The following is a 288,358-nucleotide window of genomic DNA, read 5'->3' as shown; positions in this document are numbered from 1 at the left end:
AATCCAGCCTCAGAGGCCAGGTGAGCCACGCTCTTCCTGCCCCCACACCAGAGGCCGCCCTTAATCGCTTCATCCCACACTCTGCTCACACAATTGGCACGCTCAGTCAGATGGCTTCCTCAGTATGAGGCTGCCATGTGGAAAAGTGTCCCTTTACAGAGCTTCCCTGCGCTGCTCTTGGCGCCAACATTTTCCTAGTGTTTATGTTTGGAGAGCGGAGCGTGACACAGTGCTTGATCACACGGAGGTGCCTTTTGCTCTGGCAGCTCACAAGATCTTCAGTTTTAGTTAATGGCTTAACTCCTTCATAATTGCTCATATTCAGCTGCTCCTAAGCCTGAATGGCCCCAGCTTTTAATATGCCTTGTCTAATTCTTAGCCACATCAATTCACATAAGCAGCTCATCACTACTCTGAAATGCTAACACTTGTCACATATTTCAGTTGCCTCTGGAAGACCTTGTTCTCATGTGCATAAATCTTGTTAACATTCCAGGACATTATTTTCTTGTCTAATGATTTTATATACACACATATATATTTACACACACATACCCATATATACGTACATACACACACATATATATATGAAACAATATATATATACTCATATATAAAAGGCCTTACTTTCTCTAAAGATAGACCTATTTTAAATATAGAATGTAAAGGGTCAATGACCTGCTTTTCCAGTCAACCTGGGCAATGTGACTTACAGTCTCTAATAGCACCACAACAGCAAAGAGAATAACCTCTCTGTTTTCCACGGTTACATGCATATTGCCCTCCTTTCCTCTGGTTTGTGCACACTTTGCATCACCAGGGAGTGGAGTGACGGTTCAGGCAGCTGGAGACTGGGCGACCAGGAGCTCCTTTGGAAGATAGTATCTGGGCTCAGACCTGAAAAACGAGACTGTTGAGCTGCAGTGAAACTGGTTCCTTATCCTGATACACACAGAGGGAAAGTGGTTGTGCTCCGTGACAGTGACTTGTTTCTACAGTGGTACATGTGATACCATCATCAGAAAGTGGTGGAATGACCAGAGTCACCTGTGCTGACTTAAGGTGTGAGGACTATACAATAAAGCATTCCATAGAAGGCCTTCTTACAGTGACAGGGCTGCAGGTCTAGCTCTCTGGTAAACGTTGGCTAATGGGTTAATATTAGCCTGGTATAATATCCTTTCCAGCTACAGTTAAAGGCTTCCAATAAAGAAACTATGTTTCAAATGCCTTTATTTGGGTTCTCATTTGCAGTGTATCACTTCTAAGAGTGAAGAGACATTGGGTGCTTCACAACTGCACACCCAGCCCTGGAACCGGGCATGTAGCATTCAGTGTGCCAAAGAAATCAATTACAACCTGGTGCCGGCATGAGTACAGCAAGACTGTGGCTCTTGGGCTTACACAGGAGCCTTTGCAACAAATCTATATGTGTAATATCTTCCTTCTGTCTATCGGGTTTGTTTTTGTTCTATGTGTTGCCCAGGCTGGCCTCAAGCTGTGATTCTACTATAGTGACCTCCCAAGTAGGTAGGACTACAGATGCACACCACCATAGCCATTTTTTTTTTTTTTGGTTTTTCGAGACAGGGTTTCTCTGTGGTTTTGGAGCCTGTCCTGGAACTAGCTCTTGTAGACCAGGCTAGTCTCAAACTCACAGAGATCCACCTGCCTCTGCCTCCCAAGTGCATATGTAAAATGTTTTTAAGACTTAAAGTGGTGGGGGGAGGGAAGGGCATCCTGAGATACCAGAAGAAGACATTGGATTCCCTGAAGCTGGACAGCCATTGTGAGCAATTTGGTGAAGGTTCTAGGAGCCTGACCTCCACAAAAGCAGCAAGTGCTCCTAACTGCCAAGCCATCTCTCCAACTTCGTTTATAAAAAAGCTTTTTATTTATTATTTACTTGTCTACTCTTTGTTTCTTGCTTTGCTGAAGATGGGATACAGGGCTTTGCACAGGCTAGGCAAGCATTCTGCCAATGAGGTACAACCCCGGTAGTATCAATTTCTTTAAAAAAAAAAATGTTCTATAGTAACTGACTACTATAATGGCCCCATATTAAACTACATGAGCTGGACATGGAGACTTCATGTCCACTCCTTAACTCTTCTCCTCCAGCGCCTTTGTATCCCAGAGGCCCAGAACAAAACGGAAGTGAACCACACTGCCCGCAGGAACCAACTATCTGGGTCTAGTGTCTGCCTGGGGCATCTCCAAATACCACAGGGAAGGGGTATAAGAAGAATGGGCATCTGGCTTCCACCTCCCAGCTCTACTCTTCTTTATAGCCTCCTCTAGAAACAGCGTGTACTTCCTTTCCTTTCTAGAACATGATTTCTTGCAGTACCCCAGATTAAACATTCGGGTTTGTTTCAATTCCAACGTGTGTGCGTCCATGTTCCTGAAACCCAGCGCCCTCATTTTCACGGCACAGTCACTCAGGGGACAGTTTACCATGCCCAAGCATTCTACAATCATTGGCAGGTCATGGTGCTCCCCAGACACTAAAACACAAGGCCCTTGACACCGCAGTGATGGATACTTCCGCAAACATTCAGGAAAAGCATCATTCTCCTACTCCTCAAGTGCTTATTACCTTTAATAACACCTGTTATGACAGAAGTCTTCAGCAAAAAGAATGTTAGCTTAAAACTGTACGCTGTGAGTTATAATTTGCCCACTATGGAAAATATTGCTTAAGTGATAAATACAAATGTCCCCTCTCCGGCTACATTTGCCAGTAATTTGTGCTATTTTTCCAAAGCCCAGCTAGTCCCAGGGCTGTCTCTGACAGCTAAGGCAGCTGTTCTTACAAGGCCAGGCCTGAGAGGCAGTTTAGGTTGTTCTCCTGGACTCTGACTTCTCCTTCTGAGTTAATCTACCTCGATTTGACACCTCCCCTCTTTCATGAATGTCTTGCAACACTGTGATCTGGCAACCACACACTTTGCAACAGGGGTACTGAGGACTTAGCAACCACTCCACTTAGAAATAAGATGGAAAAGGCAGGTGACATTTAAAATGGAGAAAAGGGTTTGAATGGTGAAAATCCAGATAAGAGTAGAGATTCTATAACTTTACCAACACGGAAAGTTTATGTCAATTCACTGACATAGCCCATCACCAAATATTTAATAAGGGTTCAGTAAGGGTCACTGAACTGATGCAATTACCTTATATAATACACACTCCTCTCAATATTGATTCACACACACACACAAGCACACACACACACACACATGCTTTATGATGATTTAACATTCTGACCAGCACACTTCAAATCATGCTTTACTTAGAAGTATCAAAAACTCCAGAAATTTTTAAAGGAAATCCTTAGGTCTAATTTCTGCTGTGTTTCATCTTTCAGCCTTTGTAAGGAAAAATGCCCAGGCCTTTGGGAAGCAAAGCCATTCTCCTTCTGGCCACCATCACAGAAGGGAGTGGCAGTCTGGTGGAGCTAGAGCCGCTGTGTTGGGCAACACTCTAGGAAAAGCAGAGGGCAGCAGTCAGCGCCAACAGTTCACCACGTGCGCATCTAACCTCTGTTCTGATTGTCGGCATCCACACCTCGACGCTCCTGTGCCCCTTTCAATCATTTCTTTTCTTTGACTTTCATACAAGCTCTTTCTGTTTTGACGTAAACTGTTACGGATCTGTTTTCTCATGCTGTTAGGCCTCAACACAATTTTGCCAGTGAAACCCAAAGTTTCCCAACAAAGTAAAATGAAATTTCTTAAGGAAGCCAGCGGCAGACAGAGACACAGTCTCCGCATGATCAGAGGGTTCAGGTGGAAATCTTGAGTAGCTCTACAGGAGATTATATATGGCCCCAGTGATCAAACATGCACTGAGCCGGAATTGCTGTCAGAGTAGACCAAGGGAATGTCATGCTAGAGCGAACGACCTTTGCAAATTTGGGGACAGCTGGCTTAAATGAGTAGGCTGAGTGGAACCTTAATTATTTCTGGAGAAAATTTCAGAGCTGTTCTGCAGACTTTGAAGACCAGGAATTAAAGATACTTTTAGAAGCTGTTTGATCTATATATAGGGGAGAGAACTATATAGAGGAAGGAAGCACTGGGCTGGGTCTATATGAGGCGCAGCAGAGTCTTCTCTGGCAAGTCTTTGCGCATGGAGTCAGGCTGAAATTACTTTGAAATGGTTGAGGCTAATAACTGGAGCATCCATACACTGCAACAGGTCTTTACAAGACGGCAAATCATCAGGATTACATTTGGGAATGAGGGAAGAGTTTAAGACAGTCTACAAATCCTGATGAGAACTGAAAAGAAAACATCTGGGCATGATATTGTACGTATAATCCCAGCTCATGGGAAAGTGAGGCAGGAGGATTGCCACTAGTTCAAAGCTGGGCAGAGCTGCATAGTGAGTTCCAGGCCTGCCTGGGTTACAAATCCTACAAATAAATAAATAAATAAAATTTAAAAGTAACTTACAAAAGCGAAAAAAAAAAAAAACCATAGGCAACAATGAGCAAGATTTCAGATTTCTTATTTGTTTAAGCCACAAAGCCTTCATCTAGATTTGACTGCCAAGTATGATCTCTGCATATCTGTTTTGTTGAATAGCACCCATCTTTTAATTTTAAGTATTTACAGGTAAAGCACATACCCATCAGTTATAGATAGGGTTACTATTGCCATGATGAAACACCATGGCGAAAAAGCAAGTTGGGGAGAAAAGGGTTTATTTGGTTTACCCTCCAAGCATTGCAGTTCATCACTGCAAGAACACAGGACAGGAACTCAAACAGGGCCTGGAGGCAGGAGCTCATGCACAGGCTCTAAGGGGTACTGCTTGCTGGCTTGCTTCCCATGGCTTGCCTAGCCTGTTCTTCTTTATAGATTCCAGGACCAACAGCCCAGGGATATCCCCGCCCATAGTAGACTATGCCCTCTCTCATCAACAACTAATTAAGAAAATGCCTAACAGCTGGATATTACAGAGACATTTTCTCAATTAACATTTCCTCCTTTCAGATAACTCTAGTTTGTGTGTCAAGCTGACATAAGACTAGCTAGCACATCATCCTTTTGCTGCTTTTCATAGGGTCCTTTCTATAGGGAGTCAGGTCATATCTGATACATAAAGCAAGCCTACCTGTATCCCCCTCCCATGCACAGGGAGCCTAGACTTGGGGGATGGTGCCCTTACAGTGCTTGACTTTGCCTCCAAGAGGCACTGGGGGCTCAAGTGATTCACTTTTCCAATGTAGAACTATTTATTGGTTTATAGTCTGCTCATGAGTGCCTCCCATTGCCATACCTAATCCAAAACATTCCACTCTGTCCCTTCCTCCAGACTATATGTGCAAGTAGGGCTTCACAGGAACAGTAAGTTAAAATCAGATTGCACTGGATTAAGGAAGGCCTTATCTCAACTGTTTCTCATAAGAACACAGACACACAAACAGAGAGGGAAGACAGTTGCAGAGTGACTGAAGCCATAGTAGGCTGCCTCAAGCTAAGGATAGCTGGTGACATCAGAAGAGTATGCTGGGACCAGGAAGATGGCTCCGTGGGTATGATAAAATTCCGATTTCGAATCCCTAACACGTACATAAAAAGCCAGGCATGGCAAAGTGCACTTGTAAGTACAGCAATAGGCTAGACAGAGACTTCCCTATCAGATTCCTAGGGTTTTCTGGCTAACCAGTATAGCCAAAACAATAGCTCTTGGTTCAGTGAGAGACCCTGTCTCAAAACACTAGTTGGAGACCGAATGAAGAAGACATGCTGACATCCACCTCCGGTGTCCACGGGTACACATGCTCATGTGTGTGCACACACACGTAAGAGTGAGTCCAAAATTGTTGGGAATTCTCCAGCAGATCCTGTGGAGGGAGCAGGCTCTGCCTGTACCTAGACTCCTAGAGAACTCTAGAGAAGGGTGAAGTTTCTGTTAAGTCATTCAGTTTTCTGGGAGTCAGGAGAGTGCATCTAGAAGAGCTTCCTATAAAGGATGTGCTGTACAGGTAGAGCATCCCTAATGCCAAAGTCTCCAAATCCAAAGCTTTTGCTCACCAACAACATAAAAACCTTACATCCAGCCTAAGGCAATGGGTGTCAGTCAAAACTTGCACCAAAATTTTGTATGTAACTGTCTTCAGGCTAAGTATAAGGTATATGTGAAGAAAAAAAACCCTAAATGTATTTTGGGTTGAATTTGAGTCCAGTCAATCATATCCTATTAGGTAAAGAAATCAGCCTAAAATTTAAATATATATATATATATATATATATATATATATATATATATATATATGAAATCCAAAACACGTCTAGTCCCAAGTATTTCACTCTATAAGGGCTACTCAAGGTACTGAGATCTCACAGTTCTGAACTAACACATGATAAATGATCAACAAGCAAAGTTGCTTACTAACACTAGGAGTCTTAGTCTTTGTGAAGATGGGCAGTAATAAGAGCTGGCCTTCCAGTGGAACAATGAACCCTCCCCAAGGCACCTAAAGGGTTTCCCAGAGCCAAAGATAGATGAAACCGGAGAGGTGAACAAGAGCAGGCAACTCCATGGATGCTTTTATTTATGGTGCCAATTACGACATCAAGCATATTTTCTATTCCAAAGGCACCTCACACCTACATGTTATTTTCCTCTCCTCTTTGAATGGAGCTGCAGGATGCTAAGCAGAAGTAAGAAATCTTTTTAAGAATCACTTTGCTCTGAGTCTTTGATATGCTAATTTGACCACTAACTCCCAGGGCCATATATGGCTTTAAATTTCCCAGATTTATTTGATCATGGATTGCTCTGAATTGAGGCGAGTGTCCAGGGAATAATATTTAAGTTATCCAATTTGGAAAGCTGACCTAATTAATTGACCTTACCTGTCTTCTTTCTAGGAGAATCTTTGGGCTGAAAGTAATAGCAAAAGTAATTCTGAACGGCGTAAGCAGTAAGAATTCTTTTCCCATACAATAAGAAGTTCATTATGGGTTTGTAGGATTAGTTAACTGAGTCACTTGGTGCTTTTGTCAAAGCCCAGATGTTTCATTTCCTCTCATGGCTGAAACAGGGTCACCCGTCATCACAATCACACAGCTAATTTTTACCACAAAAAAGGATCTTTTCCCCTTCTCTCTGTCTCTTTCGGTCAGAAACTTGTTTACTAAGGTGAAGACACTTTGTAATGATGGGGAAGGCAACCTGCTCAAGTCACCATGTTTCCCATTGGCCAAAACTGTGCCACACTTCCAATCCTTGCTCCTGCCATTGGCAAAAGAAGGAAGTTCAGCTTGCACAGCTGCTCAGGTGGCAAAAGTTCATAGTATTCCCTGGGACTGGGAAGGACCCTTCCTGAGGAGTAAGTCCCACTCCGTGTCAGTGTGGGAGAAAACTCATTGACACTGCCACTGTTCTGTGTGCTCCTCAACAGTCATGCCCGGCTTACATGCCAAGGAGTATCTTCAGCAGAACCAGAACATGCTTGTCCATGTGTTTAAGTGATGATTATCTAAACCATCCTGGAAATCCCAGCATGTTTTTCAGGAATGAGTTGAGCATCCCCAACTTAAAACCTACAAAATCCTAAACATTTTGAGTACTAACATAATGCTAAAAGTAGAAAATTCCACACAGTGAAACTATCTATACCATAGAAAATTGTTGGAGGAAGGATGTTTATTTGTTTCCGATCGCCCAAAACCGAAATAATCACACAGAAACTATATTATTTAAATCACGGCTTGGCCCATTAGCTCTAGCTTCTTATTGGATAACTTTTACATATTAATTTAACCCATTTCTATTAATCTGTATATCACCACGGGGCTGTGGCTTACCGACTAAAGTTCCGGTGTCTGTCTCTGGCGGGGCTACATGGCTTCTCCCTGACTCTGCCTCCTTTCTCCCAGCATGCTATTTAGTTTTTCCCTCCTTGTTAAGTTCTACCCTATCAGGCCAAGCCAATTTCCTCATTCATTAACCAATGAAAGCAACACATAGACAGAACAACCTCCCACACCAGAAAATTACCTGCAGACTATGTATCTAAGGTGTATACATAAAATGTGAATGAATTCTGTATTTAGACTTAGGTCTCATCCTACATAGTATTCCAGCACAAAATCTGACACATAAACATCTATGAACTCAAGCATTTTGGATGAGGGATCCTCAGCTCTTCAAGCTCCAAACACATATGTTAAATTACCATAGACATCACAGACCAATGAGATATATAAGAAAGTCTTCTAGAATATTCCTATGTCTATTAGTATAGCTAAGGAAAAAGATGGATAACTTAAACCATCTCATCTCCCATCTTTGAATACCTCACCTGTTCTGTCTGTCTTTAAATACAGCTACTACATCAGAAGTTATGGCAAGTACCTTGTGGTTTTGAGGTAACCAGCTCAAGATTAAAACATTAAGACATTAAAAATGGCAAAGCTCAAAATAGAACAAGTCTTGTTGGCTGATGTTATTATTTCTGAGCCACACAATCTACCCTGGATGTCTACCCCAGGAACATTCTTTGTATAACTCACTGATCAACCTGAACATCAGGCTGCGCAATGATGACATGATGACATTAGAAACATCTCCATCTACAGAAGGAAGCAAGCTACAGGATACAGCAATGGCACTTGAGATACTTCAGCCATGTTATGAGAATGAATGACAGCAGATACCCAAAGATAGCACTGCTTGGAGGAGTGCACGGGATAGGGTGAAGAGGAAGGCCCAAAAAAACGCTGGATAGACAGCATAAAGGAAGACTGGAACCTTGGGTATGGCAATAACACAAGCATCTAGGACTGCCCAGGAGAGAAACAACTGGAGAACTGCCATTAATGGACTGCCCATGCATGCTTTAAGTATTGCCGGGCATAACTGATGATGAATAAATCTACTGTCCCATCAAGGGAAAGAAAGAAAGTATTGGTTTGGAGAATAGTATATCAAATAGTATGCCAAAGGTAGACAGGAACTCACACACCAAGGCAGGAATGTCTAGAATTCTAGTTTGACCTGCAGTTCCCAGGTGCATCAGAGAGGCACTCAGAGGGACCTATGTACCTGATGCCGGAAGGACTGGGGACAGAGCTTCTATGCAGTGGAGTAGACAGCTGAAGGGCCTAAGTGATAAAACTGTGCTGGCAAGGCAATGCTTTCCTCAGAGAATCCTTGTCATCATAACAATTTACCCAGATTTGGTAAGAGAAAGAGCTAGCCACACAACTCATGTGATCCACCTACTCAGCCCAGGATGGCCCAAGCAGCAAACCATCTTCTTGGTATCTCTTATCCAGTGGCAAGCCCCCGTTTCTGATCCATTCTGACCATGGTTGTATGAAGTACAGACAAGACACTGAGTCTAGGGATCTGCTTAGACAAGGAAATGGAAGATATCAGCAATAAAATGGCCCGAGCTGTAGCAGAAGCAAGCAAGCCCCATGTGGTGTTCAGCAGCAGAGAGGACCTGCCCAAGCACGTGGAAGCACTTCACTCACCTTCCACACTCTTAAGGGAAGCAATGGTCCAGGACACACTGTCTGCCTTCACCATGTGCTTCCAGCATGGGCCTTAAAAGCATTGCTTTGTTGATCCATGTACTGAAGGCGTCTAAGAACCTTATGATGCCTGTGTTCAAATAAAACAAAACAAGAGGAAGAAAAGCAGTCAAGAATGGAAGTTAAGAAAAAAGAATGGATTTTCTTAACAAGAGGTTCCTGTAGAGGTTCCCTGGTTCCACAGCCATTCCTACTCAGCCAGGGAACAAAGAAATTAGCTTTGCACCAACAGGAATATCTGTATTTTTTTATATATGATTCTTTGCCACTGCTTTTCTCAAGGGACTCGTCATTTTAATTTGAACACAAATTTGTCAGACTGGAAGGTGGGAGAATTTTAGTCATAAATTATTCACGTGGAAGCACATTAAGAACTTGCCACACACGCACACGCACACACACACACATGCATGTTTTGAAGTACATAAAAGTGTTGTTTCCCAGACCTAGCTCTGTGATGTATCTATGGTGATTTGTATGAGCCCATCAGTTAGGTTCACTAGACTCGTGAATTTAAAAATGGCTTAAGAAGGCTTTTCATTGCTGACCATCTAAACCAGGGAATCATCAGGAATGACAAGCATTCACTCATACAGCCCATGCTGTCTGATTGTTTCTGTGTCACTTAGTGCCTGAAGGCCTTCCATATACACATAACCTCTACCATCACCACAAGCAGCAGGGCCAGGGGAGGTGGGAAGGGTGGTCCCAAGAGTGTTGCAGGCTTTAAGTGCTCCCTCAGTCCTGCTCTCCCAGCCTCCTGATCTTCATTGGCTTTCATCCGTCATCCTGGAAGACAGCAAAGCCTTTGCTATCCATCTCTGTACCCACCAACAAGCTTTCTGCTCGGCGGTCATGAGGCAGTCCCTGTCTGTGAACCCTCACTCTCCACTCCTATGAGCCCCGGCCCCTCTGAACTGAGAGGTGATCAAACACTGGCAGAAAATGAGTACCGTCAATGGAGAAAGAGTATGGGTTTAGCTTCAACACAGAAAACTAATTTGGGAAGATCCGATGTCATGGCTAGAAGCAGCACTATCCTAGGAGTTTGAAGATCTCTACACAGCATTGAAACTAATCAGTGTAGATTAGTTCTTTTACTGACTGTCAAAAGATTTGGATTGATCAATCAATCCATGAATTCCCTTCTAGATCCAAGACTCCATGTTTAGACTATGTTAGTAGATCAGAAAGGATGGGCAGATAAATTACCTAGTGATAAAAACTTTTATAAGCAACACAAGATTACTGGAGACCTAGAAGCAAAATTAAATATGGATAACTTTTCTTCCATTGCCCCATCCTTCTGTAAGAAGCAGATTGAGCAGAAACCCAGAAGAAGTTAGGAGTATATAATATTCCTAACAAGCAGTCCTTCCCCAGGATGTGGACAACAAACAACAATTAGGGACTAGGATCCACAGCTCTGGAATATGCTCAGAATTCTGGAGGCTTCTTAAACAGGGGACTTCTTTTGTAACTCTGATTTGGGAAGCCAATTTCCATAATGAATCTCTATTCTTATGCACATGTGTGTGTATTTCTCTGTGCATGCTTCTGTGTGTATGCGTGTGCGTGTGTGTGGCGACACTTTTTTCTGGAGAATTTGTTTAATAAATAATACATTACCAGTTTCCATCTCATTCAATATAAATCTAAATATTAAAATTAAAATCCCTAAACTTAAAGTATAGCTAATAAAATAGATATCAATCCTCTGGGTTAAATTTAAATACAACGCAAATTATTTACAAATACACACGTATATGTTTGCGTTTCAATTTAATAGTACTGTCAATTGGAGAATAAGTATAATAAGCATACAGATATCCATATTTGTCCAGTAAAACAGGTAAGACTCTCCTTGACAAACATGCCCTCCATTTCCCTGGCATAGGCCTTTTCTGTTATGAAAACAAAACACCTGAGTCTGGGTACTGAGAGAGAGAGAGAGAGAGAGAGAGAGAGAGAGAGAAAGAGAGAGTGAAAGCGGGGGGAGAGAGGGAGGTTTATTTAGCCTGTAGTAGTTTTGGAAGGTGAGAGTCCAAGATTACTTTTTCATATCTATTCAGCCTCTCTGGTAAGGACTTACAGCAGGAGCGTGCAAAAGTGATCTCAAGGCAAGACAGGAAAGTCTGTGTGACGCAGGAGCCAGATTTCTCAGTTCCCCAGGACTGTGTGCTCACAGGTTATTGCCCCTCCTAAGTGACAGAACATACCAACAGTGTAATCACATGTCCCTAGCCTGACCCTCCAGGCACTGCCGCAGCAGAATGGAGCTCCTCAGCATGAAATTTAGTACCCAGTGTGCACACTCCACTTCTGCGGCCCTCCACTTCCCAGAAGTCAGCAACTGCAGCAGATGATGCTTTTGTCCACTGGTGGTCTAAGGTATTTCTCTTCTAGCGTGTATTTGCACAAAAGTGAAAGGGTGTCACCTTACATTTAAGGAACTAAGCATGGCATGAGGAAAGGAGCAGCGTAGAGAATAGGGAAGTGTTTGATGGCAGATGCTCAATTGGCCAGCAGCTCCCTCCGTCAAAGCCCGAGGGAAAGCTGCAAACAGACATCAAGGAATTGAAACCAAAAACTGTCAACTGCTGAACTTGTAGATTTCTTTTAGGTGCCAATGACAAGAGTATAATTCAAATCAGCATATGTAGGCATGGGACTTCACTAGCTCATGTCATTCAAGGAAGAAAGGAACAATAAACCTTGGGAAGAGTGGGAACACTACTAACCCCCTGAAATCACAGGCTCTTCCTTCCTCCTGCCTGCCATCAGCTCCAGTTTCCCCATTCTTTGGCACCCTACATACTTGTGACAGTTCCTGAGTCTCTCTCTCTCTCTCTCTCTCTCGCCCATAGTCCACCCAATGAGAGAACTCATTAGGCAAGTTTAAATCATCCTTTGAATACATCAGCTGGGCACCGAAGATGGCTGCCAGGATAAGCTGTTTCCTGAGCCTGTCAGACACGGCTTGGGAGTGGAGCTAGGAAGCATCACTTCTGTGTTCAGTATGAGCCGAGAGCTTGGGAGAACAAAGTCTGGACTAAGGACTGCAGACATCAAATGTCCTCTACACCCACTCAGACCACGTGCTTGTTGACAGCTTGGCATCTACCACTGTCAAGAAAATCCCCAGTCTTCTATCTGGAATGCATAGCTTCAGTCACTGGACATTAGTCCATAAAGTACAAAGTCCTTTTGGGTTGACTTGCTATGTCACTGAGGCAGCAGCAGCGAGGTAGCGCTCCAAGAAGGGACTGTCTGAGTGTCCAGAGGTCTGTGCCTCCCAGATCTTCTCCTGGAACTCCTGTAAGTACTTCAAGATGGGAATGCAAGGAGAGAGGTGTTAGTGAGGCTTGAGTTTCCATAATCACATCACTCTTCAGCCAGAAAACCAAGAGCTATTGTTCTTACAAGACAAAGAGCAAGGGACAGAGTAAGAGTTCAGGTTGTGGCGATGGTCAGGTCTTCGGCCACAGCTCCCTTGCTGTGTCAATGGGTAAGTGGCATTGCCTTTGGGCTCCGTCAACTGGACCTGATAACTGTACTTGCCCCACAGACCTCCTCTGAGGAGAAAATGGCTTCATAAGAATAAAATCGCCATTAAGATTATGCTTGGCTGTCAGAGATAGATGGAGGCCTCCTATAACTAAAATGTCCAAAGTAATGAGTCTCTGATGCTAAAGTTGCAGGCATCCAAATATAGTTTAGGACAGAGAGCTACAACTGACGCACTCAGTACACACACCGTATCAACATCTGTCCTCCCCACCTTGTTCATTGCTCCAGGTAGGAGAGGGATACACCTAACCCTTATTCTTGGACGGTCATCTCTCTAAGAATCAAGACTTGTGTCCGATTGTTGATGCCTTAAAATGTCTTTGTCGTAAGTAAGACATGGTGGTATACCCCTGCGTGAATTGGCACTCCGCAAATGAACTATGGAGGGTAATGAATTCAAGGCAGGTTCAGGCTGCACAGCAAGTTTCAAACAAGCCTGGGTTAGGCAGCAGAACTTTGTCTACAATTCTATTTTTTATTTTACATAAGAAAAAACATGGCTTGCCCCCATCCAAGGATGATGGTGACTAATTTAGGGTTGGAGAGATGGCTCAGTGGTTAAGCATCCTCCCAGCTCTTCAAGAGGATCAGACTCTAGGTCTCAGCACCCACACCTGCCAGCGCAGAACTGTCAGTAACTCCAATTCCAGGAGATCCAACACCTTCTTCTGGCCTGTGAGGGAACTCACAAGCATGTGGCGTGTACACACACACACACACACACACACACAGAGAGAGAGAGAGAGAGAGAGAGAGAGAGAGAGAGAGAGAGAGAGAGAGAGAGAGGGAGAATTTTTAAATATAAAATACAGTAATTCTTCAGCTCGGATCCTGAATCAGACCCCAGATCCCCAGTTTGTGCCCCCTCCCCACTGATTCTTGTACTCTAAAGTTTCTTGAAAGTTTACTGGGGAGATGGGAGAGAAATAGGAGAAAAACTCCAAGATAACAGAGAACAGGTTCCTATAGCCTATTGAAGAGATCAGAAACACGGGACATTTCCCCTGTGTGGCCCTGTGTAATGGTCCGCCCTGTCTCAGAGGCTAACAATAACACCCCGCTGCCCTCCACAAGATGGAAGCAAACAGATCCATCCTTGGCCACCTGCCATGGCTCCGCACCAACAGAGAGCGAAGACAGCCAGGTTCACTCGGAGCACCTACCACCAAAGGAGGCAGGAGGACAGTGGTGCTCCCTCTTCCTGAAGCCAGCAAAAAGCGTCAGCCTGCTCCAGGATGAAAAAGCAGTTCCTCTGAACTGCTGACGGAAGGCATCCCTGGGTTGTGAATGCGCTGAGGGTCCCTCCCCCACCCCTCGGAAGTTGCTAAACTCGTTACTGGAAAGAGTCTCGTTCCTGAGATTGTTCCATATGCCCAACGCTGACAGCTACACTGGCACACCATGAGTCCCCGTTTCTGAAGCGTGTGTGGAGACGCAGCGACGCGACTTCCACGTCAATCCTGTTCTCTCAACCCAGCTATGACATTTGCAGAGGACTCTTCCAAAGGGGAAAAAATTAGACACACTAGAACTCAGTCTTTTCCCTTTAAGCCATCTCTGGCTTTAACATATTCTTCATCAAAGATACACTAGAAACACTGTCTAGTGCGTAGAGAAGGTGTAATTTTTCAGTTTCTCACTGAGACGCAGGTTGGCAAATAGGTTAATTTTAACTTCACAGATTGCAAGGTGTGTGAATAGAACAGCTATATCAAGAACAAAATAGAGCTGAGAAGAAAGAACCGCTCCGAGCCACCAAGCTGTTTCATCTCAAAGGTCACGGGGGGCAGCAGGGACTGTAACAGTACTCTGTGGAAGGACCTTTTGGTCCCTTTAATTCTTAGGGACCCTTTAATTCTATCAGGAAAAAAGAAGAGTATGGAACATGAAAGGGAGGGAAAGCTGTCCAAATTGCTCGTATTGTCCAAATTGCAGTTAATATTTATTGAGCACGTACTACGTGCCAGGCAGCCAGCTAAGAGCATGGCAAGCATGATCTCAGCCCTCACAGCAACTCAATGCAAAGGAGATCATTTTGAGCTCTTTTATCGTTACCAGTGAGGGATCAGAGAGTTGAAATAACTGCAACCAGCAGGTAGAGGTGAGGCTTAGACCAAGTGTGCCTGACTTCCAAAGCTTGGGCCCCATTTCTCTACCCTGCCTAAACCCACAGACAAGAAACAACTTCATCCACTGACCCTCGGGTGCCAGGACCCTTAGCACAGTTCCTGGACAAGCCAACCTTTCACCGCCTCTTGCCAACACTCATTTACTTTCAATCTCCTTCAGGAAAACAAGCAAGCAGGGGCCAAAGGTAAAGGAAAGAGTTGAACCGCGCAGGCACTCCACTGATTTGAGTCACTCTGGTACCAAACCCCAGAAAGGGTCGTTAACACCAGCAGAGAGCAAGATTGAAGAATTCCAAAGGAGGGAGTCGTTAAAATCGGGGAACAAGCGAGACTGCAAGGTTATTCAGTATTCCTGGGGCCTCACAGGCCTGCAGGATCCAGTTGGCTTCAAAGCAGTTTTATTTGCTTTGCCCTTTTACCCACCTAATTACCTCAGACAAAGACATTGCTTCTGGTTTGAGACTGCAGTCCTGTAGGGATGCCTAACTGGTTTTTCAAGTAAGCCAGCAGTAAGGCCCCACCTCCAGATTAGATACAGTTTGCCATTTAGGACCCATAAGGATCCTTAAGTCATTGGAAGGACTCTGCTCTACCGACTGCTAAACCAAAACGTGTTGATGGGTTTTCAGATGGCAGAAACGGCCGCGGAAGATCGTCATGCGCACCTGAATGGTAGAACTGGGAGACTTGACGATCTGTGAGCCATTTAGACGCGTGGCATACGACTCCTGAGCAGCAACCTTAGCTTCGAAGTTAGAAATCACAGGCAAGTACACTCCAGCAGACTTCTGTCAGCGATGGTATATTTAATTAAGTGAATCTCTGTTAAACATTTTGTTGAACCCTTGGGAATGTAAAGAACCCTTGGTGAACGAAGGCAGTGTTATCCCCACTTGACCCGGGACAAAGCTGTCAGAACCAGCGCTGGAGATTGTGTAACCTTGCATACTAAATATCTCTCTTTGGATGAAGTCACAGTTATCTTAATGCCTTGGCAAAAGGAGCTCTCGTGTAAATCTCTTTGACAAAATTTATCCTCTGAATGAAGCTCTCTTTGCCTGGGGTGATAATGGACACTGGTAGAAACTATTGGCTAACACTTCTGTTTTCCACTGGTACATGCAGAAGACTGCCTCCCACCCTCCTCTGCAGGTACACGTGGTCATGCCAGTAGGAAACATCACTTCCAGGTATCAGTCATAAGATCTTCTTCTACAAGGTCAAGCAACAGCTCCTGTCCCCAGGTGACTTCTTGGGAGAGGGCCACTTTGTTGATCTGTTTGTTTATCCATGTCACCTGCCATATGAGAAACTAAGAAACATCTGCCATGTATTAGCCAAATCATATCCAGGGGCTAGTATCGCTGAAGTTAGTCTAGCATGACTGGCATGACAAACTTTTGGAGGAAAACCTACCTACAGATTCATCAGAACCATTTCACTTTGTGGATACCCTGGGTATGATTCGTGAGAAGTGTTAGTCCATAAACAGATTTCTATTTTTAGTTACATAGAAATGAAGTCATATAGAGTTGTCCTTGTGAGAAGCAGGTTGGTTGCAAATCAACATCTTTAAGTGTAATCATTCGCTTAAGATTCCTTTGGGGCAATTGCTGGACCCCCTGACTATGGAGTCTGTGTTCATGCAAAACGTCTTTCCTAGTCACGGCCAACATGTTTCCCTTTCAGCTTCTGGGGACAGTGATCACCAATCACTTTGAAGTGGTCCCCCAGGGAATGACAGAAGAAAATCTCTCACATGCCATTGTTAATAAGTAGGGTCCTATACACTGTGTGTGTATCACTTCCTGTCTCAACAGAGAGTAGAAAAGAAAATGTCAGTGTTTTTTTTTTAAGTTTTCTTTTTTAAAAAATTTATTTATTTATTTATTAAAGATTTCTGCCTCCTCCCCGCCACCGCCTCCCATTTCCCTCCCCCTCCCCCAATCAAGTCCCCCTCCCTCATCAGCCCTAAAAGCAGTCAGGGTTCCCTGCCCTGTGGGAAGTCCAAGGATCTCCCACTTTCTTCCAGGTCTAGTAAGGTGAGCATCCAAACTGCCTAGGCTCCCACAAAGCCAGTATGTGCAGTAGGATCAAAACCCATGGAAAAGGACCTGGCAGTTGTCATTGTTAGCAGAGTCTTATGGTTTACATCCCTAACAGGACCACACGTTGGAAGCTGGGACACTATTGGCTACAGTAAAATGAGAAGGCCAAGTGAATGGGTGGCCCTGGACAACCAGCTGTTCTCTCAGTCCAACCCTGTCACGTCAGGCAGGGGCCACATCATAATTCTCTGGTGCTAAGATCTCTCTGCACTTCAGTTCTTCCTCTGTTGCCTCTAGTCTTGATTTCTTTGTAAACATGTCTTGAAGGCAAAAGAAATCTGATCTCAAAATGGATTCCCGTTCTGGATTTTGAGGTCTGCCAATAATTTGTACCATCTAAGGGCATCAGAAGCAGCTATTTTGACCATAGCCAGATGGCTGCAGATTCCCAAATTATCTGTATCTTCACTGTAACATTTTTTCGCTTGTTTTAGGGAACTTTTTGTGAGCCTATTGGTACCATTTATTTCAGCAACAAAAATTCTCCTAAGGAACATCTTTCCAGCCTCCCCCTCAGTTTCTTCCTAATAGTTGACATTGTGAGGTTAAAATATGAATTGGATAATCTATTCAGTTCTATAATGCTTCAAAGAAATATCATTATCTTCTTGGTAGGTCATGCTAATTATCACATACTAATTAGCCTGAAACCACAGTCTCTACCTCAAAATTCACCCTGCCCCCATGCTACCTCAAAAAAAAAAACCTTAACAAATGAGCAAACAAAAGCTAGTAACACACACTGTATGTGTACATTTATAGTCATATATTAAATCATCCAGCTTTATATGTGGTTAGAGATAAAGACTGATAAATATAAGTATAGCTCTATGATAGATATAAGTACATGTAGATACAAGGCTTATGGAAATAAAGTACTAATCACCGAAATTCTGTCAAGACTGAGAAGACAGAAGGAAGTCTCTTTGGGATTATTACAATAAAAAATAACAACCTGGATTATTAAAAGGAACTGATATCCTCCTCCTCCTTCCCAAGACAGCAACATTGATGTTATTAAAAGATGACATTTATGAGTCTCCTCCCCACTTATTCTTCCTCCTCCTCTTCCTCCTTTCTTCCACATCCTTTTCCTCCTCCTCTTTCTCTTCTTTCTCTTCCTCTTCCTCCTCTTTCTTCTCTTCCTCCTCTTCTTCTCCATGAAAGCAGCTTGATTCTGGCCTCTTCCTTGTAAAGGGGAGGAACAGGACATGGTACCTGAGAGATGAGCGTGAAGCCAGCAGACTAAACTTTTGCATCCATTCCAGTTTTTCCACTGGTTCTTGGTGCAAACTGGTGTGTTAGGCTTGATCATTGTAACACAATGATAAACAGCACAGCCTCCAGTTCTTCAGTTGGCACATGAGAAGGAAGAAAGTATCAGAAAAGAGAAAGACGATGCCAGGTGGAGAGCTGGAGGTGTGGGGGGTGTGATTCTTAAAAAGAATTGTTGGCTATTGGTCTGCACGTTCCAGACCAGGTTTCTTTACTTAGTCTTAAATGTTCGGGAAACATGCAGTTTGGGTTGAGAGAGTTTGGGTTGACTTGCATGCCTATCAGCCCTTGTTTGCTCCAACTGGAAGTTTAGAAAAGCAATTCCTTATTTGTCTAAGATGACTCCAAAGGTTTGAGATGCTTGTGTGCTGTCCATCCCTACTATCAGGATAATCTGCATTATGCTGAGATTAAAACAAATCAACCAAACAAAACCACCAGGGCTATAATCTCAGCACTCAGAAGGCAGGAGAATCAGAAATTCAATGTCTTCTCCAGCTTTATACCAAGTTCAAAGTCAGCCTCGCTCCATGAAAACCCTGTCACAAAACTAAGTACCAAACAAAATAACTAAATCAAGATTCATGTGACTTACTGTGGCACAAGTTAATTATCTCACACAGAATCCTTGGCAGGCAGGTGAGCTACCTGTCCAGGGTGTCTGGTCTCTAAGCCTCGAGGTAGCATCTCTTACCATTCAGATTGTGGGACCAAAACCTTACCACTGATTCACTCCGTCTGCAGTTTCAGGAGAAAGGGACCTCGAGGGGCCAGCCCTGCCATTCACCACCTTGGCCAAGACTTGTCAGGCAGTGTCTCCCAAATTCAAGGGGCACAAAAAAAAGTAGCCTGTTCACAAGCACTTAGAATAACAGAAAACTAAAATTTTCTTCCAAGTGTTTATGTCAGGAAATATAAACATAAGATAAAATAATGGAAAATATGAAAAACATACACTATATTTTGAGGACCTTAGGGGCCAAGTTCTCAGAATTTAGAACCAGTTCTGTCATTCGACATGGGAAGTGTGCTTTTGAACCCTTGTGTGAAAGGCAGACATAAATGCCTCAACTTTCTCCACCTTGCACGGTAGTGGTGAGGGTCAGAATGGCTGACACAGATTGGACTCTGGAGGACAAAGTCTTCCTCAGGAAGAGCTGTAACTGGTGAACAGTACCACGTTAGACTGATCTATTACACTGAGCCATTCATTGGGCAGTTACTATTTTAGAAACTCGATACTTTACGCTGGATTCTTCTCAGAGGGCAGCTGTGGATCTGAAGAGGAAGACGGACTTCCGCTGCTTTAAAGATGCCGTGTGTGAGACACCTTGAAAGGAACACAGGGACAGGATCCATAAAAGCTGGCGACGAAAAGAAGGTGGGCCTGGGAGTCGCGTGTGGTTTCTGAGGAGCAGTGGGCCAGAAGCGAGAGTAGTGGTGGGGAGGAGCGCTCTGATGGAGAAACGGTGAAGGCAGCTGGCAAGTGTGCCCTAGATCCAGGTGCTAATAGGAAGCCACAGCAGGCTGCTGAGCAGGAAGGTGAGGCGCGCGACAAAAATGCTGTTTAGCAGGATTAATTGGGCACCGTATCTAGGGTGGTTAGGAGTGAAAAGACACTGGGTGCAAGGACCTCGTGTAATTACATCTTGAATAGAGCTAGAGAACGAGGAGGAAGAAAAATTGGGAAGATAAAGGATTAACAAACACATTGTACGACTGAGGAGATAAGGGGGTTGAGATAAAAGAGAATCAAGAATGCCCCCAAGTTTAAGACTGAAAGATAACAATGTGACTTTACACTGTTGTCGTACAAGGAAAGCTATCTTAAAACTTTGAAATACAGGCGTTATGTAATTAATTATTATTAAAATGAGGGCTAATGACAAACCATTTCTTTTAATCTATTTGAGGTGACCACATGAGTCCTCCAGAAACAAAAGGGAATGTAAGGTTTGAGAAGTATATTGTACTGTGTCCCACCACCCCAGCTCTCCAAGCTCACTTCCCCATCATCTCTGTGTAAATCCAGACTTGAGAGTGGCTCTTAAAGCCTTTGTTAGTGTATCCAATACCACAGATGTGAACCTAGAATTCCTCATACCCTCTCATATACCTTGACGCTTCTCACTCAGACCCAACTCACGTTAGCGACACATCTTTGTTTCCTTAGGTCCTTTGTGTGGACTGGTTCTTCTCTCATTCTCTAAAAAGTAATGGCTAGGTCTCCTTATACCTATAACTCTAGACCCTGGGGAGACAATTTGACTTGCTTGGTTTGAGATTAGAACCCATAGGATTCGTGTCCCTCTACCTCTATCATGACCAGATCATTCAGATTTAACAGGGGCCCAACATCCCCACTCACCACTACAAGAACCATGCCTCAGGAGACCTAGCAAATCCATGCAAGCTGGATGGCTGTCTCCTCACCATGTCACAAACCATAGGCGGATGCATCCTAGCCTCTCCAAAACCCTCCCGCTGCTGATCATAGGATGTCTGTGCTCATGCTACCCTCGCTTCACACTTTATTCATATTTTTTTGATCATCACAACACCTGGCAAGAAAGATGGTGCTCTTAGACATCCTACAGATGAGGAAACTGAACCCAGGAAGGTAAATAGCATATTTGAGAAGCAGCAGAGCTGGGATTTGCCATAGGGGGATCTGATTTCTTAGTCTGTCTAATGGGAATCCCTGCATCAGAGGAACTTAAGTCAAAGATTGGCTGGTGTTTCTACAGAGTTGACTTTAAGCCAATCCCTACTTTTCCTGACAATGAGCAATCTATTGTACATTCCAGATATTCTTAGAAACTATTGAGCTGAGTTAACTGATGGGAAGACACCCATTGCTGGAGAGCTGAGAGTAAGCACAACATAGTATCTTAGTTTGCTTTCTGTGGCTGTGATAATCATCATGACCAAAACAACATGGGCAGGAAAGGGTTTACTTCAGGTTGCAGTTGTAGTCCGTCATGAGGGAAGTCAGGGCAGCAAGCCAAGGCAGGAACTGGGGTCAGGGACTGAAGCAGAGGCCACGGAGGAATAATGCTTACTGGCTTGCTCAGCCTGCTTTTGTACACACCCCTAGGACCACCTTCCCAGGTACAGCACTGCCCAGGGTGAGCTAGGCCCTTCCACATCAGTCATCAGTTAAAAACTTGTACCCACAGTCTTGCCCACGGGGCCAAGCTGACGAAACACTTTCTCAGTTGAGGTTCCCCTTCCCGGATAAGTCTAGCTTAGGCCAAGTAGACACGACCCAACCGGGATAGGAGTCATGAAGAAGAAATGTTCAATAACTCTCACTACTACAAAGGAGAAAGGAAGACGGTAATGAAGCTTCCAGTCAGAGCTTGAGATAAAATTACACCCAGTCTGATTTTCCCAAGTCTCACCTCTTTTCAGTCAGATGGAAACCAGGCTCTTTTTGCAACATTTTTTTTTCCAGAACATTTCCAAGTATTACTTCTCATTATTCTTATATTATTCCATTTGCATTTTAAGCATACAGTGGAAAGGCTTGAAAACAATGAAACATGCAAATAAGGAAGCTGAAAGTGTTCTTTGAGAAGTTAAGTGATGAAAAGTAACAGCATTCAAGCTCTTTAAATGCAGTACATTATCTATTAAATCTGCTTCTTTGCCTTCTCTACCTTCCCCCTGCTTTTGTTACACTCTGCCTTCAAATAAAAAAATTTCACAATAGCTTTTTTTTTTGTAGGAAAAAGTAACTTTCAGAGGGTGAATTATTTATTTTTAATCTTACAGACATAATGTCCTTTTTGTAAGGAAGAGAGTTTACCACAGGTGGGTAATACTGTAATTCTCTATTGGCGCTACTGGAGGCATTGTCTAATTAACAGGGACACATGTGATACCTATACGCTTAAGTTCTGTGCTATCGTGAGGATATAAAGAACATTCCCTTCCCAGGACAGAACCAGTAAATTCCACTAAGAATGCTCTTACCTAGTTGAGCCATCACAAGGACATTCGGGTTTCGTAGCAAAGAGCTGGATTTCATAACTTCTGCTTAAATGAAGTCACTTTTCCAATTGTCACCTTCAGTAATCTGCATGCTCGGGGGAGCGGGGAGGACCCAATTCTACTTTATTTGACTGCCTTTTGAAACGTTTGAAGTAGCCATCTACACAGGTCCAACTCAGAGGAAATATGCCTTTGTGACAACAGTGAGGACCAAAGCCACTGAATCCTTCAAGGATGCTGAGATGGTATTAAAATCTTCAGTGCTTATTTCAAAGCACCTGAAGATGTGTCTTGGGTGACCGTGCCCCAAGTTACTTTCCATCTTTGAACTCCTTCATGTTCACTTCTGAGTGGGTTCCATCACCTCTGCAGATTCTGACTGCACCTCTGCTGTACTTTGTTAGATAATATCGGACTGTGTAGCATCAGCCTCTAGAGCATGAATATGCCTCATCTCGGGAAACCTGGAGATATTGTGATGAGTGAACCACAAAGCAAAGGAAGGGTCTCTTCAGATCTCTCTTCAGGATTTTACAACATTCTCATTTTCTCACTGTCCTGGATGGTTCATCTCCTTCAGCTTCTCCTATCTACACAAACTAGTCTCCTAGGCACACAAGATCTTTTCTTCCCAGGAGTATTTTATTATAAATGCCCTATTTTTTGATATGCCAACAGATAAAATTTATTACCTTTGATACATTATCCTTTTTTCCATAAGAGCAATTTACAGAACTGTGAAAGAAAAACGGGAAATATCTTAGCACTGAAGATTCTTCCATGGCTTTGGCAGTTGACTTATAATTTTTAAGTATAAAAGTAGTATAGCTGGGTGGTAGTGGTACATATCTTTAATCCCAACACTTGAGAGGCAAAGAGTTCAGTGCCAGCCTGGTCTACACAATGAATTCCAGGACTTATGTAGAAATTCCTCTGTTTGTGTGTTGTTTTCATTAGATAATGAATAAAGAAACTGCCTTGGCCTATCCTGTTGATAGGACAGAACTTAGGTAGGCAGAGTAGACAGAACTGAATGCTGGGAAGAAGGGCAGAGTGGCAGATGCCATGGATCTCCTGCCTGAGATGGACGCTGGTTAGAATCTTGCTGGTAAACCACAGTCACGTGGTGATACACAGATTAATAGAAATGGATTAAATTAAGCTGTAAGAATTAGCCAATAAGAAGTTAGGCAGTGTTTAAATGAATACAGTTTCTGTGTGATTATTTCTGTGTGATTATTTTGGGTGTAAGATAGTCGGGCGGCTGGAATGACAAGCAGCCCATTCTTCCTGTTACACAGGACAGCCAGGACTGTTACACAGAGAAATCCTGTCTCAAAGCAAACAAAAAAGTAATATAAACTTATTTCCTAAAATGAAGAAATTTATTTAAAAAGAAATATAGAAAAAAGAGAGGGAAGGAGGGATGGAGGGAGGAAGGAAAGAAAGAAAGAAAGAAAGAAAGAAAGAAAGAAAGAAAGAAAGAAAGAAAGAAAGAAAGATAGACAGACAAACCCATTCATCACTCCAACCAAAGACAGGGCTATATCCATCCAGATGGTGTTTTAGGCCATCACAAATATACACCAGTGTATATACTATGAGATTACACACACACATTATAACCTGCTTTCCCACTACTCTACTGAGTTAATGGGAAAACTCAAAGCTCTTTCTGGAAAATACCTGGTACACTCTCTCTGAGCCTTATCACCAATAACATAGAGAGAGATAGAGAAAACTACCCATTTAATAAATTAAGTCACTTGACACATAGAATCCAGAATAATTCTCCTAACCTCTTCCACCCCTAACCCAGTGGGGCTCCCTGGGAGCAGTACCAGCTCCTGTACTCCAGAGCTCAGGGGTCAGTCCAGGAGCACTCAGGGTATCCAGCCAGGCAGTCCCTTGTTTCCTTGTTTTGCCTCTGCCTTCTAGTGCCCTCGTTTTCACATGTCGGGTCTCATCTTGGTTTTCTTATCTCCTGTATTTTCATATACTTTCTTTTCCTCTTACGGTGGTTTTACATTCTTAGAGTTCCTCTGTTTACTTTTCCAGCGCTCGCCTTTATGTATCTTCCTTTTTATTAACACATTTTATATAACACAATGGATTTTGTGGTGACCTGTTTTTAAGTTATCTTTATATTGGCGGTAATTTATTTCTCAAGAGTTGGCACTGCTTAGTTGCTCTGTTTTATTGAATAGTTTCTTGACTTTCTCTGGGGGCTTTTGTTTTGTTTTGTTCTATTTCCTAAATGATCTTTGTTTCTTTGGGGCTTAGATTTGTTTGCTTGCCTTCTGTTTTCCTTACTCTGACAGTGTTCCTTCCCATTTCTTGGCTGTGCTGTAACATTTAGGAAAAAGGTTCCCTTGTCACGGTAGAGAGCATCTGCTGGCTGACGGTGCTCCCATGCATCAAGACACCTAAGACAGGACTATGTGTGAAGTGGGAACTAGCAGCCTTCCTTTCTGGATGGAAGATCAAAAGCTAACCTGCATGCAGAAGATTTCACTTAATCCCTAAAAAGAAAAGGGTCTCCCTCTCCAGGGGTGATTCAATTTTTTGAGACCTAAAGTCTTAGAATAATTTTCTAGGAATAAATGGCTCCTTAGGTTTCATATTAATTTGATGGGGAAGGGTGGGCATCACTAATAAAGCTGCATGATTTCAATTCTGAAATCCAAAGACTTCTTAAAGAAAAAAAAAATTTTTTTCAAAGTACATCGCAAAGACTTCAGGTCGTAACTCTAAACTGAACTGGCTGAGCTATTGCTATTGCTTCTTAGTGTAAATAGTGTAGAATAATACACGGACATAGGGCCTTGCTGTATCTACTTTGAAAGGGAACCATGGGCTTCCCTATGGACAAAGGAAAGTGTTTGAGTGAGAATTGCTAGCCCAGCCTCACTATGGTGTCTATGAACTATATCCTCCTCCCAAAGACATCCCAGTCAAAGGGCCTTCCCAAACTAAAGACAACCATTTGGAAGACAAATGGAACTGACTTCCGCTTTTGCACAGTTATGTTTTAATAATTTTATTGCAGGCTAGCTTTTTCTTACGCTTTCTTTAGCTTGGGCTTATGAAATTTAAAGAAATAAATAGTAAGTTTTAACCAGGATATCCTATTTTATACCCACACAAGAAAATTTTCAATCACCCAAATTTATTGGTAACCCTTGGAGTTGAGTTTTCTTGTCTTCTTCCAAGTTCTTTTGTTCTTAAACTAGCTGTTTTCTTGTCTTACACGTGTACACATGTGGTGCTGGGTCAAACCCAGAACTGGAGACATGCTAGGCACTTTGAGCAATAGCCCTGGCCCACATTGGCTAGTTTTTTTTCCCTGTTATGTGTGCAATAGTCATGGATACTGACTTTAAACTTACAGTGAAAAACCATGGTGGGAAAAAAATCATAAAAATAAAGCTTTCAATCAGAAAAGACTCCTCAGCCAGAAGTATATATAGGTACATATAATTCACCAGTTATCTCAGCTAGGCAGGCGCATTGTTTCCAGTTACATGTCAAGACAGAAGGCAGAACTTAGATTAGGCTCTCTCCTTAACAGTGCCCAAAGCTATTAATATTAAATCCAAGACACATTCTTTAATTAAAAAAACTAGAAACTATTGTCAGACAGAAATCACCTAATAAAAAAGTAATTTATAATGCACACCCTGATTAATAATTTACCTTTTAGGATAAAATAATTATCAAAAGTAATCATAATTAAAACATACTATTTCTTTTTTAAGTATAGAAATAATCGGAAGCTAGAAGAATATTGAGTAACAAATTCAGCTACAGTTATTCCTTTCTGTCAAACTGTGTCCCGTTACCAATGTTTTGTTTTGTTTTTAATCAGTGGTCCCAGAGCTCACAGTCCATTCCACTTGTAATTGTGACTTTGCAAATAATAAAAACATCTAAGCCTGATCCTGTATAATTCCATCTAAGAAAGATATCCACTAATTTAAAATCATTGTAAAAAGTACAACCAGATGCTTAAAGCTTAATAAGGACTTAAAATTGGTTTAAATTGGGCCACACAGAGTTACTGGCCTAGAACCAAACTCTGATTAAACAAAATACGGCAAGGAGAGTCGAATGTGAACAGTATCTCCCAGGTCACAGCATTAGAAGAACAAGAGTTCTGTGCCTATTTTTCCTTATCCTATTCCCACATTCTTCCACAGTGCCCGGCAAAAGGTTCACATTCAAAACTTCTTTTTTTTTTTTTTGAGAAAATTAAAAAAATATATTTAAAAAACCATAGGACTATAAGCAAGTTGTGGTGGGTGCCCTTCTCCTATAAAGAGCAGGACAAGACTATTCTCCCCAGTGAGGTAAGAGGGAGGCAATAGTGTTGCCTAATTATTCTTCCTGGGTACCTGCTTCTGGGGGGCACCACCTAGAGGCCCACCTTATCTCTGACTTGTTGCCTAGGGTGACGTCTGTTACCCAAGATGACCACATTTAGGAGAGCTAGATCCATGTCAACACAAAAGGCCCTCAAGTCTAAAAAGGCTACGGATGCTTCCAGACTCCAAACTACCAACCATAAGAGCAACCCACAACCCATCCCCTCTTTTTCAGTGCCCAGAGGGGGAGAGAGCTTTGCAAAAGAATCCTCCAGTGACCAGATGTATCCTATAGTTGAGGAAAGCTCTAGAAAAACCAAATATCTGGAAGCATAATTCCCTGGCTCCCCTCTTGTCTTACCTAGCTTAGTATAAAATTCAGGGAGCTGGTGAGAAAAAGCTGGAGAAAGAAGACTTCCATTAGTGAAACAGCCAAGAGTCCCAGTGGGTAGATGGTGCTTCAGCGTGGGAGTGGTCTTACAAACAGGTGTGGACCTCACTGACTCGATGCCTAGGAGCAATGGAGCCACAATGGAGTAAAAATGGTCATCAACAGCCTGGAATCAGGAAGCCAAGAGATTCGGGCTAGAATTCTTTCTGCACAACAACTTGCCCGCCAAGTGACCTTGGCTAAGTTTCTCAATTTCCCTAAGCCTCAATAATGAAGATAATTGTGCACATGACTATTCATTTTGTTGCCCGTTTTATGCTTGACAGCATACCTAAAACACATGTAGCAGGAGCTCACTAGATGGCAGAGATATTTATGTTATTAAAAAATATTTATTCAAAAAAAACAAAAAAAATATTTATTCCTAAGAAAGGAGAAAGATAGCATCCTTCTACTGTCAATCTCCCAATCTGAAAGCTAAGTAACTGTTTTTATTACCAAGGGGAAAATAACCCTCTGCACTCTGGTTTGCAGTACTCAAAAAATGGGAACACTGATGTTCACAAGGAAATAAAAAAAAAAAAGAGGTATGGAGGAGTCTCAGTCCTATTGGCTTCTAGAAGGATGAGTGATGCATAGAGTGTTTCCACTTCAGTCTATACTAATATATACAAATTATAGATATATATGCTATATATGTGGATTAGGACATGGAATATACTTTTATATTTACATGCAAGGGTCATGGAAAGTTCATAGTCAGTGAAGATCTTGCCATTCAAACTAAGGTTGGGAGACGTGACTTTTACTCAAACAGAATAGAGATACAAGAAAAATCCTCTCTCACTCAATAGTAACTATAAAGTTGAACAAAACATTCAAAAGCCACCATCTCAGTATTCTGGAATTGGCCAAAATTGTACCAAAGAACAGAAAAATATTTATTCCTGAAAACTACTGAGCACTATCTGAGCACACTACAAGCCTGGCGCTTTGCCCAGGGCTGCTACTGTTACTCCCTCAACTCTCAGGCCAGTAGTCTGACAGGAGAAAGCTAAGAAAGACAGAAATGTTGCTGTTCCTACTAAGAACACATTTGACTTAGTTAAGCTTTGCTAACTTAAAAAGAAAAAAAAAAAAGAGAAAGAGAGCTCGCACTCAAGGGAAGGCCAGGGTTCCATTAGCCTAAAGTTGCTGATTGGTTTGGAGCAAACATTGTTCTGATAGAACCAAGTTGCAACATGGCTTGGGAGAATAAGCCTTCTGCAGAGGATGTGAGAAACATTCACTTTCAGAGCTACCCATGCTCTCCTGGTTTCCAAGAGCTGAATCTGAGTACACAATGGCAAGACTTACTACAGAGGTTCCAGTCAAATTCAAAGCTGATGCAGACTTGAAGATGTTCTGAAATTTGAATCTGCTACCCGCTCCTGCTCTGTTAGTGGAGAATGAAAGCCATGCTGTGGAAAAAGGAATTTGGGCATCGCCTCTAACCAATAACTGACGGAAACAAGGCCATTTAGACACAATTAGGCTCAAAGCTAAAAACAAGAAAAACAAACTAAATAACTGGGGTCAAACACTGTGAGGGTGATAGGCTTTCTAGACTTAGTCCAGGAAAATTATCCAACACAAAGTAAACACAAATTCCTCAGAGAAAAAAGTCAGAACCCGGAGTCGCTGTCAGAGGTCATCCAAACTGTCTGATAGTTTAGATCAACACAACTAAGACAGGTTAAGAAACAAGCAATGGCTGCCCATACTCCGGAAGCAGAGAAAGAAAAGCAGTTTCTAGAAACTGTCCTCCAAGGGAAAGATGTTGGATTTAGTAGACAAAGGCCTGAAAACAGATTTGTAAAGAACTGAAGGAAACTCTGTTGGAGGAGCTGGAGGAAAATTCAACAGTGCTTCAGGAACAGATAATCTCAGAACATGAAACTTCACAGAACAAACAGAAGAAATATCGAGTTGAGGAGTTCAATAACCGAAATAAAAAAAAAAACTCACTAAAGGTTTTTACCTGAATAAATGACAAGGCAAAAAAAAAAAAAAATTGAGAACTTGAAGATACACTGAGGGAAATTGCCTACCCTAAAACACAGAACAATGGAAAATGCCCTTAGCCCTAGAGAACCATATCAAGCATATGACATATATATGCAGGTACTTCAGAGGAGACAAGAGAAGAGATAAAAGCTAAAGGAATAATGGCCCCAAATTTTCCAAATTTAATTCTTTTTTTTAAGCATTTATCTGAAGACCCAGGGAGCTCAGTGAACCCCAAGCGGGATAAAATGTTCTCTACCCAGAGGTTCCACAGTCAAATTGTTTGATGGCAAACAGAAATTCTAAAGGCATAAATCTGGAAATTATCAAGAGGATGACTTGCCTTACGCAGGTGGCAGCAATTCTAAAATCCATTGTACATTTTCAGCAGCTAGTGTATGTGTGTGTGTGTGTGTGTGTGTGATAACTAAATGCTAAGGCAGTAAATTTGATGAAATCAAAGCAAACAGAGAGTAAGAGACGCAGACAGACAGCACTCCTGCCACGTGGTGGGACCGTCCTGCCACTCCCCTTCTGCAGGCTCCTTTGTCATTTTCTTCGCCTTTTCTATGTCCTCCTCTCATGCATGGCTTCTGCAGCAACCTATGTGGTTATGTGCAGTACTCATTCCAGAAACAACTCTCAAACACAGGGAAGCCCTGAACCCCATGTTTGAGTTCCAGATGCTCCGGCACAGCCTTCTGTCTTTAGGAGGTGTCTCTATTTCTAGTGAGCCATCTAACTTGGGAAATCTTTATGAAAAAGGAAAAAGGCAAGTTGGATATGCAAAACTGTAATTTCAAGGTTCCCAGACCAGTGGCTCATGCAGCCTGAAGAAGAGACATCATGTCTTTATCTGGCTTCAGTCCCACAATTACATTCTTATGCACCCCGAGATGCCTCAACACGGTAGGTGCTTTATTTACAGCAAAGTCTTGGTTTGATTCCATTAATATCTACAGAGAAGTATTTCGTTCATTCCTGTGCACAGGTCTGAAGTGGGCTTGGGGGCAGGGGTCCTTGAAAATCACCCCATTTTAAAGGCTGCATCCTTCTGTAAGAGCAGTCAGACACGGAAGAAACTGGGCAATCTTTCAGATTAAAGCTGAACACGACAGATAGGGGCTAGCATCAGGTGGGAAAGTTACACAGTGTTCTTGGAGCTTGGTGCTGACACTGTACTGGCTAAGCAGGAACACTTGTTGGTGCAGTATGCTACAGGGACATTCAAATTAAGCTCCTGAAAGGGACATAATGTGATGCAGCCTTCACAAAATAAACTTCTTATCAGAAATGAAATATCAATCATTAGAACTCTACCCAAGCCAGCAGCTTGATCTGGTGGGAGAACCGAAGGCAGCAGGTCCTCGGAGCAAAGCCTTGGGCGAGGAATCAAGAATTCATTCTCCATCTACTGCTGAGATAGGGCGTGAGGAAAATGTGGTGTTTACACGTGTTGGGTCTCAGTTTCTTCTATGGGAAATGAAGACCCTGGTCCATTTGACCTTCAGGGTCTAAAAACATTTAAAAAGAAAAGGAGAAAAAATAGACGAAAATGGTTGTCAATCTCAACTCAATTTTGTCAATTGCTAACTCACAAACATTTTTGAAAATATTTTGTCTGGGACTGGTTGTTACCCTCATTTAACAATCTGGCAGATGATCCTCCTGCATTAGACAGATCACGAGAACTCCAAAGATACCAGGGAACAACTTGTCATCACATTTCACCAAATTGTTTATATTGAAGGAGCTTCTAGAACCAAATCATGACCAGATATAAAAAATCTTCAGATTGATATTCACAAAATTGCCTTCTTCCAGACTTTTTTTCTCTAGATGAAATCGTTTCTTGGGTTTCATTACAAGATATCCAAAATATTCCACCTACTTTCCATGGAACTACCAAAGGTTTAGTTTAAGTATATTTAGATACAAGGCAGGAGAGGCCCACCAGCCTTTTATGCTCTAGCCATCACAACCTGTGTGCCTCATAAAATGCACCCCTGATGCTCCCCACATTGTTTTGGAAGGGATTTTCCTACCCAAATATTTAACTTAAGGAAATCAACCTTACAAAGGCCAAGGTTAGAGGAACAGCACTGGTCTGCTCTCTTTCCACTTTCAGTTGATAGTCAATGTTGAGCAAAGAAAGACCAGAGAGGAGCTGGGGGAGAGGGACAAGGTTTTCACCAATTGAAAACATGCTCAAGGGGCTCCGTGCAATGAGTGATAACCCTCCATCAGGAGCCCCATTGCCTCCTCCTCCGTTTCCTGACTCAAGTCTCCAATGTTGAGCTCTGCAAGACCTCACTGCTGAGAGGTTTATGCTTCCAGCTGGCTGTTTTTCTGAATCAATTGTTGAACACTCTAATTTGTATTAATCTAGTCTAGTACTGGGAATCCATCCAGTAAAAAGGGGACAGAGATATTTGCATTTGGGATCACTGATTTCTCCCAATTTAATCCATAGGTGAAAGAAAAGCATCTTGCAAATAACACATTCTCTTGAGGTGGTCCTTAACTGTTGAGTGGTCAGGTTCCTCACAGGTCACATTCCACAGTAAGCCATGTTTGCTGTTTGTTTCTCACTATAGTTCTTTAGCGCAGCCATCTTGCAGCAGCTTCATAAGAAACCAATCAACATTTTTGCTAAGCAAATAGGCATCACCTTCTTCAGTTGTGACTCTACGATGCCATTACTGCTTTTCTGCACAAATCCAGTTCTAAATGAATAATGAGAAAGGAATTCCTCTCCACGACTGTTCTCTCTCTTGTAAACTTGCAGTTAAACTGACCACCGTAGATTTCTCTTCACTAAGCCGATTCTTTCCCTGAATCACAGCTAGGGGTTAACTGAAGATGTCTCACAGCTGATCGTGATTCAGGGATGTTGTATTGGAAGACACATTTTATAGTCGCACATTTCTTCTTTGCCTGACCAACGCTTCTATCATCAGATCGGTGGTGGGAAGGATAGACTACCATCTGTGATATTTAGTGAAAGATGATCCCTAGCCATAAGCAGCCGCTAGCCCTCACCACAGCAGCTGGGATCCGTCTCCAAAGAGAGTTATAGAAGAATCATTGCACGCATAGCATTGCTTTGCAAGAATCTGATTAGATACAGCGTGGTAACCAAAAATGTGAACAAGCACAGTACAACTTTAGAAAGTGGAATTTACTATTCTATTCCCCGTTCTATATGTGTGTAACATTTTGCCAGTAGAAAGCCACTGATTCTCTAATTTTGGGGGAAGCAAAATTATTTCACGTCATCTAAATAGCAGTAAAATTATGGAAGGAGAAAAATTCAATAGAGGTGTGAAAACCCAAGTCAAAATCATGTGTCTATTCTTGCTCCTAGACCGAGGGCAGATGCAGAAGCCCCGCGCGGGCCGTGGGTGACCTTGTAAACACAAAAGGGCGGCAAGCAACCAGAGCAAAACTGTACTTCTGTGAGGCAGAAAGAGAAAAGCAGCATGTCTAATGCAGTTGATGGATTTCAGAGTAACTAAACTTTTCCCACAATGTTCCTTGAAACAAATCCCAAAGAGTCACACCATTTTAAAAGATCAAGGGAACAAAATCCCATCAAACAGGGACAGGCAAGGGAAGGAAACAGCCGACTCGGGAAGTCTCTCTTGTCTGAGAAAGTAGACCCCATCTAATCCGCTGAGTGCAAGAGAGGACGGCTTCCACTCCCACCTCCCTAACCTCCCAAGGCCTTGCACTTTAAGCAAGTGTTCGTTCCCTCAAGAGCTCTCAGCCCTAGGGAAGCTGGAAACCTGGAATGCTCTCAACAACTGTGCTCATTCAATTTAAACGTTAGTCACCAGTCCAAATCCCTCATGCTCTACAAAACGAGACACTGAGGTACAAAACATCCCAATTCAATGTCAAATAGCTATCTCTGGGTGTATGTGGGTCTCCCGACACCAATTCTCTGTTCTGCCCATGCCTGTCAGGAACAGGCTTACTCTAAGTATATCAATAGTGTAATGACTATGGGAAAGAAAATAAAACTACAGGAGATAAATGCCTCCCATTCTCTTGCTCAAGCGCTCCTGTTTGCAATTGTGCTACTGAAGAACAGCATCCCAGCCTCCCCTAACACTCTGCTGTGAGAAGTAAGACGCTTATGCTATGCAGCCGCAGAGCTTCTGAAATACACAGGGCACTTCTCACATTAGCATACGACTCAAGGACCACAAGCCACCTTCTTCTAGGATTGTGACACTTTCTCAAACTGACAAATGTGTTGACACCAGGCAATAAACACAACTGACCAGTATTTGCTGAGATGTTTTACTCCTCGATGCCTTGAAATAACAAACACTATTTTAAAACATTTAAAAATAACTTAAACTGCAGTATTTGCTTGTTCCTGTTGAGAACGACAAACAAAAATAGCTGCTCACGAAGGCTTGCATAAGCTATGCTACGTTTTTCTATAAAATCAGAACCAGTCTTCCATGTCAAAGGTTCAAATCAACAACACTGCCAAAAAAACAAGATGAAGGAACCTAAGGAGGATATTTCATTCCTGCAAAGAGGAAAAAAAATACAACATTCTGTGTAAGAATGTTAGTGGGTGCAGTGACTTTCATCTTCCATCGGGGTGGAGTGCATTATGTATGCATAAGAGATTTGCAATGAAGCCGAGGACCAGTGCTGGACAAGCGTACCTTGAAAGAACCTGCAGCCACGATGTCTAAAATAAGTCAAATGCCCAGTATTACAAATGTAAATATGCATCACAGACTTTTGTTTTCAAATGCATACATTCCTTTTCAGATAAGATCTGAGAGGTACAATCCATAGGCGTTTAATATATTTTAATGATAAGGTTGATAATCAAAGCACAGCTTGGCATGTTCACTGGCTGAAGTTTTTTTCCCTCTATTTCCTTTAGAACTGTTATAGTCAACAACTGAAGATAGCTGGAAGAAACTGCTGTACAGAGGGCTGACTTAATTCCTATCAAATGTTACAATTCAGGGAAAAAATTATTCTTACCACGGACCGTATGACCAAATGTCCTCATATGTTATCAAAAAGAATCAGATTAGAACATGCACATTGTAAATAGCTAGTCACATGAGCAGACGTTAAGCTAGAAGGTCATTTTGTTGGGACAGAGATGCTTAAAAAAGATCAAGGAAGGCAGGAAACCGAACCGATAACTAAATACTACCATGATCTCATGCTTCATTTTGGGAAACAGTGTAGAGGCAATAAAGAGAATTTTAGGACTATTTTAGATCCAAGTATGCAAGGATGGTGAGCTTGCTGTCTGCAAGGAGCTAACTGCTCCCTTATAAATGTCAGAACTGACTTTAGAAGGATCTGGGCCAATATAACATCATCTCAAGAAAAATAACAGCTATTATTATAGATGATGTTGCAAGCAGTATTTTGAATCATGCCACCCATACCAAATTGTTTCCAAAAAGTAAATCATGAAGTCCCTAATGTTTCATTAAGATCTAACATTCAAGTAGGCAAATGCTGGGCCATGCTGGCTCTTTTATTTTTATTTTTTTCCTTTGTGAGAAACAATCTGGTTTCCCAAACATCCCATTATTTCTTTATGGAGTGAGTGTGAAAAATCCAACTTTGCATCATAGCATTTTGGATACCTTATGTATATATGCTTTCTAGCAGGGATCAGCACATGTTCATATCTGTAGTCATTACCATGCAATGTGCTTCAAATAGTGTTGAGCTTAATGAATCTGTAAATTACTCATCAGAAAACAATATTTACTACCAAAATACAGGGTACCAATTTAAACAAAGAATTTTCAACAGAAGAATCTCAAATGACCGAGATAACTTAAAAAATTGTTCAACATCCTTAACTATCAGGGAAATGTAAGTCAAAATGACTCTGAAATATCATCTTATACCTGTCAGAATGGCTAAGATAAAAAATGTTAATGACAGCCTGTGTTGGAGAGAATGTGGAGTAAGGGGAACACTTCTTTATTACTGGTGGGAATATAAACTTGTACAGCCACTTTGGAAATCAGTATGGTGGTTTCTCAGGAAATTGGGAATCAATCTACCTCAAGACACAGTGATACCACTCTTGGGCATATACCCCAAAGGATGTTCAACCATACTACCAGCATACTGCTCAACTATGTTCATAGCAGCATTATTCATAATAGCCAGAACTTGGAAAGAACCTAGCTGTCCCTCAACTGAAGAATGGGCAAAGAAGGTGTGGCATATCTACCCAATGAAGTATTACTCAGTGGAAGAAAACAATGATATCATGAAATTTGCAGGCAAACTAATGGAACTAGAAAAACATCCTGAGTGAGGTAACCCAAACCCAGAAAGACAAACATGGTATATATTCATTCATAAGTGGATATTAGATGTAAAGCAAAGGATAACAAGGCTACATTCCTCAACCCCCCAAAAGTTAGCTGACAAGGAGGACCCTAAGAGGGATGCATGGATCACCCTGGGAAGAGGAAATGGATGAGAGGTACTGGGTAAACTGGTGGGGTGGGGGGGACAGGTAGAGGGGAGGGAGTGGGGGATGGGAACATAAACAATCGGGTTGGTAAAGTTGGGGGAAGAACAGAAAGGGAGAACAATAAAAGAGACCATGCTGGGCTTAGAAAAAAACCTGGTGCCAGGAAAATTCTCAGGAATCCATAAGGATGACCCCAGCTAAGACTCCTAGAAGTAGTGGAGAGGGTACCTGAACTGACCTTCCCCTGTAATCAGATTGGTGACTACCCTAATTGTCATCATAGAGCCTTCATCTAATAACTGTTGGAAGCAGATGAAGAGATCTACAGTCAAGCACTGGGCAGAGCTCCTGGAGTCCCGTTGAAGAGAGGGAGTAGGGATTATATAAGCAAGGGGCAGTCAAGATCATGATGGGGAAACCCATAGAAACAGCTGACCTGAGTTTGTGGAAGTGCACAAACTCTGGACCAACAACTAGGGAGCCTGCTTGGGACAGACCTAGGCCCTTTATATCTGGATGACAGCTGTACAGCTTGGTCTTTTGTGGGGCCCCTAGTAGTGGGACAAGGACCTGTCCTTGATTCATAAGCTGGCTCTTTGTAGCATATTCCCTTTGATGGGATGCCTTACCCAGCCTTTATGCAAGGAGGAGCTTGGTCCTGCCTCAGCTTGATATGCCATGCTTTACTGACTCCCATGAGAGGCCTTACTCTTTCTGCACTCCCAATCTCTTATGAGCATTCTTTTCTCATCTATTCAACACTGTACAGATTAAGTGGGGGTAAAAGACATATTAGAGAGCTGAAAATTCTTTTATTATTGCAAAAGCTCAAGTGGACCAGGCAGTGCCTCCCGTTTGTAGGTGCCTAATAAATATTTTTTTGGTGAGTCAAGGAATTTCTGAAAAGATTAAACATAAAAAATTCCTTCCTAAGGCTGACCACACTGGTGCTGAGAAGATGCCCCAGCGTTCTGCCTAGCCGCTGAGTGGTGACAGCCATAATAATGGCCCTATACTTAGCATCCTGCCCAGTGAGCTCTGCATATTTTGTAGAAGGCCTATGTCTTGTATTTGCCCTGAAGCTCTTAACTCCCTAATTTCAGGATTGTTCAATACTACCATATTTCTTTATGGTACAACCTACTTTTTCAATGAGGCTAATAACTACCGAGGTCAATTTCGGCAATTGTAGTACAAAGATGCTGGCTGTTTTCAAATGGCTGTCTGGCAAAGTGGACCAGAGGTTAGCCACCTCTAGATACCCTCTTGGTCTAAGACACACATCAATCAGAAGTCCATAATGATTTAAGTTATAGTACTATTATGAGGAAATGTGTCAAATGGTTATACTAAATTTCATTTTCTGATATTAATCTTCTCTTTACTTTGTTATATTTTTCATTTAAGAAAATTAGAACATTATTTCCCATGGTATTTCCCCCAAATTGTAGTCCTCAGAAACTGGGGTTTTAGTTTTGTTTAGAAAAATGATAAAGTGGACAACATGGGAGAATAATTACAAAGAAATACTGGAAGTGCTACATAAGTGATGAATATTGTCCTGGTGAGGGACCTGATAAGTCCATAAAGAAGAAATAAATTGTTTTGTAGCGTTTTCTCAATCTATTGTCCAAGAAATATTTTACTTTGTCAGTGACATTTGGAAATATTTATAAAGGAAAAGAACATTTTGAGAAACACAATCTATTCTAAATTGAGGCTAAGAAGGAAATATAACAGAATTTATTAAGAAATAAACCTTCAAATTCATACTGCAGAAAACTTTTTAACCTTAACTTTAACCCTATGAACAAACTACAGAGAAGAGGGAGCTATGGCTCTAATAGATGCCAGCATTAAAGTATTAAGATGCTGGACCCCACTGAGACACGCACTAGAACAATCCATCACCTCAAATATTATGACCAAGTGTTCAGATAGGGAAGAGGAGCACATTTATTGGAACCACCACACAGGGAGCCACCACACAGAAAATGACTTCAAACCAAGAGGGGAAAATCTTAAAGACATGCCGTGAAAAGATCATCCTCTTTCTGCCAGATACCTCCTCCCAGATGAATTTTAGGCATAGCAGAAAGCTAAGTTTTGTTTGACAATTACTAAGGATATATTCATATTGCAGGTAAACACACATATTAATTTATCCCAATTTGATACATCCATACGAAAGCAAAAGGAAAAGTTAAATCAAAGCCCAACACATCGATGGAGGGTAGATGTCAAGTACTGAGTACCTGTATTAGAAAAAGATGCTCAAACAAGACATGGCTTCATGGGCAAACTGCCATTAAGGGGCACATATGGAGCCTCCTAAGTGCAGAGAGATGTCCCCAGCTCTCTTAATTCTTAGTATGTGACCCTTGATTTGGGATTTGACAAGGACACTACCAAGCATTCAGTGTAGATCCCTGGACACGAACACACACACACACACACACACACACACACACACACCTTATTAACAGCTCAACTATTGACCCTCTGCAGCCTGAGCTGGAAACCATGCTCTCTTCTCATCCTAAAGACGCTTACTCCCTCTAGCAAAGAGAAGAAATGAACACAAAGAGAAGATTTTGGCTTGTGTGACAGGCCCTTCGTGTGTCCTGTGGGAACATGGTACATTTTGACTGTGAAAAATGATCGGAGCTAGAAAGGGACTGAGTCTTCCAGTGAGAGCATTTCACAGGGCGGTATTGACTGCTGTGACCATGAGCAGAGGGAATGCAGGAAGGTTTCCCAAAGCACCAGAATGCTTCAGCTATATAGTTATTCCCTGCAGCAAATTCATTGCAACGAAGACCAGTCACCTAAATATGATATGAAAACATCTTTATTTCCCAGTTACAAAGAATACCCATGAGGTCCAACCATGTCTTCTCATCAGATAGCCACTAATCATTCAGCCACATTAACTAAGCTTTTTTTACATGCCAAGGGACACACAAGGTACTGTAAGCACAGTAGTTCAGTTATCCTCTAGTGCAAAGCAATGCTATTCTTCTTGTACAGCCTGGGAAATGCCAGGTTCAGAGAAGCTGAAGTGCCTACATAAAATCACACTGGTAGGAAAAAAGTGACGGAGGGCGAGTTAAGCTATATTCTGCTTTCCTAGCTTTCCTAGAATCCCTGCTTCTAATCATACTGACAGATACCTACCACACTGTCTCCAGGGGCTGCATCTGTGGTCAAGGTGAAGACAGAACATGTCTTCCACTGTTAGAGGATAATGGCTGGCAGAATCTACTTATCTACCTTGCAAGTTTCCTGAGGTGGGATGACATTTACTCCGAGGACCAAGCATCTTCAGAACTTACATATTCTTATAACTTACTTGGGTTTATAAGAACGACTCTTGTCCTGTATCTCAAAGGAATATGGCTGAGAAATAACCAGGGTGGGTTCGGATGTCATCTGCTTGGCCTCTGCTTTAGCTCTGTATCTGGTAGTGCTTTCTGTTGCGTTAATGCATAAGACTTGCTGTTCCCTTTTCCTGGCTGGCTCCTGTCTGAATGGTGGACCCTTCACCCTGCATGGTGCATTATTCTAGCCAAAGAGGGAGTCCATTGTCTTTCGACAGAGGTTTCAGATTGCAGTCCTAGAATATTGCTCCCCTCACTTGCCTTTGACCAAGCAATAGGGGAAATTTTCAAGAGCAGATTTCGAGTTTCACTGTGAACAGGTAAAAGTATCATTTAATCCGTTCTGCTTACTACAGCAGTTTCCAGGTCTCTGGGGGCAGGCCATAGTAACCATGCTTTGCTGATCTGGTTTCCACAAAAATCTATTAAAAGAAAATCCTTTAGAACAGATGTGTTGACAAATCCCTGTCCACAAAGCAGTCAAGCTGTTTAACAAAAGTGTTGGTTCAGTATTTGTTCTCTGTTGGAGCTGTACGTTTGGGGCGGGGGAGGGGCGAGGGGGAATGGCACTGGAGGAATGGAAGGGGGAGGGGTGGGAAAAAGAATTAGTTCAGCTGGGTGAGAATGGAAGAGCAGCAACAGGCATGGGAGGGGCCCAGGGAGGAGAGAAAGAGACGGGGATGTCAAAAGCAATGTTTCAGAGGAAACCAGCCCAAAGCGCCATCACAGGTGGTGTCAGTCCCCACAGGTGTTTTCTGAAGGATGCAACCTCAAGTGACCTCCCTCATATGCCCTGCTCCCCAAAATACCCTCTCTCAGGGAAAAAAAAAAGCCATGAAATTCTTAAGACTGAAGAAGAACCCTCTCTTTTATGTCTCTCCCCCATCCCCTTGAACTCTTCCCCCTCTCTGCTCTCTCTCTGTCTCTCTCTGTTGTCTCTGTGTCTCTGTCTCTGTCTCTTTCTCTCTGACCATCTTCTCTTCTGCAGACTTCTCCAATCATTCCCTCAGTCTTCTCAGAAATGTAATCTCTTCCCAACCCATCCCTCATCCAGGAGCCCTGAGGATTTTATCTAAAAAGGGCCCTGTACCATCTTTCTGCTCCTTTCCTTTTGCCCTTCCTCCTGCCTCCATTGCACTGGTATTCTAAGTAAGCCATTCAAAATGATGGGAGATTAGACTCCACCTATCTTTCCTGTCTCCTGCTTCCATCTTCATACGGGAAAACTTCCTTAGCCCCAAATGTCCTGTCTCTACAGCACTGCACGCATAGAACTCTATACACTCGTCACCCTTGGGAGCTTGCGCCAGCTCTTCAGTTCTTCAGCTCAACAGCGAGTGAAATAAGGATAAAGGTGCTTTAATACAGTTAGTCTAGTTGAAGCATCCCCCAGATATGAAGAGTTGTCCCTCCCTCAGTGTCCTCAGGGAACTGACTGCAAGCTCCCTTGAGAATATGAAAATCTATGGCCGCTCAAGTCAGTTATATAAAGCGGCATAGTGTTTTCATTTAAGCTTTTCTATCCTCTCGTCTATATTACTTATAATACTTGGTGTTAGACAATGCCAATGTTTCATAAGTAATTGTTACACTGTATGTATTGTTTGAAAAGACTATATGTAGTCAGTACAGATATAATCTTTAAAAATGTTTTCAGTCCACACTTGGTAGACTCCATAGATGTGGAATCAATGGACATTAAGGAACAAATTGTCCCAGCTTCCTAGCCTCTGTGTTCCCACAATCCTTTGTGCTCACTCCTTCAGAACATTTGTCTTTGTCAAAGATTTCTTTTCCTTACGTGTATAGATGTTCCGTTTGTGTGTGCCTGTGCACCACACTTATGCAGTGCCTGAAGAGACCAGAACAAGACGTCAGCTCCCTTAGGATTCAATTACACACAGGTATGAGCATATGAGTGCTAAAAATTGAATGCGGGTCCTCTGGAGGAGCACAGATGTGATCTTAGCTGCTGAGGGATCTGTCCAGACCATTGTCACTGTCTTTTAGTATCCAGACTTTTTCACCTTTTGAAGAAGAACTTGGGCTATCCTCAGTCAATTCTCCCCACACAATAGCTACTGGTTCTTGAATGACAGGAATTATGTCCATACCAATGCTTTCAAAGGTGTAGCCGTTATATATAAAGAGTGTACACCAGAGCAAGGCAACGGAGTGTAAAATTTCACATTCTGCAGTACTATATTTTTAGTTCTAAAACAATTTTAATTTAATCAATCTGAAGAACTTATCTGGATGGTTAAAATAGTATTTTACCTGCACATTGCCACACACACACACACACACACACACAAACACGCAAAACAAACAAACAAAATCCCTCTGTGTAGTAGTTAAATTGTTCTCTCTGGTGGAATCCTATCTGCAGTTTAATCACAGCATTTATTGATGTTTCCATAAATGTATCTCTAGTGAAGCACGGTTTATTTTCTGGACCACAGCGCTCTAATTTCAACCACTCCAAATGATACCCATCATTTTCATACAATTCCTTGTCTCCATAGGAGGTCTTGCTTTCTCTTCAATGAGATAAATGAACCATTTTCCATCATTTAAGCGCATAGTGACTGCTGTGGGGGAAGTCCTTTGCTTAAGAGAGAACAATCCATTAATCCTGCAACAAAACTATACTATACTATACTATACTATACTATACTATACTATACTATACTATACTATACCATACCATACCATACCATACCATACCATACCATACTATACTATACTATACCATACCATACCATACCATACAATACCACACCATACAATACCACACCATACCATACCATACCATACCATACCATACCATACCATACCATACCATACCATACCATACCATACCATACCATACAATGCACTGGGGGAGACCTGGGTAAAGACCCTGCCATAGAGGACCATCTTAAGTGTTTAGCTTGTTTTGTTTTGATTTGGGTGTGAGCAGTCTTGAAGCATTGCTGTTAGTGCCCCCATCGTTCCATTTTCTTCCCTGTCTATAAACCTCTTTTCCCCATCTTTCTTTTCTTTATGCTTTACTGTCCCTTCTGTTTACCAAACTGAAACATAACATTAACAACCTCAAATGGTTCAAAGTTCCAAGAGTAACACTAAACCTCTTTCTTGTTCCTCTTCCAACTTCTCCTGTCCCCTCATCTCAAATGAGGACCCCAAACCCCTCCCTACGAATGAGAAAGAAGTCCTGCAAGGCTTTTTTTTTTAACTTCTCTGAGTAACAACTTCTATTAATGGAAATCACATCTGCACACTCTTTTACATCAGTTTGCCGTATCAGATGAGATAATGAATATAAACTATGCTAGTACCAAGAGTGCTACACGAATCTCATCACCATCATGACATTTACATGCTTTTAAAGTAAGACAAAAATTAAGAAATAAGCTGATGGTACCACCTAGACCAAAATAGCTCACTTGCTCTTGGTTTATAACTATGCCTAAATGTATATTCCCAAAGTCAATCTCGCTATTTAAGACTGTGTGTGGTTGGGAGGTGGGAGTCGTGAGGGTCATTAAAGATGAAAAGCAAAGTAAATTCAGGGACTGGATTATGATTCTCACACGGTCCCTTTGGGAGACATTATGACATTGACATAGGGACAGGAGGAATAATGTTAATAATGTATAGGCGGTATTTACTAGACAATCTACCAGGTACCAGGTACTCTTTAACTGCTTCCCATGTTTGAACTCTCTCTCCTCCAAACAACCCTGAGATAGGAACTGTTATGACTTGCCCTTGGTAGCAGGAAAAACTAAGGCACACAGCCGTTTAACTCAGCATCTACCACCGTACAGGTTGCCTTTCAGAACAGCACTATGCGTAAGCCCCTGGGTCATAGTGTCAAACTGCCTAGGGAGAAGCTGCTGTGCCACTACTTTAGATTAATGGGGAAATAAATACCAAGCACATGGCAAATACGCCATAGAAATTAAACCACAACGCACTGCCTCAATTTGCTCTTCTATGTTTCCCAAAACAGTGAATAAGAGCTCTTGATTGTACCAATGCAAAGTAGTTTCTGAAGGGAATATATTTAGAATAAGTCACCAAATGGAAGCTCGTACAGATGCTAGTGAACCAGGTGAAATGGGTCATTACATCCGTTGGCTCAGGCCCTCCCAGGTTTTGCGGTGGAATGGGACAAGAAACCAGTGCATTCATTTTGCCATTCACTCAGTGTAAAGGTGGCCCTCTGTGAATAGAATTAATTGAATTTTTGTTCCCAAATCAATCCATACAGGGTAAAGCAGACACAGCCTAAGGTCTGTCTCTCTAAACAGATAAGGTGAGCCAGGGAGCAAGGCAATTTTAGATTATTTTAATGTAGTTAGTTCAGCTGAATAATTTAAGCAGAAAAAAAAAGTTCCTGTTTAGCTTTGATGAAGTTTTCTTTTTTTTTTTTTAATGAGATAATTTGGGTGATTGTTTCAGATTTCTATTTCACTTCCTATGTACCTACAAACCTTAAATTTGCAATTGAGAAACTTGTATGTCTAAGAAGAACCATGGACTTAGTTCTCGGAACAGATACAAGCGAGGAGATTGCAGTGATGTGTACTGGACCAAGCCCATCCTTAGTGAGCCTACTTCTCTTCAGTCCTCTGCCAGCATGCCCTCTCTACTGCTGTCTATGAGAAATAAAGACACGGTCAATTATTTCATAATAGGATGTGAGTTACCAGTACACAACGATTCCCTAGGGTGTTTGCCACTGTGTGAAGGCAGAACATAACAGAAAATAATGAATTATGATTACTGGCATTTCAAATATCCACAGTCGGCCTATATTTTTGAACAGGGCAACTTTCTGACTTCCTCACAAACCCACAGGCATATATAAAAATGTAGCACTTAAAAAACAGGATTTTTTTTCTTTTGGAATTTTAAAAATCAGGAGAAAAATCTTCAAAAACAAAAGAATATTAACTATCATTGATAGAAAACAACCCATTAAATTATCTATCTAACATATCAAAAAGCTAATAAATAGCAAAATGTATTTTCCTGCTAACATTTTTGATGCTTTATTACAGTTTACTGCAACATAAAGTGTCAGATGGCCTGGGAGTATAGAATCATGGTGCAGTGCCTGCCTAGCATACTCTAGGCTCTGGGTTCAATGCTCAGTCAGCATAGGAAATAAACAACTTTGCATGTACTCCAAGACCCATGGTGAGCACCAGAGACCTCACTGTGCTAAAGCCTATATAATATGGTGGGTTTTCTTATACATATATACCTATGATGAAGTTTCATTTGTTAATAATGGACTGCAAAAGACAAACAATAATAATAAAATAGTAACAACTAAATAAAATTTACATAAATGTGTTTTTTACCTCTAAACACAGTGTTTAAGATTTTTGGATGGTGCTTAGATAAGGGTAGCTGTGGAAATCAAACTGTGGACAGGGAGATACAATTGTGTGCTTTCAAGACACCTGTCGGTAAATCTGACGATCTCATAACCATATGTAATTCTTTAGATATAGAAAAGAGAAATGACTATAGCATAGCACGTGTCTATAATCAAGCACTTAAGAGGTTGAAATAGAAATTTATAGCATTTGGAGCCCACCCTGAACTACATACCAAGGCCCTTTCTGGGTGTTAAATAAGCTAATACCTCGAAAAAGTAAAAGAAAGACATAAAGACATTCACATTGATCATCACACAGGGAAAACACAGACTCCTTAAATAATGCATACTTTCCTAGGAAGCTAATGTGTCCAAACAAGCTGTGACATAGATTCAGGTCATCAAAAGCATAGCATCTATCCGGGTGTGTCCCCAAGAAAAATGCTGCCAGAAAAGCTTTTGTAATGTAGCATAATTTCCTCAATTTTAATGATTAAGAATTATACATTTAAATTAAGTTTCTACCCTTTTAGGATCTCACATTTTAGTACATCTTTGGTGGGACTTTCAAAGCCATATCAGGGCCTCTCTAAAAAAATTATTCTGAAAACCTACACTAAAGAGACTAACATTGAAGAAGCAGTCAGACACAGTATGCAGGAACCTGGAGGAGAGCGCTGGTGCCAAAGAGGCAGAAAATGCAGGTGTTCTAAAGGTATCACTAGGTTAGTGCATTAAAAGAATGACAAAAACACCAGGTCGGAAACTAAAGAGTGTAAACAGAGACTGCACTTCTGTTTCCTGGACACCCAGACCTGAATAATCACAGAAACTGTATTAATTACAACACTGTTTTGATGATGGCTCAGGCATATTCCTACCTAGCTCTTACACCTTACATTAACCCTTTTCTATTATTTTATATTTTACCATGAGGCTCATGGTTTTTTACTTTACATCTTGCTCTCGGATGGCTGCATGGCATGTCCCTGACTTCACCTTCTTTATCTCTGCTTGGATTTCCTGCCTTGCTATAGTCTGCTCTGCCATAGACCAAAGTGGCTTCTTTATTAAACAATGGTAATAAAACATATTCACAGTATACTGAGGGGAATCCCACATCGAAAGAGGGGCAAGAGGAGACATGAAGAGATGATTCAAATCACCCAGACCTGGTGTAGGAATTCCTTCTGTTTATGTGTTGCTTTCATTGCTTGAATAAAGAAACTGCCTTGGTCTTTTGATAGGGCAGAACTTAGGTAGGCGGAGTAGACAGAACTGAATTCTGGGAAGAAGAGCAGAGTCAGGCAGATGCCAAGGAGGTCTGCCTGAGATGGACGCTGGTTAGAATCTTGCCAGTAAGCCACAGTCATGTGGCAATACACATATTTAATAGAAATGGGTTAAATCAAGACATAAGATTTAGCCAATAAAAAGTTAGAGCTAATGGGACAGGCAGTGTTTCAATTAATACAATTTCTATGTGATTATTTCGGGTGTAAGCTAGCCAGGTGGCCGTAACAAAAGGCCCCCACTCTCCTTTCAACACAGACCATGAGAAGGGTTTGACACAGAAAGTGCATACGTTTTAGTTGATACGTAACATGATCTGAGCTTTGTCGTAGTATAGTATAGGGGTTTGTTGTTATCTTTTTCTTATTTATTAAAAATAGCTTTTATGCAGCCCAGGATGTCCCAGAATGGAGAAACTTCTGATCCTCCTTCCTCAGCCTTCCAAGTGCTGCTATCACAAGTATGAATTTCCACAGTCCATAAAAAATATGCTGAATGCTGTGTGAAAAATAAACCACAAGTAAAGAAGACCAGGAATCGGAAGCAGTTCTTGTCATCTCGGTATGTGATGACCTCAGCTGGACCAAGCTGGTATGGGAAAGTGCTACGTGCTGTGGAGGGCTAGGAGCAATGTTTACAATTAGGACTGGTTCCTGTGCCATTCTCCTTGGCCTCTCGTCAGCTCTCATTGTCCACCACATTAAGAGAGTCCGGTTTTATCCCATGTTTTTTTCAGTAGCAGTCCAGCTGGCCTTTCATCTGGCGATGGATCGAGAGAGAGACAGAGATCCAATTTGGATCAACCGTCTGAGCTCTTAAGGTCCAAATGAGGAGCAGAAGGAGGGAGAACATGAGCAAGGAAATCAGGACCACGAGGGGTGCACCCACCCACTGTGGAACTGATCTATTGGGAGCTCTCCAAGGCCAGCTGGACTGGGACTGAATAAGCATGGGTTGAAACTGGACTCTCTGAACAAGGCGGACAATGAAGGCTGATGAGAAGCCAAGGACAATGGCACTAGGTTTCGATCCTAATACATGAACTGGCTTTGTGGGAGCGTAGCCTGTTTGGATGCTCACCTTCCTGGACCTAGATAGAAGTGGGAGGACCTTGGTCTTCATGTAGAGCAGGGAATTTGGACTGCTCTTCAGTATCGAGAGGGAGGGGGAGTAGACTAGGGGGAGGAGAAGTGGAGTGGGGATAGGGGGAGGGGAGCGGGGGGAGGGGGCAATATGTGGGAGGAGGGGGAGGGAAATGGGAAACGGGGAGCAGTTGGAAATTTTAAGTAAAAAAGAATAAAAAAAAAAACAATTAGGACTGGTTATCTCAGAGGCAACCTACGGCTTATTGCTGCACTGGCTATTCGGGGTGAGGAAGGAGAGACAGAGGGAGACTGGTGTTTTAGCTTGACCAACTGATTTCAGATAGTAGATCTCATCAGAGGACTGGCAAAAATTTGGAGAACAAGAAGGAAGTTCTAAGGGTTTCACCTCAGAAGTGTTGAACTTGACATGCCACTGAACGCAGCCTGGGAAAAAGCTGGCATCTTGGAAGGCTTCTTAGATGTGATTCATTAGATTACAAGCAGAAAATAAAATGGATGGATCTTTAAAGCAAGAGACAGAGAAGGAGCAACATACTAGTTGCAGATAAATCCAGAGATTAGCAGTGTTAAAAAAAAAAAAAAGACGTACAGTTCATGGATGGTTAAACAGAAATGAATGCTGGGAAAGAAAGGTATCCAACCTACCCCATAATGAGAGAAGTAAGATTTAAACTTCACCATGATTCCTCTGTTCATCCCTCAAATTAACAAAGACCCAAATCATTCATAGTGTTCTATGATGTTGAGAATATTGGGAAATAGTCTCAGACAGAAAGGTGAAGTGGTACGTGAAGCAATATATTGCCTTTGGAGGGTGACTTGGTAGTATAAAAATCCCAAATGTAAATATATCCTTTGACATACTGCTTATGGAGATAGATACAATAATAAAGTAGAAAGATGCAGAATTGCCATTGATTAGGATATACATTGCAGAATTACAGTCAATAGTAATAGGTTGCAAACAGCATGAATATCTTCAGGAACTGATTAAATAAATTATGACTCATTTCAAACATGAAATCCACTTAATTATTAACAAGAATGAGACATTCTACAGGAACAATATAGAAGGCTCCAGAAGATACTTAGGTAAGTAAAAAAGTCAAGTTTATATTAGCATATTAGTGCATCGCCTCTCTCATAGATAAGAAAGAAAACAATAGTACACCTATCTTGTATATGCCTAGAATATCTGCGAAAAGATGTGTGATGGCCTACTGCTTCTGAGTATTCTGGAATATCCCTGAGAGCATAAGAAGACTCCCACTGGGCATGGAAACTCTGAAGGGGAATCGTTCATTCTATGCCCTTCTATCTCGTTAATAATTCAGAGCATGTGTATGTATTATCTGTTCAAGAGTAGTTTCTCAAAGGGCAGAAAGCAAGGCTGCCAGCAATCAACTATTTGTGTTTGTTTGTTTTCAACCATTTTTGTATAGTTAATTCCACTGGTGACCGAAAACACTAAAAGGCGGAAAATATTGAATTTGGAGAAGGGGGTGGTGGTTCCGAGTCCTTTAACATGCACACCAATTAGATTCTGACAGTTTCTCTGGGTCATTGTTCCAGTACAAATGACTTCAGTTATCTCTAGAACACCTTGATGCATCTGTTACTTTTCGTTTTCAAGGCGCTTTGTGAGAGAAGGTGGCAGTGAGGTAAGAGCAGCTTCAGAAGGAATCCACTGGAATTGTCCAGTAGAAAACAAAGAATATGTGATATTGATCAAGAATACAGAGCTCCAGTCTGAGCAGAACATGGATTTATTTCTTCTTGTGGACCAGCCGTTTCTTATCATCTCAATCAAGGAGACTCACAAAACTTCCGAAAGGCCTGCCGCTTCATGAATAAGAGAAATAAAGCTGTGCTAGCCCTGCCTACTGGCCAACATTCTCTCTAGGATCAATGAGTGTCTTTTCATTGGGATGCAATAAGACTGTTTAGATAACATCATTAGCTCTAAAAGTATTACCTAACCAAAACCTCCTTTTAAACCCCATTACTTATCTTTGCTTTAACAGCAGTGCAATAATGTAAAAATACGTAATGTTTTTAATGAAAATCATGATACCCTCATTTCCTAGAGATAGCCATGATTAACTAATGTTAATTGGCTATAGAGGGCCGGGACATAGTTCAGCTGGCAGCATAGCATGTTTGCCTAGCACACAAAAGGCCCCAGGTTTGATCTGCATCACAGTGTAAACTAGGAATGGTGTATATATCTGTAATCCCAACAGAAATCAGAAGGATCAGAGGTCCAGGTTCAACTACAGCAAGCAGAGGAGTTTGTGGCCAGCCTGAGCTACACAAACCCTGCCTCTGAAAAACAAAGCAAACAAGGGGAAAAAAGTAACTGCTTGTATTTTAAAATCTTTCTGACATTTCTCTTTTTAAACCTATTTTATGATAATCTTTTGTATTTGAAATTATAATATAATGAATGTCACCATTTCCTTTTCTTCCCTTTCCTCCCTCCAAACCTACTGATGCACATCCCCTTTGTTCTCTCTATTCTATGGCCTCTTGTCCAATTGTTTTTACACATATGCACAAACACACATTCGTAAATACATAAATACAACGTGCTCAATCTATATCAATAATTTTACCTGTATGTATATAGTCTCAAGGCATACTGTTTGATGTTAGATAACCAACGGAGGATGCTCTTGTCCAAAGAAGATCATCCCTCTGTTATAATTAGCAACGCAGTTAATATTCTTAAACACATTTGCAAGTTGACCCCTCCTGATGATTCTCAATCCAAAAGTGAAATGCTAGAACACTGTCTGCTCACTCAACCTCAAAACACATTTGACTTACAATGGGAAAAAAAATCAAGAGTTACAATGAAAAAAATCAAATACATAAAAGTTATTTTCTATAGCATGAATAAAACCCAAATAGAAGAGCAGATAGGGACAACAAGCTTGGGTATCAGTTAAATGTTACATTTCTGAATTGGGTACAGAATGTAGCAGTGAATTTTATGTTGCCAAGTAAGTCTCATCTCACTGAAAGTTAGTGAAACTGTTTATATAGATGCAGAATAAGAAAGGCAGAACTCTCCCTGTTGCTAACTTTTTGACCAAGATAATTAAGAATCACCTGATTTAGTCCTGAATACTTAATAGTAAATCACATAGTCCCACTTGAAAGAGAAATGTTTAAGATGATATTAATATTCTTTCTAATCAAATTAATCTTTGTTTGCATAAGCAGATCCATCTCTGGGGCAGACCAAAGAACAGACTTTGTACATAAATCATGCAACACGCCTCTATGTGCAATGTGAATTTACAATTTGTTGAAATGTAGCATGCAGCAGGAATAAAAATGCATCTTTGGTGGCAGAAAAGATAGCTTAGTTGGTAAAGTGATTGTCATGAAAGCATGGGGACCTAAGCTTGGATCACCAGCAACAACATTAAAAGCCTGGTGTGGTAGAACATATATGTTGGTAATCCCACACAGGAAGGCAGAAACAGAAGAACCCCAGTGGCTTGTTCTGAGTTCTAGGTTCAGTGAGAGAGTCTGTCTCAAAAGAATTAATAGTGATAACAATAGTAATTAATAATAATAATAATGTGGAGAATAATAGAAGAAAACACCTGACCTTAAACTCTTCCTCATGTATATGTGTGCGTACACAGACACATGCACAATTAGATATATGATAGATGATGGATAGATAGATGATAGATGGAAGATAGATAGATAGATAGGTACATAGATAGATAGATAGATAGATAGATAGATAGATAGATAGATAGATAGATAGATGGATGGATAGAAAACATCTCTTTGCGATATACAGAAAACCACAACCAATCAAAATTCAAAGTTGTGGTGCTCAGTCCCAGTCGAAAAAATCTGCAAAACACTTCAGCACCTAAGACTCAGAGAATGTTGTAGAAAAGGGGACAAAAAATTATAAAAGCTAGAGAATTAGGGAGTTTGTTGTGAGATTGTGTCTCCTATTAATATCAGAAGCTACACCCAAAAAGTCTTGTAAACATGATTACCCAAAGTGAACTGAATAGGGCTGACACCAGTAGACAAGCCAAAGTGTACTGGGTAGAGGCCATGGAGTCTCAGTTTTACACAAAGAACTACAGGTAACTGAGGAAAGCTGGGAACAGGAGAGGTGGCCTTTCCCAGGGAAGAATACACCAGCTGGTTGTCCAGTGTAAAGTAATCAACCCTGAAAACATGCATGCAAGTAACATTATATGGAAAAGAAAAGGTTATATTTATGAATATACAATGTATATACATAAATGCATACAAAAAAAGTGAAGAAAGAGGCCATGGATTTGAAGTAGAGTGGGGAGAGTATATGGGATGGTTTGAAGGAAGGAACAAGAAGGGAGAGATGTTGTTGCTATGGGACAATGCTCTTGTACATTGTAAAAAGTTGTATTAGTTTAATAAAATGCTAGTTGACCAGTAGCCAGATAGGAAGAATAGGTGGAGACACCAGACAAAGAGAATTCTGGGAAGAAATAAGACAGTCAGTCACCAGGCAGGCACAGAGGAAACAAGATGAGAATGTTGCACTGAGAAAAAGTACCAAGCCATGTGCTAAACATAAATAAGAATTTTGGGTTAGTTGAAGTTGTAAGAGCTAGTTAATAATAAGCCTGAGCTAATAGGCCAAACACTTTATAATTAATATAAGCTTCTGTGTGTTTCTTTGGGACTGAAGAGCTGCAGGACCAGGTGGGACAAAAACTTCCATCTACATGTTGTAATTAAATTATAACTCAAATTTTTTTAAAAGATACTTGTTTTTGTTCTAATTGAAACCACTATACTTGCAGCTAAACAACTTGGAAAACAGCCAAATTTGGTCATAAGAAAAGAAGTATTTTTGTCTTATTGGTTGTATTAGCCTACTTAGATGTCATTACAAAATACATCTGATCAAATAGTTTACACATAGTATGGGAATACTTTATAAAAAAAAATGTCTTCTCCCTACTCTGGAGTCTTGAAATCCAAGAGCAGGTACCAGTCTGGCCAGTTTAGAATTAATGATTTTTTTCCCTACCTTGATATAGCAACCTTCTCACTATGTTCACATACAGTAGGCAGAAGGCAAGTTCTCTAGCAACTTTTTGTAAATTTTTATCATAAGGACCCTACCCTCATGACATTGTTTAATTCTAATTATTTCCATTAGAGCCAAGTTTCCAGATACTATGTTGAAAGTTAGAAGTTCAATATGCAAGTTTGGGGAAGACACCAACATTTATTCATAATTAAATAATGTAATTATTATTTCTGATAATTAAAACAATAATGGAAACAATAGGAAAGAACAAGCCTACTGGATGAGAAGCCAAGGAATTTGAGATGTGTCACAAAGCCCCATGGATCCTTGAGCTAGACAGCCAGTCCCTATCAGTTTGGTCCACCTGATAAAGGAAAACAGGTAGAGATTCATCATTAGAACTGACATTTCACTTATCCAAAGCAAAAGGAATGCTATACAGCTTAAGTTTCTAAAACTAATTTCTATCCAGCTGTGAAAAGATAATTGGATTATAACCCTCTCTTCTCTTTCAAAAATTATCTTTCCAAAATAAAAATCCAGTTTTGAGGCTAAAAATAAATTACAATATCTATAGGAAATGTACTTTTAATGATGCAAAACCATGTATAATGTAAATCACATGACTTACAAAGAACAGAGAGACACTGGGGAACAATGTCTAATTAGAAAGCTGTTGATTACTATATGTGAGCCACTATCATACCCTTAGTGTTATCATGCCATGCTAGACATTGTTGTAGTTCATTGACACCAAGGCTGGCTAGGACTGCTGGTTGCCTCCATGCTTTGGAAGCTTGTATGGCACCCTCTGGTACCATGAAAGCTGCTCCTCAGGGGGCCAGGCATTAAAGTCAATTCCAGATCAGGGACCTCTGGGCCCTAAGTCTTATGTGTCTGGTGGGGTGGGTAACCAAGGGTAATAGCCATAGTTTGTAATGTTTTAGATGTCTTTTGGACAACCATGACAAACAATTCAAAAGAGGACTTCTCATGCCAGGTGTTTTAGATAACACTAGTCTCATCAGCAATCATAGCTTTCTTAGTCACAACACTACAAAGGCTTTTATGACCAAACCACTAGTTTTTGCTTTTGTTTCTGTTTCAGTTTTGGTCTTTCTGCTGTTTTTTTTTTTTTTGTTCCCAATTCTCACTGTCAATCTGGCTAAAATCTGTGAGGAGTAACAGTTCTCATCGTCAGCAGGCTAGGCTGCCTTTAAATTCCCTTTACCATATTAATTAGTCTGTCTCCTTTAAAATCAGTGCCAATGTAATTTTAGGATACAAACAAAATATTGATAAGATCTTTACCCAAATGTAGATTAATGGCCCCTAGTCTAAGTCCCAATAAAATCTTGTTCCCATCTATATATTAGCCTTCTCCTCCTGTTGCCATGATGAAGTAATTTAAACCAAAACAACTTACTTAATAAAAAGTTTATTCTAGCTTATAGTTCAAGTAAAGTTCATCATGTTGAGGAAATCAAGATGGCGGGAGCTTAAATAGTCATGCTGCATTCACAGAAGAAGAAGGCAATAAAAATGTGAATTATTGTGATCAGCTCACTTTTTCCATTCCAATACAGCCCAGGAGCCCTGCTTAAGGAATGGATGGATCTTCCTACCTCAACTAGAACTATAATGATTTAAATGAGACCCCCCCACACACATACACATTGTACATCTGCCAACAGGGGTTCATATATTTGAATGCTGGTTCCTAGTTGGTAGAACTCTTTTGGGAAGGATTAAGGGGTATGGCCTCATTGGAGCAGATATGTTATTATTGGAGGCTAAACTTGGAAGTTTCAAAATCCCACATCAGACCCAGAGGCTCTCACTCTCTGCCTCTAACTTATAGATAAGATGTAAATTCTCAGCTGCTGCTCTAGAGACATACCTGCCTGCCTGCTTCTGTGCTCCCCACCAACCCTACCATGATGGCCATGGATTTACCTTCTGGAACTGTAAGAAACCCCAATTAAATTGCCGCGCACCGTGGCCCCGGTTTGCGCTCTGTGCGCTGGCACCCAGTTTGCGAGCTTCGGGCAAGGGGGCTGGGGGTTAAATTACACAGACACACACAGACAGAGAGACAGCTACACGGGTCATCCTTGAATTCCGCAAGAATGCCCCCTTTATTGTGTTCAGGGGCAGATTATATAGAGATAGCCACGCCCCAGCCAAACCCACCAGAAACCACTCTCCTGCCATCAGGAACTCCTGAAGGTCTCGTGCTCAGAGCAGCTGTAGGCACTCAGATCAGGGGAAAACAAGTTGTTTACAAGAAATTCAGGATCTGGGGTCTCACTGCTCCCAATATAAATGTTTTTCATTTGTGTTTCCCTGGTCATGGTGTCTCTTCGCGGCAATATAGAAGTAACTGGAATTGTGATAGTAACCCACAGATCTGTTCACTGGCGCATCTCCCAGATGAGTCCAGATTTGTAAAGTGGACAAACATTATACCTTTTGAAACTCTGCAAACACAACCTTACTGGCTACATTTCTTTTCTTTCTTTCTTTCTTTCTTTCTTTCTTTCTTTCTTTCTTTCTTTCTTTCTTTTTATTAAAGATTTCTGCCTCCTCCCTGCCACCGCCTCCCATTTCCCTCCCCCTCCCCCAATCAAGTCCCCCTCCCTCGTCAGCCCAAAGATCAATCAGGGTTCCCTGCCCTGTGCAAAGACCAAGGACCACCCACCTCCATCCAGGTCTAGTATGGTGAGCATCCAAACTGCCTAGGCTCTCACAAAGCCAGTACGTGCAGTAGGATCAAAACCCAGTGCTATTGTTCTTGAGTTCTCAGTCGTCCTCATTGTCCGCTATGTTCTGCGAGTCCGGTTTTATCCCATGCTTTTTCAGACCCGGGCCAGCTGGCCTTGGTGAGTTCCCGATAATACATCCCCATTGTCTCAGTGTGTGGGTGCACCCCTCGCGGTCCTGAGTTCCTTGCTTGTGCTCTCCTTCTGCTCCTGATTTGGACTATCCTGAGTGAGGCAAGCCAGATCCAAAAAGAGGAACATGGGATGTACTCACTCATATTTGGTTTTTAGCTATAAATAAAGGACATTGAGCCTTTAATTCGTGATCCTAGAGAAACTAAATAAGAAGGTGAACCCAAAGAAAAACATATAAGCATCCTCCTGAATATTAACCTTCATCAGGCGATGAAAGGAGACAGAGATAGAGACCCACATTGGAGCACCGGAATGGAATCTCAAGGTCCAAAACTGGCTACATTTCTACTGACATTCTTGTGAAGTACCACTCCAATTTCCCATCAAGGTTGAACTCAAATCATAACAAGCAGGTTCTGTTTTATGTTTGGACTATTTTTTAGGTACCACGGATCTATTGAAAAGTTTGAAGTTCTGGAAACATTGCTCTCATGTAATTAAATGAGAAAAGCATCAATTAGGTGAGATCCTGTGTGACAATTACTAGCAAACATTATCTTAATGTGAGAAAGTATTAGGAAAGAGCCAACACAATGTTTGAAAAGCAGCTACTTAAATAATTGGTTTCATTTTGACCAAAGGGCTCACAGTCCACACTAGGCCATGAAAGTTTACGCACTTAGTTTCATCGATGCAAACCTGGCCACCAGCCATCCTGGGAGAAATGATAAAGAAACAGGAGAAATAAAATGGCCACTAATTCCAATAATGGGCAAATTTGAGTTCCTATTGCGTACCGTGCACTGTGCCAGAACTCTTTCCAATGACGATCCAGCATCTGCTCTATGATCCCAGGCTCACCACGAAGGTTGGATAGAACTACAAACAGCAAACAGCTGAAATTAATCTGCCCCAGAGATCAAATAAAGCATCACTTTCCAGATGCCCATCTTACTGGTGACATCAAGTACGACTTCTCCTTCCTTCAGTACCACCATAGATAAACACCGTCAAGTAGTCTCCTCTCCCTAACTTCCCTAGGAACCACTAGTCACCACCAGGCCGTCTCCAAGACCACAGTTTCTTGCACAATACATTGCCTGGTGCTTGTTTCCCGATGCTCTGTCTCTTCAGTAAACTCGCTCTTCTCTAAACCCGAGTGTGGGATGGGTTATTTCTAGGAAAAGCTCCTCAAATAAACTGATTCCACCCACTGCGCATTCATTCTGGTATCTTGTTCCTGCATTCTGAAGCACTTTTGGAACCTGAAGGCTCGCAATCTGTAACTGCTTACTGAAACTCGCTGCATGTGAAGGGACAGTAACGGCAAAGCAGACAGCAGAAGAAAGACTTTGTGGCCATTATCAATCCTGACTAGGGAGGTAGACGAAATCACCCACATTTTCACTCACAAAAACTCTAAGTAAACTATGCCTAACTAGCCCCATTATGATAGAAGCGGGGGGGGGGAGGGGTGGAGGAGCGCTGGGATTGAGCCAAATCATTACGTTTAAGTTCTTGAAGAATGGAGGGTACTTCTAATTGTTTTTTGCATCTCTGGACTTCCCATTGCAGTAAACTGTACTCTTGGAAAATGAGTATCTGAATAATTGAATAAATCAGCGATTTCTTAGCAAACAAGAGGTCGATGGAAGGAAAAAAAGTGAAAATCAAATATGAATGATGTACTTACTTTAACCATATAAGTGAAAGTCTGGGAAAGGGTAAGGATCAATCTGAGTGGAATTGGATTTTACAGATTTAATAATCGTTTTTTCATGACCCATATGATAAATACCTTTAATAATAAAACAGATTATTTAATTCTACCACTCTGATATAAGCTGTGTTCTCAGCTAAGAGGCAAATGTATGTATTCCTCCCCCTGACTCCACCTGCTTGAATCCTCATCTTTTCCACTACTATTACATGATGTAGTAACTGAGTAACTGCCCCAGTAAAAACCCCAAGACCCCAAGTCCCCAAGACCTGTGAAGACTGTCCTTTTGTTCAAAAAAGGAGCTTGATAAATGTGCTTAAGCTAAGGTTCCTATGAAAAGTTCAAACTGTAAATTCAACAGGTGTCCTAAGAGACAGAAAAGCAGATGGCAATGTATTACCTCCAACGGACACCAACGAATCCAGATGCCCCTGGAAGCTGGGTCAGAAGAGACAGATTCTCCCCTAGAACCTTCAGCAGGAATGCAATTTGCCAACACCTTAACTTCTTAAAGCTGGTCTTCTGACCTCTCTCTCTCCCTCTGTCCCTCCCTCCCTTCCTCCTCCCCCATTAAGTTGTTTACAAGTGCACAGGCGAGAGATTGTTTGCAGACATCTCCTCTCCTCCTCCTGCACACGCATGGCCCTGTTCCAGCTCTACCTTTGGATTCCTGCTGCTTTCTCCTCCCGTGTCCCAGGAGTAGGCTTACACTCAGGGCTCCACTTGAGCCGCTCCCTCTGTTTGAAAAGTTGTTCCCTCAAGATCCACTCCACCACTCCACTCTTCCTTCAAATCTTATGCAGATGTCTCCTTCCTAGAAAAAAATAAAAATTTGTTATAATAATTGCTTTCCTAATATTTGTTGTTCTTAATGTTTCCTACTATTTCCCTTTTTAGCTTGTCATTACTGTCTCATGAATATTTCTTCAGTCTATATAGTACTAGATTTCTTTATAATATATTGCATGTTAGTTTCATGCTTATTTAATGGCCTTAGATGTTTTGGAAATATACACGAATGTCCAATATTTTCTAAAATGCTTGTAAAATAGATGAGACAATCCCAGAGAACCTAGACAACAAAGGGGACTCTAACAGACTCATATGGGGACCTAATCTACACGGGAAGTAGAAAAAGACAAGATCTCCTGAGTAAATTGCGAGCATGAGGATCATGGGAGAGGCTTTAAGGGGAAGGAAGGGAAAGGGAGGGGAGTGGAGAAAAATACACAGCTCAATAAAAACAATTAAAAAAGAAAATAGATGCGATAATTCATTAGTGACATCCATAAGTGAAGTCATCATTGTTTTAGAATCAGGGAAACAACTGTTATCTCTTCATTTTCCTACCAAAGTTAGAAACTACTGTCAGATCCACAAGTGATAAGTTAATGAATCATGTAGGATAACAGTGAAACAACATAGCGAGTCCGCCTCAAAAATGAACAAAACTATCCAAGAAAAAGCTATTTCTTCAATATGGACAGGATGGTAGTAGGTGTATTATCACTACAGGAAGTTCATTTGACTGTCAAGATGATGAGGAATAATTACAATCGTCAGGCAGAGAAATGATGAGATTGTGGGAAATTGAGCATTCCAAAATTCTCATGAACATGTTGACTTCATGATAGCATCCTCAAACTCATTTGAATGCTATACGATCCAACTCACTTTCCAGAAGTTATTGTTTCCAGTTTTTATCCTGCCAATTGTGGGAAGTTTCAATGTGATTTTTGTGTTTGTTTGTTTTATTTGTTGGAGAATTCATTATCACATTGTCAGATTTCTAGGTCACTGCTTGGAGATGCAATTGCAGAAGTGTTTTAAATCACCCATGCGATAAACCTTTTCTTTGGAAAGACCTCTGTCCCAATCATCCAAAATAATTTCATAATCTTTCTTGGTTGAGAGTTTATTATTCTTTCCTTGGCTAAGACAATAAATTTCCCCAGGCTAAAAAGAATTTTCCCAAACCATGTTGAAAACAAAATTGTGACATTCTACTAAGTGTCAATTTCAACAGATCAATTACCTTCAAAACAGGCAAGCAGATCAAATGCTTTTACAAGCTAGACACTGTGTGTCTTTTCTTGTTTTGCTGGGTACCTGGGTTGTGATATTCATAAAGGTACAGCATTTCCTTTGAAGTGAGTGCTCTTGGAGTCTCTAGAAGCCCTGAGTCCAGATAAGTTCCTCGTGGCTGTATCAGAGACAGACCTAGTATAATTTGTATGACAGCCCCCAGCATTACCAGTTCACACTATAATTTTGCCAGACTTTATAAACTAAGCAGGCGTGGCCCTAGTCATTAGAGAGACGAGAAGCCTCCAGGGTAAACCCAATTGCTTAGAAACTATCATTAAAACTATTATCGAACATCTCTCTGGTGCCAAAAATACATCTAACTCACTGTTGTCATTTGGATCCACAACAAGACAATGCTTCCGCACCTCACAAGGGACACATGAACGCCTTGGCAACCCCAACCCCAGGAAATGCTGAAATGGAAAAGTGCTTGTCCCAGAAGGCACTCAGGCAACACATCCTGCCCCCTCTGACTCTGGGCCGCTGCCAATTCCAGCTTCCTTTATCATCCTCTTCTGTAGCCAAGACTCTGAAGGGAGGCCCAGATGTAATTTGATCATCTTTGGCCAGTGTTATCACTAAAACACTTCTCAAATCTATCTGATATCTCTTCTTGCCAAATGCCACTGCCTCAGTTCAGTCCTGCCACTGATCTAGACTAACACAAGAATTTTCTAGTTGTTCTCTCTGATTCCTACCCACTTATTCTGGAAAGCTATATATACCCTTATATATGTCCCCCACAATGTGCACAGAGTGGCCTGCTTGTTACATTGGCTCATTTCACTCTCAAGTTCAGTATGGTTCTGAACTTTTTAGTTCATTCAATGGACAAGTCTCCTGCATTCTAGAACTGAGAACACAACATTAAACAAAACAGGCACAGATTTACCTTTTTGAAGTTTATATGCCTGTAAGACAGACAATAAGTAGACAAGTGTGTGTGTGTGTGTGTGTGTGTGTGTGTATGGATAGTTTCCCCAAAAAGTAATCAAGAGAGCCTTGTTTCAGCGCAAAGAAACTGGGGGAGAGCATTCGCTATGAGATGGAGGAAAGGGATACAGGGGCCAGTTCTTTAAAGCCTTGAATCTTGTGAAAAAGCCAGCAGAGACCTGAGCACAGAGGACTGTCATTGCCTAATTTGACTTTTAGTGTAGAAGCTCTAGACTTGAGAGGGAAAGAAATATAAACAAGTACAGATTCCCGACTAACTGTAGAGCTGTGATCCAGGTGGCAATGATGTTGCCTTGGACAAGACCAATGATAGTAGTCTCCTTTGAGACAGTTGACAAGATAATCTGTTTAAATACTGAATATGGATAATGAAGAAATCAAGGAAAAAAGAACATGGCACCATCTATAGATATAAAGCCTAGAGGTGGCAGCCAAGTCTAATTCCTTTCTTTGGCCTCTTCCCCCACCATTCCAGATCTGAAACACTTCCCTATAGGATTCTGAAGTCGGAGAGTTCCCTGCCTATGTTCCCCACACTATTTCATGCTTCTGACATTAGACTGTTCTTTTCATAGCCTAGATTTTTCATCACACCTAAACAATTCATTCTCAGCTTTCAAGATGCAACTTTGGGCATTATCTCTTCAAGCCTTGACTTTGCACCTTGCTTTCATATTCCCTCAACAGTCAGGAGTCTTGTCAACAATGTTGTATTGGAGTTCTGGTTTGAAGCTGCCTCTCCTACCAGGTCGTCACCTCCACAGTCTTTCTTGGCTTGTTTTGGAATTCCTAGGGTTTCACTCAGGACTTGCATGCAACAAACACTCATTGAGTACAGACCAATCTCAGCTAAACTTCCCAGGAACTCTGCATTTTCAAGCCTGCCAGGTAATGAACTAAAAGCAATGGCATCTTCAAAGAGCAATGGAGAACAAAGGTTTTCTGGAGAATTTATCTTGCTTTGCAAAATGTGCTAAGCACAGGAATCATGTTGGAAACATTTTGTTTTTTTATAGAGTGCTCAGGACCTGTAGCCAAAGTCAGCCAGCCACTGTGGGATGATTAATGGCTTGGGAATGGGGGAGAAAGACCACACTTACCTGTTCTCTTTCGGACATGGTAGAGACATCTAAAAAAAAAAAAAAAACCCAGGCAGCATCTGCCTGATTCTTTGACCTGTGTCTCTAGCAGCAGTCTGTGCTGCTTTTCTTAGTCATGTCTAGGAGACAATATCAAGAGATCAGTCTGCAAGCTGCAGGTACGAAGCCGTTTTCAGGGGATCTATAATCATGTTACATAAAGTGGGGTTTATATAAAGTTGACAGGATGTGCTGATGTGAGCCATTTACAGTTCAATTGTAACAGAGCAGTCTGGCAAGCAGCTAGCTTTATCTGGGATATGATGTACTTTGGATTCTGCTATCGAGTCAGATTTAGAATACCAGTCTGAAGGGAACACAATCCCCCCCCTTTTAAAAGCCTGCCTTTTCTTCCTTGGATTCGGGGAAGCTAAAGAAGCTAGAAGAAGTCTGCATAATCCAAGCAAACTTTCCATGACTTTTTACAGAGATGCAAATCATCTCTTTTTTTCTACAGAAACATTCAGTACATAAAACTTAATGTCTACAGTGGACAACAATTTCCTTTTTAGAAGCAATGTTTTCTTCAGTTTTTTTTTTAAAAAAAAAATGCCAAATGAATAATCAAATCATTTATTTTTTTTTCAGCTTAGTTTTACTATGTATCCTAAAATATATAATGAAAATTCTATACAGGGACTAAATTGTGGGAGAGGCACAGACTATCACTCTAAACACATCTCATGGGTGTGAACATACTGAGAACTGTCCTTGAATCCTTGGCTATAGTGCACCTAAGTTCTTTTCAGTTATATTCTCAAATGCTTCCAATAGTTCTACCAACTTCCAAGACTCTCTTTTGAGATGTGTAAGGGAAGGATTTTTTTACTATACAAAAATGTTTGATTCTTAAGGTCAAATATGTCAATGTTTTCCTTTAAAGTTTATTTATTTATCGTGTGTGTGTGTGTGTGTGTGTGTGTGCGTGCGTGACAGGCTGAGGATGTACATGTACTCAATGGGGAAATGTTCTTCACCAGAGTACACACTACTGGCCATTGTCATTTTTCTCTTAGTTTAGGTTATTTTTCTTTGTACTAATTATGTAATCCTTTTGGAAATCCATTAGTATAATAAAGTCAGTATACAGTTGCTTATTTTTTGAATGATTAATCAGTTTTCTTATAATATTTGTAAAGCACCTCACCATTCTACATTGTGCTTTTATCATATAGCTTGTCTCTTTATTTGCATGTCTTCGTCTGTAGCCAACATTGCACCTGTCCTTCTGTCTATCCAAGCGCTACAGGCAACACATGTCTTACTCACCCGTGATTACATTCCTTTCGTACCAGTTTCATTTGTGCTATCTGTCTGTTTTACACACAGCTAGTGTGTTTAAAGCTGTGTGTGTGTCCTGTGTGAGTGTGTTTGTCATCGAGCACACATGTGCGTAGAGGCCAGAGGTTAACATCAGATGTCTTCTTCTATTGTTGTTAAATTAACCTTATCTTTTGAGACAAGATTGCTCACCAAAGCCAGCCCTCACTAACTGGCTAGACTGGGTAGCCAACAAGTTCCAAGTTTTCCCTATCTCCACGGTCACACACCCGCTCATTCTCACCCTTGAACTCAGGTTACAGACGCACACCACCATATTCCTTGGTTGCTTTTTATTTGCTTGTTTGTTTTGTTTTTGTACATGGTCACTAGGGATCCAAACTGTGATCTTCATGCTCTGGCAGCAGGCATTCTATGCACTAAGTCACCTCTCCAATCTTTTATTGCTATCAAATCCACTGATGAAGATTTAAAAAATACCATTGATATATATTATAATCAACTTCCTTCCCCCAAACCCAATTGTGGTTTGATGAGTGTCATCATTACCTTGTAGATGGAGTTTGAGATCACTTTCATCCTTCTATTTCATGGGTGTTTTTAGCCAAAGGACCCACTCTTTTCATGTCTTACCCTTTTTAAGTCCTTTGGTATCTTTGTCACTGTCTTTATAAGACGCGTATGTATGCTTATTTTATTCTGTAATATTCTGAATGTTAGAAATTTAGGAATTATAATTTGACCAAGTTCCACATATCAAGTTTCAAAGAAAAAAAATCTTATTCCCAGTTAGCAGTGAGCATACCTGTAAATATAGCATGAATTTTGATGGTTAGCTCATCTCTAAATCAATGCATACTCATTGAGTTTATTTTTTTAATTTTTGAGATTATAATTCAATTACAACATTTCTCCCTTGCTTTTCCTTCCTCCAAACCCTTCCATATGCCCCTCCCCATTCCCCTTCATTTTTGTATGTGTATATGTACCTGTATATGCTTATAAATTCCTACATATAACCTGTTGAGTCCATACATGGACTTGCATGCATGTTTTCAGGGCTGGCCATCTGTCACTGGACTGGTTGTGGGTGTGCTCTTCTTTGAGGAAGACCACCTCTCCTCCTGCCAGCTTTCCTCAGTTATCTATTGTCCTGTGTGTAGGACTGAGGCCTCATGGGATCTTTCTCCTCCAGGTTGGCATGACCATTGGTGTAGTTCAACTCACTTCTGACAATCATGTCCATAAGACTCTGTGGGTCTCGCTTCTGATATTACTAGAAGACCCAATCCCATAGCAACCTCCCTCATCCTCTGGCTTTTACAATCTTCCCAACCCCTCTTCCTCAACATTCCGTGAGGCTTAGGTGTGGGGTATTTTATAGATGTATACATTGTTGGGCCCCACAACTTTGCATTTTGTTTGGCCGTGATTTCCTGTAGTGGTCTCTGTTGCAAAGAGAAGTTTCATTGACGGGGTTGAAGACTACACTTACCTGTGGGTGTAAGGACAAAGGTTTATAGTTTACTGTTAGGATTATACCAGTTTAATAAATTAGCAGCTGTAGATTCTTTTCCAAAAACCACAAATTCCCTAGCACTGAGAAGTTTAGAAATGGGGCCCAGAGACCCCTGAGCTGGAACTGACCTGGATATCCCTTCTCTAAGGATTAGCTTATGGAACATGGTTCCAGAAGGCACCACACAAGCTTCCAAAGCAGGGAGGCAACCAACAGTCCTACCCAGCTATGATACCTATGAAACACAACAGTGACCAACATGGCACAATAGCCCTAAGGGAGCAGTGGTGGCATGAATATCTTTTCAGTAACCAACTGTTGTCTAATAGAACTTAATAAGAAGGAACTAGAAACCTAACTAACCACTCACTGAATTTCTTTAGTCAGACCCTTAGGAACTTTATTTGTTTGAGCTGCCTCATATCTTAAATACTATCAATGCTTTGATTAATTCTCACTCCCTGAATTCTGCCTTGCCCACGCAGAGTCAAACAAAAGACACTATTTTTTCGCTTGTGATCACCGTACATCAGACCTAGGCTGCACTAAGCAAACACACCCAGAGCAAAGCCAAAATCTACAACATGTGGAAAGTAGCAGTATGAAACAGTAGCCATGCTTGGAAAGATTGACCGAGGGCATGGCAGTGGCGGTAACTGGATCTTCAGAATGGCATGTGGCAACTAGCATAAATGGTGAAGGGGGTGATGATGCTTTCTTGGATAGAAATTTCTGTACTGTGGGGAGTGGAGCTCCCAGTCCGCTCCCATTAATATTGATGGAATATGCTACATTCTAACTCGGCCTAGTGACCCTTGATTTTGAGACATACTGGAAATACCTTGATAAGCCTTTTTCTCTTTAAATTATCAACAATGAAATTTATAACAAAGCATGGAAAGCCACATGGTGAACAGTAAGAAGGATGACTATAGGTAAAAGCTGGATTTTGTCTGAACTTAACATTTTTTTTAAACTGTGGCCTTTACTGTCCTAGCTAGTAGCAGCTTCTGTTTGAGTCCCTCAGGGTGTAAACTTGACTCACTGGTACGGGAAGCAGACAGACTTCCACAGCACAGGACTTTGAGCCCTTGGTCACTTCATTGACCATGTGTTTTGGGGAAAAAAGGTGTCAGTTTGTTAATTTGTTTAAAAAACAAAAAGGTTAGGCAGTAGCCATCAGTATGTCTAGGGATTTAACTAGGCCTATATTTGAAGCTACAAATTTAATATTAATACATAATAGTTAATCCTAAATAAAAACAATGAACAAATGTATTACTAAACTACAAATTGGTTTCACCAATAGCTCTATATTATCTCGGGTTTCCAAGATGCATTCATAAGATAAAAGAGAAGTTTTCAACTGAATAGGCCCAGTATTTACTGTCTTGTGTGTTGGTTTTCTATTTCTGAATATCAATTACAGGTTTAAAAAACCCTCTGAGATGACTAGGCTATAAACTAGGGGAAAATGTTAAATGCATGTTGTATTTCCTTCCTTGTCTCATTCCATTTTCTTCCTCCATCTCATACATATGGCCAGGATCCTCTCCTTTGTGGTGTCCTATTCATTCGCTCAACTAGATAATGATAGAGTTCTCCCACTTGTCTTTACTGAAAGCTCAAAGGCTCCCAAGACTTCCTTAATCAAAACCAAAATCTCCCTTCCTCATTCCCAGAAATACACCTCAACGCTCTGCTGAGGACAGCTGCCAGCCATTGGAACAGCTGCTAACAGAAGATGAAGGCCTAGAATCCTCCTTACACTGACCTCAGGTGCCATGCTATTCCTGTGGCTTGAGAAACCATCACATCTACAAAGAAAAATATTGTCCCCAGAGTCTCACATACAAAGGAACAAGTGGTGTTTCCCTAAGTCATACTTTGGTCCTATGTTATCACAAGTCAGTTTCTTGCATATTACTAAGTTCCAATTGTTAATTAGTGTTATGGGACTCCCCTCTTATGCTATTGGTTAATAAAGAAGCTTCTTTGGGCCTCTAGCATGGCAAAGTAGAGCAAGGCAAAAATTCCAAGCAGAGATAGAGGAGAAAAGTAGACAGAGTCAGAGAGACTCCATGTAGCCCCTAGAGGAGATAGATGTTGGAACCTTGCCAGTAGGCCACGACCTCATGGTGATGCATATATTAACAGAATTGGGTTAATTTAAGATATAAGAGTTAGCTAGAAATATGCACAAGCTAATAGGCCAACCAGTGGTTTAATTAATACAATTTATTTCAGATCTTGGCGTCCAAGAATGAACAACCAGTCTTATATTAGTTTGAGGAGGTCTATGGTCCAAATAGCAAAAATATTCTCCATCAGCATGTTGTTTTTGTTTTTAATTTTTCCTTATGATGTTTGCTTTTATAACTTACTTTAAATCAAAGAGGACAAAAGAAAATTTAGATATATCCTCAACTATTATCATAATTGAATGTGTTTTTGAAAAGTTATAGTTTCATTTTATGAGCAACTATATGGACTAGAAATAACTATACAGGTAGAATAATCAATTGGAACCATCTAATAAAGTCCTGAACTGAAGTGTGTAACCAGTGAGAGTCAGTAGCATTTTCAATATTTTGTGTGCTGGAATTATTAAGTTCAAATTCCACATTACAATATAATTATGTGGGAAAACTCTACATGAAATTGAAAAGCAAGATTTTTTTTCTGACTGAACTTAAAATTATCCTGACCAAAGCGGCATTTTTTTTAAAAAGAAAAATTAGGTTTATTCCTTTGCCCTTCTGAGAGATAAGTCACAGTCAAAGGTGTTGCTAGGCTAGTATACCTTTGCTCTTTAACACAATGGCTCTTTGCTGTCTACTGACTTTTCCTCAGCAATAATCATAATAATAATCATAATAAAAACTAATAGCAATGGGAAAATCAAGAAGGATTCTATGACACGCCCCCCCAGCGCAAAAGCAAAAGGGGTTGAAAATGTGAACTGTAGGTGCCATTTGTAAATACTTTCTTGAAATCATTTATGTATTGCCTCAGATTAACATGTTGCTTAGAATTATTGGCTTGCATATTAATACAACTAAAAAACATTTTCTTTTCATATAAAAAACAGATGGGTTCTTGTTTTCTAATAAAGCAAAAATGATGACAGAATGAAAAAGGGGAGAAGGGAAGCTTTCCAAAATCTACAAAATTGCAATTGCTGCTACTTCTTAAAAAACACAAAAGGTCTTTTCTTGCCCCTTCATACCCTGGGAATTTATCTCCTCAGCTTCAGACACATTTAATAGAAATCTTGTGTTTAATGTCTGTATCTAACATTGACTGGAGAAGGCAAAGCTGTAAGTATACATTTTTAAATGATGAGTTTCTAGTTTGAGGTCTTTCAAAACCATGGCGAGGAAAATCAAAAGCGTGGTCACGGGAAATAGAAGAATAAGTGACACTTAGGTGGCCACTTGCGGAGCACGGGCTTCTTCTACCCGTGAAATCTCCACATTGTTGCTTTCCATCTGTGTGACCCATTTCCTTGCTATTTCAAGTTTGTGTCAACTGTAGCCATCTCTTCTTCTTCTGCACCACACTGAAGATTAAGGTCACCAACTTTTCACAGAACAACACAAAGGTGGAGAGAAGGAAAAAGCAAAAACAAAATAGAACAAGGACCAGTTTCAATCTTCCTCTAGAGGGGAAAAGTTCAGTCTGGTGACATCTGCCTATCACATGGTTGTGATGTGTGGAGGACTAGATTCTGGATCGAGAAATAGAAAGTAGAGCATAGCAGCCATATCTTTGAAGAATGCAAAATCCTTGAAATAAAAAAATGAGATAGAGAATATAGGAAACGAGGTGGCACATAACTCATGGATGAGTGCTTGCCTGTAGGGTGAAACACTGGGTCTACTTATTAGCACAGGAAAAAAATGTAGGGAAATGTTTATAAAATACCTGAATGTGCTTGCTGAACCCAGATCTGAGATGTCTGGTTCCCTGTCTTGGCTTTTATAATGATCACATACACTCATCTTGTGGGTCTAACTCTCTGTTGAGTGGACATGATAGATGCTAAGACAAGAAAACAGAGCAGGCAGTTGTCAACCACCTGTATCCATCTTTCAACATGTAGTATCTTGATTTCCTCAAAGCTCATTTCATATGTGTGTGTGTGTGTATGTGTTTCACATACAGGTATATATACATATTATATACATATACATATATATATAAATTCAAAGGAATTAAATATCCTTTTTATTTTATATCCCAAGCCTATAGTCTAGAAAATCATGAATTTTAAATCTTCATTGAAAAGTGGATGCTTCCCACAATCCTCTGGTTTCATAGAACCAATTCAAACGGATTAATATTTTTCATTAGAGTTCTTAAGAAAAAAGAAATTGAGAAAGAAAAGTTTTTCCAATTGTGAATCTGGGCCAAGCGAACAGAAGATGGTGCGAAAGAAGAAAGCTGGCTGCAGCTACCCGTGGAGCATCAGGGAGGGCGCTGGTGGCTTCTCCAGCGTCGCCTCAGAGGGAGCTGTCCAAACACAGGGCGATTTCTGAAAATCCTACAAGATGAGCACAGAATGGCAACCTGGGGAAACTCACCGTGCATGCCAAAGCAACTAATGCTCTTAACTCTCTCCCTCCCTTCATTTCCCACTATCTGCTGATGATAAGAACCCTCAAAACACAGGATCACAAGTATTAAAGTGACTTAAGCCAAGTTCCAATCTCGGAAACCTAAGTTCCTAATGGAAACAGAGCCAGTGTGCTGGTCCTTCTTCAGAAAGGTGGAGAATACTGAGGATGGCAGTGGTTTTGTTAGGTTTAGGTTTTCTTTACGTTTAGAAAAAGTCAACAGAAAAAAATCTATCCATCTGTCCTTAATCTGGAAATGTCTGGATGATTTAGAAGCTTTTGTTAAAAGCTCACGGTATTTCTCCACATCAGCTTGTCTACCTAAATGTGAAGGTCAGGCTTCTGAGCAGGCACCCAAGTGAGAGAGCCAGCAGAGAAACAGGAGTTAGGTTTTAATAACCACTTATTGTCATCCAGTGTATTTAACTTGGTATCTTATGTCTTCCTTGACATCTAGTTAAAATGTTAGTCTCATCTCGCTGAAATTGATGAAATCTAAAATGTATAATTAATGACCTCCTTTGCAGAAGAGTGGAAAATTAACTTTATTTCTTTTAGAAAAGGTGTTATTCTCATGAATAACCAAATTTGTCTAAGTTGTTGGAAGTAGTTTAGCTTAATAGTCTTATAAAAAAAGATCACAGAATTTTTATTCTTTCTTTTGCAAAAGAAATACAAGCTGCATGTACTGTTACACTAATTCTCAAATCGGAGACAGGATGCCAGCACCCTCCATCCTTATCACACTGATCACCTGCCATCTCTTTCATGTCTAATCTTTGGTATGATTTCTGTACTTCTCTGCCCCACCCCACAAACAGTATGGTCTTTGGGGAACAACAAACATGTCTTATTCAGTCTAATCTTCAGAGCTTCCATCTCCCTCCCAACAGTTTCTATCTAGTAGGTACTCCATAAACATTTGCTCACAGACATTTAAATTTTTAAATTAATAGATTGCAAGAGACCTCTTGTTTGTTATGCACAGAGATGTCAAGTTATTGACATCACAGCTCTGATGACCGCATGACTTCCAAGTAGGCAGATGGTATGTGAGCGATCCCTTTGCCACCTCCACCTCGCTTTTGCTGGCCAGAAGTTGTTGTTAAAGTGGGAGATGTAGCATGACTTCTTGATCCCCAAGGATGCTCTTGACGGCAAATTGATGTTATATGCTCCAAGGTTGGTAGTGTATACAGGGACAACTTAGTTCTGGGAAGTATTTCATTCCAAAGACAAAACTTCCCCAGCCCCTTTTCTGTAAGGAGAGTCCATTATTGCTCTGTTTTAAAAAATGCAATGCTCCTTAGACAACATCTAAGGATAATCATCTAAGATGGTCTGATCATCTTAAGGAAGATGATCTCTTGGCATAGATCTGACTGGAGAAGGGAGGACTTGGATACTGAAGTTGGTTTAGGGCAGTGAAGACAATGGTCATAAGTGTCACAAGTCTACAGACTGTCTAAATCTATGATCAGTTGTGTTTCTGCCTTCAACATATTGAACATTCCAGTGCCCATGGGTCTAAGTGTCTAACTTTTCATTGTCCTTTTCCTATTCAAACCAGGTTGGTGACATAGAGACCCTCAGCAGCAAGTGAAAAGGATGGAACACAGGCTTTTGGTTAAACCTCTCCAACTTTAAGGATAGGAACAGCTAAGAGAATATGAGCAGAAGTAGCCTGTATCTGTCCAAAGGCTACTCAGAGTCCTACCCCTGTGCAAGTTGTCCCAAAGCATCAAGCCCGTGGATGCAGCACAACAAGAATTTTTTTGTTTATTTGTTTGTTTGGGTTTTTTATTGATTTTTATTGAGCTCTACATTTTCTCTGTTCCCCTCTCTGCCTCTCCCCTCCCCTTCAACCTTCTCCCAAGGTTTGAAACACATGGGTTACAACAAAAGGTAAAGGACGAACAAGTTCAGAGACAGAAATGGAATGACTTACTAAGGAAGGAAGCCTTTGACAGTGCTCCACACACAAATCTGCTAGTGTACAAGGAACTTCCAGTGACCTTGGAAGGTTTACACATCTTATTTTCAAGGTTTCCATGTATATAAGAAGGGAGGGTTTATAGGATTCAGGACTGTGTTTTGAAGGAGATGGTTTTTAGTGTCAAGCCTTGTTTGTTTCCCAGTATCAGAATCAAAGAAGCAATTGAATGATTCTGGGAAGGAGTGAGAACAATGATGTGGAAGATGTCAAAGATGATAAGGAAGAAAACATTGATGAAGACAGCAGAAAAAGTCCCAGGGAAGTCAGCACAAAAGGAGGTCTACCCAGTAAAGTGATGCCTTTGACTGAAACCAATTAAAGGGGCAGCCAGAAATCTTCAAGTGATGGTACCAAGAGGGTCAAGATAACAAAGAAGAGCTTGCTGAAGGAAAAGTCATGGGTGCTTCTCTGTCTGTGGTGTGCATGATTAGATTGCATGGCTGGACTCAACCTTGGGAACCTATGCATGTGGGATTGGTACTTTCCAGTTTGTGTGAGGTGACAAAGATGCTCACTGTCATCAGCATCAGCATTTCTCAAATATTCACTGATGACTGCTAAGTACAAGAGCTTATTCTAAACGTGTGTGTGTGTGTATGTGTGTGTGTGTGCGCGTGTGTGCACGCGAGCACAGAAGGGAGTGTAAAAATTCAAATCACTGGCTTTTCTTTCTATTCAGGGACTAGATGATTAGTGAGAAAATTATTTATGGTAGTGTTGGTAAGCACTGTAGAGAAAATACATAGGGAAAAGTAGACCAGAATCATTGAGAAAAGGTTATCACTGTAAATAAGACATAGAGACAGGCTCCTGTAGAAGGTGCCTTTTCCATAAGTAGCATCATCTAGAAAGTCTTTTTCTTAACCATAAATATGCATATTTTTAAATGAATTGAGGGAAATCTAGAAAAATAGAATAAAAAAGATGTCCCAAAGTGGGATGGGGCTTCTTAGACAGATACTTGGAACAGAAGGTCCATCAAGGAAGCATTTCTAGGGAAACCAGCCTTCTGCTTCAGGGAAGTGGCAGGGCCTGAACCTCTCTTCTGCCCTATTGTGACATTCCCTTTAGGGCTATGTATAAATGTTACCTACAAATTTGTTCCATACTAGATTCCTAGCATTTTAGTACTATCTAATAAGCCATGATGTTTACACTATATAATTTTAACCAAAAAATTGGTTCCAACATTCTTGAGGTTGATCGCCACCAAAATGACAGCTAATGGATATTTGAGACATAGACCTAACCATAAAAGCAAGGTAGAAATTTAGCCACAAAACCAACCATTGGAAATGGAAAATTAATCCACATTGTCTATAACTAGAAAAGACAGTTTGAAATTCTTCCCTGAAATTTCTTCTTTGAAAAGACATCCGATTCAATAAAGAAATTTGTTACTGCATATTGCTTCTATAACAGCTACGGGGTGTTCAGAAGAATAAAGGCTAGCTGACTTGGCATCCAGAACCTATAAGTACTTAACAGAGAAAAGACCAACTTAAAAATAAATAAATAAACTTTACTGGGTAACATCCAGTGTAGAAGTCAGCACAATGCAGCCACCTGGGTTTGTCACAGGTGATTTTTAATGCTTACAAGAGGAGAGACTAAACCTAGCATTTACTTAGTGTGAGCGTGTGTGCATGCATGCATGTGTGTGTGTATATGTGTATTTGTATTACCTATATGTAATCTGTAGCCCATGTGTGGTGATCAAAAGACAACTTTCAGGAGAGGGTTCTCTCCTGTTACAGGAGTTTGGGGAGCTCAGGTCATTAGACTTAGTGACAAGTGCCTTTACTTGCTGGCCCAACCCAACGGCCCAGGGTTTGAATATTCTACTCCTTAATTAACACATTGTCTTTGAAAGTGCAACTATTCATGTTTTCAGGACATTCTTGTCCCTTTTGTCCTCTACTGACTATTTTTCTTTAAATTTTTCTGGATTAGGTTGCATTTTCATGTAATAGTCTCTTAATGCAAATGAACATTATTTACATTTATAAAGTGGGTTAAGAAATCAAATGCTACCCAAATGATATTTACAGGCAGTTTTATCTTCCTCCTTTTTTTCAGTTTTACAGAATTTAAATTTAGCATTTTCTGACTCATATTCCATTAAATTAGTACACTTAAGAGTTAAGCTGATTTTCTTTCATTAAACTTTAGTTGCTGTGGTTTAATCAGTGAGTATATAATTGCTTAAAGTATTCATTTTTATAAGTTTTTTTCAATAAATTATCAAGGATGCTTAAATCTTAAAAGCTGGTGCTATTTCTGTACTGGTGGTCATAGATACCCAGAGCAATCTTGCAGCTAGTCAGCTTGGTCTACTTTAATCTAATAAACAAGCCAGAAAAATGGTTCTGTTTTCTCTCCACTGGATTTATTTCTTTTTCTCTACTTATATTCTTGTTTCAAAGGCCTTATGATTTTATTTTTAATTGCTTCTTGATTCAGCAGATAATAGTTCATATTGATAAAGAACTTACTACATGCCAAGTGTGATATAATGAATTAACTCATTTTTTTCCTCAAAAAAGCCATAAGAGATATCTATTATTAGTAGCCTTAAGAAGATAAGGAAACTAATGAACAAAGGGGTTGACCTTAGAAAATAATACCAACCTTCTGGGTCTGCAATATTCCCACTAACAAGATTGTCTCTTAAAGGGACAGAGCAGACCATTACAGTATATGCAAAGCATGGAACTTAGCTACATAAGGTCTGCCATGTTTTTTTTCAAAAGCAGCTATGTGCATGAAGCATTTAGCATAGCACCTATCATGTTCTGCACTATAAGCATTCAGCTAGCATTAGTTCTGTTGCATTTTCTGTGGATGCTGCTCCACTGTAGCAAATGTCTCACCATGTTCCAATTATGTATTTAGCTAAATGACCTTGAGCAAAGTGCTTAAGAGCTAGCAAGTAGCGTGGCAGGATTCTTCTTGCTTAGAGTCCTAACTCTTAATAAGTGCAATATCCTGCTAGATAAACAATATAGCATTGTTAATTTCATCAAATAAACACATGTCCCAACATTTTATGCTTCATAGGGATGTCTCTATTACCACACTTATTTGGGAAGATCACCTTTAGTTGAATTGAAATGACAATATTCAGGGATAAATACAGAGGGGAAATACAAATACGTGCCCACAGAAAGTGGTGTGATCTGTAGTCAATCTAATTATCAAATAAAAATAAGGTAGAGCCATTCTTCTATAGTGCTGCCGATTGCTTTTTCTGAAACACAAATCTGATATTCTTCTGCTGAAATCACATGGATGGCTACCTGCCACCCACAAGACACACCATGGTTCTGTAGTCTTCTTTATCTCTCCTCCCTCATCTTCTCCAAACCACTTGTCGTGGGGCAAAATTTGGAGTTTGAAACCAGAAAGACACAGATTATAATTCTTGATCAATACCTGAAAACTGAGCAATGTGTGGGGAATCCCCCTCACCTCTCTGATTATTACATTTCTTCTCGATTATCTGAGGCTAACTAAACATGCTTCTGAGGGATATTGTTTGGATTAAATGCTTTAAATATACATGTCTATCATGACATGATGCTCAGTATACCATAAGCATTATAGAGATCCAATTATCTTTAGTCCATCATATTTTCTGTGAAATTTTTTCCCAATTACTATGAGACATAGTATATTCCTGTTATGCCCAGTCCATGGGACCTCAAAAGATCGCCAGGGAGACTGACTCACAGAAATACAAAAGCAAGGTTTATTGTGTGCACCTTACAAGCCTGCAGGGACCAATGCAGCAGAGAGAGGAGGTACCCCACCCTTCTAGAGGGCACTATTTAAAGGCAAAACCCAGAAAAGTTACATTAGCAGGGTGTGGGGTGATGGGTTCAATCCTGATTTGCTGACATTTGCCTAGGGGTGTCCTGGTGAAAAGCAATGGCTGTGTGCTGGCAGGTGAGCCTATCTACAAAGGTTGGAATGTTAAGAATTTTCTTTGGATGGTCTGGGTACTCTTCAGTTTGTGGTCTTTCTCAGAGTCGGGTATTGCCTTAGGGTAAACTATTGAGGCTCAGGTCTCTATTTAGCTTATCATGGCTGGGTCCTACAATGCCAAGCACAAAATTCCCTAATTAATGAGGCCTTAATCTTTCTTCATCTTCAAAATGGGCATAGAAATAAGTACTTATATAGAAAACTTCCTATGAAGAGTAAAGAACTATTCTTGACTTGGAACTTCTTGGGATTCTCTGAGGATATCAGAACGCACAATAATAATCAGACTCATGTTCTTAGTCCTTTTAGAGAGTACAGAAAGGAGAGTTTATAATACAAGTGGGTAACTACATTCTATTGAAGAGAAGTCCTAAACAGACATGCAGCTTTATTTTATACTCACAGAGCATGTTGGACTGTCACTGACTTGTAATGGACATAAATAAAATTTCCCAAGACATCTAAATTCCTTCAGAATAGGATGCTTCTTCTATTTCCTTGAATAAATGCTTAAATCATTAATCACATTGAAAACATATATTTATATTTATTTCCAGGACTTCTACACTTAATTTTTTCTACTCATTGTTCATATATGTTTATATGACCAAAAATAATGCATTTTCTTTTATAGATAGGCTCTAAATCTTGCTAAGTGAATGTTCAATGCAAAAAGTATGTTAGAATGTGATAAATACTTAGTGGGTTTTCTACTTATAGGAGCTAAGCTAAGTACTTTGATAGTATTGTCTCATTTACTCCTCTCAAAAAGCCTTGTGGGAGCCGGGCGATGGTGGCGCACGCCTTTAATCCCAGCACTTGGGAGGCAGAGGCAGGCGAATCTCTGTGAGTTCGAGATCAACCTGGTCTACACAGCTAGTTCCAGGACAGGCTCTAAAGCCACAGAGAAACCCTGTCTCGAAAAAAAAAAAAAAAAAAAAAAAAAAAAAGCCTTGTGGGAGAATTTCTACTACATATTAAGGTTGTATTATTTTTTTTTTCATTTCTTACTTCTTTTTTTTTTATTCTTTTTTACTTAAAATTTCCAACTGCTCCCCGTTTCCCATTTCCCTCCCCCTCCTCCCACATATTGCCCCCTTCCCCCGCTCCCCTCCCCCTATCCCCACTCCACTTCTCCTCCCCCTAGTCCACTCCCCCTCCCTCTCGATACTGAAGAGCAGTCCAAATTCCCTGCTCTACATGAAGACCAAGGTCCTCCCACTTCTATCTAGGTCCAGGAAGGTGAGCATCCAAACAGGCTACGCTCCCACAAAGCCAGTTCATGTATTAGGATCGAAACCTAGTGCCATTGTCCTTGGCTTCTCATCAGCCTTCACTGTCCGCCTTGTTCAGAGAGTCCAGTTTCAACCCATGCTTATTCAGTCCCAGTCCAGCTGGCCTTGGAGAGCTCCCAATAGATCAGTTCCACTGTCACAGTGGGTGGGTGCACCCCTCGTGGTCCTGATTTCCTTGCTCATGTTCTCCCTCCTTCTGCTCCTCATTTGGACCTTAAGAGCTCAGACGGTTGATCCAAATTGGGTCTCTGTCTCTCTCTCGATCCATCGCCAGATGAAAGTTCCTGTGCCATTCTCCTTGGCCTCTCGTCAGCTCTCATTGTCCACCACATTAAGAGAGTCCGGTTTTATCCCATGTTTTTTTCAGTAGCAGTCCAGCTGGCCTTGGTGAGCTCCCAATAGATCGGCCCCCCTGTCTCAGTGGTTGGGTGCACCCCTCATGGTCCTGACTTCCTTGTTCATGTTCTCTCTCCTTCTGCTCCTCATTATAACCTTGGGAGCTCAGTCCGGTGCTCCAGTGTGGGTCTCTGTCTCTATCTCCATCCATCGCTAGATGAAGGTTCTATGGCAAGGTTGTATTATTTGACTGGATACGGTGGTGCAAGACTGTAATACCAACACTTGGGAACTTGAACAACAGAGGTAGGAAGAACAGAAGTTCAAGGCCATTCTTGATGACTTAGAGAATGTGAAGTCTAATGAGACCTTCCCTAATAAAGAAAGAGAGAGAGAAAAAAGAAGAGGGTAAGGGAGGGATGAAGGGAAGAAGGGAGGGAGGGAGGGAGAGAAGGAGGGAGGGAGGGAGGGAGGGACGGAGGGAGGGAGGGAAGAAGAGAGAATATATCCCATATCTGAAATGCTTTCATTTCAGAGTTTGGAATATTCGCATACACACAGTTAGGCATACTATGCACACAATCAACCTAAAGATAATTGTAATGCATTTTAGCACACCTATATTTTGACTGACAAGCATCCCATGAGTTTATATGGAGTGTCATCTTAGTGCAAGACTTTCAGATTTTGGGGCTCAGTTGGTAGAGCACTAGCCAGAACCCATGTAAAAATGCCCAGTATTCTAAAGCGTACTTGTGTGAGGTCTAGAGCATTAGAGACAGGAGGATCCTGGGACTTGCTAGTCAGCCAGTCTGGCCTAATTGGTGAGCTTCAGGCCAATGTCTGAAATAATGTAAACAACATTCCTAGGGATGAACCCAATGTTGTCTTCTGGGCTACACAGATGCAGATTCACAGACACACACACACACACTGCACACACACACATACACACATGCACACACACTGCACACACATACGCACACACACATACACACACATGCCTGTTATTACTGTTAATATTATAACAAATCTCCATTTTTTATAAACTCTGGACTTTTCAGGAAGAAATAGCAGACTGTATCCCCTTTTGGTGTTGGGGAACACACAAACAATACTGCACCTTCAGGTAGTTAGGTTCAGAGACTGTTTTATAATCATACCTGTTATCTCTGTAATAGATCATCGAGGGAAAAGAAAGAACATATTTTTGGTTTCCAATTACTGTCTTGGTCTTTACAAAATGGAAAAGACTATGAAGAAACCACACAGGCAACTTGTCATTAGAAACAATACAGACACAACTGTGCTTTATCTTTCTGACTTTAAAAAGCTACAGCTTTAGTGAAGCCTGAATTGACAGCATTTGAGTTATGAATTAGCTTAGGAGCTGCTTTCTTTGATGCCAAAAAGACATTTGATTTGGTGTGAGAAAACAATACAGTACAGTTTTTAAGGGTAACTTTTGAGCTGAACTCAAGATTCGCTTTTTGAAAAAACAAATCTGTAATCTTCAGTCACTAATGGCTGATTTCCAGATTCTATTTTGAAAGTGATAATTAGGCCTGGAATTTTTTTCTAACTTTGTTATGTAAATCACACCTTAGGTGGGGGGATTGGACGAAATAACACAATAGCAATAGAAAACCATTTTACCCTGAATGATTTTTTTTTCATCTATTCAGTCAGATGAGACACATGCTTGGCTCTTTTGCCATACTCCATGATTCCTAAAGCATTTGAAAGTGCAGTCCCCAACTTATTTTAAAGATAGATCTCTGGTTTTATTCATTCCAAGCTAACATACAACCCAGAGTTCCTCAGGTCTCAAGTTTCCATCCCTTGACTAGAGTTTCATTACAGAATCTTGAGTTCCTTGAACCTTAAGTACTTCCATATTGCATCCCCTTCCCCACTCCATTTGCAATACTGCTCTGGAGCGAATATAAATAAATCCCTGTCAGTGTTTTTAAATTCTCATTCCTGCACCTTTTTAAAACTTTGAGAATGAATTAAACAATCTCCCCCAAATTTTCCCTATTCAAGACAACCCCAAATATAGACCTTATAAACTGGATTGCACAATGAATGTTGAGAGGGCTGTTGGGCCAGACACACAAAAGCGTAGCTGTACCATATCTTTCGTATTGTCACTTGGAGTGGAAAACAAAATGACAATGGTCCAACCATGCAGAACCGAGTCTTCCATTCTGGCTGCTTGAGAAGCAGTGTCTGGTTTTGATGGGAAAGTCCAATTCCAATGACAGACTCAAGACATCTGCAGAACTAAATATATCACTAAATACGGCACAGCTTGAAAAACAGACCAGATCTGGTTTCAAAACACTATGTTGTTAACCCTTTCCAAGATATGGAATTCCTTAAAACGATAATCATCCTAGTGAAGGGTTTTTTTTTTAAATCACTAAAGACCACTTAGATCCAAACATTTGCTCATCTCTCAAAATATGCCATTCCCATGGTAGCTACATCTTACCATAAATGACTTACTGTAAGCACTCAATGGTCTGCCAATCGCTACAGCTAGGGACAAAAGCAAAATGGATGTGATACTCCAATTCATTTTCTGAGGTCAGAATGGAGAGTAATGAAGTCACGATTCTTCTTCCTCTAATTTGTTCATTTGTTATTATGAGCTATTGGACTGTTGTTTCGGTTCTTTTTATCAGGGCAGAAACACAAGGTCTAGGCCAGAGAGAATGGAGTTCTTAAAAGCTCTTTTGTCTCCGGCTGTCCCAGTTGACAGGATGGGCAGTTGGAATGCACAGCCAGTTGGACACATGTGCCTTTGTCATCCTGCCGCTGTGTGTTTTCTTGCTTTCATCACTTGCCAGCACGCTTTGTGTCTTGTATGTTAACAGGGGTAGTCTCCTGAGCACATATGCTCTTTATTGCTGGATACGACACTTACGATAATGTAATTTAAGCATAAGGTATATCCTAGCAATTTGGCTACCTTGAGAAAGTCAGCTTCACTTTTTTTCATATGTTTTTCATTGACGGAGATCCCATATAAATAAAGAACTTTTCTTTCCCCAAGTCCAGATCCTAATACTATGCTGACTCAAAAATTATCTGCTGTAATTTCACAATGGTATTGCCATTTTCTTTCCCATGGCAAAATTATTTAGAACTCATTTTTAATATAGTCTGCCCTCTACATATTCTTTTTTTTTTTTTTTTTTTGGTTTTTTCGAGACAGGGTTTCTCTGTGGTTTTGGAGCCTGTCCTGGAACTAGCTCTTGTAGACCAGGCTGGTCTCGAACTCACAGAGATCCGCCTGCCTCTGCCTCCCAAGTGCTGGGATTACCTCTACATATTCTATTCTAGAATTGAATTTGTACTGATCATATATAGACTTTTTCCCTGTAAGAATAGCCTAAACAATATAGCACAAGTATTCATTTAGCATGCATGTTGTACCACATTGTATTACAAGTAACCTAGAAATGATTGAAAGCATTTTAGCAGATTATGTAGCGATGTACAAATTTGGCGCCATTTTATATGAGCAACATGCATTGACTATCCATATATTTATGTACCTGCAAGGTATCTAGAACCAATCTTCTACTAATATGAGAGACTAATTTATTGTGTTCTACTCTTTTTCATCTCAGCTTGCCTGTCAACTAGTCTGTTGCATATGAGAAAATCTTAGAAAAAAATATACCCATGTAGTCTATGATCAAATCAACCCCGAAACATCCCTAGGAATCCATATTGTTGTTAAAGCGCCTACATTTTTTCCTTAGTCTCATTCTTATTACATCTTCTTAATGTGAAATACATTAAGAAGGCCACAATATCTTTTAGAGTGTGGCCTAAAAATAGAATCTATTTAAAATTCCCTGGTGACTGTGAGGTAGATAATCCATAAGCCTCTCTACTTAAGAATCTTTATTGGTAATCTATAGGATAATGGAAGTTGTTAAAGTTGGAGTGGCAATGAAGAAAAGACGAAGATTCAAGCCAGTGAGATGGCTCAGCAGTTAACACTTTTCACCAAGCCTGATGAACTGTGTTATGTCTTCAGAGCCCACGTGGTAGGAGAGGACCAGTTCTCACAAGTTCTTCTCTGACATCCACATGTTTGCTGTCGCATGCTCCCTTCCCATCACACACACACACACACACACACACACACACAAAACAAATAAATGTAATTTCCAAGACACTACAGTAGCTGGAAGGTACATAAAAGGGTCAAGATTGTGGGCTAAGCTAATGAATAAAGATCATTAAATGCAAATTTTTTAAATGTGGGTTTATTTTGTAGATAGTGAAATGACACCAGAACTTCTTCAATGAGGAGTACTGTGGTCCACTCACAACTTTAAAATGAAATCCTGAAACCATCAAAGGAAAGAATCGATTAGAAAGAGCTTGGAGTGAGATGAAGCCAAAATGTGTGGCAGAAATGATGGGAGGAGGTCCTGACTAATAAAGGACATCAAAGAAGGAGCAAAAGTGACAACGGCGTTAGGTGCAGAGTGGAGGTAAAAGGCCAGATGGCAGAAGATGTTGAAAATCTTTCAAATCTCAAGATGCAGGAAAATCTCAAGATTCCAGAAAGGTTTGTGATCCTATTGCCCAGAGAAGAGAACCCAGATTTTAACACAAAGAAGACAACTGCTCTAATGTATTTCTACTTGGAAACCAAATTCAACTTGATTATGGTATTATGCTCAGGAACTAAGTAGAAATTTAGTTCTGGAATTCAAGAGGGAGATCAAAAAAAACTGGAGAGGCACACAGAGACACCAATTAAAATGGTTATACTGGACCCTTTCTCAAGGGACTGGAATTCATAAAAGTGGGTGGGAAGAGTGGTATCCATTTGGGGCCTTAAATTTGAGGGTGTGTTCTGACAGCAATGTCTGCTAAAGAAGGCTTCATGGAAGACATGAGAAGGACTGACCAGGGATAGAATAAAAGGACAATGGCAGCAATGTCTGCATTCATAATGCTTTGTCATGTGCTGTAACAAACAAGCAGCCTCAAACCTCAGGGACTCAACACAGCAGCAGGGTGTTTCTCACATGTCACAGTTCACCGAGGGTGGTGTGGCAGGGAGAGCAACAGTCAATGAAAGGCCTGAGTCTGTGCTCTGTGCTCAGTGACCAAGTCTCCGTCTCTCAGTATCAGTATCAAGAACATTCTGGAATCCTCCAGGCAGAGGACAGGGAAAGCGATATCTGGAGAATCTAGAAGCTTTACCAGAGGTCAGGCTCAGAGGCATCCATGGGCTCTTAACGTTTGCATAACACTTGACGAAGACCTTCTGGCTTTCATCGTTTCCACTAAATTCTGATAGGTCTGCCTTTATATGTTACTTGGAATTTTTCCTTTGCAGCTCTTAATATTCTTTCTTTATTCTGTATGTTTAGTGTTTTGATTATTATGTGGCAAGGGGACATTTGGTGTTCTGTAAGCTTCTTGTATCTTCATATGCATATCTTTCTTTAGGTTGGGAAAGTATTTTTCTATGATTTTGTTAAGTATATTTCTGTGCTTTTGAGTTGAACTTCTTCTCCTTCTATACCTATTATTCTTAGGTTTGATCTTTTCATGGTATCCCATATTTCCTGGATATTTTGTGTTAAGCTTTTGTTAGATTAATGTATTCTTTGACTGATGAGTTTAATTCCTCTATCTTATCTTCAGTGTTTAAGATTCTCTCTTCCATCTCTTATATTCTGCTGTTCATGCTTGCTGATCATTTTCTCATGATTTTTTGTTTATTTAATTCCCTCTGCTTGTGCTTTTTTTTATTGTCTCTTTCAGTTTTCAAGTCTTGAATAGTTTCTTTCATATGTTTGATTACTTTTTCCTGGTTTTCTATAAGGGATTTGTTGATGTCTTCCAATTTTTTGTTTGTCTTTTCCTCCATTTCTTTGAGGGAATTTTTCATTTCCTCTTTAAGGGCCTCAAACATTCTCCTTAAAGTTATTTAGATCATTTTCTTTTGCTTCATCTATATTTGGTTGTTCAAGTCTTGCTGTTGTAGGATCACTAGTGTTTACTGGTGTTGTGTTGTTCTTTGTGGTGTTGTATGTGTTCTTACCTTGTCTACCCATCTTTTCCTCTGATTGGTGTAATTGGGGCTGTCTGTGACTCTGGTGATCAATCTTCCTGGCAGTGGATCCAAGGCTCAGATGGTTGCTCCTCAAGGTGCAGTCAGGACCACAGTTCCAGTTACCCTGCTGGTTCCTCCATGTTCCTGGAGGTTGCTCAGCGCTCCTGGGTTTGCTCTGTGATACCAGGGGCCGGTCATGCCTGCACCCACAGAGATTGCTTGCTTGGGGCTTTTTCTGCTGAGGTTGCTGCCTTGGGCCTGCCCTGGGATGGGTCCAGGCTCAGGCCTAAACTTCCTCGGAGGTTCTGGATTCATGCCCTGGAGCCGCAAGGGTCTCTGGTTCTGGCCTATTCCCTTGGAGGTCCCAGTTTTCCAGTCTTTTGTCCAGACCCGCAGAGGTCTCTGGTTCCTGCCTACTCCCTCAGAGGTCCCAGACTCACACCCGGACCCACAGATGTCTCTGGCTCTGGCCTACTCCTTCAGTGGTTGCTCCCTTGTACCTGCAGTGCTGTGGAGCTTGAATCTCAAGCCTGCTCCAGCCTAGTTTACTGGCTCAGTCTTGTTTCTGTAAAATCCCTGGTCTAGATTGCTTCTGCAGAGATCCCTGGCTTGGGGTTAATCCCGGAGAGGTCTCTGGTTTCTGCCTACTCCCCGGGAGGTCCCAGACTCATACCCAGACCCGCAGAGGTCCTGGCCCGGGCCTACTTCCTCAGAGGTACCAGACTCACGCCAAGACATGCAGAGATCCTGGCTCCTAACCTGATTTTCAAAATTGCATATCAGTTACAGACACTGAACACAACTGCAACTCCATGGTTATAATTTTAGGATGTTTCTATAGTGGATTCATCCAAAAGAAGGTGGGTAAAGCATAAAATTTTCTCAATATTCTCCAAATGATAAAATCATATGCATGCAAGCAAAACCCTGGTACAATTGTATCCAATAAGATATCATTAATTAAGAGGAAAATTCTCAAAATTATCTGAATAATAAAACTTCATAAAGTGTGCACTTTATCAAATACTTGAGTAGTGTGGCCTGGAAGCCATATTGTAGCTGTCTATAGCTACAAAACTATTACACAAATGCTGGACAGCTACTGAAAATAAAAGGCCATCCTTTAAAGAGAATCATTTTCTGACTTGTGAACATTTAATAAAGAATTATAATAATTATGGCTTAAAGGACAATTTCCAACCTAATAGCAAATTTGTATAGCAGAAAAATAATGACTCAGTCTGAGCATGGAAACCATTTGTTTCTCTGCAAATAACTGGCAGACCGGGCCAGAGATGTGGTGGTCCACATCTTTAGGAAGGTTCTAGCAGGACCTGACCACTTTTAAGCAAAACTGAATGGGTAGGTCTTAGGTTTATAACCTGAGCCTCATGTTCTTGGAGGCCACATCTTGTTGATTCTCCTGGCAGACACTTTCATAGTACCTTGTATGCTTTTGACACTCAAATGTCCTTTTGTACTATTAACAAAAACTTCGTTCTTTGTTCATGAGCCTTGAAAAGGAAAGAGAAAATTTCACTTCCATTTAAGTGTTCTCATATCATTTAACACCCAGCAATTGAGAAGTCGGTTCTACTCTGTCATAAAATATTTTATTTTGTCAATTATGGAAAACCCAATCACTCAAATAATGCACATTGAGATGGAGCACAGCACCTGGAGAGCGATGGGGAATAATCATAAAACTGGCCGTGTATATGAGCGCAAAGATAGAAATGTCTTCCAATTCCAGTGATTCCTGAAAATCAAGGATATCAATCATTCATTTCTCCCCTTTCACTACAAACTTAGATACAAATGCTTTTAGGTAGACACATTAGGCTGAGAGTCGTTATCGCCAATTTTGCTTACAGATGAGGTCAAATCAAATAAAGAAGGATAAGACAATCTAGCAGTGTTCACTCTCTGGCTCTGAATGGATGAATCGATGATAAATTAATCAATACTCATTATCAAATCAAAATTTATAAATAAAAATAATTTCAGTAAATCCATTACACAGCATCAAGATAAAGAAGCAGTTAGTTGGTGTGTGTGTGCATGTGTGTGTGTGTGTGTTTGTGCATGCATGTGTGAGTGAACACAAATAGATCAATGTCAAGTGTCTTCCTCACTTATCCTTCACTTCATTTTTTTCTAGTTTCACCTTTTATTTGGAATACAGAACAGCATTAGATTTAGATTTTTTAAATGAGCAAACATGTTGACAAAAATGTTGAAAATAAGTATGGCCTGAATCTGGAGAGTGAGTGGTTTTACAGTTTGGGAGTAGAAGAGAAAACAGGTGCATCTCCACAGAAGAGAACACATACTCAGTGAGCCACCAAAGGGCTTGGTGTCCACTCACCATCCATGCAGGCTAACCATCCGTGATCTTCCTCACGGCACCTCAGAGTCTCCAGTGTTCAAGAATTTATTTGTAGGTACAAGACAGAAAGCTATTCCAGACTGACTTATTAATTGATCTGGATGACAATGAAATGTCCCCCATTCCTGAGGGGACAAAAATATTCAGACAAAAATATCCCCACTGGAGCGGGGAGCCTTTCATGTACAGCGTATAAACTGATGAGTGTCAGTTCCACCAGGCCACTGCATGCTACTGCTCAAAGGCCACCTGTATGTCTGTACGACATTCCTGCTGCTACTGTGATGAAGTCATCTACACCCCATGTTTTCTCAATGATAGCAACAAATGCACTATAGAGTAAATCCACGTTACCTAGAGTGTTAGCCCCAAGTTCCCCGTGCCTACTTGCCATACTCCAAATCCATACATTTCTTGGTTAGGTACAGCCCCTGCCAGGCACTATCCTCCAATGGTGAAGAAAACTTGCTCAAACCTGCATTAGGTTTCATTAGCTCTAGTTGACAAAATAAAAGCATCAGTATCCTGAATGTGATAGTAGGGATCCACCTTTAAATGAGGAGATGAAGGTCATGCTTAGCTGTCATGCTACAGCAAAAGCAGAAAGACCTGAGTTACTATGACCACCTTTACATGCTAATCTTCCAGGTGCTGCTTCAATTTGTTTTGTTTTAGCTTTCAGTGTGTGTGTGTGTGTGTGTGTGTGTGTGTGTGTGTGTGTGTGTGTGTGTGTTATGCATGAGCACACGAATGTCTTTACGAAGCCTGGACTGTCTGGCCAACCAGCCAAAGAGACCCTCCAGCCCCTACTTCTGCAACATTAGGATCATAGGAGTGCATCGCCATTTTCTGTGGGTCAGGGCGATCTGAACTCAGTCTTCACGTTTACACAGCAAGCACTTTAGCAACCAAGCATTTTCCCTATTCCTCTCTCTGATTTTTCTTTTGCCTTCCTGCCTTTCTTTTCTTTTCTTAAACACACTTAGGCATTTATAGGGAATTCCAGCATATCAAAGGGTAAATTTTAATTACAAAGTTATTGTGGCAGTCTGGCCAGCTATAAAGCTTCGCAGTTCTGGTTCCTTTATTACACACACACAAAAAAAAAAATGGAGAAAACAACTATCTTGGTTTTTGTTGTTTTTATGTTTTGGAAAAATACAAATACGCAAGAATCTACTGTTAAAAGTTTACTTAATGCCTCTTTGGTTGTCAGAAATTTTTATTTGCAACTTATTTGCCACCCGATTTAAAAGACAAGATCAAATTTTATTCTAAATGTCAAGCAAATTTTTTTTTTTAAAAAAAACAAAAACAAAAACAAGAGCTGATTTCAAGGATTGGTTCATTTCATTACAACCTAACTCCTGAGATATGCTCTTGACAAAGCTTTCCTCGGTTCCTCGTCAACATTTCCATCTGTTCTGTATCTAGCCTCTCTCGCTCCAAACACACAAAAGGATGGCACAAAAGAACAAAGACGCTCAGCTTGACACTCTGGAGACAGAAGGAATGAAGTTGTGCAGCTACATCTCTGAGGAGATGATTAGTCACCTTCCCCTTCCTTGACTTCACCCCTCTACCTCAGAATGTGTGCCCACAAATGGAGGTCCTGCCAAGAAGAAAGGAACTGTCGCAGGCCCATGCACCCCTCTTTATACTGAAACAACATGGTGTCTCTGACCCAAGCAGGCTAACAAGAACGCAGATGAAAGGGAGCAGCACAAAGAAGGGACTTCAGGCCTGGTTGTTTGAATACTCAAAGATGCTATGCACCTGAAATCAACCATTTACCATAACTAACTGCAGAGTATTGCTCAAAGTACTGAGCCTCAAAGAATGGTTCTTCTGATGCTTCAGGTTAACAGCCTCCATCGTCAGAAGAAAACAAGTTCTCATTTCTTTTTAAAATATCAGGTGTGTTTGAAGCCAAAGCAATATTATGTAGTAGAAAGGGGGAAGAAGAGAGAGCGCTTTAGTAGCTAAGTCTTATTGTGTTGAATAAGTGCAGCATGAAGTTTACTTATTTACATAGGTGTCATGATGTAATCCAATGGCAGCAAATTCAAAAATTAGCAAATTAGTGTCTGGACATATACATTACATAAGACTGAGATTAACAATATAGCTGTATAAAATGACCAGTATTGTTGACAATGAAAAAATAGTGCTGCCTCTAAAAAATAAAATAAAATAAAATAAAATAAAATAAAGTATCAGTCCTTCACATAGGCGTCTCAGGTTCACTGTCCTTAAGTCTTTATAACCTCTCCAAGTAGTGGTACCAACTGAGCTTGATCCCTGTTCACATAAAGTTGAACTCTGTTTTCTCAGTCTAGCATAAGTGAGCCTTCTTCACATTGTTAGGAAAGAGTTGGCATGAGAAGGGTCATATGTGTGCACCAGCACTAGAACGCATCAAAGAGGAAACCTGTCTTGAGTCACCTAGAACCAGATACTGTATGCTGGAGTTGCTTCAGTTAGAGCTGCCTTAACTCTGTCCCTTTTCTTGGAAAACATCTATAAACTTAATCGGCTGATTCGTATCCAGCCCCCGATAGTGTGAAACTTCCAAATGACAGGGCTACAATCCTATTGTTCTTTGCCTCTGCCTTTGCATCCCCAGTGTCCTTGTCCTCGGTGTACACACACCAGCTGATCTGCACTGAGCATGAACTAGCCAGCCACCCTTGCATAAATACCATTGCATCCAGTCACTTTAGAAGCGTTATGAAACAAGTACTCATTTTATCCCCATTTTATAGACAATGGATTGTTTTCACAGAGGTGTTCAGTAACTTGCCAAGGTACAAATTCTCACTTCTGAGTAGTGCAGTCAGCTCTGGGAGACACTGAGCCACTCTTTCTCCACTAAGGATGCCATAGAAGCTTAATCTGTTTGCTCATTGTCTTGCTTTTAGATATTTGCTATAAGAACAGGTGATTTCAGCATGAGAGATGATCAGAATAGAGGAAGCAGCTGAAAAGCCAGTTGTTCCAGTAAGAAGTCAAATGTCCTTAAAAATGTATACGTGTTCCTTCTATCCCATATTCAGACACCAGTGATGCCATCTCTTGATCTGTGCTGTGGACACTACCCTACAGGTAACGATAGTCACTTCTCACCTGCCTGCCCTATCTATGATCTCTCCTTCTGGAACACCAGACTCCACACTATCAAAACTGTGGCATCAGGGATGCTAGTATGGATTAGGTCAAAAGAACTTAGTGAAGCTGTCTCCTTTGTCTGAAAGCCAAAGCTTGCAGAGCAAGGGACTGTACCTTGAGAATTTTTGTGCCTGTTGAATTGCCTTTCAAATAAGAAGCTCTTGATGTTGGAATTAGTTACACGGGAGTCTTGTCAGGTTTGGCTACTCTTTAAGTCAAGCAAAGGGCAGTCCAGATTGACAGATTAGGCTGAGCAAAGAGTGGAGTAAGCACATGTAAAATTATGCACATACAGATTTGTAATTTTTTCCTTAGATTCTGAATTGTTAGAAATGTGTTCAGCTTTACAACTAATAGAAAGCAGAATAGCAAAATAAAGTCAATAAATGTCCCCTTGTCTAATAAATAAAGCAAGGTCAGGGGTAGCAGTGGCCAGCTGCCTGGTGTGCACTAAGACTCCAGCTACTTTCTGCTCTGCCCCTGACCATGTTCAGTGCCATGGCTTTTCTCTGCATGACTGTCATCCTATGTTTGAACTATGGTTCTGTGCATCACATCCACACCAGGACAGGGAGAAAAGGACAGGGGACCACCAACTATCCCCTTTCCAAGAGAGGAGTATGTCACCAGAAGTCCCGATTCCCACTTTATGTAGACTTTTCCCTATTTATTTCCAGTCAGCATTTGCAGTACAGTCACTCATCCCCAAGGAAAGCTGGTAGAAAATTAGTTTTCCCAGGTTGTTTAGTAAAAGGCAAAGGTTACCAACGACTGTGGCTCAATCAACCCACAATACCTGCCACCGGCTCTGCCTTCTTTCTCTGCCTCGTGCGAGAGCTTATCTCATGGGATTCATACCTATGCTCACTCCCTATGATCTCTTACCAGCTAATACATCAAAATTAGTTCCAAGGAGAGAACTGAGGCTTACATTAACTTCATAGTGGCAATAGCCATCACTACTATGGTATCTCCATCGGAATCTCTCAGCATGGTCACTGATGGCGACTTGAATTAGACTGTGCCTTGTTCTGCTTAACTGCTTATGTAGAGTAGTTATTAGTAATTTTGTCCCCTTTCCCCAGGAACTACAATAGCTCAAAATGCCTCCTCTGCACCCCAAATGCCCTCTGAGGGTAGAGGGGGAACCACTGAGCAAAGGAATGGTGCTCCGAGGAGAAGTGTCAGAAACCAAAGCAGGAAATTAAGAAAGAGTGGGGAACTATAAAAATGGCTCGATCTGGGGAAATGTTTGCTTCCCACAGCAGGTACAGACTGAAACCAAATATGGCAACAGAAAACTGTAACCCCTGCACTGGGACTTGGGAGGAGGTGGAGAAAGGCAGACCCTAGACCTCACTGGGCTGATAGAGATGTGCCAGAGAGCTCCTGACTCAGTACTCACTCAGTGAGAGACACTGCACAAAATATAAGATGACAAATTACTGATGGTAGATACTGAACATCATCTACCTCTGACCTCCACATGAACCTGTACATACACACGTACATATAGACACACACACGCACATGTGCATACACACACAAACACATGTATTGAAAGAGAAGTGTGATAAATCAACAAGGCCTCGGAATCCCGGAAAACTCAGTGCCCACTGAAAAGGAGAAAAGCCTCAGTAACTTTCCTTCACAGTTTGCTCTTAGAACTTACAAGGTAGACATCACCTGAAGTCCTGGTGTCACCAACATCACTTCTTCCCGCAATCCATCAAAGACCACAGATGGAATTAGAACAGGGACAGTTAGGATTTGTCACTCTTTAGAGAATGACCAAAACCAGTAGGCATAGACACACAATCACACTCAAACAGTAGGCATAGACACACAATCACACTCAAACAGGCTGTGCAAATAAACTTGTGAAAAGAACTGTTTCCATTCCAATATCACCCACCCACCATGAAGCTGACCCACAGAGTGCACACAATTACACTCTTCTTTCTAAATGGTCTTTACTTGCATCTGGGGACTGAAGAGCTAGATTAAGGTGGCCACTAAAGATGTTTGCTGCTCCAATATTCGTGAGCTCTGTCCATTCATGTGTTCTGTTACTGGGGTGAGGGCGAGTGATAAAGATTTCCCAGTTTGCAAACATTGCTATGGACAGAGACCCTAGCCTGTGCCCCATGCTTATGTCTGTGGGCACATGGGGAGTATGGGGTTACAGAGCAATGCTCATAGCGGCTATCAATACACTCTTTTCCAAGGATAGCGAAGCCGGCATTATCTTCCAATACTTATTTCCATGACTGCATTTAAGTGGGCAGGGGTTAAGTATGCCTATCTTAACTCAACAAAAATAAAAATAAAAAGCATTGTTTTTAGGTGGTATTGTCAAGTTCCCCCATTTATCACTGGATAAGTGAGCTGAGATTTCCAGTGAAACGGTTCTGTTTTTATCTCTTAAAAGAATAAACTTTAATGGCAGTTTTCCACAAAGTTGAAGAGCAAAAAATTACAATAAAATACAGTTTCTTTGTACAATATGCTTGATGTGTTCTTTCAAAGCTGATCTTTTGTTATTAACAATGAAGATTTAGCACTTATGCAGCTCTTTTAATCCACAAAGCACTTCTCAAATGTTGACTAATTAAACATCACAAGTACCCTGGGAATAAGAAAGAATGTTACCACATTAGAAATTATATGCCTTCTGTAGCATGTATTATAAATACTTTATTTTGAGTTGCTCAGAATATTAGAGACACAGATGAAGAAAATTTCATTTTCACTAATTAGTTGTCTTCTTTACATAATGCACTAGAAAATGATAATGGAAGTATTGATGAGATATTCTGAAACTCTCATTTCAATGGAATAACGTAAGGCCAGGGAGTCTTGGTGTACTTAATGTGACATATCAAGATTTAAAGCATAATAAAATATTACCATTAATTGGATTGTTTTCAATCAACCTTTGCAAGAGTAAAAATTAAGTCATTTACAATAAGAATTTCTATCATTTATCAAGCATCCCCTACGCTAGACACAATTCTATGTGGTTTACATTTATCAGTCACCCCAGTTCTGGCAATGAAGTACATGTTTCCATTTCACAGATGAAGAAATGGGGGGAAGAGAGGATTGAGTACCTTGAAAGTGGTTCAACAGATGCTAGTTTAGGCTCCTTGGCAAAGTCGGTGTTCCTAAGCCCAGAGTTTATCATTAAATAGACAGCTGAAAGTAAAGATTTTTGATTGCATGCTAAAGGCCCAAGGGCAGTTATTAGGATGCAATCTGCCCCATTCCTTATAAGCCTTCAACATAACCATTAATATAGAGAGCCAGCTAAAGTTCTGGCACTACTTCAGGTTTACAAAACAAAATGATATATTTCATACTTTTCAAAAATGATTTTAATGCTTGATAAATTATTTCAAATGCACATATATTAAAAGTATCTCTAACACTAACGAGAGTAAAAATTTTGAATTTTTAATTTGTCAATTTGTCTGTTAATAACTTCTAAAACAACTGTTAAACCTAACACTGAGTGGGGGGGGAAATGCCATATGTAAATTTTTTCTGTAGCTATGCAAAACTAAAGAATGTGTGTGTGTGTGTGTGTGTGTGTGTGTGTGTGTTATAAAGCAAGCTAAGCACAAGCAGCATAAAACTCTCATACCAGAAAGAAACTAATTCGAACTAATCTTGGTCAAGATTCAGTGTTTCAAACTGCACAGTGAGTCCAGCAGCTAGCCGAAAGAGTTTTCTGCACTTGCCTTATATGTGAAGCTTCTGCTACGAATCTTTGGCAAGGAAGAAGAAATAATGTTTTAAAAATTTGTCTAGCATCCTATCTGTATTTGACTATATTACTACAAATATCTTGATAGAAAAGGCAATGCTCATTTACTATGATTTAATGTGCCAAGATACATAATTTAAAATGTAGGTTGAATCAAAGTACAGTCTCATCCTGTTTGATTGTGGATTAGATTTCGTGATGCAGTGACCTTGAATCTATGTTTCAATAAAATGCTGGGGAAAAAAACTAAATGATGAATGCAAATCCTCCCCTACCCCCCAGTGTTACAGTAGTGACTCTCTTGTACCAGCAATGCTTTAAAAGTCTTCTTGGAGAAAGCTACTCCCACCACCGCTTTGTTGAATCAGCCCAGGGTGCATCCCTGCGTTCCCATCATGCTATTCTTCTCTATTTTTACTGTAAGTCCCTTCCCCACCTCTGCTCCCCCAGAAATGAGAGGCATGGTCATTAAAATGTCACAAGTGGTGAAGACATTAGAAAAATGCCTTAAATTTTCAAAAGCGTGCTTGGTAATAGTTCACTTACAGGAAAGACGTGCATGACTCCAGCTTGCTACACACACAGCACCCCGTTAGCAACATCATCCTTTTCCTGTGTCCTTAGGATATAAACTTTGATTAGGCATGGGGTTTACAATTAACCATGCCAATAATAATTGAAAATTCTTATTAGCTTAATGCCAGCCTCATGAGCCCTCAACATTGAGTAACTCATTTCCTCTGCTTCATCACAAAAACAACAGCCATTTCAAAGGTATATGTCAACAGAAGAGCAATAAAATTAGCAATGACTAGACAGCACATGGGAAACCGTTGAACGTTTTACAGTTAATTCAGGATGAAAAGGTTTTCATTTTCACTTTTGTTTTTCAACTACGGATTTGGAATTAGAAGCCTACTACACCGTCTGAACAAGGCCAGTGGGGGAGAAGCTGTGCACAGACACTAACAAGTAAATCTTCAGCAAGTCTCTAATCCATGTTATGGAGCCTCGGCATCAAACAAATCTTCCAATTTAGGAGTCAATCATCTTGATGAAAGCACCAAATTTGGTGATGCTCAAAGACAGCTGCAGTAAGGAGAGGGAAGGGTGACAAACAGCAGGGTGCACTATGTTCTACCTCGTCTCACTAGGGAATTTGTGTGCTGTGATGTCTGATCACAATCCAGCCGTGAAGTGAAGTGACTGTGTGACTAATGAGTTGTAACACGAATGTCACAAGGACTGTCTAAGTAGGGAAGGGGTGTTTCAGGCCTAAGGACAGTATCTTGCTTTAATAGCTCCATTGTAGAAAGAAATACATTTACTGTTTTATAATGTATATTGTTTTGTTATAAAGAAGTATTTCTTATGAGTGTCTACAGAGTTTGGGTTGTACTATGAAATACATATGGATTATATATGAGTGCATATATGATATATGTATGTATATATAATTTTCTTGTCTAGACTTTTCTGTCTTGTATCTACTAGTGCTTTCTCTGTGTGTGTGTGTGTCTGTGTGTGTACATGTGTGTGTGTGTAACTGTGTGTACATGTGCAGAGAGAGTATGCATGGAAACCAGAAATTTACAGCAGGTGTTTTCCTGAATTGTTCTTCACTTTGTTTTGTGAGGCAGGGCCTCTCCCTGAACCTGAAGGTCACCAATTCAGCTATATTGGCTGGCTGGAGAACTCCAGGAACCGCCTGTCTTTGTTTCTTCAGGATTGGGAATACAGTCATGGACCACTATGCCTGGCTTTTACTTGGTGTTTAGAATCCAAACTCAGGAGATCATGCTTGTACAGCGAGTGCTTAATAAATAGATAGACGTTCTCACAAATCCTAATAATCTCTTTTCCTTAAAAGATACGATTAGGGGATTGTGTTTTGCTGGGCCATCCCAGGACAAATGAAGAAAAATGGTGACGAAGGGACAACCAACTAAACATGCCAAAGCGATGCAACAGGGCTGTTATTTATCCCTCAAAAAATTTTTTATCACTGTTTAATATTATCTGAGCTTTAAGCATAGGAATAAGGATGTGGTGTATACGTTGAATTATTTCTGTATTATAAGTAGCAGAAAATCCAACTCAAAAGTTCCTTACATTATGAAATAAACTTATCAGTTATATTACGTTAGCTTGGGGAAGACTGGATTTAGTAGCTTTGTTGGTTTTACCAAGGAGTCAACTAAAAATCTGTTTTCTACACTTTACAGTGCTGATTTTACCTTCTTCTGTCACCAATTTCCCTCTATGATCCCATCCCTAGCAGCTATAAACCTGATGCTCTGATATCATTCCAGCCAAGAAAAGAAAGAGTAGATAAATTAAGAACAAAATTCTTAGTTTAATATTCTTTTGGTCTAGATTGGATCACATGCATCTACACCAGAGATCCATGGTGAGAAGATTGAGTGACGGCCCAGTCCAGAGGTAAGAAAAAAGTCAATATTACTAGCAAACCTACTGGCTGAAAATAGAAGGAGGTAGGATTGGAGGCAAATATTTCAAGACAAAGTAAAATTAAATAATAGTAAAATAGGTGCTGTTTTTCAGCCTATTATTTTCCTACATGGTTGGCTCAGATTAAAATGTTCTTGATCTACAATCTTCACAAAATAGAATGAGAATGTGAAAAAATCGTAGATGGTTATTGAGTGAAAAACAAAGATAACCAAGTGTTCAGATTCTTGAGCCTGAGGGAGTAAAAATCTGAAATAGACCCAACAGACTTTATAAGAGTAAATGCAAATAAAATATGTGTTCTGCATTATTTTCCTTCCATAAGGATAAAGATGCTGGTCTCCTGGATTCCCTGTAATGAGTTCTTGCTATCAGATTCCCTGTCCTATCACAGAGCTATGCTAGAATGCACTGTCATTATGGCTTAGAGTGGCAGAATTAGCCTGGCCTCTTGCCTAAGCATCTTGTCACTCATAAGCATAACAACCACAACAAGGGCCAACTTCTACTAACTGCTTACTATGAGCCAGACAGTGTGCTAAGAGTTTTATATGTATGCTTTCGTTTAAGTTTCACAGCTCCATTGGGTGGTAGTTATTATTATCCTTGTTTTGCAGATGAGGAAATGAAGTTGGGTTTCTTCTCTCTCAGGTCAGAGCCTGTAAGCAGTGTAGAAATCTTTCTCTATGTCCCGATGAGAAGCAGAGAATTAATCTATATAGAGTCAGCTATTTTTTAAAGATGAGACTCGTTTTTTCTTGAGGATATATTTATGTATTCTTTGAGGATAGTTACTGTGAATTATATTCTTTGCATGCCTGATTCAGTTACTCCTAACTGTAAAGACAGTACAATGGAGTGTTAGTGGATGAATTAATCTGGTGAAAGATAGTCCTAGCTATTGCGGTGCTTTGATAGAAAATGGCCCCCAAGAGAGTGGCACTATTAGGAGGTATGGCCTTGTGGGAGGAAGTGTGTCACAGGGAGGTGGTGCCTTGAGGTCTCATATATGCTCAAGCCACATCCAGTGAGACAGACCACTTCCTGTTGCCTTGAGTCAAGATATAGTACTCTCAGTTACTTCTCCAGCACTATGTCTACCCACATGCCACCATGTCACACCATGATGATAAGGACTAAACCTCTAAAAATCTAAGCCACCCCAGTTAGATATTTTTCCTTTAAGAGAATTGCCATGGCCATGGTATCTCTTAACAGCAACAGAAATCCTAACCAAGACAACTATGGTTCAAAGTGATCACTCCAACTTCTAATAGACACAGAAGACATAACTGAGTCTTAAAAGTTTCTGCATGCTTCACTGTAGTGGTGGCATGTGCCTTTAATCCCAGCACTCATGGTGTAGGAGGTCCTTCTGTCTATGTGTTGCTTCCATTAGTTAATAAAGAACTGCTTTGAGCCCATGGCAGGGAAGAACAGAACTATGTAGGGAAAGCTAGGCTGTATGCTGGGAAAAAGAAGGGCAGAGTAAGGGAGACACCATGGATCCACCGCTGGAGGTAGATGTGCCAAATCTTTGCTGGTAAGCCACTGCCACATGGAAATATACAGATTGCTAGAAATGGGTTAAATTAATAGAAGAGTTAGCCAATAAGAAGCTAGAGCTAATGGGCCAAGCAGTGGTTTAATTAATACAATCTCTGAGTGATTATTTTGGTTCTGGGCAGCCAGGATGAACAAGCAGCTTTCTTACAACACACTTGGAAGGTAGAGGCAGGTAGGTCTCTGAGTAGTGAGTTCAAGGTAAGCCTGGTCTATAGGGTGAATTTCAGGACAGTCAGGGCTACATAGAAAAATCCTGTCTTAAGAAAAAAAGTTTTTGTATACTAAGTTGACATTGATTCCATTTTTACAATTAAGCACTTCTACTTCACTCGGCTCTTTCTATACAAGAAGCCAAGAAAACATCGAATAAAAAAAAAATAAGCCTAGCTTGATTTTTGCCTTGTATCTATGGATTAGCTAGAGTTTCCCTGAACTGGACTCAGACTGTCCTATCACACTGCTCAAGTGACACTAGCTATTTCTGGTATATTCTTTATTCTTTTATTGGCAAAAACAGGAGGGAGCAAGAGAGAGAAATCTTATTATGGAAGCACTTGCCAAATCATGACTCACGTCTCATCAGCTAACATTATTTAACACCACCAAGATCAACATCAATGTGGCAGAGCAATCATATGTCTCCAATGGACATCTTAGAAAGGGAATACATTGGGGCCAACTATTGTTTAAAAGATAACTTAGTTCGTGTCTCCAACTACAGGACAAGGGGAAAAGATTAACACACAGTGAACACACACTCATTTACTCCGCAGTTTAGAAGGCACTGTGGCATAGGTTCGGTGTAGGAATTATTGTGTTACTGAGATGGAAGCAATAAACAAAAGACTAGTGGCAAGACAAATATCATTTCCTTTTGAGTTCCAGCTATAATTCTATTAAGAATCATATTATGCCTTATTTTGTACTGAAGAAATTGAGGAATCAAGAGATTCAATAACTTGGTCAAAGTCACACATATTATAAGTAACAAAGAGGAAAGCGGAGTGCAAAGACTGTTTATTACCTTGGAAAGAAAGCTGAAATTGGCTCAACCTCATCAATTTTGCTTCCTAATGGTAGATCAGCTTTCACATGCTTCAGAGGATAGGGAAAAACTGTGCAAAGCAAGCATGGTGGCACATGCCCCTAAGTTCAGCATTCAGCTAGCTTGTTTGGGCTAAAAAGTAGTTTTGATACAAAGCCATCCTACTTTCAAAAGTCTTACTGAGCATTAATGAAAAGTTAGTTTCTGAGAGGAAGTCTAAAATAAAGTAATTCACTAGAACTGTCAAGTGCTATAGAGTAGGGAGATTAAGATGTACCAGAAAACTCACAGCCAGAAGGCTCCTCTGTTGTCCTCCATTGTCCTGTTTGGGGGTTATCCTTTTTAGGACGCAGTGATAGATCATGAATGCTCTTCACTTACTTAACGCTGATACTTCACATCTAAGGAAGGAAGACTTAAGACTTAATTTGTCCCTGTATAATGCCACTCCAATGTTTACTGTTTCAGTTACAAGTGATAGAAAGTCTACTTAAGCGTAGAAAATGGAATCTATTAGCTCATAAACCTGGAAATGCAGGAATGACTGCTGCTTCAAGTACTTCTAGGCTTAGGAGTGCACATTAGGGCTAACCCAACACTCCTCAACTCTGCCAGTCTCTGCATTTCTCTGAATGTAAGTTTTTCCACTCTAAAAGGACTATCTCCACGTATCTCCATGTATCTGTCTCTGTATCTTCTTATAAAAGAAAAGCCAGGCAGTGGTGGCACACACAGTTAATCCAGCACTTCAGAGTTAGAGTTAGGGTGATCTCTGTGAGTCTGAGGACAGCTTGGTCAACAAAGAGAGTTCCAAGACAGCCAGAGCTATACAGAGAACCCTGTCTTGAACCCTGCCCCCAAAAAGGATATAAAAGCAGTATTGCTGGGTGGTGGTGGTGCAGGCCTTTAATCCCAGCACTCAGTAGACAGAGGAAGGTAGATCTCTGTGACTTTGAGACCAGACTGGGTCTACAAGAGCTAGTTCCAGGACAGTTAGGGCTGATACACAGAGAAACCCTGTCTCAAAAAAAAAAAAAAAAAAAAAAAAAAAACAAAAAAAAAAAACAGTATTAAGCACTTTGCATGCACACATATGCACACGCACTCTCACACACAGAGAGAGAAAAAAAGAGAGAGAGAAATATCACTGAGGGACTCTATCCTCATTGGGTTATAGGCATATGCCCAACACACATACACAGAGAGAGAGACAGAGACAGAGACAGAGAGAGAGAGAGAGAGAGAGCAAGAGTCAGATGGGGAAAATATCACTAAGTTGTCTTCTCTGGGTTATAGTCATATCCCCACCATATGACTCAAACATAAGAGGAAAGACAAGATACCACGGGGGTCTAGTCCTGTAGCCAAAGACCAGTGGTTTGCTGGGGTTGACATTTCATCAAAGGCCTTGAGCAATTTTCAAAGACCAATCTGGTCAGACTGATATGACTGTTGTCTTAATTATGTGTGCCTTAAAATCAAAGCATTGTAATGTTTCCTTTCCATGGGAGGGGAAAATGTTAACACTTACGTACATACTATTCTTTCCCCTTTTTCTAGAAAGCATGGCAGGGACTTAAAGAAGCACCTGTATTAGTTTTCTGATAACAGATGGAGTATAGAGGAGAAAATAGCACACATTGGCAATAGAGCCAAATGCAATTTTCTATAGATAGCATTGGCCTGCTACTGTCCAATTTAAAATGCATTCGAAAAATTGCCACCAGATGAACTTCATAGCCAGCTTTAGCTTTGAGGAAAATAAAAGAAATCTAATGTTCAGCAGATATCCTATAATGGTTTTCTTTTGCTTGGGATTTTTTTTAATTAATAATCTTGCATGCAGCTGTTATATATTGGTCACTCACAGTTCATCCTTTGGACCTCTCCCCCAAGATACACATATGTACAAACAGATCTTCTCAATGGTGAAGAGTATCTGCCAGCTGTAATGGATTTTGACTTTCAGGTAAATTGAGAAAAGCTAAATTTTACAGCATGGCTAAAATTATTTTTTTCTTAATGGCCTCATTCCCAGACAGAATGTGAATCTCTAAGTAATAACATTGAAATTGGCTCACAATTAAAAGTGCAAAATGATTTATTATTTCACTCTGTCTAGAGCAGCTCTTAGGTGTCATGCTCTGAGCCAAGCACCAGGAGCAACAAAATGAGTGCAAGCCGTCCTTGTCTTGAACAGCTCACAGCCAAGCAGGGGGAAACTTCAAGAAACACAGGAAGTGTGACCAACCACTGTGTCTCTGGGCTATGACAACTCAGAGAAGCCAACACTTCACTTTTCCCATGAAACGGGGCACGGGGAGCAGAGAACAGCTTTTTAGATGAAATTCATGATGAAGAGAGGGGAATTTTCTAACCAAAGGCCTGGTAAGGGTCATATTCCAGAAAAAGAAAGCAGCGCTCTATCACAGAGCTTTGTGTACCAGCTGGACCACTGACAGGACAAGCCAGTCAGGCAGGAATAGCCCAGAAGCTAACAGCAGTGAAAACACAGAAGATGGAGTGGAAATAGCATGTCATGCCAAAGGGTTTAGAAAAATAACTCAGGAAACAGGGTAAAAGGTGTGTGGGAAACGGGGGAGAAACTGGAAGACTAAGGTGGTAGAGAGGGCTGGCAGGGCCTACAGGAAGATGCTGGAAGCCTACAAATGAAGGACAGAGCTAAGGCGAGAGAAGAATCAAAATGCCCCCATGTGTTCAGTGCAGAGGCTGGCTAGAGTTATCTTTAAAAATGCTGGAGAAGATTCTAGAAGCAGATGAGCAGGCAGGGAACACATTTGGCAGGGAGCAGAGCTGTGACTGCCTGTGCTACTACTCAATGTTAATTTGGTGTTACCATGCGAAGAGCTACATGAAATTATCAGTTTTACCTACAGAACACTATTCTTTGATCTATTTTGATTACTATCAGCTATGATGTATTCACTGTGTCAGTTCACATGTTATTAAATACCAGCAGAGAACAAGTCAACTCTTTCTATATTCCCAGTACTGTACGCTGGGTGTACTTTGAGTACCAGTCATCGCATGCCATACTGAACCTTTGACCTTCGTCATTATGCTTTTTTGGAAATGAATACTGTCTGTGAGGTGTGTGACTACACATTTGGTGCTTCTTCTTCTTCTTCTTCTTCTTCTTCTTCTTCTTCTTCTTCTTCTTCTTCTTCTTCTTCTTCTTCTTCTTCCTCTTCCTCTTCCTCTTCCTCTTCCTCTTCCTCTTCCTCTTCCTCTCCTCCTCCTCCTCCTCCTCCTCCTCCTCCTCCTCCTCCTCCTCCTTCTCTTCTTCTTTCTGACCTCGAATAATGACCAGTTTAAGCTGAGACCGGACATTTCTTAGCTTCCAGTTTTCGTGTGGGGGTGGTGTCATCTGAGTATGCGTAAAATCTTTTCAAGCGGTATCTTCTGGCTTAACATAAGGGACTCAAGGCCTGAAGATGCTCCTGGGTTAGGATTAAGTTATTGTCTACAAAGGACATTATCTACTAGTCAATAAATATATAAAAATTTTATCAGTAATGTTTCAAGAAAATGCTTGCCACTATAACTTTTATGGTGACCTTAAATAGCATATTAAACATATATTAAACAGAGATCTGAGATTTCTCTCACTAGGTATTGGAGGGCAGGTGTCTGCTCTTACATTACACTGGCTTGTTTTTCATTTACTTTTCTTAATGCATTCGGGAGTTGTTAAAGTTTCCTATATAAAAATATGATTGATTGTAACCATGACAGCAATTGCATTCTAGCAAAAGTAACCATTAGAGTAATTTTCTTCAGGGAAGAGAAATCTAACTAACTAAAGTACCTAGTCACTTCCTCACACACTAACTCTGCAAATTCCTAACACGAAGGTACTTGATAAGGGGAACATAGATTGAAGAACACAAAATGGAACGCAGCATTTACAAAACTACTTCCATTAGGTAGCGCACAACTGTATGTAGCTGCTAATCGTAAGTCAAGTGAAGCAAAATAGAGGGGGGAAAATAAAATTTCTGCACTAGTGGATAACTTAAGCTAAGTCCTCAGTTGGAGCCTTTTTAAAGGTGGCTCTGAGATACATTTTTTTCATTTCCACACTACAGAACGTAATGATTTTCTAAAACCAGAAAGATGTATTCATATCGTGCCTTTAGAAGATTGAATCAAATGATATATGAACATATTACGATTGAAAATAGAGAAAGAAAAAACCACTTACACGTGTACATAGACAAGATGATGCCTCTTATGGTAACAGACAGTACATGTTAAGACGCAAGTGAAACAGCATTCACATTTAATTTCATGTATTCTGCCACACACCTGAATAGTAATTAGCAGCTAAAATAAGAGACGTGTGGTTCTGCATGTATTGATAAAAATCTTTGTGCAGTAGTCGTCAGCCAGCAGCAATTTAACATGAGCTGCACATTGAGAAAAAAACTAGTTCATCGTTTCCACAGTTTCTTTTTAAAATTACATCTCTTGATGATTGAAAGCAACATAATAACTAAAAGATTGATCAAAAGTAAGGGAAATCTTTGTTCAGATTGGAATTACTTTGAAAAATATTTTTTGTTATCCATGTTCATCAAACAGAACAAAATAGAAGCCCCCAACTCCGTGTGCAAATACAGACAGTAATTCAAAGCAACTTAAACCAATTGAATCAGCTCAAAATTTTCAACTTTAAAGGGGTACCGAGGACAATGGTATACTGTTTCTGCCTTGCCTTACCCTGATGTTGAAATGGCTTCACAATTTCAAAGGAGAGCTTTCTTTTGTACTTTAACTTTGTAAGTTGCCTTGGCTGCCTCTCTTCATCTGTCCCCAACTCTGTTGTTTGCCTCTGTATTTAAATTAGCTTTGCAATACCCTGTGATTTATTTTTGGAGTTATCCTTGTACACAAGAATTTGCACTTACAAGCCATATCTTTAAAACTACTACCTTTATTTTTTCACAATGCCCCACAGCCTATAGATTCTTTTGCCTCTCCAACTCTTGCTCTATAGTGCAAGCGAGGTCTTACTACATGTGGTAGAAATGTCAGAGGTGTGTGTGTGTGTGTGTGTGTATGTATGTATGTATGTGTGTGTAAGTGTGCATTCACATGAGCCTGTTTGCTTTACAAGTCAAATTCTAGAAATTTAGCATAATGTTAACCCCAAGGAATCATTCAACAAAGTCTTATTTTCTTGAATCTGTTTGTGTCTCCTGTATCATTACAGAAGTCCACAAAGGTAAAAGGTAATTACAAAATAATTACACCACCAGACATCAAAACAAAAGGTCTCAAAGAAAAGAATCTAATACATATCTTCTAAGAAAAATCACAGTGGCTCAACAATTATGATGCTTTGGGAGTTGCCCACAAACAAATGCCAACTCAAACTTGAATAAATGGCAGGCAGAATCTGTGGCTCATGTATCAGAGGACAGAGGGGATTCTGACATAAATGATCAGACTTCTAGACTCATATGGCTGCATTTACCTCAGTACTTCTGTGTTTTGATAGGCTCCACCCATCAACTACCTGTTTTCAGGTTGCAAAGTCTAAACCAGCAGCAGCCAGATATTGTTATTTCTCACTTACCATCTTCCATGACCATGCTGTAGGAACTCCTTCAGCCAGTAGCATTTAAGATACCAGCCCACTTGGGCGTGGCCTCTTATACTATAAATGCCAACATAAAGCACAATCGCTTTCCCTCTCCCTGATTCTGGATTCGGTTCCTGTTCCCTGTTCATGCAGAGGACTGTGATCTGTGAGTCTACCCCTAAATAAATAGCCCTGTACTACGTGCAATTCTGAGCTAGTGTGGGATGATTTTGTAACTTCTATCTTCAGGGCATGGTCTCCAGCCAAAGAATGAAAGCCTTGAGCTTCATTTCATTGGGTCTATCTTGAGTAATCTGTAGTGACAAATACAGGAAGACAGTTGTATTGGCTTAGGTCATCCAGGGCACCTGCCTAGCACACACCAATATGACCCTTTCTAGCATATATTAATATGACCCTGTGGGTATGAAAATGTCAAACTGCTTCTAAATGAGAAGAAAAGTAACTAATTCTCCCTATTCACCCACCCCAAGTCATGCTTACTGCATCAGCAGGCTAGAATGGTCTTGGTTTCCCCATTTTCTAGCAACTAGAAAGTCAGCATCAAAAGAGTAAGAATCTAGTTTAACCCTGTTTTAGCAATTCAGCACACATTCCTTCTGTTTGGATGGGTCATGCACAGGTTGTTGAACATTTGAACACCATTCCAGACTACAGCTCAGGAAAGAATTGATTGCACCACTTTAGTTCCCTAGGGAAGCTACAAGAGCAAAGAGAAACAAACTGGGTTCACTATAATCACAGAATTTTGTTCTCTCATCATTTGAAGGCTAGAAATCTAAAATTTGGGTATTGGCTAGGCAATGCTCCCCCAAACAGTCTGTAGGAGACGATTTCTCCTTGCCTCTCTCCCAGTGCCCTTGGTATGTCCCAGCATTCTTGAACTCTGCTTTTCTTTTCACATGGCTGTCCCCATTCTCTGTAAATGTCTATATGTCCCTGTCTTAGTCACTATGCTATTGCTGTGAAGAAACATCATGACCACTATAACTAATAAAAGAAAACATTTAATTAGAAGTTTCCTTATGGTTTCAGAGGGCGAGTCCATGACCATCATGGCAGGAAGCATGGCAGAAAGCAGGTAAGCATAATGTCAGAGGAGAAGCTAAGAGCTTACGCTTCATCTGTAATCAGAAAGCTGAGAGACTGGGCATGGCATGGGCTTTTGGAGACTCAATGCCTACCCTAAGTGACACACCTCCTCCACTAAGACCACGCCTCCTAATCCTTCCTAAACAGTCCACCAACTGGGAACCAGACATTCAACCATATGAGCCTATGGGGCCATTCTCATTCAAACCACCACAATACCTGTCCTCAGAAGAACATCAATCCCTAGTCTATGGGCTACTCTCATCTAATGTAGCCTCCTGTTAACTTGATTTTATCTGCAAGACTCTATTTCTGAATATCAAATTCACAATTTTGCCTGGACATGAGTTCAGGGTTGACAAGGTTTAGCCTAGCTACTATGCAATGGAAACACAGACAAGTTGTTAGGAAAGTCCCTACAATATTCATTACAGGTACAAGACCTCCTGGGTCTTAGTTCTTTTCATTTACCTGGCTTTCGCCAACAGCTTTATAACTAGCTGGCACTTCAGATTTTATGTGCATTTGCTGAGCAGGATATTATGTTTGACTTTAAGCCTAGGTACATGGACTCCAGAAAGCACTATTGGAGCTGTCTAGCCAAGCTTATATCTGTATGACAATCCAAGCATTGTCAAGCAAACAGGCAATACATTCTACCTATGCAAATCTTCTTATGTTTCAGATTTATGTAGTTGTGATTAAATAACAATTCACTGAAAACTTTTCAGGACCTGTGATATCTCTTTCCATTAGGCATTTTCTCTACCAGTAGATAACAAAGCAAAACTATTATACTTTACCACATGGCCCCTGCTAGAACTAAGAACAAGAGCTAGGTGTGTGGCTTGGTTGGTAGAGTAGCAAACATGAAGCCCTAGGTTAGATCCCCAATACTACATTAAGCAGATATGGTTGGGCAAACTGTAACCTCTATACTTGCGAGGTCAAAGTAGGTAGATCAGAAGTTCAAGGTAATTCTTGTCCATAGAGGGTTTGAGGCTGGACTGGACTAAGTGAGACCCTTTCTGAAAAAGGGAGAAGAAGGACAGCAAAATGGCTTGTTATGTAAAGTTGCCTGATGACCTAAGTTTAATCCCCAGGACCAATATAATAAATGAAAGAACCGGCTCTCATTCATTGTCCTCTGACCTCCACATGTAGCTGTGACATGTATACACCCCCGACACACATACAAGATAAATAAATACACTATAAAAGAGGGATGGCTAAAAATAAATTAAGAGAGTTCTCATCGTAATTATAAAGTCTGAAAAGGCAATGGCTCAAACAATCATTGATTTCCTCCTATGTAAAAACTAAAGTGCGTGCCATCCAGGGTCCACATTGCAGCCTACCCACATCCTTGAAGACCTAACCACTTTCTGCTTTGGTTTCTTCCATCCTGAACACACAGTTATCATCCTATGGTCAAAAGAAGCTTTTGTCGTTTTCTCAGGAATGACTGAATTCTGCTTGTATAACACTGGGACAGTCCTAAAACACATGGCCAAATACAGCAACAGGAGTAGCTGGGAAATGTAGTTTTTGTCTAAACAACCACAGGCCCAGCTAATTTGAAGTTCTTTACTAAAGAAAGAAAGGGGAAATTAATATGCAGTTTGAGGATAATTATCATTCCTTAACAAAAGCAGTGTGTGCAGAGGAAAAAGTGATGGGCATCTGCCAATAGCTTTCTATACCACGCCATTATGATGTCTAGTTTCAGATATGTTTCCAACATAACATTTCAGATTTCTACTATGATACCTACATTTGCCTTCTTTAGCAGTTACATAATTGGCCTAATAGTGGTGACTACTGAAGCCAGCAGGAAATTCTAATATCCTGTTAAAAAAAAAAAAAAAAAAGAAAACAGAATTTGAAAAGTAACTATTTTGTGAAACAAGAGACATTTAGACCCTATCTTTGGTGATGTATTTTCAATTACATCAAACAGGTTAATGAGTCAGACTAGAGTCTCAATTTTACACTTAACAAACTGTCTGCATAGTGCTACAGCAAAATGAGATTCTAAGTAGCTTGAGAAACCTGGAACCCTCCTTGAAGCCAGATCCTTCCCTAATAGGAAGAGGCATATCAAGGTCTTTATAAATATTTAACAAAAATATGAACAGAACATTGTAGCAGAAACAAACTAAAACAAACAATGATAATATTGGTAAGGGGAGGGAGGAAAAATAAAATATTTTCAGTGTAAACATTGGAAGGTTGTGGGACTATTTATTTACATCACCTGCAGTTCTCACTAGTAATCAAATGCTCGTGGTTATCTAAATGAAGAATAAAAGCAAAAGCTTTTTTTAAAAATGGAGACAAGAGACTGGACAATCTGCCTCTACTTTCCCCTGTTCTGTCATCTTACTTGCTCGGGGTCCCAGAAGGCTTGACTGCCCTGTGGCTTCCTATGACATCCTATCAGTGAGATGTTACATTTAGTAATGGACACTAAACAATGGGTTGACCCTGTTCATACAATTCTCCTCAACTGTTTCCTTTTAGTGAGACATCTGTTTCCTACAGGGGATCCTCGGTGATTTTTTTTTTTTTTTTGGAAATTCTGTATCCTACCAACCCAGGTTCTTTTCTTCATTGGCGTGAACTGGTGCTCAGCACATTCACAACCATTTCTAAACCAGGTTCACGGCTCTAGTTACACTGATCATCACTTCCTAGTCCAGTCCATTACCCATCTCTCCACTTTTGATGCTGATGTATTCATAAATCATTTATTAATTTACTTCTGCTTGCTTTAGATTCCTTCAAACCCAGGACTTTCGGAGTCTCCAGTACAGAGATTTTTTTTCTCACTTCATTTTCTGTAGAAAAATTCCTGAACGTCTCTAGTGTTCTAAACATCTTATCAACTAGATAGGTGATCTTAATTTCAAGGAAGCAAATGTCTCCTTTTCTAAAGGCTTCATTGCAAAGTATGGTACACATAGAAAAAGTACTTCAAAATATATCCCCTAACTCCCCTAACCTCTACTTTCATGGGAACAACACATTTGCAAATCAGAGTATTCTTGCTGGGCCCCTGGGATCTAGTCTCTCTCTCTCTCTCTCTCTCTCTCTCTCTCTCTCTCTCTCTCTCCCTCTCTCCCTCCCTCCCTCCCTCCCTCCCTCCCTCCCTCCCTCCCTCCCTCCCTCCCTCCCTTCAGCTTGTCCCCTGGGAGTCTTCATACATTTTGTGGGTTTAAAGTTAATGAACATTTCCATTTCTATGTCTAAATAGGCACTCTCAAATGCAGCATATGTAGATGAAACTTTGGATCTCCTTTTCAACCCTATTCCAAACACATTAATGTTCTAGTCTTCCACTTTTAGTTACGTGAAACCCCAATTACCTAAGTCAAAAGCTTTAGGATCATCTTTTACTTGCCTCCCTTTTCTTTGTAATTCTAGATTCTTAAAAAAAAAAAAAAAGCCTTCAGTCCTGTATGCAAAAGTCAGTACACATTGCAGCCCCTTCTGCTTCCTCCGCTACTAGCAAAATATCGTGACTTCTATGAGTCCCTGCTCAACCTCCTCACCAATAATCCCTGACTCTGTCCTGCTTCTCCTTAAAATATTAGTCTTAGGCAACGTTCTCTTACCATGACCATGACAACTCTTATAAAGAAAGCATTCAGCTGGGGTTTGCCTACAGCATCAGGGATTTAGTTCACTGTCCTGATGATGAAGAACACGGCTGACATGGTGCTGGAGTAATACCTCAGAGTTCTACATCCAGCAGCAGGAAGAGAATGAACCACTGGGCCTGACTTGGGTTTTTTTTTTTTTTTGTTTTTTTGTTTTTTTTTTTTTGATTTTTCGAGACAGGGTTTCTCCGTAGCTTTTGGTTCCTGTCCTGGAACTACCTCCTGTAGACCAGGCTGGCCTCGAACTCACAGAGATCCACCTGCCTCTGCCTCCCGAGTGCTGGGATTAAAGGCGTGCGCCACCACCGCCCAGATGACTTGGGTTTTTGAAACCTCAAAGCTCATGCCTCAGTAACACACTTCCTCCAACAAAACCACACCTCCTAATCCCTCCTAAGAAGTGCCACGCCATCATGACTAAGCATTCAAATCTATGAGCCTATGGGGGCCGTTCTTATTTAAACCACCACATCTAGCAGCCTGATCTATTTAGTCTGTGTCATTTCTTTCACCAATCTAGTCCACAGAGCCCCTCCTATTGAGAATAACACCCAAGGTCCTTACCATACTTGTAGCATCCTACATGACTTTGCCTTTGCTGGTTGTGTGGTTGCATCTGCTACTCTGTCCCAGACAAACCAGCCCTTCTGCTTTGGGATAACTACCTGTTGTTTCTTCCTTCTCTAAGCATGCAAGTCCTTCCTTCCCTCCCCTCCTTCAAATCCCCACTCAAACATGACCTATTCCTGGTACACCATGTACCTTTAGCATAGTGATCATCATTTGACATATTTGGTAGCACGCATGTTTAGCTTGATTTTTTTGTTCTTTATAAGAATACAAACTCTGTCATAAATTTAATATTGATAAATATTCTTACTTTTATATACTACATATTCCCAGCTCTGTAAAAACATGAGCCACATAAGAAAGGTATCCAAGAAATTTTTGATGGGTGAATTGATGAACAAAAATGTAATCTACAATGTTTATCAGATTTATTTATTTACTGAATGTATGTGTGTATGCATGTATACTAGTGTGTGAGTATATATGCCATGGCATTCGTATAGATGCCAGAAGGTTTTTTCCTTTTTACTAAATAGGTCCAAGGGATGGAACTCGTGTCATGTGGCTTGGTACAAGTGTCCCTACTCACTGAGCTATCTTGTTGCCTATAATAGAAATTTTTGTAAACATAAGTTCTTTTTCAAAGATAATAAGCTCTCAAATATCTCAAATAAATTTAGAAACTCACACATGTACAGTGCCAACAATGCGTGAGCTCTAGATAGCACTTTGCAAGTAAGATCTCAGAGAATTTCCATAGTGGGTACAATGTGGTTGGTCTTCACATAACCAGTGAATATGGGAGGCATTCCATAAGTAAGAAGAAGAAGAAGAATATGCTCTTGAACCCTGATGTGTCTGACTTCAGAATCTTTTCTCTAATTAGAAAGATTAAAGAGACACGATTCAAGAATGCCTCTTTGAAGTTACGTAAAAATCACCACCAACAATACAGAAGATGGAATTAAACCTTAGTCTAAGATAAAATGGCTGAAGGTCCCAGTTAATCTAAGTATGTGAGAACTAAGATTACTAGCATTTACAGGAACTCTCAGGAGGCTAGGCCAAAGGTTAAGTGTGGATCAAAATGGCAGGTCTGCACACAAATGAAGAAACTATGGTTAGAGACCCTCTTTTAAAGTCTCGCGTTCTTTTCCTTTTTGCGGCCATTTCTGAAGCAAAAAAGACAGAATGAGACCCACCCTGCATGACAGCTGACCACAGCAAGAACCATACAAGGTGTTTGGGTGTTCCTGCCCACATTCATGGGGAGTTCACGTCTTTCTCACATTTGTTCAGGGAGATGAGGAGATGGCTCAGTTGGTAAAGTACTTGCCTTGTAAGCAGGAGGACTAAATATGAGGACCTAAGTCTCTATCCTGGCTCCCATGAAAAGCATGGCATCCCCTGCCTGGAATTCCAGTTCTAGGAAGGTTGACAGAAAGATCACTCCAGGCTTGTTGAGCAGTCAGTCTAGCAAGAATTTTTTCTGGGAGGTGGTGGTGCGCGCCTTTAATCCCAGCAGGCAGAAGCAGGCAGATCTCTGTGAGTTCAAGGCCAACCTGGTCTACAAGAGCTAGCTAGCTCCAGGACAGGTTCCAAAGCTATGGAGAAAATCTGTCTAAAAACAAAAAAGTTTTTGTTGTTGTTGTTGCTGTTGCTGCCTTTTTGTTTTGCTTTGTTTGTTTGTTTGTTCATTTTAAGATTTCTAAAATAAACAAGCAAACAAATTCTGAGACCCAACATGCTCTCCTGTCTCTGCTTCTGCTGGCCATATGAAGAGAGTTGGGCTAAGCCTCCTCTGCTTTTCTACACATCTTTTTTCCTTTGAAAACAAACAAACAGATCTCAGATATAAGATAATGTTCTTGAGAAATATTTGCAAGTTGGCACCTGAAACAAATGAGACTTCACCAATAAAAGAAGAGGTCAGTTACATGGATAACTTCAAAAATCTTTTTTTTTAATGTGTGAGTGTTTTACCTGCATGCATGTCTGTGCACCAAGTACAAGCAGTAACCCCAGAGTCCAAAAGAGGATGATGTCATACGCTCTGAACTGTAGGCAAAATTAACGAGATCCCATAATAAAGGACACAAATTTTTATAGGGGAACATTGACAATAAGAAAGCCTCTGTTCTGTAGGTGCTGGGAGCTGCAAGAAGAATACACATCATCACCAAGAGAGCGCTCTTTTCATCTGCACTTATAGTACCTCAGCTCACACCCTATTGGGTCAGTACTTAAAAGGCTATTGGCTGAATGAATTCTTGCAACATGGGACTGGAGTTAGGAAGGGGTTGTGAGCTGCCATGTGGTTGCTGGTGATTGAGACTCCTCTGGAAGAGCAACCAGAGCTCTTAACCACTCTCCAGTACCATAGGAAAACTTTTGAATTCTTAAACTTCAAGTGTATTGGCAAAAGAGAGTCTGATAAAATGAGATCCTACTCTTTCTAGCAAACCTGAGATCTGTAGCACATAAACAGAAGACGCCTATTGATGAAGATACAATTGCCTGTTTCTCTAATAACACACAGGAGATGAGTCTCTTAAGATTCCAATTCTTTGTGCTATTTGATCAGGTGTCTTTCTTTCTTTCTTTTTCTTTCTTTCTTCTTTCCTTTTAACTTTAGAAGTAATGTGTCAGAGAAAATAAACATATATTTAATATTGGGATTTTAAAGCATTTTACTTGACCTTCTTAAGAGAATTTTATAGAAAAGAGATAAAATACAAAAATTCAATCATGTCTGAAACGAAGCAGTAAAATAAAAACTACTGGAGCAAAATTGGGATTTTAGGAGGAGCAGGTAAAGATCTACATATTCACAGCCATGGCTTCTCCATTTTATATTCGTTGATCCAGTGGCCCACTATATGAGCTTGTGTTTCTTTTTCTAACTCTTGGAAACATGGCACAATTTGTTATATGCTCTAAAGGAAAAGATTTTCCCACAGGCTACATTTCACATGATGATGGCTAGGTCAAATAGAAATATTGTAGCTGGAATTCTTGCTTGATAACTGATTTGTTATATGTAATTTTACTATCCTAAAGTTAAAACCTTCCTTTTTATTTAAACAGAAAAGGGGAGGAGACGTGGAATTTCCCTCTGTATGCTGTGATTACCATTAATGAATAAAGAAACTGCTTCGCACCTATAGCAGGGCAGAACTTAGTTACACAGGGAAGACTAAACTGAATGCTGAGAGAAAGAAGGGTGGAGTCAGAGAGATGCCATGGAGCCACCGCCAGAGTCAGACATGCCAAAACTTTGCTGGTAAGCCACTATCACGTAGCGATACACAGAGATGTATTAAAGGAGATGGGCTGAATTAATATGTAAGAGTTAGCTAATAAGAAGCTAGAGCTAATGGGTCAAGCAATGATTTAATTAATACAGTTTCTGTGTAATTATTTTGAGTCTAAGCTAGCTGGGAGGCTGGGAACCAACAAGCAGCCCCTCCTCCAACACAGCTTGGTTTTGCTTTTGTTGTTATTTTACTGTTGTACTAAAATTAAACTTTATTATCTTTTAAATGAATCTATCAAAGATATTGTTGCTAGCAATGGTGGTAAAAACAAATGGGTAATTTTGTAGTATCCATTTCTAAAACTAAGACAGATACCAGTGAAAACATGTATAGCACAAACTCTAATTGGTCTTGATAATAAAAACCCGGAGTCAGTCATTAGGGGGTGAAAGCTGAAAGTTCAGTGAAGCATAGCAGCCAGCTACTAGAGTTCTTAGCTCTACAAAATTCTCAGACCAAAAAAGGGCTAAGTTTCTGTCTTCTCCCACTTTATATTCCTCTCTCTGCCCAGCCATATTACTTCCTGTTTCCACCTCCCTAGTGCTGGGATTAAAGATGTATACTACCACTGTCTCTATGGTTAATTAGTGGCTAGCTCCACCCTGTGATCTTTAGGTAAGCTTTATTTGTTAGAACACAAACAAAATATCACCACATTTCTCCCTTTTTTTCTAAAATAAAAAAGATTATAACTAATATAAGAAAACTATATACAGTAAGCACAATAACTATATACAATACATACAGGCAGTAATTAAGCTTAGTTTAGTAATTGAATGGTCATGCAATTTGATGAACTATCATCTCATCTAATTAAGAGGTCACTCTTCTTCTGCTTTCTCCTGAAATTTTTGTTTTATTTTCCAAAGCTTTTCTATCATCCAGAGCAGTATGTTTTTGTTTTGTTTTGTTTTTGTTTTTTTTACAATAGGCATTAGATTCTCTAATTGACCTGGGAAGGAGTTTCCTCCATAATGACAGGAAATGGCTGAACTGAATATATACAGGGCCTGAAAGAAACCAGCTGGACTTCTGATAAGCCCTACATTTTCCCATCACACTGAGACTAGACAGCAACTAGCTCTCCCAGGACTTGACCATTATCTCAGTTTTCTCAGGGCTCCCCAAAGATGTGATTGCCCTGAAACAACAGAAAGCAGCCTAGAGAACATGACTGCAACATTCCCAAGAGGTGGGGAGGGGTCGTTTTGGATAGTTCAATGGATTATCATGTTTGTCATAGTTTAGGGAGTTGGTTACAAATTGTTATTGGTCATGGTCAGGAAAAAAAAACTGAACAAAGAAGATTAGAGTCATGGATTTTTTTCTGAAGAGAAAGTGGGGATATTTTATGGAAATGATGGGATAAAAGTGTGGATCATTGAGTCTTCTTTGAATATCTACTAGTTTCAAATATTTTACATTGATATGGAATTTTATATACTGATACAAATTTAAGGCTATTTTGTTATACTGTATTTATGCTTCTACTCTTGTTTAAGGTATTGTAACTATACACCTCATTTAAAAACGTAAAGTGGCTGGGCGGTGGTGGTGCACACCTTTAATCCCAGAGGTAGGCAGATCTCTGTGAGTTCGAGGACAGCCTGGTCTACAAAAGTTAGTTCCAGAGCAGGCTTCAAAGCTACAGAGAAACCCTGCCTTGAAAAACCAAAAAAATAAAAATAAAAAAAAATAAATAAAGTGTTAGTTCATGAAAGATATTTAATATAATAAAGAAATACAGGCTAGTAGTTAGTCATCTTTCAAGGTCACACAGAGATATATTTTAGATAGATGGATAGATGATCTTCACACACCTCAAAGGCCTATAGAATATGACATTTAAAACTTAGTTTTAATAACTAAGGCTTTTCATGACAGTGAGACATGTGTGCTCCTGGTAACACCAATTTACTTCAGAGAAGATGATGGGCATTGAAGTAACTCCATAACTTAATGTGGCAAAACTTGTCATTTGGGTAAGAAACTGCTCCTGTTTTGATTTCTGACAGTATGCTGTACAAATTGGACAAGAAGAACACTAAAGAAAAAGACTTTTGAACTTTACCAAGATAAGGTGGGACAGTCTTTCAAAACACGTGCTTCATAGAAAAACCTGCCAGATGTTCTGTAGGACACGCAGGAAAGTGACTGCTAAACTTTGTCAAAACAAGGTGGGGCAGTCTTCAAAATTCCAGCTTCATAAAAAAGTATACCAGATATTCTAGGTCTGTAGGCCAAAGATGAATGCTCCAACATTGCAGAGGAAACTTGGGTGACTGTTCAGGCAGCCAGCTATCACTGTCATTTTGGAAGAGTAAACACTTTGTTTACTCAGATAATATTAAATCCTTCTAGGATCTTTGATGGCATTGAAGTAACTTGATAGTTATAGCTACAGTTCTCCTTAGTCTTGATAGAAAATAAATTAGGTATAAAATTTTGGACTCAGCCGGGCGGTGGTGGCGCACGCCTTTAATCCCAGCACTCGGGAGGCAGAGGCAGGTGGATCTCTGTGAGTTCGAGACCAGCCTGGTCTACAAGAGCTAGTTCCAGGACAGGCTCCAAAACCACAGAGAAACCCTGTCTCGAAAAACCAAAAAAAAAAAAAAAAAAAAATTTGGACTCATCAAGATAGGATAAATAATGGAATATAGGATTTTTTTTTGAATTTGCCAAATACAAATGGATTGGACATTATGAATGTATTTTTTACTTGATAATTGTTCTTATTGTACATAGTTTTACATTGTTAAAGTTAAAACCTTTCCTTTTTTTATTTAGATAAATGGGGGGAAATGTGGAATAATCATTTTGTACACTGTGAAGATGTGTTACTCTGATTGACTTAATAAAAAGATGAATAGCCAGTAGCAAGGCAGGACTTCTGGGAAGAGAGGACACTGGGAAGAAGGGCAGAGTTGCCAGCAAGATGCAGAGGAAGCAGGATGGGTAATACAGAGTATACCCATCATACAGTATACAGGTAACTGAGCCATGTAAAAGAACATAGGTTAAAAGATATGGCTTAATTTAAGTTTTAAGAACTAGTTAGGCTGGGCAGTGATGGTGCACACCTTTAATCTCAGCAGTTAGGAAGCAGAGTCAGGCAGATCTTTGCAAGTTTAAGGCTAACCTGGTATACAAAGCAAGTTCCAGAACAGCTAGGACCTGTTACACAGAGAAATCCTGTCTCGAAAAATCAAAGAGAGAGAGAGAGAGGGAGGGAGAGGAAAAGGAAAGGAAAAATAAGAACTAGTTAGGAACAAGCCGAAGCTAAGGCCAAACTTTCATAATAAGTGTCCATGTCATTTTGTGTGTGAGAGAGAGAGCTAAATAAAAGTCCATTTACAGTCCTCAGAAAACTTTAAAATTTTCTAATCAAGATGGATATACTGTTTAAGTCTTTCTATTAAAAAATGGTACAAGGATTACTTCTTGGACTGAGTTTTTAATTTTTTTATGTTAAAGACTTGCCATGTACTATGATTTCACATTCTTTTGAGACTAAACTTGCAAACTTACCCAGGTCATTTCTCCACTAAAATATCCACAAACTTTCTAATTAAGTCATGTGGGTATCTACACTATATCCTGGCTTCTTCCATCAGGACTTCCATAAAGAACTATATATACTATGCTACTTAGCTTTCTGTGACAGTTTCATGAACAAAGAGCTTTCATGAACGCATGATAATCTAAGTTCAGATCTACAGTAGCCACATAAAAAGCTGGGCATGAACTTGTAGCCCCCTATAATCCTGGTGCTTGAGAGGCAGAGACTGATCCCTGGGGAGCAAGCTGACCTGCTAGACTAGCTGAATGGAAGAGCACTGTGTTCAATGAAGGACACCACCACGGTAAAACTAAGTGGAAAGTGATCGTAGATAAGGACTCCCACACATACATGTATCCCATCCATGCAAACATGCATACATACCACACACAAATGTACATAGAAAAACAGTCCAATGATCATCTGTTTATAAAGAGACAGTATTTATTTGGTTCACAGTTTCAAAGATTCCAACTCATGGTCTCTAGCCTTGTTGTTTTGGAGCCTGGCATGGAAAGAGGGCAGTAAAACAAAACCATTCATTTCATGGATAGGAAGGGAGGAAAGAAAAGAAAGGGGAGGGGTCCTTTAAGGGCCCAACCCCAGTGACCTGAAGATCTCTTATTAGATTCTACTTCTTTAATATACCAGCGCCTGCCCATACCACAATAACACAACTCTCCTAATGGAAAGCTTAACCACATGGAGCTATGCAAGACAATGGAGAGCGAAGCCCTCTCGCCAATCCTCACTACAACCTTCACTAATTACCACTTGCTTCATCTCCAGAAGCACTTTGGCAACTAACCACAACTTTACCGTGCTGTTCAGGCACCAAGAGGTGGCGTGAAGTAGGCTGTACATTTCAGTCCTTTGAAAGCTTCTTTTAGCTGTTGCTAACACATTACCAAAAGGAGATCTTCTCAGACCTTAACCAGCCTCTATTGAAACTAAGCCAATCTTCTAGCCAAAGGTTTCACCAAAGACCAAAATGTACGGTAACCATGACAACAGCTGTGCGATTAAAAAAAAAAAGTAAATTCCAATCATCTAGAATTCCCTTCAGCTATTGTTTCAAAGAATTTAGAATGTACTTTGTGTTGCAACTTGCCTTGTGTGGCAAAGATTACATAAAAGAGCTACCCTGAGGATTAGAAGAATCCTATTCCTTGATTATATAAAATAGCTACCCTAAGGATTAGAAGAATCTTATTCCTTTATTTGACTTTCTTTATCTCCCTATTTTTTCCACTAGTGCTATAGATTGGTTTCCAGCCTAGATTTAAAATGAAGATCAAATTGATCCTGGTGAAAAACAATTCCTGAGAAAGTAATCTTTAAAAAGATACAGTAGCCAAAAACTACTTCTCTTAAAAATAAATTGAAGCAGATTATAGCTGCAAAGGCTGGGTGGTAGGTACCTGGAAGCCCTCCTGTATCACATTCCTCTCTGGGTGTGTGCCTTTGTCACTGTGTTCTTGCTGTGAAGAGACATCATTACCAAGGAAACTCATTGAAGAGAGTGTTTAATTTGGGATTCATGGTTCCAGAGGGTAAGAGTTCATAACCATCATGGTGCAGAGCATGGGAGCAGGCAGACAGGCATGGTGCTGGCGCAGTAGCTGAGAGCTAACATCAAGGTTCACAAACATGAGGCAGAGAGAGCTAACTAGGAATGGCATGGACTTTTGAAACCTCAAAGCCCACTTCCAGTGATACACCTCCTCCAACAAGGCCACACCTTCCTGAACAGTCCACCACATTCAAACATATGAGCCTGCGGGGTCATTCTCATTCAAATTACCATAGCATATCTTTAATATTTTTCAGAACAACAACAAGAAGATCAAGTTTTCTTTAAAACAATAGATAATAAAAGAAAATGGGCTTATTTGCATTTGGCTAAGTAATTGATGTAGGTAAACTTTTAAGAAAGAGATGTGGCAATTTGATTCAAGAGTTTAGTTGAGGAAGAAGCAGCCAATAAGAGACCTGATGAGGTGTGGAAGTGGGGATCTGCTCTCACGCTGTCCCACGCTGATGCTGCCACATTCAACAGCAGCTCACCTCATCTGTCTATAATTTGTTCCTCAAATTGCCTGAGAGGATAGTGCTACTCATTGTGGGACTGACTCTGTGAACTAGATTTTGGCGAATTTAATAGAAAAGGTGTGCTCGAGAGAGAGACAGGGCTATAGAGAAACATTTGGAAGAGACTCTGGGGACCCTTCACTCTCTGACTTTTTAAGTGGTTGAAAAGGTAAGCTTTTGCTCAAGATTAAGGACAGAGAATCCAGCTTAAAAGTGTTTTCTGTTTGGGTTCTGAGAGTGCTGTTGCAGCAACCATTTAGAACTTAATGACAAAAGCATAAATAAATTGTCCAAGGCCTTTATTCTCTTTATAACCATCACTCTCTCACTTGTGTGCTAGTCTTTATTTGCCTAGAAAGTAAAATAAGGCTTTCTAGTAGCTTTCCGCAAACACATAACAGATTTGTGGGTCCTACTTTATTATTCTCATCTGTGATTTCCGAATCTATGTTGAGAATGTACTTATAAAACTAGCCAAATATGCAAAATTGTCTGACATGCATATTACTTAAGAAAATTATTGAATTATAAGTCATCGACACAAATCAATGATTTTTAATGGGGAGAGAGTGAGATGACTGCAAATTAGACCACTTAAAGAAATAAAAGAAATAGCTGGGTATGGTGATGCACACCTGTAATCTTAGTGCCTGGGAGGCTGAGACAAGAGAGTATTTGAGGCCAGTCTGGCCTCCGTAGAAATATCGGTCTCAAAGTGGGGGTTATCAAGATGGCTCATTTAATTAAGGCGTTTGCAACTAAGCCTGAGTTCTATCCTCAGTACCCACATGGTGGAAAAAGAGATCTTGTTTCTCCAACTTGTTCTCTAAGCACTACAGACACTGAGCTGCATATGCACCCCCACACATGAACACACACACACACTGTGCTGCATATCCACCCCACACATGAATACACACACACACACTGTGATGCATATCCACCCCCACACATGAATACACACACACTGTATTGCATATGCACCCCACACATGTACACTCACATGCACACATACTCATATACACATACACACACTGTATTATATATGCACCCCACACATGTACACTCACACACACACATACACACACATACACTGTACTACATATGCACCCCCACACATTTACACACACGCACACACACACACAAACACTGTGCTACATATGTACCCCCACACATGTACACTCACTCACACACATACACACAAACACTGGGCTGCATATGCACCTCCACACATGTACACTCACTCACACACACACACATACACACAAAATGATTGCTTTTTTAAAGTTCAACATTTCTATTGCTGTGATAAACACCATAGCAAAAGCAACCTGGGGAGGAAAGGGTTTACTCAGCTTGCTAGTTATGGTCCATTATCAAGGGAAGTCAAAGGCAATGACTGAAGCAAAGAAAATGGAGGGACACTGATTATGGCTCTGCCTTCTCAGACTTGCTCAGTGACTTTATTCTCAAGGCTGCCCAGTGACTTTTCTCTCCTACATCAATCAACAGTCAAGTACATGACCCAGCAACATTCCCAAAAGCCAACCTGGCAAAAGCCATTCCTCAAGTGAGGTCCCTAGGTGACTCCAATTTGTATAAAGGTGACAAAAACTCACAGGCACAGAAATTTATATGAACATGGAAGAATATTACCTAGTAGTCATATTGGAAATATATCAGAAATAATAAAAAGGCAATATAATCTTTATACGGATCACTGGCCAAATCTCAACCACAATATGGGCTGAATACCTGTATTCAGAATCAGAAATGCTTGAGAAGTGTTGAAAACTTGGATTTCCCCCCCCCAGATTTTGGAACATTTGTGTGTATACAGTGGGATACCTTAGACAAGGTACTCAAGTCAAAATGTGGAATTCATTTTATTTCATCTATGTCTTAAATACATGGTGAGAAGTTTGCCTGTACGATGTTTTTTTTCTTCATTCTAACCACAGCATGTAAGATGGTGCCTGAGGGAAATCTTTTCACTTTTCATCTTGTCAGCAACCAAAGATGTTTTGAATTTTGGAGCATTTCTGATTTCTGGGTTTTAAATGCTCAGCTTTACGGTTTCTCAGGAAGATTCTGGTATCATGGATGAAATGCTAACACAAGCTATGGACATGATTAAAGCAATGGTTTTAGTATTCCTCAGATACCTTTTTAAATTTTTATTTTATTTATTCTTATTTTTTATTTATTTTACATCCCAACCACAATTTCCCCTCCCTCCTCTTTCCCTATTTCCTCCCCTTCTCCTCCCCATCCCCAATCCACACCTCCTCTGTTTCTGTTCAGAAAGGGGCAGGCCTCCTATGGACACCAACAAAGCATGGCTAAGAAACTCCCCTTTTATTGAGGCTGAGCAAGACGACACAGTATGAGGAATAGCCTCCCAAGAGCCAGGCGAAAGCATTAGGGAAAGCCCTTGCTCCCATTGTAGGAGTTCCACAAGCAGACCAAGCTACATAACTGTCACGTATGAGTAGAGAGGGCCTATGTCAATCTCATGCAGACTCCCTGACTATTGGTTTAGATTTTGTGAGTTCCTATGAGCCAGGTTAGTCGTTTCTATTGGTTTCCTTGTGATGTCCTTGATCCCTCTGACTCCTACAACCCTTCCTCCATCTCTTCCACAGGATCCCCCAAGCTCTTAATGTTCGGTTGTGGGTCTCTGCATCTGTTTCCATCAGTTACTGGATAAAGGCTCTCTGATGGCAATTAGGGTAGTTATCAATCTGATCACAGGAGATGGCCAGTTCAGGTTACACATCCACTATTGTTGGAGTCTTGACTGGGGTCATCCTTGTAGATGCATGGAAGTTTCCCTTGCATCAGGTTTCTACCTGACCCCAAAATGCACCCCCTTTCCAATCATCTTTTTCAGTACTCCCCTGTTCCATCTACTCTGCAACCTCTTTCCCTACTTCCCATCCCCATCCACCCCCAGCCTATCCAGGAGATCTCTTCTATTTCCCCTCTCCCAGGGAGATCCACATGTCCCCCTCTTGGGCCCTCCTTGTTACCTAGCCTCTCATGGGCTGTGGACTGTAGAATGGTTATCCTTTACAGTGAATATCCACTTATGAGTGAGTACATACCATGTTTGTCTTTCTTTATCTAGGTTATCTCACTCAGGATAATTTTTTTCTAGTTCCATCCATTTGTCCTCAAATTTCCTGATGTCATTGTTTTTAATATATGAGCAATACTCCATTATGTAAATGTACCACATTTTCTCTAACCATTTGATGGTTGAGGGGCATCTAGGTTGTTTCCAGGTTCTGACTATTACAAATAAAGCTACTATGAACATAATTGTGCAAGTGTCCTTGTGGTATGATTGAGCATCCTTTGGGTATATGCCCAAGAGTGATAGAGTTGGGTCTTAAGGTAGATTGATTCCTAAATTTCTGAGAAACTGAATCTTCTTCTAGGGTGTCTAGGTCCAACCTGGCCTCTGGTAGAGCTGCTTGCTTGAGCTGTTCTTCCAACTGCCATGGACTCTGTCTAGGTCTATGGAGTCTACAGGAGTTCTGAGGAAGTGCTGGCTACGGGGAGGGTGATGAGGTAGGAAGAGCTGAGCAGCAGTGTGGGTATTGAGGGGAACAGAATCTGGGGGTGGTGGCAGTCCAATTGGAAGGCAGGTCACTCACCTGCTTTTCTATGGGTGAGGGTTCCACCAGAGCAGTAGGATTCCTCCAGCATTGGGGGCAGGGCCCAGCAGTGGCACTGAGATGGAGGGGGCAGAGGACAAGGAGGGTTACTTACCAGCTGTGGCTGGAGTGGTCTGCACTCAGTGGAAGACCACTGGAGTTAGGGGTAAGGCCCAGCAGCAGCAGGGCCAGATGGAGCTGGGATGATGTGGGCCTGGGAAAGGATCACAGGGGACAGAGTCTGGGGAGGGGTACAGTTCCGATGGCTTATGGGTCACTCACTCTTTCTGGCTAGCGTGGTCTGGGCCTCAGTGGCAGAAGTTCGCTGGGGTTAGGGTCAGGGCCCAGCAGCTGGGCCAGGGACTAGCTAGGACTTCTTCGAATATCATGAAAACAATAATAGAACTGTGACCAACCATTCTCTGTTTGAGTAGTAGTCTGGAAGTCTACAAGAAGTTGTAGAATATGTCCCGACCAGTTTTCCCTCCTTATGCTCCCCCAAGCCTTGTCCACCTCCCCCAAGTCCATTCCCCCTCCATTTCCCTTCAGAAAAGAGCAGGCCCCCAACAGACAACAACTATCATACAAGCTGTGTGGTACTGCAAGGAGAGCACACCGAAATCTAAGGTGATTCTGGAGTTGGAATGACAAACACTTTTCTCACAAAGACTGAGAAGAGAACATTTATATTTTTTGCCACCACTATAATCCTGAGATCTAGGATCCTTCAATAAACACATTTTAATATCACATAAGAATTACTTAGCAGAGAACTCCTGAGTCTTGGGCATGCATCTAATTTTGATAAATGAGTGACTAGCAGCATTCTGAATAAGCCACCACAGTGATAAATATGGTGGAAACCCATAATAAATGGTTTAAGACAATCTTCATTCTTCACAAATTCCATGATTCTACATGAGTTTCCTCATTCGGAAAATACATTTGAAATTCAAGAGTTGTACATATAAAATCATGTTAAGGCACTTTAAAAAACTATAAGGCACTGTGGACATATAATTTTATTATTAATGGCAATGCTATTTAAAGCAAATTTTTCCAATGTTCCAGGGTCATACATAATTTCTTTAACTTTAAATATAAAACTCTCAGTACTTTAACAAAACCCTGCAAGGGAAAGTATTCAAGAATTAAATAAAAGCCCTGAGTTTAAGCATTTAAATTAGTTTACAAGTGCAAAGACTCAAAAAGGTCACAAAATGTATTTCTCAAGGGATTGTAAAAAGTGCTACCATCAAGCGGCACAACACAGAAGCTAGCGCTCTGGCTTTTAGCTGTTTGCAGAAGTCCACAAAATTGAAACCAGAGTGCGTGTCTTCTTCTGTGTCTGGCTTTTTGTCTCAACACTGTGTGTGTGAGGTTCATCAGTGCTGAAGCAGGAAGCAGCGACTTCCCCTTCTTATTGATATAGACCTTTTATACGGCGAGGAAGATACCTCATCAGAATTCCTTCTAGACTGGAAAAGTAAGGACTTCTGAAAAATCAACCTCCTAAAAGCAAGAGCACCAATAAAAATGGTCAAAATTTGCTTTTTCATAAAACCGGAAATGAAGAGCAGCAGTGTGAGGAGAATTCGTTATGAAAAAAAATCCTCAATTAAATGCAAACCTTTGCCATTATTCGTCTGTTTCTCATGGGCCTTGCCTTAGATCCACAGAAGCCTTCAAAAGTGCTAGCTTTATACCATGGTTTAGCAGGCAGCTGTGCTCACCAACATCTCAAGAAGGCACCTGGGTACTTGGAGCCATCCTAGGAGACTATGAAGAGGGAAGAGTCAGCCCAAAACTCTGACAGACAAACTGATGGGAATTGTGGGAATTTGAGCTGCTTGGCAACAAACTGGAAGGGCACATCTTCACTTCACAGAGTTCGCTCTGTGAGGAGAATTCCATGCTTAGGATAGTTGTTAAAATTGTTAGGTGGAAAATTTTCAACACCATAGATACCTAGAGGCAAAAATAGTGTCTAAGACAAATTGATGCTTGCTCCAGAAAGGGGGGAAGATTTCAAAAGAAAATCTGAAGAATAAGAAGTTCATGATAGCATGGCAAAACTCCAAAACATCCCGGAAAACCAACACCGAGGTCTGGCTGGAATCTCTCCTCCAACCTCCAGGACAGCTTAGTCACTGTGCAAGCAAAAAGTGAAGGCTGAGTGTCATGAGAGAGAAGGTAGATACACACGGCATAACAAAAGTTATATATTATTATGCTAAGGGTCATCACACTAGGTTCACACTAAAAATTCCTAACTACGGCCCTAAGCCTATCTCCCCAAGGCTGCTCACCTGTGCGATGTATCCTAGCTAAAGGAATAGTCTCTAACAGAAAGAAATCTCTAAGTGAAGGGTCAGGATCCTGCAGGAGACTCTCCAGATGCAGGGCAGATCAAGGCAGCATCTCTCCAGATGTGCAGACCAGAGCATTGCTCTTGGTCTCTGCGTATATACTGTCCCATGGGCGTCATGGTGTCTAAGACTATGTCCAATTATCTTGAGTGAGTGATGTCACTGAGTTCTGGTTATCAGGTGCAGCCTTGGGTGTAATGAAGACCCCAACTAAGCTAGTTTATATTTGTAAAAGGCTTTTTTTTTTTTACTATGCTCATTACACCGAGGAAGGTACATAAAGCACTAGCGTACCAAAGGCATGCCCCATCACATGCACACACACTACAAACACACATTTATACAAACACTCACACACACAGCAACCACCCCATACATCAACACACTCTACCTGCATACCCACCACACACATACCATATATACACACACATGTCATATTATATAAACACAAACCACATCATATACCACCATGCAATATCTAAGTAAATAAAATTGTAATTTAAAAAAATAATGAACAAATGTTTCCCATATATGAAGAGGAATATTAATCCCCAGGAAACCCAAACCCCATAAACCCAAAGTATGATGAACATATATTAATGTCAAGACAATAGCAATGGAACTGTGTAAAAAAACAAAGGAAAATTGAATTTCCTTCCTTCTATATGATTTAAAAGACAAAAGCATAAAACAGTAATCATGGAACTCCATTGATGGGCCTTCATTGATGAAATACAGGTCTTATGACAATGATAGTGCTAAAATGGGAAAGGAAAAATAAAGTTATAATAAAATGATAGCTCTGTTGAAATTAGGGTACTATAATCTAAAGCACATTGTCATTAATTTTTTATGCTTACTTACTTATTTTGTGTGTGGAGCTCAGAGAAGTATCTGAAGGAGTCAGTTCTCTCTTCCCATCATGTGGGGGCTGGGGAAGCAAACCATGCTCACCAGGCTTGGCAGCCAGCACTTTCTGCTGAGTCATCTTGCCAGCTTCTGAAGCACCTTCCTTTAAGTGAATATGTTAGTTGTGATCTCCACTGCAACCAGTTAAATAAAACTGAAAATAATATCATACAAGAAACAATAAGGGAACTCAAATGCTATATTGGAAATAGTAAATATGAAAGGACACAGTGATTGAGGAACGAAACATGACATACAATGAATAGCAAAATGGCAGATATAAACCCTACCTTATCTGTTGGCATAAGGTGTATGTGGATTAATCACTTGAGTCAAAAGTCAGAGAATGGTAAGTGGATTTTAAAAACATGATGCACTTATATATAGTCTATTAAGTCTTTATATTCAAAAGAAAAAGAGGCTGAAAGAAAAAGATAGGAAAAACTTCCTTGGATAATATAGTCAACACTATCTGGTAAATAAAAGAGGCGAAGGCTGGCTATACTAACGTCAGGTGAAATAGAACCATAGGCAAAATGGCAACTGGAGACAGAAAAAATATTACATTTTACAGCAATAAATGTGTGACTCTTTCCGGAGGTCCTAGAGCTATAAACATATATGCACTGAGGTACAGAGCATGAAATGAAGAAAGACAACAAAATTGAAGAAAAAAACATACCACTAAAAAAATAATGGTTAGGAACATCCATTCATTCATCATGTTAAGCAGTGGATAGAACAAAAAGGGAGAACATTAACAGTAAAATTGAAGACTACAAAGCATAGACCAACTAGATCTAACAGACTTCCATAGAACTCTCTACCTAAAGCAACAGAATTCCTGTTCTTCCTCCATGAGCACAGAACAACACTATGTATTAAGTCTGGTTATGGCTTAACATTAATAACTTCAGGTAATTACTTTCAACCTCTGAAGAGTTCTTATACTTAAAGTGCATCTCTCATAAGCAACAAATGGTTGGATATTGTTTTTCTTGCTGACCCTGACCACTGTTTTAATTTAATCAGAGAATTAAACTATTTAATGTAAGCACTGCTGCTGTGTTTAGATGCAAATTTGTTTTATAGTTCCTAGTTTAAGACCTGTTCTTTGTCTCTCTTTCCATTTGAGTAATCAAGTATTTTGATTTGTCCTAGCTAGTAGAACTGTTGGTTATAGATTTTAATTACCATACTGATTATCCTAAAATAATAGCTACCAATATCATGTTCTAATATTACAGTCCACCTCAAGTCATTGAATTCATCTCTCTTGGATATTGCCAGTGCCTTGCAACACTTGAACTACTTCTACCAACTGCTATGGACTGAACTGAATCCCCTCATCCTCAAATTCAAATACTAAAGTTCTAACTTCCAATGTGGTGTTTGAAGGCAAGTCCTTTGAGTAGTTGCTAGCTTTAGATATGATAAAGAGGCCCAGATAGGACCAGAGACTTTATCAGAGACAAGAGCTGTCTCACTTGTTGTCCCTGATGTGAGGCAAAGTGAAACTTGACTATTTGCAAGCCAGTAAGTAGATCGTCACTAGGAAGAGACTTTTCTAGCATTTTTGTCCATGGGCTTGTCAACATCTAGAAGAACTGTGAGACTAGTGACTAAGTTTTGTTTTTAAAGAAACTCAGTTTATGTTGCTTTGTTATGACGTATAAACCATGACATTCTCTTTTCACTTGAAAAAAATGTTGTTTTCATATCTGTTAGTTCTATATCTGTTGTGAGTGTGTTTGTGTGTGCAGATGGGCTTGTGTGTATGTATAGGGGTGCATGTATATGTGCATGCATATGGAGGCCAGAGATTGACTCCAGTTGTTCTTCAGAAGCCAACGACCTTGGTTTTTTTTATATAATTAAATTTTCACTTGAATTATTTTGATCATATCTATTCCCCTCCCCCAACTCCTCCCAGATCCTTCCAATCTCCCTACTCACTCAACTTCTCTCTTTCTCCTCTCTCTTTTCTTCTCAAAACAAAACAAAAACAAAAAATACAAAAATGAAAATCAAGGCAAACTAAAAAAAAATCACAAAAAAATCTAATCATCAATATCATTCAGGTACAAACCCTGTGACCTGTAAGAGTAATCGCCCACAAGATAGTCTGTTTCTATAGTAGCACAAATGCTATAAGAGCAACCAATCACTTCTATATTGGATTTACTCCAGATGTAACATATACCTGACACTGCTAAAATGGTCAAGAACATAAGACTAGCTAAGTCATAGGCATTAAGGACAAACCTTTTCTATCTATCTATCTATCTATCTATCTATCTATCTATCTATCTATCTATCTATCTATCATCTATCTATCTATCTATCTATCTATCTATCTATCTATCTATCTATCTATCTATCTATCTATCATCTATCTATCTGAGACAGAGTTTCTTACAGGAAGGGCAGTCAGCCAGAGTGGCCCTGGGATCATGTCTCTGTCTGCCCAACTCTGAGACTATAAGCATGTGACATTGTATCACGCTTCTTATGTAGCTTCAGGGGCTAAAACTTGGGTCCTCATGCTTGTGTGGCAAGCACATTACTCGCTGAGCTATTTTTCTATCCTTACATATTCACTTGTAGACTCCATCATATTGCTGCTATTGCTTATGTTTAGATTTACTCATATATTTAACATTCCTGAGTTATTAATCTTATCACTCAATTCCTCATTTAATATAAAAAATAAACAACCCACAACCCCCCTTAGATCTGAGTGTAAATTGCATAGCAATACATTTTCTCTGCTTTTATTTTTTTCTGAAACTATTTCGATTCTATTCTGATGAATATCTTGACGAGCATGGACTTCTTCCTTGGAATTGTATTCCCTTAGAACTTCAAAAATATTCCATTGTTTTCAAAATTCTATACTTTCCACTGAAAATTTGATGTCTTATTTTTATTCTTTTATATTATGTTTTTCTGTGGCTACTTTCAGTATTTTAATGATTGTTTTAAATATATTTAAGATAGTTATCCGGATGAAATTTCATTAAATTTATGAACATGCACCTTGCAAAGCTTTTAAACTTTTCTTTATATCATCAGCCGTGTGAACTTAGTTACCAATAGCTTGGCAAGTGTTGCTTTGTTCAGTTTTTGCTCTCTCATCATTTGGGACTCTAATTAGTTTAAACCTTGGTTTAATCTTCTCTTTTACCTTTTATTATCATCCCTTCTATACTTCCATCCTTTTTGTTCTCTATGCTGGAATTTGAATACTTTCTGCAGTGTCCTCTTTCTCTTAATTCATTATAATTTTCTCTGCTGTGCCTAACTTATTAGAAATCCAATTTTAAAATTCATTTTACTTTTTGTAATTTTAGGCTTTTGCACTTCCATTTGTCCTATTTTAAATGCCCAGTAATTGTTTAATTGAATTCTGAATGTTATGAAAAATTGCAAAGATTGCATGAAGTTCCCTTTCTCCCGAGAGGCTCTGACTGGCTCTAGCAGTCATATAGTCTATGAACTTGCCATATTCTTCCATTCAGAACTGGAGTTCAGATTCCTTTTCAATGCTGAACTTTCACTTTGTTCTAAATCTTAAATCTTAACCTTTAATTTTTAAGAATAGTCTTCTTGGGTTTTTCGCTGAAGGCCTAAGGTGTTTATTTGGGCTCTCCCTCCACGGTGGTTTCCAAATTCTCATTTCTTTATGCATTCTTCAAAATCTTGGCTCAGCTCTTTATCAAATTCATTACTTGGTCAGCTCCAAATCATATTGGCAATGGCCAACTCCAATAACTATTTCTCTCTAACCCAGTGAAATATCCATAAGCCTACAATGTTTCTGGCCTTTCTGTTGGCTATGTCAAGAACTTGGAAATGCCAAGGCAAAAAAAGCATAGGTAAATGTAGACTTCAATTGTTGTGTTAAAAGTACAATGTTAACTAAGGAAAAGTGGGAGAGGGAGAGGTGGTGTTCCTCAGAAAGAGCAACCAATTGGCTATCCAGTACCTAACAGTCAGTTCTACAAAGACACACACAAGTAACATTATATGGACCAAACAGTTCATATATAGAAATATAGATGTTTGTAGATACACATAGAAGCAAGCAATGCAATAACAGGTTTTTTTTTCTTTAAAAAAAAAAGAGGCCATGAATTTGAAAGAGAGTGGGGAGAGGTAATTTGGAGGGTTTGGAAGGAGGGAAATGAAAGGATAAACGTTGTAATTGTATTGTAATTGTATTATAAATACAAGAGACAGGGTGAAAGAACAGGGGGAAGGGAGGGAGGGGAAAGGGAGGGAGGAGAGAGGGAGGGGGAGGGGAGGGCGAGAAAGCAGACTGAGCAAACCATGAGGAACAATCCATTAAAAAAGAAGCACGGCACAGCATCAAAAACAAGGAAAGAAAAGTATGTGCTGCTTGGGTGCGCTTGAAATAAGACTGATAAAGCCAAGAAATCACATATTCAACTACTGAGTAATATTTATAAAAATGCCATTCTTATATGATTAGTCTAGATAACAAATGTGAAATTGGTTCCTAAATGATCTAGATATGTGGGTTCTTTAGCAAATGTGCCATTTCATGGTCCTGAATCTAAATTCACCACTGAAAATGCAAAACAAACATCCTAATGAGCTTATAAGAAGGGAAGTCTGAGTTACTTTGTAACATATTTCATATTATTTTTCAATCTACAATGACTTACTTCTGAACCCCCTCCCCTCTGCCGCCCCCAGTCTTCCCTTTGTTACATTGATCTTCTGGATGGGACATGCTCCATTAATAGCCTTGTTTCCTGCTCTAAGAGTAATTAATATGCTTGCTACTTGGGAAGCAGCATGGCTCACTGGACTGAGCTATGAGTCAGTAGTTTAGAGTTATAATCCCATTTATGTTACTGATTCAGTTAGTGCCCATGAGCAAGGCACTTAACCTTTTTGTTAGTCCACCTGAACAATGAGGTAGAATCATTTATTTGCAAGAATCTCTAGTAAAAGTCTTTTTTTCATACAAATAAAGGCATTGTAGTGTATTTTACTAGTTAAAGTGATGGTAACCACTTGTACAGTTTAGTTTCTCCTAAAACCTTCATGCTGCTCTTGTTATAATTCTTCTGATTTAAGTTAAAATAAAAGACAATAAAGAAAAGTGGCTCTTTTTTTAATTTGCATGCTCAAACAGGTGCGATTAAGTCTGAGAAAACAAACAAAAAAATTAAAGTGGAAAGTAAAATAATCCTTTCTCTCTACCCACAGGCTTTTTATAACTACAAAATGTGTTATCACTGTCTCTCTCTTTACACACACACACACACACACACACACACACGCACATGCACACACACACATTTGTATAACTGAAACATAGGCCATTTTATACAAATAACAATTAATCACACTTTTTAAATTCTTTTTCTTTAGAAATAGTTGAAATAATTATAACTAGATTTTTCATCCCAGCACAGATTTAAAAAATGTTCTCCCCATGTTATGAAGGAGAAAAAAATTCAGATAATTTCTTTGTCTTCATTTGAACTGAAAGGAAGATTAAAGTTCTTTATCTATAGAATATTTAAAATAACATATTTAAGAAAGAGGCAATGAAAAGAAACCTTAAAAAGAATGGATTTAAATATTTAATAAGTAGGCCCCAACTTATCAAATTAATCAGTCTAATTTAAAGTAGGGGATGGGGGTAGGGAGCAAGCTCAGAAGTTGAGTCAGTACTCTTCTTGCAGAGTTCCACTCCCAGCACTATGTCAGGAGGCTCACAACCCCCTTTCATTCCAGCTGCAGGAAGGTTACACCTTCTGCTGAATTCTGCAGGCACCTCTGCTCACATGCACATGCCCACATGCAGACATGAACGCACAAGTCATTAAAAAGTAATAGAAATCTTTGAAACAGAAGACAATGAATTAGGATGTGTCTACTTAGAAATATTATTCTTTGCTTTTTCCTCGACACTCAGTTTTTCCTTTTATAAAACTACAGTGTTATGCAGCTTAGCTTTCTTTAAAACTGGTAAGTCAAATAGGGATGTACACAAATGTAAATGGAAATTGCACTTTAGTTTCCCAGCCCCAGACCCGAATAATCACAAAAAACTATACTAATTACAACACTGTTTGGCCAGTGGCTTAGAGTGTATTCCTAGATAGCTCTTACATCTTAAATCAACCCATTACTATTAATCTATGCATCACCATGAGGCTGTGGCCTACCAGTAAGGTTCCGGCTTCTTTCTCCTTCAAAAGTTATGTGGCTCCCTGACTCTGCCTTCTTTTCCCCTGCATTCAGTTTAGTTTTCCTTGTCTAGCTCTATTCTGGCTGCCATAGGCCAAAGTAGCTTCTTTATTAACCAATGATAATAAAGCATATTCACAGCATACAGAGAGGAATCCCACATCACACAAAGAGGTAGACATGGTCTTCCTTATTACCAATGGCCATTTTTGTCAATCATTACAATCATTTAGTCTTCAGCTTTGTTATTATTGGACAAGTCTTAAAAACACTTTAACTTTTATTCTTTGATACTAGGTCCTGTCCTTCTAATTCATCCCCTTAAGTATCTCACTGATATCAATGAGATATCTGAATAGTGTCGATCTTCTGAACTATCACTTCCATCATTTCTTCTTTTATATTTAAAGCTCATTGGAGTGTATTATTATAGATAATACAATATATTATTTTATACATATAAACAATGTATTTTGACCAGATTTACAACTCTATTACCCTTTCTTGCATTTTTCTAAGGCCTATTAAATCCCTTCCTCTTCTCAACTCATCCCCATTCCACTTCTCTTTTGTGACCCAGTTAATTTAATTAGGGTCATTGTAGGATCATAGATGTAGGGTTATTTTCAGGAGTACAGGTAACTTTTTAGTTATACCACCAAAGAAAGTGTCTTTCCCTCTTTCCCACTAACTGCAGCAGATCCTTGAGAGAGACCCTTTTTCTTCATGATGGTATGCCGATCATATGCTCAGTCATGTGTAGGTCTTGTTAAGGTAGTGACTGCTGCTCTGAGTTCATGAGTACAAAGGCTGAATCATGCTCATAGGACTGCATACCATAACATTTCACCATTTACTCTAGCACATTCTTTCTGTTTAACTTTTCTGCAATGTTCCACGAGCTTGGGATTAGACACAGGGGTTCTAGGATCCAGTATTTAAGAGTCACTTATTACTTTATCCATATGTGGGTTTCTGCAGTAACTACCTCCCACTGTAGAAAGATTTTCTGACCCAAAGCTGACGGCAGCACTAATCTATGAGAGTAGAAGTCAGTATTTAAAATGCAATCTGATGGGCACAACATTTTCATCCATCGAAACAACTGATGTACTTTCTCCATTAGGGCTTACAAACTTCCTCAAGCTGTATTATTTTGACCAGGTTCACATACCAAGCATGAAATCCCTCTGGAAAAATGTGGCTCAAAACCAATCAAGATGCACTTGGTTACCACCATAAGAGTTACTGTTTTTCCCCCCATAAGCCACTTTTGCTTCAGTCGGCACATTTTGCCTGTGAGGTTGATAGTGTAGCATGCAATGCCCCAGGTAAGTAAGGCTATTGATGACTTTTCTCCCCCAGTAGTCTGCAGAGTGCGTCTGGCACTAGCAAAGCCATCACTTCAATGGATTTAAGAAAAGTCCCCCACAGACATGTCTACAGGCCAACTCAATGTCGACAATCCCTGACTGAAACTCTCTTCCCAGATGACTCTATGATGGAGGAGAGTCATCTTTCTATCATTGGTTAATTAATAAAGAAAACTGCTTGGCCTTTGATAGGACAGAAAATTAGGTAGGCAGAGTAGACAGAACAGAATGCTGGGAGAAAGAAGCAGATTCAGGCAGTCACCATGATTCTCCCACTCCAGACAGACACAGGTTAAGATCTTTCCTGGTAAGCCAGCTCTTGGTGCTACACAGAATATTAGAAATGGGTTAGATCAATATGTAAGAGCTAGCCAATAAGAGGTTAAAACTAATGGGCCAAGCAGTGTTTAAAAGAATACAGTTTCCGTGTAATTATTTCGGGGTATAAAGCTAGCCGTGCGGGCGGCCGGGTGCCAGGAACTTAGCCCGCCGCTCCTATTACAACAACTCTAGGTTAAGTTGACAATTTAAGTTAATTATCAGAACAATTGCACTGTGCTCTACAAGTGAAATTATAAAATTTATAGAAAAACAGATGGAGAGTGTTATACTAAATAAGGTAACTAAGGCCTAAAAAGACAAATGCTGTATTCTTCCTTACGTGTAGATAGGAACACCTGGAGAACCACCATAAACGGGCTGTCCATGCAGGCAGGCTTAAGCATTGCTGGGGCATAAACGATGACGACTGCAAACTAGTCGAAAGCCCACGGTCCAGGAGGACCCAAGCGGTGCTGGAACGACCTAGTCCTGCTGCCTTGTTAGACAGAAGTGCCGTCAACCCCTTCTAAATAGTGTTTATACTCATGTATTAGTGCGGCTCTCAACTTGGGCCAGCAGTTTCCCTTTGCAGCAGGCAGCACTGAATAACAGAGACTTGTAATTAGTCCGAGTGCCAAAGAGTAGGTGACTGCGGGGTGCTCAGCCCTAAATGTAGGACATCTCTACCAATCCCATAAAGCTCAAGGGACATCATGGCACAGCCAGAGGACGGAGTGCTGTGAAATACTATCTTCTGGACGTGACATGGAAGTGACAGCAGCTACCGTGACCCTGGAAGGACCAAGCCAGGCAATAATTCCAATCTCGAGGGATGGAGGAGGGGCTCTTGTAGCCAATGGCGACTGAAGGCTTCTAATAAGAGGAGGAGTCATTTTCTTCAGGGACGTGGCTATTGGTAGGTTGTTCATGCTTATGTAGGCAGCACTAATTGGACTCAGTAGGCTGTATTTAAGAGAAAAGACATGAATGAGGGAGAGTCATTTATTAAGGGGCCCTAGGAGAAGTGGGAGGGGAGCGTTAGGGGTGGTATGATCAAAATACACTGTATTTGTTGAAATTTGTCAAAATTTAAAAAATATTAAAAAAATAAAATATGGAGCAAAGAAAAGCAGACTTAATAGTTTCAGCTACTTCTATCTTCAGTCTGAGCTTTGGAACTGTAGCAGGAATGAAACTTTTTAAGTCATTATTTCTGGATTTAAAAAAATACACATTTTTGGGCTCAGGATGGCTGCTAAGTAAACACGCATGAGGTTCTGGGTTGGATGCCCAGGACCACATAAACACAGCATGGTAGTGTACTTCCGTAATTCCAGCAATTACAGAGTGGAGACAGGAGGATCAGAAATTCAGGGCCATCTTAGGCTATCTTGGGAGTTCAAAGTCAGCCTGAGCTACTCAAGGTCCTGCCCCAATAATTCCCTAAAGCACGTTTAAGAACAGAATACGTAGCTGTTGTTACAGGATGTCAGCAATTTTTCTCATGGGTTTAACTCTTTGTTAAACAGGAATGTTCTAGTTATGAATTTCTCTTGAAGTTCTTCTTAATTACTTTAGAAAATGATTTTATGTTCACTCATATAGCAAGTAAGGGGCAAGATAAAGACTATATTTTCAACGATTACTAGTTATTCCACTTGCTTTTGTTTTAGCAATCAAGAAATAAGAAAATGATAAAACAACAGTAAGGCCCGAGCCATCAAATCCCTGAAAGAATAGAGAGCAGTTGGTTTTAGAGCAAATACACTCTTCCATTTCACAACAGTTTGTGGCAACTCTTAATTTTTGGCCAGCTCAAAATGTGTGCAGAACTACATGAGATTACTGAGGCATCTTGAAGACCAATTTGGGATTTTGTTGCATAATACAATCAAATTCTGAGCAGGGCTTGAGAACTGGGAAATCTTGGAGAGAGTTTAAAGAGCCACGGTGATTGTTAACCCCGACAAGTCAGAGAAATAGGCAGGTAATTATAGGATGTACTTAATAGACAGAAATACAGAGTAGTTTATGGGAAGAGAAAAAGAAAACAGAAATGCAAGTGAGAAGGTTGAGTTCGTGGAAAAATGTGGGAATCAGAGCTGGCTAAAACATTAATTACTCATCCTAAAGCTGCTTCCTTTTTAATAATAATAAAAAAATCTCCAAACACTGTATAGTACACAGAAGATACTGTATTAAGAAAAAAAGGTGAAGGTCTTGGAATTTATCTGTTTACCAAGACACCATTCCTGTCAGATTCTTCAGGCGCTGGGAAAAAGTGGGGGAAAAGAGCAAAATCTCCCCCTTGATTTTACTAAATTATGGTAAATGATGACCTATCGACTCTATCAGTTGTTTTTGCATGATATAGTTAACTTCCAACATCCCCAAAGAGTCGAGCTTCTGGAGAAAGGGGTCACATTTTAACATTTTGGATTTGTTTCGGTGATTAACTGGACACCCGATAAATAAGGCTTACGGGGTAAAAAAAAAAAAAATCGGTCTCACAAGAGGCTAAGGATTGATAATATCCACTTCTCTGACTGATCGAAATCTTCCGTTTTCACTTCAAGCCTAGCAAGATTTTCAAACCAATTAGGAGCAAACCTGTTTGCAACACAATGCTTTGTGTACACAAGGTATGGGAAACGTGCGTCGCGCTCACTGGCGAGGGTGTCCTGACCTGGCGGACAGCTCTTGCTGCTTTTCTCTCGCAGCCCAAAGACAAACGCTGGGAGGCCGGGGCGCGGCCGGCTCGCTAGCACCTAGCTCGCTCCGGCAGCAGCGGGTGCGGCTCCCGCCCACTCGGAGCAGCTCGGCGCGGCCTCGGCGTCCCCCAGAGGAGAGGCTGGGCGCCGCAGCCGGCCTCGGCGTCGCCCATCCCGCTCGGGCGCCACGGCTCTCGCGCTCGGGCGGGCACAGCGCTGGGCACGCCGGACGCCTCCGGGCCTCGGCCGGGACCTGCAGGGTCCCCCGTCCCGGCGGTTCGGGGTCTCCGGTCCCGCAGGCCTCGCAGAGCGCGATCGGGCTCGGGCTCCGGCCCCGCCCCTCCGGCTCGCCCCGCCTCCCGGGCAATCTCCTCGCGCTCGCCGCCCGGCACGCGCGCTGCGCCCTGCCGCCGCTCCCGCCGCCACCGCCGCCGAGCGTTTCACCGCCGCGCCTGGCTTCCAGCTTCGGGCCGGAACCGGAAGTGTAGGAGGCGGGGCCGGCGGAGGCCAGGAGACCGAAAAACGCGGCCGAGCCGGGAGCCGGGAGCCGGAGCCACAGCCTGGACCAGAACTTGGCCGCGTCCTGCGCCGCCGTCTCCCGCCGCCGTCTCCTCACCGCCGCCTCGCGCCGCCACCGCCGCAAGCTCGGCTAGCGTGGTCCGCGGACTTTGGGTGTCCGGGTTGAAGGTCGGTCCGGACGTCGGAGCAGCTCGGCTCCCGGACCGTCCGGGCGGCTGCGGGCGCCGCCGCCGCCGTCTCGTCGCCTCAGCCAGGCGTTTTGTTCGCAGAGACGCGAGAGGCGAGCGGAGCTGACAGTGATTTTGACAGTGATTTCAACCCGCTTTTGTTGTTGTTGGCTTTTCGTTGTTTGGTTCCGTGTTGTGCGTGTGTGTGGCGGTTTTTCCCTCCGTGGTACATTTTTTTTTAAATTGTTGTGCTTTTTTCCCCCCTAAACCCCGTGAACGTTTTTTGATCCACTCCCCCACCCCCCCATCTCGGGGCTTCCGAATATGTTTTATGACGGTTGATTTTACACCAGGAGGTTTGTCTCTGAGGAAGACCCGGGGAACTGGATATCTAGCGAGAACTTCCTACGGCTTCCCCGGCGCCTCGGGAAAATGGGAGCTGCTGCAAAGTTGGCGTTCGCCGTCTTTCTTATCTCCTGCTCTTCAGGTAGGTGGAGGAGCCGGCGCGGCGGGGCTGTGGCCGGCTGCCGTCGGCCGGGCAGCTCTCGGGCGGCCGAGGCTTTCCCGCGCCCGACTCCGCAGCCCTGATAATCTGGAAACCTCCATGAATCCCTCTTGTTTTGGGTTGGTTTGGCGAGCTGATAGATTGAGTGCTGTGTTGTTGTGGAAGTGAGAAAGTCATGGTTTGTGGCCATAACACTCGATGACAGCGCTGGTTGGGTTGCTGTTAAGCCGCAAATACCACAAGTGAAAATTTATGTAAAGGTTGAGACCCAAAACGAGTATTCCGAAATGTCATTTAGCCTAAGCTTTTCCAAAACAAGGACCGGTTCTGGTCGACATCTAATTAGTGCTTCACCGGTGAATATCGAGACAGAGATCGAGTGAGTTGGTGTTTAATTTTGACTGTGAGAAACAATGCATCCTATCAGGAATTTAATCTAGGTCTCCTCTCACGTCTTCTTCAACTTCATTGTCCAGTAGTGTTAAAAATAGTTGGAGTTGTCGGAGTATTAGCCGTAACCCCGTGCAGAAGAGGTGTGCTGCCGTGTGTTGGTGTGTGCTGGCGTTCGCCCACCATTTGGGTGCTCTTTCAGCCGAGGATTCTGCTTACCTACCAATGACTTCTTTTCAACGCCTCGTACCGACGCATTGTTTTCCGTTCAGAACAGGGCACGTGAGATTGTGCTCACTGTTAAACGGGCTGTTCTTGTGAGATGTATTTTAGCTCGAGGTTAGGAGAATCCTCTGGCCATTTTATATCTGAAAAAAAAAATGACTATGTGAGGACGTTGTGTGGCTGCAACCAGTGGTTGAAATAAGGCTAGGCTTTTGTACTTGAAATTCTGGAAATGCCCACGTCTAGCTGCAAGGTGTGCGGATGCACTTAGCAGGAGAGTTAGTTCGAGGAGGAAACACTTCAAAAGTCACAACGAATGCCTTCATTGTAAATATTCGGTGTATATCTACTAGACTGTGATCAAGAATAGGGGTGGGGGGACAGTTTGACAGGTTTCGTGGCTCTGTCGTTACCTCCTATGTCACAGGGAAATTGGAAGGTGCTAGGCTTTTCTTTGTGTACCTCTCTGTTGTGTGTGTGTTGTGTGTGTCCGTCTTCCCCACCCCACCCCCCTTTTAATAGAATCTTTTGTAATGTATGGAATTTTGCTGAATGGTACATTTCCTTGTGGTTAATAAATGGATAAAGTCTAGTCTTATGTCTGTAGTGGTATTGATCAGTTCCGGGTGGGCTGAATGTGTTGTGAAATGGCGATCATTGCCAGAGATTAACCAAAAGAATCATGTCTGTTTAAATGGAAGAAGGAACATGCTTAAGGCAGGCGGACAGTTCTTTTTGTGCTCGGTTTGGAGAGCAGCTAAACAATGGTGTCTGAAACGGATGAAGGCTTTGATAATGTTAAACATCTTGCTTTTGTGAAATGACTTAACCCTGTAGTTTCTCACTCCCATCGTACTCTTTCTTCCCTCTGACCCTCTCTGTCTGGCTGGTGAACTCCAGGGCAGAGCTCTTTTTTTTCTGATCTGCCCTCGAGGAGGAGGGGCATCATGGCCACTGATCAAGGGACTGTAGACATTATTCTTTCCCAAACCCACCTGAGTCTCATTAATTGATGGAGGCGGTGATTCTTGAGCAGACGCAAGGTATCACTCATTGGAAAGCAGGCTGACATTACAGATCTTACAGCTTTTCCTGCTTGCCTTGGGAGCAAGAAGAATTGAGCAGTAGGTAGTTTCGATCACTATTATTTTCTCTGGGCTTGCAGGTTAATAGTGAAAATTTTGAATAGAGTGGTTTTGTTGTTACAGAACATATAGGTAATCCATTGAAACAATTTGAAAAGCTATACTCCATACTGATACATTAAGATTTTTTTTTTTTGCTTAAAATGTCTGATATGTCTTTAAAAAAGGACTTTGTTACAAGGCAAATGCACTCTGAAAAAGAGTGTGTGTGTGTGTGTGTGTGTGTGTGTGTGTGTGTTTTCTAATTGATTTTTCTGTGTAATGTGTAATCTGGCACTGGAAGCAGAGGGTGGCTATTTTTATTAGAATTAAGTAATTTACTAAATTACCAGGTTGTTTCTGGGTATCTGACTTTAAAATAAAATCAAATGGGAAATAGTAGTAAGGAACGTGTTTATTCTAGGTGTTCAGGAAAGACAGATCCTTGCTGTTTTTTTTTTTTTTTTAGTGTTTTGTGGTCTGGTTTTTTCAGCTTCCATCCCATGGTGTGTGCTGTGGAGACTGATTATGCAGACTATTCCTGTAGGATATGGCCAAGTGTATAATTTCCTCCTTGCTCTCATTCCAGGAGAAACATTTCAAGTTTTGCCCTCATCCTGGAATGCCTTCAGATTCCCTATGATTTTTAATTTTTTTTATTCCTCTTTATCCTTCTTCAGAGTCTGTTTCAAAACACAAATCTGCTTCTTACTTTTTGAAACATCATGGTTAATTTGTGTCTGTTCTCACAATTTGTTAAAATGTGAGGATGAGTTTAACATTGCCCAGTTTTAAGGTTTATCCCACCTAGGGTGCTAAAGTTCCTGTGGTATTTGAGTGGCTTACAAGTTGAGGATTCTTTTGGATTGTGTGTGAACTGGCAATAGCATGGTCAGTATACTCAAGAAAGAAGAGCAGAAATAGAATATTGATAGCTAGTTTTCACTGTGTGGCTGGAAGGAGAGCTGATAGGACAGCCCAGGACTTACTTCTGAATGTTGGCTAGCAAGTGATAGGTAGTAAATACTTCTTTCTTTCTTTCTTTCTTTCTTTCTTTCTTCCTTCCTTCCTTCCTTCCTTCCTTCCTTCCTTCCTTCCTTCCTTCCTTCCTTCCTTTCTTTTTTTGGGGGTGGATTTCTAGTCTTAATTATGTGTAGGTGTGTCTGCATGTGGGTATGTGGACTTGAATGCATGGAGGTCAGAGGTGTTAAATCCCCTGGAATTAGTTCTGAGCTGCCTATGTGGGTGCTGGGAACTGAATTCTGGTACTCTTAAGTGCCAAGTCATGCCTCCAGCCCCAGTGCTTTGTTTCTTAAAGGCAGAAAACTCTTACACGTATGTGATCAAATCCATAACATACAGACCAGATGAAAACCAAAACAAGTTCTCCCTCTCTCTTCCCATTTTGAATTTTTTTGTGTTTATGATCTGAGCTAGTGTTTCTCATGGTGGACTGATTTTTGTCTCTTGCTGGAGACATCTGGAGAAATTTTTGTCCAAACTTGGGAGGGGATGCTGCTGGCACCTAGTGGGTAGAAGACAGGACAGGATACTGTACAGGACGGCGGCTACCACAACAAAGAGTTATGAAGCTCAAAATGTCAGCAGTGCTCAGATTGAGAAACCATTTTTTTTTTTTTTAATTCTTAAGCTTTAAAAGCATTAATATGAGGAGTGGGCTGGAAAGATGGCTCATGGTTAAAAGCACTAGTTGCTCTTCCAGAGGTCCCGAGTTCAGTTCCCAGCAACCACATGGTAGCTCCAAACCATCTATAACGGGATCTGATGCCCTCTTCTGTCATGTAGAACTACAGGAAGACAGCGTTCTCATATATGTAAATAAATACATTTTTACAAAAATTCCTCAGTGTGTTAGTTAAAGAGCTGTGGGCTCCCTCCTATTTAAGTCAGTCATCAAACTGTTACTAGTCCTGGAGGCTGGTGATCTCCAGGTGACCTTGTTAGAGTTTTCATTGTCTTTTAAAATTGGAATGATTGAATTAGGAAAATAAGTTCTAGTTGTATGTATTGTTCCACCCTAATATTCTTCCTTTGCAGTGTTTTGCTGACTGTTCTTGAAGACTGATACTCATGGACATGACGAATGAGTGGTCATGGCAGCATGTTGAGCTATATTTATTTTTGATCTGGTATTCTCTTTCATAATACTCACCTCTTAGGATCTTTCCTTTTTATCCTTATTGACATCCCAGAGCTGCATGGCTGTGGGCTGTGTGTGCTAAACTTGGTGCTTGAAAGGTTTATATCATGCAGATATAATAAATGCATTCCCTGAATGATTCCAAGGGTATTTCTTGTTTACCTAACTTTAACATTTTAAAAATGATTTCTTGAGTGTATCATTTTTTGAGAATAATTAGCTGGCTTTTAGTTATGATTGCTCACTTAGGACACACCAAGTACTATTCTATGGTCCCTTAAAGACCTTTGTCCTTTTTAAGGTTAAATCCTGATTGTCATTAATAAATACCTGGTTTTGAACTCTAGGTTAAGAAAGTTAATCTAGCTAGACAAGATGAGAATCACAGTGACACTCTTAAAATATGTAGTATTGTACTATTCAGAAGAGAACCCAGAATGTTTGAGGCTAGCCTTTCTAAAAAATTATTTTTGTTATTTTTAATTATATATTGATATATGTGTCTGCATGTGGGTATGTGTGCATGAGTTGGAGTTGCAGACAAGCTGTTGGCTTCATGTGGGTGCTAGGAATGTAACACTGGTCCTCTGGAAGAGCAGCCAGTGCTCTTAACTGCTGAGCTGTCTCTCCAGCTCCTTCCCAGTCTTTCCCCACTGTGTTTTCATTTGCTGCATTTTGGACTATCATGTATGCATAATACATATACACATAATACATAGTGTCCCTCCCTGGATTTAACTTCGAATCAAATGGTTTGAATTTCAGATTGTTCTTACTTTCTTTTTCATACTCAGAGTTTTACTTAACTCTTCGCTGCCTTTGAAAAATCTTTTATTGTTATTCATTCATTGTCTGTTTAAGCCAAGATTTGACTAGACTTGTGAGTGGATTTATTGCCACTGATGGGCCCATATTAGACTTCCTCTGTGGTAGATTTAATTCTGTTAGGTTATAACAGTCATGTCTAGACAGAACATTGATTTAAAATTGACTATTGAAGATGAAAGTTCCAGGAATAGAGTATAGAGGAAGAAGGCAAGAAAACTATTGTAGATAGTAGTTGACATTCTGTCATTCTTGACCAGATTCCTTAGTCACTTTCATGGATATCTGTGCATCTAGTGCTTATGCTTTGTGTAATACAGGGACTTAAAAGAATTATGTCCTTTTCTGAGGTTGAAATTTTTGAACTGATAGAATGGTAGGCCTAGGAAAAAAATTTGAGAGATTTTTATGCTTAGTGAACAAAAATGTCCTTGTGGTTATACTTGGGTTCTGATGCTAGCTCATCTCTCAGGCTTTCCTACTTAAACTCTAACATCTTGTCAAACAAGACTAACTAGTTATGTGTTTTTTCCCCAAGCTACTACTTACCCCCCCGCCCCCCCAAAAACTATTCTCATTAAGAAAGAAATTTGAGGCTGGATATGTAGTATATATGCCTGTAGTCCTATCACAGGGTAGACAGATGCAGGGATATCTCAGCAAGTTCCAAGCTGGCTTGGTTTACATAGTAAGAACCTGTCTTAAAAAAACAATGAATGAATGAATGCCATTTTTGCTTAAAACTTTCACTGACTTAGTTATCTTAGCATAGTGACATATACAGGCCTTCATCATTTTTTTTTTTTTTTGCCTGCTTTTTCTAACCTTGGTATAGTGGTTAAAGCTATGCATTCCATACTTAGATTTCCTTGGTTTATACAGGGTTTACATCTTCACCTTTGACCTCATTTTCTTGTGCCCCGTTTTTCTTACCTACAAAATGGGGATATAAATGATGCCCACTTTAGAGAGTGATTTGATTAAGAAGTGGCACGTGAGCACTAATGGCTTTAGTTGTTTGTTTTGAGACGTTTCACTGTGTAGCTTCGACTGGTGTGAAAAACTGTGTAGACCAGGCTGGCCTTGAACTCACAGAGGTCCATCTTCCTTTTCCAGGAGGGTCTGGGAAGCTCTCCTACATTGTCGTCAGTCTTCCTTCTCATGAGTTCAGTGCTCCAGTCATACAGACTCAGAATGAGGTGCCTTGAGAGTTTGTGAGCGTTGTTCTTCCTCCTTTACCTGGCTAACTCCTATAATTTTTTTAAGACTGAGAAGTGTTATCCTTAGAAATATTTTCTCTGCCACCTAGCCACTATTGAGGTAGTAGCTTTTTGTTCACTCACACTTTCTGAGTGACCTTAGCTTCAGTAATTGCTGCAAATGTTCTCTTGCCCATTTCCTCTTTAAACTACAGTGCTTACCTTGCTTTTTCATTTTTTAAGTTTCCCTTTAACCACAGGTTAAACTAGGTGTCAACCCTGGCGCACAGTAGGTGCTCTGAAAATATTTATTTAGTGATTGAAATGGAATGTCTTTGCATGATTGGTGCATACATTTTCTTTTATGTTATTAAGTGCTGAACTCAGGTTAGATGGCCGCTTAAAGCTTTCTGATTCTTAGGATTAGTTGGTAATAGTGACATATTATTAAGAAAAAAACATTTTGCTAGTGATTGTTTTGATATCCTAAAGTTCTGTTCACTTAACATTTTATTAGAATTTCAATTGTGTAGATTTCAAAAGATACTTCCATATCTTCAAGCTCAGTCATGTTCATAAATTTTAAACTATAATCCACAATGAGAATTATACATTGTATCACGACTTAGTTCCCTTGTGTCTCTATGTGTATGTCAGATTAAAGCTTCATGAATTACTTACTGTGTATAGGAAGGATACTTTTATTTATCTTTATATTCTGTTTCATTTTTAAAAATGATAAGTATTAGGACTAGAGAGATGTCTAAGCAGTTAGGGCACTGACTGATATACCAGAGGACCTAGATTCAATTCCCAGCACCCACATGGTGGCTCACAATCCTAGGGGATCAGACAATCTCTTTTGGCCTCTGTGGGCATCAGGCATGCACTTGGTAAACAGACTTATATGCAGACCAAACACCCATACATATAAATAAATAAATTACATTTAAAAAATGTTGAGTATGCTCCATTGAGTCAGTGACCAACTAAAGGACTGTAATTGTTAAAACACTGATCTAGTTCATCAATTCCCTCATTCCCTTTGCCCTGTGCTGTCTGAAGGAGATGGAAAAATGTACCAGAAACCCATGTGCAGAAGAATATGGCCATAAAATTAACCTCTAGCAGAGATTATGAGCCAGTGAGTGGGGTAGAGAGCACTGTTCAGGGGAGAATTTGGACTTGACTTTCTGAACTCTCTTTCCTCTGGCCTAGTTATTTAAATTAGTCTAATTCTGTTTTAGCACCATTTTGAATTTGGGAGATTTCAGAGTTTTTCACTCAGGAAATGCTTCTGGCAGAAATTGGTCCTAATTCTGGGAATACAAGGTCTTAAAAAGACATTTAAAGATTTTATTTATTTATTATGTATACAGTATTCTCAGTACTCTGCCTGCAGGCCAGAAGAGGGCACAGATCTCATTGCAGATGGTTGTGAGCCACCATGTGGTTGCTGGGAATTGAACTCATGATCTTTGGAAGAACAGGCGATGCTCTTAACCACTGAGCCATCTCTCCAGCCCTTAAAAAGACATTTAAAAGGACATTTATGGAATGTGAAGGAAAAGCCACAAAAGATCTTCAGAAACACAGGTGTTACTTGATCATGAACTTGAGAATGACTGGAAGACAAGGTGGGATGGAGGATTTCTGACCTAATCCAGGAGAAGGATTGGTGTGTTGAAGAATGCTCTGCTTGCTTAGAGAGATACAGTCTCAACTGAGGACATAGATCCAGATGGAAGAGTAGGAACTGAGGTGAGGCTGGGCTGGATGATGCAGGTCCTTGTATGTGGAGTACAGAACAGAGTAACAATGTGAAGATGAAGTTAGACGAAGGCATTATTAAAAACAAGTAGTAAAGAACTAACAAGCCAGGGGGCTGGAGAGATGGCTCAGTGGTTAAGAGCATTGCCTGATCTTCCAAAGGTCCTGAGTTCAATTCTCAGCAACCACATGGTGGCTCACAACCATCTGTAATGAGGTCTGGTGCCCTCTTCTTCTGGCCTTCAGGCATACACACAGGAAGAATATTGTATACATAATAATAATAATAAAAAAAAAGAACTAACAAGCCAGAAGTAAATAGAAACATATTGTATGGCTAAGTAAGTGTCTTAGGTGGCTATGGATTTAGATGGCAAACGTGATGAAGATACACCTGTAAATTTAGAAAAATAAAAGGGCACTAAAAATCCATGAGAAAATGTAACGATAATTTACAAGGGGAGACCCTAATGGATCTATCTCCATGTGTTGTCTAGTAATGATTCTGATCATTAATGGCTTTGAATGTTGGTGTTAAATAATAGTTACCTTCTAATAGTTACAGTTTTACTCTTATTGATTATCTAGATTATGTTTTTAATTGTTGTGAGGCATTTTATTACTGCACTACTGTTGTACCCAAGTAGACTAAGGTGTGTGATGAAGTTTGTATGTGTTATTCATGATTGAAGCCTATCTGTCCTGCAGGCCATTCTTCTGGCCGAGAATCAAACAGTTCTTCTCTAATTTTCTAGAATATTACTAGGTATAACTTTATTTTCCAGTGTTGCTGAAACAAGCACATGCAAAGCAGGAAGACAGTAACTAGAAGGACTGGCTGCACATGTGGGGACAGATTGTTTTAGAACATGTCAACTCTTTATATATTATAATAAAATATGCCTCTTACAAAGCCTGGAGCTTTAAACATTTTAAGCCTTCATTCCTAGTTAGGATTACTGATTTTAAATTTTAACTTTCATAAGATTGATACTAAAAACTAAAAACAAAGCAAAGCAAAGCAAAACAAAACAAAACCCACTTGTCTGGCAGTGGCACACGTTTCTGATCCCAGCACTCAGGAGACAGAGGCAGGAGGATCTCTTTGAGTTTGAGCCCAGCCTGGTCAACAGAGTGTGAATTCCAGGATAGCCAAGGCTACACAGAGAAACAAAACAAAGCAAATACTACAAGTGTAGGGTTCACTCATGTAATCCCAGAATTTGTGAAGCTGAGGTAGGAGGATTTCCATGATTGCAAGGCCAGTGTAGGCTACATAGTGATTTCTGAGCCAGCTTAGGCTTCAGAGTGAAACTCTGCCTCTACTCTACTTCCATTAGGAAGAAGAAATCTTTTGTTCACATCTTTATGAGTTTTAGGTGGTACATCACATTTGTAATCTAACACATTCCAAGATGGCTTGGAATAGATGAATTATTAGAGCTTGGCAGGTTTCTAAAACTCTGAGATTACATTTTCAAATATATAAACCAAGTTGTATTAAATGAAATACATTCTGTAACATAGTAGCTGCTTCAGAATAACATTAACATATGTTTGTAATCTTTGAGTCTAGTTTTAGGACACAGTGTTTAAGATATTTAAAATATAGGTTCAGTTATTGGGAGATATTTTTAAATTTATAGTTAAATTGCTGAGCAATTATAGCAAAATAATATTCTAACAATGATACAGCCAACGGAAATGTAAGTATAGAGTGCCAGAGAGTTGTATGATTCCCTAGAACCTTTGGTTATAGCAGTTTTTGTTTTTGATTTTAAACCAGGTTTTCTTGTTCTAAACAGTCCCCTTGTTGTAGCATAGTCTGAGGTAGGGGAGATTGTAGTGAGTTTGAGGTCCTCCTGTGTTACATAGTAGCAGGCCATCTTGAGCCACACAGTCAAACCCTGTCTCAGAAAAACAAAAATAAAAACAAAATATGGAGGTAAATCTATCTCAGCTGATGATGGAATTTAAAGTACTTTTCTTGGACAACTATGTTTAAATATTAGGTATTTTTCAGACTTTTTTTTGCAAAAGTAAATTTGGAAGGCTTCTCAAGTCTTTTAGGTACCAACTACTTATGTTTTAAAAACATAGTTGATATATATGTATACACACACACACACACACATACACACAAAAATCTCATATAGCCTAAACTGTCCTCAAACTTACTATGTATCTGGGAATGGTCTTGAACTCCTGATCTTTTTGATTCTATCTCTACAGTGTTAGTGCTTTTTCACTTGATTTATATGTGTGTGCTCCATGGAGAGTGTATGGAGAATTCTGTGAGTGGATGTGCACGCTAGTGTGTGTGCATGTAGAGGCCAGAGTAGATCTTCGTGTTTCTCCTGTGTTGCTGTCATCTTTCTTGCTTTGAGACTGGGTGGGTTTGTCTCACAGTGACCCAGATGCTCAGGTGTGCACTGTTATCTTTCAGAGATGCTTTCTGGCCCGAGAGCTCTCAGGATCTGTCAGTCACAGCCCACCCCCACCTGCTGTGTGGCGGTTGTAGCATTTGCAGTCATATGTCAGGCCTTTGCTTGTGGAACAAGCTCTGTTACCCATTGAGTTGTCTCTTCTGTCCCACTGGTTTTTGAATTTTAAAAATAAATATTTTGAAGGGGCTGTAGCTCAATTGGTAAAATGCTTACCCATGAAGCATAGCACCATGAGTTCAATTCCCTAGTTCCACAGAAAGTCATGGTGCAGGCTTATAATCTACTCCAGGTAGGCAGGAGGATCAGAAACTCAAGGTCAATACTTGGCTTAGTAATGACTTTGAGGCTAGCCTGAGCTACAGGAGACTATCACCAAACAAAACATCACTTTTATCTATCTATCTATCTATCTATCTATCTATCTATCTATCTATCTATCTATCTATCTATCTAATTTTTTTTCCTCACAGGGATTCTCTCTGTAACTCTGACTGTCCTAGAACTGGCTCTGTAGACCCACCTGCCTCTGCCTCCCCTGTGCCAGTGTTAAAAGTGAGTACCACCACCACCATGCAAACATCAGTATTCTAAATATATGCTTATTTGGGACTTAAAGAGTATGCTACTCAGATTCTTTTTCTATTGACTCTTTTTTGACCTTTAATAACATCAAGATGCCATTTTACTTCTTCCTAAATTAAAGTGGATACTACTGATAACTTATTCATTTTATAGTTAAGTGTGGCTACATAGTGAATTCAGTGCTAGGTGGTTAGGTGCTGCCGTGAACAATACAGGCATGATTATGTCATATGGAGCTCCTGTGGTATAGATAGAGTGAAGCGAATCAAGTAATTATATATTACTGTGTGTGCCTTCAGAAATTAAGAGGTGCTGAGAGCCCAACACTTTGCCTGTGTCACACACATTGCTGTCTCTAATTATTTACCTTGGCTTTTTTCTTTTTTGCCTGTTTATTATTTGTACATTCCACTACTAGAGTGCAAGCTCAGTATGGGAGGAGGTTCCATTCCTTCATCACAGTACCCCAGAAAATAACACAGTTCCTGACACAAAGTGGAAATTCAGTAGACACTTAATTCAGGAAGGAGCTCCAGAAAGAGGTAGGGGTAAGATTGGACAGGACTCTCACAGGGGCAGGAGTTAGAGTGAAATGCAGAGGATACTGGGAAGTAAAAAGGTCTAAGTAGTAACTGATTTGGTTTAGATGTTAGCATTTTTCTTACCTGTCTGGAAAGTATGGTAGGAGTAGAGAGACCAGTAAGCAGGTTCCCATATAGTGTAAGCTGGGGAGTCTCCAGCTACCAGTACTTTTAATGGCACCTTTCCCCCAATTTGTATTACTTAAAATCAAAACCCAAACCCATCAACCAGGCTTTCTATGTATATGAATTCTTTCAATGTAGCATCTCATTGAACAGACAAACTCACAAAAGAGATGATCAAACCTAGGCTAGGTTACTGTTTTTTTTTTTTTGTGACACTCCTGTCTTTAGATTTTGTCTGTATGATGTTTTATATTCTTACTTTTCTCTTCATATGCCCCCCTTTCAAATTGCTGCCTCCTTCCTGTGTCAAGTATGTAGTATATGGTTTTATTGACACAACTGAGGACTCAGAAGGAAAATGCAAGTGCATTTTATGTCTTCATTTGTTTACATCTATCTTCTTAGACATTTATTTACTTCAAAATTTATCTTTTCAGGTTATGAAGATCTCATTTAAATGGTGAAAGAATAAATTGTACTTTAGGCTGATGGTTTTATTCAGGGCTACAGCCTCTAACTAGATGGTGAGTCTGGTATTTTATTTGGAGATGTTTCTAGCCTGTGCTGTTGGATGGAGGCAGGTTTGCTTGGTGGAAGGAGACCAGCTCTTCCTAGGACAGAGCTTCAGCATCCTCATCCTTGACTAGGAAAAACCTGTTGTGCTCCACAGGAGTGAAGAGTGAGGAAGCCAGAGAAGGCTGGCATTTTACCAGGGTTAAAGTCAAGTGGTCACTGCCCTTACCATCCTTTTATTCTACATAGTGATTATGTAACAAATCTTATTTGATGATAACCTTTTCTTATTTTTTCTTTAGTCCTTAAAATTATATAAATCTCGTTTGGGTGTTGAATTGGGAATTATTTGCTACTTACAATTACTAACCAAGAGGGCTAGAACTAACAGAGGCAGTTAAAATGGGAGACTTGGAGTATTGCAGGGGTCTAATAAATGATCAAGTGGCACCCTCCATTAGGACGGTAGACCTGGGGACACCTGTGTTGGCCCCAGTTCTGAAGGCTGAAGTGAAGCAGAGATTAGGATTAGAGGAGTGTAGGCAGAGTTCATTTCTAATGGAGCTAGTGAAGCTGAGCTTTAGCTCTTACTGCAGGCTTTCTTACTGTAGCCCAAGAATCTCCACAAATCAAAATTGTAGTTCTGTTTAGTCTGATGGCATGTATTTGTCAACCTTGATTTAAAGTGACATTTTTATAGTTAACAGCCTAGTATCGATGTCATGAAAGGAACTCAGATCATTAAACTAGAGAACAGAAGTTGATGGCCCTGCTTTTACATCTATAGAATCCTTTTACCATTAGAGCATAGTACACCAAAAGGGCTAGTTAAAAGAAATAAAACCCAATATTGTTGGCATAAATGTTGTTTGGTAACTGTAAGAACTTCCCTTATTTTGAAATTTAGCAAAAGTAATTTTATGCAATCCTCTAATTAGTATTTTAAAAAAGACACTTGGCAGGAAGGAAACATAGGTGTTGGGACTTATCTCTACAATGATGGGCAGTGTGCTGTGTACTTGGAGAAGTTCTAGAACCTCTCAGTTGCTTTTCTTATGAAGTGTGATTTGTAGTGGCCAACTCACAAGATTAATTGAAAATCTAGGACTACACACAGAAACTCACATTCACATGTAAAAGCATACATAAAATGTAAAATTTTGAATTGGGCCACCAGATATTTGTAAATACTACAGTATTGTTTTTCAAGGTGTGCAGAGAAATGTAAAGTTTAGCTATAAGAGAACTTATAATTTAGAATTTTATGATTCTTAATGAGTAGACATTTGTCTGTAAGCCGCTAATGAATAAAGATGTTAATTCAGTAAGCAACTTAGTATCAACTTTAAAACTTAGTATCAACTATGAAAGGAATGCGTACTTCTTACAGTGACCCCTGTCCACTTTCATCTTTTGCCATATTGTTCCTACCAATTACTTTCTATTTCTCTAAATTTCCCATCCCTTATTTTTCATAATCTGTAAGAGGACTGTTACTCACTATACAGTCCCCAGTGGCTAATACACAGACACTTAATATTGGTGAGTAAGTGGCTAGTGCTTTCGGGTGTTTAGGACAGGGCTCTGTAAAGTTTTATTTATTTGTTTATTACGGTTTTTGTTGTTTCTTTTGTTTTCTTACTAAGGGGCCAGATAGTAAATATTTTAAAGCAGTCTCTTAGAGTTATTAAACTCTACCTATTTTAAAACAGAAGTACTCACAAATATGACATAAATAAACCACTGTGATTATATTCTAAAAAGACTTTGTGTATGGTGAAATTTCAATTTCTATAAATTTCACATGTCACAAAATAATTGTTTCAATTTTTAAAAACCGTTTAAAAGTGTAAAATCATTGTGCAGAGATTGAGTGAAACCAGGGCACAAGCTGGATCTTATCTGTAGATTACCAGTCTGTTGGACACCTATGGGTGGCCCATCTCCCTCAATTAGAAATACATTATTTCTAAACAAAATTTTCTTTTGAACCTAGGACACATTTTCTTTACTTTCCCCACCAATTACTCTATTTTAAGTGTGTGGATGTTTGCCTACTGTATGTCTTTTCACTACATGCATGACTTGGTGCCTCCAGAAGCCAGAACAGAGGCCAGAGGAGGGAGGGTGTTGGGTCCCTTGGAATTGGAGTTAACAGAGGGTTGTGAGCTGCCATGTGGGTGCTGGGCATCATACCCGCATCATCTGGAAAAACAGCCAGTGCTTTTAACCACTAAGTCAGCCCTGAACTTAACAAAGGTATTGTCAACATGTGTAGGCTACCACCCCAGACCAAGCCACACTCCTATTTTACCTATTTTGTATTCTGACGGTACTTTAAAACTTACCCTTTAGAATAACACTGACTCTGAGAGAAGGATTTAGTATTCCTTCTTAGATGAGGAGACAGTGTCCTTATTATCATCAGAATTTCAGACTTTCTTGATCTTTCTTCTGCCTCCTAGACTTTGCATCCTCAAACCTGTTCTGGGTTATCCCGTATGGCCCTATGGTAAGGTTTTAAGAGAGCTTTATGCATATGGTTGGGGTGAAGAGAATGGGAGAAGAAAGTTGGGGAGAGAAAAGAATGTAAGGCAGTTTTCAAACTATAGGGAACAGCTCCTTGGAGCGTCTTGAAATCCATGTAGCATGGCTACATTAATAGAAGATAGAAAATGGACCATAATCAGAACGAGTCACTCATAGTGAAGATGTTTTGTGAAATATCAGTTGTAGTTGTGTATTAGGTTGCAATGACAAGTGTATTGTCATAGCTTGTGAGTGGAGAGTTTGGGTAGCTGATCTTGAGATTTTTTTTTCCAAACAGGAATCCTCTTGCTTGCTTTCTCCAGTATGCTGCTTGTATAAGCTTCCATATGAGACTGTTAGCTTTTTACCTAAGAGAATGCAGGATGATGTGGACAACAAGCTTCCCAGCAGAGGCCCAAAGAGATGCCCTAAAACCTTTGTGTTTTAGGGGACAAAAGCCATGCCAGTTCATGGCAGCTCACCAGATTCCTGGGGTACAGATTAGCTTCTGTAATAGGCAACTGGTAAGGTGGGAAGAAAAGAAATTCTTCCCTCTGTTTTTTTCTATTTATTTTGAATTTTCTTGGTTGGCCCCTTACTGAACTTATGCTAGAAAAAGCAGGGAACTGAGGATGAAAATTGGTGAGGCAGAGTCATATAATCATTTTTTTGACTAAAAAGTGAATTAGGAGGGAAAATAAAGTAGAAGGGCATCTGACACCCAGATAGCCTCGGTTCTGAGGTGGCACCTACAAGTGGGTGCAGGTAGTACAGGGCCTGGGTTAAAGTAAAAGTTTTGGCTTTGGTACCTTTGATATGCTGATTGGATAGCTCTTTTTTAAAGACTCATGAAGGAAGCAGCATTGGGTTAGTTACCTGTTTTAAGCACTTAAAAATCACACACAGTAAATATCTTTGAGACATTTTTTTTCTATTATTTAATGTTAAATTAGCAATTTAGGTGAAAATTAACTGATTCTGATTGCTAACTTGATTTGGAATTGTGAGTAGGAAAAGATTGACGGACAAGCTATTTTTATTTACTAGAAAAGTAAGAAAACTATAGAATACACATACATACTTCGGTAAAGAATGGCAAGTTGACAGACCCCTAAAATGTATCCTGTTTGTTCTAGGCTGGATAGGATTCTTTCTTTTGCAGTGAAATTATCAATCATCTGCAGTAAGTTTCAGCTAAGAGTTCCCAACTTTTAGTATCTTCTAGCCCCACCACTGTCTTTTAGCCTCCTCTCATAATGTGCTTGCCTTTCCATGTTATAATTGCTTGTTACTTTTATGTGTTTGTCTTCATGCTTACCCTAAGTTCTTTAAGCTTCATTCACTTTAAAATAAGTACTTAGAGCTTACTGACAACAGGAGAGGCAGATGGCCTGATTCTCATCTAGACATGGAGATGATGGTTCTTCTACCCACTTTATGTATTGTTGTGAAGTATACGTTGCTAGAATGAGCTTCCAATGATTTCGCGAATGTAGCATTGTAACTCAATAAATATTAATTGCTGATGCTGCTTCCTGTTACTAAGCAGTGTCTAAACTGTTTATTGAAGACACACGAGCCAAAATTGAATATTGAGGGCATTTCAGTATATTTATTGAAAGACTGTACTTTGGTGGTTGGCCATCTTGTTTTGTTCAGAACATAAATAATATTTGTGTGTGTTTTTTATTAGTAATATTTCTTTGATTCTGCTTTAATTCTGTAACATTATTTGAGTTTTAGAGAAAAATATTCACATTCTCAAGTATATGATTTAGTAGTAGTATTCACACAAAAACTAAGAGCTTTAGAGAATGAAATACTTTTTTCATTCAGTATTTCCAAGTGTGAATGCGTCAGAGATAAAGGGAGTGGATCTGTTAGGAGAGTAACTGACATTTCCAAAAGTGAGTTGTGTTTTAATTTTCAGGAGTTGAGTACCAGTATTTCTGGGAAAATGACTTTTATCTATTTAAGTTTTAAAAATCATCTTATGTGCCTGTTTGATTCTGAGTTTATTTGAAGTAAATCTTGTATCTTTGTTTAGTCCAGACTTGAGATGATGTAATTTGTCTGAAATCACTAATCTATCTGCGAGGCTAAAACTATAGCCCTGACTCAAGTTCAGAGTTCTCGTATAAAGAGTATATACTGGAGGTTAATACACTCCTACTATTTCCAGCCTTAGTGGGAGAAATGTTTTCAGTAATTTATGCAGTGGTTGCTTTGTATCACACTTTGAAGAAACCATGATTAGGACCTGAGGAGTCAGAAATAGAAATACAGCAATAAGCCACACCACGGTGAGTTCTAAATTTAGGGTAAATGTTTTGCTGTTGTTTGGCAAGATGGCAGCTATAAACTCATAGTTGTTGGTTATTATTAGAAGGAATTATATGTAAAATCGGCCCTTTATTGCTGAAGTACTTTTCTCACTCATTTTGGTTTTTGATAAGGAGTGTTTAGAATTGTTTTTCTAATAGGTCAGTCATATGCACATGTGCCTGATTTTGTTATTACATTTCCTTAGTCAAAATTACAACTTTCAAGATATGTCACAGCCCAGCCATATTGTTGGGTTCAAAATAATAGTATTGCTGATAATTATAATTTATTTAAACTATCATCAACAACCACCATTTGAAGTATGCTGTGGGCTAAGATTTTAAGTTTTGATTTTAATATGCATGCATGAATCATCCACCCTAGAAGATAGATATTATTCCCATTTCATAGGTGAGGAAACGGAGACTCAGAGACTTAGACTTAGCAGGACAGCTGGGATAGTTAAAGCTAAAGGATTTAAATTGCTTTTATTGAGTCAAATATTCTAAAATACATATTAGGAATTAAAATATGAATTACTGGTTCTTGAACAGTGTTGCTTCCTTCCAACCTCTTGTGCCAAGGTTTCTTCTTCCTCCTCCAATCCTATGAGCAGCTGCTGTTGCCGTCACCTCTTGAAACCTATGCTGTAGCCAGAAATGCTGTTACCAAGCTGAGGTGTTGATGGTCTGTTATCGTCCCTGTAACTGATAGAGTTCTGGGATGGAAATACAGCTGTGTAAAGACTGAGAAAAAGTTGTTCTTTTTGGTTTTACAGTAAACCAGGATTAGGACCAGGTCAGCATTTATTTGCTCTGGTTACCACTGGAGTCATTGGTGAGCTGAGTATTGGAAGTGAGGGCATCTTCTTAGAGGGAGGGACTCGATTCAGAGAAGTGAGTTGGATTTTTTTGTATAGGAAAACAAGTTTGTGTTGTTTTGCCTCCTATTTGGAAAGTCATTTAATAGTTATGATCATTAATTGCTTTCTTGATACTGGTTATCTAAGCTGGTTCTGTTATTAGGATTTGGTTTTCTCCTCATTTATATTAAAGTATATTGATAAAAAAGATGTAACACATGCTCTGTTTGCCCAAATTTAAGGACTTTAAACTGTTACAATGTCAGTTAAGCTAAAGGAAAGTAAAATAAAATAAAGAACATTGGAGGAAAATCCTTTTTTTCCCTTTTTTTCCTTTTTTTCTTTTTTTAGATTAGTAAGTATGAATAAAAGCTGACATGTGAATATTAGAGACAATTAATCTTTGGTCAATTTGATTTGAATTTAGATGACTGAATTTATAGAAAACCTAATCTGTGTCTCATTTAGTTATAATTGACAGCAGCCAATAATTTAAAGGTATCTACTATGTACCCCTTTATTTTGCCTAATTTAGTACAGCCTATCAAAGTTAAAGAGTGTAGTCACTGGAATTTTAAATCTTACATTATAAAACAGAGAGTGCAGGATATAAATATTAGATACATTGATTACTAAAATTAGCGTTTTCTGGCATCCAATAATGTATTTTTTTGTTTATAGTTTTGTGTGTGTTTGTTTATATAGTCTCACTTTCCTATTGCTGTAATAAAACAGCATGACCAAGGCAGCTTATAGAAAGAAGGAAACATTTAATCGGAGCCTACAGTCCAGAGGGATAGGAGTCCATCACCATTATGGCCAGCCAGGCACACATGACATCTGACAACAAGTGTTCTTAGCCACTGAACCATCCTACCCCTCAATGCTTCAAAATTCCCTTCCTTCCTCTCTCCCTCCCTCCCTCCCTCCTTTCTATTTAGTGCTTTAGTTACCTTTTAGTAAGACTTTCAGTAGTTAAGAGTTGTATTTTAGATTTTCCTTGGTTTAGTCTTTTGAGTTCTTTGCCATGTTTCTTCTGGAATTTACTGTTACTAAATAAAAACCCTTTTAGGATAAGGATTGTGGTCCTTATGTATGTCATTGCGTTCCTTGTGTTTAGGACTCAATGAATATTTGTTGAATAAATTAATGGGAAGGAGTCTTTATCCTCTCTGTATCTTTTGTTTTCTCTTTATCCTACTGATAATATCAAATAGTTCTCACGAAGATTAATGATGTTTAGTTGATTAATGATTCCTAATCTAAAGAGTATTTTTCTTTATTTCACTTGACTTCTCTTTGAGTTTGATGATGTTGTCTGTATTCCTTAAGAGTTTGTCCTGGGGCCGGGCGGTGGTGGCGCACGCCTTTAATCCCAGCACTTGGGAGGCAGAGGCAGGCGGATCTCTGTGAGTTCGAGACCAGCCTGGTCTACAAGAGCTAGTTCCAGGACAGGCTCCAAAACCACAGAGAAATCCTGTCTCAAAAAAATTAAAAAAAAAAAAAAAAAAGAGTTTGTCCTGTTCCCTTAGTGCCTTCCCATCTTTTGGCTATTGTCGGTTGCCACCCTATCATTCATTCTCCCCATCTTTCTTGTGTTGTATTTTTTCCCCCGCCAGAGATCACTGGTCATACAATTTTTATTCTGCGTGTCCTCTGCTGAAATAATGTCACTTCTCATCTTCAGTTTTAACTAAATGTGGAGGCTCAGAGTTCCATATCTTATTTTGATCTTCCCTCTTAAGTTCCATACATATCTACTAGTCATCTTGTAAGCATTAAGTATATATCAGGTTTTGTACTATAAAAGTGAAAATGGTGTGGTCTTTATGGGATTCACAGCCTCACTTGAGGAGAATGACTAGTAAACTAGCAGTTACAGCGTGAAGTAAAAGATGGCCTCGTTTAATTTGGAGAATATCTGTTTGTGCTTTCCATCAGTAATGCTTGAAGTGATTCCCCCCAAATGACTAGAAATTCACCAGGTGAAAAGGTGGGAAAGAGTGGTTCATGTGTTTTTTTTTCCTGTCAAGCCTGGAGTCAGTGCTCCCTGGTGGTGAGAAAGCTTAGTGTAGCAACTTCTCCAAGTCCTGGGAGCCTTAGTCAGGGGTGGGAATAACCAGTCAATGTCATGCCTGCAAAGTGGTGTCAATCATTAACTCCAGAAGGCAAGTGATGACTGAGAACAGGAGAGTAGACAACATTTTCAACACTCCTTACTTATTCAAAGCAGTGTTTGTAAGGGAACGATGTGGACTAAGACTCAGGCAGTGATGTATACTCAATTTTCCCTTGTTTTGGATTCTTGCTACATAGTGCATTTGGAATAGTGGTTACAGTATTAAAGTATAGCTTTTCCAAGAGTTTGCCCTCATGCATATCATGGCATGCATTATTTACACCCGAGATACTGTTAAACTGTTGAGTTTGATTTGTTATGACTGGGGCATTGCTTTGTGTTCAGGGATGGTACTTGCAGCAGAAAGGGATTTAAGAAGTTAAGAGTAGACAAAGGAAACATTTTATATGAGTATGTATGTGACTGCTATGTGTTTTAGGAAAGTACTTCAAGAAACCTGTATCATGACTATATATGAGACAGTGATTAGGCATTGGAGAATGGATGAGTCTTTAAAGAGGATAAGGTAGGGGTCAAATTACAAAAGGCTTGATTTGCTAGTGAGTGTGAACCTTTTGCTGAGGGTTGAGGAGGGACCTTTTTGAATAACAGTGTTGCAGTTAGATTGACACGTTAGAAGAGAGCCATTAATATTGTGTTTGTCTGAATGTCAAATAAGTCATAGGTGGAGGTCCAAGCTGAAGAGAGTTACTTTAATGTCCAGCCATTACATGTATTATATATATAATAAATAAGCTAAGCAGAGAATGAAAAACCAAACAAAGGCCAAAGTCAGGAGAATACCAGCATTAGCAGGGGATGGAGGAGAAGGAAGAGCTTGTGTATAAGACCAAGGTGGGTCCAGTAATAAATATCGTTTCATAAGAAATCTAGATAGAGGGGTATTCGACAGTTTGAAATCAAGACAGTCTCAGAAAAATCACTTCTACTTTGCCAATTTATTTGTAACTTTAGATGGTTTTAAACTTTGCACATTGTTAGTAAATTTAGCGGGAGATGCTTCTATGGAGTAATGAAGACAAATACTACGTTGTAAGAGATGATTGACATGTAGATAAGGGTAGGTTCAGCTGTGGTCTGTCCTTTTCAAGATCTAAAAGAAAGCAAGGTTAAAACGTTTGCTTGAGGGATGCTCAAGAACAGTCTTACAGAAAAGATAAAATTAAATTGAAGCCAGAAACTACCACCTTCACTGTTCTTTAACTATCAGATCTAAGCAATAACTAAATGCTGTAGGTTTGACCTTCTACTCTGATCTGTACCTGTTTCCATTCCCATCCTCAGTATTCCACCCTCACTTTCCTTGTCTGACCTATCAGAACTTCTCTTTCTCTATTCAGCATAAGAGGGGAAAGGAAGTTTGAGAAAAAGCCCGTCTTCCATGCTTTTTAGGAAAAACTGTGGAACTTGTAAAAACTGAGATCTACAAATGGACAAATCTGATTCTGACAACATTCAACCTTTGTGATAATTTTTTTCAAAATTATATTTACATTTTTTCTCTCTTTCCTGTCTTCCCTCCAAACCCTCTCATGTACCTAACGCTCTTTATTGACTTCTTGTGGCCAGTAAATGATGCTGGTCAAGCTTTCTCATTTGGCTGACTATTGTATTTCCCCACAGGGACTATCCTTTTTTACTGTTGCTTCCTGTCAGTTACTTCTTCCTGTTTTGGTCCTTTAATGCTGCAAAAACCCAATGACATGTCTTCTGTCATGTACTTGTCCTTTGTATTCCTTGAGTTGCCTTTTCCCGCAGTTCTTCCTTAGTAAACTGTTAAGGGTTGTTTTCTTTGATGCAGTACATTCTGCTCATCCATTATTCTGTGTCATTGATGTTTTTCTATTTTTCTCTTCACATGACATCTGTAGGAACTATTACTGATTTATCTCTGTACCTTTGGTACCTGATTTAATGCCAGTGGAGTTCGTGTTTGGTTCATGTTTACTGTATTATGAAAAAATAATACATGGAGGTTGTGTTATTTGGCTGGACCTGGGAGAAGTCATTAGATTTCTCATAGAACATTCTATGCAAAATAGGCAGCATATGTAAGAGCTTTTAGATAGTATATGTGATAGTATAAACACAATGGGAAGATGGGTTGGCGAAGTAATTAGAGTACAAATTAGTGGAATCTTCATTCTTAAAAGTTTTTTTTTCTTACTGTTGCAATGGGCATCCAGCCCTTATGAATTGCTACTCTGGGAAGTAATGCTTAACTTTTGAATTTTTGAGGAAAGGTTTGGTAATTTGGGGAAGTATCCAAAGTGTAGACAATCCTGTTCTTTTGTGAAATGTTTTAATGCTTTCTAATTTGTTATATTTTTTTTCTAAAGATTATAAGACCTATTTTGAGTACATAAGTTCTTCTTGTCATTGCTTTTTTAATCCTTAAAAAAAGTTTTCAAGGTCTTTCTGAGATATAATTATTTAATTTGGTATTTTTATGTTTTTTTCAATATTTGAACACTAACATTCACATATTTTTATGCCCCTTAGAGAAATTTCTAAAGTTGCTATCTTTTGGGTTGGTAATTGGATGTCCAGAATGACTTGAGGAAATCTTTAAATTTTCATGTTTTGCTCTTCATGTGTTCCCCTGGGTATTTGTAAAAAGTGTTAAAGTTGATTTTGTATCATTATGCAGGAAAGTAAGTATTCATCCTTACATTTTTTTTCTAAAGATAGAATCCAATTTATGATTTGTAAAGGCCCTCCCCGTTATATGTGGGTGTATTAAAACACGGTGTTTTGGATTTGTGGGAGGAAATCCAGGGATTGATTGTATTCAGGGAACTATGAAACAAGATTAGGGGAAAGCAGGGAATGGTGTATGAAGTTAAGAGCCGTTCAAAAGAGATATACTGCTTCTTATGTCGCTGTAAAGAAAACAGAAAGCTTGAGTCTTCTATTCTCTAGTTGTAGAGAGAATTCTGTATATAAATAAACAGTAAATGTTACAATATAGTTTATAGCTAAATGATGAATTGCATAAGAAGTCAGCTGAATACTAGCTGAGTAAGTAGGAAACCCAGGACAATGAAAAATCAAGAGGCAAGGTAGCTTGGGAAGCGTCATAAAGAAAATGGGCTATCAGTGAACCTTGAAAAATGAGTAAAAATTCAGGGAGATGGGAAAGTGGTTGGATGTCTGAGGATATGGATAATAAGAATACAGTGCTTGTATTATAATGATTAGACCTAACATGGTAGACAAGGATGAGGAGGGTATGTCATGTCTTTGGGATAGGTAAGATGATTAATGGATGTAGAAGAGGAAGGATGTGGAGAGACGCATGTGGAGTTGGAGATGTGAAGCAATATGAGCTAGGTGAGTAAAAGTGTCCAGAGAAGGATTTGAGAGACTGAGAGGCTGAAGTTGGCACTAAATATCAAGTATTTATGCATTTTTCCTTCCAAGTTCCACCTGCAGGAGTTAGTACTGTGCAGGGACTCTGAATCCATGAGTGTTTCCGTTTATTCACATGAGATCTAAGCCTATGTGCCTCTGCAGCCTGTGCTATATTTAATTATAAGTTTATTTTCATAACAGATATGGCAATACTTTGTGAAGGAAAATAGTTATTTTACCTACCAGATAAATTGATCATGTACTAATTCTTTTTTCCTCTGAGTCAGTGAAAACATGATCAAATGTGTGTATTCCACTACATCAATATCTAACTTAAAATATGCCCCACTTTAGTTTTGTATCTATCAAAAAACAAGTTATAAAGTATCTCTTCTGCATTAAACATAGTATATAAAGACAAATTAAAAGTCCAGACATGCCTCAGTGTAAAAAGCTTCCATGCATTAATGAGAAGGTTTTCATTGAATCTTCTACATGTTGTGTATTTGATTTAAAGCCCTGGTATGATACACTGTATCATGCTTCATGTTTTCCCAGTACTTCTCATTTCTTTTTCTGTCTGATAGCAACAAACTGCAGTCTTTTTCTTCAGATATTTTGGCTTATCACTGTCATTTCTACAAACCCAGACAAATTATCATCACTTTATTTCTTGGCTTATACAATTACAGGCATTACTGATTTTACCTCTTCTTTGAAAAGAGTGCTGCTAGCTGACCACGGTAGACATTTGAGTTGACTACCATGGTCCCTAGGTCATCCAGTTGAGCTGCGCCTAGGTCAGATTTTCAGTGCATCCTTTCTAAAATTAGAATGATTTTTTTCTTTAATCTTCTAGCTTCTGGCATGTTAAGTGTATTCGGCACATATAGTGATGGACATTCTGTTTATGAGCCATTCAGGTGGTTTTCCTTTTGTTAAGTTAGACATAACTGTTATCTCACCTTGGGGGCACGTTTTTAAATACGTAAAAAAGAAATCAGTAAGGAAAGGTCAAGAGAGTACTTTAAAGTCCTGGGTAAGACCACTTGTGGGTAGGTGGAGTAGTTTGTATACCTTTGATTAGTGCATTTGCCATCTAATTTGTAGATGTTTCTGGTAGCTTCATTTATTTTCAGAAGTATTCCTTCAAATGTTCATACTTACTACTTTGCTGAAACATTGTTTTGGAATTTTTATTATCAGATGATATGATTGATAGATGCTTTACTTTGGCATACAATCAGAGCTGTTTTGCTGTATGCAGCTTAATAATTCGTGGGAAAAGAGCTCAATTTTCTCTAAGTGAGATTAGAATTCTCTATAGAACAAGTAGTCTGATTTTCCAAAATAAGTAACTGAGCATGTATGCTTCATGTTTTGAAGTAATTGGGCAGATCGACTGGGGGAATCTGTTATAATGAGAGCTTTAGAATTTGGAAGTCTTTAGAGTGGAGTGTATACAATATAATGCAAGCAACAATGTGAACCACAAAATGCCATTTTTTATCTTTTGGCAAGTATATTTAAAAATTTTTAAAAAGTAAAATTAATTTTAACTTTTACATTACTCATCACAGTATATACAAATATCATTTTAGCTTATGATTAGTGTGAAAATTCTTTGTAAATCTCTTTGTACTGTCTTTGAAATTCAGACTATGCTTTACATTTCAATTTATACTGTTCACATTTCTAAAGCTTAGTAACTGCAGAAGGCTGGCCACACTACACACTACTGGGCAACTCAAGTATAAGCATTTAACAAAACTGTGGTGATGTCAGAAAATTGGTGAAGGTGTAAGAGGAACAAATGTGAATTTTTGACAGGCCTGTTAATGGTTTTCTCTGTGAAAGATATGTCAATTGTTTACTTATTTATTTATTTTTTATTTTGCTGTGGGTGGGGATCAGATACTCCTGTGAAAGCAAGCTTTGGTAGATTGTGGGCAAATTATCCCTAAGCAAAGCAGCAGGGGTTTGGAAGTCTGAAACAGAAAGGCAGAGCAGATACACAGAGTATACCGTAAGAAGATCAGAACAGTTGGATGCCATTTCAAGAAAACCATTTTTCACAACCCAGAGCTTCTTAGCCTAGGCTGTGTGTTGTTGCATATGGAGTAGAGAGGTGGTTATTGCAGTGACAGCCAGGACAAACCACTAAGATCAGATAAAATTGATTGCAGAAGCATAATGTGGGTGGTAGGGAGGAAGGGAGGATGATTTACTTTAATACAGGAGAGAGGAAGAGTCTGAGGTAAATGATTGATTTTTATGAAGTGAAAACTGAACAAAGTTCTTTGTGACCTAAGAGCAGATGAAAGATCATGCAGGATACTGTATTACAATTTATTGCTTAGGCAGTGAATTAGAGCCCCTAATGATAGGCACATTGGCCATTGTGTAACTGTGGTAAAAGGCTCAGCTCTCCACCTTAGTCCTGTACCAACCACTTAACTTTGTATTCCTTTGCAAGTTACAACCAGTGAAGCTTTAGGCTTTTTCACCCATAAAATTTGCAGAAATACCCGGGTGGTGGTGACACATGCCTTTAATCCCTGAACTTGGAAGGCAGAGACAGGTGGATCTCTGTGAGTTCGAGGCCTGCCTGGTCTACAAAGCTAGTTCCAGGACAGACTCCAAAGTTACACAGAGAAATTTCTCTAGAGAAACCAAAACAAAACAAAATAAAAGCAAACAAGCAGCAACAGTAGCAGCAGCAGCAACAACAACAACAACAACACACCCTGCAGAAATAATACCTTCTTCACAGAATTATATGGATTAAATAGAAAAAGCATGTGCAGTTTACTAGTGTGACACATTTCTGGTTGATTTTTAGTTTCTGATATGGGATGGGAAGTATGTTTAGTTCAGTAAAACCTCTTGAGTTGTGCTGGGTGAAAACTTCTTTATACATACTCTGTCAGGGGAAGAAAAAACTTCCCAAATTTCATTAATGAATGGAGTTGATAATGAAAAGGAGGACAGAGGTCTGAGATTGATTGAGTCTCAGCTACTCTCTAAGATGACCTCATTTCCTTGTTTCAGGTAGAATTGTCTTTCAAACTGTTATTTGAAGACCTTTCAGCATCAGAATCATCATGGTTACTAGTTCAAAAAGTGTAGGTTCATAAGTTCCGTTCCAGACCTCCCGAATCAGTTGCTCATGATAGAGCAAAGGAAGTTTTGGTTCACACTCATACACGACTGTTATATATGGAGTGCCCATTTGGAGAGCTATAGACGGGAGGACTGTAAGACTTGAGTTCATTCAAGTATGCATCTGTTCAGAGAAGTGCCATAGGAGTACTGTCTCTTTCCATATACTCTATATAATTGTGAAGATCAAATGAGATGTTTCTTAGTTTGTAAAAATTGGATTCAGTGAACAGATGTTTAAATTTTAAGATTCCGTTAATCTAAATGGCAGTGATTCCTGTCTATGATTTCTGTAGTAAGTAGTCTTGTTGGATTATAGTTTTCATCAAGTAGCTTTTGATGTCAGATTTTCTCTCCTTTGTCCCCATCAATTTTTAATCTTTTATTAGCTCAGGAGGTAAGTGGGGTTCTAGACATTCAAATCAAAGGAATATGGTTGTCCTCCATCTCCGTGAGTTTCACCTCTCTGTTTTCAGCCAACGCTGAACTAAAAAGTGCTTTTTTATATATGTATCTATTTTTACTCATCGTTTGAACAACCCATTATCTGATTGTTTGCATATATTACATTATATTTACATTTATATTTTATTTATGTCTTATTTGACATGAGTAATCCAGAGACAAATTGTAGTTTACAGGAGATGTGTATTGATTATGTATAAAAACTGTATTATTTTATGTTTTTATAAGATACCTGAGCTTCTGTGAACTTAGATATTCTTCACAGGGGAATGTTCTGGAAGAATTCTCACAGAGATACTGAGGACTGCATACAATTTTAAAAGGAGGATTGTTATCTGTTTTAATTTTTAAATTGAGAGGTTTACAGCTTGTCAGTATGATGGATCTCCCCCCGCCACAATCTGTTATTTTTGTTTAGATAGTTTACTTAAGAATTATCTACAATCTACCATTTGATTACCATTTTTTTTTTATCATTACTTAAGTGTTTAAACCCTCAACATAAGGAAGCCCCAACTTAGAACAAACGCCACTCTGCTTGAATGCTTCTTCTGGTTGTGAAATATTTCCCATTTTCTTCCATTTTAGAGAGCAGACTGTTCTTGAACTTTTATTTTCTTGCATGAAAAATATTCTTTCTTGATTCCTGCACGTGACAGTAGAATCTCCCTTTTTCTCTGCATGTAAAAAGCTGTCCACATCTGCAGCATAACCCTGCCTGAGGCTCAGAGAGCGCCACAGAAGAGGAGGTTGACTGGGGTGCATTCTGTCTATGACAGGGAGTTGTGCCCATGAAATCTTAACAATATGTTCACCTAAACAAGACCCAAACAGTGACAGCACCACCACGAGTGGGGGTGTTATAAAGCTCCATCTCTAGATGAAGAGATACAATTGATGACTGCCAGTTATTCTTCCCTGGGGTCTCCAACCTCCATTGAGTATCTAATCCCAAGTCATCATCCCTATACATATATACATTTAAGCAACACTAAAGGGATTCAGCAGTTTGTTTGTTTGTAACAATATGTAATAATAATAATCAGAAGGTCCTGAGAGGGAGGGGTATGGGAGGAATTGAGGGGTAAGTGTGGGGTGGATAATGATGTAAATACTGTACTCAAGTGTGAAAGTCTAGAAAAGAAAAAAAAAGATGTTGAAGACAGATCAACTTTTTAGAAGCAGCTGACCCCTTAGAAAAGATCCCCTTCTCCCTTTCTCCCCTCAACCTCCTTTTTTAATGTTAGTTTGAGGGTCCAGGAAATGTATGCTGTAGTTATTAGAGAAAATGGTTAAGGTTATGTAGTGAAACAGAGAAGCAGAAACAGAAGCGACAGGCAATTATCTGACATTTCTGCTGAGTGAAGGTGTTGAGTTTTGTGTGCTTGGCATTGTTCTTCCTGGCAGAACATCTTCAACAACGTTCGTGCTCATCTCTTAGGCTTGTCTTTCTTTATTCCTGTGCACAAGTCTTGTTGTTGGTTTTTTTTTTTTTGTCTTTGTATCTCATTAAACAGTCTACTGCTCATTACTTCTGCTCCTCAGTTTATTGGTCCTGCCTTTCCCTTTTACTATACTATATAATTTGAAAATGAATGAAGTAGCTTATAAAAAAATTAAATACCTAGGTGCTAAAGTTATCAAAAAGCTTTAATACTTGATTTTAATATTACCCATTCTATTTGTACCAGTGCTTTTGCTATTTCTTAGATAGATATTTCTCCTAAAGCCTCTTTTGAGGGCTTAGGTACATACCATAACTTATTTGTTTCTATTTAGAGATGCAAACATTGGAGACTTAGCTTTATACTGTATGGCACCTAGGGGCACAGTTCTCATGAGCCTGTGTCCTTGTTATCTGACTCAGTGAGGCTGGTAATAGTTACAGATAGCACATTCTTGTTGGGTCCAAACTTGTATTTCAGTTGTTCCCTCTTTTTAATTTGTCTTTAAAAGACAGATTTGGAGCTAGAAATATGACTTAGTGAAATTCTTGTCATGCAAGCATGAAGACCTGTATTTGGATCTCCAGCACCCACAGCATCTAAAAAGCTGGATATGGTGACACACATCTATAACCCCAGCCTTGTCAAAACAGAGACAAGAAATCCTTGAAGCTCTCTGTGTGGCCAGCCTGCCTAACTGAATCTTTGAGCTCTAGGTTCAGTGAGAGACCCAGTCTCACGTCATATAGTGGGGAATGATTGATTCAGAACCCAGACTTCCACACAAGTGTGTAGACATTTCCACTCAAACACATGTGCATGCATACATCACACATTCACAAAATGCAAAATGAGTGAACTAATGAATGAATAAATGCGTGAAAAGAAAAACTGTTCTTTATTGGAAATTGATGCAGATGGTGTTTAAGTGATAAGTGGGAAGAGGGTGTGTGAATTCCACTAGGAATTGCTTTTTAGATTTAGTAGAAAGCCAAGGGTTAGAATTGTTGACCCCTGACTCACCCACCAGCCAGCTGCTTAACTGAGAATGACTGATGGCTACAGTTGTTTCCATGTCCTTTCAACTTCATTTTGTCTCCACTCCGTTTCTTCTTTACTCTTCCCTTCTCTTCAGTGTGCAGGTCCACCACTGAGTATGAATAGGGACTGTTGTTATTAAAGTTCCTGTCTCTTGAGCCCAGGTTTCTCTACTCAGGAATACCTAAGCAGAGATCTGAACTGTGTGATCCTCACTTAGATTCTGGCATTCTCAGTAATTTTTAACTTGTAAGAAAGCATCTTATTGCTGGACCTTCTTCCAGTATTATTATCTCAGAAGTTTACTTCATGTTTAAATGTTTCATAAGTCCTGTAATTATTAATTCTAGTTTATTGAATTAATTTTAGTTCCTTGAATCTTTGTTTCCAAGAGCACTGAATGCAAAGGTTTGTATGGAGAACGTAGGATGGTATTTAAGATATGCTAGCAAAGTTCCAGTGTTTTTTTTTTTTAATAAGACATTTTATTTAAAACACAGGCAAACGTTTTTATTAAGACAGCACTTATTAATATTGGAAAGGTACAGTAAAGCTTAGTCTGGCCCCCTGGAAGCCATGCATCATTTTGTTAATCTTGTATTATCAAATTTAAAAGTCTTACTTACTTCTGTGGTTCCACATTATCATGTTCCTGGATTCAAAAAGCTTTTCATTATCTTAGCTTAGTAAGCACGAATTTTCTGGCTTCTGTTTTATATAGGTGGGAACATATTAGAAAGTAGTTTGTTCACCTATACAGTACAGCTTATCAGTTATTGAGTACAATTGAAGTAAACATGACATTTCATTTATAAATTCAGGGCAGTTTGTGAACTGATAATTTTCAAATTTGCCTTGGCTTTTTTTTTTTTTTTTTTTTTTTTGGTCTGTAACAGTTTTTGAGCCTGGGTAGGATAAGGACAGATATTTATTTTTTATTCTGTCATAGTTTTGGAGGCTGGGAGTTCAAGATAAGGGCATTAGCATCTAGTGTGGTCCTTGCTGCTACATGTTTATTTGGCACAGAGGAAGAGGAAGAGCACACTCTCAAGGGCCATTTTTTATGATAGTGGAAAATGTGACCTACAGAGCTCACATTTCGCCCCACCTCCCAGTACCTTCCAGCAGAACTTTTGGAATTCAAGCCATGGCCTGCAAACCTTTCCAGGCTTCTCCTTAGCTTCTCATTCAATAGCGTTGGTGATGAGGAAAGTGGGAAGAGTGTATCGTGGCCCAAGAGAACAGATAGATGAGCTGCAGCAGACCACGGGTCAGATGATGAAAGAAAGGGCTTGTGAGCTTCATTAGAGATCTTGATTGTGAGAACTACACCGACGGGAAGCTGCTCAACAGTTGGAAGTCAGAGTAGGCCTTAGTAAAGATTTGTCTGGTTTCTGGATGAAGAATTGGTTGAATAGGGGAGAGTGGAAGCTGAAGGAGGATGTATATATCTTATAGTCTAAGAACAGACAAGACTTTTAAATTCTGTTAATACTTCCTTAACCATAGCGACAGCAGCAGCAACAAAAAAGGAATTTGCTTAGATTTTCTAATTGTATTGCTTATAACTTAAATTATTGATGGATTGACTTTATTCTTTTTGAGGAAGAAGGGAGCTTCTGTTAGAAATTCTTATTTGATAGCCTTAGGTAATATGTTTTACTGACTGAACACTAACATGAACAGGTGGTTTTATGGTGAGCATGAGTGTCTTTTTAGTGTCTTTATAGAGGCTTATTCTGTTATATCCCTATAACTAATTCCAGCAAGAAGTCAGTGTGGCCACTGGCTAAACAGGCAACAATGACAAGTAACTGTGTTTCATGTGCTAGGGTGGGAAAATTTTCCTTAACTTTTACATAGCTTATTGATTTTCTAAGTAGTGTTCAAGATAAAATCCTACTTTTCGGTAGACATCCTACATGGCATTTCTTTAGTAAAATGCATTAATAAGGATGCACACAGGCTCTTCATTTATGTTCATCATTCCTGCCTTGTTGGCCACTTAACATGAAAAATTAGAAAAGACTTCAGTAGATCTTCAGAAGAATCAAATATTTTTTGAGTTATTGTTTATATTAATGTGCCTGTGTGTAAAGGCCAGAGGTTGACGTTGGATGTCTACCTCAGTTACTCTCCAACTGAATTTTGAGACAGGGTCTCTTGCTGATTGTCTGGACTGACTGGCCAGCGAGTCCTAGCAGTCAGGTCCTCATGCTTGGGTGACGAATACTGTGGACTGGGTTAACTCTCCATACTTGCTTTATGAGTTTACTTTACTTCCTGTGCCCTGTTTTGAAAATTGGTTTCAAGTTAAGATGTTTTGAAATTATGTTGTTTTTCAGTCTTTCTGTTTAATGCCAAATATCAAAGTGCCTGGCAATTCTGCATTCAGGTTGATGGCAGACAGTGTTCTGTGTGAAAGATGCAGTGTCCTTTAAAGTTCCGTGTAGCGTGCCCTCATAATTGGCTTACTTGGATGCTCTTGGCAATGATGGAAAGCCTAGATGTGGAGGGAAAACACAGCTGGATGGAAGTCATTTCTTAAGTGTGAGAAGATGAAGGCCAAATACTGGTCCTTTTAAATTTTTCTTGATTGTGTATCAAAATGTCTACAACCTTTTTCATTCTTTTAAGTCACCTTGGAGGAAACATTATAGTCGATTTCTTTGTATGGAGTATTCTAGAATTTGAACTCAGGTCAGTTAGCGTCTCCCATCTTGGTTGTTTTTTAAATTAGTGTATATTATACATTAAAAATAGGTTCTTCTATGCAGTTTTTGTATCTGGTGCTTTACTGCCATTTATGGTTCCTCCTGCCCTTTTAGTACCTTTTCTTGAGCAGCCCTGTGTAGACTAGTTTGGATACGAGTTTAAATGATGAGCTCCTGTACAAGTTTTACCAATACAAAACCCATACTTCTTTGTATTAGTTCTGTTTCTAGTAGTGAAATTAAGGAATAAGAAAGAAATAAGCAAGTTGTAAAGATGCCTGGCCAAAGGATATCAGTTTTAAGCTCTACAACTTTGTGTTACAGCATTTTAAGAGAGTACTTTTTCAAATCTTGATCTTTATATTTATTTGGTGTTATCTGTATGGGGAGAAGTTGCTCTACTTTGTACTTATACTGTGTTATCTATGCTGTACTCAACCAGCTTTTCTTCTGCCTCAGCCCCCTGAAGATCCTGGTTTTACTTTGGTATTGTCAGGAATTTACATAAAGAACTGTTGGATAATCAGTGCTTAGATGTGGGCTTCTAAGTGCTTGTGCTCGTCATAAAATGTGTATGTTTGTGTGTAGCATCTAGTGCCACAACATACACTGTTTATATTTTAAGCATATTCTATACTTTTAAAAATTTGATACTATATACATATTACTTGCCAGATCTTGTAATATTTTGTTAAACCAATAATAAGTGCTAAGTATGGAAATTACACACACAGCAAACAAAACAAACAAAATCCCCAAAATTTCTGGGAAGCATGCCAGAAAATGTTTTGTGTTTTCCTTAGAAGTGATTGTTTGGCGGTAAAAAGGTGCTTGCTTGGTTTGAGACAGAGAGAGAGAGAGAGAGAGAGAGAGAGAGAGAGAGAGAGAGAGAGAGAGAGAGAGATATCAAATGCTGCATTACAATGCAGAAATAATATTTGAGAATTGATTCCCTTTAGTCATATATCTAACATATCTATAAGAAGTCTTTAGGGATAAAAGTTTTGGGCAGTGGTTGGTCCTCTAAAGAACTTACAAATAAAAAAAACGTATAAAAGTTAATCAGAACCAAAGGCCATACATCTCAATGAACTTCTATCTACTGAGAACAGCCTTTACAACAGTGAACTAAAAAAAGCTCTCAGCAGCCAAGTATGAAAGGTGACAGTTTCTTGATGTGCATTAACATAGAAAACAGAATACTAAAAGATCTATACTATATTTATAATTGTATGAAAACAAGTCTGGGAAAAGAGCTTCCTAATTGAACATAAGGCCGGTTCAACAAGAGGAAGTTAATGCCTGGTATATAGACATTTACTGCCTGGGCCAGCCAAGTCCTGATCCTCGAGGGGAATCTATAACTTCCACTTTGATCAAGTGCGAAAGAGCTCCTGGAACAAGAATGTAAACTAAACCTTTAGATCCCCTCTGCTCCCCTCTCTCCCTTTTTTCCTTACTCCTCTCAATTCTTCCCCGCTCCCTCTCCCTCCTTCTGTCCCTTTCTTCCTGCATCCCACCATCTTCTTCCTTCTTTTCCCTATCTCTGCCTTCTTTCAGAGAAAGTCTCACTGTGAAACCCATGTTTGCCTTGAACTTTCAAGTCCCCGCCTAACAAGTTTGTAATGTCATGCCAGGGTTTTTAGTTACTCAGTTTTGTGACCACTAGAAATTTTGTTGCTTGAAAATTAAAGAAATATAGTTTTAAAGATAGAAAAAGCTGTTGATGATTCTATCTATCTATCTATCTATCTATCTATCTATCTATCTATCTATCTATCTATCTATCTATCTATCTATCTAATCTATCCATCCACCCATCCGTACATCTGTCATCTATACATGCATTTATATTTTACTGTGTATGGATATTTTGCCCATGTGTATGTTTGTGAACCACCACATTTGTGCCTTGAATTTAAAAAAGGCAGAAGAGTATGTTGGATCCCCTGAAACTGGAGTTTCAGATGGTTGTGAGTCACCATTTGGGTGCTGGAAATGGAACCCAGCTCCTCTGCTAGAGCACTAAGTGCTCTTAACTGCTGAGCCATCAGCCTCTCAGTTGCAGTTTTAAGCTGATAGATAGTACTTTGAGGGAAGTGTTCATTCGTACCTTTTGTGTTCCCTGCCTACGTTGGTCCTTAGGGTGGTGCTGCATGTGACCTTCACAGGCAGAAGTGATTCCTCTCAAGATCATGCACAGTCACCTCTCCTCACCTTCACTCTCATCCTCACTCTCCCTTGTCCCTTCCTGTTGCTGTCACCTCAGTCTCCCACTGTCACCATCATTGTTGCTCTCGCCGTACCTCTCTGTCTCTGTCATGCTCACCTTCATCCCCACTCATTTTCATTCTCACTTTTACTTTTTTTTTTTAACAGAGGCTTGATGAGTTTAACAACAACAGCACAAAAGATCTACATCTTCCAAGGAGAAAAAACATCAAAAAGGCTCTGTTATGATTCTCAGAATTTACACTTCATCTCTTTTATGCACAATTTTCACTATTGTGCATTTTAAAAATAGCTTATGAATTTTAATCTGAATATTGTATGTAGAACACAAGTCCATTCCCCAAAGATGAACATCTCATATTAGAAATCTTTTTTAAAGACTTGATAAAACTTGATTAGCTAGCTCTTTGATATAAATCATCCTTTGAAAGATTGCCAGAGAACTGTAGATTATCGTGACTTGACTTACTTTATAGATAGAATTCCCCCAGGTGTGCATTTATAGGCTAAAGCAGTTTCCTGTTGTGTCTTATCTTTAAAGCTATGTTTTATGCTGGACAGTGAGACTAAGCCATGAAGGTTTAACAGAGAAGCAGGGAAGTTTGGAAACAAGCATTGGCATCTTAGAAGTACAAGACAAACATTTAGAAGCAGACAGCTATCTAATACAATAAATCAAACCTCTGGTTTCTTACTTTGCTATGTTACAGAACTGAGGAAAGCAGAGGCTTGGCCTCTGTGTTATGTGTCAGTCCTTTCAGTGCCTGTGACATTTGTCAGTGTAGACTTAAGAGACCCGTAGTTTTTCATGGGATTAGTTTACTGTGGCTCTTGGAGTTTCCCCCACCTCTATTTCAGCGCAGCTTAGTCATTGTTTTTTTGATGCATCTTTAAAACACCTTTCTTTTAAAAAGATAAAATCTTCTTGAGAGGCTCAGGCTGGTCTTGAACTTCCAGTTTTCCTGTCTCCGCCTCTGGAGTGTTGGGATTGTAGAAACGTACCTACTTTCTCACTCGTGTTTCCTCTGTTTACTTGTGATGCTACATCTGGACTTTGGAGCATTTTGGATTCAGACCTGTAGTTATGGAGATCACACTGTTCATAGAATAGTTAAGATCTTCACGTTATGTGGATAGATAGATCCTTCCATTGAAAGAACTTTTTAATGACAATGTTAAATGGGATTTTTAAAGTGTTGTTCACCAAATAACAACTCAAATGAGAGTGAAAACTACCCTGGTGAGGGAGCCGCTGTAGGCGGTCAGATGAAGGTAGTAAGGGAACACTTGCTGGCGATGTCGTCTGCATAAGACTGCTTTGTAAAACAATTTATATTTTTTTCATTCCGAAATGTAGCGCTAAATCAACAAATTTAGTATACATTGAATAGAATTAGGTAAACAGATTTGTATATCTGTTTTCTTTTTCATATAAGTCCCCAGGGATGGACTGTAGGTTGTCAGCCTTGGTGATAAGAGCCTTTACCCATTGGGCCATCTCGCTAGGCCTGTCTATTTTACATTTGTCAAAAAATTTAAAAATATTTTTGGGAAAAATTAAGGATATTTCATATTGAACATTAGTATTTTGTTTATTTATGATAGCTTTTTAATTATTTATGTGTATGACTATTTTACCTGCATGTATATATGTGAACTATGTACTTGTATGCTGTCTAAGGAGGTCAGAAGAAGACATCAGAACCCCTGAGATGGAATTACAGTTATTTGTTAGCAGCTATGTTGATGCTGGGAATTGAACCTGGGTTCTCTGGAAGAGCAGTGGTGCTTCTAACACACACACACACACACACACACACACACACACTCTCAAACACAAGGTTTCCTAATGTGTTGAACATCCTAAAATCGTTCATTTGTATAGTTTTGCACAGAATATTTTGATACTATTTGATTTTTTAATTTGTATAATAAGATTGTTTGAATGAAAAGGCTTCAGTTTCTTCAATCTGTCTTCCTTAGCTGATTCTCTTGAGTTCTTGTCTGTCCCCAGAGTGACAGGAACAGTGAAAGGGAAATAGAGATTGCTTCTCAAATTATTATATTTTAAACATCATTGGCCTTTTCTGGTAGATTAAATTGCCTATGGGAGACACAACATGTCGCATGTCTTGAAGTATGTGCACATTGTGGAATGGCTAAGACACATTAATTTACATGTGTATTCCTGCACAGACTTAACATGTAACCCCCAGTGCCATATATAACTGATAAAATTCAGTTGCTGTCTCTGAGAGGGGTAGGCATGTAGCTCAGTAGCATAGGTCCAGCTCTAGCATATGTTTTTTTTTTTTTGTATTTTAAGAACTTGTTCATAACTTCAAGAAATATTATTTGTCTAGGAATGAACTTCAGATTTTTAAGTTGCCTAATTTTTTTTTTTTTGAGTTGTTTCAAACATAGGAAAATTTTGATAGGATGAGTTTGGTCACAGTGCTTTTAATTTAGAAAAAATATAGCATGCAATTTGTAATCTCAAATGATATTTTATTTCCAACCTCACCTGTTTGGTACTTGATAGATTTTATTCAGTTGTTGCATTATATTTTGCTTTTTATCACTCACTAAGTCATGTATGTCGGAGGGCAGGTAAGATGGATAGTCTTACACCAAGCATGTTTTTGAAGAGTACGTTTGTATTATTTTTACTCAGAACTACTGGCCATACAGCTCTATAAAACGGTTAAATATTTTTTCATATTGAGAGTAACACATTTTAACTAAATAATACTTCACAAAAGTCAAAGCTTACCAAATAGAAACTGTTAAAAATGAAATTAAAGAAGCATGAAACAGTTAAATAATTACTCAATTTCATATGAAGTGATATCTAGATATTATGTAGTCATCTAAATACCTTTGTGCAATAGTTCACTAAAGTTGACTCTCATGTATTATGCTAGATATGAGTTTTTAGTCATGAATGAATTTTTTGCCAGCACACACACACACACACAAAATCTCAAAAACAAAAGTCAAAACTGGCAGTTTGACAGAAGACACATCAGCCATCAGCATTTATTGCCTTTCTAAATGGAAATATGCCATTTTAGCAGTGTAGCTTTCCCAGGCATGATTGTTTATGCCTTTTTTATAAATTAATTTTTATTTAAAAAAAGTTGTGTACATTTAGCACTTACAGCATATTTTGAAATAATATACACATTATAGAATGGGTAAGTCATGTTAATTTACACGCATTACTTCATAGATTTAAAATCTAAATTTCAGTACCATCCTGACATGGAAAAGGATACACGCCCACATGCATACATGTGTGAATGCACACGTGCACACACAGACTGACTAGAATCTGCAAACAGGGCCAGGGTAAACAGCTCAATGGCATGTGCTATGCCTTAGATTTGTTCCTCAGAACTGTAGTAAGAGTAAAAGATACCAGCGTGTGATACTTTTTTTGACAGTTTTTATATTTGAAGGTTTTTATTGTAAATATTATTAAATTATACAAATAAGTCAACAGATATTAATTACTTTACATCGGATCAGTGAACACCTGAGAGAACGAGTAAGTACTGGTGGTCAGATTTTTAGGGTTTTGCTATTTATACCAAAAGAAAATTTGAAAATAGATACATATATGAGATTTAGCCTGCAAAGTTTCATGAAATAGCTGGCCTTTTAGGAACTGCTAAATTGACCATGGTGATGGAAGGGATTCTTTAAATGTATAGTTGCTTACATAGAGTATATAATCCCTTCAGCAATTATTATTGTAAAAGCTACCTTTCCTCATTGAATTGCTTTGTTCATTTATTAAAAGTGATCTGGTTTGCTTGGATCTATTTCTGGCTTTTTGTCTGCATCACACATGTCTGGAATCTTTCTGTACTATCTATCACGTTGCCTTGATGTTTACTTTTCTCCAGTTTTATTTTTTCAAAAAACTATTTTCTAATATCATGGTTTATATCTACAAATAGGTTTATGGAGATTTTGGTTGAATTTAAATAAAGCTGTACATAACATAAATTTAGGGAGAACTGTCATCTTTGTTATGCTGAACTTTTAATATATGAAAATTGGATGTCTTTGCAAATGTTTGGATCTCTTATTCCATTAGCATTTAATAATTTTACAACACTTGTGTTTTGTTAGATTATGTTAATTTCTAAATTTTTTTTACATAAAATGTATCTTGAACTTTTTAGACTTCCATTTCATTTTGCTCATTTTTAGTATATAGAAGAGCAACTGATTTTGTTCTTATCTTGTCACTTATTAATTCTAGCAGATTCCCTTTTATTTAAAATTCTTGGAAATTTTTAGAAAAGTAATATCATCTGAAAGTACAGTTTTATTTTTCTTTTCTCGGCATTATACCCATAATTTCTGTCTCTCGTTTTGTGTCAGAAATCAGAACATTCAGTCTATCTTAAGTAAATGATTAAGAGGAGTGTGGTAGATGACCTGGCTTTGTCTCTTATCTTAGCCTGAAGTCTTCCTCATTATGTATGGCCATTAAATATGATGTCATTGGTGGGCTTTTGGTAGACCCTCTTTATAACGTTGAGGAAGTTCTTTTCTATTCCTAGTATGCAGTTTGTTTTTATTATATGGGCGTTAAATTTTGTCTGGTGCTTCGTCTGTTTTGGTGTATGTGGTCATACACTTTTATTTCCTTTATTTGGTAGACTGCATTGAGTTAAGTTTGAACACTGAACTAGCCTTGCAAAGCTGAAGTAAAAAACTGTAGTGTCTTAGTTCTCTTTTTCGTTTTTTTAAAAAAATTATAGATTTAATTTATTAAAATTTTGTTGAGAATTTTTGCATTCAAGTTAGTGAAAAGAAGGTTTGTTTTTCCTTGCCTGCTGTTACTTTTATCAGTATACTACTATTTCAAAATTGTATTGAAATTAATTTTAACTTTGAAGTGAATGAGGAAGCACTGGATCTGTTTTGTTGCATCTGGAGGAGATTGTGTATAAAATTTGTATTGGTATAAAAACTCAAATTCTATTTATCTGCCATCTTTTAGTTGAAATTTCCTTTCTCATGGAAAGGCATTTTTGATTCATTGTCTTGCGTGTTTTATGTCTTAGGAGTCCTGTTTATAGTTTGTTTTATTTTTTCCCTAGTGGTAAGAAAATTAAGCAGTTAGCGTTAGTCATCAATACAAGTACTCTATACAGAAATATTACATATGTTATTGAGATAGTTGATTGTGACTAGAATTTTTGATTTCCTATAATTAGACTGAATTATGAATCTGGAGAAAATTTGAACCCAGAATGAGCCTGCTTCATTTTATAGATGTAGAAAGAGGTAGCGAAGGATTTGTTTGCTTGTTCAAAGTCACAGAAGAGGTTGTAGGTTCAGGCCAGTCTTTAAGCTAGGGGTTGTTAAGATCATTAGATCTTCCCTGATTATTTGCAGAAGAAAAAGAAAGGAAGCACATACATGGTTATATAAATATATAGTATGCATGTGTGTATACATATGTGCATGTGCAATATGTGTACATATGTATATATCCCCTAAATACACTGTTTTTACCTCTCTTTTATAGGACATAGAAAGTAACACTGAGTTACAAGAATGAAAGAAACAGGATTTAAGAATGTGCCTTACATGCAGACTTTCATGCCTACTTAATTTTTTTTTGAAATGATAGTTTTAAGTATTTAGAATTATTTTGGTAGAATAAACTTAGGTACAAAGGTTTAGTGTTTAAGAAAGCTTTAGACTAGACTGTAGCATCTGAACAATAGCATCTTTTCATAGAACTACACTTTCAAAGTCACAGTGTGAACTTTAGAGTGTAAGAACATATATTTAGGGGCTGGAGAGATGGCTCAGAGGTTAAGAGCATTGCCTGCTCTTCCAAAGGTTCTGAGTTCAATTCCCAGCAACCACATGGTGGCTCACAACCATCTGTAACGGGGTCTGGTGCCCTCTTCTGGCCATCAGGCATACACACAGACAGAATATTGTATACATAATAAATAAATATTTTAAAAAAAAAGAACATATATTTAGATACATTTAGTTTATTTCTATAAGTATCATGTTATTTTATTTATTGTTTAGTTATGGAATGTATGAGACAAAGACTAATTACAGACCAACTTTAGGACGAGTGAAGAAGATTGTCACAAGTTTCCTCATAAGCAATTTTCTTTACCTCTGAAAAAATAAATGATAATCTAGATCTAGAAAATTACACAGAAAATTTATTTAACTTTAAAAGATAAATTTTAGAAGTACTTTAAAGTGATTAAAGTGATCATTAGTTTGTCTTTTGTCTATACTAGGAGGAACAAATATTTCCCCTTTCTTGTCATTTCTTTTGTACTAAAATTCTCTTCAGAAAATCTTCAGACTCACTCTCAGCAGAATACTTAAGGAAACTTTTTTCATTGACTGGAAACCAAAGGTGTAGCCCATTTGTTACTAAGGTTACAAGCAATGTTTGTTTTGGTCATATTTAGTTTAAGATATTCCTGTGCTGCAGTGGACTCTTCCTTTGAAGACTGAAAATAGTTACACAGTGTTCATTCATCTATATATTCATCCATCCATGCATCCATCATCTATCTATCCATCTATGTATTTATTGCGTGAGTTAAATGCACAAAAATACATAGGACACTCAACTCTAGCAAATCAAAGACAGATTAGCCAGCCTGTTAGAATAGTAATGGCAATGCTTTAAGAGGGAGTTGCTGATCACACAACCTGTGGGCCAGATGTATCCCAGAATGAATTTCTACGTTAAGTGTTTGGAGAAAATATGAAGGATAATATTTTTTGCGATGCAGAAATTGCAAAAAGTTTAGTTTTTAATTTGCATAAATAAAGTTTTATTGGAATACAAACTATGTTCATTCATTTACTGTCTATGGATACTTTTGTACTTCACAAGCAGAGTAGTTGCAACAGACCATATGGCCTGCAAAGCCTAAAATACACACTGTCTGGACCTTTACAAAAAAGTTTGCCATCCCTGTTTTAAGATAAGAGTGTGGGCAGTACATGCTTTTAGAATATTTTGTACAAGAGAAATTGGTTTGCTCATGTTTTGAAGAAGTTTCAGAAAAGAAGTAGCTTAGAAAATGGCTGCTAATGTGTACAGATAAATAGTAGTAGCAGTCCTTGTATAGAATACAGATGACACAGTTGTCAGTGTAGTTGCAGTGTGCCATCTTATGACAGCATTTCTGCACATAGACACTACAAACGCAGAAGTGCATCTCTCTTAGTAATTGTACAACAGCTGTTCTCAAGACTTAGGCTCATAAAATTAGGGAACTTGTGTTAGTTTATTGTTGCTAGGACAGCATACGACCATGAGTGACTTAAAAGACTTATGTTGGATTCCAGTTTCATTGTCTCAGTCACTTGTGGGTTGGTTTCATTGCTATGGACCTGAGTACAGATGTGAACATTGTAACTGTCCAGTCAAACCCCCACCTCCTGGTAGACAGGAAATAGAGTGAGGACTGGGGAGAAGGGATATTGTACTTCAAGTGACCTACTTCCTACAAGCTCCATTATGGGATTAACTCATTGATTAGGTCAGAAACCTCGATATCTAGTCACTTCTCAATAATGCCTCCAGTTGGGAACCAAATCTTCAACATATGAGCATTTTGGACCGATATTTCCTGTCCATAACACAACTACTCCAGAGAATTTTTTTGTTTTTGAATGTAGATTATATGTTTTCCATGTTAGAAATGAAGATATTTTAAAATGGCAATTTGTTTAAAAATAGCAAGTGTTTTTTATTGTTAGTAAAAGAAGAAATCTTTATGAAAAATATTTTCTAAAGCAAAAAGAAATGTGATTGATATTTTTCGTAACTTTCGTTATTGGCTTAGTAGAAACAGTGGGACTCCTCATGTGTTTCCTCATTCAGCTGCTGTTGTATGTTACTTCGGTTGTTGTATTATTTTCATCTAGCCATACACAGTTATGTGGTTAGAGAAGAGGAATAATTTATTTAGATGTTTGTATTTTTCTTTGATATAATACCAAAACTCAAGAAGTATAGTCTCTTATTTTGGTGAGCTGCCTTTCACCTTTAATGGGTTTTTACACATGAGTGCTTTTGTAACATCACATTAATTCTTTTTAGAAACTATTGATTCTCTGAATTATATGAATCTTCTGGATGTTGGTTCATTTCACTATTTAGAATTCAACGGCCACATTTGTTAATATTACCACTGACCTCACTATGACATCGTTATCCTAATGTAGTTCAGGTACAGGTCTTCCACAACACCTGTTTTTACCAACAGATTAAAATTTTACCCTTGGTGATGCATATTAATGCAAATTGCTTTACTAAAGAGACTCACTTTTGAGAGCAGTCTGCTGAATTCCAAAGTCTGCATGGCCCTGCTTTGTTTTAGTCTACAGAGTTGAGGGAACTACAATACAGGAGAACTGTTTGCTTAGATTGTCTTTTGTCGTACAAAATATTAAAAAAAAATGCCTGTGTTGCTTTTTGTGTGTGTGTGTTTTAAATTAAATGAAGCTGATATTGTCAAGAGAAATCTTGTAATATATGTGGCTCATTCAGATGATTGTGGTTATTTTTATATTTAAAGTATGGGGATTAACCTAGCAACATAAATGCAAAGTTACAACACTAGGGGACTTGCAAGACTGCCTTAAGTGGCTGGCTGCCTTATTCAGAGCATAGATATTAAGAGCTGTATAGTTATATTAAGATGTTCTGTTATCTTACAGGTGCTATACTCGGTAGATCAGAAACCCAGGAGTGTCTTTTCTTTAATGCTAATTGGGAAAGAGACAGAACCAATCAGACTGGTGTTGAACCTTGTTATGGTGATAAAGATAAACGGCGACATTGTTTTGCGACCTGGAAGAATATTTCTGGTTCCATAGAAATAGTGAAGCAAGGTTGTTGGTTGGATGACATCAACTGCTATGACAGGTAAGAATGTATGAATTTTTTGTGATGGAGCTCAGTGACTTCCCCATTTGTCCCACCTTGAAAAAGGAAAGATCAATGCATGTATTTTTACTTAAGTGCTTCTTGCTGTTTTAAAGATGAAATTACGAAGACTATGTTAACATGAACCAATGACGTCTTTCTTTCAAATTAATTAACATGCCATGTTTATGCTTTATGCGTAATATATTTTAAATAATCTACTGGAAGTGAGAGCCCTTATATGAATAATTTTTCACTATCATATTAACATTATAAGCTTTAATGTCAACTTAGAAATCACTTTGAAAGAAAGTATGTGTGTTGAAAAGTCTATCCACAAAGAGGAATAATGCTTGATTGCAGTATTTAATTTCCATTCAGTTCCTTCTTTTTATCTCTGGATGAAATTGCTCTTCTCCCTCACCCCTTTTTGTCTTGCAGAGTAGGCAGACCTTTGTTTTTTACCCCAAGAGACATTTAACTTGACATTCAGAACTAAATTGTATCAGAACTAAAAACTCATACAAAGCTATATTTTCTTTAATAGATCTTGTTTAAATTGTTTTCTACTGGAAATAAGATAAATGGCCATGTTATTGAGTACTTTTGATCTTTCTATAGGAGTACTTCCCTTCTATAGGAAGGGACATCAGTATTGGACTGATAACCATTTTTCTGCCTGGGCCACAGTTTTTCCACTATAGAGGCCTGCAGAGGCCTAGGTAACCAACTTTTGGACCCCAAAGGTTGTGCTGTATCTGCTGACCACTATATCTGTTTCCAGGTGCCTCAGTTACCTGGAATTGATTGCTTAGCCATATGTGACCTTAGGCATGCATTGAATAAATTGAGAAAATTAAATTAGCTTCACTTCATGAGATATTGAAATATAATCATTTAGATATATATTTAATATTTGGGTTATGCTTCTAAGTCTAAGTTTTCCAAGAATTATTTATCTATACTTTCATTTTTTACCCACATTTTGCTGAGTTATTGTCTCTACTATTAGAAGTGTATAAGCAAATGATAATTTGGTATTATAAAAGGGGTTGGGAAAATACTAGAAAAAATGTAGGGTCTTTTATTGGTTCATATCAAGAAGCTCTGTGTGTGTGTGTATGTGAATACATATCCATATACACGTTTGTGTAGTGCCCTCTAAACCTAGTGTTTTACTTATGTGAGAACCAGGCAGTGGTGAAATGCTTAGTGAATCATTTATTGGAGCCTCACTGAGTGCATTACCCAGTGTAAAGTGCTTATTATGAGTGATAACTACACCTGTTTTGATTCTAGGGATCAAATGCTAATATAGAAACCCATGAGTACTGTTTTTATGCTCTGAATTTGATTGAAGAAACAAATAAGGATAGTAAGAAAAGAGAAAGGAAATTTTCTTGAATTAGTCTAAGTGTATTTCTTTTCTGCTCTTAGAGGCATGACTAAATATTAATTTTTGAATTACACATTTCTTATAAATTGTGAAATCAACTTTCACTTACCTTTTAATTTCTTCTAAGTAGAGTTTGATGCTGGTAAACACACAAGCATCTTCATCTCTTCTCTGGAGTTGTCTCAGCCATATTGTTGCTGAATGCCACACAAAACCTTGGTGTAGTTGTGCGCTGTGTCTTTAGGTTCATTGATATTTAAAGTTGCTTTTAAAATGACAGATATAGCTGTTTCTTAGTGGTTGAATGGAACTTGTTTCTCGAGGCTAACTCCATGTCTTTTCAATGACTTAGTTCCTGTGTAGAGGCTGTTACTTTGTGTTTTAATTTAGTCAGCCTGATTGTGATCAGTCCGCAGTATAAGGTCCTATGTGTTTGTTGTTCATATTCTCTGCATTTTTATTTTTAAAATCACAACCTTGCTTATCTCTTCAGGAATTGTAAATGTACTACTTTGAAAAACATGACATTCCCAAAGCTAATTTGGGTCTCTGATGTTGAAATATGTTCCATATATTTATATATTTAGCTTTCAGTTTTTAATATTCACAAAATGGGTAAGTTCCATTTCCCATGAGCTAATGCAACTCCTAGACTAAACAGCCTCACTGGCTTTATGTTCTTCTCAAGCTTCTCTAATAATTGAAAAAACAAAGAAGATAGTTACCTTAGATTGCTCATTACAGACCACATTAAAGCAGTGGTCTCAGGCAGTCGGTGTGATCTTCATAAACCCAGATGCTTGCTGGTTTGTTTATTTATTTATTTTCTGCTGATGTTTCATATCAGAAGTCTAGAAGAATTTTTTTTTACTTTAAAGAATTGATAACTGGATACTCAACAAATATCTTCAATTTGAACGTCTGTCTTAGAAGAAACTCTACATCTGTTGTAGAGTCAGTATAATAATATTGGTGTTAATTATTCTGTTTTTTTTTTGGTTTTTTTTCCAAACAGGACTGATTGTATAGAAAAAAAAGACAGCCCTGAAGTGTACTTTTGTTGCTGTGAGGGCAATATGTGTAATGAAAAGTTCTCTTATTTTCCGGAGATGGAAGTCACACAGCGTAAGTAAAAAATCATGCTTGTTTTACTACTACTTTCTTATATTTTATCCCCCCCAATCTGACTCTGCTTACTACATATGATAGAATTGTAGACCAAATCCGAACCATTTCCTCTTCCCTCTTCCACAGCCACTTCAAATCCTGTTACACCGAAGCCACCCTATTACAACATCTTGCTGTATTCCTTGGTACCACTTATGTTAATTGCAGGGATTGTCATTTGTGCATTTTGGGTGTATAGACATCACAAGATGGCCTACCCTCCAGTACTTGTTCCTACTCAAGTAAGTTATTGTCCTATATTCTCTGTTGTGCTTTTTATATTTTAAAGAAGTGTTAACTGAGGTATATATAACACAGTAACATGTTAGCCAGTTATTTCCTTTTGAGTTCATTTTGGAATGTTTATTGTTATGGGAACTATAGCTAATTGCAGACTTCCCTAGTCCCCTCTGCAGTCACACTGTTCTTCCAGTGCTTTAAGTATGGAATGGTCTCTGCTTGCATCTTGAAGTAATTAATGATGAAGTAGTCTCGGAACCTCCTTTGTCTTTTCCTTACTATTCTCTATTCATATTTGATGCCTTTTTAAATACACTTTGCCAAAATATCCTTTGACTGTTAGAACTGATCCAGAGTGGAAAGTGTGGAAATGGGAGGCTATGATATATATATGTAAAGCTCTTCTAGGTAAGAGGTTCAGAGAAATATTTCTCACAACATATTACTTGTAATTCAGGTGTGTTGATTTGTTTACAGCATAGTAAATGTATATTGAACACTAAAATTTTTTAAAAATGTCTTTGATTTTCACTCCAGAAATATTTATGAAAACAGCTGTACTAGGTAATCAGATTAAACTCCCTGAATTTTCTTTGTTATCTATTGTTTAGAGTGCTACCATTGGTCTAGTGCTACATAGAACTTTTCATGGAAGTAGCTAATATTCTACATGCTCAAGAAAGCTGGTAACTTTTGTTTATACTTCCTTGAGCCATCTTTAAATTCTAATTTTTACTGTATTTCTTTAAACTCTTTAGAATACCTTGAGCCTTCTGGGTTTCTTGGTTTAACTGTGTTTTTCTGATGTTAGAAGGCTAAATGGTAAAAGTTGATAAAAGAAAATACTAAAATCTGGTATTTTAATGATAAGAACAATTCTTTTTATCATTAAATCTTATCAGATGCTTGCTGGTTTGTTTGTTTGTTTATTTTCTGCTGATGTTTCGCACCAGAAGTCTAGAAGAGTTTTTTTACTTTATAAAGAATTGATAACTGGATACGAACATTATTTACATAACACATCCAGCAATCTGTTGAATTAGCTCATTGATTTCTATAATCTTAGAAAGATGTGTGTGGAAAATAAACCCAGTGACAAATAACATCTGTCAGTGTCACTTTAAAATTTTTAATTTAAAATTTATTTTTTAGTATCCAAATTTAGAAGAGAAAGTTCTCAGTGCTCTAATAATTCTCTGAAATTACCCTACATTCATAAATGTGATAGAAATAGCCTAAAAACACATTTAAGTAAAATTTGTATGTAATTTAGTAGAATTTTTGCTAAAGGAAGTTTTGAACAATAATACAATGTTATCGATAGAACGTTGAGGTATATCCAATGCTGGTATGAGAGAGTAGTTAAGATGTTTTTAAGTATGCATGCGAGCATGTGTGTTTGTGTATGTTATATTAGCCCATACATTAGATGATTCTCATAGGAAGTAATAATTAATTGAAGGGTTTAACACTTTATTTTTTAAAGAAGAAAAGACACTGTTACCATTTATAAATAATAACCCAAGATAAGTATTATCCTCTGGGTTTTAGATGTTTGTTGCTGTTGATACTCTCGTATGTGTTTAGGAATGCTGGAAAATAAGGGATCAGTTTTGTGGTTGAGCAACTTAGCTTAGACAAGTTTTTTTTTTTTTTTTAATTTTTATTGCTTTATAAACAATACCATTCAAAATTTCCACTTCCTCCCCTCCTCCCATTTCCCTTCGTTCCCCATTCACCCTCCTCCCTCCCGCTGGAAGTCCAAGGCCCTCCCTTCTCCATCCAGGCCTAGGAAGGTATGCATCCAAACAGACTAGGATCCCCAAAAGCCAGTACATGCAGTAGAAACAAATCCCAGTGCCATTATCATTGACTTCTCAGTCAACCCCCATTGTCACATTCAGAGAGTCTGGTTTGATCACATGCTAGTCACATATACACATTAGAGTACTACTTAGCGGTAAAAACAATGACATCTTGAATTTCCATGCAAATGGATGGAAATAGAAAACACTATAAGAGTGAGATAACCCAGACCCAAAACAATGAATATGAACCTTCGTCTGGCAATGGATGGAGATAGAGACAGAGACCTACATCTGAGCACTGGACTGTGGCCCAGTTGAAGATCTGAAGGAGGGAGAAGATGAGCAAGGAAGTCAGGACCACGAGGGGTTGGTCCACCAACTGAGACAGTGTGCCTGATCTAATGGGAGCGCACCAAAGCCAGCTGGACTGGGACTGAACGAGCATGTGATCAAACCGGACACGTTTTTATAAAAAAAAATACAACATAGAACTAATTTTAAACCGTCATTGGATTTTAAGTTGTGTGCAAAATGGCATTGTCTTTTATGTGGAATCTCACTCTGGTCACATCCGAGTTTCTCTGAAATGGTATAGCTGTATACTTTAAGTTTATTTTTGGTGAGAGGTTTATGCAAATTTTGTAATCCTTTTTCAAAAGGCTCTTTTTAAATTTCAAAATAATTGTTGATAATACAATTATAATAATTACATCAGGCATTTGCTGAACATTTAAATGCTTGTTCTAGGGTGTTCATATGAATAATTATGCACAAACACACCAGTATGTGCATATATATATGGCTTCTTTCCTGTGACTTCTCAATTGTGATATTGGTAGATAATCCTTGGGATTTGTTAAGACATTCACATTCCTGGACCATACTCCTGAATGTTTAAACTGGGGCCGTGGGTAAATTGTATTTGATAAGCACTGATTTAATTTTATCTCACAGGACTTAGCATGTAGTATTAGGTTATAGATAAACTGTGACTTATAAAAGCTCACAATTGTCAGAGCTGGAATCTAAACCATGATGTTCTTCAAACTTTGTTTGCTCCATTTACTTTTTTGTTTTGTTCTTTTCTTCAGAAAGCAGATACTTTGGAATACTATTTAGGGAATTTAGTAATATTAGTGGAATCTCTATATTGTGTTATTGTCCGGTTAACCCTTCTGCTTTAGGTATTGAGTAGCATGTGTACCTAGTCAGGTGAGCACTTACCGTCATTTGTTAGCCTCTTACGAAGATGAAAGAATATACATGACAGTTGTATCATATATTCATGTGATTTCCTTTAGATGTTGTTTGAAAATGAAGAATATATTTTTGAACATGTGATTGAGTCATAGGCAGAAATTCCCGGCTAGTGGTTTGATTCTACCAGTGTGCACTCATTGTTTAAGATGTTTTGGAGTAGAAATGATTGGGTAGGTGAGATACACTGCACATTTAATGTCTGGAGGACATGTCTGCATCCTCAAAGTCCCTACCTTCCCAGTTAAAAGACCTATTAGGAAAAGATCTTGTAATCTTGCCAAGGGTACCTGGAACATTTTCTTTGCACCTTGTTTAAGTGCTTTAGGAAAATGACATAGTATTTTTTAGTACTTAGAGAACCTTTCAAATCTTGGCTAATGGCTGGTTTATGAATAACCTGGTATCTTGAAAGGAATTGGCCTTGTCAAGATCAGTAAGTGGGTTCTGTCAGTTAAGTAATGGGAGTCATGATAAAGACGCCATTTATTTAGAGTATTTTTCATCTTTATTATAAATATTTTAAGTCATATAGGACATACTTTAAAATCTGGTTCTTTTTATTTTTATTTTATTTTTTTGTTTTTGTTTTTGTTTTTTTTGCAAGATTTTCTCTGTGTAGCTTTGGAGCCTGTCCTCAACTCGCTCTGTAGACCAAGCTGACCTCGAACTCACAAAGATCCACCTGCCTCTGCCTCCCAAGTGCTGGGATTAAAGATGTGCACCACCACCTCCAGGCAAAATCCGGTTCTTTTTAATTATGATTCTTTATGATGAACAAAAACATTTATTCTAAAATAAAATTAACATGATTAAGGATTTAAAAAGGCAAATCTCTTTTTTTTTTTTTTAAATAATTGAAGCTGTGGATGTTTCTTTATATGTCATAGCTACAGTGTTTCTAAGTTTCCTAGTATCACTGTTACCACAGTCATCTGGGATGAAAGTATTGGGGAAACTACTGCTTTTAGTCCCGCCATTTTTCAGGCCCCATTCACCACCTTTTATTCTGATGGTATTGTATACAGAATGTTTCTGCCCAGCGGCTGATGCCTCTACAGTCTGACAGCTGCTCTACTTGTTTTCATGCTCTCCTTTTGCCTCTGCTATTGCTAGAGCAATATTTTACATGTTGGATTATGTTGCTTCTGCGATTAAAAGTACTCAAAAACTGTTATTGCTTCACACCCTATGATGTGTGGTCCACTGTGTTGCGGAGGTCCTTCCACTCCTTCAGCCAATAGCCGCTGAGATACCAGCCCATTGGGGCATGGTCTCTCTCTTTAAAAAAGTGGCCACTTCCCTCCTCGCTCTCTCTTACTTCCTGTTCCGCTTCCGGCTACTAGACTCCCTTCCTGATTGTGCAGAGGGCTGTTGTCTGGGACGGTGATCTGTAAGTTTTTTCCCCTTTAAATAACCATTCTATTAATCATAATTCCGAACTGGTGTGGGATTGTTTGTGACTTACGCCTTCGCCTTCCTCTGGTGCCCCACGTTGGGCGCCACTCTGATGTGGGGAGCGGTGGGCTGCGTTCCCAGCACCCAGCTGCCCATATGGTTAGCTTTACCCGAAATAATTACACGGAAACTGTATTCTTTTGAACACTGCTTGGCCCATTAGTTATTACCTCTTATTGGCTAGCTCTTACATATTGATCTAACCCATTTCTAATATCTATGTAGCCCCATGAGGTGTGGCTTACCAGGAAAGATCTTAACCTGCATCTATGTTGTGTGAGAGAATCATGGCGACTGCCTGACTCGGCTTCTTTCTCTACTCCGCCTACCTAATTTTCTGTCCTATCAAAGGCCAAGCAGTTTTCTTTATTAATTAACCAATGAAACAACAGATAGAAAGATGACCCTCCTCCATCACCACTATATACCATCTTATAATTCTTTCTCCATAGTATACGAAACCATCCAGCATATGCATCTAGAGTTGTATTTATTTGTTACTTGAAATGGTTGAGAAGATACCACTCAATTTTCTCTTCTCTGTCATTCAGATAAATAATCCCAGGAGAGGAAAGCTTATAGTATTCTGTATACATCCTATTTCATAGTTTATTATTCCACTAGTTTGTAGGCTCTTGAAGACAGAGTATGTAACAACTGTGTTTCCAGTGTTTGTGAGGACTGATCATCCTATAAGCACTGAATGCTAAATTCAGTTTGTTTTGTGTAGAGTCAATATTGAGACAATAACATTATTCCAGGGAATTCCTTTAATAAACAGTCAGATACTTTTAGGGCTTTGCCTTGATATAAATCTTGAAACTGGGGGCTGGAGAGATGGCTCAGTGGTTAAGAGCATTGCCTGCTCTTCCAAAGGTCCTGAGTTCAATTCCCAGCAACCACATGGTGGCTCACAACCATCTGTAATGAGGTCTGGTGCCCTCTTCTGGCCTTCGAGAATACACACAGACAGAACATTGTATACATAATAAATAAATATTTAAAAAACATCTTGAGACTGTATTTTTGGAAGGTGTACAATAAATTGAAGTATCCTAGTATCCTAGCTTTAATAAGACAGTGACATGATTAGACTCAAGAAGAGCCTCTAACTTTTTATTATATAGGTCATGTTTCTTTTGCTTATGCTGAAACTCTTTCCACACATAGGAAGCTCGCACACTGAGTAAACTGAAGGCAAACTGGTTTTTCTGGTGATAGTGAGTCATGAGTATGAGACACTTGGTGTACTCCTATTATGCCTTATTGTGGCAAAGAGTTAATGCGGTTTCAGTAAACTGTATGTGAACTTAAGATTTCTATTTAAGATCCATATTCATGCTGATAAAACCTACCATTCGATCGTGAATATTAGAGTTCAGAGATGACTTACCTTAAATGAGGTATGAGGTAGCTTTTTGCTCATTTTAAAAGGTTATATAACTTAAACTTTAGTATTGCATTATTGTTCTTTTTAAAGTGACATCAGCTTCTTTTGTTTATATTATCATGATGTTTTGTCTAGTTGCTGGTTTGAGGTGGAGTAAGGGCCTTCAGATGTTGGGGATCCCCAAGTTGAGCATGCAATGTAATCCCATTGACCTTAATTATTAAAGTAATAATAGGTTGTCATTTCATGCTGTGCCAAATTACTATCCACTGAGAAACCAAGTCATCTGTGAAAATGCCTTGTAGGGTTTTCCTCTTGATCATGAGCCTATATGTGACTCCATTGAAAAGTAGTGAGAAACCAAATTATGGGGTAATATATTCAAGTCAATTTAGGAAAGTGTTCTCCTTTCTTTCTTGGTAAAGATGTAGGGGAAACTTACTAAGTTTTACTGATAATGTTTAGCATGCTAATATTAAATTATACTTATAGGATAAGTCTAATATTTATGGAAGCACACTTTATAAAATACATTTCTAATTAAAATATAAGTACACCATCACTTTTCCTCTTTTCCCTCCTTCCTGCAGTTTCCCTCCCTCCAGTTTTTTCCATATCTCCCCCCGCACTCTTTCATTAATAGCTTCCTTAAACTATTTTTTGTTACATACATGTATGCATAAATGTAAAGATATAACCTGCTAAATCTAATTTTGTTGGTTGTGTATATGATTTCAGGGATGATCCCTTTACATTGGATTTAGCCCTGGGAAAGGCTAATTTTTCCTTCTTTCTGCACCTATTAATTGCCTGTGCTTCTTTATCTAGGGGTGGAATCCTGTGGGAGTTCTCTTTCTTAGTAGCCACTTCCTAGTCCTCTGACTCTTAAAATTTTTCTACCCCATCTTCCGTACTGTTCCTGCGCCATAGATACAGGAACTATGATGTAGATGTATGTATTGGGGCTGGACTCCCACAGTCTGTTGATTCTGCATTGTGTCCATTTGTGGTGTTTTGTGATGGCCTCCATTTGCTGTAAAAACAAAGCTTCTTTGATGGCAGTTGTTAGTAGCTTCACCTATCTGTACGTATAAGGATATGATTTAGAATATGGTAAGGAATTATGCTGATCTAACAAAATAGTGTTAATAGATTCTTTTCTAAGGTCCATGGCCTCATTAGCCTTGGGAATCTACATTTATTTTCAGGCATTATTTCCCTCCTTTGAGGGGGCCATAAGTCCAGTCAGACAACTGTTGGTTACCACTGACATGTGAGTGCCACTTATTACATCTTTGTGGATAACTCATCATGTTGGTCATTGTGGTTCATAGGTGTCACAGCTTTCCTCCTTTGGTGACTTGTATAGGATTTTTCTGGTACCATGGAAGCTGGACCACATGAAGGAGGTTTTTAGGTCTGATCCAGTTTGAATTAGCGTTGTGTGGCAAAATTTTTCCTGGGAAGATGCAACACACTTGTCTAAACACCCCAAATAGGATTACCATAACAGACCAAAGTCATGGATATCACCAAAGTCCAGCCTGGTGAACCATGAGTTTTATTGGAGTTATTTACTATATGGGTGACATGTTATATAACAGGAGCAAAAATGACTCAATGATAGCTGAATCACCAAAGCCGAGAACCTGGAATGTACTACACAGCCTGCCGGCAGTTGGAGGGTGGCCTTTCCTGATGGCTCAGTTCTAAATCTCTTCCAGGCAGCTTCACTGATTTCTGCTTCCTCTACGAAGCTGGTTAAGGTTTGGCTTGTTAGGTCTGCAAGGGATTCTCAGCTTTTATTGCGTATTCTGGCAGAGAGGCTTAGTGAATCTGGTCAGTTTTAGGGACTTCCTGAAACTGTTATGAGTTATTTATCTTCCTGTTTAAGGAGTTTCCTTTCAGGATGCCGTGTTTCAATTACCAAGGAAGCTGTTACACACAACTAGGTTGATTGATTAATGGCTAGAGTTTATTAAGACATGATTTTTTTCCCCCATTTTTTCCTCTTCTGCTTAAAACAGGGCTATGTTTGTTGTATGGACACAAATTATTTAGAAAGAGTTCTATCAAAAAGGAAAAGTCATCTGCATTTTTCTTTTATCACTTTCTGAAAATAATTTTAAGATTGGTGTGCATCCTTGGATACCTTTCTCTAGCTCCATCTGTTGCATTTTCTTTTTCTTTCTTTCTTTTTTCCCCGACAGGGTTTCTCTATAGCTTTGGAGCTGTCCTGGAACTAGCTCTTGTAGACCAGACTAGCCTCAAACTCACAGAGATCCACCTGCCTCTGCCTCCCAAGAGCTGGAATTAAAGGCGTGCGCCACCACTGCCTGGCAAGTGATGTATTTTTAAGTGAAACTTAGTAGAGTGTTATTGTGTGCTTAGGAAATACTATATAGTATAATGTGTATTTATACAAATTGTGTACATTTAAGGTATACAGTGTGATATTTTATCAGTTTAGTAAAGTTCGTGTGAGATTTTTGATAGGAGAATGTACATTTCATAAGTATTCCAACCATATTGTTTTAACATGCTTAAAGGCCATTTTATACTTGCACGTCTTTGTATATGTGTATTCTCAAGAATGGTGCAAGGCTGCTATAGATATTTTTCCTGTGTGTCCCACTGTGGTATATAATTGTTTTTGTATCAGCAATTAAAATTGTAACTTCATTTAAAATGTACTTCTAAGCAAAATTTTAGACATTACTGATATATAGTAATGAAAAAAATTACCCTCACCAAGCACACAGATTTTTTTCTAGTTATAATATCTATATAGTCAGGTAGAGATTTTCTAAATCTTACTTCAATATAGTCAGGTGGAGATTTTCTAAAATTTCTGTATCCAAAAGCAAAAAGAGATAAGAGGAAGACAAAAACCATGGAGCTAAATCGAGTTAGAGTAAAACTACATATTACACTTCTTTGTTAACGCCAGTTCTTTGAGTGCTTTGGCAACACACACACACTACTGCAGGTGCCCACCTGCCATTCGGTTCTTAGCATCTGGGATGCAGTTTTCCTTTTGTCAGCCTAGAATTGGGCTCATGAGTGTAGACCAAAATACATGATTTGTCTTTTATCTGGAGAGCAGGAAGTAGCCAGGAGGAGGCAAAACTTTTTCCACACCCTCCTTGTTACTCGAACTCTAGCCTAGATGTCTTCCTTTATTCCTTGCTACATCTAGAACCTTTTCTATTAATTTGAAATAGTAGAAGTAGAAGAGTTCATTTGTTAATAAAATAAATACTGTGGGCTGCTGTTCTGTTTTTGGTGAACCTTCCTCTTGGTGCTTGTGTACCTGCATTAAGCATGCTACCTAGTACAGGTGCAGGAGGGTCCCTGATTGCCCTCTTGTGGCTCACAATTACGTGAAGGTAAGATGAAAATTGGGTGTTTATTTAACTTTACCATTTGGAAATGAAGGTAAAGGAATTACAAAGGGAGTATCCAGTGGAAGAAAGATCTGATTGATATTTGGTTCTGCTGAGAGAACTTTGTTTGAAGTGTGGCCAGTATTAAAATGCTCAGTAACTGTCTGCTGTCATTGTTGCGGCTTCAACTCATAAGGAATAATTTTCAGTAAAACTCTTACTGATATAATACTCTGAAATATCTGTTTCAGAAAGTTCATTTTATTGAAAAAATATCAGGGTGCTCACAGGTGAAATGACACTTACAATCCCATCCTGAGTGACAGTGCCTGGGCTTTTATTCGGTAATTATTATCCATTGAATGGCTTATTTCAATAATTAGATGGAGTCCATAGAATACTAAGGAAAACTTACTAGAGTTCATTGCTTCATATTGAATATAGGTTTTATCTATGCCTAGATAGTCTGGTAGTTAAATATTTTCTCACATCAATTTCCATTCTTTCATCTTCACTTAGAGGTTATAAATGTTAAAATAAATAAAAGTAGGGTTTCTTTATAGCTAGTCATAACCCTCATGCTTTTGAACAGCAGCTGAGAGGAGAATGGGCTTTCCCTCCATCTCTTAGGATTCTGTACCCCAGCACTGGCTGCCCTGTGCGGGTAACAGCCTCGGGAGTCTATCCAGGGTTTGTATTATCTACATTGCTTGCGTTTGCTTTCAGGAAACGTACAACGAGAGCAGCTATAAGGAATCTTGGGATCCAATTAATAGAGCCATGGCTGAACATTCGACAGCATCAGATTTATTCATTTATTAACCTCTATGCCTGCCTTTTTTTAAAGCTCAGAAACATTGTTACTGTTTTACTTTACGGATTTTATTTCTGTTCTTGCTTGTTGATAGTCTAAAGAATGAATTGTGACATTTCTAAGAATATATGATAATTAGATGGATGACTAAGAGGAGACACATTGGGAATTTGTCAGTTTTCACAGAGTATGGACACTTGATAGTCATAAGAAGAGGTTGTTGAATGTGGTGTCAAAAATGGAAATTACTTATCTATCTAACTAGATACACTTAAAACTATATGTGTATGTGTGTGTGGTAAAACAGTAATGTTGTAGTATATGTGTATTTATGAATAGTATATCAGAATCTCTATTTCTAGCGTGATTTCTTTGAATTTTAGATGTGCATAGTTAACTGCTTTCCGAATAGCTCCACTTGGCTATCTCTTACATTACCCATTCAAGGATAATGATTGTCTTTTCCAAACCCGGTTTTCAGTAAACACAGCACTTGTCCATGTGGTTGTGTAATCTAAAATCTAGGATGTGTCCCAGTGTTTTTCATTCCCAATTGTCCCCTCTACTGCTTCATTTGTTCAGGCTGCTCTCTTTAGGGAAAACTAGTCATATATCTTAAAGGTGCTTAAGCTCGTGACTTCCTTCCTACTGATTTTAGTGTTTAATTGTGCATTTGTTAGTGCAAATCATCAATTAGTCCATCCGCTGTGAAGTTCATGAGAGCCTGAGTAGTTAGTACTTGACACAAACAGGGCATTTAGGAAACTTGTTTGAATGAGTGAATAAATGAATGGGAGAATGAAGTCCTATATTCTTTTCTAATGTTTGACAGTAATTTCATTCCTTTTTGATAAGCAGCAAGTCTATTTCTAATCTGGAAACCTGAATACTCGGCGTTAACGTGCTGATTTGATTTTTAGTTCCTTACAGTTACAGTGCAGAGTACTCAAAGCTATTCTTCCATTTTGTGAATCCAGACTGTTTTGTTTGGTGAGCTTTTGTGTGTTTGTATAATCAGTGATCTCTTTTGCATGTTTTGACTGCATATACTGTAACAATTTTTCCTTTGAAGAAGCTTGTTGTTGGTGCTTCTCGTTTACCTTATGTCTTTTGTTTGTTCTAATATTCATTTATAGAGAAGTATATCCAAAGAGATATACTTAAAATCTGTTTATGTCTTTTAGTTAGTTTAATTTTTTTGGGTTTTTGTCTTGCCCATTCTTATCACTTTAAAACTTGTTTTTATCCTCATTATTTTTTGATTTGTATATTTTATAGCTTATTTTGATGTTCATTAGGGAGTTTACTGAGTAGGCATACTTTTTAAGATAAAAGTAACATCTTCTTGCACTGATGTCTTTATCTCTGCAAGTTCTTGTGTTTAAACAAGATCTCAGTAATTCTTGTGTCTTTGCATTCCCTGTAAGAGAGGAACCATATTCCGAAGTGCTTAGGTTCACTCATGGTATGGTAGGATTAAGCTAGCTTTTTGATGGATCATGAATAGTCCTGGATGATTATCACAGGATGAAAATTCAGCAAACAACTGGTACAGATAATGGATTGTCATTTCTTTTTGTTAGTGGCACTGTTCTCTGTAGAAACAGTGGCATGTGGGGAATGTGGTTATCTGGAGTTTTCAAGCTTCCTAAAAGTGGCTAATGTGCATTTTACTTAATTTAAAATTCAAGCAGCTATCTCTTTAGGGGCGACTTGTTCTCTATTACTGTCCTGTTGTCCTCAGGCTGTGAGGAAAGTGTCTGGATACTCATTTCCAGGGCACTGCTTCTTACTCAGTTGTACATACCTTCTAAATTTAAAGTTACTGTAATACTAAAATTGTACTTTAACTGCTAACAAATGCTCAATTCGAAGTATGAACTAAGTCACCATTCTCGTTGCTGTAGCTGGGCAGGGAGGTTTATAGCAGACCTAGTTTGTCACCAGGTTTTGTTGGTTTCTGGCCATTGTCCTTCCTCGCATGTTTTCTTCCTAGTTTGTGTTTCATGTGCATACACATAGCCACCAAAAACATTATTTTGTGTTTCATCATATGATTTTATTGCCATCCAGAGAGGTGAGTTATGGTCACTCACTGGAAATAGGAAATTTCAGAGGTTCTTATGAAAGCTGTAAAAAAACAAAACAAAACAAATAACAAAAAAACCAAACTAGACCTGAGAGACATTACAACTCCCAAAGGGTGTACAAGCATGAAAATGTAAGTTTGTTTCTTAGAATCCATAGAAAAGAAAAGAGGGGTGGAGGAAGACAGACAGATTGGGGGTAATGTTCATGTTTGTTATAATCCCAGCGCTGGAGAGATTGAGGCAACTGGGTTCTGGGGCTTGCTGGCCAGCCTAGCCATCTCGAGGAGTTCCAGACCAGTGGGAAATGGCACTTAAGAATGACTGCCCAGGTTGTCCCGTAACCTCCATGCACGCACCCATAAAAGGTGGTCTGAGAAAATTGGACTCCTTGGGGCTGTTTGGTGGTGTTTGTGAAAGGCAACACTGCCCTCTGCTGTTCAGAAGACAGTTTCAGCTCCTGTCCACCCCAGTTCAACTACCTCTTTACTCCTGCATTTAGACTTTAAAACCTTTCAAGTAATAAGTAATGGTTAAAATTTATTTTACTTGCTGGCTTGAAGCCCATTGGGTCAGGTAATTTGAAGTTATTTTAACATAAAAATTTATTTATTTTCACCCTGATAGGTGATATTCAAGGATTTTTCCTTTACAATTTTTTTTGTAATAATACTTTCCTCTGGTTAAAAGGAAAGTGCTCTTAATTCATACCTTAAAAATATAATCCATTGAACCACTGTCAACTTTTAAAAAACTAATTCATTCTTTCTTTCACCTTTGTAACTGATGTGTCATTTTTCATTTCATTCTAAATATGAATCGTAATTTCTTTTGCCTGTGTTTTTTCTTCACAAGCACGCCTTTCATATAATGATAGAGGTAAGATGCATTGATGTTTGCTTATGGTTGTGAAAGCTTTTGTGGATGCCCACAAGAACATTTGTCCTTAGAGTTTTGTTGTTATTATTGCTGTACTTTGTATCCTTTATAGTTTATTTACATTTTTTGTCATAAAAATTCCCCCTTTTGTATACAAATATGATTCACTTGGCATAGTCAAAGGTTTTGAAAAATTTTTGGCAGTATTTGTACTTAGGTAGAATGTAGAAATAGCTATTTCAGCTGAACAGAAGAGAAAACCTAAGACGGTCATTAGACCTAGAAACCCAGTATTTGCAATTTTTAATAATATTTCATATATTTAAATGTCAGTGTTCACTCATTTAAATAAGAGACTATTTTTTAGTCTAGCTCATTACTTTTTAACTTAAAAAATCTGTATTTTCCAATGGCATCTCTAGCAAATGATTTAGCTGCAGAAATAGCGGCACCTTTGATAAATCACTACCTGGAAGGTTGAGACTGTTTGGATTACAATATATACTTAATTGAGAAATAAGCAAAATTGATCACAGATGGCTTTGCTGCTCCTCTTGAATGGTGTCCCGGCATTGGGTACAGTTATGTCACTGGGCAAGGTGCTCTGGACAGTGGGGTTTTACCAGTAGCTTCATATTCAACATATCTTTTGATGTCTTAAGAAGAAATACAAAGTCAGAGCCACTTCTGATGTTTATGCCTTCAGTGGTTGTTGAAGGAGCACTGGGAACTCAAGGAGAGAGTCTCAGAAATTCTGTAGTCCTTAGAGTTGCTGCCCTCCGAGTGTTTCTGTGCAGCGAGGCAAAGCCATGCTTTTCGGATGCCATCATTTATGACGTGTTAAGTTCTCATTTGTCTTCTCAAGGGTTCATACATTTGATGATACACTCCTCATCCATAGAAACACATGCTGAGTTTTTCTGATCAAACAGCTATAATGATGCTAATAAACTGAGAATCATTTCTAATATATTATACAAAAAATGAAACAGAATTTAGGAGTGATTTAAAACTTCATTCTAGTAACTTCTTAAGAAAGAAAAAAGGTATGTCGATGATATTATGTACTGTGTAGTTATTTTATTATGAAGCTGCTTATTAGCCCAATCTTGAAGTATTTAACAATACTAAAGTATACTTAAGACTACATATCAAAAGGTTTTGATGTTGATAAGAATAAACCTTTAAAGGTCATATTCTTCCCTTTTGAAAATTGGCCAGTGTTTGTTTAATTTTTCATATTGTTGGGAAATTTTGATAGTTGTATGTTTTGTAGCAATTAATAGTAGAACTTTGAGTAAAATTGTAATATTAAAGCTTGATTCAAGATTTCTCTATGAAATAAAATTACATTAAGAAATTTACTAAGGAAAGCCTAGGAAGCCTGTAGGAATTTTGAAGTTTATTTTACACCTGGAAAACATTTAACATACTTTGAGCTACTGTTATATTATTGAGATGTTAAAGAAATCATCTCAATTCTATGTCATTAACTAGATTCATGTCTGTGGTTGGTGCCCCCTTTTTTTTTTTTTTTTTAAAGATTTATTTATTTATTTATGTATACAACTTTCTGCCTCCATGTATACCCACATGCCAGAGGAGGGCGCCAGATCTCATTACAGATGGTTTGGAGCCATCATGTGGTTGCTGGGAATTGAACTCAGGACCTCTGGAAGAACAAACAGTGCTCTTAACCACTGAGCCATCTCTCCAGCCCCCGGTTGGTGCCCCTTTAAACACAGAACAAATACGCATTAGTGATCTCTAGAGACACTCTTGGTCAGTGTATAAAAGGGCTGTCAGATGAGAGTGTTAGAGTTGTGTTACTCTCTTTTTTCTTTTTTCAGTTATTACCTGAAGGTTTTAGTCATACTGCTTTGAAAAACTGATCCTTATCGTTTCTATTTAGTTATTTCTGTATAAACCTGTGCACTTACTCTAGGGCTTTGCGGACTAGATTGTTTTCTTGCCTTTGAAAGAGCAGTATTCACCTTTCCTCTCCAGTTGCTTCAGTCAGCCTTCTCCTGTCAGTAGAATCTTAAAAAAAGGCAGAAGACAGTTAAGGACTGGTGAGGGAGGACACGATCCTCATGGCAACTTTCCAGAGAAGACAAAGGCTTCCCTCCCTGAGATTCACTGTGAGCCTGGCCTTCATGTAGGCTTTGGAGACAACCTCTTTGGTCCATCACTGTGCTAAAGAGAGGCACTTTGATTTTATTAACCTGTGATATTTTTAGGTAGAAACAGCAATGTTGGTAGGCATTTAAAAATAGACATGACTTGAGAATCAATCACAGGAAGTCTTCTGTTTTACTTTTTAAAATAGGACTTTTCAAGCCTTTAAATAAGGATTATCTAGAAGCTGCGGTCGTTTTCCATGTAATACTTTGTATTGTTTCTCTGCTTGGGCCATTGTAATGCTTGATAGAAATTTTTTAGACTCACAGACTAGTGGCCGAAGGATGGCTACAGGGAGTACTAAGCATTATGGAGTTGTAAAAAGGTAGAAGAAAGTTAGGGTGAGATGCAGTGATCTAGGATACAATGCCATTCTCAAGTATCTGAGGTACCACCAGGAGTATTAGTTCCTTCTCACAGAACTTTTAGCGGTTGAAACATTTCTATTGCTTTGTCTGTTATTTTCCAGAGGCTTCTTACATCTTGCTTTAGGTACAGAGAGTAAATTGATTGAATACTTTCAGCAAAGGGTTGCCATTCTATTGGTGTAGGGAGTTTTCCTTGCAGTCCTCCTTTTTATGTATTATACTGGCCTTATTTTTAAAATTCATCATAGTATCACTCTGTCCTTTATTCACCATTACAAGTTTCCAACTATGACTACCACATTCCTAGATTTTTATTTGTTCTTTGTTTTATATTTCTCTTCAATTATCATGATTTTTATTTCTAGTCAGTTTTGGGAAACAGTTAAAGGGATAAACTATTAGTGTTGTGAAAAATCAGAATGAATGAACAAAATGTCTATAGAAACATTTCTTTTAAGTGCTTTTGTATTTTATATACTTATTTAAGTGACTGGGCAACAAAATCAATAAAGAGAAAGTTAATACTGAACAGCCACTGGAAAAAATAGTAGATTTTGAGATTTTTCTTTGAGAAACGGTTGTACTTTGCTGTTTTGAATCTTTTCAAATCTACATCATTTAAGAGAGTGTGAGCTGAACAAAGCCAATGGTGTACTATTGAGTGTTCTGAAGTTCACAGAAAGCCTTGGGGACAGTGGTTAGACTGGGTTTCCAGTTTTTTCACCTGCTGTTCCTAAGTAGCAATAGTGGTAATGTTGTTAGACATTGCCTATTTATTGGTTCCTGCTAACACCCAGAAGCCCAGTTCTTGCAGGCTGAAAGCTAAGGTCACGCTGACGTTCAGTCACTTATGTGTTCACAGTTTCTGTCAGTACCTTCTTCAGTCTCCTTACTTTTTTTCTCATTTCACAATCGATGTCTCATGTTCGGCTTATTTACAGTATTATTGTTATTTACCTGTAGGACCCAGGACCACCCCCGCCTTCCCCATTACTGGGTTTGAAGCCATTGCAGCTGTTAGAAGTGAAAGCAAGGGGAAGATTTGGTTGTGTCTGGAAAGCCCAGCTGCTTAATGAATATGTGGCTGTCAAAATATTTCCAATACAGGTATGTTTATTAAAGTTCTCTATCTACCTATGTGTTTTTAAAGCTGTAACCATTTAGAACGACAGCCTGAAAACACAGCTAAAGTGATTATGTTAGTGGTGAAAGCAGTCTAGCCTGTCTGTGCTGCACTCACATCTGAGAAAGGGAATGATTACAATAAATAAACATATAGTCAATCTTTTATTAATAAACTGTTTTATTATAAAGCTTTTATTAATGAATTAATAAAGACTAGTATTCTAGTCACAAAAATAACCTGTCTGAGTAGTTGTCCTAATATCCCCTTGACAAGAAAGAACAACAGATTGTGTGATTTGTTTTAGAATGGCTGTTTGAGCTACATGACCAGACCTTGAGTCCTTTTCATTGTACTTTTAGTGTTCACATATAATTACTTCAGTTTTTGTTGGTAATTTTTCAGAGGCAGTGAATCAGATTTCCAAAGTATTTGTTTTTCTTTGAAATGCAGCTGAACTTCCTATGAATGCCTGGCCTAAGGCAGTCTGTACTGCTGCTGTTTTGCTCCATTGCTGGTTGACTTTAGGGCTTCCACCTTCCCCTTTCTCTGGTAATACACTCCTGTAGCGTGGCACCCTTGGTGTTGAAGTCTTGGCTACACGTACTCAATCTCCATCACCACAAAGCTTCTACAGAAACAGTTTCTTTAACTATCTACGTTTTCGCCTCTCACCTCCTCCAAAGCCTGTTCTACAGAGTCTTTCTCTAGCTTGGCAGCAGTATAACTCTTTGAAAAAGGGAAGCATTTTGTTGTGCTAAGATTTGTAGTAAGCTCTGGGAAGTCACTTAATGTGTGAGGAATCTTAACAGTTAGAAAATAATGCAGACATGAAGAGTAGAAATAACAGCAGCTGTTTTATCACATGCTTTTATGGACAAAGTAATGATTTCCATGTTATAAGTTCATATATTATGTCTATATATATGCATATATACTTTAGCAACCAAAAACACAATCATTCTTTTACTTCACTGGAAAAATAATTGGTTTTATAAAAGTCAGAGGAAAAGCCAGAATTTCATCTTGGATCCAGAGATTTTCTTACTATTAAATTATAGTGTAACTCACTTTCGTTGACCTTTCATAGTGAAGAGAAACTAATCTTTTGTCAGTATATAATAGACATAGATAACCTGCAGGAATGAGTAATTGATAGTCTTTAAAAAAATAAAACCAATAAGTATTGTTAGCTTGGTATGGGAGTGAGGGAGGGGCAAACTGAAGAGAGATTTTACTTAATTAAGGTGGTACCTAAATTTACCTTTTAGGGAGATGACTGTGAATAGTAGCATAAATAGTTGCCTACCATAAAGTGCTTGCAGAACTTGTAAGCAGAATGTGTTGCTGTGTAGCACACAAAAATGCAGTGGTTTTTGATGAATGTCTGTGTTTGTAAATGTAGCAACTCAGAAAAGTAGATTATGAGGGAATGAGGTAGGATTCTGTAAATAACGAGGATTTATTATGGATTATCGTTATTACCTGTTACAGATTTCTTTTGTAGAGACAATGAAAGGTCACTTGTATTTAGCTCATTTTATTGTTGTATCACTTGTTCTTAGCTTATTTTGTCACTGCTTCAGAACTCACTCCATCTATCTCAGTGTGATTTATTTTCTTGCACTTTTTGTGTTCTTATCGTGATTTTTTTCCTTTTTCTTTCCTTAACTGTAGGATAAACAGTCCTGGCAGAATGAATATGAAGTCTATAGTTTACCTGGAATGAAGCATGAGAACATACTACAGTTCATTGGTGCAGAAAAACGAGGCACCAGTGTTGATGTGGACCTGTGGCTAATCACAGCATTTCATGAAAAGGTAAAACAACTTAATACTTAAGTATTGTTAAGCTGGACTTGGCCTACCTACCTAATGTTAGCTGTTGTATTTCAAGAGAAGAGTATGTTATCACAGTTGATTAATATTTGATCATGTATATCACTTATAAATAAAAATCTTACAAAATTACTTTAAGGAAAGAACAATTTTGTACCTAACCCAATAATCACAGAGCAGCCCTTAGCCTTGCCTTCCTGTGCTGCTGCAATTACTTCTCCTAGGGCTTCTTTAGAATAGACAGTGTTTATTGTTTTCCATGTATTGCTTATGATACAGTTTGATTTTATGAACCCTGTTTTTTTCTATTTTTATTTTTTGCCTTATAATTCTTTAATGATGAACCCCGAGTCAGTAACTTGGAATTAGTGCCAAAGCACATGTGTTTTTCCCTCATTTTTCAGTTAAAATTTTTTTTTTCAAGAAAATTCTTTTGTGTAGCACCAGCTGGCCTCATTTTTTTTTCCTTAACAGCCTCCCAAGTGCTGGAATTATGGCTTTGCATTACCATTGCCGGCTAAGACACTTGGTTTATACAGTGAGTGTCATCTTTGTTAAGTGTAACTGGCTTTATATTTCACTTAGTATTTGATCATAAGGATCATAATATCTTTAGAAAGATTTTGTGTGTGTGTGTGTGTGTGCGCACACATGCACGCACACACACGAATACATACAAGGTCCTTATGTAGAGGTTGATGTTTTGGATGTCTTCCTCAGTTTCCTTTCCTTTTGTTTTGAAGCAGGGTCTTTCACTGATCCTGTAGCACACTGATTTGGCTGTTCAGTGAGTTTCTAGGGATCTGCCTGTCTCTGTGTCCTCCTAGCACTGGGCTTATAGACTAATGTGGGTCTGAGGATCTGAACTCAGGTCTTTATCAACCAACTTATTTCCTTAGAAATATTCGGACAGGCCCTTTATCAACCAACTTATTTCCTTAGAAATATTCTGCAGATTAGTGGTGGTTTATGTTTTCAGTGTTGTTCTATAATGTTTTACTTTTAAGGTTAGTTTTTTCTAAGATTTTCAGCTAGTCTTTTCTTTTTTTAAACCTTCTAAAGTCATGGAAATGAACTTATTTTGGTAATAAGGTTTTAAAAATAAATCTCTTGGGGTTGAATGTTCATTAATGTGAGTTGGAAGAAAATTTGAGCAACTCTACAGTTATTGAATGATTGATTCATTAATTATGTACTGAAAGGAATGCATTGCCTCCATATCCAGAGAAGTTTCCATCTATGTAAAACTTTCATCAAGAGCTTCTGGGTTTACCCCTCTTTTCTTTAGGGTTCGCTGTCTGACTTCCTTAAGGCTAACGTGGTCTCTTGGAATGAACTTTGCCACATTGCAGAAACCATGGCTAGAGGATTGGCATACTTACATGAGGATATACCTGGCTTAAAAGATGGCCACAAGCCTGCAATATCTCACAGGTAAAGCAATATTTGCATTTTCTTTTCGTAAACTCACAGGCTTATTATTTAAACTTTATTCAGGGTAAAATTTATTTTTGCCTTGATTATCCATTCATATTTGAAGAGGCAAAGATTTTCATTTTTTAAAATTAGGTTTGAGATTGACTAGGATATATTCTGAGTAATGTACATACACGTTCATCTCATTAGTAAAGTTTAATGATCTCATGTTTTAATTTGTCTAATTTCTGAAACCATATTTGAGAATAAAGTTGTATTTTCTCTATGTTAAAGGAAAATTATTTTAATTCAAAATTTTGATTTACTTTAAAGGGACTTTTTAAAAATAGATATACAGTAATGAAATTAAGGATAGACTGTTTTCTTTGTTTTGTTTTGGATGAATATACATTGATTCCTTGAGTTAAAGTAGAAGGAGAGATCATTGAGAGGAGACAGCTGCCCAGTGAAGAAGTATACATGTCTAGTGAAGACGCTGTTACCATATTTTGACAAGTGTTTGTTCCTGGAAAATAGATTTAATTTGCCATTATTTAATTTCCTTGGTAGAACAAGTGATGGAGTTGTCACCTTCTATTCAGTTTTTAAATGGCTGTTTAAAAGTAGCCATTAAGAGAGTGGTTTAGCAAAGGTATAGCTGAATGTCACCAGATTCTGATTTTGCAAACCATAAATGACTTCTTCAGAAAGGGCTGTGCTTTCTTTCATCTTCCTTCGTGAATCTACCTTATATTAATATATTCAGACTAATCATTCAGACCTCCCCAAAGTTGTTATACAGATCCTGAAAATGTTTTGATTTCTGGAGCATTTGATTCTGCCTCCATCCTTTTGTGGGTCAATATGATGACTTCTAAGTGTAACTGTTAGTCCCAGCATAGACTTGTTTGCTAGAGTTGTCTTTAATATGAACCAAATGAGGCAGATGTGTAGAAAGAATATTTTCCTGCATTACAGCTGATAGACTTTCCAAAGTACCAGGCTATGCTTTACGATAAAGGCTTCTGTGTGTTCTGTGTTCCCAGAGCTGCTTTCCTACAATGGTGCCGTGCAGTGACTGCAAGGGCCACTGCAGTGAGGGCCCATTCTGAAGTGGAAAATTTTCCCAAAGGCTATTTTCAAAATTTTCTTATTTTTTTGAAGTTTCCTTCCAAGTTTATAACTACAATATCTGAAATGTTCCCATTACCTTTCTTTGTTTTTCGTAGTTTTAAGAAACTTTATTTTTATAGCATATTCTCCTCATGTTCAATAGAAAATTTTAAAAGATAACTTATTTAAAATACTTTTTTTTTCTATTTGAAGGGACATCAAAAGTAAGAATGTGCTATTGAAAAACAATCTGACAGCTTGCATTGCTGACTTTGGGTTGGCGTTAAAGTTTGAGGCTGGCAAGTCTGCAGGTGACACCCATGGACAGGTAAGAACACCACTATAAAGTGTGAGTAGAAAATGATAAGCGCATCTCTTCCATTAGATCAGTGCCGACTTGATCTGAGGTTGTTGGGCTAGGGACCGAGTCACCGTCTGAGGAAGAGTGACGCAGCATTTTCACACTGTGTCCTCCGGGAAAGGAAAGCACAGAACATTTATCTGTGGCAATTGTTTTTTAAAATAATTAGTCACAGAAGAACCCGTTTTTAATAATTTCATCTTTAGGGAATTCTTAACATTAACTCAGTTTTGATTGGCCGATTCATTACCCTAACAGTGGAGGATAATGGGTCACTTCTCACTACAGTGTACCAACTTCTTCCCATTTTTTTTTAATATAATACTTTCTTGCTTCTGGCTCTTTATTGATCCATTAACTCTTTAATGAATTGAATGTTTTTTCTTTGAATTTTTTTTTAGAGTTCAGATCTCCTGAAAAAGCCGGAGTGAGGTGTCTTGCTCCAGTTATGGTTTGCACAAATAGATTTAGCATCTGTTAGGAAGGCTAAAGAGAGGAGAGCACCCATGCATTATTCTCAGAGAAATGTGAAGCTAGGAAAGGTGTTACACCATTTTATACAAGGTCAGTTTAGGGGCAGGAGAGAGGCCCAGGAATTAAGAGTTCTTCCTACCTTTGCAGAAGACAAGTTCATTTTTTGACTCAAGCTACTAAGAAATGCCCGCAAGTCCAGCTTGAGGATACCCAACACCCTTTTCTGGACTCTGTAGGCACCCACAATCATATGTGCATAAAAAAACCTCCCTGTAGGCAGATTTCTTCGGGCCCCCGACTTGTAAAAAGTGACTTGGAAACGTATTAATTATTGAAGCTCGGCCTTAGCTTCTTGTTCCCAACTAGTTCTTACAGCTTAAATTAACTCATCTTTAGATCTATGCTTTTTCCTCACTCAGTTACCCTTACTCTGTATATCCATCCTGCTTCCTCTTCACTAGACTAGTGACCCTCCTTTTTCTTTCCAGAGCTCTCTGTCGCTAGTGGTCCCGCCTAACCTCTTCCTGCCTAGCAAATGACACTTCAGCTCTTTATTAAGCCAGTCACAGTGACATGTCTTCACGTAGTGTAAAGGAATATTCCACAATACTTCCCTGTCTCTACAATTAAAAATAAAATATTTGCTTAAAATAGTTTGAAATATGACATTTCCTACAAAGCCAAATGATCTTTCAAGGCTTGCCCTTATTAGTTTTCTATCTTTCAAGTCATTTGAATTATTTGGCTATTTCTGAGTTTCCTTACTCCTTCCATATCTTGATCCCCAGGAACAAGCTGTGTGCAGTCATGGCGCACTAAATTCTGTCAACATGAATTAACAGTTTTATATTTTGTTCAAGGTTATGTCAGCAGTTGCAGAACACTAGGAAAGCTGACATGATTGAGAATAGGGTCAGTTTTAGGGAGAATATTACAAAAACGGAGTAGGAAGCATAGAGAAAAATTTCTGTGCTTATTGTATGATTGACAACCATAAAACAGTATGTATGGAATACTTTCATCTTTTGGTATCATAGCAAACCTAATAACTCTTTTTTATAATTTATATTTTATGTATGAGCGCTCTGCATATATACCTGCTTGCTGGATCTTAATTATAGATGGTTGTGAGCCACCATGTGGTTGCTGGGAATTCAGGATGTCTTGAAGAGTGGCCAGTGCTTTTAACCACTGAGCCAACTTTCCAGCCTCTTAATTTTTTTTTTTAAACCTCATTCATGCCATCTTTTGATGCCCTTACAATTGGGTTACAAGATTAGGCAAAATAAGTTATTACCTACATGGGTAAAGAGTTTCTCTACTACCATACCACCTTTCGTTCATAAAAGAGAATATCTTACCTAAAATAGATAAACTATAATTTCCTAATAAAAGAAGTAATGTTGGATGGTACAAATTTACCTGTAAGTGAAAAAGTAGACTTTGAAAGATATTCAGAACCCAGTCAAAATGTTTAGGCTGAACAGCGAGAGCCAGTGAGCTAGCTACTTTATATTCTGATAAAATCAGTTAAAAATGGAACTTTAGAGTTTTACTGATCTGTCCTTATTTATTAAAAAACCTATTGCTAAATGTGCAAATAACCACCAAAGTCTTGACCAAAGATTACTCACCATTCATAACCTAAGAATGAAAACACCAGTGTCTAAACTGCTTCTTCGATGTACATAAGTGTCCTGTAGTCTACATAGATAGTTCCTAACATCTCCTAAGCATTCACATAAAGATACAATCAAGACCAACTAGCACTAGCTGTTGTGGCTTAGTAGCGACAGTTACAGTACTACAAAATACCAAACAGTTTGGGACAAATGAAAATAAAGAGGAATTCATGAATAAATACGATTTTTTACAAGGAGAAATTTTTAAAAATGTTTCCCTGGTAAATTATTTTTACATCACCTTAAATGTTTATTAGTGAAGCCCTAAAAAAGTGTTCTCTAAAATGTAACTCGGACAATATGCACAGTGCCTTGTTTCTTCCATTCCATCCTTGAAGCAAAGTGTTACTCAGTTCTTTGTGATTTGATCTGAAGGGAGGGCAAGCTCTGTAAGCCTCTGTAGTGAGAATACCCAGAAACCACCGTACGAAATAGACCCTGTGGTGTTAGAGTCATAATTCATTTACTTTACCCTGGATAAATAGACAGTAAAAATCATTAGTTAATAAACAAACACAAACAAAAACATTAGTTCATAAAGTCAATGAGTACTGTTTGCTTTCAAAATCTTTTTCAGGTTGGTACTCGGAGGTATATGGCTCCAGAGGTGTTAGAGGGCGCTATAAACTTCCAAAGGGATGCATTTTTGAGGATAGATATGTACGCCATGGGATTAGTCCTGTGGGAACTGGCTTCTCGTTGTACTGCTGCAGATGGTAAGGGAAAAAAGCATTTTTTTAAAGTATATATACCACATTTATGAAAGGGATTACACAAAAAGGTAAATAACTACATCTTTTACGGATGCCAAAAGGTAGCTGAAGGTGAAGGAGGCAATGTGAATTTTGGGGTGCTGGCATGAAAGGAACTGACATTGACACTTTGGAGATAGTAGATCAAATAACACATACTCCAAGAAAACACATTGCTTAAGCACTTCCTTGTGAGTCCTTATATCAAACTATGACTTGGTGTCCTGGTGGTGCAGGCCCTATTGTTAAGTAATTCATGGTTAAGGTGATAAAATACCTTCTGGAGAGAGGACTCCAGAGTGAGATTAGTGTGAATGGTCTGTTCCAGGACCTGTCTGTAAGGCATGTAGTGACAGAATAGTGACTGTCATTGGGGTGCAGTCATACCTGAGAAATGTAAGTTGGTGGTATCAAAATTAGGAAGCGTTACTTAGTGGGGATTGGGGTTACTGAAGCATTTTTATGGCAAAGAAAAGGTTAGGTGCTGCTTTTCTTAAATGCCTTGTGTATGCTCTAAAATATTTAAAAGAGGACTCTGTTCACTTTACCTTTGGCCTTTAAAATCAGGGCCAAAGGTAAAATGGACCACATTGATGAAGTGAGTGCTTTAAAGTTTGTGTCTGGTTAGTTAAAGTCCAGCATTTCTCAAACTGTAGTGTGCTCATCAAATTCTTAGGAATCTTATTAAAAATAAGCTGCTAGAGGCTGGGAAGATGGCTTTGTTAATAAGAACATCGGTTGCTCTTCCTTCATGGGCATCAGTCATGGCTATGGTACAAACATGCAGAAAGCAATCATCCACATTAAAAAAACAAACAAACAAACAAAAAAACCAAAACAGCTGGGCTAAGTCCTAAGAAGTCTGTGCATCTTACAAGCCATCAGTTTACTGATGCCAGTGTTATTGACCTGTGAACCAAAGACTGAAATTTTAAGATGTTAGTAATGGTTACTAGAAGTGCTAAGTAGTCCTTTATCTATCACAGGGTTCCCACAGGGCTGGGGAAATGGTTCAGTGGGCAGTCCTCATGACCTGATTTTGATCCCAGCTTGCAAGCCTAGCCTACCCTTCCTTGTAACTTGTCCTCTGACCTCAATATTGCATGTTGTAGCATGTACACACAGGTACACAAACACATTAAGTGTACTACTAATAAAAAGACAGTTCCTAAAGCACTCGTAGAGGGCTGAGTCAATGCCTTTTGTAGTTCATGTCACTACGTGTGAAGTATTTGATATATTTTTATACTTTGCACAAAGCATCTATGTACATCTACTTCTCTCTGGTCAGTGGCACTGCCAAGAAAATATAGATTAAAAGCACATTTGCAGATAAGATTCAGATTTAAACTCTACTATATAATAGTCAAATACCTCTATGCAAAATCTAATAACTTCGAGCTATCTTATTCACAAAATAGAGCAAATACCACCTTCACTTGGATATAAAGTAACAGTGAAAATGTGTGTCTAGTCTGAATAAGAATCTATAGAACATCAGTTATTAACTCTTAAGTGTACATTCCTGTCTATCTGAGATCCAAGAAAAACAAATTGTTTATGTTACTTAATAAATTTTGTCATGAGGGTACATTTTGACTTGATGGGAATTCTGGTTGAATTATGCTTGTGATTTAAACATAAAAATAAGCAGCATTATTTATAAATATTATAAAGATGCTTGTGAGAGAAAACAAAATATTGCAAAGAACATGAATTCTCATGTAGGATGTTTTGAGTATGCCACAGCTAAGTATAGCAGCTGGAGTGCTAATAACTCTGAGTGTTAACATTCTGATACGAATGGCTGCATTTAGAGCTTTGATTTCTTCAGTCCTGACAGATTTCTGTCATATATCGACATGGGCACTCAGCCTATGTATTCCAAAACAGCCTGTTGAGGCTGAATATGAAGATCAAGAGTTAGGAGCCAGCCAAAACTATTTACCCAGATCCTGTCCTAAACAAAACTTGTAAAAACAGACATTTTGATTTTACAAGTATAGCCTGGGTCCATCTCTCTGCTGATTATAGAGTGCAGAATTAGAGGAGCTTGTACTAGTCAGGAAGAATTAAAACAGTTTTCCTCTTCTTACATTTCAGGACCTGTAGATGAGTACATGTTGCCATTTGAGGAGGAAATTGGCCAGCATCCATCTCTTGAAGATATGCAGGAAGTGGTTGTGCATAAAAAGAAGAGGCCTGTTTTAAGAGATTATTGGCAGAAACATGCAGTAAGTTTATTCACTTTTTCATTTGAAATTTCAAGGAAACATTTTTCAGGGTAATAGTGTATCAGTTCTGTGCACATTTCTCTTCTGGTGGGAAGGTGAGCTTCACACAGACAGATGTTTTGTACTGGACTTCAGAGGCAGAATTAGGGCTTTGTTTGAAGTCACAGAACCTTGCCTAGAAGGCTCTTCCCTGAGCTGTCCAGTTAAGGTCAAGCAAGTTATTTCCTGCTTTGAAAGCTCCATGAGGAAACAAAAAAAAAAAACCTGGATAGTCATGCTTCTAAAGGACGGCATTTTAGCACTTACTAAGCACCAAGTTTTCTCTACTCCATGATGTCTTATTCATTTCATTCAGGCTTTCAAGACTTCACTTTACAGTTAGAGCATGCAGAACAGCATAGAATTGTGTTGGCCATTTGGTGTTAATATAACTAAAAATCCAAATAGAAATAAGTCACTACATCCTGAAGCCAGAGATGGATTCAAGGGCGGTCTTTTAACTTCAAAGGAGAAATGCTGGTATCAACTAAGAAAATGATAAAAACTGGTACTCACATTAGACTTCGTTGTGAGTCTACTTGAAAAGGTCAGGCATATGATCAGATTTATGAACTGTATTTTGGAACTTTCATGTTGTGGATCCCTAATGCTTAGAAAATGACTTATTTTGCTGGCACATAAAATGACGTTCAGTAAAAGTGAATTTTGCTCTAGTCGTGGTATTTCACATGCTTGAGACAGAAGGATCAAGAGTTTGAGGCCAAATATAATGAGTCAATTAAAAAGAGCCAAAGTGAATACTGGTCACACTTGGCTGATCTTGAAGCTGTGACCCATGAAAGTTGTTATTTTTTTATGACAATGCTAGCCTGCTTCCTATCAGGAAACAATAGCTATTATGTTTGACTGTTCTTCTCCTCTTAGGGAATGGCAATGCTCTGTGAAACCATAGAAGAATGCTGGGATCATGATGCAGAAGCCAGGTTATCAGCTGGATGTGTAGGTGAAAGAATTACCCAGATGCAAAGACTAACAAATATCATTACTACAGAGGACATTGTAACAGTGGTCACAATGGTGACAAACGTTGACTTTCCTCCCAAAGAATCTAGCCTATGATGGTGGCACCATCTCTGTACACACTGAGAATTGGAACTCTGAGCTGGAGCTGCTAAGCTACGGAAACTGCTTAGTGTATTTTCTGTGTGAAATGAGTGGGATGCCTCCGGGACATGTACGCAAGCAGCCTCTCGTGGAAAGCATGGCTCTGGGGGACTTACTGCGTCGTCTGCAGCACACAGATGAAGGGGAGTCTAAGGGAAAAGCTGCAAACTGTAAAGAACTTCGGAACAACGTACACGAAGAATGTGGCCCTCTCCAAATCAAGGGTCTTTTGGACCTGGCTAATCAAGTATTTGAAAACTGACATCAGATTTCTTAATGTCTGTCAGAAGACACTAATTCCTTAAATGAACTACTGCTATTTTTTTTAAATCAAAAACTTTTCATTTCAGATTTTAAAAGGGTAACTTTTTATTGCATTTGCTGTTGTTTCTATAAATGACTATTGTAATGCCAACATGACACAGCTTGTGAATGTGTAGTGTGCTGCTGTTCTGTGTACATACATTCATCAAAGTGGGGTACAGTAAAGAGGCTTCCAAGCATTACTTTAACCTCCCTCAACAAGGTATACCTCAGTTCCACGGTTGCTAAATTATAAAATTGAAAACACTAACAAAATTTGAATAAATCAATTCATGTTTTATAACAAGGTATTACAAATTCACTGTGTTATTTAAGAAAAAATGGTAAGCTATGCTTAGTGCCAATAGTAAGTGGCTATTTGTAAAGCAGTGTTTTAGCTTTTCTTGTACTGGCTTGTAATTTAGGGAAAACAAAGTGCTGTTTTTGAAATAGAAAAAAAAAAAAACTGGTGTCATTTCCCCTCCTTCCTTTCACCTTATATCCAGGTCCCAAAGTATTGCATACTTAAGTAGTACTTTTTTCTTTAAGGTGTGCTGTGTTTGGGAAATATTTGAAAACAAAAGCATGATTTAAAAAAAAAAATTTAAGTGAGCTGTGACACTGGAAAGCTCTTATTTATCTTTTAAAATAGATTTTTTTTCCTATTTATATATGTAAAATTGTGGTGTATTTCTTTTACCAAACAGTGTGTGGGATATTCTTATCACTGTTTTAGGATCACCTCAGGAAGTGTCATTACTCAGAATTCCTCACTCTGCTTTGAGACATGTAACTATCAGTATACTGTGTGGTGCCATCTTGTCAGAGTAATATTTGATGTCTGTGATATGAAGAGAATTACCTTAGGATAGAGATACTGACCGTTAAACACAGATTTCAGATATTACTGCTTTAAATCAAATCAGGGATAACAAGTTGAACCTATAACTTAAAATATGCAATGACATTTAGAGGTAACCAGTGGTGGTATAAGGAACACAGCCTAGACTCCCCCGAGTTACTTTACAGCTAATTCTAGACAGTTCATGCCTTATCCTTGCTAACAAAATGGAATTGGTGGAAAGTAGGTGCCAGAATACTTTTAAAAACAATGGAACATTAGAATATAATTGGCTTCTTCCTCAAACTTATGTAAGCCTAAGTGAAAGAATTAATTCCCTGAAATTTTAGATTACCAACAAATAGCCAGTATTATGTTATATACATTTTTGTTGAGTCACTTTAACATCCATACATTAATTTTATAAACTTTTTACATTACTACTATCAGGAGCTCACTGTGAATGCATTATCTTCGGATGGCTAAGACATCATACACTACATTTTACACAAAATGTACACTAATCTCTGGGAAGACTAAATTAATTATAAACAATACATAGGTCAACAGACTCTAAGCAGGGAGGGGAGAGTAATAGCATTTGTGTCTATATGCCACACCCCATAGAGAATTGTGCTGTCCGTGTACCCAAGGTCTCACTGTAATCCTAGAATCGCCCAGTTTAGTGTTCTTGTTCTGATTTCTACATATTTAGCCTCTCAGATTCTTGATTTAGGTTTGCTTCCACTTGTAAACTAATCAAGGAAAACCATAAGAGAATGTGCATACAAGGAAATTGTTAATCTCCATAAACAAAGTTCTAATGATTGTAGACATTCAACCTTTTTACAAGTGATAAATGAGGGCTATGTGAGTGTCTGGCTTAGGAAAGCACTGCAGATACAATGTTGTCAAGACTGGTTCGAGAGAGAAAATGCTGTCCTCACACGAGGAAAGCTTTAAGATATCTTGAGTATTGTACTTAAATCTAGCTTATCAATTTAAAAACCTGTATCCTCTTGAGAACTACATTTACAGAAAGCCTTTTGTATAAGCAGTAAAGTAAGAATGTTCCAGTGACTACCTGTCCTTATACCTAGTCTTGTTAAAACTTTCTTTTGCAGGGCATTTTAGTGTTTGGTTTACAGTAAGTGCAGAGCGGGCAGATAAAAAGTTTGATCTAGGGACACTGAAAAAGGAAGATCAAAGACTGAAAAGATTTTTTTGTTTTTTGAGGGAGATGGCAAACTTAGACCCCTGTAACTTTGTGTATGGTGCTCCTCATGATGTCTTGTACTTTGCCTTTCTGATCCCCACCAGAACTGCTGCTCTTACTTACTCTACCTTGCCCAGATCTCCTGTGAGAAATGCTTTATGATCAACTGCCATAGGACTGATGGATTAACCAGTGTTCAAATTTATTTGAAGTCTATCTATGCCCTGCACAGATCTTGTATGTATTTTAGATGCTAGGAGTTTTAGCATGTGATTTGTGATTCTTGTTTGGACGTTTTATTACAGGTACCTTGTGAGTTCCAGAACAGAGACTGTGCCTCAGTGATTGGTCCCATGAACTTGCACTATCTTTCGTGGTGATATCCTGAAAATACAACCAGGAAAAACAAAATCCAACACCTTTGAATTTAAAACTAGAATCATATATCACAAAATTATGAAAACATCGCTTCTGTCCCCTTTTTTAATCCTTCAGTAATAGTCACATTTAATTAAAATTCTAATGGTTGGGAACAAACCCTCACCAGATAGATGGTAGTTTAGTGGAATAGACTGGTTACTGTTTTTTAAAAAAAATGCTTCATCAGATATTTTCCAGTTTCTCTTTTTTACTTTTTTGAAAAATTACTTTTTAGGAACATTTGGTATAATGTGCATAAAATTATTTACAATTTATGGACAAAGATACAAGTAGCATCTTGATTAAACATCATTTACCTCAGATATTCAACCAGCAGTACGTTTTTTATGCAGTCTCAACCCGTATCTCCCTATTTGTTACCTCTCAAAATATTGGTAAACAATTATTTTAGCTTTACTCTGTATTTCTTGTCAGTGTTTTGGGCACAGGTTGTTGTACTACTGTCATATTGTACTTGCTATTTTTTTTTCTGCAAGTATTTAACAGAAAGCTAAAAACGAAAAAAATCCCCATAAAATCCCACCTTGAATTAAGTGATTGTTAAATATTGTACAAATAAAATGTATGCTATCCCCATTCCATCCCTATGTTAAATAAAAAATGAATATGGTATTGTTTTGCACATGCCGTTTTTCTTTAGCTATGTACATTCTTAAAGAGGTAATAGTTTTACATTGAGGCTTCTGCATAGAGAATTTCAAGGGTAGTGTTATAAAAGCAGGGTTTTTGTGAATTAGGCAAGAAATCAAATAATCAGACTGTATTTCTACCCAAGTGTCTGTGTTGTTCCTTACTGCCCGTGGGAGGAATCCAGAGGCTTATTGGTAAAGTCAGTGTATTTCATGGGATTCTGTGCTCTCAGGACAAAGGTGAAGACAACTTAGATTGCTGCTTTCTAAGGACCCACACTGTCATCTAAGTCAGATGAAAAGGCAATGGTGGAATATGCACACAACTGCCACAGAAACTCCTATTTCCACAGCATATTCTGCAGTGTCTAATTCTTTAGATAGGTAGGTAATAGGTCCTTACCATGTAACACATTACCATATGGAAGTTTTAAACGACAGATTTTAATTTCTCAGAGACATGTGTCTGCATATAAATCAGAAATGCCTTTTAAACAAGATCCAAGTTTCTGTAGGCCACATGGAAAGTCTTAAGTCCTTTTTGGTAGTTCCTCCATCTGTTGGCCCAGGGGAATCTTGAGTTCTTGATTTGCAGTATTTTTCTTCATTGCAGAGAATCTTCAAGTCATACTTTCTGTTCACATTCCTCAGGGTGCTTTGGAGCTGTTATGTAAGCTCCACCTCTGAAGCCGTGGAGTTGTACATTACAGATATACACTTCCGTGCCATACATTGTTGTTATTTTTAGAAAGTCATTTTTATTAGATTTAATAATGTAATTTAAACAATGTATGAAACTTGCAATATATGCCTATACTTTTATGACCTTCATAGTTACTTCATTTTTAATCACAATTAAATTTTATTAAAAATAAAAATTCATCTTGCCTGTTTAAAGTTGAATACATTGTTCAAACTAGAGCTTCTCTAGTTGTTACCCAGTCAGGAAAGCAGAGGACTCAGCTTTTAAGCAGCATCTAAGTATGTTTGAAATTCTCATGTCATTTTATTTGGGTCTTTAAAGAGGGACTTTTGTTTCTAGACAGGCTCTCACAATGTAGTCTAGGCTGGTCACAAATGCTCGATTCTCTTTTAACAAATCTACATGGTGGGACTACAGACACCTTGTCCTGCTGCTAGTTTTTAAAGGAAAAATGTTGCTTTTATTCAGGTAATATTGCTAATATCACCATGTTAAATATTTTTTCACCGCTGAAAATGTGTGGACTAACTATGTATGTTATCAAACCACTATGCAAGCCTTAGACTTAATGATTTATGGCTGGGTAAAAAGTCTTAAGACATACCATGTTTTACTGTAGGAAAGGCTGTGTCTGAAGAATGTGGGTTTTTAACTATGAGGTGGTACTTTAATGCACAGAAATTAGCCAAATTATTTCTTGAAAGTGTCCTGTAAAATAGTAAGAAATGTGCAGTTGAGCTGGTTTTTCTGTAGCTTTTGGAACCTGTCCTGGAACTAGCTCTTGTAGACCAGGTTGGCCTCGAACTCAGAGATCTGCCTGCCTGCCTGCCTTTGTCTCCCAAGCGCTGGGATTAAAGGTGTGCGCCATTGCCGGGTTGAGCTTCAGTTTTTAATAGCATGGGTTTTAGTCACACCAGACATTCCCATGCTGAGATCCTAGACATACCACTGGTGTACTAGTTTTCTAGTCTGTAAACATTATTCAGTTCTGCAGTTAAATACTTTATAAATTGCACATAGATTTATGTATTTTATAAAACCTCACTATGACCAAATATTCTTGAACAAATGAAGCCACTGAATGACTAAAGTTCCATTTTTAAACTTCAACCTGTTACTTTTAGGTCTGAATTTATGATATGGACCTTTGACTGACATTGTATGTTTCAGGAAATTGCTTTTTGAAGCACACTGCTAACACTTCCCACTTGTAAAAGCAGTTTCCCAGGAATTCTTTAAGGTACATGTTAGATACCAAATTCTGATTCCTTCTGAACTACAGTACACTCAGAATGTACACTTAAAAAATCCCTACACGAGATTGATAAGATACTCAGAAGAAAATGCTCAGATTTTTCAACCCCTTCCACACAAACTTTCTTCAGCCCAAGTGGGCCAGTCTATGGAAATTTGGATAAGACCCAAAATTCTAATGTATACTGCAAAACCAAACCCAATTCCAATTTCGACAAGTTCCTACTGTAGCTGAAATAATCATGTAATTTCTGCTCCTTGTTGTCTCCTGACTGCTTAGGATAACATTTGGTAAGCTAATAGGATTACATTTGGTAAAGTGAGTACTTAGTTGAAACTACCTTTTCCAAAAGACCACATATATTCTACATGAGTGTCACATCATCATGTGGACTATCCCTAAAATTTTATTCTTTTGAATTGCTACTAATGTAGTACAATTTAAATTAATGGAATTTTGTGTATGTGCAGTCATGATTCAACAAATAGGCAAGATAGTTAAGTTCAAGTTTCTCATAAACAGTATTTATAAACAAAGGAATGTAATATATCTCTTTTAAAGGGCAGTAGTAGCTTTTAGTTTTTTACAGAAATGTACGCAAAATATTCACAGCCAGCTTAGTGAGGATGTTGCCCACTGCCTGACATCTGTAGGGCAGTTGGAGTACTTCTGTAGAGCGTTCATAATTTGAGTATTATCCAAAAGTAGTTTCACTAGCTGGTATTCTCTCTGTGAATTGACTGAAGTTCTTTCCATGGGTTTTATTAATTCCAATTGTTGTAAATGCTCAAACGCCTGCAAAATAAAAGACAGAGCATAGAAAAAAAAGGGAAAAATGTTAAATCTAAGACAGATATTGGTTAAAAAGAAGAGACTCAGCACATTTAAACCATCTTTTCCCCACGTGCACCTCTCCATACCTTTTATATTAAAATATTTATTTTTTATTTCATTTTAAACTATTTTTTAAGACAGGATTTCTCTTGTAGCCTCAGCTGTCCTAGAACTCAGATCTGCTGCTTCTGCATGCAAGTGCTGGTATTAAAGGTGTGGGCTACCACATCTGGGCTCTATAATCTTTATCTTAATTAAATAAAACTTTGTTCATGACAGACAGGGGAGGAAGAAAGTAAGAAAGAGAACAGAAAAGACACCAACTTTTAGTGATGGGAACTTAGCTCAGCAGTATGCAGTGCCGGCCTAGCACTACCAAACAGAAATGGTAGTCCCCAAACCCCAAGCCTAATCAAATCCATAGAATTACACTGTTAATTTTATCTGAATCTAAAGGAGGTTTTGTTTCTAGACTGATTCTATATCACAGGTTTTTTTTTTTTTTGGTTTTTTGAGACAGGGTTTCTCTGTGGCTTTGGAGCCTGTCCTGGAACTAGCTCCGTAGACCAGGCTGGTCTCGAACTCACAGAGATCCGCCTGCCTCTGCCTCCCGAGTGCTGGGATTAAAGGCGTGCGCCACCATCGCCCGGCCACAGGTTTCTTTTTTCTACTGTACCCAAATCCTATTCATGCTCAGCACCTTCCACATTCCGCTTGAGCTTATCCTTTGCCTACAACTTTGATACAAAAAAAAAAAAAAAAACTGTTAAGACTCTAAACAGGTTATTAAAATTTGCAGTTTGTTTCAGTCTCAATAAAGCTTTATTGTATGTAAAAGTCAAACAGCTGTATACCAATAGATCAGTGTCGTACTTTACCATTAGAGAAACTTTCTCCTGCAGTAGATGGGAACCAATAAAGACCCACATCTGGACAATGTGCAGAGCAGAAGACCTTGGAACACCCTGCCCTAATTACGATTTTTTTCCATCAAATCCCTCACCTTAGGGCTCTGTGGTAAAAGAGGCAAAAAGATTTTAAGAGCCAGAGGGAATGGATACCAAGGAAACAGTGTCGCCCAGACACAACAGGACTAAGGAGCAGGAACTCTGAGAGGCTGTGACAAACACACAGCATGCACAGGTCCAAGCCAGAAGGGGTCCATTCAAATGCTGAATGGAGAAGTAAACTTGATCTCCCATCCAAACCAAGAAGCTATCCCCAATTAACAACCTCTCACAAAGGAAAAATTAGTCTCTGTGCGCATACAAACCACACTTAAGGGCAGAGACCGTGCACAGTAGTAGATGGCCAACACAAAATGAACTCAAAGGTATTTGGAAAGTTTTGGTCTAAATATGGCTTTCCTTTGGCACACGCTCCCTTCCCGCCCCATCCAAACTGGTCCTTTGCTTGTTTAATTATGGTTTCTGCTTTTGTTTTTATGGGTTCTGGTTGTGTCTCTGCCTGTGTATGTGCTTTCCCCTGCTATTTTGTTGTTTCTTTTGTCAGTTTGTTCATTTTGTTTTATCCTTGTCTATTTGTTTGACTGTTTTCTTGAGGGAGGGCATGGAGTGGGAAGGGTGAGGTGGGAAGGATCTGAGGGAGGGGATTGGGATATATTATATGAGAATAACTCCTTTCAAGAAACATAAGTAAAAATTAAAGAACAAAAAAGTTAAACAACTGTAACACAGGGGGAGGTTAAGAAAGGTCCAGAGTACAACAAAGCTATCGGGCGGGTCCTGGAAGGCAGCACAACTCTGGGGTGGTGGTGTGTTCGTTTTTTACCACCAGTCAATGAAGTTCCCGTCCATGCTCCTCTTAGTCACCTTAACAGAAATCTTAACTGTTTGCTTCCTCTTACTCTACAGCTCATATAGTACTGTTAGAACCTTGACAACTGTTGAGGTTTGTTATTAAGGAAAGAGAAACACCACACTCTGATGACATACTAAACATGGAAGTAGAAGTAGATTCTTTTTTCCCCTCCCAGTGGAGACTGCGAATTCAGTCACCCACTTTCACAAATTATGAAGTCAAATTTCCTGCATCTGGGAAACTGCAGGGGTCAAACATCTGGAGTGCAATGGATAAGCCTGCCCCTAGGGAAACCACCATCCCGGCCATGGTATCTCCCTAGCCTGTAAATATTGAAGTAGATTCTTGAGCATTTTTTTCTTAAAGTTCACTGTGAAAAATATCACTAGAAATAATTCTGTTTGTCTTAAAAGTTCTTATAGGAAAAGGCTCGGATGTCAATCATTTTATAAAATGAGAAAATAGTAGATTCTTCAGGTATAGAAAAACAAAACTGAAAAAAACATTTCCAAGTTGCAAAATATACCCTATTTTAAAATGTACAAATGAGCAGCTACAAATGGTTCCTAAACATGCCCAGGTGTCCTTTGCACAACCATGACACCAGAGAGGGGTGAGGGAGAATCCTTCGTCAGGATGCTAGGACTGGTGTTGCTTCGAGAACCGGCAAGACTCTGCTCTGTGAAAACTGCTACAGGAAAAGAAATTCAGGCTATGCTCTAGAAGGAATGCCAAATCAGGCTTCCACTGTTTAAAAAATAAAGATGTTTAGTCTCTTATAACAGTCCCCGCCCCCAACCACACTGTGCCAACAATGGAGAATCAAGCCCTTGAAATGGGTGGGCCTGTTTACATTTTATTTAGATTCCATTAAATATGAACGTAAAACTCTGAGATTTTATTTAGTAAAATGAATATATTTGGTATAATTTTTAATGTAAATCTACTTTTCTAGTTATATATTTAAAATTTAAAAGAAAAAAATTTCTAATGAGTATTAATTTTAAAGATATAATAGAAAATACTTCATAAAATATTTAATCACAGATTTGGATTTTTTTTTTTTTTTTTTTTGGTTTTTCGAGACAGGGTTTCTCTGTGGCTTTGGAGCCTGTCCTGGAACTAGCTCTGTAGTCCAGGCTGGTCTCGAACTCACAGAGATCCGCCTGCCTCTGCCCCCCGAGTGCTGGGATTAAAGGCGTGCGCCACCATCGCCCGGCTGGAAATATTTTTAATGGACTGAGTTATACTGTTACAGTTATTTGACCTTATATTTCCCATGCCTACTAGAAAACCTAAGTCTATATAATGTGATTCCCATTTTCTTTGGAGCAGAGGAGTGTATTACAGGATATCATTGTCAAGCTGTAAACTGATAACCTACCACAAATATAACTTAACATTTGTAAGTGCCAACTTGTGGACTGAAAAAGGATAGGGTCATTACAGCAATGTACTTCCTTTGCAGTATGCAAGTACTAAGAACAGACAGTAGAGGGCAATCTATCTTCACAAACTCTAAAACAGGCTGCCTGAAAATTTTTTGAGGTATTTTTCAATTTAACCAAATTTTGCTCTCAAAGAGTTCTTATAATAAAATACTTAAGGGTTCAAAAGGTTATGAAATATATAAAAAATCAAGTTGGATCTGATGAAAACTACAAGCAAATCAAACCATACCTTCATGACCACAGGTTTCTCAAAGTTATAAACAGAATGGGCCTTTCTTTGAATAAATTTCTGAAACTCTGCAAAGTAAGCAATAAGAATATTAGTACTCCCCAATAAGGGACAGAGAAGAAATCTAGAAGAAAATGGCAAACTTTTCATCTCACCATTATAGACCATTTGAAAATTAAAGGGCTCCTCTTCATATATGTCATTTAAATGTTTCATTGCTATTATAAGACAGATTTCCAAGACTGACAGACCTATAATAAAAGAGAGATGAACTCTTGAATTGCTTGACACTGAAATGACTGTCCTCTAGAAAATAACTACTGTTTAGTCAATGCTTTGAAGGGTAGAGAAGGGTGGGATGCCCTGTATTTAAAAGTATTCCAACCACTATTTTCTGAAAACAAAACAAAACAAAACAAAACAAGTAAGTCTTTTAACTTCCCCAAACATAGTTGTTACTGGCTTTTTTGGGGGGTGGGGGTGGGGGGAAATCTGCAAAATAAAGATTTTTGTAAACTTAAAGGGGTGTGCTATAAGCATGAAAAATTTGATACTATATGGCCCACAACAAGTAACAGAAATTGTAATTATCATGCAATTTCAAATAACATGCCTTTGGGAGGCAATTATGCAGGGAAGTTCTGGGAATTATATCTAAAACTGTGTGCATAGCCCCTGCTTTCCCCCAACATACTGGAGAGAAAAATGTTCCATTCTCAAAAGGAAGAGTGAACCTCAAATGAACAAATACCACCAAATATAGGAGCACTGAGAGGAAGGATGGAGAACATTGTCAATAACCTTACCTGGAATTCCTATTGGCACGGGAAGCTGAACAGTTTTTTTTTTACTCTAAAAAGCAGTGATAATACACTCACTGCACAGTACTGATTCAAAGCTGCTACATAAATACTCTGTATACAATGTATTATGCTACATATTGATTATAATTTTGGAAAATATCTAAATCCAAACTTTAAAAATCCAAAAGTTAAAAGAAAGACTAACAAAGCAGTTTCTCACCATGTACAATACTTGCTTTAGAATCCAGGTTACACAAATGTTGTGCCTCCATTAGATCTGCTGAAGTCATAAATGGGTGTGATACTGTTACTCGATTTAAAGCAAGCATCTAAAGAAAGGTGCATTAAAAATAACTTATTTACTTGAATATTCTGGAGATATTAAAGAACAATGTTTAAAAATTGGTATAGTTTATTCTCATAAGAAAGAAACTAGAGAGTTAGCCTCAAACTCTGCTCCATGAAAATGCAGCAGAGACTCAGTTCAGAATTGCCGTCTCTACTATTGTGCACTTGAATCTTATTTGTCAAAAATAATTAAAAGAAGAAATGTCCAACAACAAGAAACTGAAAGCAGGAACACAATTCAAAACTCTGATATTTACAAATAATATGTAAAGGTAAGTAAGTAATTACAGTTTATAAGTAAGCAATTTTGAAAATAATTATAACCGTAGACATAACTATTCTCTTCATTTAGTGCTCTACTAAAGCAAATATCAGCTTCTGGGACTAAGTTTTCACCTCAATTAACAATATCATTGTATTAATTTGTATATTCAATAGAAATATCTCAGGTTTGTCAATGCAGCAGACACAAAAAAGCAGCATCAGGTTAGATGTACACTTCAGATACTCAATAGTCAAGGACAAAAGACTGGAAGTCCTTGAACTTCATTCTTCTACAAGCCGGGACTCTGACCAATTGTGGCTATTTCTCTATTTTTTTCAAGCTTTCTATAAAGAAAGTTCTATAAAGATAGTATCAGAACTCATCTTCTAATAAAAATCTATTATGAAAACTTATCCATTAACATACAATTTGTTTTCACAGATCATGCAAAAATAAATGTAGTTAAAAAATACAAACCAATAGCATATGTAATGACCGCAAGTTTTTGTTGACATTGAAATGTTTCTGTAAAACTTCACGCACAGTTGAGTCTTCTGAGAGACACTAAAAAAAAAAAAAAAAAGTAAAATAAACAAAAACAAAACAATAAGGATAATATAGCTTAATCCCAAATTTCCAATCTAATAAGGGGAAACAATATAGTCAAATTGGTGGGATGGATGAACAGAAGGTAATACAAACCAGAGAATCAAGAGTTATTATACTTGAAAAAAGGGGAAGTATTAAAAGAATATAATGGGAAAATTACGAAGCACTATAAAGAAATAAGACCATGGCACAAGAGGAATTCTTCCTATCTCTTAAGCACAGTTATTTGCAAAGGGGCAGCATAGAAAAAGAATGCCTAACTGGAACCAAGTACAACTGTGGGGAGGATGTAGACATTTACAAGAAGACTTGCCTGATGAACCCTTCATTGATATGGAAAAACAGATTTAACAAGAAGAACATAAAGATGAACTATTGTGGGGTGGGTGGGAAGCACAGGATACCTATGGTTGGGAAGCTCTATTTCTACTATTCTGCTGTATGAACACTGTACCCTCTAAATTCCTCTCTGGTAATCAGTACAGCACTCAGACCTCATCAGAAGTTTCTTTGTGTAGCAGATGGTGGTTAATGGAGAAACTCACAACTGGCCACAGTGCAGATGCTAAGTGAATGGTCGGTGTTCAGCCAGAAATAGAACATCTATATACGACAACTCCTCCAAAGTTCAAAGACCATCTTAGAAAAAGGCATGAAAAGATTCTAAGAGCCAGGGGGCTAGAGAGGACCAGAACAGAACTTCTGTATTCATGAGTGATGTGGGATTACCACATGAATATGAATACCACTGGTTAATAAAGAAACTGGCTTGGCCTGATAGGTTAGAACAGTACTAAGCAGAAAAAAAGGAACTGAATGCTGAGAGATGGAAGGCAGAGTCAGGAGAGAAGCCATGGAGCCGCTGCTTGAGACAGATGCACTGAAACTTTGCTGGTAGGCCACGACCTCGTGATGATGCACACACAGATTAATGGAGATGGGTTAAAATAAGATGTAAGAGTTAGCCAATAAGAAGCTAGAGATAATAGGCCAAGCAGTGATTTAAATAATACACTTTCTGTATGGTTATTTTGGAGTTGAGCAGTTGGGGACAAACAACTGGACTCTCACAACAGACGAACTCATGGAAGCTGAGGTTATGTGGACAAGATCAAGCCAGTTAGCACAGGATGGGAAGGGGTTCATGAGCCCCGGCTCTTGTTGAAAAGCTAGGGCAGCTGACAGGTTCTAGGTAAGATAGAATCATTTGTTCCTAGCAGGTTGGCCAGTCTCCAGCAGATGGCCCTACAAACAAGGGTATATGGACGGCAAAACATGACAGGAGTGGGTTATAAAAACAAGAACATACTACCAAAAGACACTACATAACACTGTAAAAAAATTACTGAAGATCTCTAAAAAAATTCCCAACAAATATAAATACTGAACTCCCCAAACAATAATGAAAGCCACAGATAAACTAAATGTTTATATCTCTACTAAAGATGTTTTGCTTCTTTCACCTCAAAATATCTAAATTCAGGAATAAACTTTTGATACTCTCTTGAAATTTCATGCTCTCAGTAAATCTATTTTTCTAGTTAAATCTTTACTTCCTAGCGCTTAAAAAAAGCTTGTAAGAACTACAGGTTTATCTTAAACAAACAACTAACTGCAATGTCAGCACTGAAGTAGTGGCTAGCTCCCAAACCACCTTTACCACACCCCCACCCAGAAGGGGACTCTGGCCATGGTGCTGACACTTTCCAAGTACATTTTAGTAACACACTCAAGGAGGCAGCACAAGATGATGAAACTAAGAGCTGCAAGCCCTAATAGTGCCAATTCTCCTTTAAACACTAAAGCTGTAAGCCTGTCACAAGAAAAGAGATCATCACCTACCACGTGACACTTAAGTTTGATTGGGGGCAATAAAGTCTGAAAACAAAACAGCAAAATAAAACAAACTAGAAAGCTGAGAGCTTCAGGCAGTCACGCCTGAGGGTAACAAGGAAAACTACAGCTGTACTTAAGGAGCTGGTATCCTGCTTGGATGCAACTTGACATGAGGAAATGAAAGAAACTGTAGGTATGTCTTGGTAAGTGTGTTTCCCAATGGACAAGTTGAAAATTTTTTCTTATCAATAACTAAGGTGCCAGGGAACTTTCACATGCTACTTAAGGGCCTGCATCCTCAATAGAGCCTGGTGTCTGGCTGTCTCAAAAGGCTCATAGGAAATAACCTAAAAGGGAGATCTGGTTCAGCATGATTTGCCAGGAGGAAGAGAGTAACTCTACCTCATGATCATAGCATCCATAAATATTCACAAAATCGGAAAGGACTCAGAGTTGCCACCTCATTTTGGTTTGAGTCTCTCTCTGTACTGGACTACCCTTTGCTTTACTTTGCTAAATCAGTGTCTACCTAAACTGCATGCGACTTCATCTTTACCTGATAAACACTAGAGGTGAGTCATTCTGTCATCAAATTGCATCCACTTTTTAAATCATCTAGACTAGTGCTTCACCAGAAACTCCTATCATTCTCTAATTATATTCATTACTGTGTCTGTAGAAAACTGAGTCGAGGAAATACCTTAGACAAATAAAATAAGGGGAAATCCTATTCTCTTATATGAAAAGGTCATTAGTTTGGGTATGTAACCACCAATGCACATTTCTATATATCTCTGGATTACTTATACTGTATCGCCCAACACAATGTAAATGCTATGTAAATAGCTTTGTGTATGTGTGTGTGCAGAGGTTAGTTTTTTGCCAAGTAGACACAAATTTAGAGTCATTTGGGAAGGTAGGCACTCAACTGAGGAACTACCTCAATCAAACTGGTCTGTCAGCATGTCTGGAGGGTATTTTCTTGATTAATGATTGAAGTGAGAGGGCTTAGCTCAATGTGGGTGAGCCATGTCTGGGCAGGTAGCTCTGGGATATCTAAGAAAGCAAACTGTACAAGTGAGCAAGCAGCATTCTTTCATGGCCTCCGTTTCACTTCCTGCCTTCTTGTTCCTGTCTTGGCTTCCCAATGATGGACTCTAACCTGTAAGCTATATCTCAAGTTGCTTTTAATCAGAACATTTTATTATAGCAACAGAACTAGGCCATTATTAAACTGCATTGTTAAGGGAATGACAAATAAAAGCCTATATATGTTCGGTATAAATGCCATTGTTTTCTGTTTAATTTTCATTTGTGGCTGTATCTCAAGATGTAGAACCCATGGCTTTAAAACTATACAGTGATGGATACACACATGCAACACACATGCAACATAGTTTGGTGGACAATGGCCTTGGCTGCAAAGTCACCTCAGGAAAAGAGAACAAAAAGGCATGAAAATACAAAAATCCCTGGAAGACATTTAAATATGAATAACTGCATTCAAATCTCTCAAAAACATGATGCAATAAGACTATTAGCTCAAGAGCTATATAAGGGGAATGCCTGTGAAGCATTGAGAAGCAAAGTAAATGGTCAGATGTTAAAATCTAGAACATAGTAAGAAAAGAAATAATGTAGATTACCAATGACAAAGAACATCTTCCTATAGAAAGAGATCTTAAATCAGACACAGCATCAGAGAAAACTTGCCTAGTCCCATGTAAGATTAGTCTGGTGGAAGGGAAAATCCAAAAGTAAGCATTTGTAAAATTATTAATCACCTTAATTTAAATTGTGCTGTATACATATAGCTGTGATGGTCAATACTGTCAACTTACTAATGGGAGATTATGTAGGTTAGGTTAGCCTTTTAGTGCAGTGGGACAATGGTCTTGTACCCTGTAAATATCTGTCACTTGTATTGGTTTAATAAAACGCTGATTGGCCAGTAGCCAGGCAGGAAGTATAGGCAGGGTGACCAGAATAGGAGAATTCTGGGAAGATGAAAGGCTCAATCTGCAGTCGTCACTCAGTCAGATGCAGAGGAAGCAAGATGAGAATTCCTCACTAATAAAAGTTACCAAGCCATGTGGCTAATACAGACAAGAGTTATGGGTTAATGTAAGATGTAAGAGTTAATTAATAAAAAGCCTGAGCTAATAGGCCAACAAGTTTATTATTAATGTGGGCCTCTGTGTGTTTCTTTGGGACTGTTCAGGCTGCGGAACCAGGTGGGACAGAAACCTCTGTCAATATTTGAGCATGCCTGTAAAGAATTATCTGTATTAGTTTATTGAGGTTGGATATACGTGGTGGTTTGAATAAGAATGGCTGCTGTAGGCTCACATATTTAGTCACCAAGGAATGAAATTGTTTGAAATATTAAAAGGATTAGGAGGCAAGGCCTTGTGGGAGGAAATATGTCATTGGAGTAGGCTTAGAGGTTTCAAAAGCCCATGGCAGGTCCAGTCTCTCCCTCTCTGCTTGTGGATCAGGATGTATCACTGATACTCGTCCAGTACCATGCCTGTCTGATGTCACACTTTGTGTAATAATGACAATGATATAAGCCTCTGAGATGGTAAGCCAGACCCTAACTAAATGTTCTCTTTTATGAATTGTCTTGTTCATGGTATCTCCTCATATCAACAGAACAGTGACTAAGACAACACTCATCTCAATCACTATCCTACTAGATTGGGGTCCTGGATTGAAAACGGGACAGGGAGAGAGAAAGAAAGAGGAGGAGGAGGAGGAGGAGGAGGAGGAGGGAGAGAGAGAGAGAGAGAGAGAGAGAGAGAGAGAGAGAGAGAGAGAGAGAGAGATATTGAGACTTGAATAGGAACATTCATTACTCTGTTTTCTGACTGCAGATGCTGTTGACTATCTACCAAAAGCTCTGGTCTTCATGTCTTTCCCACCACTATATCCTCGAACTCAAACCTAACTACATACTCTCAAAATAAACCTTTCCTACCTTAAATTTATTTTGTTATATATTTTGTTACACCAATAATTACTATATGAATCAGAGCTAAATTAAGGTTAAAAAAAATCACATAAGCACTGAACTCTAAACAAAATTTAGCTTATAAGTAAGGTTTGAAATGGTACAAAGTACGTAGGGCTAGAATATAGTGTAGTGGTAGTCTGGTTGCCCAGTATACTCATAAGAGGGGCCACAGCCTGTACAGTGTTGTAATAAACTAATGAAACAAACTGAAGTTGTCTATGAGAACTGGAATAAAAAACACATGAGTAGGATAAGAGTGAACTTTCAATATGGTCTCTTGTCAAATTGCAAAATATATAAAAAAAAATCTAAACTATGTAAATTCACTAAAAAAAAATTACCTAAAATGTAAACCAAATATAGATTAAAAATTTCAGCTACTGAAGAGTGATAAAGCTTAACCTGAAGTTCTGAAAAGATATAATTTAGGACACAAGTTATGTCTATTGCCCTTAAGTAAGAAAAAGTTTAAAATTTTATTACTCTATTAACATGAAAAGACACACATTTCTATGCCATTATTGCCTTCAACTTACCTGAGTATTCTCATTCCACCTCTCAGCAAAAACTTTATCTGGAAATTCTGCAGGCAGAGATAACTGTTCTTTAAATATTTTCACATACTGTGGAAAACCAAATGAATTCATTAAATGTATCTGCCGATGAGAAAACCGTGACTTCACTCTTTTCTCCAAGAGTTCCAAAATATCCTTTGGAAACAAAAAGACATCCGTGTAAGAAGCATGTTCAAAATACACTGTCAGAGAATAAGCAAATAGTAACATTTATTTATAATTTATAAGTAAGCATTTTAATTTGAGGGGAACTAAATCAGTGGTTCTCAAACTTCCTAATGCTTCAAACTTTTAATATATTACTTCATACGGTGACGCTGAACCATAAAATTATTTTTGTTGCTACCTTATAACTGTAATTTTGCTACTGTTATGAATTGTAATGTAAATATCTGATATCTAGGATGGTCTCAGGCAACCAACAAATTAAGAACCGCTGAACTAAATAATTCCTTTCTAGGTACCAGTAGCTTGGCCTCCGGCCCTGATATCAAGTACTAACATCCCCAATTCTACTAAGGACACTCAAACAATATATTCCTGACCCAGACTGATAGGAACATAAGCACATCAGTGTGGTATTCTGCACACCATTAAAGTTCTCATAAAAATCTAAGGTAACAAAAATCCAGAGATATTCATGATTTTAAGAGTCTCAAGAAGCTGGGTGGTGGTAGGTAGCACATTCCTTTAATCCCAACATTCATGATCTACCTAGTGAGTTCCAGGATAGCCAGAGATCCACAGAGAAACCCTGTCTCGAAAAACCAAGAGTCTCAAGAAACAAGACGAGTAAACAGAGCAAAGCTCTATTTGCTGAGCTATTAGAATTCAGCTGCTATGATCAGTGGAAAGAACCAGTGTTGGAACATGAACTCTCACTCTTTCTAATAGCAGCAAGTTCTCTTAACAGCTGAGCCATTCTCCATGCAATTAGTATTTTTAAAGTGTAATTACTTGATAGAAAGTTTGAAAAGTTCTCATCTTCTTAAAATTAACTAAGTAATTAATTACGAAATGACACTTTTTTGCCTCAATATTTTACAGAGAAAGAAGAGATAAGTATAGATTAAGCTATCTTGTGATAATTATTAAAATTACACAATCAATGCATAAACGTGGAAGAGCCAGGACTCATTATACTGTTATTTCCAACAAGTATTGGTATTTTCTACAATGAATTTTTTGCTTTTAAAAAGAGGACAGGAGCTCCAGAAAATGTACATTTTTTAAAGCCAAATGATCTTTATAATAGAAAACAAACAAAAAGGTTAGTAAGCTGTGATACGAAGGAAAATTTTAAATAATTATGGGTCATTTAGGAAGCAAAGAGCAATGATTAATAGTTGTGTTGGTTCAAGAGGGGAAATACAAATACCTAGAATTATTTTTAATAGTTTTATAGTGATAGCAGCCAAATTAATACAGGTAATATTCAAAAATACAAATATTATAATTGTTTTCTATTAAGGAAAAATAAAAGTTACTTGTATAAATAGCAGAAAGGCAATGAAAATAATATTCTCTGCAAAGATTAAGACACTACTTGAGAGCTGGGAAGATGGCTCAGAGTGAAAAGGCCCCTACTGCTAAGGTTGAACACTTGTGTTCAGTTCCTGGAACCCATATACTAGGGAGAATCAACTTCTACAAGTTGTCATCTGACCTTCACATGTCTGCTATGCACACACACTTCACCCCCAAAGAAGGAATTGCAAGAAAGAAAAAATCTTGCATCTGAGACTGGAAGGAGTGAAAACAGAAGCTGTTTTTGTGTTGGTCAATAATGACAGAAGGGAAGAGAAAGCAACAACAAACACTAAAGGAATGATTTCCACAAAGAAGGGTTTCTTGCTGACAAAACTGTTTACACCTATGCTTTGGTTTTCTTCCTGTAAATATACAGGAGCACAATTCTTCACAAAAGAAACACAGATATAGAGAAATATGCAGAAACAAGAATCAAAATCACTCTGAAGGCCTAAGGTAGTCATGAATGTTTGTATGTGGAGGCCAAAGGTTCAAACTGAGTGTCTTCTTCACTGCTCTCCACTTTAGTTTTTATGACAGGGTTCCTTTGGGACAGTGGTCTGCCTCAGTGTATAAAAGAACACACCACTAAGAGTAAAAACAAGTTTGATCCCCAGGACTCACATGGTAGGACTCCTGAAAGTTATCTTCTGACCTCCACATGCATATCCATATGCATAAGTTATCATATACACATACACAAAGATTAAAAAAATAAAAAAGGCGAGACTTTCTCAGTGAACCTGAGGCTTGCTTATTTAGATTGGCTGGTTAACAAGGTACAGGAATTCTCCCGTCTCCATCTCCGCAGGCATGGATTATACAGTGGCCCTTCATCACATCTGGCTTTTTATATGGGTGTAGAGATTGAATTTAAATCTTCAGGCTTATGGAGAAAGTCATTCCTACTTTCACATAATTTTTTTTCATACATGTATGTTGTATGCTTTGCATACATGTGCCTGTGTATATATGTGAAGAGGCCTGAATTTGATGTTAAGAGAATTCATCACGGCTTTCCATCTTTCTTGTTCAATTGAACCCAGAAGTCCATCAATTAGGCTACTCTGGTCAGGTAGCTTGCTCCAAAGATACTTTGTAGGCCTTCAGTTCTATAAGTGCAGGTGACTGCCACACCCTCCCCATCAGGAATATATACGTGGGTTCTGGGTGTTTGAACTTTGTTCCTCACACTTACCCAGCAGGTGATATAACCACTAAGCCCTCTGTGTAGCCCCGCTTCCTGTCCCTTTCTTTAAAACAAGAATGTATTTCTTTTAGCCTGGTGATAGTTTTCTGGTTTGGAGTTGGGGATAAATAGAGTATCAAGGATAAGGACAAACTATCAGTCAGTTCTTCTATGTTGGAAAAATGATCTGAAAGCACACAAAGTATACTAGGTATGAGAGGAGTCAAACACAGAAATTTCATAAAAAAGCAATTGGCGCACGCCTTTAATCCCAGCACTTGGGATCTCTGTGAGTTCGAGACCAGCCTGGTCTACAGAGCTAGTTCCAGGACAGGCTCCAAAACCACAGAGAAACCCTGTCTTGAAAAACCAAAAAAAAAAAAAAAAAAAAAAGAGTGTTTCTACTATTTATAAGGTCCTAGGTTTCGGTTCTTAGGACTGGGGTGGGAGAAGGGGAAGGCTAAGCACAAAAGAATAATACAGCTGTCTAAAATTTTAAATACTTATAATCTAGGTGAGATCATTCTAAAACCTACCCCAAACAATAATTCTACTGATGTTAAAGATGGATAGAATTCCTGGAGATATATTCAAATTATGAAAATAATCTTGTATGATAAAACAAAAACTAACAATCTTTATAAAATACTACTGGTATTACATAACTGTTTATTTACTCAATATAGTAGAAATTTCACTAATTAGTATTTGTAGGTTTTATTCCATGATTTCATTGGGAGGACTAAAGCACAACTTATAATATAGGTGGCAACACTTTTCTTGTTTTCCACAAGTGGAAAGCAAGACCAAGGTATAAAGAATTGAAGAAAGATAATTTTCAAAATACCCTAAAACTTACTTTAAGTCAAATGGATTATGCTAGTAATTAAGTCTGCATTTTCTAAATCTAAAAAATATGTCTTCTTTTTCTTCTTCTTTTTTTTAAATAAAAAGACTTACCAATCTACATGTAAGACCAATAACTGCTACTGGCGTCTGTGCAGACTGAGAAATGTCAAAAAGATTATAAAGGAGTGTCTGGTTTTTCTGATGAGCAAAAAGATCAAATTCATCCAGGATGAAGATCACTGGGCAACTGCTAGCCCTGTCACCTAAGGAAAAACGAGTTTCATATTAATAAGAAAATACATCAAATAATTTTTTCCCCCAAACTGCTATACTTGAGTTTATAATTCACCTCAACACAAACTAATAAGTTACGCTGGGCAGGGCATTTACAAATGCAAGTTCACTCGTGCATGAAAAATTATCCACAAGACAAATAGAGCCATTTTTGTTCTAGACTAGTTTCCATCTAGTTACAGGAGTTTGATGAAAAAAATTGAGAAAGTCATTTGCAAAACAGCTTTATAATTATATAAGTGTAGCTCATTAATAATTACAAAGATGACTTTTCAATACCATTAAAACACTTCTCGAATATAAAAGTAGTCAATGAATAAAAACTACTATTGCAAGAAAGACATATTTAGCTAATACAGAAATGCAAAATGTACCTTCTTATTTAAAGTTTTCTCTACAAACACCCAATTAGAATATGTGGTGCAATAAAAAGAAATAAAATTTTTTTAACTACAAGTTTTATTTAATACTTCAATCAGGTAATATTCAGTAGCACTCAATACATTTTCTCTCCATATGAATATAAACTGCTTTAGTAAAAAATCATCACAACTTTAGGAATAATTTACATTTATGTAAAACTTCTAAGGAAAGATTAAGAGACGATTTATTTATTTATCCAGGTAATAAAATACCTGAGCTTATGGTTTAATTTTGGCAAGAAAACAAAAATCAAACTACTAAAGCCTAGCAAAATTAGGAAATAGTACAGAAAAAAGAATTTGTAAAATAAGGCCAGTATCTCAGTATAGGGAAAATGGTTTATTGAAAGTCAAATCACTGCATATAAAAATAAATCTGTGGCCTTACTGGCATAAGTAAGTAATGCTGGAGGATAAGGAGTTTAAGAATCAGCCTCAGTTATAAAGTACACTCAAGGCCAGCCTGGGATACCTGAGTTACTGTCTTTAGAAAAAGAAACCCTTAATCCCAGCACTCGGGAGGCAGAGGCAGGCAGATCTCTGTGAGTTCAGGACCAGCCTGGTCTACAAGAGCTAGTTCCAGGACAGGCTCCAAAACCACAGAGAAACCCTGTCTCGAAAAAACCAAAAAAAAAAAAAAAAAAAAAAAAAAGAAAGAAAAGAAAAAGAAACCCAACCAAATTATCAATTAGAAATATGTGTATTAAAAGGAAATATTGGTGAACGTTTTTAAAATTTGAAGGAGATAAAGGTATCTTCTAGATAAAATAGTCGTGCAGAAATTTAAAACTTCTATTCAGTCAAGAAGTATGAATTTAAGACAACAAAGCGTAAAAAGTTCTATTAAATAGGTATGAGACAAAATGGGGTGAGGCATCAACAGGAAACAACAACGGTAAGTCAAAACATCAAATGTACAGCCATCACCACATACCAGGGCATGCAAATTATAAAAACCAAAATTATACAAATGAAACTGACATTGGTTAGTTTTCTGCAAGCTACCTAAATATGAAAATTGGTAACTTTTTGAACTGTGGGAAGAAAAAGTATTTTTAAACATATTTCAAAGACAGGTAAGCAATATTCTTTTCAACATGGCACCTTTTAATTTAAATTTCTACCCATTATAACCTATCCAGACAAAGACACATGGACAATCACTTATAGTATCTTTACATAACAGAATGTAAGACAACCATAATTAACAAATAACAGGCAAAATGACTTTATTCTTGCTTGTCAGAGACATGGTCTCATTCATACTGTCCTTGAGCACATATTCTTCCTATCTTATCTCCCAAGTGCTATGATTATAGGTGAATAATTTTACTCTTTTAAATTTTATTATTAGTGTGCCAGGATGATATCTCCGCATGAAGACTCTGGTGTGTTACAGTGAGTGTGTGGAAGTCAGAGGACAATCTTCAAAGTCAGTTTTCTCCTTACATCTTTGGTTCCGGGAGCAAACTCAGGCTGTCAAGCTTTTGTGGGAAGCACTATTACTTGTTAAGCCATCTCATTGGTATCAATTTTATCCTTATAAAAACCTCTTTTGATATTTCTGAATTTCAATGCTTTACAAATATCTTTTATATGTACCTTTTTTTAAAGCTTCCAGAAGAAATGAAAGGTTTTCAGCAAAGCTTCCCTGAATAACAAAAATAGAAAGACTAAATTTTAATAAAATGAAGATGGCTGGATCTTAAGGATATTTACAAAAAATAATGCATTGCTTTTAGTATGAAATTAGCCACGGGATAGATTCTCATTTGAGTATCTCTGCATTAATTATCCATAACTTAAAAACAAAAGTAAAGCTCTGAAAATGTGAAACCTACCTATCTCATAAGTAAAGTTTCCTATTTTCTGGCCAATCCTGGTAGAAATGTTAGCAGGAGTACAGTTCTTGGACAGTTGCTAGATTCTAAATATAGTACGAACAAGAAATGCGTTCCATTTTGTCACTACTCTCAAATTTGTACAACCAAAAAGTATAAATTAAAATCAGATCCCCAAAAAAGATAAAATTTGCTTAAAATATCATAGTTTTTCTGATCAAGAATATCCATTACAAATATGTTTATTACATCAAATTTATCAGTTTATTTGGAACAATCTAAAATATTCTTGGACACAATTTAAAAATTCTACAAGAAATTGAGAATGGATAAATTATCGAGATGTTCCAGAATTGGAGCAGAAACTCCCTTAATTTATTTTTTATTAAAGTTATTAATTTGAATTTTATTTAGATATTTCAAATCTTTTTGTAAGAATTTGTTTTTAATTATGGGTAGGTGTGTCTGTCTGCATGTAGGTATGTGCACATGAGGTATAGCACAAAGGCTAGAGGGCTGGTTGTTTCCTGATTTAGAGTCAGAGACAGCTGTCAACTGTCTAATATGGGTACTGAAACCAAACTCAGATTAAGACAGGGATGACTCTTGTTTTTCTTAGGCCAAGTAAGTCAAACAGGGAAACAATTTAATGAGAAATCTGAATACTTCAAACCAGTCTGAAGCACTATCAGTGTCTTGAGACTACAAGACTACACTCTAAGTTATGGATATGAAATAACAGATATACATACCAGTATTTTATTGGTTTTTTTTTTTTTTTTTTTTTTGAGACAGGTTTTCTCTGTGTAGCCTTGGCTGTCTTGGAACTTGTTCTGTAGACCAGGCTGACCTTGAACTCATAGAAATATACCTGCCACTGCCTCCAGAGCACTGGGATTAAAGGTGCGTGCCACAATCACCCAGCCTACCATCCAATATTTTTAATCAGGTGGAAATTTAATGCTGTCTCCCTTGTTTAGAATAATCTTGTGAAATACATAAAATAAAGACAAGAACCTGAAATTGAGAAACATTCAATAGCCTAACAGTCTGATATCACCAGGGAATCATAATAACAAAGGTGTCAACCAACCCACGATGCCAGCTTTAAACTCAGCATGTATCTATCCACTCTGCCCATGCTAATTTACAAGTGTTGATTTAAAAACACTTTTACTTCAATGAATAATCATAAAAATTCATGACAATCTCTCAAATAAATGCTTGATGACTAAATATATCCTATACATACATCTTTTAATGACAAAAAGATTACATCAATTCTAATATATATAATAACAGTCTAATATGTTTCTCCTAACTTTCCAAAAATAAAACATCTGAAATGATACTTACAAAAACTTTATCTCCAACTACATTTTCCAGATTTAATTGCCTTGTGATCTCCTTCAGAGCAATTTTTTCATTTATCTGCAGCAGTCCTGAAATATAACCCAATTAAAGTACAATTAAAATGATGTAAGTATTTGGCATGGATTATTTTCCAGGTAAGTATATTTTCTAGTGCTTTTTAAATTTAAGTAGAAAGAAAAAAAAATCAGACTGCTAGTTTTTATTACTTCCTCTAAAAAAATGACACACAATCATTCATTTGAGACAGTACTGTTTAAGAAAAAACTACTTTTAAAAAAGGTGGTGGCACACGCCTTTAATCCCAGCACTTGGGAGGCAGAGGCAGGCGGATCTATGTGAGTTCGAGACCAGCCTGGTCTACAAGAGCTAGTTCTAGGACAGGCTCCAAAATCACAGAGAAACCCTGTCTCGAAAAACCAAAAAGTTCTAATAACCTTTCCAATTTTCTACAGGCCCTTAAACTTCTATACAGTTTTCAAAATATAGTATTTGAACAGACCAAAAACACAAATAAATTTATGTTCATAATATCAAATCTATGTAGTTTGTATCATTTCCTTTAAAAAAAATAATTTATTTAACTTTATTTTATATGCATTGATGTGAAAGTGTTGGATCCTGTGGAACTGGAGTTACAGATAGTTGTGAGTTGCCATGTGGGTGCTGGGAATTGAACTCGGGTGCCCTGGAAGAGCAGCCAGAGCTCTTAACAACTAAGCCATCTCTCTGGTCCCTTGCATCATTTCTTTTTTTTTTTCTTTTTTTCTTTTTTTTTGGGGGGGGGTTTGAGACAGGGTTTCTCTGTAGCTTTGGTGCCTGTCCCAGAACTAGCTCTTGTAGACCAGGCTGGCCTCGAATTCACAGAGATCCGCCTGCCTCTGCCTCCCAAGTGCTGGGATTAAAGGCGTGCGCCACCACCGCCCGTCGTCCTTGTATCATTTCTTAAAGGGAAAATGATGATATACTCACCATTTAGGTGAACTTGTAACACATTCTCACTCATTCCTTGTATTTCCATGAGTTCTTTCAAAGCATGATTTATTAACTAAATATAAAATATGCAAAATGTTTAATATGAAAAAGATGAAATGAAGCCATCATTATTTTTTTTAAATCATGAATGCTAAGAATCAAATATAAAGAAATCACTTTATAGTTAAAAGGTTTAACTATATAGGACCTACTTATTATGTCTAAGTCTTAAGACACTGAGCCTAATAGATACTATAAGATCTTAACAATCTAGCAAACTAATAAACTTTGGAAGCAACCCTCAAGTTTTCTATACATTACAGACTAAACTCCTGTCCTAGGTGATCTTTATGTCTCAGTATATTTTACTTTAATATTACAGTTTCTATTTACATTTTCTCTACTAAGTATCACTGAAAGCATCTAAAATAAATAGAAAAAAAACATAAATGATTTCAAAGTTTTTCCTGCAATATCAATTCTACAGAATACTGCTAAATACTCTGCACATTTTAAGAAACAAGGAAGAGCAATTAATAAAACAGAAAAAAAATTTGCTCATTCCTAACTAAAGAGATAAAACATACTAATAAGAATAAGAAGCTGAAGGGTCAACATTTGGAATGTGAGCTATATGAGATTCTGCTTCACAAACCACGCAACAAACGAGTAAAGCAAACAAAAACTACCACCACAAAATAACAGAAAAGTTGGCCGGGCGATGGTGGCACACGCCTTTAATCCCAGCACTCGGGAGGCAGAGGCAGGCGGATCTCTGTGAGTTCGAGACCAGCCTGGTCTACAGAGCTAGTTCCAGGACAGGCTCCAAAGAAACACTGTCTCGAAAAACCAAAAAGAAAACAAAACAAAACAAAAAAAACCACCAAACCTTAAAGGTAAAGGCTGCAATTAAAAGATTACTAATTATAATTACTACGGAAATATACTCAGAAGGTATTACAATGCCTCGAAATGTTTAATTACAGGCTTCACATTTTTTGGATAATGGCTGTGTGTCACATAATTATATTCTTCTAACATTTGTAGTGTTTTATCATAACACCACATACAACTGTTTTGATTACCACTGCATATCCATTAAATCTGTAAATGAATTAAGGAAAACTTAAAAATCTTTCAAAGAGGAATAAGGACTATCCCTTCTGTTCCAAACATAAATGCTACAGGAAGACAGATATAAGTAAACTAGAGTAGATAGAAAAGTCAAGCAAAGACAGAAAAACTATTTAATAAAGACATAGACATAACTGGTAAACTATTTTTAGAAATAAAACATATTTACATTTGCAATATATTAAAGCTATCCATCACTACAACATTATGCAAAAGGACTAGCAAAGTTTTACACACATTGTAAGTTGCTGGTTTCCAAAAAAGGATAGTAAACAGAAACACACACTCTCTATGAGCAGTAGATGAACAGGAATTCCTGTTTGTCAACTGGTATTCTCTAATATAATACAAAGGGCAAATGATAATGACAGAACCAATGTTGAGAAAAAAACTTGTTATTGTGAGCAATGATGAGTTTTTAAAAAAAGCAAGATTAATTTCAATACCACATCCTAAATTTGTAGGATCTCTGCATGTCTTCTGCAATTTAAAGGGCACAGAAAACACAGAAGGTTGAAATATAATGAAATGAAAAACATTTACAATGTCATGTGATGTAAGAAACTTCAAATGTTTATTAAAGCAATGATACATCTGAAAATCTTTTACCATGGTCTTTCCTGATCCTCGTGGTCCAACAATGAGTACAGAGTTACTTTCTCCATTGATAGCAGTTCTTTTGAGTAGCTCAATTAAATGTCTATAATGATATGAAAAGGTCAAAAAATTAAAAATAAGGGTATAATAATTTACTGTGTCATACCGTTAAAAAGCTAAACTGGAAGGTGCACAATACTTTTCTCCTTTGGGCTTTCTATGCTGTGAAAGATCTAAGACTTCCTGTATAGAAGAATACGGAGAAAAGAACATAGCCCAGTTGAGAATATCTAGAGACTTGAAGAGGAAACCCAGGAAGGCTGGAATATAATGGGTTCCATAGTGGTAGAGGAGAAGAGACAATCATGCTAATTTTTAGATTCCCTGGGCTTAGAGAAAACTATAACTTTGGTCATCACCACCTGAGTTGTCTGCGAAGTTAAGGAAAAGAGTGTCAGAATTTTCTATCAGATAATAGATGGAAAAGAAATGTAAGAAACACTAAGAGATCATTGCATTATATAAGTACTTGTATGTGCTCTTGTTTCACAATGGTCAGTGTTTCTATATAGAAAACAGAACTTCAACATCACTAAGATAAGATTCGTGCATCACTAGGACTTACAAAACTTGGAGAGCAAATATAAATATATTTATAATACAGGAGCGCACAGCTAGACTTACTTGTATTGTACTTGGACTCCAAATAGGTTACTATGTGGGCTCTGATGACAAAATCTTTCACGTAAGATTGTTTGTACCTGAAAAAACATAAGATGCACAAAATATTACACATACAATAAAAAGAAACCTTATTTATAGCAGTCAGGAACTGAATAAATACTAATTGCTTTGGCATCATTTTTGTGAGTTATAACTAGATTCTCCATTTATCTAGTCTCAGATAAATAATGAGAATTTGATTGTGATCATGTCAATGAATGGGAGAATTGTTTCAACATATAACCAATCTGAAGGCTGTTCTAATGTATGTGAATATGTTTTAGTTTGCATAAAATATCATTAAAAGATCAAAGACTAGAAAAAATTTAACAATGCAATCCAATCCAATAGTACAACTACACAGTCAAGGGTCTCTAGAGAATAATACATCTAAAATGGCTTAGCATAATCACTATCAATCTGTACCTGCCTTGACGTCAGGATTCTGCAGAAAATTAAACTTAAAGGTTCATGTAGTTGAAATACCCATTAGATTCTGAGCATAGAAATACTATAAGGATATGATTCAAAAAAGACCCTACAAAAAAGGCAGAAAGAAATGACAAATCCAAATACCAAACTATAAAACAGTACTACATTAACTTATAAGCCACTATTTAATTATGAGAAAGAAATGAGATTCCACTGGTCTATAAAATAAGCAATCAGGCCCATGGATGTAGTTCCATGATAAACCAACTGCTTAGTATATATGTCCAGACTCTGGTTTCTATCACCATAACTGCAAAAATAAATAAATAAAGTGAAAGAAAAAAAAAAAAAGAAATAGAAAAGTAAGACATCACTGGAGCGAGCCAGAAAAGAATCTGTTAAAAATAGCCATGTTTTCAAATTGGTTTAGAATTATTGTCTTAGATTTAGTTGGGAAAAACATGTCAAAATAATCATGTAGTCTTTTAAAAACCAAGCCATTATAAAGTTACTCTTTTTCTGGATCTGGTGTTAATACAGTAATCATTCAAGGACAATATTCAGGTAGCTAAGAAGACTATAGGATTATTTATTTCTTCCAGACTAAGCTGTCAAATTTTAAAGTACCAAAGATAAAATGTGAATTTTTTACGTGTATGGAAGGAAGGGTATAAGAAATGATTCATGTGGTTATTATTTCAGATGAAGCACAAACAGCAATAGGATTGGTGCCTAAGTCATTAAAGTTACTACTAAATGATTAAATGTTTTCTAGATCTAAGCATCTAAATAAGGAAATATTAACACATTTCGGTAATGCCTATTTTGAAGATTAAAACAGGTATCTGTAATACAATACATGGATTATACTGATAATAGTTGATACCTGTTAATCACTAAAATAGACCAGACATCTAAAGAATCAATGAATTATATCTATTCCTCTACGTAGTTAAGATCACTAGAAATAAAGACAAACCTCAACCCTTTCCTTAAATAAATGAAAATCTTATTAAAATTTATTTGATAGGAAACTATGTATAAACATAAAATAAGGAATAGGAAAAAAGGAAATGAACCTATTAAAACCTTACAGAGTTCAAAAGTTCCAAAGTTATCAGAACGTAGGTTAAACAGGTATTTAGAATCAATTCATGGAAGAACTATTCACTTCACATACAAAAAAAGCTAATTATTTTTTTTCTTCTTCTTTTTTTTTTTTTTTGGTTTTTCGAGACAGGGTTTCTCTGTGGCTTTGGAGCCTGTCCTGGAACTAGCTCTTGTAGACCAGGCTGGTCCCAGGCTGGTCTCAAACTTACAGAGATCCGCCTGCCTCTGCCTCCCGAGTGCTGGGATTAAAGGCGTGCGCCACCATCGCCCGGCAAAGCTAATTATTTTTAAGCAGTAATTTCTCTTAAAAAAATAAGAGTGATAGCTGGGCAGTGGTAGCATAGGCCTTTGATCTCAAAACTCGGGAGGCAAAGGCAGGCGGATCTCTGTAAGTTCAAGGCCAGCCTGGTCTACAAGATCTAGCTCCAGGACATTTAGGGCTGTTACACAAAGAAACCCTATCTCAAAGAACCAAGGGAAAAAAAAGAAAAAAAAAAAGGAGGTGGTAAACGTTGAGTAGATGGCTCAGTTGGTAAATTTTTTGCTGTGCTAGCAATGGGGACCTTAGTTTAGAATCTCAAAATCCACATCAAAAGTCAGGTACAGCAAACTCATGCCTGCAACTTCAGACCTGAAAAGTGGAGGCAGGAGAATTTGGAGCTTGCTGGCCAATCAGTCTAGCTAACTGGCAATCGCCATGTCCAACAAGAGACCCCATTTAATAGTACCATGGAGAATGACAGAGGAAGATACTTAGCATCCACTACTGCCTCACACACACACATATAACACACAAAGAGATAAGCAAGAAAAAATGGTCTTTTTAAGTATGTCAAAATTTAGCATTGATTTTTAAAAGTAAATGTAGCTGCAGTCAACTGATAAACATGCTAGAGTACAATTATCATGGATTATAGGCTTCTTATATTAAACATATATTTACACACTTTTAGTACTTGAAAATAATGTGCTATTAAGATACTACCTAGCATTTAGTATAATACTCAATTATTGGTAAAGAGACTCAACAAAGTACAGTGAGGATTGAATGTCCTTTTTCCCTTTGCCATCAGAAGTATGTAGCTCAGCACAATATGTGTCTTCCAAGGTCAAAGATCTGGTGATATCCTGAGCACCATACTTTCTAAGGCAAGCACATTCAAACTGAAAAGGAGAAAATAAAACTTGCAGGTTGGCGAGATGGCTCAGAGGTTAAGCGACCGGCTGTTCTGCCACAGGTCGTGAGTTCAATTCTCAGCAACCACATGGTGGGTCACAACCATCTGTAATGAGATCTGGCGCCCTCTTCTGGTGTGTCAGCATACATTGAGGCAGAATGTTGTATACATAATAAATAAATCTTTAAAAAAAAAAAAAGAAAAGAAAAGAAAACTTGCCCCATGTAAAAATGAGACAAAATGTTGAACATAAAAAACCTCCAAAATAAAGTAAAAAATGTATCTAATGAGTTCTGCAATATATCAGTATTTCTATAAACGATGACCTAAACAAAGATGAAATTAAGAAAAGAGTTTCATATACAACATCATCCAACAGAATAAAAATACTTCAGAAGCCTAACAATAAAAATATGGTATATCACTTCACATACAATTTTTCCAATTTGGACAGCTCTGTTTTTAGCCACTCTTTCAGGAATTTACAAAAAATACCTCCTCTAATAATATAAAGCAGTCTAAAAAGTGCAAAGGAAAAAAATCAGGAGAAAAGATGACTATTTTTCTGATCATCTTTAGCAAGGATCTGAGATTAAGGAACATACATACTAACCTCTGAAAGACATTCTGCATGTATTACGTTGTTACTCTTGGTCTTACGATTGCTCATTTTGAACAACTCAAATCCTAAAAAATTAAAAATAAGATGAATAAATACTGCTTTAAAAGATTATTTAAAAATTACATTTATAGAATCAGATACAAATTCTTAAATGTAAAAAATGCTTAAAATTTTCAAACAAGAAACCTACAAACATGTCCATTTGTTCATGTACTTTAAATGGTATTCTCACAATTGATATGATTCTCCTGATTATTCCTCCCTTCCCCCTGAAGATAAAATTCAATTCAAGCAAGTACTTTTTCTTCCATACAGAATGTTTCTCCTATCCAACCATCCAATGGAATCCTTCTTACAGAACACCTTCCATTTCTTGTTCTACTTAGGAAAACTACATAATCTACACACTAAGAGTTAAAGTCTTAGTTGAAGAAAACACAATACATATTGAAGACAGCACAAGCTTAAATTAAGATGAAAATGAAAACCTTAAAAGCCCGGATAGAAAACTCAGAGAAAATCTTTTGAGTAGAACTGACCAAGAAAAACAAAGAATATCAGATCTTGAAGTAGAAGAAGACTTGGACCATGCAAGCAAAGATGACAAGATGAAAGAACTGTGGAACAGCAGGAAAAAAACAAATCTTAAATTATAGACATAAATGAAGACAAGAGCCCAAAGCCAGTGGAATAAAGCAGAACTTAAAAATATATAGAATCCTGTGGAATAGTCCTTCTGTACACTGTGTGAATATATGTTGGTATGACTGGTTTAATAAATAAGCTGACAGGCCAATAGCTGAATAGTATAAAGTTAGGCAGGAAAGTCAAACTGAAAATGATGGGATAATGAAGGGCAGAATCAGAGGAGTCGCCAGCCATATGGATAACAAGTTGGATATACAAAATTGGATAGAGGTAAAAGCCACACAGAGCAATAAAAATGACTTAAGTTGTAAGAGCTAGCTAGTAACAAGCCTGAGCTATTGGCTGAACATTTATAATCATTATTAAGGCTCAATGTGATTATTATGAAGCAGCTCCACAGAGAAACTCTGCCTACAGAAGAAACTTTCCCCAAATTAAGGAAAGATACATACATACATATGTGTACACACACACAGTGTGTTTTAGTTATGGTTTCTATTATTGTGATGAAACACCATGCCTGAAAAGCAAGCTGGGGAGGAAAGGGTTTATTAGGTTTATACTTCAGCATTGCTGATCATCACTGAAGGAAGTCAGGACAGTAATTTAAGCAGGGGAAGATCCTGGAGGCAGGTTCTGATGTAGAGGTCATGAAGGGGAGCTGCATACTGGCTTGCTTCCCATGACTTGCTTAGTCTGCTTTCTTATAGAACCCAGGACCAGCAGCCCAGGGATGGCACTACCCACCTTGGGCTGGGCCCTCTCCCACTGATCAATAAATAAAATGCCTTACAGCTGGATCTCACAGAGGCATTTCCTCAATCAGAGGCTCCTTCTTCTGTTGACTCTAGCTTGTGTCAAGTTGGTACACAAAACCAGACAGTACAAGATGCAAGAAACATACAGAACAAGTAAAACTAGAAAAGTCCTTATGGCATATTATAGTCAAAACATTAAATAAACAACAGAGAGGATACTAAAAGCAAGAATAAGAACCAACAACAAGTTATCTGTGAAGGAAACATACCACAATACTAGCTGATTTCTCAAATGGAACTTTTAAAGCCAAAAGAGGCTTGGACAAGTTGTAAAGACTACAGATGCCAACCTAGACTACTGTACCCAGCAAAACTACCTGTAATAGTGGAAGTAGGAAGAAAAATGTTCAGTGAATGAAACAAGTTAAAGTCATGTTCTAAGTCAAATTAGACTGCTGTAGGTTATTGCCACGATTTTAGTTCTACTGGACACGTAGAAATAGTGTATTGGTCTTAATTAGCACCTGTGCTAATATTATTCGTTTCCTGTTCAGAAAATCTTTCCCTGTGCCAATGAGTTTGTCAGCCATCAAGTTTGTCCAGCATCATTCGTTGAAGATGTTGTCCCTTCTCCAAAGCTGTATTTTTAGCTTTTTTTTGTCATAAAATAAGGTGTTCATAGTTGTGTGTACGAATGTGTCTGAGTCTTCAATTTGAATCCATTGATCAATGTGTCTGTTTTCATGACAAGACCACACTCTTTTACTTGAAACCTGGGATGGTGATACCTCTAACATTTTTTAAAAAACTATTATTCAGGATTGTTGTACTTATCCTGTTTTTGTATGTATATGTTTCCATATGAGGCTGAAAACTTTTCTCAATATCTGTGATGAAGTGTATTGGGATTTTGATGAAGACTGTGTTGAATTTGTAGATTGCTTTTGGTAGAATGGCAATTTTCAGAATTATAATCTCATGAATCCATGATTATAGGAGACCTTTAGATCTTCTGATGTCTTCAATTTCTTTATTGTGTGTCTTAAAGATTTAATTACAGAAGTCTTTCACTGTCTTGATTTTCTTATCTGAGCTAACAGTACTCCCAAAAGCCAACGACAAAAACCCCAACAGCAGACATAAGAAGCCCTCTTTTAAAGCTGGCTAGAGCTGCCTAACAGAGTCCCCCAAATACAGCCAAAGCTGTTGTCCTTTGCTACATGCTGAAGGTGGAAGGTAAGTCCTTATTGCTGAAGACAGTATGCACTTCAGAAACAGGGCCCAGAGACCTCTGAGCTTGAACTAACCTGAACACCCTCTCCCCGAGGACTAGCATTCATGGTACCAGAGAGTGCCACACAAGCTTCCAAAGGAAGGAAGCAACCAACAATCCTACCCAGTTATGACACCTGTGAACCACGTCAGTGTTCAGCATGGTGGCACACATATTTTGGTGGAATTAAGACTCACTCAACAAATGGGATACCATGCCGGGCACTAGAAACCTAGTAACTACTCAGAACTAGTAATAATGGTTATTAGAGAAGCATCTACAACCATTAATTTGCTAAACCAGCATAATCCCTAACAAAAATCTATAAACAATTGTTTTGATATGCAGTGTAGTCTTCACACCTCAATAAGGAAATTTCTTTTTGAAAAAGATGAAAGATCACTACAGAAAACCACAATCAATCAAAATATAGAGTCGTTGAGTCTAGGTCTAAGGATATATACAGAAATTATTCCAGGCACCTAAGACTCAATGAACATTCTGTAATGAGGGGAGGGGGGAAAATTTTAAGAGCTAAAAGATCAGGAAGTTTGCTGTAGGACTATGTCTTCTAGTAAAATTAGAAGCTATACTCATAAAGTCTCACCAGCATGACTGCCGAAACGTAAGTTGAAACATGAATGATACCAATGGACATTCCAAACTGGACTGGGAAAGGACCCCAAGGTCTCAACACTATACAAAAACTATAGGCAGGTTAATAAAGTTGGGAGTGGGAGAGGTGGTTGTGGCAGATTAAATAAGAAAGGCTCCCATAGGCTCATATAGGTATGGTCTTCAAGTTGGTACTGTCTTGTTGAAGGAAATGTATCACTGGGGGTGGGCTTTGAGGTTTCAAAAGCCTGTGCAAGGTTCAGTGTCTCTGTCTTTGTCTCTCTCTCAGCTTCCCTCCCTCCCTCTCCCGCTTCTCTCTCTCTCTCTGTCCATGGATCAGTATGTAGCTCCAGAGCCATGCATGCCACCATGATGATAACCAACTAAAACTATGAAACTGTAAGCAAGCTCCCAATGCTTTCTTTTATAAGAGAAGCACTGGTCGTGGTGTTTCATCACAGTGATAGTAACTCTAACGAAGACAGTGGTCTTCCCCAGGTCGAGGACATCAACTGGTCATCCAGTGCCAAATGGTCAACTGTGAAAACATGTATACAAATAGCATTAAATATGGATTCAACGGGCCATATGAAGGACTATATATGTCAGCAATAACAATTCCTGAAAAAAAAACAAAAACAAAACCGTCGGCCATGTATTTTAAAGAGAATAGGAAAGGGTATATGGGAGGGTTTAGAGGGAGGAGGGGAAGCAAGAAATGTTAACAAAATAATAATCTCAATAATAAACAAAAATTAATAAAGAAAATGTTAAACAAATTGAAAAGCACTCCTAGATCCACAAAAATACCAAGGTAACAAGGTAAACAGTTTCTTCCCACATTTGAGAATCAATGACAGACATTGAGGATATAAATTTAATGGAGCAGAAGCAGAAAATGGATGAATGTTCCCCTACCTTGACACATTTATATGGGTTCCTATACCTGACACAGATCTTAAGAAATGCCAAGCAAAACTTTAAGAAAATATAGGAACAACACTAAAGATGCAAGAGGAACTTTTAGCTTTGAACTTGTTTCTTAAACAAGCAGTAAACAGAGTCTAACTTTGAACTAATTAGTATAAAATCTACTAAAGATTTATTTACCATCACTCCTCAAACACCAATTCTTGCAAAGCACCAATGAAACTCACACTAATGTTAAAGTAGGAAATAATCATGATTTTATAAATAGATGCTTAAAAACATTTGGCAAAATATAACACTGATCCATATTTTAAAAAAAATGAAGCAAACTAAGTTGGGTTTTTTTTCTGACATGGTAAATACTATTTATAAAAAAAGAACTAGAGCTGGCAGACTTACTTTTAATGTAAAATGCAAAAGTTTCCACTGTTTTTATTCAAATGGTACTAAAATTCTTATAAAATGCAAGGTATGTCAAGGACATACACATGAAGGGGGGAAATGGACTTTGCCAAATACCTATTGTGTTAAGTTTATGAGTAAGAAATATAAAATTTCCCATTGCTTTCTTATGACACAACATAATTTCCAAATTAAAACAATATTCACAATTGCATACATATGTGGGTGCCTATGTGTGCTTGCGTACGCGCGTGCACGCACACACACACACACACACACATATTCCTAGGTACAAATCCAGTAAGATATGTACAAGATCTATATGAGAAAAACCACAACATTCAAGTTAAGAAATTAACTCACTTTCCCCAGCCCAGTGTTAAGCTGGACTTAACTAAAAGGTTCTGCTCTATAAATTTCATGGTTTGGAATATGTAAACAAAAAGACTCCAACTGGGAGGAAATATTTGATCCTATTTGACTAGATTCAAAATAAAAAACTCTTAAAGTGCTATCATGAAAACAACCTATTTTAAAAGTGCCAATGATTTAAACTCACATCTCATCAAATAGGGTGGCAAGAAAGCATGAGATGTTCAATATCATATCCTTACAGAAATTAATAGTTAGAAAGTTTTCTATCACTCCACAGCTATTAGAAAGTTTAAAACAACGATTTCATTAACTGCTGGGAAGTCTTTGAGTTAATGATAACACTGCTTGTAGTAAGTGTAAAAAGAAGGCAGGACCCTAGCATCAGGGATTAATTAATTTACTGCTCTTTGCTTCTAACTGTGGATGTAACCTGACTTTTTAAGTTACTGCTGCTATGACTTTCTCGTCATGATAGAAGAGAACTTGAAGCTGAGTTGGGGTGCTTTTGTTAGAATATTTATAACAGCACTAAGACACTCATGGTATATTTATTTTACTTGAAATTGATGCCTAGTCTCTCATTGGGCACACCTGAATTCAAGTTATTTCCTACCTAAATATCTAAATACCTGAGATTAAAGCTACATGCTACCATATCCACAATGAATTTTTACTAGCAACCATGGAAACTTAGAAGCAGCATGTTTTTCAATATAACAAATAAACTTATACAATTCTACAATGATTTTTTACTGTGCTAAAAAGAAGCTATGAAACCATGAAAAAAGACAGGAATAAACTTTAGATAGCTACTCCTAAGTTAAGAAAGAAGCCAAGTGGGAAATGCTACAGACTGTCTAACTATATAGATGATGAAACAGGCAGAACTATAAAAACACTGACAGCAGTCACAAGAGGTATTTTTCCTCCATGACAGCATACTAGAAATACAATATGACATCTCCCAGAATGTGTAATACACGGACAATTCCACTGTCAACTTTGGACTTGCATTGATGTTTCAACATTGGCTCATTAACTGTAACTAATAAAACAAACTAAGGCAGGAGTTCATACTAGAAACTAGGTCAATAGTAGAGAGTGCTGGACAGGGTTGACAAGCAGGGGTGTAGGAACTTAATCCCGTTTAAAATTGCATGTTTAACTTACCTTACATATTAGTTTAATTCTGAAACCAAATTTGCCTCTATGTACAAGAAGACCAGGATATTAAGACTAGAAAATATTTTTAAGCAGTTTATTTCCTGTCTAAGGTAATGATTTCAAGAGTAAAAATGACCACTTCATGTGGCATTCTAGGCTCTAATTCTGTATTTTAGAATCTGGGTCAAGAGAATCATTACATTCAAGGCCAGTCTAGGTATAATACAGGGAGTGCTACAACAGCTTGGGGCTACATAGGGATATCTTGTCTCAAAACCAGCAAAAAACAAAATAGACAAACAAAAGATGATGTACTTCTCCATGGTTTATATTTAAAACTGCCTCACAACTCTTTGTTACAGGGAGACTTTACTTGGTACTTTTCTTAGTATTGGACAATTACGGTGTTGGGTAAGACAGTTGTCATAGCCTGTATTTTCTGTCTCAGAACAGTTTTCAGTTACTTTGACTAATTCTTCTGGTATTAAATTATACAGCTTTAAATGATATTGTTTTTTAATTTTAGGAATTACTATTAAAGCTAATGTAGATTTAGCCTTTTAATACAAATATTCCAACCACTTACATGTCTTCATTACATGTGATATAGGAGACATTAGTAATGGAAATATGACAGTTTAAAATATCAATGAAGTTGAATCTTGGCAGCACGAGAAAAAAGGTGATATACAATATACAATCTGTTTACATATACAAAACAATGCAAACTAATTTCTTTTTTTTAATGATATATGTAGTTAAGAATGCTAAAAGGAAAACTGAAAACCAGTAAACATACTCTCACTGATATCTTATTTTTGGATAGCTGTCAATGTCTCTGTAATTTCAAAGTATCAGTTGTCCAGTCCTAAGCAAATGCTACTTGTCAACGTATCCTTCCCACACACTCAGAAAAATCAAGAACTTCTATCACTTAATAAAACCACAAACAGCGTACATGAGGTTTAAAGTTATGGTTAAAGGCAGGCTGGACAGATCATCTTGCGAGGCCAAAACACTCTCACTTGCACACACTGACACTGAAAGAAATAAAGCACTCTGAAACTACATGCCCAAATCTAAAAAAGGTAAATCAGAGATAAGTTACATAACCAGTCACTTCTATGCTGATGACATATACAGAAGATACGGCTGGTAAAAATGCTGACTCATTTGATACTGCTGGATTATGGTAAAATATCAGAACTCACTGCCCACCAAAGGTACTCAGACAATCGCCTAACTTAAGTTGAGAAATTAAGGGCAACGTAATTAGGGTAAGGGAAAATGGCATAATTTTAAGTCCTACTAAATGTTATACATATAGCGGGAAATTCTAAGATCTTGGTATGAATAAAGTCATTTACAACTGATAACCTTAGGGATCTTGGACTCTTTAACACAAAGTGTGATGTCTCAAAAATATCATTATCTTGTACCTTACATATTCCTGTAGTTGTACTCTTTCATTGGGACCACCAACCTGCAAATACTGACCTGGAGACTTATTTTTCATTATTAGAGTTTGGTCTTTAGCTTAGACTTGTCCCCAACTAGCTCTTATAACTCAAATTAACCTGCTTCTATTAATCTACATTCTGCCATGTGGCTTGATTTCATCTGTTCTGTACTGTACATCACACTTCACAGTCTCCCTGGTGTCCCAACAACCCAGATTCATCTCCTCTACCCCTCTCTCCCCAGAAATCCTGCTTATCCTCTACTGCCTATCTATTGGCCATTCAGCTCTTTATTCAACTAATCAGAAGGCTCTTTAGTAAAGACACACCTTCACAGTGTACAAAAAGATTATCCTAAGGCATATTCATGTAATTTTCCAAAGGCCACAGCTGGAACAAATACCCAAGATATAACGAAACATTGCAAACCAGCAGAAATACAATCAATTTAGAACCTGTACTAAAAGACAACAAATTAACTATAAATACATGAAAATGAAAGTCAAGGTTTCAATTTTCATGAGGTAATTACAAACAGTTCATTTATGTTTTTACAACGACAATGATATATTGATACCAAAAACCATGAGGACTCTCTAAAGCATACAAAGCATTCCACCTCCCCTCATCATAGTAAAATGGCAGAAAAATCATTCCAAACAAAATATTTTTAAAAAATAAAACAACTTTTTCAATGTACCTGGAATTAGATTGAGAGCTACTGGCTGGAAAACAGTAACAGAAGTCACCCCCTTAAACAAACAAACCAGCAGAATATTATCTTCAAAGTGGTGAAAAACAATCAGAAAGCTGCAAGAAACCTTAACCCCTCAAAACAGAACCAGAACAAGGGCTTAGAAGCAAAGGAGTAAGAAAAGTGGGTGGTTGTCTGCATTAAGGAACGCCTAGAGAATATACTGATGTAAGAGGAATATACTGATGTAATAGGACGCTCAGAAAGACAGTACAGTGATCAGAAGTGGCAAAGATGAAAACCTAACTCAACATTTAAAGTTGAGAACACCGCTGTCCAACGTAAGTGTAAATTCCAAGTAATTTAATATTTTCTAATATATTTAATAAATACTATAAAAACAATTCCTACTCATTTGTACTATTTACATACATTTCAAGTGCTCAAAAGCCACATGAAGTTGATGACAAATGTACTGAATAGCACAAGAAGAAAACTTGTTTCCTGGAGATAAAGCTAAAAATAAAGTTTAAGGAACAATAACAACATATAAACTCAGACTGTTAAACATACTATCCAGAAGATAAGTAATACTCCAAGCACAGATTAGCTATCTGCCACAATGTTACAAATCCCTATGGGAAACAGCAAACTAAAAAAAAACTACACAAAAGACTTATAAAGATGATAAAAAAAAAAGAAAAAAAAAACAATTTCTGGAGTCAGGTGGTGGTGGCTGCGCATACCTTTAATCCCAGTACTCAGGAGGCAGAGGCAGGCAGATCTCTGTGAGTTCAAGGTAGCCTGGTCTACAGAGTGGCTCCAGGGCAGCCAGGACTTTCTCATACAAACAAAAAGTAAAAAAAACCAAAAACCAAACCACAATTTGAAAGAATAAATCCAGTCAGTAAGTTTCTGAAAAAGAAATATCTTCAGTACAGAACTGTAATCAAGGCATTACAAATTATAAAACTAGATTCATCAGATTGGCAAAATTATAATTGTTGGTGAGATGGCACAAGTCAGTCTATCACACACTGATGCAGGAGTATAAAATGTCATATCCATTTTAAAATTTGGTGAAACTGAAGACAGACTTATACAACCTACAAAAATAGATAGCTATGTGCATAAGAAAATATTTATGCAGATATTCATAAATATTCTAACCTAGATAGTTTATAAGTAGTTAAAAAACGAATGTAAGTCTAATATCCATCAAGACTGTGACTTTTTTTTTTTTTTTTTAAAAAAAAAGCTTGTATTGGGCTGGAGAGAAGAGCACAGGTTGCTGCTCTTCCAGAGTTCCTGAGTTCAATTCCCAGAAACCACATGGTAGCTCACAACACCTGAATGAGGTCTGGTGGCCTTTTCTGAAGTGCAGGCATTCCTAGCGGCAGAGCACTGTACACATTATATATATATATATATATATATATATATATATATATATATATATAAATCTTGAAAAAGCCAGGCGCTGATGGCACACACTTTTAATCCCAGCACTAGGGAGACAGAGATAGGAGGACCTCTGTGAGTTTGAGGCCAGCCTGGTCTCCAAGACATAGTTGGACAACTGGGAACCTTTGTCTCGAAAAACAAAAACAACAAAAAAATGATTTTTCTAATAAATAAGTTTTGGGCCCATCTGACATAATTACCTCCCTCACACAAAGAAAAGGTAAGCACAGGGTAATGGATACATGAATAGGGTCCATTGTATGGACTTGCACCAAATAAAATTTGTAAAATAAAATAACTTGGACGGTGAATCACACTAAGCAGAACTAAAATTGATACTAACAATTAATTCGAGGATCTTTGATTCTTTAAAAAAAACTTATTAAGTGATTTGGTTCATTAAAGTATCTTTACAAAAAGCAATTAAAAACTAACGACTTTAATTGTAAAGAATGTGAAGGTGGAAAAGAAACCGTTAATTCACTATAAAAAAAAAAAAGAAACACCCAGATAAAAAGCTTTCTTTTCTACGCTACAAGGAAAGAAAAATTGGAGGTGTCTCTTCTTTAAGGACAAAACTCAGTATGAGTGAACCACATAATCCCAGGCATCCTCCCTCAGAGCCTGCAGCCTTTTGTGTGGCGGCATTCCGGCAGAGCGTGCAGGGAGCCTTCCCCCAAACCTCCCCTGCCCGTTCCTTGCCTACCGCTTCTCCAAAAATCCCTAGGACGACAGAAAAGGAGGCGATGCAGGATGCAGACCCGGCAAGGCTAACTAGAAGTTGATCCAAATTCACACACCCGGATTGGCTCTTCCAGAAGCGTCCCAGGCTCAGAAGCAAGGGTGAAGTGGTGGGTCACCTGCAGAGAGAACCCCGGTTTCCTCTCCACGCTGGCCAACCATGTACCTCCCCCTCGAGCCTTCTGCACCGAGTCTCGGCAGATCAGCAGCACTCTGCTCCGCTCGGGGCTCCGTCCTCAGCATCGCCGGGGATCCGGGAGCCTGCAGCAGCCCGTCGGCTCCGGGCCTGCCTGGCCTGCACGAGCCTACCTCTCTCCCAGTCCCCCTCAGCCTGACATCTTCGCTCCTTCCGCCCGCCTGCGGCCACTGCCAACCCGACCCCGCCTCGGGACCCGCCTTACCTCTCGTGGTAAAGCCTGCCTACCCCGGGACAACGCCGGCCGCCGCTGACAGTGAGGACCGAGGACGGTCACCTCCTTCCCGCTTTGCCCCCGCCGCTGCCAAGCGCCCACAGCTACTCCCAGCATGCGCTGCGCTCCCACCGCCTCCCCGGCCCCGCCCCGGCTCGTCACGTGAGCTCCCGCCCCTTCGGGCCCCGCCTACTTCCGTCCCTCCGCTTTCCCTAAGGAAGGAGGAGGCGGCTGGGGGTGTTAAAGAGTAGCAACTTCCTCCCTCTTCCCGCCCCCGCCCCTCTACCCCCTGCTACAATGTCTTCCGGGTCGGCAGCGCCTTGGAGCCTTCTGGGAAAACATCTCATTTCCTCCCCTCCCCCTCCTCCTGCCGTCAACCAACCAGCCTCCCGTCAGAAAGGGACATGCGCAGTGAGTGCCTCCCGTCTCTTCTACCCGAGCCCCCCTCCCCCCCAAGCAGAGAGACCCCAGCAGCAGCAGCAGCTGATGATGAAGAGAGAGGCAGTGGCAGAGGGGGGGCACCTTTTATTTCTATTTTTAAAGGGACAGGACACTCATTTTACCCCACTTCAACCTTGAATTGAGGGGGGTGGGAGGAAGGCGGCTGAGTTCCTCCCCCACCCTCCAGCTCCGAGCCCTGAGTGGGGGATTGAGCCGGAGAGAGGAGAGGAGTTTCTTCTTCTTAGAAAACCCCCATCCACGACTCCTACCCCCTCAGCCCCTCTACTCGCCTGCTCCCTGAGCCCCTTCCACCCTCCTTCTCTGTGGCCGTGAGAGGAGGAGAGAAAGAGACCAAAAGCCTCTTAGCAACACAGACCCTTTGCTGTTGCTGCTGCTGCTGCTGCTGTTGCTGCTGCTGTTGCTGCTGCTGCTGTTGCTGCTGCTGCTGTTGCTTGGCCCTGGCTGGAGACATCTCCCTACACTGGGAGCAGCCACTTCCCCAGCTCTCCTCCTCCTCCTTTGCCTCCTCCTCCTCCACTCCCCCCCTTTATTACCCTTTGTGTCATCCTCCACAGCTCCAGGGAAGGCACTCAAAAGTGGGGGGCAGGAAAGGTAAGTGCGTCTGGGGGGGCTCCATTGCCTTCCTCTAGCTCTGACTTTCACTCCGGGCGGCAGGAGCACCAAACCTCATACGCAGTGGAGCTCCGGGGTGAGGAGGGGGTGGTGCTGGGGGGTGAGTGAAGGAGGGGCTGGAGTGAGGAGGGGTGTGTGAGGTGGGGTGTCCACCCTGTCAGGGAAGGGAGGACACTTTTATTTTCCTTTGCTGTTGTCAAAAGTGGTTTCTCCAGCTACCATCTGATTGTGCCTGGCTTCAGTGGGGGAGACTACAAAAACAACCCCCTCCTTCCTCCAATGAGGCGCCAGGGAAAGAGACAGAAAGAGGCATACTTTCTAGATGTCACTTAAAAAATTACGTTTCGAGAGCTTTCTTCTCTCTCCCCAGGAAAAGCTGCCTGCATTTGTTTCTGAGTGGGAAAATGTCGGGATGTGAATTGTGTTGGAACTGCTTATGCAGTTGTAGAGCTGAGTGTTTCTCTTTTTGCTTCTGTCTGTGGCTTGGATATTGACTTTAGGGTTGGAAGACTTGACTGGTGTTTATGTTAAGTGTTTAGTTTCTCCATTTTTTTTTATTTTGTCTGAATTGCATAGCAAATTTCAAATTTTAGTTCATGAGGCCTTTGGTTGGGTTTTACACTTGTATTTTTTTGTAAAATATTTGTTTCATGTTTGACTATAAAGTTCAAAGCTTAAATTGCTTGAAGTTTAAATGCCACTGGTAATATCTTTGCCCACATACGTTTCTGGTATTTATTTTCCGTAACATGAGAATATTAGCTATTTCATAACTAAGTGTTTTTTTTTTACTCTAATCTTTGTAACTTGTCTGAACAAGTCATCCCCATTGAAAACTTTATGTTGTTCTTGCTGCATAGAAGGCCAAACCTCCCCATCAGTATTTTGCTGGGTTGGTACCACTTTCAGTTTTAACTGAATTATTTATTTACTGTTGTAAATTGAGACGCGTTTTTCATCCAGAGGTAGTGACCAAATTGTTCACAACATGTGAAAGAAAATAAATTTTTAAAATTCACTTTCATGAGTTAAAAAAATCATCAAGTTGTAGCTAGTATGTTATAGTTAGATACAAATCGAAAGGTAAATCTGGATTTAGACTTATAGAATAACAGTTTTGATAAAAATTCTGCATTCTATGTGGTATGTTCTTAGTGGTTTCATTCTATAGTGCTGTATTTTATTCATATTTATATATCATTTATATTTCAAAAATAGTGCTATGTTTTATTTCATAAATACTAAAAATATATTTCTGTTGTAGGCCTCATAGCTGCATCTTACATTGGGGAAGTGGTATTTTGTTTCATTTATGGATTTCTTTCCCTTTTTTTGAAGATGGATGCGCACATTCATCTCCCTATTCTCTCTCTGTGCCTCTCTCTCCGTTTTTAAAAACTGCTTTGGTTTCTCTGATTCCATAATTTATGTCAACAATAGGAGAATAGCAATTTGATCAGCAAGAAGGATGGAAGAAATAGAAATCTATAATGATATTTGACATAGTATCTTTGATATAGTCTTATAATGTGATGATCCTTTTTGTTTGATATATTTTGTTTTCTTAATGGTAAAACCAAACCATTTTATACTCATATTTTAGTGACCGAAAGTCAGTACATCTGTAGAAACTTGTGCAGTAAAATGTTAATTACCAACTGCGTGTAAAATAGACATTTACACACTGGCGGGGAGCTGTGTAGCCGTATACGGTGTGGTCCTAGTTCTTTCGTTTCTGTTATAAATTTGAACACCTTTTTTTAGCCTTTCTCTGAGATGTGATTGCTGCACTTGAGCAGAAATCTGTGCTAGTTTCAATTTTGTCTTCCATCATAAATATTAGTAATATTGTTAATACTAATACTCCTAAGCTTTTCTGCCTTTTTACACACTTAGCAATCATAATACAATGGATAGGAAGGAGAACTTATTAAAGGCGCCTATGTTAAGTATGCACCTTGGATAGACAAGGAGATAGTAGTTGTCTAGTGGGTAGCTGAGTAAGAATTTACAGGCTGGAACTTAATGCCTGTGTTTAGTTTGTGTTTCCTCTGTTTTGAGACAGGGTCTTTTGCATATAGCCTTTTGAGTGATGGGATTGCAAGCGTGTGCTGCCATACCCAGCTGTTTGTATTGTCCTTTGAACGTATTCCTATTCTTCTATTTCTTATTTAATCCCTTTTATGGTTAGACCACTCTGTATTTTCTGTAAAGGAGATAACAACTTATGGCTTGAAAACCTTCTATATATTTTTAGAATGCTTATATTCTAAGTGTTAAATACTGTTGATATTTTAGGAGGATAATTTTTCAAGTCGATAATACGTTGGAGGTCACATTATATAACTCGTCACTTTCCAAGCTGTGATATTTGGAAGACCTGAAGAATTTACTCAAGATGCCAAGGTTTTTGGTCAGAAATGAAAACTTTCATGTCTAATTCCATGTATAGCAGTTCAAAGTTTTACTTAGAGGCTTTTCTCGAGACAGAGTCTGTGATCTGGAAAGCCCTATCTAGACCAGACTAGCTTAATTCACAGAGATCCACCCAACTCTGCCTCCTCAGTCCCGGGATTAAAAGCAAGCGGCCAGCATGCCTGTCTAGACTGATCCTTCCTATGAGTGTTAAGGTGCATAGCTTTAGAGCTACGATTTGCCCACCTACAAAGCAGTAATTTGATGTTGCCTCTTGAGAGGCACTAATTTCACTGGTTGTGGATTATTTCTTTAGAATCATTTAGCTTTCTCTAATACTAGTCCCCATCCCCCCACTTAATCAGCTAAGTAAATATATTTTTACTCTTGAAGTGAAAATCCTTATTTACAAAATCAATTAGAATTATAAATGTTTACTTATGAGTTTGACTTAATGAACTACGTAAGGACAAAACTTTTCATCTGATTAGACCTTGTATGCACTTCATTCATAGCAAACATGGTAGGTACATAGTAGGGCCAACTGGTTGACATAATCCGTATGAGTTCTAAAAATAGATATAGTTGGTTTTTTTTTCCACTCAAGAAGTGTGAGATTAATTCCCTTTCTTCTTTCCCCCCTCCTTCCTGGTATAATTCTCATTACCATGAAAGTTTTTTTTTTTTTCTTGAGAGTTTTTTTTTCTTGATATTTGCTGTGGCTCTCACATTTTCTAATTAACAGTTAAATTAAATGCTGTTAAAAATGTAGTACTCATAATAAGAATTAAAAACATATTTCCTTCTAATCCTCATCAGATAGAATTTGAGAAAAGTGGCTTATTTTGAGTAAGCAATTACTTAAAAACTTGATTAAACATGTATTTGTTCACTGTTCCCTTGTTTCATGTCAGTGAGCAAATGATACCGTAGGCTGTTGGGATGAGCAGGCCACCTTCACCAGCTCTATAAAGCGGTCGCAGTCCTTACTTAGGTGACATGTGTCCCTGACTTTGTTTTTTTGGTCCTTACCCAGACAATTATCAGCTTTCCAGTTCTCTATGGATATGAAGATTTACACCTAGTCATCAGTGGGACCCAATGAAGTCAGCCAGAAAGCCTCTATCCACTTACATGTCTTTGCAAACTTTGTTGGATTTTGAATGTCTGTGAAAAATAGATTGTGCTTAGAAATTAAACATCTGTAGAATGTCTTCTTCTGCTAGGCCTGTGGTAGGCATCTGAAAACAAGGGTAGGCCTGCAATTCCATGTTAAGAGAGTTAATTGTATCCCACAGATGCGTTGGTCAAGTATTTTTCTTATAACTAAAATTTTATATTAATAATAATAATATTGTTAGGTGGAAAAATGAATGTTCCAGAAGATTATTACTGTATTTTATTAGAATAGACTAATATAACAAAATTTCTACTTAATATTGTACTTTAGAGATTTTCAATTCATACACAATTCACGAGCTTTAGACTATGAAAGTCATTTATTTGGCTACTTTGTTGAGATTTTATTCTAAATATAAGTCTTTAATTTGAAGATTATTAAAAATGTTCATTAATTTTTTTCAAATAAAAAGCATTTTTCTCCAAATTTAATGTTTTGCTTTCAATGTATTTTTTTCTGTTAAACCACTCAGACAGCAGATAATCTTTCATGGTTTATAGAAAAGTATACATTTTCATTTTGAGTGCTTAAATATTTTTACCATACTTTAAGCAACTCTTAAAATATAATTGAGGTCCAGTAATTTAGTACCAACTTTTTTTTAAGTTTTAGAATTTTTAGTATATTCTAGGCATATTTCTTCAAGATCCTCATGAAAATTTTTTTTCATTTCTAAATCAGTTGCAATGTTTAATACTGCTTATGTGATACTGCTTCTATAGTTTTAATAAAATGAGTCAGAATTTTCTCAATAGATGAGTTCTTTAAAAAGCAAAGAATCCTGTATCAGTTTCTTTAATAGCTTTAATACATAATTGAATAGTACCTTGGAGAGAAAAAGCTACATTTGCTTCTCAGTTTTGGCCATGTATGTTTGAGAATAATGTTGATTTGCAATTGAAGTAAAGAAGTGGATGCCTCTGCTTACTAGTTTAATGCCATGAGAAGTAAACTGACTCTAAATGGTAAATTCAGAACTCTTTCACATTCATTGTTTGTGTTTTAGTAATACTTAGAACTTATTGTAAGCGTGTAGCACCTTCGTGAATATATTGGTTTTACTCAGTCTTTCCATTTGTATTATTGTGTCATGTTCCAAATGAGAAAATCGTTTACCAGTCAAGTATCTTTTACCATTAGACGGCACTAAGCACTGTATTGCATTAGACATAGGGTACTTCTTAGTTCACAATATAATCATAATAAAGAGTTTTATCTATCTGTACTGTGGAAAGAATTAGTAAAATGATGGCTCCGATAGCTTTATAAGTAGGATGATAAAAAATTTTTCAAAGTGTACAGGATGGATGGAAAAACGGTCCAAATCGAAGTCTCTTATATGATACAATCCAGTGTGCAACTTAAAGCTGAAGTAGTCAGTCTTCCCGTTACAAAAAGAATCATAACATGACAGAATTCTTTGTTTGACCTTCCGTTAACTGCCTTGGAGTTACATTTAGCATTTTGTTAAATGAACTTGGACATTACAACAGTATAACAATTTTTATACAAATATTTTATTAGTGAAATGCCACAAAACAACAGGGTTTTTATTTAAAAGCAGCTACCAAATTAAAATGATTTTTAGTGCAGTAAACCAGAGGGTTTTTTTTTTTTTTTTTTTTTTTTGCTTCTTTTGCTTTCTTTAAGAAAAGGGGGGAGTTAAGTCAAAATTTACTATTTTGCTAATAAGTTAATCTGGAGGTTCTGTCTTACTAAATGCATATTCACACTGTATACTCACTTTGAGTGTCATTCTATAAGCAGTATGCCAGTCCTTGGGAACATTTTGAAGTGCTAAAAAATCTGTTTTTCTGTTGTAGGTAAGAATAGATAATTACAAATGATTTCTGACATATGAGAATAATAAAAAAACGGAAAAGAATAAGCCTGATCCGAAATAATTCTTTTAGATAACCTAAAAGCAAGTGAAAAGTAAGAATCCTAACTCTTTAGCATTTCTGTTTGAGGAATTACATAATACTTTAATGTTGGAATAGCTCAGTATGTCTTCAGAGAGAAAAAAAGGTGAGATATTCATAGACTAACACACATTAATATTTATTTTTTAATATAGGTGGACATAATGGAAATAAAAATGCTAATGATGTTGAAGAAGCTGTAAAGCTTATACTTCTTTCAGAGTTAGATATGATGAAATTTTCATCTAGCATAGTTGGCCCGTAAAACCTTTTCTTAGAGAACTTTTCATTAAATTCCATAGAATTGAACAAATTAGCAGAATATATTGCTTTAAAGTAATAAAATGAGTTATGTAATCAACCGTGAACTTTGCAGGAATGAAGTATTTGTATATTGGTTCTTTGCTAAATTCTTTGTTAAATCAAAAGTTTTATCAATCTGGAAATTTTTTGGTTTGGTATTACTGTTAAAACTTAAAGTCTTGTGCCGATTGCTACCCCACTTCTTCACTGCATGTCTGTATGTCAGAACCTGGAAGTATATATGAAAATGTTTTCTAAGACCCATTCTTAAACTTTATTTTCTTGTTGCTATGGTTAGTGTTTTTTATTTGCTATGAGTAAAGACATGTTAGCCATTATTGTACTTAATCCATACGTTCTTAATATTAGGATTCAAAGCCATAGTTGAGGCTGCACGTAGTAAGCAAAACAAGTACTCCACAGTCAAAGAAAACAAGTATTGTTGTTTTATGTCGCTTCTTTATTTGGGATATACTGATCTAAAGTGAAACTGCCATTTAAAGAAGGAAGGGATTTTATTTGGAAATTATAAAGTTTTTCATTAATAAATATCAAATATCAAAATATTTAAAATGCATGTTAGTACAGATAGAATTTTTTTAAAGCATTATTCCAAAAACCATTTTCCTCTTTCCACATTAATCACAATGGAGTTTGTGCTAAAGGATTTCTTGGCCATTTTAGAGACTAATCTAGTTAAAAGGTTTGTTTATGCTTCCCATCTCTGTTCTGCTGATGGCATTACAATGCTGGCCAGAGCCAGACATCTAACTGTTTATAACATTCAAATTTCAATTAAAGCTACAGTGTTTAGTTCACTACGTAGCAGCACGCCCATGCCAGCTAGAAGGATTGCTGGTAATGTATGTGGTGATTTTCTTACCGCAGGCTTTGCTAAATTTTGCAACTCCTAAGAATATTCTTTTAAATATAGAAAGTGTTAGCATTTAATTTTTCTTATAGATGTATAAAATCAAACTTTCCTATAGAGATAATATATAGTATTTTCTATTTTTCTTTAACAATTTCTTTTAATGATACTAAAACCTAACATTTTTTATTATTTGCTATCCTAATGTTCCAGTTTAGCTTCTTTCTTTCTTTAAATTTTTTTTATTTGATTATTAATTGATTTGGATCCTGGTTCTAGTTGGAAAAACAGAATAGTATGCTGCCTTTCCCCATAGAAAACTAGGAGTCATATTCCTGTGTTTTTATGTATATGTAGGAAGTCTACATGCAAATAACAGATTTTAACTCAATCCTACATTCTTTTCTGTGCTGTTACTCTTGCTGTTTGCAGTTCTGTATTTTAAGTAGGTTGTTAAATTGTTTTTCTTGTTATAAAGGTATAATGAATTTAATATGACTTTAGCTGTTCATCTATTTTTGTATCACCTAGTCATAAATTGACTTGAATTGTGTGTGTGCCTAGTTTAATTTAGTAGGCACTTTTGCTAAATGATTACTTTTTTCCTAACATTGTTTTACTTCTCTTATACATTGACTTTTTGTATATATTGTAAAAATGTTTTTGTTGAAAGCAAAATACACGCAGATATAAATGTATCATTTAGGAAAGATGAAAATTTATATAGACTCAATTGTTAGTAAAATCTTTAAATAGTATAATTAAAAGATGCATTTGGCTCACTTTTTAAGTGAAGAAACAATCTCTTTTTTATGGAATAATATAAGATAGTAAGTAAGAAATACAATGTGATATCTGAAGATAAGAATGAAAAATATACAAAATTTATAGATTTGTAGGTTAAATACATGGATATATTTCTAAGATAAGCTAGGTTAAAAAAAAGTAAGTCAAGTAATAGGTACAGTATGTTGTCATTTTTTAAAAAGTATAATATTTTGTTATGTTTAAGAATGTATAATATAGTGCTTATTTTCTACTGTATATGTCATGAAAGTATAGACTCTGCCATCCATCCACCCATATCTATCTATCTATAAACAGACCAAGAATATATTTACTAACTTATATCTTTTGTGTATTGAAATCATCTGTCTAGAATTCTGATTAAGTTAAAGAACTCTATATTTGTTTTAATATTACTTAGATTTGACTTCAATATTTTTTTATTTATATTACCAAATTTATAATGAAAAAGTACATTTGTATATTAAAGTAACAAGAAAAAAAAGGACCCATAAAAATTGCAGGCCTAAGCAAATAGTTTCATGAATAGATCCCCGAGTACCTTGAGGAAATTTCATATTGTTAAAGTCATCATAGATTGATACAAAATCAGTCAGACCGATATATTCTTCTTAAGTAAGAGAGTGAAGTCTTGTCTTCTGTAATGAAACTGTATGTTGAAATATTTTATTTATTGGATATCCTTCTAGTCTACCCCGAGTGATAATGAAGGATGTCAATTAGGAAGTTTTAGTCTAAAATAGAAGGAATGCATAGACCGATTGTAAAACATTTTCATCAGTGGTACAAATTATTGTGTGTTCCCTGAAATATATATCACATATAGTCACTTGACATTTCTACAGAGTTTTAGTATTTAGCTACTGTTTTTAATAGAGGACAAAAATAAAGGAGAAGATTTTGAAGAATAAGGATTTTTCTTTTAAAGTGACTGAGTATGTCCTTGAAAAATTAAACTTGGAACTTTTGTAAAATTATATCAAAATGAGTATGTAAATATGCTTAGAAAAGAAAGTGTCAGAATTCTGTAAGGCTAATCACCATGTACTTTTTGGGAAGGATAAGTTAACGTGGATTTATATAGAGGAGAAATATTGAGTTGTTACAGAAGGAAGTGATTTCAGGCAAGGACAAAGCTAATGAGATGAGAATATTGACAAACTTATTATTATTTTGTTGTCATTATTTTGTTTGTTTTTGTAGTCAGGATCTTACTATGTAGATGAGACTGGCATGGAACTCATAGAGCTCTGCCTATCTGCCTACCTCTATGTCACAAGTGCTGGCATCAAAGGCATGCACTGCCACACCCACCCCTGCAGACAGAACAACAAAGACTAAAGTTAAAAATAATCTAGTAAAGTAACGATGTGATTAGAAATATGATACGTGTAAATTTCTGGGTTTACTTTTTTATTTCTCAGAACATAAATCAGAAAGGAAATATGCAGAAAAATAGAAGAAAATAATTTGGACAAAAATTAAGGAAATGAATAACTGTGCAGTTAGGACTAGAAGGGCCACTGGTTTCTGAAACTAGTGTGTCTGGATATGAGTTGGGAATGAAGCACTGTGGTTCAAGTAGTAAAACATTACCACATTACAGCATGGTTTTTTGTTCAGTTTATTAAAATTCATACCCTGGTTAATCCTTGAGCAGTTATGAATATTAGACTATAAAATTAAACATATATTACATATAGATGCTAAAAGTAGAAAAGTCTAGCTTAGGTTTTATTGATTTAATTTATGGATTTTGATTGATGTGATTTATCTTGAAGTAGTCTTACAGTTACAAACTATGATATTCTGCCCTTACCACCAGGAATTTTTTCTCCCTTTTGAAAATAGACAAATTTATTATAACAAACACGATGTTGTATCTTGTTTCCAGATGAAAAGAGATGTAATTTATATTTGAAAATTCGATTCTCATTAATTAGATGTTTGTTGTTTCCTTTTTACCAATGACTTGCCATTACCTTCCTTAAACTAATATATGTTGGTAGCTATTGTGTGCTTACTGAGATGTGTGAGTGAATATTAGCATGCTTCTCTGTCTTCTAGAACTAAACCCTGGAGGTGGAAAAGGTTATTAATCAAATAATTGTGCTGATAAATGTAAAATTAGAACTTTTTGTCATGGAAAATTACATGAAGTTTACTATTAGAGGTTTCGGTGGAAACAGGAGACATCTAATTGTGAGGTAATGTTTAGTTGTAATTTCTCTGAGTTTCCTTAATCACGATGGAGAAGCATTTCCTGAAAAGAAAAGCCCAAGGACTTTTAGAGGCTTACGTACAAGCAAAACTGCCAAGACATTGAAAGCAATACTTTCCTTGATCTTTGGGTTAAAACTGAAATGTGGACAGATAGTCTTTGTTCTTAATGAGGAAAGCTCACAATTAGTTATAGGTCAGCTGTTACTAAAGATGACTTTATTTCACTCTAAACCAATAATGAACTTTCCCATGCAGCCATGATCTTACTTTAAGATCTCATAAGACTCTTTTAATACAAATTTTTTGGAAGCTATCAACAGAATATACTTATCTAGACATAACTAGGCAGAACTTAGAAAAGGAATTAAATTAATATGTCTTTGAGTTCAGAAGAGAAGGACCTAATTGTGATGCCTAATCGATATACTGAAGTAAAAGCCCATTTCAGGTGTGAGATAGATGATAACAAATGAAGTTATGGGACGTAGTTGTGCGGGGCAACTTGTGAAGAGGACAGTAACACATGGAGCAAATCAAAGCAGAGAGAAGACAAAACCATTATAAACCTGTGCATGTTTATCTTTAACTAGAATGTAAACGTTTTACAAATTATTTCATGTACTACTAAGAAAAATAGTGCTACACAACAATGGGAATACAAATATTAGCATTTTGTTCTGTTCATATGAACACATACAGTCAGATATGGAGTAAATGACTAGGCTGCACTCCTTGTCTCACTCCATGATGTTAGCCTTGAACAATTTGCTGTATCTGATTTGCATTAGGATTTTTAAAGATAAAATTGAAGGAATGTTATTTTTACCTTTTTAATATAACGTTATCACTGAATTGTGTTCATTCCGTTTGAACTTTGGACACTACCTTATGTTTTTATTCAATAGTTAACAGTCTGATAACTAGAGGTTTGAGAAACAGAATACAATAAGAACATGTAAGAACATGATAAAATTGATGTATTAAGTCCGTGGTTAACAGCAAAATATCAAAAAATCATGAAGATGTATAAGAGTGAAAATATATTTAAGAAATTATTAAATCATTGGGATACTACATGACTTAAGGGTTGATAAATTCTTTCAATGCACTAACTTTATTTTACTATATTTTTTTTCATTATTTTTCATTTTCTTAGATAGGGTTTCTCTATGTAGTTTTGCAGTCTGCCTGGAACTCACTCTGTATATCAGGTTGGCCTTGAACTCATTGAGAGCTGTCTGCTTCTGCCTCCCAAGTGCTGGGATTAAAAGTGTGTGCCACCACCACCCAACTTCAGTGAACTAATTTTAAAGATGAACAGTTTGTAAAATAAATTTGATCTTAATATTCTGGGATTCTCAGATATAGGAGATCATCTTCCCCCTCCCACTTCTGCCTTTACCTCCCTTTCCTTTATTTCTTATAAAATTACATTTATTTGTTTAATATGTTTGTATTTGTGTGTTTGTGTATTTTTGCATGGTTGTGCACAGAGAAGTCAGAAGATAACCTATAACAGGGCCAGCTGGTTCTTTACACCATGTGAGTCAAGGATTGAACATGTCTTTAGTCTTGAGGGCAAGTACCTTTACCCCCTGAGCCACCTTCCCAGCCAAGACTATGCTTCTTGATGTTTAGAGTTCTTTATTTATTTACTTATAAATACAATATTCTGAGAGAAAGAGTATACATAGCATGGATACATATTTTTTCAGTACCTAGAGGAGTAGTTAGTTAATAAACCACCTCTATTTGAAAAGCTTATTAGAATACTTGAAAAGAAAACTTACTGAGTTTAATAACTCTGGTCAGGTGTACTTTCTAAATGGGAATAAATATTGGTTTGGGCATTATTCAGGAATTGCTGTGTTACTTCTGCTTTGTACCTCTTTATTATCTTTCTAGCAAAGCATATTCCTAAGGATACTAGTTCTGTGATAAGTAAGTAGTACCCCTGCCCCCAAGGGTTTCTTTATCAAATAAGGTTAATAATTCATGGTTATAATTAAATAGTGGTAGGTTTATAGCATATGTTAAGGTTTATCAATGTAAATTTCAAATCTCTAATATAATTGTTAATAATCTACTGAGTACTTCTGTGTGCCATGTACTGTGCTAAGAATTTTATAGGTATTATAATTCTTCTATTTTTAATAATATTCTTTAATATATATGAATATGATTCCAAAATCTTTTCTTGATGTTTTTTCTCTTTTTTCTTTTATTGAAAATAGATTTTTTTTTAAACCCTTACCTCGTATATCCTGATTATGATTTCTGCTCTCTTCTCCCAGTTCCTCTTTAACTCCCTGCCCACCTGGATCCCTTTCTGTCTCTAATTAGAAAAAAAAAAAAACCTGATTCTATATAAAATTAAGATAAAACAAGAACTGATACGTCAGAATTGGGTAAAACAAACAGAAGGAAAAGAGCCCAAGAGAAGGCACAAAAAATAGACTAAGGAATCCCATAAAAACATTAAACTGGAATCCATAAAATATACACAGAGGCTCTGGTGCCGATCCGTGCAGGCGCTGTACACGCAGCTTCAGTCTTAGTTCACAGGAACTTTGCTCATGTTGACTTAAGGCCTTTTTCTTAATGTCCTCCATCATCTCTGACCCTACACTATTTCTGCCTCCTCCCCGAAAGAGTTCTCTGGGCCCTGCCGAGAGTTATGAGATGGAGACATCCCATTTATGATTGAATGTTTCAAAGTTTCTCACTACGAAATGTCTGTCTGTTGGTCTCTGTATCTGTTCCCATCTGCTGCAGGAGGAATCTTCTCTGATGATGGCTGAGCAAGACACTGATCTATGAGTGTAGCAGAATGAAATGTCGTCAGTGGTGGTTTCATCGTTTTGTAGTTATTGTTGATTTTGTTTTTCAAGAACAATGTTTGGTTTTACCCTAGTTCTCTGATATATCTTTCTCTCATTTTCAGTCACCCAAAGCAGTGCTAAGTATGGGTTCGATCTCATCAAGAGAGCCTTAAGTAAAATCACATAGTTGGTTGGTTACTTCCACAGACTTTGGGCCACCATTGTCCTTGCATATCTTGCAGGCAGGACACCATTGTTGAGCCAATGGCTCTGTTGGTGTTTGCATTTCTCTTTTGGTAGCATACAGAATACCTTCCTGTACCAAAGACAGTAGAAGTAGGGATGAAGGCTCTATGTAGCTACCAGCTCAACTCCTTCATATTCAACGACTTGTGTAGTTATCGTCTTTTGTAGTAAAGTCTTGCTGTCAGTTTGTGGAGACCAACCTATAGTTTTGGCAACAGCCTGGGTTATTTGGTGGTTCCCTTGTGATAGACCCCTTTGATCAGCAACTCAGTTATATGTAACCAATCCCAGTAATGGCAGCTTCATTTCATGACAAGAGATGTCCAGTTGGTGCTCTGTTTTCCCATTATTTGACGATTTCATTTAGATCACCAATATATATATATATACTTACTTTAGGAAACTTCTACTTTATTTAGTTTCTATGCTAACCCTAAAATGGCCCTTAACTTAACTGTCTCACCCCATATTCCCTCCTTTCTCCCCCCTTCCCTTTCCTCATTTGATTCTCCCCTTCCAGCCCAGCCCCCATTCATAGCTTTCTAGTCTATTTCCCTTTCCTATCAAGATCTGTCTGTCTTCCTGTCCCCCAGTCCCTTACTCTATATGGTTCTACAGATTGTGCCTTGGTTATTATCGACAGTGATTACATTTAATTCTTTTAACAAGTAATAAAAAAAATTCTAAGAAACAAGTAGGAAGTATTTCTTATTTCTTTCTGCTTATAAATATAGGCAAATTTTCTTTAAAGAATGAAAGAGTAAAATAAATATTCTTTTGCTGCATCTTTATAGAACTGGGAAAAAAGGTCACAGGCTTTATCCATAAAGCTAAATGCTAAATTTATCGTGTGCTTCCACTCGCTTCTAGCCACAGTGTTCATTGGTATCAACAATAAGCCATTATGTCATTTTTATTACTAAGCAGCAAGCACTGGAGCTTTGAGAGACACCCCTTGACCTGAGAGCTAGCTCTTTGCACGGTATCCTGGAGAGTATAGTCTGGGGGGGGGGGGCGACTGAGCTTCTGCGCTTGTATTTTTTTATAAGGAAAATGATTTTGTCATGCTTTTCTTATTTTGATATTTAAATGTAAAGCATATGAACTTTTTGTATCTTGTAGATGTTCATTAACGTTTTCCTTTTGCTTCTCTTCTCCATGTTTTATTCTTTATGAAGTTATACAATGCCTTGTAATTGAAAATCTGGTCTAATTCATCTTTATGCTACTGTGTACTTTTCTTAACAATTAAAATATTCTATAAAAGTTGTGGAACACACATTATAGAGAAAGTCAAATAATTGTAGCTAGGTAATGCATACAGTCTATTTAGATTTTATAGCCTAGGTTTTGGTAATCTTTTACCATCAATAAAACAAGAATATAAATATATTTAATCTTAATTTTTGTATATTAAATTGGTAATACTACCAAAATGGTTAAGAGCATGAATGTGATATATTTTGAATCAGTGTTATTAATAAAATAGATCTAAGAAATGTATCTTTCTCAGTTTGTGTGTGTGTGTGTGTGTGTGTGTGAGAGAGAGAGAGAGTGCATGTGCTCTCACATACTTTAAAATAATACCAGATACATGGAGAGACATGATTATGCACATTAGTGTTTATATATGTTGTTATATATTCAAGTACATAATTATGAATGCATATTATATAACTATATAAAACTCGCTTAAATCTATAACTAATGTACATAATTATAAATAGTGTACTATGTATATGTTATAGAAAGATAATACATAGTATGGTTTTAGGAAGTTAACAATGTTTTATTTCATAGGATGAAATGAATTTGGTTTGATTTGTTTCTTTGAAATAGTTCTCTCCATTGTTTGTCATAAAGAGACTGAGATACAGATAATTCAGAGCCTTTTAAAGTATGACAATAAAAAATAGAGTAGAAAAACTAAAATATTCTGTCAGAATAGTCACAATCCAAGCTATCTTTTGTGTTTTATTGAGAATTCAAAAAGCCTATCAGCTAGCAAAATAAATGTTCTCCAGAAATTTCATTGTTTTGTGTTGGTGTCTTTTTTATTTAAGATTGATCCACTCAGAGGTTGTGTAATAAGTTGCATTAAAATCAGATGGGTCTATTTAAAGTCAAACAGTGGCCTAACTCTCCCTTACGATACTTCAAGTTTGAGTATCTTATCTTAGTCATCAAATGGCTGTCCTCTCTCTTATGAACTAGTCAAACTTTCTTACTCCTAATGTTGTCTGTACTCTATCTATACGGGTTCAATGTGGTTTTGTGAACAATCCTAGATGCACCTCAGTATTTTTTCTTTAAACAGGGATACTGAAGTTTATAGAATGTATTACTATAAAATATTTTTTAAAATCCTCTAGGTGTATGCAGTAAATGTTATATTTTTGTTAAGACATTGCAAACATTTCTTAAAAAGTGTTTAGCTTTTCTTATATACTGTGCTTTTCTTATATACATCAGCTTAAGAATGTTGTCAACTGGCTGAGAACCAGAAGAAAACTCAAGATAACCATATCTGAGAGTATTATAGATGGTTGCTTAGCCAACAAAACAAGAGAAAAAACGAAATATATAATTTCATATAGCATCAGAACACACATACATGTATGTGTGCGTACACACACCCACATGAAAGCAGAATGAATTTTCTCTTTAAACGGATTTGGGATGAAATTCAGTGGTACAAAATCAATTTTGAAACCCTTGGTTTAATTTCTCCAGTATTAAACAAAAACAAGCAAAATGTGTCAGCATGTAATGGATGTGAGAGGATGACCTCTGGAGTTGGTTCCTCCTTCCACCTTTACCTTGGGCTCCCAGGGATTGGACTGAGGTGTTTTTTGCTTTATTTATTTATTTATTTATTTATTTATTTATTTATTTTTATTTATTTATTTATTTATTTATTAAAGATTTCTGCCTCCTCCCCACCACTGCCTCCCATTTCCCTCTCCCGATCAAGTCCCCCTCCCTCATCATCCCTAAGAGCAATCAGGGTTCCCTGCCCTGTGAGAAGTCCAAGGACCCCCCACCTCCATCCAGGTCTAGTAAGGTGAGCATCTAAACTGCCTAGGCTTCCACAAAGCCAGTATGTGCAGTAGGATCAAAAATCCATTGCCATTGTTCTTGAATTCTCAGTAGTCCTCATTGTCCACTATGTTCTGCGAGTCCAGTTTTATCCCATGGTTTTTCAGACCCAGTCCAGCTGGCCTTGGTGAGTTCTTGATAGAACATCCCCATTGTCTCAGTGTGTGGGTGTTTGGTCTGTGTGCCAAGTCTTTAGCTGCTGAACTTCTTTGCCCACCTGTCCATTTTTCAGTATGGACAGGTATCATTATTCAGTATCATTAGTATGATACACAAAGTTCATACTAATTTTCACATCTATTACTTAAATACTCTGGACTAGTTTTTAAATGTTATTTTTGTTTGTTTTGATATTCATTCTGCTGGTTTCATAAATAAACTTGGAAACATGGTTCTCTTAATTTTTCTGGTTTAAAAAACAGTTTTATAAATTCTGATGTAATAAAGCCGCTTTAAATTTCTTCCAAGAAATCTTGTATTTAAATATATTTTTAAGTTATACTTCATGAAAAGGATTATTTTTTCAAAATGGGACAGTTACAGACATTTTAGACTATCCTAAAGGTCAATATTGTTTAGTAAGAGACATTAGGCTCTAACTTAAGGGAATAATAAAATTTTCTAAAGAAGGAAATTGTCTTAAAGAGACACACTTGTTTCTGTTTGCATCACACACACACACACACACAGGGGGGAGAGGAACAGTCTCAGATTTTTCATAATGATACAGAAAAAGACAGAGGAAGGTCTAATCATTAAGTTCTATATATATTGAGTACTTGGCCATAGACTTGACTGAATTATAACTCAGGCTTTTCTAAGGGATAATCATAAATTTTTTTGCTCTCAATTTTATTGGTTAAAATAAAAGATAGGGATGCAGAAAAGCTTTATGGGTATCCAAAGTCATGTAGCAAATGTTACAACTGGGGCTGAGATTGCCTGCTTCCTATTCTACTTACATCTCCCATGTACAACTAAGCAGGACGTGACAGAAAGGAAAGTCAGGCCAGATACTAGAAAGTTGTAGCAGATGCTTTACATAGGAATATATTTAAAGGGCTGCAACACATGCCGCTCTTATAGAGGACCACAGTTTTATTGAAGTACACCCACACGCCAGTTCCAGGGTGGTGCACATGTATGTATATACATGCAGGCAAAAACCTTTCCATATAAAAATAAACCTTTTAAAATATGAACCTTTTTAAACTTTTTTATTTTAAATTTAATTTGAATATTTTAAAAATGAATTTAGTTGTCTTCATCATTTACTGTTACAGAGTTTGCCCAAGACCATCCTTGTGTAGATTCCTCAGAGGGAGCACTATGACCCTTCTAAAGCTGGGTGTGATAATACATTGTTAAATCTCTTCTCTATAAAACCTTGCAGTGCTGTATGGATTTATTATTTCTCTGAGGGAAGAAAATTGCTTCCGTTTTTTGAATTTAGTTAGGTATAGTCTTATTTCTATTATGAAGAAAAACTGGGTCTCTTGAGTAATTAACACAGCTTTTTCTTAGATGGTTTCAATCCAACACTGGTGTAGAATTCTGTTACTAGGGTTCAATCATAAATATACTTGATAAGGAAAAATTTCATAATAAATTTCAAAGAATTTTAAAGATGTAAAACAATCTCTCTCTCTCTCTCTCTCTCTCTCTCTGTGTGTGTGTGTGTGTGTGCTGCAGTGTACATGTGGAGGTTTGAGAACAACTTTTAGGAGTTAGAGTCAGTTCTTACTTTCTGTGTAGTGGGGCAGATGTCTTACTTCTGCTGCTGCTCTGTGTCCTGGAGGCTAGCAGTCCATGAACTTCTTTTTGGTTTCTGTCTCCAACTCCCATCCTACTGTCGAGTGCTGGGTTACAGGAACACACCACTGCATTCAGATCTCTACTCATTTCGGGGATGGACTGAGATTGTGAGGCTTGTGTAGCCAGACCTTTACCTACTTAGCCATCCTCAGCCCTATAATAAATTTAAAGGATAGTCTATCACAGTTGGATTTTGACTAAATAAAGATTTTATCCCAGTTTACATTATGTTTTCTTAATTTTGGATCTCTGTCTAAATACAAAATCTAAGTGTTCAATTGTTTTCACGTTCAAAATTTGGTAAGCATATTTGATAGTGAAACTAGGTGCCTTTTTATTCCTTTAGGTTTAGGGAAGCAAAACAATAATACAGTCACATTTTCTGAAATAAATAAATGCTTGAAAGTTGAGTCTACAAAGCTAGACATGGTAACCACAGGAAGCATCCCTCCTACAATGCATATGGCAAAGGAGAAACAGCTCAGCAGACTCCAGACAAACCTGCCTGCTAGAACTGAAAGGGAATTTTCTGCTTTATAACCTTAGATTCCTTTTATCAAAAGCTAAGACCATCTTCTTTTCAGAACATAGTGAGGTGATAGGAACAGATTTTAATTCATAAAATTTTTCTCAAAGTAACACCCTTATGTTTTACAGTTTGTAGTTAGCTTATAATGTACCGTGTATGTTTTAAGCTGCATTGTTTTCTGCTACATGTGTTTTGTCTTTTAAGAACAAGTGATTATTTTTAATTAAATCTTGGGCGAAATTTTAAGAATTTTTTTAAACCAACAAATTGAATATGGAGAGTGAAAAACTGAAAAAGCTTCAGCTGAAGATGTCTCTAAATAGAGAGTGCTGCGGATGTACTTGAATGTTTGTAAGATCACTTCCTCCGTGGGCTTAAATGTTTGTAAGATCTCTTACTCCGTGGGCAAAGAGACAGCTCTAAGCGGTGAGAAGTCACTCCAGCTTAATAATTAGAGATAAACCACTGCTAAACTTCTGATGAGGAACTAAAGTTATTTTGTTCAGAGAAGTCTTGTTTGCATCCAGTTGTAAATGTATCTTATTCAGTGAGTTATAGTTTAATTTATTATCTTCCAGATAGTTTATACAGTCTGCATTAAAATGCTGAATTGGAGTTACTATTATTAAGAGTTACACACTAAGCTGGCCGGTGGTGGCGCACGCCTTTAATCCCAACACTCAGGAGGCAGAGGCAGGCGGATCTCTGTGAATTCGAGGCTAGCCTGATCTATAAGAGCTAGTTCCAGGACAGGCTCCAAAGCTGTAGAAAAACCCTGTCTCAAAAAATCAAATAATAATGATAATAATAATAATAACAACAACAACAATAACAGAAGAAACAAGAGAAAAGTTATGTACTAAAGTGTTGTGACACTATAGTTAATTATGTTTGTCAGCTATGTTTCAGACTATCTTTTGCTTTAAGTTATAGTGACCATGCATACACATCTCTTTCTGCTTCAGTGAAAGAGAATGCAATGGTGTTTTATACTGGATTTTCGTCTAGCTTGATTTTTAATGATAAATTTATCCTACTGAAACAATATCTTCTTTAATATTATGAATAAATCCATCTATAGAGCTGAAATTATTTACTATTTGGATGGTAGAATATTCAACCTAATTATTGTTTATTTTATTTTTGTGATCACTAAGTAAAATTGACATTAACTTTCCTGTATACTAATCTGATGTATCTTTAATGTATATCATACTTATTGTTCAGTATTATGATAATTAGGTACATATAAGTAGTTGCTGTAAATGGCATATATTGCTTTTTATAAAATGTAGCTTAGAATCGTCCTGTTTTCATTTATGCTAACATAACATCTTTTTTGGTAACCCACAGTTTAATCGTGAACATATACATACATCAGTTAATTTATTAATTGTTTCTCCTTCGTTAACATGATAAAGCAAGACTTTTTCTTTGGCTTCACAGCTATCTTTTGTTCTCCTAAGCCTAGAACATTGGTTTTTGAACCTGGTTACATATGAAATCATGCATGATGATGTCTGTAGGTTTGAAGTCATGGTCTTTGATATTGTCGACCCAGGTAATTTAATTGGTAAAAATAACCTTCCTGTCATGCTAAATCATTCTAAAATATAGTCATTGTTGAAAATTATTATTCTAAAGCTGAGGTATTATGTTAGAATTTTCTACTTTATACTTGAGTAGTCTTTCAATACGGACTTTGCCACAGTGAATCTGTGCTCTAGAACCTTAGAGTAGCACTAGGGTGTGGTGGGGAATTCTGAGGATGACATGGAGATTCTTATTTCTATTTCTTGAAACTAGAACGAGATAGATGAAGGTATCTCATCTTGGTGCATTAGGGAATGAACTAGAAGAGTGACCTAAGTGATTAGGTGAAACTGAAGTGAGTTTCAAAGTTTCAGGATAATAATACTTCAAAAAGCAGTGTATATAGCCATTCGTGTTCACAAGTCCTTGAAATGGACTTCCAGAAAATCTTCCTGTAGCAACTGTGAATGGTCTTTCCTAGAGAGAAAGATGAGATCCAGGCATTAAAAGACCGTCATCCTTGGAAGTGCTCCCTGTAGTATCCACACATACTTAATGCTTGCTCGGAAATCCACATCTTTTCTACTACCCAGTTATTCCCAGTCAATCAGGGTTAACATGTTTTAGTACAAAGATTGGGGCATGGGAAGGGTATTCCTTGTATTCCCTGCTTTTCATCTGCTTTCTACCTATACTGTATCCAAAACCATCAAAAGACCATTAACAACTGTTTGCTTGAAAGTTCTTAAGGGAAACTGGTTCTCTTTAAATAGTTAAAAGATTTAAACAGTTGCCACGTAAAGATGTATATTGCTGTTTTTTAATAGGTTAAATGTCTCCGTGTCTCCAGGCAAAAGCGAGGATAAATAATGTAGCCCTCCCCTCCCAGTTTGCTGATTTTCTTTACTTGTGAACCAAGGCATAAAAGATAGGCTGCAGTGTCCTGTAGTCGCTAAACCTTGCCTGGTACAGCTTTCAGAGAATGGTGCTTTGGCTTTGCAAAGACATAGAATCTCTGTTTAAAACACTGATGTGGGTACAAATAGTAAAAATTTATTCTCAAAATTGTGAGGTAGATTTTACTTTGGTCTTAAAAGGACATATATTTTCTCTATTTTTTCTTTCCAATTCTACGTAATAGCCATTAAAATAACTAAGTAGTTTAGCAAAAATACACTGACTTTTGGTCTTTTTTCTACAACCTGTTTTAGTGCTTGTATAGCATTTTTAAGTTGCACCCATCTTTATATTACTGACGAGAAGTATATGCTGTCATGCAAAAGAAATGCTGTGACATAACACACAACATAAACCTTTCTGTCAGCAATGAAAAACTGTAGGGAAATCCAAGGGGAAAAAAACCACAAATAACCCACCTTCCTTCTCTCTCTCTCTCTCTCTCTCTCTCTCTCTCTCTCTCTCTCTCTCTCCCTCCCTCCTTCCCTCCCTCCCTCCCTTCCTCCCTCCCTCCCTCTCCCTCTCCCTCCTCTCTTTTCATAATTATTTCCTTGTATATAATTAAAACAAGAACTATTTCAAAAGTTTATATTATATTAAAAACAAACAAAACAGCTATATAGTTCTACTATACTAAATAAATGTAAAGGAAAATATATTCTAACAGATTTGAGAATAAGACAAGCCGCAGGCTAATAAGAAAACTAAGATCTCAAATTTTCTTTTTATTTATTTATTTTTTTTAACTTGGTTTGGTCTTGTATATATTGTCTGCATCTCAGACACACTGTGTGGCTGTGATTTGCTTTTGTATGTTACCACACCAAATTTTTCAAAAAAAAAAATAGAAGAAAAACTGATGTAATAAAAATTTCTTGTTAAAATTTAGTAAATTTATAATGACTGAGAAGAAGAAAGGGATGGGGCTAGTAGTGGTAAAGGAAAACTTGGAAAACCTCAGCATCTGTTTGCTATTCAAGGTTATTTTTACCTAAACTTTATCGCTTCCTCAGGCAAGGGAGCATTTACTCTTTTCCTATATCTTGGCTTTCTAAAAACCTAATGAAGTCATTGGGCTCTCGGGATCTAGTGCCTACATGAACGATGGTCTATGGGTTTTCTAGACTATGGCTTTAGGGTCACCAGAGTTCCTAGTAGAGTGCAGGCAGTGGGTACCCCCTCAGATGCTGTCGGCAGTGCTGTTTCCCAGCATTCTTTTGAGTCTGTTTGGTAACAGTCTGAGAGTAGCTGCTTGAGCTTCTCATGCTCTGGTCTCACCCTTGTTAGAGGAACAAAGTCTCCTAGTTCACAGTTCAGTGATCTTTGCCTTGCTCTGGAACTTATGGTTTCAAATATAGAAGGAGAAGGACACAGAAGAAAAAAGGTGACCAGAGGGAAAATCAGAAACATCATTCCTGTGTTAGGATGTTTCTTAGTATTACTCAATTATTCAACTGTGTGATAAAATTCCTAATTTACGTTCATCTGTGTTTTTCTTCTTAAAATAGAATTTAACAGTTCACTAGGGATTATCATGTAAGACATGTTATTCCTAAAGTTCTTATTTGTGGAAAGTAAGTGAAAATGCCTTATAAAAAATTTCATCTCTCCTTTGATCTCCAGATTTTTATGAAATGAATAGTTATTCTACAAAAGTTATAATTTAGTTGATTTTTTTGGTGCTTATTATTTCAGATGATGAATTCTTTTGTTTTCTAAAATACTACTACTTATAGGGTATATAATTTGAGGAGTTGCTGAATTCACTGTCTTTGTTTCTTCTTACTTTTTTGTTTTTTTAGGACACACATGCACACACACAGACAAAAAATCTATTTTATCTCTGGAATAAGAACTACATTTTATTTTTATATTTGCACAATAGGTATAAGAATTATAACAGGAACTATTTTTATTAGCTCCTTATCTTGTACATGATTAATATCTGGCTTACAAATATATCATTTAATCTGCAGTCATCTTCAAATTTAGTATAATTTTTATTTCTACCTATGAGCAAACAAATTCAAAAAGCAAGATTATATGAAAAGTACATTTTAAGCTAAATTTAAATAGCTATTAACTGTCATACTTTACTTTAAATGACATTTAAACATGTCAGTGTTTGTTTTAAAAACAACTGTCAGAGATAGATAGATAGATAGATAGATAGATAGATAGATAGATAGATAGATAGATAGATAGACAGACAGATAGACAGACAGGTACGTAGGTAGGTATGTGATAGATAGGAACATTATGTACGTGCATACGTAGGTAGATGGATGGATGGATGATTGATAGATTTCCCCTTCCCCAAGAGCAATAAGAAAGATAGTTGATTGGCTGTTTGTGTATACTTCCCATAGTTAACAGACAGTGTATGTATTACATAATTATTATATTCAGTAAGTCCTTATTCATCAGTTCCTAAAGATTTAAAATTATAGGATCAATTTAGTAACTTTCTCAAGTTTTTCCCAGAATGTAATAGAAATACTATCTGATACTTTATTGCTTGTGATTGATAAAGAAAAACCTAAAATTAAATCAGGTCACTTTCTTTCTCAGTTACTAGTTTCTCAGAGACTAGTTACTTGCTCTAGGAAAAACAGTAAAAAGAATCAGAGGGAATTTCAGCAGTTACTTGTTAATATACGTGGGAAGTACTCCTTATCTTCTTTCTGTTTTGCCTTGTGCTATGAATTATTTGAGCATTCATTATATATGTCGGTCTAGAAATTTTCAAGACATTTGGTGGTAATCCTACAATGGATAACAAAACCGTATCTTCTTTTATGTCCACCACCATAGTCCACACAGAAAAAGCTAGCTCATTGTTTTAGTTAAGGCTTCCTATGCCGTTGATTCAAAGGAAATAAAATACAAGGTCTTCAAGGACCTTTTTACATCCCCACAAAACTATTTTTCTTCCTGTTGGAGGAGATAGTGTCTCAGGTGACCCCGCTCCCCATGTTAGTGGATGTCACAGTCTTCTGCCACTCCCTGACATGCCTTCAGGGTATGTACATTGCAGTTGCTAGGATTCATTCTTTGGATGGAGAATGGCAGCAAATAATCTCCTTAGATAATCTATCTGCCTCTTGCTTTCCTCTTTTTGTCTTCTCCATAATCTATCTTTTGTAAGTTACATGTTCCCAAATACAATGTCAGTACCTTTATTGAATCTGTCAGGATTATTTCTTCATTTTTTTTTTTATAAAATTTCAAGTTCAGTCTAGTCTTTACTTTCCATCTTCAATGTAGACCTCCAGCCTTATCACCGATTACTTTTCTGCTTTACTTATATTTCACCTCATAAAGCTGCTGTCTCTTCAACATATGTTCTTCAGTTCTTGGCTGTATACCTGTATTGTTATGTTTGGTTCCGTAGCCTTATACCCATGCACCCACTCCAACATAGTTGCACTGCAAAGCTCTAAGTCAATTGTCCCATCTTACAAGTTACCTGAACCTGCTCCAGCATAATTTGCCCTTTGTACATTATTTGTGAATAGTTAATTTTTATGAGTATCTGCTTGTATTACTTCTGTATCCCCAAGATTGTGAAGGTTCATGTTTGCTTTATTTTTACCTTCAAATTTAGCCAGCGTCATCACCATCTTGCACTGTTGTAGTCATTAGGCTTTCTAAGACTCAGACAATCCTGGATTAAAGTAAAGATGCCCTGGCAAAGTGAATGAAATACAATCTGTATGGCAGTAGAGAGAGGGGTTTTTATTTATTTATTTATTTATTTATTTATTTATTTATTTAGTAAGTCTGGCTGTTTTCATATCATGCTTGTACAGTGTTAGATCTTAAACATACCAGGGCATCAAACATTGGGGCAAAAATTTTAAGCCAATCTTTTCTTTTTTTTTTTTCACTAAGTGCCTTGTTATATGTATGGGTTTATGCTACCTCATCACTAAAGATACAAACAGGAGTAAGAATGGGTCTCTGCCTCTTAAGTAATTCAGAAATTCAGAGTGAATAAGTGAGACGGATACAGGAACAAGCCTGATGTCATCTAGAAATGTAGAATTGAAATAGTTCTAAGGAACAGCAACCTCATGATGAGAATTTCTTCTTTGTCAAAATGGACTCACATAGGATGTGAAAAAAATTTCAATTGTGATTGGAATTCTTTGGACAAATAAGATTGATTAGAGCTCCCTAGAGTAAAGGAGCTTATGGTACAAGCAAGATCAGCAAAGTAAGTGAAGATCTCACAAACCAGCTTCCATAAGGTTCAGTAGATAACTTTCAACTTAAATTTTTAAATACGCTTTTATATTTTTTATTGATTTTTATTGATCTCTACATTTTTTTCTGCTCCACTCCCTGTATCTCCCCTCCCCTTTAATCCTCTCCCAAGGTCCCATGCTCCCAATTTACTCAGGAGATCTTGTCTTTTTCTACTTCACTAAATATGCTTTTTGAGTGCAATCTTTTATCCATTGTTTCTTATACCTGTGCTTTCATTTTTAATGTAGATCAGTGTATACTTTTTTTGTAGACCTGAACTCAAATTAAAATCCTGAAGTATTCAACCTCTTTGAAACATCTCTTACCCATTCAAAGGAGATATATCAACTCTACTCTATGTCTATATCAAGAGTTTTTAGGAAGATTCTGAGATAATGAAGACAAAGCTGTTGGAAATGTCTGGTTCGTAAAAACATTTCAACATCAGGAATCAAGTGTCAACATGTTTCTGCAGATAAGGCTTTTTGTTCTCTTTCACCTACTTATTTAAGAAATGATTCTTTGAGTGCTTCTTATGTATTCTGAGCTAGAATTAACAACAATGAGTAAAATACTACCTTTTTCCTTATAAATTTGATAATTTCATGAGAATATAGTCATATCTATTGAAAATTAATAATCTTGGCTAATGACTAGGGGAGAATTTTTGACTAAAAAGCCAAGGAATGCAGAAGGACCACTAGAACAGCTGTGCTCATGGGCACTGTAGTGTGATGACTGCTTTGGAGTTGAAGCCTAGATGGGTGTGATGCTTTTCAAGATAGTTGATGATTGGAAGAAAGTCAGTGTAGAATTTGCTCAGAGAAAGAAAAATGGTATGATGGCATTGAATGAGATGTCTCAGGAGGGAAAGACACTTGTCATGCATATCTGGTGACTTAAGTTCTATCCCTAAAATGTATGGAAATGTGGGAATGTTGAAAGAAAGAACTGGCTCTGAGACTTGTTTTCTGTACTCCAAATTTGTGCCATGGTACAAGAGTGCCTGCACACACACTATATGAACAAACATACATAATGACAGACACAATGGTGGTGGTGATGAAGACGATGAAGATGATGCTAAACTCTTAAAGAAAGTGGTAGCAACACCTCTATCAGAGACTGGAATGTGAGTTAATGAGAGGGGTGGGGTTACATCTACTTTGGTGTGTTGGTGTGTGAGAGTGGACTTCAGTGTTATGAAGTATACCATAATGGTAATAAAAGCGTTTGAGTCCTCAGTGCATATATGAGAGAAAACTGAAAAACGACCATTTCAGCTTGAGATGCTGAGATAGTGTATCAACAACGCTAAGTCTCACCTAGCTTAACGAAGCATTACTATAACTGACAGACAGAAGGAGTAAGGAACAGTGATTGATTAGAAACGTTAGTGCTGAAGATGCAGCACCAGCAGCAGGTGTGAAACTGATCATCCTGTGGGAAATAGTCTGAAAGAAGCCTTTTCCTGTAACTGTACCTTCTGATAATGTATGTGATAGATTGCCTAGAGGTAATTAATGTCAATGTATGTATTTCTGGTTTTCATAGCCTACTCATTTATACTCAGAAGTTATGCGGCACATAACTTCATAAACTGGAAATCATGTGACAAGTAGACTTTGTGGGATAACCCAGGAACTCAGCTATTCACTTTGTGCGTGTGTGTGTGTGTGTGTGTGTGTGTGTATGTGTGTGTGCGTGCGTGTGTGCCAAGGGAGAATGCTGGAGGACACTGGAGTTTCATAGAAGCCTGTGGGTAGGACTGGCAACACAATAACCACTGTGCCATCACTTTACATCCAGCCCAGCTAGATTTCTAACCCATTGAAGAATATGGCAGTTTGTTTGAATGAAAGTGCAGAAGAAAAGTAACTGAAATTTGTTTGAAATGTACTGTATGTCTTCCACTGTAGTTCTGGCTTCCATGTCTGTCTGTCTGTCTGTCTGTCTCTATATATCTCTCTGTCTCTCTGTGTTATTTAGATGAAGAGTAACATGAACTTTGTGTCTTCACCACCCTAGCCTATACACTTTAGTACTGTCAGTATAGACATGGAGTTAGGGACCCCTCACTGTTAAAAGAAACCCTGTACCCTTGAGCAGTAATGTCCAGGTCTTCATTTCCTCTAATTTCTAGTCACTTCTCTTCCTCTTTTTAACTATACAGATTTATTTATTGTGGACAGTTCATACAAATGGAATCATATATGTAGCCTTTTGTGTCTGGTTTCTACTATATGCCAGAATGTTTTATCCTTGTAGTACGTATATAAAAAATCCTATTTTTCTGTAGGATTGTGTTGTAATTTGTCCATTCATCACTATTTCGTGGACATTTTGGATGCTTTCACTTTTTGGTTATTGTAGATTCATAAGTGTTCATGTACAGGTTGTTTTGTGTGCGTTTTCATTGGTATTGAATATGTACGTAGGGAGGAATTTCCTGGTCACATTGAGAATCTGAAACTCTAGACTTTCAAAGGGTTTAGCATTTAATAGCTCCTCCACACACACACTCCGACCTTGCAGTATTTCAGTTTTCTACTTTCTCACCTAAGAGTTTTTTTTATGTTTACTTACTTACTATAGCTATCTTGTTACAAAAATATGAAATAGTAGTTCATTTGGGTTTTATTTTCTTTCCCTGATGACTAAAGTTCCAAATATTTGTATTTTAATATCATTTTTGGAGGTGTGTATTTGAATACTTTCTATTTATAATTGGTTATTGTCTTTTTGAATTGTGTAGGTTCTAGTCCTGGTTTGGATAATAGACAATTAAGAAATGCATGGTTGCAATGTTTTTTTTACTATTCCTTGTTTTTCTTTTTCATATTCTTGATAATATCTTTCTTTTTTAAATCATTTATTTTAGTCAAAGTTCCTCTATGAAGCCCAGGTGCCCTCAAATTTGTGAACCCCTTTTGTCTACTTCCTGAGTTCTGAATAACAGGGCAGGTGCTGTCATGCCTGGACTGCTTGGTAACATCCTTTCATGCACAAACATTTTCATTTAATTAGTATATTTGCCTTTTGTTGCTTTAACTTTTACTGTCAATGTAAGAAAGCTCAGCCTGCTTCAAGATCTTAAAGATTTATATCTCTGTTTGCTTCTATGAGTTAAAATTTTATCTCTTTACATTAAATGTCTTTGTTCTTTGGTTCATGTTCAAGTTTTTGTGTACACTGTAAGATTTAAATCCAAACTAATTCCTTTGTCTATTTAACTTCCCTTTACTGTTGTTTTCTCCTCATTAAATAACTTTGCCCATTTCTCAGAATACACTGATCATCTATCTCCAAATGTATATCAGAACTACATTGTTTTGATATAATTTCATATACTTAGTTAAAAAAAAATCACAGAGTCAGTACCATCACAGATATACACACACAGGCTATTGAAGTCTGATGGGCACTGTACTCATGTTTCACCATTTGGGGATTGCTATTTTCATGATTGTAGCTCATCTAATCCTTAAATACGGATGCATTTTTACATATGTGCATGTTCTTAGCCATTATCTTATGCACATATTCCCCACATCAGCCCAGGCTGGCCTTGAACTCAAGATCCCCTGCCTCAGTCTCCTGAATTCTGGGTTTATGAACAGACATTACTAGGTTAGCACTCTTAAACAGTCTGTGGTTTTTAGCACATATGCCTTATATTTCGTTAAGTTTATTCAGTATTGAATTTCCTTGGATTTAAGTAAGTGGACTTATTTTTATTTTCATTTTTGGTTTGTTGATTGATACAGTTTAGAAATAAAATTGCTTGTTACTATGTTGTTCGTATAATCTATGATATTATTAAATTCATTAACCTTTATTTTATTTTAGTTGAGATTTCATATTTTTAATATACATAAAATTATTCCATCTGTAAATTAAAATTGCTTTCATTTTCTACTTTAGACACGTTTTTTCTTTACCCCTTTCCTTGGCTAGAATGTCTAAACCCTATAAAACAGTGGTTCTCAACCTTCCTAATTCTGCGACCCTTTAATAACAGTTCTTCATGTTATGGTGACCCCCAATCATAAAGTTGTTTTCATTGCTATTATGTAAATGTAATGTTGTTACTGTTATAAATCATAATGTTTATGTTTTTAGAGATAGAGGTTTGCTTAAGGGTTGCAACCCCAAGGTTGACAACTGTTTATGTAGAATGTAAACGATATAGAACTTTAGTTCTTATTTCTGATCTTGGGGTTTCTCTAAATAATCATGAAGTTATTGTGCGTTTCCAATAGATAATGTTTACATAAAGGAACAGTTGTGAAGCTTGGGCAGTCTGTGGAACCACTAGCAGTGGGACCAGGATTCATCCCTAGTGCTTGAACTGGCTTCTCGGAGCACATTCTCTTTGGAGGGATACCTTGCTCACCCTAGGTGCAGTGAAGTGTAAGACTTAGATGACTTCCCCTAGGAAGCCTTACTTTTTCTAGAGGAGTGGAAGCATGGGTGGGGGAGGGGAGGGAGAGAGATCAGGGATAGCTGTATAAAATGAGAAAAGATTGTATTAAGAAATTCTTAAGTTAAAAAAAATGAAATTCCCTAGTCTTATTTTCGTAGTCATGGTTGTTTGTCCCATGCCTTTTGTGCTATAATTAAGACAAACATGTTTTACTATTTTTAGTCTGCTTGTATGATTTTTCTATAGTGAACTAAAACTTCATTAATCTTTTATGTATATTAGTTCTTCTAGATTCAATTTTCTAATCACTGTTTTTGAGGACTCTTGAATTTGTAGCCATAAGACATACAAATGTATATTTTTTTAAAAATAGGATTTCCTTGTTTGACTTTGGTATTTGGGCTCATAGAATTTGTGAGACTGCGCTCATTTTTCTTTCAGTTCTTTGAAAGAGGCTGAGGTTATTATTTTGCTTGATTACTTTTGTAGAATTCAGTAATCAGACGATGTGATTGTGAGTTTATATTAGCATTTTTAAATTATTGGCTCATTATTTTTATTTGTAATACATATGTTAAGAATTTCTGGGTTTTTTTCTAGCGCTTTTAAAAATACTTTCTGTGTTTTTGGAAATCTGTCAACTTTATAACTTATTTGTTGCCATACAACACTCTTGTTCATACACTTAGGGATTCGTGTGGGCATCCATGTGGAGTTACAGGTTGACATAGGATGTCTTTCTCTTTGGTTCTCCAGTTCAGTCACTGAGATGGAAAATTGGACTAGCTACCCAGTTTAGCCTCTTGTTTCTCCCTCTGGGATTATACCTGGGCTGCAACCATGTGAGCCAGGCTGTTGATATGGGTCCTGGGAGCTGGATTCCCAGTCCTTCTGCTGCTTCAAGTACTCTTTTTTTTTTTTTATTCTTTTTTACTTAAAATTTCCAACTGCTCCCCGTTTCCCATTTCCCTCCCCCTCCTCCCACGTATTGCCCCCTCCCCCCGCTCCCCTCCCCCTATCCCCACTCCACTTCTCCTCCCCCTAGTCCACTCCCCCTCCCTCTCGATACTGAAGAGCAGTCCAAATTCCCTGCCCTGCGGGAAGACCAAGGTCCTCCCACTTCTATCTAGGTCCAGGAAGGTGAGCATCCAAACAGGCTAAGCTCCCACAAAGCCAGTTCATGTATTAGGATCGAAACCTAGTGCCATTGTCCTTGGCTTCTCATCAGCCTTCATTGTCCGCCTTGTTCAGAGAGTCCAGTTTCAACCCATGCTTATTCAGTCCCAGTCCAGCTAGCCTTGGAGAGCTCCCAATAGATCAGTTCCACTGTCACAGTGGGTGGGTGCACGCCTCGTGGTCCTGATTTCCTTGCTCATGTTCTCCCTCCTTCTGCTCCTCATTTGGACCTTAAGAGCTCAGACCATTGATCCAAATTGGGTCTCTGTCTCTCTCTCGATCCATCGCCAGATGAAAGTTCCTGTGCCATTCTCCTTGGCCTCTCGTCAGCTCTCATTGTCCAACACATTCAGAGAGTCCGGTTTTATCCCATGTTTTTTTCAGTAGCAGTCCAGCTGGCCTTGGTGAGCTCCCAATAGATCGGCCCCACTGTCTCAGTGGTTGGGTGCACCCCTCATGGTCCTGTCTTCCTTGTTCATGTTCTCTCTCCTTCTGCTCCTCATTATAACCTTGGGAGCTCAGTCCGGTGCTCCAGTGTGGGTCTCTGTCTCTATCTCCATCCATCGCTAGATGAAGGTTCTATGGCGATATGCAAGATATTCATCAGTATGATTATAGGATAGGTTCATTTCAGGTTCCCTATCCTCAGGTGCCCCAATGAACTAACTGGGGACATTGCCCTGGGCTTCTGGTAGCCATTCCAGGTTCAAGTCTCTTGCCAACCCTTAGGTGGCTCCCTTAACTAAGGTATGAGTTTCCCTGCTCCCCCATCCAACCTTCCTTTACCCCCAATCACCCCGATTCCCCCAGTTCCCCTCATCCTCTCCTTCACACTTTTCTCTCCCCATCTCCCCTCATCCCCATCCCACCCCACCCCCCAAGATTCCCATTTTTTGCCCATCAATCTTGTCTATTTCCCATAGCTGGGAGGATATCTATATGTTTTTCCTTGGGTTTAGCCTCTTGTTTAGCTTCTTTAGGATCACAAATTATAGACTCAGTGGCCCCTATCCATGGCTAGAAACCAATTATGAGTGAGTACATCCCATGATCTTCTTTTTGGGTCTGGGTTACCTCACTCAGGATCGTATTTTCTATTTCCATCCATTTGCATGCAAAATTCGAGAAGTCATTGTTTTTTACCGCAGAGTAGTACTCTAATGTATATATATTCCACACTTTCTTCATCCATTCTTCTATTGAAGGGTATCTAGGTTGCTTCCAGGTTCTGGCTATTACAAATAATGCTGCTATGAACATAGTTGGACAAATGCTTTTGTCATATGCTAGGGCATCTCTTGGGTATATTCCCAAGAGTGCTATTGCTGGGTCCAGGGGTAGGTTGATCCCAATTTTTCTGAGAAACTGCCACACTGATTTCCAAAGTGGTTGCACAAGTTTGCAGTCCCACCAGCAATGGATGAGGGTACCCCTTTCTCCACAACCTCTCCAGCAAAGGCTATCCTTGGTGTTTTTGATTTTAGCCATTCTGACAGGTGTAAGATGATATCTCAAAGTTGTTTTGATTTGCATTTCTCTGATCGCTAATGAGGTTGAGCATGTCCTTAAGTATCTTTTGGCCATTTTAACTTCTTCTGATGAGAATTCTCTGTTCAGTTCAGTGCCCCATTTTTTAATTGGGTTAATTATCCTTTTAAAGTCTAGTTTCTTGAGTTCTTTATATATTTTGGAGATCAGACCTTTGTCTGTAGCGGGGTTGGTGAAGATCTTCTCCCAGTCAGTAGGCTGCCTTTTTGTCTTAATGACAGTGTCCTTTGCTTTACAGAAGCTTCTCAGTTTCAGGAGGTCCCATTTATTCAATGTTGCCTTTAATGTCTGTGCTGCTGGGGTTATACATAGGAAGCGATCTCCTGTGCCCATATCTTGTAGGGTACTTCCCATTTTCTCTTCTATCAGGTTGAGTGTGTTCAGATTGATATTGAGGTCTTTGATCCATTTGGACTTGAGTTTTGTGCATGGTGATAGTTATGGGTCTATTTTCATTCTTCTACAGGTTGACATCCAATTGTGCCAGCACCATTTGTTGAAGATGCTTTCTTTCTTCCATTGTATACTTTTAGCTCCTTTATCGAAAATTAGTTGTTCATAGGTTTGTGGGTTAAATCCGGGTCTTCTATACGATTCCATTGGTCGACTGCTCTGTTTTTATGCCAGTACCACGCTGTTTTCATTACTGTAGCTCTGTAATAGAGTTTGAAGTCAGGGATGGTAATGCCTCCAGAAGTTCCTTTATTATATAAGATTGTTTTGGCTATCCTGGGTTTTTTGTTTCTCCATATAAAGTTGATTATTGTCCTTTCAAGATCTGTGAAGAATTTTGATGGGATTTTAATGGGGATTGCATTGAATCTATAAATTGCCCTTGGTAGAATTGCCATTTTTACTATGTTGATCCTCCCAATCCAGGAGCAAGGGAGATCCTTCCATTTTCTGGTATCCTCTTCAATTTCTTTCTTCAATGCCTTAAAGTTCTTGTCAAATAGATCTTTCACTTCCTTGGTTAGAGTTACCCCAAGATATTTTATGCTTTTTGTGGCTATCGTGAAAGGTGATGATTCTCTTATTTCCCTCTCTGCTTCCATATCCTTTGTGTATAAGAGGGCGACTGATTTTTTGGAGTTGATCTTGTATCCTGCCACATTACTAAAGGCGTTTATCAGCTGTAGGAGTTCTTTGGTGGAGTTTTTGGGGTCGCTCATGTACACTATCATATCATCTGCAAATAATGCAAGTTTAACTTCTTTCTTTCCAATTTGAATCCCCTTTATCCCCTTATGTTGTCTTATTGCTATTGCTAAAACTTCGAGAACTATATTGAAGAGGTATGGAGAGAGTGGACAGCCTTGGCGTGTTCCTGATTTTAGTGGGATGGCTTTAAGTTTCTCTCCATTTAATTTGATATTAGCTGTCGGCTTGCTGTATATAGCTTTAATTAAATTTAGGTATGACCCTTGTATCCCTAATCTCTCCAAGACTTTTATCATAAAGGGATGTTGAATTTTGTCAAATGCTTTTTCAGCGTCTAATGAAACGATCATATGGTTTTTTTTCTTTCAGTTTATTTATATGATGGATTACATTGATAGATTTGCGTATGTTAAACCAGCCCTGCATCTCTGGTATGAAGCCTACTTGATCATAATGGATAATTTTTCTAATGTGTTCTTGGATTCGGTTTGCCAGAATTTTGTTGAGGATTTTTGCGTCGATGTTCATGAGTGAGATTGGCCTGTAATTTTCTTTCTTGGTTGGGTCTTTGTGTGGTTTTGGTATCAGAGTTACTGTAGCTTCATAAAAGGAATTTGGCAATGACTCTTCTGTTTCTATATTGTGAAATACCTTAAGGAGTATAGGTATTAGGTCTTCTTGGAAGTTCTGTGTAGTAATAAGAGCGGCAGGGCTGCGTCCCCGGCACCTGGCCGCCCGCATGGCTAGCTTATGCCCTGAAATAATTACACGGAAACTGTATTCTTTTAATCACTGCCTGGCCCATTAGTTCCAGCCTCTTATTGGCTAGCTCTTACATATTGATCTAACCCATTTCTAATATTCTGTGTAGCCTCACGAGCTGGCTTACCAGGGAGGATCTTAACCTGCGTCTGTCTGGAGTGGGAGAATCATGGCGACTCCTGACTCAGCTTCTTTCTCCCAGCATTCTCTTCTGTCTACTCCGCCTACCTAATTTTCTGTCCTATTAAAGGGGCCAAGGCAGTTTCTTTATTACTTAACCAATGAAACAACAGATAGAAAGATGACCCACCTCCATCAGTTCTGGTAGAATTCCGCATTGAAACCATCTGGTCCTGGACTTTTTTTGGAAGGGAGGTTTTTGATAACCGCTTCTAATTCTTCACGACTAACAGGTCTATTTAGGTTGTTCACCTGGTCCTGGTTTAACTTTGGTATATGGTATTTATCTAAAAAAGTGTCCATTTCTTTTACATTTTCCAGTTTTGTGGCATACAGGCTTTTGTAGTAAGATCTAATGATTCTCTGAATTTCCTCTGTGTCTGTGGTTATGTCTCCCTTTTCATTTCTGATCTTATTAATTTGCAAATTCTCTCTCTGCCGTTTGATTAGTTTGGATAGGGGTTTATCAATCTTGTTGATTTTCTCCAGGAACCAGCTTTTTGATTTATTGATTCTTTCAATTGTTTTCTGTGTCTCTATTTTGTTGATTTCAGCCCTCAGTTTGATTATTTCCAGTCTTCTACCCCTTCTAGGTGAGTCTGCTTCTTTTTTTTCTAGAGCTTTCAGGTGGGCTGTTAAGTCTCCAATGTGTGCTTTCTCTGTTTTCTTTAAGTGGGCAGTTAGTGCTATGAACTTTCCTCTCAGGACTGCTTTCATAGTGTCCCATAGGTTTGAGTATGTTGTTTCTTTATTTTCATTGTCTTCAAGGAAGACTTTAATTTCTTTCTTTATTTCTTCCTTAATCCAGGTATGGTTCAGTAGTTGACTATTCATTTTCCATGAGTTTGTAGGCTTTCTGGGGGTAGCATTGTTGCTGAATTCTAGCTTTAATCCATGGTGATCTGATAAGATACAGGTGGTTATTAATATTTTTTTGTAACTGTGAATGTTTGCTTTGTTACCGAGTATGTGGTCGATTTTTGAGAAGGTTCCATGAGCTGCAGAGAAGAAGGTATATTCTTTCCTATTTGGATGGAATATTCTATAGATGTCTGTTAAGTCCATTTGATTCATTACCTCCATTAATTCTCTTATTTCTCTGTTAGGTTTCTGTCTAATTGACCTGTCCATTGGTGAGAGAGGAGTATTAAAGTCTCCTACTATTAATGTGTGTGGTTTGATGGCTGCCTTGAGTTTTAACAATGTTTCTTTTACGTACGTGGGTGCTTTTATATTAGGGGCATAGATATTCAGGATTGAGATTTCATCCTGATGAATTGTTCCTGTTATGAGTAGAAAATGTCCCTCTCCATCTCTTCTGATTGATTTAAGTTTGAAGTCAACTTTGTTAGAAATTAGTATGGCCACACCTGCTTGTTTCCTAGGTCCATTTACTTGATAAGCCTTATCCCAGCCCTTTACTCTGAGTAGGTGCCTGTCTTTGTGGTTGAGGTGTGTTTCTTGTAAACAGCAGAATGTTGGATCCTGTTTTCGTATCCAATCTCTTAGTCTGTGCCTTTTTATAGGTGAGTTGAGTCCATTGACATTAAGTGATATTAATGACCAGTGGTTGTTAACTCTGGTCATTTTTTTTTTAGTAGTATATTTTGTGTGTTTCCCTTCTTTGAGATGTGCTGGTAAAGGGTCTCTAGATGTCTGAGTTACTGTGGTCATTGTTGGACTCCTTGATTAGTGATTTTCCTTCTATTACTTTCTGTAAGGCTGGATTTGTGGCT

At 38.3% G+C, this 288,358-nt stretch overlaps 2 protein-coding genes and 1 non-coding gene across 8 annotated transcripts; 1 reads left to right on the top strand and 2 right to left on the bottom strand.

The window, feature by feature from the left end:
- Positions 1-134,490: 134,490 nt before the first annotated feature.
- Acvr2a (activin A receptor type 2A) lies at positions 134,491-212,351 on the top strand. Of its 2 annotated transcripts, XM_057754465.1 has the most exons (12): positions 134,491-135,180; positions 178,150-178,357; positions 180,769-180,878; positions 181,008-181,162; positions 194,216-194,239; positions 197,752-197,895; positions 199,589-199,732; positions 201,039-201,184; positions 202,493-202,607; positions 205,374-205,512; positions 207,652-207,782; positions 208,707-212,351. In XM_057754465.1, the coding sequence occupies exons 1-12, from the start codon at positions 135,126-135,128 to the stop codon at positions 208,899-208,901; spliced, it is 1,566 nt and encodes a 521-aa protein (XP_057610448.1). In that variant the 5' UTR covers positions 134,491-135,125; the 3' UTR covers positions 208,902-212,351. The 2 variants fall into 2 exon arrangements, with proteins under 2 accessions (XP_057610448.1, XP_057610449.1); XM_057754466.1 differs by lacking the exon at positions 194,216-194,239.
- Positions 212,352-214,836: 2,485 nt separating this feature from the next.
- Positions 214,837-252,359, bottom strand: Orc4 (origin recognition complex subunit 4). Of its 5 annotated transcripts, none has more exons than XM_057754469.1 (15): positions 252,140-252,359; positions 250,972-251,031; positions 240,380-240,453; positions 237,008-237,084; positions 236,336-236,426; positions 234,590-234,665; positions 233,603-233,688; positions 232,008-232,056; positions 229,801-229,952; positions 226,083-226,256; positions 220,563-220,649; positions 219,693-219,801; positions 218,825-218,920; positions 218,670-218,737; positions 214,837-215,129 (listed from the first exon to the last, which is right to left on the bottom strand). In XM_057754469.1, the coding sequence occupies exons 3-15, from the start codon at positions 240,434-240,436 to the stop codon at positions 214,941-214,943; spliced, it is 1,311 nt and encodes a 436-aa protein (XP_057610452.1). In that variant the 5' UTR covers positions 240,437-240,453; positions 250,972-251,031; positions 252,140-252,359; the 3' UTR covers positions 214,837-214,940. The 5 variants fall into 5 exon arrangements, with proteins under 5 accessions (XP_057610452.1, XP_057610451.1, XP_057610450.1 ...); XM_057754468.1 differs by having other exon boundaries at positions 250,878-251,031; positions 252,140-252,358; XM_057754467.1 differs by lacking the exon at positions 252,140-252,359 and adding an exon at positions 251,314-251,443 and having other exon boundaries at positions 250,878-251,031.
- On the bottom strand, positions 217,164-217,322 carry LOC130864971 (U1 spliceosomal RNA). The gene has a single exon (XR_009056019.1). It is a non-coding gene; the product is annotated as a U1 spliceosomal RNA (small nuclear RNA).
- Positions 252,360-288,358: the final 35,999 nt, after the last annotated feature.

The sequence above is a fragment of the Chionomys nivalis genome, chromosome 22 (genome assembly GCF_950005125.1).
Source record: "Chionomys nivalis chromosome 22, mChiNiv1.1, whole genome shotgun sequence".
NCBI classification, from domain to species: domain Eukaryota; kingdom Metazoa; phylum Chordata; class Mammalia; order Rodentia; family Cricetidae; genus Chionomys; species Chionomys nivalis.
This window is presented reverse-complemented; position numbering and strand designations above follow the sequence as displayed.

Bases quoted from the DNA above. Each gene is read 5' to 3' on its own strand.
- Acvr2a (XM_057754465.1), top strand. From the start codon at position 135,126: ATGGGAGCTGCTGCAAAGTTGGCGTTCGCCGTCTTTCTTATCTCCTGC. The intron at 181,163-194,215 runs GTAAGTTATTGT...TTTCTTCACAAG, and splicing joins CAGTACTTGTTCCTACTCAA to CACGCCTTTCATATAATGAT. The intron at 202,608-205,373 runs GTAAGAACACCA...AATCTTTTTCAG, and splicing joins CAGGTGACACCCATGGACAG to GTTGGTACTCGGAGGTATAT.
- Orc4 (XM_057754469.1), bottom strand. From the start codon at position 240,436: ATGAGCAATCGTAAGACCAAGAGTAACAACGTAATACATGCAGAATGT. The intron at 237,085-240,379 runs GTTAGTATGTAT...ATGTTTTTTCAG, and splicing joins ATGCAGAATGTCTTTCAGAG to GTACAAACAATCTTACGTGA. The intron at 220,650-226,082 runs GTAAGTTGAAGG...TTTTTTTTTTAG, and splicing joins GGTGGAATGAGAATACTCAG to TGTCTCTCAGAAGACTCAAC.